A 275,827-nucleotide genomic window follows, 5' to 3' on the forward strand; every position below is an offset into this window, starting at 1 on the left:
TCTTTGGAATTTAGAGAGGCCTGTTCAAGTGCTGTGCTCTGATGTAGAACAGCCAGGTATCAGCTGAGCTCCAGGAGGTCCTTCCTGCCTGGGAATCCATTTGAGTCTTCCATCTCTCCAGAGAAACAGCCCCAATGAACAGGGTATTTAATATTGGATACTTCCTAATTGTAGTCTCGCTTGGTATGGGAGATGGACACTGGCACAGGGTGCCCAGAGGAGCTGTGGCTGCCCACTCCTGAGCACCCTGATCTAGTGGCTGGTGTCCCTGCCCACGGCAGGGTGGGTGGGAGCAGAGCAGCTTTAAGGGCTCTTCCAACCCTTAACAATCTGTGATTGTACTCTCAGATGGAAGGGAAGGGAGCAAAGGAGGGAGGGGAGTAAGGAATGTTTGACACTTCACTGGCTTGGCCACTGAACTGAGCAAAACAAGATTCTCAACTAAGAAGTTCTGAACCCTGGGAAAATTCTTCATGTTAGAAGATATTTTCCAGTGGGTCTGGCTGTCATTTGTTCCCTAACGTGTGGGGTGCACAGCCTGGGACTCCCTGGGACCCCAAGAGATGGGAAACCTGTGACAAGCACAGAAACATTAAAGGGGGAAAACATCTCCAAGACTGCAAAGTCCAATCCTTGGCTGCTCAGCACCTTGTCAAGCAGAGCAGAGCACTCAGTGTTCAGTGGTTTCTTGCACACCTCTACCACCATGCCAGTGCTTGACAACCCTTTCAGGGAAGAAATCCTTGCTGATGTCCCACCTGATCCTCCCCTGGTGCTGCCTGAGGCCATGAACGATGCTGTACTCTGCAGCGTGGTGCTGCTGCAGCTATCAGGGTGCTTACAGGCACCTGGCTGTGTCTGCATTGCAGTGATGTGAAAACATGCTTTTTGCTTCCTGAAACATGTTTATTCATGGAAGCAAAGCAAACTGTCAGAATCCTGTGCTGTCACTGTGTAAATACCCTGCCTACTTGAAAGGTAGATGGAGAGCTGGGCTCAGCAGCAGAGCAGGGAGTGTGTGCTGTGACAGCCCAGCACAGCCTTTGGACACCTCAGGGTGACGTGAGGGCTCCTACCCTGCCTTCCTCACAGTGCAAACCCTTCACACCCCCTTTTCATTCCCCTGAAAACCCAGGACCTGCTGCTTTCTAGCACACACTGGTGACCCTTCAGCTGTCAGCGGTGCTGGGGGCAGTGCTCAGGAGGGGCTGTGCCAACACCAAGGCCTGGGCTGTGTTCGGGTGCCCGGCTCTGCTCTGCTCCCTGCACAGCTGGTGTTCCATGAGCACCCCTCACAGCTAAATGCATTTTCGGCTCCACGAAAGCTCCCGCGGGTATTTCCACTGGAGGAGGGCTGTCTGATGGTGCAACAATTTTAAACTAGCCGGTTCTTCAATGCTGTTTTCCGGCTAAAATGTCTTCCGCCTCTGTAGCAACAGCTGGCGAAGGGATCTCACCGTGTTTACCTGCGGGAGCCTCCATAGATACTCGCAGTATTACCCGCGGTCTTTCTCCCCGAGAAGGAAAACCAGCACCGTGCGCGTCCTGGGGCGAGCCCGGCTCACCCTGAGTGACCGATCTCAGCACAGGACCTGCCAGCCCGGGACACCGGCCCCTCCGCCGCCCGAACCCGCGGGGCCTGTTCCCCCTCACCGGGGCTGGGGCTGGGGCCGGGCCCGTTCCCCCTCACGGGCCGGTACCGCAGTTCCGTTCCCCCTCACGGGCCGGTACCGCAGTTCCGTTCCCCCTCACGGGGCCGGGCCGGGCCCGCGGCGGCACCTCAGGCCGCGGGGAGGGGCCCTGCCCTCCGTCTATTGTGCGGCTTCTGGCGCGGCTCCGCCGCTGCCTGAAAAACCCTCCACCGGCCGCTCCTTCCCCTCGAGCTCGTTTCGGCTCCGCTGCCGCCCCGCACCTCGCGGAAGGCGGCGCGAGTACCGGATTTCCCCGTTTGGGAGCCGCCGCCGGGTGTTGTGCTCAGGCGTTCGCGGCCGGCAGCCCGGGCGTTGCGAGGCGGCGAGAGGCGGGTCCTTCCCCCCTCCCCCGCTCGCTATAAGAGCGCCGCCGCAGTCGGGCCCGAGCGCCGCCGCCGCCTCCTCCCGGTCCGTGCGCGGAGCCGCCGCCGCCGCCTCACGGTGAGGCCCGGGCGGGGCGGGGGGCGCGGGGGGCGGCACTAGGAGCCGTGTGGGCGCGGCGGGGCCGGGCTGCCGCGGACGGAGGGGCGGGAGGCCGTGGGGCGATGGCGGGGGCCGCGGCGGGCGGCAAGATGAGCGCTGCCGGGCCGTGCGGGGATGGAGCGCCCGGGGTGCGCTGGGCCCGGGCCGCGCGGGGATGGAGCTGCCGCGGGGGCGGCGTGGGCAGCGGTGCCCGCGGGGGTGGTGAGTGAATCCCCCGGGCGGCTGTGCCTCCCTGCCGTGCCCCGGGCCGCGCCTCAGGTGTGCGCTCGTTACCTGGCTCCTGGTGACCGGGGGAGCAGCGGGCATCCATCCGGCATGGCGCTGGGAGGCGCAGCTGTAGGCGGCTCCGCTCGGCGTTTCAGGCTTAGACGAGTAAATTACTGCTGTAATTCAGGTTTGGCTTGAGCTCGGCTCCCGGCCTGCTGTGTTGTTGTCAAATAAAGCTCTTAGGGCTGCTTTGCTTAGTCACCCAGTGCTGCTGCTGCCCGGGGACTGTCACCTGCCGGAGCTGGACTACAGCTTGCTAAAAACGAGTTTGCTTTTTTTCCTATTTTCTAGGAAACTGAGTGGTGTAAAAAAAAAAAAAGATGAAATTCTGATGTGTTGTCAATGATAAGGCAGTAGTTTAACTTCATTCTACCTGTTTCACACCCTCAGCAATAGCTGAAGGACTTGTTAGGAGCGGGTGTGGGTGGCAGCAGGGAAATATCCTCGCTGGGGCTCCCCTGGCTGAGGCAGCATCCCTGCCTGCCTCTGCTGTGCAGCGTTATGTAAGCTCAGCACAGGGAGGCTGCCGATGGAGCTGGGTTTGTTCTGGAGTGCTCCCAGGCAGCCACTGCAAGAACAGATGCATTAAATTTAAAACGTGTGCCTACAGCACTGTTCCCAAACTGCTAATGCAGAACTGTGCTGTAGCCCAGGTTCTGGTGTTGTGTGTGTGTATATATATATATATATACACATATATACACACACACACACACTTGTACCTTTGGAGCAGTCATGACACCCATCTTAATGAGAAGTAGCACTGTCATACAGGGTTACATTGCAGTGTAAACATTAACTGGCCGCTCGCTGCCAGGTGGAAGCGCAGCAGTGAGGGCTCCGTGTGTGAGCTGCTCGGTACCTCGTGTTGGCCGAGCCTCCCCTGGCCTGGCTGTGCTCGGGGCTGTCAGGCTCGAACACTGCGCTGAGGAGCTTTCAGAACGAGGTGATGCAAGCTTGCTTCAAGTTGTCCTGGTAATTAACTGTTGATAGCTCAACTACGAATGCGAGGAACTAGTGTGTGAGGCTTGTAAGCTTGGTGGGGGAAGAACGGAGGCAGTTTAATTGCAGTTGGAGTTCTTTGTTCCCAGAGCTGTTCACGGCAGTTGCAGGCTGTGCAAACACATGCTTCAGTGATCTTGAAGCAGGTAATCGTGGACCAAAAAAGAAAGGAAACTGTTGCAATGGTTTGCTGCCAGCAAATATTTTGAGTGGTAAAGGAACTTACAACACCTCCTACTAGCTGGTTGAGAGCAAATTTATAAAATTTATGTGGCCAGGCAGTTGTGCTTCTAGTGTCCTTTGGTCGGCTCGAGTGCACTGGTACCCCCACAGCCTGCAGGTGTGGCTTCAGACAGAAGCTGTAATCTCCTGGCTGCTGTGTCCTGTGCTTTACTTCTGGGTTTCAGTTGTTACATATCTGGAATGATGCTTTTTTGTAGAATTTGGTTGTGTTTTTGCTAATGGCATCTTTCAAACCTGCTGACTCTTTATTGTAGGGCTTACTACAGTTTGTTTCAGGAACTTTGTTAAAATGCATGGTCATCTCAGATGCTAACGAGGTACTGATCTTGCTTCCTGCTTTGCAAGGGCAGCAGTGAGTGCTGAAGGCCTTCCTTGTAGGAGTTTATTGCTTTTTTATCTCTTCAGAAACCAAACACTTTTCTGGAGGAAAGCCTTTGATCCTGAGTAACCTGGTCTGTTTAACTCTGTTGGGAGCAAGGGAGGCTGGACTAGACTGTCTAGAGGAATTCCTTCCAACTCAATGTTATGGTTCTGTTCCAGAGGCTGTAGTTTGAAAACTGCTGTTGGGAAGAAACAATTTCAGCACTAAAGGTCATGCACATCTTTGAGTCAGCTGAGCGTGTAACATCTGCTGTGTATTGTGTGGAAATAACTGTCCTTCTCTTGCAGATGCCTTCAATTAAACTGCAGAGCTCAGATGGAGAAATCTTCGAAGTTGATGTGGAAATTGCAAAACAGTCTGTGACTATAAAGACTATGCTGGAAGGTAAGAGAGTGAGACCCTGAGGAAGCCTCTTGGGCAGGAACTGAAAGGAGCTGGTACTGTGCTGGAGAAGGACTCCCAGGTCTGTGGAGCAGCTGTAACTCCTGCTCTTGTAGCTGAAACTGTTTAGGGTGGATGTGCTCTAGTAAAAAGCCCTGGTTAAGAGCACTTGTAGGGAGGTCAGTAAAACACAAGCAGCCCACTGCCTTGCCTACAGTCTACTTCAGTTTTGTGAGAGTTAAGCAAACAAAACATTAAAAATATTTAAGACTTCAGTTTATTTAGTCACACAAACCAGTCTCAGAATGTAAATATCACTTGTATGGAGTGGGCGATAATAAATCAATGCAGTAAAGAGCTGAAGTTAAACCTGTGCTGTGAGCTTGTGAATGCTGTTAAATTATTTGGGATAAATACTTAGGTCTGATCTCCTGCTGACATAAATTTGAAACAAAAGAACTCGTGGCGGGGGAGGGGAAATCTGCCAGATGGCTGAGATACAGAGCAAACTGTCTAATCCCTCTGGTGCAAATCCTCATTGTTTACTGCTGGTTTTTTCTAGTTTTTGGATGTATTCATGAATTAACTTAGAAACAATTATTTATGTACATGTAGTTAATATTATGCTCTTGCATGTAAATGTTTGGTTGTGACACCTTAGGAGAACAGTAAAAATAAGGTTGAATTATGTCAGGCATTGAATGCTTCTATTCTCTTTATAAGATGCTGTTGGACATGGCTGGCAACACAAACAGGAAATGGAATGCATTAGGGTGCACAGTTCTCAGTTTTCTCCTGCAGGAGTTGTGCCAGTGTTGGTGTGTAGTGAGCCTCAGCTGGAGATAGAGGGAAGTTATTCAAGGGAAATGTGTAAGCTGGGCACCATAAACTTGCCTCTCTCTAACCTGGGAGAGAACATGTCTGCTAGCACAGGTGAAATGCATTTTCAGTGCAGGTGGCTGAGCATCAGGTAATGTTTTGTGTGTTGGGTGTGCAGCTGAGAGGGGAGGAGCTGAAAATTTGTGTTGTATTGAGCACCACGGGACCACCATTGAAATACCAATTTTACTAACAGATAAAATTGCTGGTTCAGAGGTGATGGTGACAAGCCAAGCAGAGTTGACTAAACTTCAGATATTGCTTGAATTATTTCAGTATCTTTTAATGGTAGTGTTCAGAATCTGTGGAGTCATTTCAAACAAAAAAGTAGTGTTAATTAGCATCCTGCTGATAACAGTGGCAGACTTGTCTAAATACAGAAGATGATGATTTTTATCACATACAAATTTGAGGCATGATGATGGTCATATGTTCTTAAAAATTAAGTTCCTTGATGATGTAGAATTGGCTCATCTGTGCATGTAATGAGTGAAGGTCTGCATTGTTAGTCAATTACATAACTAATTCCAAGATGTCTTTAACAGCTAGGCTGTCATCCAACTGTTAGCATTTGAGTAGCAAAAAAAGTACATTCTTCAATCAAAGATGGCTAATGTGGTATTTGTATCAAGTTGAATCTTTAATTATCTTTTTCTCCTAATTTTTACATTGATTGCTTGGTCATATCAAGGGGATAAATCCAAATCTCTCTGGAGTATGCTGACAAGCTTTTGAAACAAGGAGTGTTGGAAGCATGCTTTATAAATACATTTTTTTGATGGAAGGATTTGTGCTGCTGTCTTGCCATGTGAACTTCTTCAGCTGGTACAGGATCAATATGAGTGATTCAGAGCCTGAGAGCAGCACTTCTGAGGCCACAGTATTTCCTGCTCATGCAGGGGACAAGATGCTGTGTCTATTTACCCACAGTAGATTTGAATTCTTATTTAATCATTAATGGAATGGGAGGCCTCAGTTAAACTTGTGGGTTGAAACTGTGTAAGTGGTAAAACTATATAAATGTTTGTCAGATTGTTCAGCATCTGAGTTCAGATTCAGAACACTGAGTTAGCAAGTGACAGCTTAGCTGATGGTTTGTAGATGCTCTCATTAGGTGAGGCAGCCTTATCAGCCACTTAACCTCAACTTGGTACAACCTAGGGTGTGTAATGCAGCCATAGCTCCACACAGCCTTCCAAAAGCTCCTTGCCTCACAGTTCAGAGGTCCTGTTACCAATCAGTCATCCTCAGTGTTGTCAAAATAGTGAAGAACTGATGAAGCATCCCAGTTCAGTGAATGGTTTTGTCTGCCAATTGCTCAGTTATCTTTCCATTTTTAGATTTGGGAATGGATGATGAAGGTGATGATGACCCAGTCCCTCTTCCAAATGTTAATGCAGCCATCTTAAAAAAGGTAAGATGATGAAAGTTGTTGTGCTCCATGGCAGTAAAGAAATGTAAAATTCATCTTGGAGTTGGGTATTATGAACTACTAGTTTAAAAATATTTATTTGCTACAAGCTTAACCAAATCAAGGTGCATGAACATGGGCATGTGGGCTGAGGCTGGCAGGTGGGTGATGGCAGAGTGCCTACAGGGGGGACCTGGAACAGCAGCTGTAAGCCAGACAGGCTTCCTGAGGAGGTGGTGCTGGGCATCTCTGCACACTGGCATTTCATGGTGTTAAAGCACTGGTTTTAATTGGATTCTGTCCACTGAGGTGGCTGTTCATGAGATGCAAATGTTTGGAGAAAGGGACTGGCAGTGGCAGTTGCTGTGTCTGGGTGGCAGTGACAGTGCTAAAGAGACACTGTGTGCACTTGGTGGTATTAAATGCATTAACAGACCATGGCCATTGGCTCAGGGGAGAGAAGTGTAGTTGGGTGGTGTCCAAGATTCTTTACGCTTTCAAATACAGTAGTGCCAAAGTAAGCACCAAACTGTTGTGCTTGTTTTGGGGTAAATAATTTTAGGAATTGTTTCTTAGTGAACAGACACATAAATAACTTAAATTTTGGAAGTCTTAGATTAGTGAAATGGAACAGGATTGCTTGCAGTAGATGCCTGCTTCTTTTATATGTCTGGGTCATGAGATTGCATGTTCCCAAACTAAAAAAAAAACCAAACTGAAACCAACCCCAAACGAACACTAATGGCAAACTTGCTGGCTGAACTTTGTACTGGGGTGAGTGTGACCTGCTGGTAGCTATTGCTACTCTGCTCTCCTCCCCTGTGTAGTGTCTGCTTAATACAAAGTATGGTTCTGCAAACAGATTAAATACAGCAAAACGAGGTTTAGGTTTTCTTTGTACAGCCCATATATGTTAGCACAGGGACTAATAACTTCATAGCACCAGCAGCTGGCTTTTAAGATTAAGTAATCAACATGCTACTAAATCATTTAGGATTTCTGGAAGCTGTTGTATTCTGGGACTGGGGATCAATTATTCTAATTTCTTACAAAATGAAGTTAAGTTATAGTTGGGGTTTCAAGAATTGCTTGGATAAAACTTTAATATCAAAACCATAATTAGGTGATTCAGTGGTGCACCCATCACAAGGATGATCCACCTCCTCCTGAGGATGATGAGAACAAAGAAAAGAGAACAGATGACATCCCTGTGTGGGATCAAGAGTTTCTGAAAGTAGACCAAGGAACACTTTTTGAACTTATCCTGGTGAGTGTCCTCAAGAAGGGTAAAGGCCTGTGAACTGAAGTTATGCTATGCGCTTGATTTAAATAAAATAAATAAAAATAGATAAAATAAATATAAATAAAACCTTTATGCTTTAGTTACTTCATTGGAAAGGGGGGATGTGGGGAGGGCAGGTGGTTCTGGTGAGTATTGGCTGAAATTGGTGAGGATGTTGGAGTGCTTGTTAGCCTAATGCTGGTATTAATCTCACTCATAAATCAAAATACTTTACTAAATAGCACAGGCTTTTATCCTTGTTGCTCTCAAGTCCAAGTTGAGGGCTTATTACTAGTTGTAGAGTTCTGGAGATGTGCATAAAAATGAAAATCTGACTTTGATTGTTAAATTTGTACAGTGTATGGACCTGTGAGCCAACATTACCTGCCTTGGCTAGTTAACAGTACTGCAACACTGAAGATCTTGGATGCTTGCAGACTTCTGAAAGCTATTTGTAAAGAGTGGAGTAGGAGGAGTGTTTTTCATGGTACAAATGACTACCTTCTATTTGGCAAGCAAGTTTTAGGTACAGTCCCTTGTAGGTTTTAGCTAGAAGCTTCTCAAAGTGCAGCTGATCTGTTTGCATACAGTGTTCTAAAATTTCAGTGTAAACTTAACTTCTGTAGTGCCTCTATAGAGACAGAATATTGATATGGAGGCTTTAAATCTGAAAACTTTCACAGGCTGCAAATTACTTGGACATCAAAGGTTTGCTGGATGTCACATGCAAGACAGTGGCGAACATGATCAAGGGGAAAACTCCAGAAGAAATTCGCAAGACATTCAATATTAAGAATGACTTCACTGAAGAGGAGGAAGCACAGGTACTTGGTCTGGGTTTAATTATAATTTAGATGGCTGTTTGTGCTGAATTACTGTGTGGTGCTTCGTAACTCAGTTTGTGATGCAGCAGACTTGTTACTGGTAATGCATCAACTCCTCATAATTGGGGTGCTGCTAGCAGAAGACTTTTTGGTGTCTACCATGCTTGCAGCCCACTACCTGAAAAGGTCAAAACAAAATGTAGTGCTTTTTCTGGCTCCAGCATGTCTAATAAGAAAGCATGTGGGATTGTTTGTGGCAGTCTTAGTTTGTTGGTTTGGGGCAGTTGTAGGAATGCTGAAGATGTATTGCTGCATGTGGCTGGAGAGGTAAGTTTGGGTTCTCTAAGTAACAAACTCATTGATCTTAAAACTTGACCAACAAACCAACTGCAAAATGGCAGAGTTGGGAAGAAAGCAGAACATGATGCCTGGTTTCAATACAGGGCAATGAGTTGTAGATTTTTGATAGTATTTTTCAATGCTGTGTTATAAACTGCTTAGACTTCAGATATTCCATTTGCTTTGCTTGGTTGGAAAATTTCAGATTTGATCAAACCTGGACATGAAAAACCTGGCTTACACTGATAAACAGGCCAGTTTGGAAAATGGGTTTTATAATTGCAAAATCTGTGTGAAAAACTAAAGCTGCTCCAAGTTATCTCTGTGCAGTAAATAATCCTGAGTGCTTGTGAGCATTTACAGCCAAAGGCTTAGAATTTCACTGCAGCATACTAACAGTTAAACTGCTCTTGCAGGTACGTAAAGAGAACCAGTGGTGTGAAGAGAAATGAAGCATTGTGCCTGACACTCGAACACTGTAAGGATTGTTCCAAATACTAGTTGCACTGCCCTGTTCATAATTGTTAATATTAGACAAATGCAGCAGCAAATGAAGTTGTGTTAGCAGGATGTTGTTCCCTTTGCATGTGTAGTGTTTTTTTTGAGTACAGATCTAGATCTCGGAGTTTTTACTAGTGTAATTGGATGTCTTTTTACTTTGCAATGAATAAAACTGAACTAAGTGTGGATTCTGTATGGGAAGTAGCACTTAAGGTTATCATCTTCATTACACTTTTAAACTGTTGAAGTCCAGATATAGTGCTAAGGATTGATTCTGTTGTAAATAAGAACATCTATGACTTCTTCCTCAAGAAGAGCAAAACACATCTATTTACAGGGTATTGATAACTTCAGAAAGAAAAATAAACCAGAATGTGTCTTGGGGAACTAGATAATATAAAAAAGTTACTGGATTTCTTACAAAAGCATTGTGGAAAAAAGTGTTACTTAAAGCTATATAATTTTCAAGATGGTTCTTGTCCTGCATTTAAAAAAAAATTAAATATTTGACCACTTTCTTGTCCTTTTAGTCTTGCCTTATAGACTAGTGAAAATGTGATTTAGAACTGAACAAGCTCCTGACAGTTAAATTTGAATACTTCAGCCATGTCTTGAAGACCTGCCTCTAGGTGATAGCAAATAAAGTGTGTTGCTTTATGCACAGGATGGGTGTGTTTTTATACATGTTGCTGTTTCAAGTGGAATCCAGATTTGACCAAAAATGACTGACATTACCAAAGTTAATATTATTGACCTGTGCATGCTATTAGTGGCTGGTTTTTAGGCAGTTTGAAAGACCCTTGTGATGTAGCTCTTGGAAACATGGTTTCATGTGTCCACAGGAAATCTTATGCCTCTGTATGTGATACTTCAGCTTGTAGAGACTTAATTATTGCATACAAAGCTAATGCAATATCAAGCTTAACTTCTTTGGACAAAGCCACTTGCAACTAGTTAAACAGTAACTGGTTTTCTGATTTTTTTTTTTTTTTTTACAGTTCCCTTATAGGGAGTAGGGGATGGTTGTGTGGTAGATCTTTGAGGTGTGCTCTTAGCTTGTATTGCATTCCATTCTCTGTATAAACCTTAGAGTAGAATGAACCTTAATAAACATACTTATCTCACTTGAAATATTGGTGTTTCACTTCTGAATTAATAAAGGGCTTTTAAACTTTTGTTTGCAAATGGTTCTAGTTATTTGGAACTAGACAATTTTACTGTCACTTAGTAATAAGTGTAGAAATAATATCACTGAGGCAGTGGTTAATTGAAATAAAACAGATGTAAAGTTTTGAAGTGACTAATGCAGGGTACTAGTCAGACACAGGGGGCAACTTGGAGATGAAGTTGGGTGATGGTTTTTTGATGGCTTACCAAGATTGCCTACATTTTTGGATGGAAGCATTATGAAAGCATTCAGAATTTGCTCTAAAGCAGTATTCAAACCCATGCTTTGGATACAACTGCTCCTCACATCTGGTTCCTCAGGAGGTTGTGGGTCCTGCCTTTGTGCTGCTGTGCATTATATTGGGTGTGTTAGACATTGTCAGTGGGCAGAAAATACTCCACTGCTACACTTGGACATGCTGAAACCTTTCCAGCAGCCTGTATTGCAAACAATGCACCTCAGTTTAGAAGTGCTGCTAGAGGAAAACGTGCTGTCTTTTCTGTGGCTGTGTTTGTAGCTAATATTCAGAAGCCTGGTGTAATTGTGTTTGGTGGCACTGTGTGAATTCCTTTGGGTGCTTGTCACGAGCCCAGTGTCAATGTTTGTCAGCAGCCACCGCCTTGCACCATGCCTCATGCTGCTTCAGGGTGAGGGAGAGACAAAGACACAGTTTCTCTTCCTCACTGCACTGCTCCAACTGTGCTGTGCCTGCATAACCACACCTGGATAAAGCTTGGCAGTTGTGAGAGCAGCTGGCCCAAAGCCTGAGCTGTGCTGCTCAGATGTGCAGAGCTGGGGCCTGTGCTGAAGCCCCAGGTTGTGACACTTGGCTGTTGGCACTGAGGTACCTGTGGAGGTGTAGGGAGGGCTGCTCTGTGTGCTCAGGGCATTTCTGTAGCTTTGGCAGATTTGTAATACTCTCACTTGTCTTGGTAGTTATGATTGCATACAACTTACTGTCTCTAATTGAAATTCCCCTGCAGTACTGACTCAGACTTCAGCCAGATTCAAGTTCTGTAGCTGCCTGGCAGGGATGTCAGCAGGAAAGGACTGGTTTTTTGAATCTCTCAGTTGTCTTACCCATTCCAACAACACTGGTACTCAGCTGTAGAGAAAGACACTGGGCAGGTGCTGGCAGTTTGGGCTGTGCTGTGGCTGCTGCCTGTGTTCCATGCTTCAGCTGAATCTGCTCTTGCTGCTGTAACAGGCACTGGCTGGGTACTCTGAAACTCCAGAAAGCAGGAGAGACTGATTTCCCACTGTTAAACTTTGTTGCTGTTTAACTTGTATTAAAGCTGGGAGTTTTTTTCCCCTTTTTTTTTTTTTTTTTGAAGTCAGTGCATGATCAGGGATCAGGCTTCTCTTGGATAAAGGGATTGAGTGTGGGGGTAGGGAGAGGCAAGGCTGCGTGTCAGTAGGAATTGCAGGAAAAAAGTATTTTCTTTGTACCCTTGGCTTAGTATTTCAGTCTTACCCACTGAAGGTTATTGGCAGTTATTCTAAAATCTATTCAACCATACAAATGCTGAAGGGAGAAAACAAAGCAAGCAGGAATCCTCTTGAATGCTAAGAAATAGTTACTTGAGAGTTTGATAGCATTATAACTTCCAGTGGCCTCTTTTGAACAGCCAGTCTGGCAATTACTTTATTTATAAAGCTATAAACATACTTTGAACATAAAAGCCAAAAAATACAAACTCAGTGAAGTAAAAAAAATTACAACAAATGATGGATAGTCATTGGACAAATGAAGGTACAGCTGCAAAACATTTATCCCTGCTACATACATACAGTGGTTTTACTTGTTTTAATGAAGTGGTACTTCCATGACTTCTACATTCAGACTGATTCCAGGAATTCAAATAAGTATTTCAGGAAGAGTTAAAACTGCTGTAAAATAACTAAAAAAAATTCTTGTTGAGATAAAAACTTCAGGGCAAAGTCTTCCTTTTATTAAAAAGAGAGTATTAACATGAAATAGTAACAATATAGCAGTTTGAAAGACACTTTTTGGTGTTAATAACTTTGTTTTGGCACTGGTTATCAGCCGTGGGGCCATGGAACAGAAGTCAGTCATGCTGTTTTGTCTTGGAAAGGGGTGGCCAAACATATCTTTTCTGTGTTTTGGGATAAAAATAATGACATTTTCTCAGTTTAATCTATCACAAGTGGGTATTCTGAGTTTATCCTGCAGCAGCTGGCAGCACAGGGTAAGGTCTGGCTTGTGTGTACAGAGCAGAGCACACAGACACGGCTGTGGCTGTGACTGCTCCAGCTCTGGGGCTCTGAAAATGCTTCTGTGCCGAGGGCACAGGGAAGGGCTCCTGGAGAGGTGTTAGGTGTCACTAAGGAACTTTTGCAGGAATCAGTTGGAATAACAATGGTGAGAGGAGGCTGTAATGCAGATGAGCCTTTTGCTGGTGGGGCAGGGACTCACCAGAGGAGCCTTGAAATAAGCGGCTGAAAGTCCCAGGGTGTGAAATGAATGAGGGCTGGTCTGGGTGCCTCGGCCAGTTTAATACTGATCAGGACTTGCCCTGAAATTTCCTCTGGTGTTATTTAGACACATCTGCTTTTTCTTTTCTGCCTGCCTTCGCTTTGCTAAGTTCCATCTGTGATCCAACCACGCAGTAGCAGTCGGGTGGTGAGGTGCACCAGCCTTACACCCAGGATGGGTACACCAGGCTGTGCTGGCTGGGCTGTCATCTCTGGTCTTCCCAGTAGGTGACACTTGCAGCACCTTACAGCAGAGGGTCTCAGAGTGACAAATGATGAGCTGAGACACAGCCATTTTTAAAGCTGTTTTTTTTGTTTGTTTGCTTGAAAATCAAATGATTAAAGAGACCATATCAGGTCTGGCAAGTCTACTGAGTTGCTCTGTTCAGCACCAGAACATGCTGTTGGCTAAGCTTGCTAAAATAATTTAAAATGAGCAAATTGCATATCGGTCTAGTGCTGTGTAATTAACCCTCTGAGTGCAGTCAGTACAAAAGTGTACACTTGGCATTGCATCAGGTAATGCTACTTCTCCAAGGCTTAAAATGATTCAAACTTCAAAATGACTTTGCAAACTTGTCAGGTTTGTGCACATAGCTTTCTGTCAGTGCTTCTGAAGTTACATTTATACAGGAGAGGAATAAAGAAAGATGTTTAGATCTTCAAAACTAAAACCAGAAATAAAAAAATCTACACTACTAGAAGCAAAACCATCTAAATTACGGGACTAAACCCAAAGCTGCTCTATAGACTAGTTAGGTTTGGCTTTTTTTTTTTTTAAATTTTTCAATCTTTGAGGCATAAACTTGGTTAAAAAGTTATGTTTAATCCAATGTAAAAAATTATGGTTTTGTGTTTTTGCATTAAGAAAAAAATATAAAAATAGTTTGTACATTATAAAGGTCATCTTAAATTTCTTGCAGTTCTACAATAATATTACTACATAATTTGTATTCAGTACTCCAAAACCCATCTATCAAGTAGGAAAAAAAATAGTGCCCCCTCTACCTCTGTGTGGTGTCATTTTTCTCTTCAGCAGTCTGGAATAGATTTCTTTCAAACAGGAAAAAAAGTCTGCACTGGACTAGACTGTGGTCTCTGAGAAGACTGTAAACCTGAAGTAAATCCACAACTTGGAATTATTTGGGATTTACATCAGTTCATGGAGATCGTAATTCATTCACACAGTGTTTTTTGTTTATCAAACTCAAAATATAAATGCAATACCAGAAACTGGTAAATATTTTAAAGCTGGAGAGAATGCATTAACATTTGGCATCATCATTGGGGTGGAGGGAGAATCTTTTAGAAAAAGCTAGAATAAGGTTTTTTTTTAAAAAGTTCTACACTGAATCATGAGAAAGAGGGTTCTTATCTCACTGAGGGTCTGTACAGACAGATGCCTGCAGAGCAGGGCAGTGAGTGCTGCTCTGCTGCCACGCTGCTCACACTGCCCTGCCACAGGAGAGCTCACACCTCCCTGAAGGACTGCTGGGCCAGCGTGGCCCTCAGCCCTGGGCTAGTGTGATCCTGGGCCACTGGCCAGCGTGGCCCTCAGCCCTGGGCACTGTGATCCTGGGCCACTGGCCAGCGTGGCCCTCAGCCCTGGGCACTGTGATCCTGGGCCACTGGCCAGCGTGGCCCTCAGCCCTGGGCACTGTGATCCTGGGCCACTGGCCAGCGTGGCCCTCAGCCCTGGGCACTGTGATCCTGGGCCACTGGCCAGTGTGGCCCTCAGCCCTGGGCACTGTGATCCTGGGCCACTGGGCAGCCTGCTGGGGCTGCTGGCTCCCCACATGCCCTGCCCTGCTCACTGCTGTGGAGGTGCAGAGCTCGATCGGAGCCTACAAAAGCAACAGACTGATTTCTGAGGCTTTGACCAGTCTGTCTGGTGGGATTTCTGACCATCCACATCTGCAGAGGACAGTTCCTAACAGCAGGGCAGACCTGCACCTGACTGCCCTGAGCAGCCATCAGCCCTTCAGCAGCTGGTCTGTGCTCCTTTGCCTGGCTGGTGCTCCCTTTTCCTCTGCCTTGCTGTACAACCATGGAATGGGACATGTCTGCACAGAACCTGTTACCTGCAAACATCCTCCTGTTCTCAAACAAGAAGTTCAAAAAATCCACCTCATTGCTTTAAATATTTAATTTCTCTTTTACCCAGTCAGATCAGAATGCTGGCATCGCTTCGTTCCCTTTTCAGACATATGGGCTTTTAAAAAAGTCTCCTATTCCAGCTTTTCCAGCTCCTTGGTGTAACGGCTATGGGAGATGTGTGAGTGACTACACTTTCAAGCAGCTCGGAGGGCAGCGAGTGGAAGGCAGGGTTAGACTGACAGCACCTACCACCTACAGCAGCAAGCTGGGGATGTGGCTCTGCTCTGCCACACTTGGAGATAATGCAGTAAAAAAGAAACCAAAACAAAACCCCAAACAAACAAAAAAAAAAGCATCACAGGGCAGGGACAAAAGGCTTGTTTACTCATCAGCACTTTAAATTTTGGCAAGTACTTATTTTTTACCTTTTTTTTTTTGAAATTGCTTTTCTATCTCTATCACCCCTCCCCTCCAAAAAAAAACCCCAACCAAGCGAGTTTTCCATCATCCTTAAGTCATCCTGTCGCCAAACTTTGCATGTTTTACAGCGAGATGGGGATTTGGCTGGGCCTCTGGTCCTCGTCCGGGGGCAGCGGAGCCAGGTGGGCGAGCGGCGTGGCCAGCGGGGCAGGGACTATGTCCCCGAGGAGGCGCGGCTGTAGGCGGGGGGCGCCGAGCAGCGCCGGGCGCCGGCTCTGGAGGGGCCGGAGGCGGGCGGGAGCTGTGCGGACACGGGGCAGGGGTCGGGCTGGTCGCGGTGCGCGGGGTCGGCGGGGGCTGCGAGCTGCTCTGACGGGAAGGCGGAGGGGATGCATCGGAGTGCGTCCGGTGGGGACGGAGGGGAGTCTATAGCACTTCCATCGGAAGAAACTGGGCTGGCACAGCGTCCTTCTCCTTGTAGGTACCGAATGCACTTCTTTTTCCTCCTGGAAGAGCAGAGAGGCCTCTGTGAGCAGCGGGAGGGTGCCGGCAGCCCGCCGTGCCCTTCTCCCCGCAGCGCTGCGGGGACAGCGCCAGGCGGCGCCGGCGGGCCGGGAGCGGGCCCGCAGCAAGGGCTCGGCCGCAGCCGGAGAGGAGCGGGAGGAGGGCGTGAAACGGGAGTAAACAGCAAAACGCGGTGATTAAAATGAAAACAGGAAAAAAAGAAAAGAAAAAGAAAAAGAAAAAAATAACTCCCCAAAATATTAATAATTATCAAAGCCATGAAATGAAAATAATAATAAAAAGGTGAAAAAATACAATTTAAAATTAATAATATAAATAATAATAAACACCCCAAAATTAAAATAAAAAATCAAAAGAATAATATAGATCCAACCCATGAGGTCATTCCTCACCAGCCATCAAACCGACTGCTTGAATTTGTGTGGGTGCCTGGCTCTCACAAGTTCAGGACTAAAGCAATTCCCCCCCATGGATCCCCTCCCCAGCTGCCACAGAGCCCACGCAGGGCCCATGGGACAGTCGTGTGCACTGGTGTCACAGGCACATCGGCACCACTGAGCTTAGCAGGCCCAGGTGCTCTGCTGGGACACTGCCCTTCCCACCAGTCTCGGCTTTTCTCATCCCAAAATCTGAAGGTTCCAAGAGCTCATTTCCCAGCTCTTTCCTAGCCTTGTGCACAGTATCATCTGCCTAGAACCATGGACTGGTTTGGGTTGGAAGGGACCTTAATGCTCATCCTGTTTCAACCTCCCTGTCACGGGCAGGGACACCTTCCACTAGACCAGAGGTTGCTTCAAGTACCATCCAACCTGGCCTTAGCTCTCAGCTCTTCTGCTCTGAGTTATCTCTGCATGAGAGTGTACTTCCCATTCATCCCCACCTCCAAGGACAACTCAGTGATACAGCTGAGCAGAAATGTGCTCAGCAACCATTCAGGAAAAGGGAAGGAAATGGCCTGGGACTGGCTGGAGGGAGATGGTCTGAGGGTGTCTGAGGTCCTGCTTTGAAAATTGGAACAGACCTGAGGCCTTCAGAAGTCTTGTTGCTCCTTGGAGGGCAGATCACCTTGAACCTGCTCACTGAGCTAAGGGAAAATCAGGCCTGACAGAGCTACCAATCACACTTCAGCCCATGGGGCTCCTGGAGAGGAAGTGTTTGCTGTGACCTCCCCTTGGGATGTGACCTCTCCCTTGGGAAGTGGAGTACAGGTACAAAATGCAATGTGGGCAGACACTAGGGAGAGATTGGCAGAATGGTGCTGCAGTGGTGACAGAATCAGTTCCATGCTTCCACTCTGGAGTGTGATAGAGCTCATCAGCTGGGGATGGCTTTACTACCCAAAGGGGTTTTTACAGGACAGTACCCATCAGGGGCAGCTCTCCTCCCTCAGCCCTGCTCTTCTAGCAAGACATCTGCTGGGACTGGGAAGGTCCCTAAGGCAGCAGCACCTGCCTGAGGGAGCAGGGACCAGCCTCCTTTAATCCCTCCTGGAAGAAGCACTCAGGTTCCCCACGTTTGTATGTTATGATTTGGGAGTATCAAAAATACAAGCCACACATCATTCTTGCTCTGGCTGGGTTTGGCCATGATTCCTTTACATCCTGTGACAATTCTGGCAGTATTTATCCTGAGTTCCAGGTGTCACCTTGTACACCCAGACTGTTTTAACTACCCCTTGTCCAGAGTCAGTCCCTCACACTATCTTGTCTCCACTGTTTGTTGAGCTGGTTTTCCTTCTCTCCATGTGACAGATTGCTCATGTCACCTGCCTTGGGTCCTTGAGCATCTCAGTACAGATCCTCAAACAAAAGATCTATCAAGATGTCACCTTAACAGTACTGAAGGGACAATTCCTCTGCTGGAGCCTTTACAGCTAGAACATCTCCCAGCTGGCTCCCTGCCTCAGCTGTCTCAGCTGAAGAAAGTGGATCAAATGGAGAACTCACTAATGCGGGCACACACCTTTCTTTGATCTTCCTAATGAAAACCACACAGTGTGAGAATGAGTATTAACCAGTCCAGTATTAAACATGACTTGCACTGGATGTGAACAAGAGCAGTGCTCTTACTGCTGTCAGTGCCATCGTTAGCCATGCTGACCCAATTAATGCGATAGGAAACACGACGGCTCAGCTGAACTATTTAACTCGAGGGTATTTTCCATGGACAGTAATTCCCCAGAGACAAGCCTGAGGAAGAGCTGTGTTTCCGAGACATCTTGGGAGTAGCTGCAGGACAGAGTTTCAATGACCTGTTTAAGATTACAGCAATGTGCCCATTGATTAATTGGATTTTTCCAGGGGGAAAAAGCAGATGTGATACTACAGACTCTGATAATGGCCCAGTCCATGGGTTATGCTGAGGTGGGTGTTACACAGCTAAAAATGTTTATCCCTCTCTCTTTAAGGGAACTTATCCCTCTCAGTTTGGAAACTACAGCACCCTGGAGTGTTTGTCCAGGGTATGGGGGAGGAGTGTGAAAGCTCCAGCAGGAACACCCAGTCTTAACCAGTTAACCTGTCCTGTGGAGTGGAAATCCTCCGGGGGAAGTTGCTCTCCACAGGTGAGCAGAGCACGTTGGGCAGCAGCCCCTGAGTGGCAGCAGTGTGTTAGTACAGAATTGCAGAGCAGCTCTGGCTGAGCAGGGTTGGTTACACAGGAAGAGCATGCCAAGGTGTCCGGGCACTCCAGCAGCCTGTGTTAATCAGGAAGCCGTGCAGAGGAGGAGCTGAGTTCAGAGCTGGAATGGAGGCAGAGGGAAGGTGGAAGAAGTGCCCATGGAAGAGCAGGGCACTGAGCCTGGCAGCACAGCTGTGGGCATGGGGTGCTCCAGCAGCCCCCTCTGGACATTCAGGTATTGAAGAGACACTAAGGGAGCTCTTCCTGCATTCTTAATCAATTCAAAAACGGTGCTTGATGACACTACCAGGGAACAAAAGACAAACAGGGAGCTCTGCTGTTGTGGCATGCTGAGGTGCTGGAGGGGAGCTCATGTAAGGCTCAGCCACAGGGACTGGAGCTTGGGGTGCAGCAAGGTATGGGTCAACTAAATGATTTTAGTCACTTCAAGCTGAAGTGAACACATCAAGAAATACTTTACTTCCACCTTTTTCCTCATGCATTGGTGTAAAACTGCAAATTGCAGACATCTATCCAAGCTGGAGTCTCTCTGCGCTCTGGCACCCAGATCCAGAAGCTCCCAGGAGCTTTCTCTGCCTGCCTGCCTTTGCAGCCCCTCTGAGCCCAGCAGCATTTGGTTGATGTGAACTTTACTATTTTTTGACCAAATTCATCTCTGGGAGCCTGAGGAGCACAGCACTGCTCTGTTTTGCTGCTTGACACTGTCCCAACCCCACCCGTGACAGGTACTATAAAATTTAAAGCTCAGAAAGAGCTGGATCTTGAAATACATGGTTAGACCAGTATAAATAGGAAAAAAAAAACCCATTCAATCCTCACTTGCTGGCCCTAGGGGTGCCACTAATGTGATTGGAAAAAAAAAGCCTCATGTAAGGGTCACAGAGGTCTCCATCCTGGAAATAAACTTTTAAGACCAGAGAAGTCTATCAGGTGAAGAATGTGTACAGCACTAAACCAACACTGCCCTGGAAGGGATGAAAACCCCAGAGCCCAGCCTGTCCCTTGCAGCTCAGAAAACTGAGGATGCCCAGAGCACACCCCATCCCTGCCTGGACAGAGCAGCCCCCGCTGGTGCCGGGATGGCTGCAGGACACCTGGATGGCTGCAGGAGGACACCTGGAGCTGAACCCCTGTCCCAGGAACACCCAGCAGCGAGGAGATGCCGATACACACCTGCACGGGCCGCACCAGTCCGTTTGTTGGTTGAGGCCAAAGCGAGCTCTGCATTTCTTAGGAGAGGCAGGATCTGAACACAGAAGCATGCGCGGCGGAGAATGGGCAAGGCAGAGGCACAAAGAGGAGGAGGAGCACGAGGAAGAAAAGAGGCAACATCATTTTAGCCACTTTAACACACGACTAACAGACTACAATCCCATTATTTTCTGCTACAGAATGGCGCTGGCACCACCTGGAAAAAAGTGATCGTTAGGCAAATATTAGTGATCACTGCTGGCAGCTGGAGGTGGTTTGGGAAACAGCTTTGAGAAACGTGGGCAATTACAGGGAAATTCACGGCTCTTCCAATTTCTTAAGTCTGGAAAAGCTGCCAAATCCGGAGGCGATGCCCGACTCGTGGATCTGCATCCTTCCCGGCTCCTGCCTTTGCAGCAGACACCACCAGCGAGCTCGGACTGCGCAGGAGGAAAGAGGAGGAAACGTTGCAGAAGCAGGCTGAAAGCAGAGTTAGCACCACGCAGACCTCGGCCCAGGTATTCCGCTCTGCCCCCATCACACCCTTCAGCTGGAGTGGAAAAGCTTTCTCCACGGCCCTTCCTAAATGTTGCTGTTCTGCTGTATAATTACAGGACTCACTAGGGTGAAGCCCTGTTTGCTTTCAGGCACATCGTGTTTTTCTCTGGTGTTGGGAAGGAGACTGAACAGCACATTTCTGTGCTGGATTCAGCCTCTCTTTCAACCACCATCAATGAATGTATCATTGTGTACAACCAGTATTGGGTTTTCAATCTGTAACAGGTGAAATTACGATTTTTGTATCACACAGACAAGACATATATATGGATATATAAAAATATACAGTGCACTTTACATAAAGGCCTAAAAACTCGTATTCTTCTTATCAAACTCAGCACAGAATGAGATCAGCAGTGTTAATTAAACTGAAGGTATCACTTGGACACATCTCTTGATAATGATTCCCTTTTTGACTAATAATTATTGGTACAGATAATATTTATTCCTGATATGGCAGAAATACTTCAGAAATCAGCACATGAATAGCCTTGGATGATGGGAATGTGTCTGTGACCAGCTGAAATCTGTCAAAAGGGCCTTTTCTAACTGGCAGGGTGGTACAGGGAGGTGGGGTTTAGCATGACTTTGCTTCAACTCTACATTACTCTGAAATGACAGCCAAAGTTGGAGTAGTCCCATGAATGATCTTCAGTCCTGCCACTACGTTTCATCCCACACACAATATGGATACATTTGAGAGGAGTTTTCTTTAGTTAATATCATCTGTAGGTCTGATGGGGACATCCACCTTGCATGTTTTCAATAGATAAAGTTTAGTGATAGTTTATATGGAGTTATTATACATTTGCCAAAATACAGTCTTTTCAGTTTTCACACACTACCCATGTTCTAAATCAAACATGTCTATTAAAAAGTCACAGAAATGTTCATTTACCATGGCTTAAAAAAAAAACCAAACTGTATTTCTCTAGTCAAGCTCTGGAGAGTAAAAGAAAACATGGTAAAACACAACAGCTGCTTTGGATTCTCCCATCTGAGCAGGAAAGCAGGAACAGCTGCCAGGCTGCACTCACTTACCTGAGCTGGAATCTTGCTGCTTTTCCCGTGTTCGTCTCTTCTTTTTCCCCTAGGAAACCAAAGGAAAGGCTGTTACCTGTGCTCCAGAGAACCAAGGGTGCTGTGCAGGGTTTTTGGGGCTGGACTGGGTGCTGGGGTTGGCTGCTGCCTCCCAGGTAAGAGCTGCAGGCTCAGCCCATTCCAGGAGGAGATGAACTGGAAAAGGCTGCAAAGGGACTGCTCAGGTTTATCTAAGAGGGTGTCCCTTTCTTTCCACTCTTCCCATTCCAACACTCCTAAGAGGAAACCCAGGAGGAACTCCCAAAGTGAAACCCAAACGTGTTTTTGGGTACTTGTTATGGCTTCTGCACAGATTCATTCTGGGCTTGTGCCTTTTCTCAGGGATTAACCCTCATTTCCACTACCCCCCCAGCATCACAGGCATTTTGGCTCAGCACTTTGAGTGAGATCTGTGCATATTCAGAAACTGCAATAAACTCCAGAGGCAATGGCAGCCACTTCCCCACTCCTACTCCCAAGCCTGCTCTGTCTTCTCCCCAGCACACTGCTCCATGCTCTGGTTTGTGAGTCCAGCACTGAAAATGCAGTTAAGACCCAGATTTATGGTGCAGGCTGTGTCAGAAAGCGTGAAGGGAAAATGTCACTGGATGTAAACCAGCTGTAATAAAGCCAGTGCCTGTGCTGCTCAGTACCTCTGCCAGCTCCCACCAGAACTCCTCAGCCCACTCTGATGCACCTCACCTGGGGATCCCACCCATTATTGCTTTGGTTAATGAACTGATGATTTAATTAATGTTTAATGAGATCAATAGAATTAAACAAGATTTGCTGCATACAATGCAGAAAGGATGATCAATAGCTAATGCTCCTGTCATATTCTTATTCATGCTCCTTATGTTTCTAAAAGCACCTGGTCCATTTTAGAACCTTCCCTATTTCCAAAACATGCTTTAATGTGGTGCCTTATACCCAAACTGAAACTGGTTCTTGATATTCCCTGATTCCAAATGGGAAAGAAAGTTTTAGGAAATCCCCAAAATTTTATTTTTAATAATACTAATCTATTTAAGTGCTTTTGCAGTTCTGGACCCATCTCTCATTCTTCTTTCACTAATAAAAAAGTCCTGTTTTATCCCCAAACTGCTTCTCTGATTCACCAGATGCAGCACCTCCCCATGCCCCCTAATGAGCTGATTAATGAGGGCACAGCAGCACGGAAGCAAATCTGGCTCTGTGGCACAGGCAGCTCCCAGGGCTGCCTTTGACCTGTGACTTTTTATATGACTTCTTGTGGTTTGAGTGAAGGTGGAAAGCTCTGAGCTGCGGTAAGCTTTTCCTTCAGTGGGGGAGCAACTGTATTTCCTGCCTGCTATCCGCATCACGTGCTGCACAAGTGACCTACATTCCTCCTCCTCCTCATCCCTGCTCAACTTCAGAGAGAAAAGCATCTCTTCCAACAACCACAACACCCAAACCAGCTGGCTCACAGTGCTGGGAGGACCAATATGCACTTTGGAGCCACCAGCTATCTTCTGGAGAAAGGAACCAGCCCTTGGTTTGCCAAGGAACCAGATGAAAATTATACAGGACTGGGATTTCCATGGAGGATGTGCCTGGTCTTGGAGGAAGATGGTGCCATGCTCTCAGCAGTGCTGATGCCCTTCAGATGAGTGCCCATCAAAATGTGGGCTGGTGGCTTCCCATCCCCTCTGCTTTTTCTGCATCATCTCTGCCCTATGTTTTTGGGGGGAGTTTGGGGTGGTTTGCAGGTGTTTTCTTGCCCTTGGTGGAGTTTTGTCATTCTGGAAGGAGAGCTGGAGTCAGTGTGGGAAGGATGGGCACTCACTGTGCAGTTCCCAGGGGTCAGAAAGTGTCTGTGAGGGAAATGATGGAGATGTGTGGGTGTACAGACATCTGAAGACTTATGTGTGCTTTGCTTCAGTTCACCAATGACCTTGTTAGGCATGTGATGTCGAAACAATTGTGAAAGTCACAAGAAAAGACACCCTACAAAAGGAGCCACTATTTTAAATCACAGAATTATTTGGGTTGAAAGGGACCTCAAAGACATCCTGTTCCAACCCCCTGACATGCACAGGGACACCTTCCACTAGACCTGGTTGCTCCAGTCACTGTCCAACTTGACCTTGAACACTTCCAGGGATGGGGCAGTCACAGCTTCTCTGGGCAGCCTGTGCCAGGGTCTCAGCACCCTCACAGATACCTCAGCTACTGTCCAAGATGCACAGAGCTGTTTGCTTCCATAAAATTACATTTCCAAAGATATATCCACAGCACTTAAAAGCTTATTTTCCTTTCTATTTGTATTTCCTTGGACAATAAGCAAAAAAATGCTTGTGGTTGCTTGGGGGTGTATCTTTCATCCTTTACACAGGCAATAAGGCAAGAGGGTGTTCAAAATACTCCTGAAATGTGAATTTCTATGGCTCTTGTGCTGCCAGGAAGGCATTTCCAGGAGCAGGTGTTTGGTAAACAGCAGCCAGCCCCCCAGGCCATTTTGGGCCATGCCCTAGGGTGGGGGTCCCAGCACTCACGTAGTTGTCTCTGGCAGACCAGCCGGGGTAGAGCTGCATGTGGAGCTGCCGTTCCTTGCGAGCCAGTTCGTAGTACTTGGCTTGTTCCTCCCGGGACAGCGCGTGCCACTGCAAGGACAAACAGCACTGAAGCATGGCCCTGCTGTCCCCTCCCAGCCCAGCCCACCATGGCCACCTCGCCCCGGGACACATCCAGCCCCTGTGTCCATGGGATAAGAGCACCGGATTTGAAGCAGATTCTTGTTATGTACTGGAGAGCAGCTGTAAGGGACAGGGATGTGATGACACTGGCCCCGTGAGCTCTTACCCTCCTTCCCAAGATCTGGTTGATGGCAGCACTCTCTTTCAGGGTGCACTCGGCGATGACTTTCGCCCGCATTTCTTTCATATACAACATGAAAGCGTTCAGGGGCTTCTTAATAGTGGGCTTCTTGGCTTCCTTCTCTCTCTTTGGTTCTGGTTGAGGTTTCCTTGGTGGGACAAAAGGAGGGGCTGTCAGCATCAGAGCCAGCAGAAGACTCGACCCAAAACAACCCAACAGCACGAGCAGGTGGGGGGCCCGAGCTTGGCTCCTCAGATGCACAGCCCAGTGTTCATCCATCCTCCCCCCGTTTGGGCACTGGGAGTGAGGGATGAAATGGGTGCTGAGGCGCTGGCGCTGCTGAGCCAGCCCTTCCCACTCACATGTTTCGGTCGTAGTGCTCCATCTCCTGCTTGCCGGAGTGGGGCACGATGGCGGGGTGCGGGATGCCGGTGGTGTGCATGCCAGAGCCCAGCATCAGCGGGTGAGTGAACCTGCAAGGGAGAGCGGGTGAGCCGTGCGGGGGCTGCGGGGCCGGGGCACGGCGGGGCCGGCAGCCAGGGCGTCCCTCGGAGCGCTCTGCCACGGCCAAGCAGACGGAAAGCCAGGACACGGAAAGCACGCGGTGCTGCCAGGCCGGCGGGGCAGGAGTGCCCACCAGCCCTGGTCACCCCTGTGGCACGGCTGGTCAGGCTGTGGGCATGTGGATGGAAAGGATCCGGTGCCACGGCGAGGGAAGCTGCCTGCAGCAGGAGCCAGCCCGGCCAAGATCAAGGGTGCTTTCACCCAGCAGATTCAGCTGCTCAAATCTCTATTGCTGCAGTTTCTCATTAGCACTGCAGAAAGGAACAACAAACTTGGCTTGGGGTTTGGATGGGAGAGATTAGGACCACCCTACACCTTTCTTTTAACAGAAATGGACTAAGTCTGAACATGAACCCAATTGCAACTCTAGGAGGTGCACCTTGCCTAAGCAATGCTCTCCACAACATGGGCTGAGATCACGAGAGGTCTCATTAGCTCTCAGGCTTCATTAGCTCTCTCCCAAGTTCTGGAGGATAAAGCCAGCAAAGTCAGCTTTGCCAAGCTTGCCACTTTATGACTGCAGCTTGAGATGGCAGAATTGCCCATAGGAGATGAACTGTTCATTAGATATGCTGGCACGAAAAGAAAAGCTGTTTAATTTAATCCACCAGCACAGTCTGATCCTTATCTGACCAGGTGCACTTTCTCGGCTGCAGCAGTGCTGCAAAATCCACCCCAAAATCCTGCAGGCAGGAGCTCAGGGAGGCTGCTGGGCTCCACAGGGAACCGTTAGCTCCTCTTGCTTCACTTCTGAAGCTGTGCATGGGGGATACCTTGCGAGAAAGGAGGGCTGGCAGCACTCCCTCCTCTCTTCTGCAAGGCTGAGGGGCTCCATGGATCAAGGGATGCATGGATCAAGTGTTGTATGGATCGAGGCTTGCATGGATCCAGTTTCTGCGTGGCTAAGGGCTCGCCTGAGCAAGGGTTTGCATGGTTTTCCTGTGGGAAATCTCCACTAACAGCTCTTCAGGACAACATGAAGCAGAAGCAAAAGCTGGTGTGGCCCTGGCACCCCTATGGAACCAGGAGGGCTTTGCCCAGCAGCACGCCTGGAAGAGCTGGGCTCATGGTTCCCATCCACAGGGGATGCTTTTGCTCACCCGAAGGCAGAAGCTGTGTTTGTATCTCACAGAAATGACTTGTTCTGATGGGAGGGCAGCAAATCACTGCCCCCTCCTGTCCTGCTTTTAAAGCTAAGACCAAGTAAACCAGATCCATCTCTGCAGAGCAAAGCGGTGGTGGCAGCAGGGACACATTCAGGATTAGTGACACGGAGCAAAGTCCTGAGCAATGGATTCCACCCCATTTCCCAATGCTGAGCTGAAGGCTGGAGTTTTTGACTCTCTTTAGAGCACTGCTGAATAAAACCCAACCGTTGTGCATCCTTCCTCCTCAATATTCCCCTGAGCACCCTTTAGACCAGACACTGCCTGAAAGCGCCTTCTCTCCCCGGGGCTGCCCTGGGGAGGGTGTGTGGCTGTCCCTGGGTGGCTGTGGTCTGCTGCAAGCTCCTGCTGCACAAACTGCAAGCTGCGTGACCAGCTGAGCTGCCCTGTCTGCCACAGCTCATACTCACCTGGAGAAAGAAGCCCCAGCAGAAAGCGCTGACGAGTACGGCTGTCTAAATCCACATGACGGGAGCGGATAGACAGACTGGCTCTGCCTGGGATCAGGAAGAAAGAGTCTATAAAGTATCCACAGCTACGTGGTGTTTCCTAAAGATACCCTGTGCTAACAGGACTTGGAGCACTGATGCCCCTGGCTGGGTGGACACTCAGTGTCCCTTAGGCTTGAGGGGCAGAGTGGGCTTTGGATGTTATTTTGAGAGAACCTATGAAAGTTCTCTGTGGGCCTTCCTACAAATGTTGGATCCAGTTCTGACCCCCTCTGCACCTGGTACTGACTAACGCTGCAGCTTTGAGTTTATCAGGTTACAATGCAAAGTGCAGAGGTGTGCTGAAATATCAGGAGATATTGCTATTGCACAGAAGAAGTTGCTCAAAAGAGCACAGTGTGACCAAAAAAAAATAAATAAAGCCTGCTTAGATTCTCTGTGAGGTGCATAAGAAGCTGCACCAGGAGGATAAATATAAAGAAAACTTCCTTATCATGCAGTGACCAAGCACTGGTTGTCCAGAGAGGGTGTGGAGCCTCCCTCACTGGAGTTATCCCAGGATTGTCTGGATGCAATCCTGTGCCATGTGCTCTGGAACAACTCTGTTGAGCAGGGAGGTTGGACCAGATGACCCACTGTGGTCACTTCCACCTTCATCTGCTCTGTGACACTGTGATGCCCCAAGCACAGGAGACTCCTGGGGCCTGGAGAGAAGGTAGCTACCCTGCCTTTGTGCTTCAGGAATGCTCTGATTTCCTCAGCACACCCTTTTAAGGACACCCATCAGTGTTAAAGAAGCCAAAAGCTCAGTCCTACATTCTTTTTGAAAGCTGTTTCATACTGGGGACCAGACATGTATCAGACCTGGGGCTGGAAATTATTTTTGAGATAGTAAAATAACTATGCAGGAAGTTCCTTGTTGTTCCCAGCAAGGGAACCCCCACATTTTCATATGGAAATAGCCCAAAAATACCTTGGATTGTTCTGAAAACCTGCCAGAAGATGCTTCTAGCCTAAAACTGCACATGGAGATCATAGAATTACAGAATGGTTTAGGCTGGAAGGGACCTTAAAGCTCATTTCATTCCAACCCACCCTGCCATGAGCAGGGACATCTCCCACTAGACCGGGTTGCTCCAAGCCCCATCCCACCTAGCCTTGAGCACTTGCAGGGATGGGCACAATGGGGAGCTTCCAACTGTGCTGGCACTCACACTCCTCTGGCCAGGCTGCATAGGGCTGTACCTAAACCCAGGACCAGCTAATGATGAAAAAAATCCACAAAAAGTCCATTAAGCGTGGTGCACTGTGAAGGACCCAAGCTCGTGGATGCCTGGGATTTTTTGGGGCTAAAGAGAAGTTTCTGCCCTGAAGAGGAATAATGACAGCGGGGCAGCAGTCAGACCCCTGAGCTGCGCTGGGCAGGAAGGAGGCTCCCGTTCCTGCTGCTGCCTGAAATCCTCCTGGCTGGACTGAAATCTGGGGGATCTGTCTGCAGGAAAGGCAGCCGGGGCTGTTTACAGCCTGGCAGGCAGGAGCCCTGTCCGACCCCTCAGATGTGGGGTATAAACACACCAACAAACAGCCGAGCGCTGCCGCGCACCGGGAAACCCAAACAGCCTTTGAAGTTGGAGGCGGCTGCCCCAGGGCCAAGAAAACACTTGGAGCTGATCCAGAAGCGACCTGGGTTACTCCAGGGGCTGGGGTATTGGGATGGGAATGGAGTCAGGCACTTGCAGCTTCATCCAAAGTCCCTCTGACATGAAAATTAAAGCAACGGCAAAATCAGTCCCTGATGGGTGGGAGTGCACGATTACAGCCCATATCATGGAATTACTGGTCTGGGTTGGAAGGGACCTTAAAGCTCATCTTATTCCAAGCTCCTGCCATGGGCAGGGACACCTTTCCCTAGATCCAGTGCTCCAAGCCCTGTGCAACCTGACCATGAACACCTTCAGGGATGGGGCAGCTGCAGTGTCTTGGGCAATCTATGCCAGGGCCTCACCACCCTCTGCCTAAAAAACTTCCTAACATCTGATCTAACTTCCCTCTTTTAGTTCAAAACTGTTTCCTTTTGTCCTATCACTATCTGCCCATATAAAAAGTGCCTCTCCCTCTTTTTTATGAGCTACTTTTAGGTACGAGAAGGGACTCTGAGGCCTCCTGGAAACTTTCTCCAGATGAAAAGCCCCATCTCTCTCAGCCTGTTTCCAGAGAATCACCTGGAGATGGGAGGGTGGCTCAGGAAGAAGGCTGTGGGATGGTGGAGGAGAGGCTGCCATGGCACCACTGAGCTCGGCCCCGGGCACAGTGAGTGACACGATTTGCAGGTTCCTGGCTAATGTTTACTGCCAGGCTCCCATAAGCAGAACTCACTTGACTGGACTCTTGGAAGCTTTTATCTGACTGTCATCCAGCTTAATTACAGAGAGAGTGATTGCAGCTCCTCCTCCTGAAGCGCTCGGTGAGAACAAAGCCAGTTTGTGCCCAGCTCCTGCCTGCCAGCTTGTGGAGGAAAAGTTGCTTCCCATGTGTGGCTGCCCTGGCCTGGCAGCTGCTTGGTGGCACCAGCACAACCATGGAACCCTGTAATGGTTTGGGTTGGGAGGAACCTTAAAGATCATCCAGTTCCAATCCCCTGCTGTGGAAAGGCACACCTTCCTCTAGCCCAGGTTGCTCAAGATCCCACCCAACCTGGCCTTGAACACTTCCAGGGATGGGGCAGCCCCAGCTGCTCTGGGATGCATCCCTGGCGTGACCATCCCTGGCACACAGCCCCTGCTGCTGGCATGGGGGGATGCAGCCATGAGCCTGCCAGGCTGCAGTGCTTCAGCACCCACCCACAGCGGTGTGCTGAGCCTCAGCTGAGGACTGGGCACTCCACAAGTGGGGCTGGGGCTCTTCCATACATTTTGGGCAAGGAAAAGACACACGTGTCTCAAGGTGCTGCTCTCTGCATGTCAGGCCCTTTGTTGCTTTACCATATCTGCTCTATTAGCCATTAATTAATGAAGACATCTGATGAGGCTGCAGGAGGATGCCAAACCCCACGGGTGCTGGAGCAGCTCTCAGCCATGAAAGCTCTCCCCACCACCAACTGCCCCACAAAATCTCAATAAAAAAACAGACTTCTCTCCCTTCATGAGCCCAGAGCTGTCTGAACAGCATCATCCTAACCCAGGAGTGGACCTTCCATTTGACAAACTGGCTCCTTTCTCCCCACTCCAACTGTTTCTTTCATATTACAGCAGAGTCACCCCAGTCCTTGCTTTTCCTGAGGATGAATCACATCATATGAGGAGTTAAATCATCACCCAAGAGTAGCAGATTTAGCACAGAAGGCAAAATGTAATCTCTTTGAAGCCAGACTCTGTATCAAAGGCCTCATTCTCTGTTTCCTTGTGGTTAAATATCTGGAACATGAAATTCATAAACAAAACAAAGCAAAAGCTAACATTTTACTTCGTGCTTTAAGAAGCTTCCCATGTCCCACTCTGCAATATGTTCTTTCACCTAAAGCTCTCTGCCGGGCTTTGCCAAGGTTTTATCCACTGGACTGAGGGAATCTGGCCACTGTCCCTGTGATCATCAGCCCTGCACCCTCTCCTCATCCCAGCAACCCTGAATTGCCACCTGCAGCCACCAGTCTCTCTGCCAGCCTCTGCCATGTCCCTACATCATCACCAGGGATTAAATATTAACCTGAGGAGTGATGATGCCCACATGGCAGCACCTGCCAGACCCGCTCTCTCAGTGTGCTCATGGTCACGGGGACGAAAGCCAGTGGCAATGACCACAGAGAACACACTGGTGTATTTTTAACTTGTGCCCCCGGGCAGGTTTGCCAGCAGGCTGTGCTTTGCAGGATGCTCTGCAGGGCTGGCCCTCGCAGGGGGTACATTTTGGGAGTGCTCCAGCTCATGGTCTCTGCTCTCCCATGCCCGCCGGGGCAGTGGTTACCAGCTGGCCAGGCTGTGGGTACCAGGGCTGCTTCCTGGCAGGTCTCTGCCATGGTGTGCTTTTTCCCTGTGTGTCAGATCCCAAGAAAAACCACGGCCTGGCAGATGGAGCATCCCACGGGATGACTCCGTACTGGTGGTGTGCTCAGGGAAAGCACTGTTTGTGCCGAAAAGTCCAGTGAGGGAGAAAATTACCTCCTACTCAAAAAAGAGCCTTTTGCTGTGATTAGGAGGGGTGGGCAGGAAGCTCTCTCTGGCTTCCCCAATCCACACAGACAGATGTAAAGCAGGAGGCAGTTTTGGATTGGGCAGGTTGCAACCCCTCTCCAGGGATGCTGCAGCCAAGACGAAGCCTTCAGCCTCTCAACAGGCCTGCTCCCACCTCCGAGACAGGGCTAAATTCTGCTCCCTCTCCACAGAGCACACAGGAGGGTGAAGCTGGGGAAGGCCCGTGGAGGTCACGGGGAGCAGCAGCAGTGTGGGCTGGCTCAGGGGCCTGTCCCGGGCCCACAGACCGAGCCCCTCACGCACCATTCCCCCCTCACTCACCATCCCATCGACGGCGTGATCTGTCCCACTCCGCCCGGGGGCAGCGGGTAGAAACCAGGGATGTCTGAGGTCTGGGAAGGACGGTGCACTCCTGCAAGAAGGGAGAAGGAGAGGAGCTGAACGTGGCACTGCATTCCCTGGGTAACCCAGATCGCTCCCAACCCCCGGCTGCTTCATCTATGGGCACTTGTGGACAGCCACACGGAACAGCCGTCTGCAGGTGGTGCTTCCTGTGCTCCTCTCTGTGGGACTGTGGTGGGTCACCCACATTGCAGCAAAATCACAAACATAAGGGGGGGATGGAGGAGACATCTCGCTCTTGCACAAGCATCACAGCTGCTCCATGCCACCCTGAAGCCAAGCAGCACCATGCTTTGGTAAGGATTTGGCTGACTCCGGGCGTCCCTCTGCCTTTCCCAGAGAGCCCACGCAGGTGCTCAGTGGATGGTCAAAGCCATTCCTATGCTCCCTCTCCATCAGTCATCTGCAGGACCCCCCGTGAGCAGGCAGTGGGGATGCTCCAGCAGGCATCACTTCCAACTTAATTTTAAGCAATTTGAGTTCAAAACAATTGTTCTGCAGCTCTGTGGGTGCCAAGGAACTATGGAGGTGGGTATGGTGCCAGCTGGGAATTCACCCTCCACATGGGGAATCCCTGTGTGATCTTCAAAGCTGCTGGCACAGCAGCATGGCCAGGGGACACAGCCACAGCACTGCTCTCTCCTAGCTGGGCTGGAAAACATCCTGTGCTGCCTGGGGCTGCGGGTGGGACTCAGACAACCACTGTGCTGCTGGCAAAACCAGCCTCCAGCTGACCCCTGGACTGGGAAACTGAGGGGTGCTGGGGCTGAGCTCTGCTAGCAGCCTAGTGCAGTGATGGCTGCTATCGAGCCTCAGACAAAAACTGGGAACAGGGATAATAGAGTGGCCATCCTGGATGACAAACACATGGATTAAATTGGTTAGAGCTGCAAGCAGTTGCAACTGGATTTTTTTCCTAGGTGTTTGAATGATACTTTATTAATTAGGAGTGACACCAACTGCTTCTAAGCATTTTATTAGGAGCTAGCTAAAATAAATGAATAACTGACCTGATGGGAATATATAACCTAGCATGAGACTTCCTTCAAGTGGGACTCAGTGGCCCATGGAGGGTCAAACAAAAGCAGGCCTGCAAAGGCAGCTGATGGAACATCCTCAGATTTGCACCCCCAACAACAGGAGTTGCGTAAGTCAGAGCACAAGTTATTCTTGCTGGCCCAGTGGTTGGGCCACCAGCCACTGACTCAGAATTCCTGCTTGTATTTCCTGGTCTGTGTGTCCTTGGGCTACTGTGAGAAACTTTAAAGGGATGCTGGGAGAATGAGTGCCTCTCAAGTGCTTACACTGGGTGATAGTGGGAGCTGTTTCAGTGATGAAAACAGAGATGGGGCACATCCAGGAGGAACACGGAGAAAACCCTCCCCCCAGCAGTGCAGGCATGGGGCATGTATGATCACAGCTGCACCACAAAGGCGAGACCCAGCTGAGCATTATGGGCTGAACTTTTCCTTGAAATTGCACAAGGTGGGTCTCTGGGACAAACAGACTCCCTGTGTCTGTAGAGGTGGCAGCTAAAAGGGAAGGGAGACTGGACAGTGCCTGCCCTGAGGGTGCAGGTGGGCAGCCCAAGGACAGTGTCCTGGAATGACTGACCCACTGCAGAGCTGAATGCTCAGGGACTGCTCCAGTGCCATCTGCAGCCTCCACAGAGGGATACAACCAGCTCTGCCCTTGGGTGAGCTGCTCTTGTAGCACTTAAGGTTTCCCAGGCTGACAGTGAGTCCCAGGAGGCAGCTCATGGAGAACAGCTCCTGGAGGGACAGAGCTCCGCAAGGTACAGCAGAGGCAGCGTGGGGGAAGGTGTGTTGGGCTGCCTTCCTGCACACTTTCTCTCAGACTCAACTCATTACCTGAGCTTTTACTAGGTTCAATTTGTTAACTCTTCCTATTTTTCTGCTGAGTTTATTATGCTCTGATGGTTGACGAGCAGTATGCTGCCTGGAAGACAACCAGGATGTGCCTGGGTATCCCCTACACCAGACCTAAACCGTACCCATCACCATCCCTGATGAGTCCAGAGTGTGACCTCCAGACCTAAACCCTACCACCAGCATCCCTGATGAGTCCAGAGTGTGCCTCTAGGTTCAGACCAGGCATTATTCAGTGGGTCCTCTAGCCAAGAGCATCCTCAATAACCCATTGGTTTATCAGTGATGTTAACTTGGTGAAGCTGATGCCTCTGGCATGGTTTGGATCACTCCTGGGTGGAGGTTTTTGCTCAAATCACAACAGCTGGTTTTGTGCCTCTGTTTTGGCACTGGCTTCTGGGCTCTGATGGACACTGTCCTCCTTCCTGAATGCAGTTTGACACAAAACTGTCAGTTTGCTTGCTTTCCCATGAAATCAAGCCCAGGTTTGTGTAAAAAAAATGGGTAATCTGAACAGATGTTCTACACCAATGTAAGGTTGAGAAAAGTTTGATTTTACACTCAGTTTGCCAGGAACCCGTGAAGAATGATGGAATGATGAATTGGGGTGAATTCCTCAATACATACTTGTATTTACAGTTTATTTTAGAGGGTTTAACCTCAACATACTGTACTTTCCTCTATAGCCTCATGAGCCAATTGACACAGCCTGGGCTCACACAGGAACACAAAAAGCCAAACCAGGTGACAACTACATAACATGTGGTACTACGGGGACACACATGTCACAGTCCAGTCAACTATCAGACACCAATCCTGTTTAGTCAAAATATTTCCTGTTTCAAACATTTATTTTCTCAAAATGACAACCTGACAACAGTTTGGGTATGAGTCAAAGGAAAGATTACTTTCCATTTTCTGGTTGACTCTTGTGCAGTATCGTGCAGGCTCTGGTCTGGTCTCAAGGCGCAGGACAGCTTGTACAGAGAACTGAGCACACTCCTTCAGCAGGGCTGGCACTTTTGGTATCAAACTGCTCGTGGCTAGATCTCAAAGCATTGCCAATAAGCTAAACAACCTCCTCCTGCTAAGCAATGTCCCAGCTGACCAAAGGTCCCGATTTTTCTCATTGATTTGGGACCAGGAAGGTCCCAGAGGAAGGACGGTCCCAGGAAGGTGCCAGCCCCAGCGGTCTCCAGCTCTGTCCCCTCCCAGCACACAGGTCCCAGTGGTGCAGTACCTTGTTTCTGGTTGATGTCAGCGGGCAGGTGGGGGGAGTGGGAGCCGTGGCTGAAATGGTCGTTGCTGTACGGGATGAGCGGGGTCAGCGGGTGCACTCCGTGCGACGGCTGCACGACGGGCACTTTGTTGGACTGCAAGACACAACAATGCAGAGGACTCAGAAGCCATCAGGATCCACCAGCAAGGACAGCCAGTGCCCTCTGCAGTCCTGCTGTTGCCAGCAAGGCTGGGAATAACTAAAAACACTACACAAACACTAAACAAATTACTAAACAAACACGGCAGCATCCTGCAGAAAAACCCAAACCCCAATCTATAAACCAAGCAGGGAAAACAGCTGGAGATGATTTCTTGGATAAGTGGAAAACAGACCAAATCAGCTTGAAGTTTTCAAAGTTCAGAAGTCTTTTTCCATTCATTTCCAGTATCTTTTAGTCCAGGATGAATGCTCCAAGTCTGTTACCCAATGCAAAGCTCTTGTTCTCTGTCCTGGACTACCACAAGGTCTCTAAATCTGGACTTTCACAGTGAATCCTTCATATTGACTGTGAAAGTCATGTTTGGGATTTCTTAATCAGGGCTGTCATGCAAAGACAGACACAGGATCACAGAATCATTTGGTTGGAAAAGACTTTATAGAGATCATCAAGTCCAACCATTAACCCAGCACTGCCAAGGCCACCATTAAACACTGAGGGTAATGTCTTTGGAAACAGGACATGGTCACTAGTTAGCCCTTGGGTTGAAATCCCAGTTGGACTGAGCTCCAGTGCTGGAGAAGGACCAGAGGGAGCTGAGGTAATTCTGAAGATGCAAAAAAATCCAGGAAAAGTAAGCAAAGAAAAATCTGTCTCCTCTTGTAGCTGCTCCTGGTTACGTGCAGCATGGCTGTCGCAGCCCAACCTTGGAGAAGGCCCTTTTTGGTGAACACAACAGGAAGTCCTGCTGCTTGGTGGAGCAGAGAGAGGGGAACCTGTTTGGAAGGGCTGCACAGCAGTAAGGAACACACACACACACACACACACGCTGCCATCTACGCTGCCTCCTCGCCTCGAGCTGTTTCCTACATGCCCAGTTTCGCCCATGGTTGCCTTTAAATCCAAACTGACTTCATCTTGGTGGTGGAATGTTAGGATTTGTCCCAGATAAATCCTAACACAAAAGAAACCAGGACTAACAGCACTCCAGAACAGGGTCAGTTTGGGAACAGAGCAGGTCAGACAGCTCTCCAGGGGCTAGGAGCTGGGCATGCCAGCCAGTTTTCATCAGTCTCATTGGGATGTCTACAGATGATTTGCTGTGTAACTTTTGAGAAGTCATTTACAATCTCTGGACTCAATTCACTGGTGCCTTCCACTTTGGTAATGATTTTGCTCAGGCAGAATGACCACAAAGCTCTGGCTGGCTTTGGTGAGGGAGGCACAGCCACTGACAGTGGCTCTGATCAACCTGTCCTGGACCCATCCCGGCTGCTCCAAGTGAACTGGGAGCCCTGGGCAAGTCCTGTGTTTTGCATCTCTGCTCTGAGGAGGAAACCCATGAAGTGGAAAAGAAAACACACCGATGGAGACGCTGCTTTACATCTGCCTTTCCCACAAAGGTTTGCTCATGCAAATAAAAACCAAGAGACACGCGGGTTTGCATTTGAGAATAAATGAAAACCCTAATTCCTGGTGCTTGGCAGGTGTAGGTTTACTGCACACAGTGGGGTACTGGGAATGCAATCCCCCTTCCCAGCACAAACTGGTGTGGTACCGGCATTCCTGTCCTGCAGCAGGGCCATGGGTTATGTGGTTTTCCCATCAAGAGCAGCACTGGGCTGGTTCCTGCTTAGTTAAACACATGTTTGGAGCTCTGAGCTCTTTCTATTCTCAGCCATGAAATGAGATGAAGAAGAGCTTTTCAGTGATATTTCTAAAATTAGCTATGGTTTAGCTTATTTAAGAGCCACAAAGCCTAAATGAGGGATATGCAGTTCTACGTGTACATTCTAACTTGACACTGGAGCAGAACAAGCTCAATGTTGAGCTGTTTGAAAACCTCAACTCAAGCACTTCTGTTCAAAGTAGGACAGATCTTTCTTTCCCATTTGCCTCACGCCCGATCCAAAGCACAGCACCATTCACCAGGCAGCCTCTCTGCCTGACAACTGTAAACAGCTTTCAGAGCAGGGGCAGGAGACAGGGGATTGGAAGGAGATGATTTTTAAGGTCCCTTCCAACCCAAACCATTCTGAGATTCAATGGTTCAGTGGTAACCTGGTGGTACAACAAAACTTGCAGCTCAATTACTCAGTTGTTCTATCAGTTCAGATGGAAAACAACATGCTGCACCAGTAAGAAGAGCTGCCTCCCCCATGACCCTTCTACATTTGCCCTTGCCTCACACAAAAACTTCTCTACTCCCTAAAGCCATAAAGATCTGGTGGGGAAGGTTGACCAGCAGGTAGACAAGAAAAAATTCAGCAAGGGGCTATTTATCCCCCTTTCCACTTCCTCCATTAGGGAGTTTGTAACAGGAACCCATCTTCCAATTAGGGAGGGAAGAAATGATGTACAAAAATATGGAGAAATAGAGAAAACTCCATGTTGATCCTGGTTCAAAGACTGCAGCTGCCAATGGCTGTGGCCCATAGCCATGACTGCAGCTCCTGCTCTTCCCCAGCTGCACTATGAAACCATACCTGGCTTATAGAAATCCATAGCCCCAGAGTAATTAGATCAATTCCCTGGTTTTGCAAGGTCTAGATTGTGTTCCTGCAAATCAGCTGCAGCACATGAAGCCTGAAGACGCTTTTCAAAGCCAGGATGTAGCAATTGAGAATGCTTTATGCCATAAAGTCAGCCTGAGGTAAATGTTTTCTCCCAAGAGGATTGACACGAGGGCAGTGGTTTGGTGTTCTCTCAGAAGGTCCTCTGGGAGCACAGCGGGTGCTGCTGGTCAGGACATCACAGGGGACAGGCTGTGGTTTGGTAAAGCATCTGATTTTGTCTCCTGGGTTTCAACACAGCCCAGAGCTGCAGTGATAGATCTGCTTGCTACCCATGCACCAAAAATAATGCTGCTGGTGCTAAACATCATGATCCCAACACCAATTGCTACCTCCTGTCCTTCAGCAGCCATGGGGGGACCTGAAGGGGCTCCAAGGACAGCTTTGCATCACCTCCTCCAGCACAGCCCCTTGAGGACACGTTGGGGAATGAGCTGTGCAGCCACGACCTCGTGCAGAAATGAGGAGACACATTTACAGCGACTGCAGAATGCCATTCCAGGGGGGATGGAGCAGCAGGATGGGGTTTGCAAGCCTGGAGGGCTTTTTCCTACCCACCTCAGATTTGCTAAATCACAGCTCGGCTGAATGCCCACCATGTGAGCACTGCCCCCTCCTCCCCTGTGTGCTGCAGTGCATCCCCCTCCCAGCACCAACCATCCCACCAACCTCCCTGAAAATGACTGAAAACCCCAATGCTGCTGAGGGAAGAAGATCCCTCCTTGAAGCCAAGATGTGACTTTAATAACTAGAGGTAATTGGAGGAGCAAAGAGAAAAGACAGTAGCATTAATTATTAAGAAAGATTAATTATTGGCAAGGCAAAATTAGATCTCCCCACTCAAGTGTGTGATTGTGATGGGATCTCAAGGCCAGACAGAAAACTTTCCTCTGAGCACATGCAAACCCAGTGGATCTTGCATAGAGGATCACCCTCACCACTGGAGTTTCAGTGCATTTTGGCTCCAAGGTGCCTGATCAGGCTCCACATCCTTTGCTTTGCTCCCATTCTCCATGACACATGCTCTGGCCACAGGTAGCAGTGGGGTTATACAAGCTGCTGGGATGCTGCTGGTTGATCAGAACTATAAATTATTTTAATCTAAATGTGGGGTTTTCACTAGACAATGGCATGAGATTATAATCAAACATTTTCTGGAAAGCACCTTGTGTTAGCAAGTATTTTAATTCATTTTTAAAAGACTTAGCTATTTAGTCATGACATGCTAAAAATGAGTAGTTTTACTTTGCTGGTTTGATGGAGGATTTTTCTGTTAAACTTTAAAGCTAACCTTAGAAAAACATAGCACAGAAATGATCAAACTAAAAAAATTTCAAGGCTGGTAAAACTCTTTGAGTTTTTAACTCTGAAAATATTGTAGGAAAAAAAAATTCTGCTTGGATCAGTTTAGGAAAAGAAACAAATTTAAAAAAAGGAGGATGTTTTGTAACCTGTGAAAAATATTCCTTGCTACAACTGAACACAGCTATTAAAAGCAGAAGTGGTCACCCCACTGTGCCTGGGGGACTGCTGAGGATCCCAACATCCCACCAGTGCTGGGCTCCACTGCTGCTTTTATGGATGGGAATGGCTTTAATTAATTTTCTGGTAGAAGACAATTCAGAACTAAAATAAAGTAGTTTAACTCTACTGCCCCTTCCAATAGTAAAAAATGTTAAATTTCACGCTGTTCAATTTTCTCTGGGGATGTGACTTCAAGGGGTGCTGTGCTCCCCATGGAGGACAGCAGGGTGCTGCCTGCCTTGCTCAAACCACAGCTCCCAGAACATCAGCCAGCATGCCAAGAGCTCAAACTCTGGAAACCTGCACTGGGGAGCCACTGGGTGCCCAGGAGCCTGCAGGGAGAGGAAAGTCCCCTACGCCCTCGGTGACCCTGGCAGCCAGTGGCCCCACGAGCCTGGCTGTGCTGAGGGAAGGCTGGGAGAGCCTGCAGGGAGCAGGAGCAGCAGGAGCTGGTGGCCAGGGCGAGCGCTGCGGTTTCCAGCCTCGCTGGGGAGCCCAGCCGCAGCCAGGTGAAATTACTCACATCACTTTCAAATTTTCCCACGTCGCCAGCCCCAAAGACAGAGAAATGAAGAGCTGTGGGCCAGCCCAGCAGTGGCCTGTGTGCAGCAAAGGGCCTGGCCAAGGGAAGGGAGCTGGGGCTGGCAGCTGTGCCATGCTGGTGGCCATCACCACCATGGCAGAGGGGGTTTGGGCAGTGCCAGAGCCCTCTGGCACTGCCTGAGCTGTGTGTCTGGCTGCCGGGAGCATCCCCCAAGGCTGTTCTCAGCTCAGATGTCAGGCTGAGCTCTGAGCAGGTCTCTGTGCTCCCCTGCCCCGCGTGGGTGCCTGGGTGCAGCACAGGAGCTGCAGGCTGCAGTCCAGCCCCGAGTTGCCCCATACATGTTTGCTTTGACATCACTTCTCAGAGAGAGTGAGATGAGTCGACGTGTCGGCTGTGAAAAACAAAACCTACCAAGGTTTTCTGTTGCTGATTCAATGAGGAATTAATTGCTCTTCACTGCAAAATTAGTCATCGTGCCACAGAAAGAAAGGTATAAGGTCAGGCTGCACCAAGCATGCACTGCTGCTGGGGAAGCTACCTGTGACCAGGGGCACTGTGCCTTTTGCTCTTTATCCTCCAATCAATCCAAATTAGCAAATCATTAGGGATGGACTGGGGACATTAGTCCAGCTTGGATGAGGCCCTGGGCAACCTGGTCTAGTGGAAGGTGTCTCTGCCCATGGCAGGTGGGCTAGAACCAGATGATCTCTAAGGTTTCTTCCAACCCAAACCATCCTGTGACTCTATGGCATAATTAAGGACATTATTAGGCACATCCCACAGTATCAGATGCCAGGAGGGCTTCCAGGAGGACTCCCAGGGCAATGCTGTCACTTGGGGCACTGGGACCCAGAGCCCATGACTCAAAGCCAGCCCTGCACACTCTAAGTTCTGGTAACACCTCCCAGCTCAGGGCCCCAGACCGTGTCAGCAGACAGCTTTGCCCCTCGTTTCCCGGCGGTGTTACAGCAGGAGATGCTGATCAAAGATCCCCCAGGTACCCACTGCAGACCGTTTTTGGCACTGGATGCAATGCCGGGGCCAGAGCCCTCGCAGCCCGCAGGCAAAGGCAGCATTGACTCATTTCTCATCTCAGCACACTTGTTTCTCTTTTCTCACTTTTGCTGCAGTCCCAGCGCCCCAGCCCGCTGCCGCAGAGAAAAGGAAACAGGGAAAGTTAAAGCCACCCATGCTCAGGCACTGCCCTCATCCAGCCCTGCACCCCTCCAGCTGAGACAAATTTTGGCTGCAGCAGCAGCAGCAGCAGCAGCAGCATCTTCCTGGCCACTGCCCAGCCCAACCAGCGTGGCTGTGGCACACGGAGCTGGATCTGGTTCTGACCCCCAGCACAAGCACAGGTTCCTCCAGAGGCCTCATCCCCAGGACCAGCAGAGTCCCACTGCCCTGTGCACCCACCTCTGGCTGGCCCTGGCATGCTAATGAGCAACAGTCAGATGGAGAGGAAAGGAAAATGTCCAGTTATGAATTCTTGCATTAATTCTGCATGTGAATTGTAACAAGGAGCTGATTGGTTTAAGAGACATATCACACATGGCAAATGCTGTCTTGGCTCAGGTTTTTATCCAAACATTGCCCTCACTCTAGTTTTTATCCCTGCACTCTACATTTTGTGGTTGATGGAGCATTAATTTCTCCAACCCTTCCCTTTCCCCCTGATTTCTTTCAGCTTCTTTAAAATCCAGCTCTGCTTTGTATGCTGATGAGGCACCTGGGTAGCCCTGATCTTTGCACATTCCAGGGGATGTACTTGCCTCAGTGGCCAAACTCAGCTCCCTTGATCCTGATTCCCCTGTGACTGGGATGTGCATCAGAGATCAAGTTCCCTGGCATTTCACACCTTCTGTGGCCCAGCTCTCAGAGGGGTGACCAAGCTGCAGACACCATGGGGACAAATCACAGAATCACAGAACAGTTTGGGTTGGAAGGGACTTTAAAGATAATAAGAGTTACAACTCCCTGTCACAGGCAGATACATACCACCCACTAGCCCATGTTGCTCAGGGCCCCATCCAACCTGCCCTTGAACACTTACAGCAATGGGGGAAATACAGGGAAAGAACTTAAAAACCTTCCAAAATTTCTCAGTGCTGCTGCTGGTTTCTGGTTTTAAGCAATAATGGTTATTATTTTTCAGTCAAACTCTGCAGGGGAAATAAGCTGAGTTTTTCACCATTTACGGGCACAGGAAGAGCTGTTTCACTTCTCAAGTATTTATCTTCTAAGAGAAAGATGTAGGTGGTTCTTCCTGAAAATTTAAAAATTAAAAAAGGCATGGAAAAATAAAGATGAAAAGTCCCTCTCAGAGGTTGCTCTCTTAGGGTGACAGGGGACAAGTGTGGAGGCAGCTACACCACATACCAAGCCTCAAAGAATGAAATTTAGACATCACCACGCAATGTTTACAGTTCCATCCAGCAGAAGAGCCACCTCACTCCAGATGCCTCCTCAAACCTGCAGAAAGTGCCCTCATGCAGTGCTTGCCTTGCTTGGGAAATGCTCCTGCTGTGATGTTCAAAGCATCTGCTCAGGAGGGGAGAGCAGCCCCCCTCCAGTCCCAATGTGCCACGGCCACAAAAGGCAGTGGTGACATTTGGCTTCATGGAACCAAAATGCTGGGGCAATATAACCCAGGGGCTACACTGCAGCACCAAACCCCTGCTAATCTCTCCCAAAAAACAGGGCAATGTAATTCTGAGGCTGCATCAACCCCCAGCTTGTTCTGAAACATCCATCCCTGGTTATTGGCTCTCTGGTGTTCTGGGCTACACAGAAAAAAAAAAATCTCTGTCCCCATCATGCCGTGTGGTTCTGAGAATTTGAATCAAAACTTGCAAACCCTGGAGTTACCGGTAACGCTCGAGGCTGTGAATGCAAAGGCTCCCACTTGACCTGTGGAGGCTGATAGTATCTGACCTCCTTTATTGCACTCCACTTCTCAAAGGCAAGTGGTTGGTCCAGTACCCAGAATTAATCAGGAAAGTGTCCAAGAGGGCAAGGGAGGAAAGCAAAACAAAAGTATGTCACAGAGACAAGGTTTGCCCTGTGGGCAGGCTTGAGACATCGTTTCCTGAAGGACCAGGGTGTCACTCTCCATTGCCTGGCAGCACCAGGTCCAGCCAAACCGCAGGGTGCAAAGGTTTGGTGAAACACTGATGGTCTGCACTGTGAGAGCCACATTGTGATCCCTGTTGCTGCTCATTTCAAGAATTTTCACCTGATTTGAGAAACTGTTTACAAACCCCAGTCCCAGCTGTGTGCTGGATCTGAACTGAGCAGGCTTTGGCATCTGGCTGTCACATCCCTAGATACTGGGAAGAAATTATTCCCTCTGACGGTGGTGAGGCACTGGCACCAGCTTCCCAGAGAAGCTGTGGCTGCCCCATACCCCAGGAATGTGCCAGGCCAGGTTGGATGGGGCTTGGAGCAACCTGGTCTAGTGGACAGTGTCCCTGACCATGGCAGTGGAGGTGGAATGAGATGGTCTTTAAGGTCCCTTCCAGCCCAAACCATTCTGTGATTCTAAACCATTCCCTCCTCTCCAGGGATGTGCTTGCAGCAGCAGATGGAAAAACCTGCACAATTTCTGGGGCCATCTGCCAGCAACAAGAACCCTCCAGGTGCCAGTGTTGTGCAGTTTTCTGGAAGGAAATGTTTCTGTAAGCAAATGTTTGCTTACAGAATCCCTGGGCGTGAGGAGAGGGGTCCTGGCTGCTGGCTGTGTTTTTCTTTCCATTTATAACAAATACAAAACCAGCCCATGTAGTTGAAAGAGTGTGGGGGAGTTTACAAAACACAACCCCTCAAAAACACTGATGTGATTGAAGATGTTTCGATTAACCAAACATCAGAGGGGTGAAACCTCCCCCTCCACATCACAGCAGTGCCAGGATGCAAGGCCACCATGGGTGACACCATCCTGCTGGTGCCACCCCGTCACACTGAGACCTGGACAGGAGACCTATCACAGGATGTTTGCCCCTTGTCTATAGGGTTGGGAAGGGACAGTTGTCAGCCTTTCCTGGCAAGCACTATAGTCCCTATTTTCTCTCCTCTCCTCTCCTCTCCTCTCCTCTCCTCTCCTCTCCTCTCCTCTCCTCTCCTCTCCTCTCCTCTCCTCTCCTCTCCTCTCCTCTCCTCTCCTCTCCTCTCCTCTCCTCTCCTCTCCTCTCCTCTCCTCTCCTCTCCTCTCCTCTCCTCTCCTCTCCTCTCCTCTCCTCTCCTCTCCTCTCCTCTCCTCTCCTCTCCTCTCCTCTCCTCTCCTCTCCTCTCCCTCTTTTAAATCTGCTAGTCTCACAGCTCACCTTCAGGGGAGATCTCACAATTTGACAACATCACTGGCTGAAAGAAACAGACAGCAAACCCAAGTTGCTCACACCATCTGAAATCCCCAACTTGATGACAATGCTGTGAAAAAAATAATAGTAATAACAGGAATATTAAAAATAAAAATGGTACTGTAATGCTGCTGACTTGTCCAGAGGGAGCTTTCTCCCATGGCATCTGATGGCCAAGGCCACGCACACACGGTGTCAGATGACACCAAGGGAAGGTGTTTTACCACGTCAAAGGTGGCCATGTCCAAGCCCATGCCACAAACCAGTAACAGACAAGCCAAAACAACCAGGGATGATGATATGTAACAATCATCCTCCCTGAGTGCGCATTTCTCTGCTCTGGTGAAATCCCTTCAAATTTACACAAATGTCAAGCACATTTCCAACATGGATGGCCAGGAAGGAATGAACCACGGCTGCTCTGAGCCTTCCCCAGGGTCTCTCCCAGACCCCTCCACAGCATCACTCCAGCCCAGTGTGGGGACAGATGTCACTCCCTCCCCAGCCCTGGTGCTGCCAACCATCCCCCCCAGGGACCCCCAAACCCCCCTGGTGATCCTGGCACGGAGAGAGGCGAGCTGCCCGCTGCCACCCCCACATTATTCTAATCTGACTCACATTTAGTTCCCAGTTTTCAGATAAATGGCTCTGTGGGGGCCATGGAGGGAAGATAATCCCCTCTGGAGCCAAAGGGATGCTCTGTGGACACCCTGCAGCAGCAAGGCGATAGCAGCTTTCCTTGTTGCTCACTTTCAAGGGTGACATGTTTACAAAGAATGCTACAGCCGCTAATCCTGGATGATACCCTGTGTCTGCCTGAGAGAAATCCTAATTTTCTCGATAGGAGGAATTAGTTCCCTTAATGCTTAATACCCTTTTTTTCCTCTGAAAGCAAGCAAGCATTATTGTGCAGAGCGGAATAAACATTTTAATTAAAATGTGGAATTTATCTTCCAGTCAAATTCGTACGAGCCCCCGATGACACGTCAAACTCTGCTTTCCCATTTTGAATCTTCCTCTGATCTCTTAATGCGAGCAGCTGAATTAAAACCTGGGCTTGGTGGATTTGCATATAATTAGAGAGCAAGGGAAATTAATAGGGAATTGAATGGGTTTCTCCTCTGCCCATCTGATGTTTTTACCAGATTAAAAAGAGTTGATTTTTTTAATGACTGCAAAAACATATTAAATATTATTTAACCTTTTTTTTTTGTTGGGGAGAGGGAAGCAGACAGACTAAAGAAACAAACTTATACATATGATAATGAACAACTCCTATCGTGGGAAGCAAATATCATTGTAATTAGGATTAGAAAGGAATCCTAATTAATCTTGTCCTGCCACTTGACTTCTAGAAGTTCCTCAAATGTTACCTCCTATGAGATGTAAAACAAGGAGCAGTTTAAATGCTCGACAGCTAATCCTGGTAGCCTCAGCAGCACGGGGAAGAGGCTCTTGGATGAAATTTAGGATGGAGAGTTCTGATCCTGTGAGCTGGACTCAGACTGAAGAGGAACATACAGCTTTGCTGCCCCAGTCTCCTAATTGCTCACAAGCCAGGTAATGAGTTAGCAAACCAAGAGAGATGCGATGCACTAAGCACCACAGCAACCCCTGACTCCATACAAAGCATCCTTACAAATAATTTTCCACTTAAAAAAAATAATTGTCTATTCAGAAATACTTCTGGGGCTCATTTTCAGAATTGAAGGTCAGGTAAGGGGTGGGGATAGATGAGGTAACTCTGGTGCTGTGCATCCCCACCCCATGCCTTGATTTCATCTTCTCCACACTCGTGATGATAGAGATTACCCACAGTGCCGGTACTAAGTCATACATATTTTAACTCAGCTCTTGTCATGTGTCATCAAATCCTGTTTTTCAGGTATTGAGATTCATAGATTTAATTGCACAAGATTTTACTACAGGAGTGGATGGTCATGAGATTATTTTCATCTTTGTGTCTCAGTATGGAAAGCAGCTTGGAGAGAGCTAGTTTCCAAACTTCAGGGCCTGGATGAAAGTCTCATTTTCCAAATACAGCCAAATACAATGCCAGGAGGTGCCATAATGGGAGATTATGACTTGGACTATTAATAAATGCAGCAAACTTAAATTTTTTATGCTAAAATAAAAATAATAAATGAATCCTGCTATGGCTAGGCTGGCTTCTCAACACATTTTTACCAAAAGTTCCCATCAGTTATTGGCTATGGCTTTATGAAAGTGACTGTCAGCAATGGCCCAGGGACAACCTGGTTAGGTCAGATGTGAAAAATTGTCACTTCGAAACCAGAGACCACACAAAACGTTCCCAGTCTTGGATTTCATTTTAGCATGCTAATCATACATTCACAAGGTAGGACTGATGAAAGGCTTCACACTGAAAACATAAGAAAGTCAAAATTTCATATGGTTTTGATGAGAAAAATAATTGATGACACTTTTCTCTTTCAGCTTGGTTTTGCTTTGAGTTCGGGGTTCATGGCAATACAAGCAGCAACAGGAGCTGTGAGGGCTTAGTAGGGTTCTAATGATGCAATTCTTCCTGGGGAGCTTATCACCTGCTCCAGGACTGCACAGGGCCAGGAATTTTAAGCCACATTATTTACTTTTCTCAGAAAATCCACAGCTCTTCATAGGGTGCACCAGACTTCACCACAGTTTTGCTGGGAGAAGTTTAGGAGCACGGCAGAGTCCTGGTGGATGCACTCACCTTCCCAGGAGGCAGAAGACCCAGATATAAGCCACGTAGATCCCAAACCTTTCATTGTATTTTCCTGCTCTGATTCTCATCTGTGGTGACATTTGCAAGAGCAATCTTTGGCTGGGCTGTACCCCTGGCTGACCACAGAGAGGGTCCTGGTGACCTGACCCTGACTGGGGAAAGCAGCCCCAGGGAAGTGTCTGTTCCCATCACCCCAGAGTGAGCTATCACCACTTCACAGAGTGGCAAAGGGCAAAAATGTTAAAGTACCAACTCTGCTGGCTGAGGTCAGACTTGTTTTCCAACACAGCTTGCCCTGGGAGCTCGCCCTGCCCTGAGGTCAGCCGCGACACGGCACTCCATGGAAAAGGTTTTCCAGAAAAGTTAAACAAAGCAGAACTGAGCAAACAGAAGGGTGTGTATGGAGTCAGTCCCACGGGAGGCAGGGACCAGGGTGGCTGATATGAAAGCAACTGCAGTGTCCCAGCACATCCCAGTACGTCACAGGTGCCAGGTCTGCCTGCACCAGGAGCCCCCAGTGATGCCCCATGGTGCCACCAAAATGCCAGCTGCTTCCATGAAATGCAAACAGATCCACAACTGCCCCAGAATTTACACCCATCTAGATGAAAAGAAGAAGAAAAAAAATTCAAGAAGAAGGAAGAATGGATGATAACATGAAGCTTCTGGCATAGATTTTTCCCAGCCAGATAATTAACTAACTCAACCCAGCACCACAGATCAGCAATTTAACTGCAGGTCATTTTGTAACACAGATTTTTGTTTTTAAACTTACTTGTCATAGTCTCTGATCTGTTATAGTAACTGACAGCTGTATTTGCTGAACAATGGAACAGAGGTTACAGAGAACATTGATTATACTAAAAAAACCCAAAACCATCTACCACACCTGTATGCATACAGCCTCCACATGCCTATAGTAACATTTTTAAGCTTAGGTATTATCTGTGGCTTGAGCAGGAAGTCCATGTGTCCCACATCTGCTTTTCAAAGAATCTGGGAATGAAAAACTTTCCTTACCACCAGGACAATAATACACAGGCAAAAGAGTCCTTGCTTTAGGACACTGTCACATGATTAAATCCTGTATTAGTATTGCATTTTTTTATAGTAAAAGTTCGTTTCATTACTCATGGATTGTACATTTGCTGCAAAAAACAATTAAAACACTATTGCCATTGGGTTAGGATTTACATACTTCCCAGTGAAGTTTGCAATTAAAAAATAAGCCCATCTATCTTCTGGCCATCATCTAAGCTCCTTAGAATGTGGAAGGTAAAAATCCTGTGGATTACAGAGAATTACAGTTTTTTATACCTCTCGGTTTTAAGTGAGGTGCTACACAGATAAAGCAATTTCTTCTTAAAACACATACTTAATATAACATCTTTCCTTTCATTCTCTGGCTGGCTCTCTCCTCTATTTCAGGACATAAAGCAACTTGGAACTTTCTGAAGAAATAAATCCCCAAGCTGAGCTGAGACCCAGCTGATGGGATTCGTAAGGAAACACCATCTCAGAACAGGTGAGTCTCTGTGTCCCCAGCTGAAGTGTTTGGGGCACCTCCAAACACTTTTAGCAAAATATTAACAATTTAGATTCATGGAACTGAAAATAAAATACAGACTGTGCCAAAGTCAATGAAGTTTTCCCACTGATTTATCTCATCTAAGGCCAAGAACACAGCATTATCTCCAGCGCTGGCAGGTGTTCATTCGGGTCTTGAATCACAGAATCGTTTAGGCTGGAAAAGCCTTCTAAGATCATCGAGTCCAAACGTTAACCAGCACTGCCAAGGCCACCACTAAACCATGTCCCCAAGCTACATTTACATGTTTGTTAAATCCCTCCGGGGATGGTGACTCCAACCTGAGTGCCTTGGGCAGCCTCTTCCAGGGCTTGACAACCATTTTGGGGAATATTTTTTCCCAATATTAAATTTAAACCTTCCCTGCCACAACTTGAGGCTGCTTCCTCTTGTCCTTTCACTGGTTTATTGGGGGAAGAGATGGATCCCTATCTGGCTCCACCCTCCTGGCAGGGAGTTGTAGAAAGCAAGAAGGTGCTTCTTTTTGTCCAGGATGACAAAAGCCCCCCATGCTCCTCTCCTCATCAGACTTGTGCTCTAGACCCTCCTCCAGCTCCACTGCCCTTCTCTGCAAACTCTCCAGCATCTCCATGTCTGTCTTGGAGTGAGGGGCCCAAAACTCAGAACAAAACAGAATCTGAGGTGCAGCCTCATCAGTGACTAGAAGAGCCAGAGTTTCCCACAGACTGTAGAAGTATGAAGAGCCAGAGTTTCCCAAAAGATAAATATTTCTTCATTGTGCTGCGAGGAGACCAGCCATAAAACTCTGCCTTTACTCCATCTCTCTTATCATCATATCCATCTGCCTTGGCTTGACTGTCTTGTATGTGTACAAGGCTATATTTGGATCAGCAGGTTAACAGAAACTGCATTTCTAAACTGCAAAGTGTATTTTGGGGTAGATACTAGCTATCTCCTGAACCTGAGAAAGATGGAGCTCAGCAGACTCAGTTCTGCTTGTGGTCTTCACCAAGCAAACAGTAAATATTGTTTGTAACAGGAAATTTTATATAAAGTATTTCTATAGATTTGATGCAATGACATAATAAAAACTACCAGTGACTGACCAAGATCTTACAGGCAGCTCAGGGATTTTCTCTGTCTGTTTGCTGGCTGACTCCAGAGAAAGAAGGGGAGTGGGAAAATTACTCAGACACAGAGGCTAAGGAGCATTTTTCATTATTTTGTCTTTATGACAGCAAAGTTTGCCACTGATTTCAAGAGGAGTATTGTCTGCCACTCTGTAGCCACTAGCATAGAAATCTGTGAGCATTAAAAACTTAGGTTAGCAAGGGCATAAATACGTGCACACACATGAACGTCCAGGCAAACACGTGCCCAAACATGCATGCCAAGGCTCTCCTGCACCAAGGAATCACAGAATCAAAGGATCTTGGGATGGTTTGGGTGGGAAGGGACCTCAAAGCTCACCCAGTTTCAACTTCTCCTCAGAGAGCCCAGCATGGGAGGCAGCACTGGAGCATGGGGGGGATCAGCCCCCTCACCAGCCCTCCTCACTAATCCTCAGGCTTGTTAGGTTATCAGGACCCAACTACTCCCACTAAACAAAATCCACATGCATGTTCCATTAAAAGAAAAGTATTCGTATTTTAAATTACTATAATTTGTGCTTGGAACTAATAAATCTTAATTATTCAGCAGAAAACAAATTGTAGTGTGGGATTTAATTCCTCATGTCTGCTCTACTACAAATGAGCTACCAGTGGTCAAAGAACGAGCTACGTGGCAATCAGCAATTACATGATTTATTTTTTTATTTTCATTCTCCACTGGGTATTATCTGAATACCTGCAGTGCCTCTGTTCTCACCTGACACGTACCACGCTGTGCTGGCTGCAATGACATCTGCTGGTGGCTACAAACCTTCTCAGCTGGCTGGTGGCTTTATTCACCTTAATAAAAGAAGCAGCTATGTGCTCCTGCACTTTTGGTTCTGTACTCAGTACAGAGCTATGGAACAGTGTTTAGGTGAAAAGGAGTAATTCTGCTACATCTGAGCAAACTCCAGAGGCAAAACCCACCCCAGCAGCCCTTGGAGCTGCTCTGCAAGTCTCTGGTTTCTTGAAAAATCCCATGTGCCGTGGGTAAAAAAGGAAGGGGTGGGTTTCACTGGAATGGAAGAGTTAGTGTAATTATAAGTTACGGGATCATGGCAAAATCCAGATCAAAGAAAGGCATTTCCCATGGCAGAGCTCCAGCAGTTTCAAGGAAAGATAACCTCAGTTCTGTCTGGGTGGCAGAGAAAGGCATTGGCCACTACAGCAAAGGACCACACGACTGGAGTACTGCAGGACTCTGAGCCCACAAACTGGCAGATATTTCCCTTTTCCTTGCCCTGGGGGTGGGCTGACACACATTCCCCATGTCCCAGCAGGGCTGCCACTGCTGGGTGCTGTCTCCCATGGAGCCCACAAGCTGTTCCATGGAGGAAAGGATGTGCCACATCATGTCAATGCCAGGTGGGACGGGGCTTGGAGCAAGCTGGTCTACTGGAAGGTGTTTTTGCCCATGGCAGGAGAGTGGGAATGAGATGATTTTTAAGGTCCCTTCCTACCCAAACCATTTTTTATTCTGTGACCATGATGGACTGTGGGCTGCCAGGGCTACAGGACAGTCCCAGCTTCCCTGAGGTGCCATGCTGCACATTGGGTGCCCTTTAAAATAATTCCTCATGGGTCTCCCTGAAAGCTGTTTATGCTAATGGATAATTCAGAATCCTAGTTCTCTTTGTACTGAGATTCCCACTACCAAACCCAAGGTGTGAGGAGACACACCACCAAAGCTAACGCATTTCAAAATCTAGAGGCATGCTGCAGATGCCAGCAGGTAAAAGAATTTGCCATAAACAATCCATAAACAAATGGGCCAGCACTCATGGAGGGTGGTGTTTGATGGCATCTTTCTGCTGAGACTGAATTCCTTGTGTTCTTGCACCACTTGAACTCTGATTACAACAGCCCTGCCCCAACCAGGGTAAGGACACATTGGCAAGTATTTACAGTCATTTCTGCTGCTTGGGATTTTTTCTTAGAAGGTACATTACTAGAAGAAAAATGCTGCAAAACAATTTTAAAGATTTCAAAGAAAAAGTTATTGCCTCAAGTAGAAAGAAGGGAGCACAGCCTGATAGCACAACTACTCTACAAAAGGGAAATACTTCTCATCACCACTTACTACACCTGATGGGATCTCTATTCTGTCATACTGAAACAAGGTAAGAGTTAATTTAAATTCTGGAGATAGTCACTTAATGATTCTAGCAGGAAGGGGCTACAGGCAGATTCCTTGCAGGGAGAAATTTCTAAGCCCAGCAACCATCCCACACCACAGCACAACCCAGCCACAGTCTGAGGACTTCCAGGCAATGCAAGAAGTAAGATGATGGGTGAGATCAGGGCAGGATGGAGACTGAGGGACATAAAAAGGATGTTACATTTTTCATGTCACCAAAGAGTACCAGTCTACGAGCTTGGAAGCTTTGAAGAGTCAGATTTGTGAAATTGAAAGAAATGAAAATAAAATAATTAAATAAGTCAGATGGCAACTAACAGACTGCTCACCTAGCATTTTCCCACCTCGGGCAGGAGCTCTGATTAATGCTAATTAGCTTATCTTCACATTAGATCCTGATGATTCATCACTTACTACCCCAGGAATTATGACGCACTGGGGAGAGATATATTTCTAGATTCCATGGGTGTATGCCATGTCTGGAACACTTAAATGATTTTGGCATGAAAAGGGACCAACCACAAGCCCAGCTAATCAAACCAGCATTTCTCAACCTACACCTTCCAGTAGTTATAAAAAAGATTCAGAGCAAAGACAAGGCTATGGCACTGAAGACAAATTTATCTGCCTCATCAGTGGTGTAGAATCTTTGCAGAACAAAGGGCTTTACCGGCAACCTGCCAGGAGCCTGTGGCTGCTCCTCGTTTGCATATAAATTTAAAAAGAATTTTAATAAGTGTTAAATGCACACGATTATTTCTTATTTATAGCTGAAAGTAGGTGTATGCAGTGCTTTATAAAACACAGAGAAAAGAAAAAGTACCTTTGGAAGTCTGAATGGAAATCAACAGAAAAACCTGCAACTGCTTCACTGAACTAACTTTTGGGTATGTGGCTTTGCTCCCCTGTGGCCACAGGCACAGTGGGGCCAGCTTGGAATTCCAGCCTCCTCCTCCTTTCACATGTGATGCATCAAATGAGAAAAGATGTGCTCACAGCTGTGTGCTCCTCCCCGGAGAGGTGCACAGATGGCCAGCTGTCCCCGTGCCACCGGGTGACTGTCACTCAGCACGGGGCTGGAATGGAGCAGTTCATCCTCACACGGCTTTGACAGGGTGGTCTGCAACACAGGGGGATGCATTGGGGTGGATTTTGGCCACAAGTTGCTTTGCATTCAGTTGTGAGCAAGCATGCAAACAGCCTGGAACACCTCTTCTTCTGAAAGCTTTTGAACTGTTGATCACATAAATCCCAAGCCCTCTTGTTATATGTAAAACAGGAGTAGCTGTCATATTCCTTCCAACTGAAATTCTATTCTATTCTATTCTATTCTATTCTATTCTATTCTATTCTATTCTATTCTATTCCTCTCTCTCTCTCATTTGTCATTTAGCTGCAATGAAGAGAAGGTCATTCCCTCACACTCATCACACCACCAGGACCTGCCACCTGCCTGTGTTTGTTGTAAACAGGATAAAACAAAAAAAAAGCTGAATTTTACTGTGGGGGTTGAAGTTTCAGCTGTCTTTCAAAAGCACTGTGGAGTCATGAAACAGAAGAGATCAAAGACTTATTTGTGAACTTGAGAGTTATTATTGGATACAGTCCCTTCTCAGTCAAAGTATCTTGATCTCTTTTGGAATTCAGAAGAATTTCCTTAGAAATAGATCCTTGCACCACTGTGCAAGGAGCTGCCATTAAATAAAATGTCAAACATTTTATTTAACATTTTATTTACAGGTTGAGGAAACTGTTCCAGCCCAGTCATCTCTCAGTGATGACATCAGATACTCTTCCTTGCAGTCTCTTTTTTCCAAGGAAGACTTTTGTCAGACCATGCACCTACAGTACCCATGTTTGTTTTATCCATGTGAGAGCCAGCAGGGAAATCTGGGACAGGACACTCCTGACCTACTCACTTGTGAAACCAGCACTGGTGACTGGAGATATGACACTGGAAGTGTCATCACTTTCCCATTTTCTTCTGTGAAACAGGAACCTAAACTAAATCCTAAAGTTAATTTGGGGAATGATATTAACCTCGGCCCCAACCCCAGTCCCAGCTGATGGGACTCTGGATCTCAGTGTAGTTTCTATCCAAAAAAAGCATTGTAGCAGGTCCACCTGGATTTAAGGCAGGGTGTATATAGCTTCCATCTTTATGACTTGGGTGAGAGTTTTGGTTAGGATTAGTGTTAGGCAAGGGGAGAACAATGGCACTGAGGCTGAAGTAGGTGTTAGGATCTTAAGTCAGGCCAGGAAGAACAGATAAATTTGGTCATGAGAAGATTCAGGGAGATGAGCAAAATAGGGAGAAGACATGGAGCTTTTGGAGATAATTTTCTTCTGGAACTGGTGCAGGATGTGTGACTTTGGAAGGTCCAAAAGACACTGATGGGCTAGGATAATAAAGGGATTTGGGGGAGACAGCACCAAAATGGAAAGCTCATGGTGAGTGAATCTGTGACTCCTTTGAAATCTGGAGTCACCAGGACTCACTGGAGCAGTGAATAGGCTGAGGCTGAGGTCAGGGTAGAGTCTGAATCCAGCAGATCGTATGGGGGACTCTGCTGCCACATCTGCAGCCATTTCTTTTAGTCTGGGAACTGGGAGAGGTTTCTAGGGTTGGGCTGTCATTGAATGTAGGGTTAGGTCTTGAAGCAGGAGAAACCACTGAGATTGTACTACAGGCACCACTAAAACAACATGAGAACTGCTGAGTGCCCCTGGGCCATGCTTCCAACCTCAGCCAGCAAGGCACTGATGGCCAAGGCTGAAGGCAGTAGGTAAAGCTCAGTTGGGAAGTGCCAATTGAACAGTGTATCATGTCCAGATCATGAGTCCATAAGCAGCTACACTGTCTCAGGGATTTTCTCAGCCAAATCTTAGCCCTAAAATTTCCCCTTCCAATCCAGTGTCTCCCAACAGCCCTAACCCCCATGCAGCTCACTGCTCTGTCCTTGTTCCCAGGCTCACTTCCAGCTTTTGGTCTCCACCAGCCCAAACCTTCACTCTTAACACATATCCTACTCCAACTCAAAAAACAGATTTCACTTTTTTTGTTAAACTGTACATTTAAGCCAAATGCTCACAAAATTGTCGCCATTTGTGAAAGATGATCACATCTTGGCCTTCCCTTCCCAGCTGGTGTTCTGCAGCCAGTTCATTCTGGGCCTTAGTGCTAATGAAGAATACGAGGAGTAAATGAGAATGAGAAACTACAGCCAAAATCTGTTTCCTCCAGGGCAGGCTGACTGACCTGTGAAACCCACATGTTTTGTGTTACAGACTGTAAACCTTCAACACTGCAGGAGAAATCAAAAGTAAAAGGAATTATAGATGTAGAAAGGAGTTCTCTCAGCCACCCCAGTAATGCATGATGATAAACACATACAAGTGTCCTTTGCATAGATCTGTAGTGAGAGGTCTCTTTTCCCCCCCCAGTCCAAAGGTGGAAACGATCCATTTCAGATGATGCATTATAAATGTGGTGTACCATACTTTTCCCTTTGACTTATTTGGCAGCAAACAAATAAAACCATGAAGATTCACATCCTGGCTTTCCTTTCACAGGCACGAGTCACTGGAAAACAGGCAGCAGCTGTAACTGTGCTGCCAAGAAACAAGGCATGAAAGGACTCCTGAGCCTCTTTGTATTTTTGGGTGTTGCTACTTGCATCTTAATCCTCAGCCTGCTTGGAAGCAGAGCAGGGCCAGCCTCAATGAGTTCTGTGCTCAGGTAATCCTCCCCGTCTCGCTCAGCTCCAGTGAAGGGCCATGCCCTGCCACCTCCAAGCTGGAGAGATGTGTCATCCACAGGAGATGCTGAAGCACATGGGTCTTGTATGAACAAAAGCAAGGAAGATTTTAATACACTTACAAATAAAAGAAAGACTCGAACGTGCTTACAAGGATTTGTAGAATCCTAGAAAGACTTGGGTTGGAAGAGACCTTAAAGCTCAACCAGTCCCAACCCCTGCCATGGGCAGGGACACCTTCCCCTAGACCAGGTTACTCCAAGTCCCATCCTTGAACATCCAAGTCCTGGCCTAGAACACTTCCAGGGATGGGCAGCCACAGCTTCTCTGGACAACCTGTGCCAGTGCCTGCATCCTCAGGGCTAAATAGATGCTGAACATGTGTCCAGGTATGCATGGAATATCGCTGAGGTCACGTCCATGAGGGCTGACTCCCTCCCAGCACAGCGTCCTTCCCAGCACATAATCTTCCTTCCATGGCTCGGGGGGCTGGAGCTCTGCTCAGCCTCTGCTGACACAGACACAGCTGCTCACTACAACCTGACTGCTCTGCCAGCCAACATGGCACGAGGACAGCACCCTACAGCAGCCTGGGCAGGTGGGTGCTTTATCTGTATTTGTGTGCACAACGAGGAAGTTCATTTTAGTTTCACATCTGAAAGTCTTCACTGCTTTAGCTACACGGTCTCCTCTGTCTTTGGTCTGTGTGTAGCCAAGTTCAGGTGAAAAACACCATGTCTGTATTTTCCATGGTAAACCACACAGGTTTTAAACTCACAGCACTGTATTTGCAAACATGCAACTTCTGCATGAGCTGAATCCTGTTTCATTTGAAACCCTCACCCCCAAAGTGTCTGACATTAGAAAAAAGAAAGTTCTTGACCACAAACAAAAAAACCTCATGCTGGCCCCACTGTATCCTGTGTACACCATTAGAGAAATAGGAGCCTGTGTTTTGATTTCCATGCCATGTTGTCTTTCTGGTCTGGCTAGGGTTGGTCTGAACTGTATTCTGAGCAGAAAGAGAAGCTCATCCTTCACCACCCTCCCCCTGTGCTTCCCTGTGATACAGGACAAGCCCAGCTGTTCTCAGGCATAGGAGCAGGGATAATCACTCTCCAGGACCACACATTAATTTTGCTGTTCTGTTCCTAAAGTCAGTCTCTCTGCTTCAATTATCACTCTCCATTTCCACGCAACCAGCAGCATGAGATTTTGCAGGCTGGGTATTTCAGGCTCTCCAGATCCTAATTCCTTATTCCTTTTCCCATGTTATGGGAGCCTTTTCTTTCCTCTTTACACTACCTGAAGAATGGGAAGCAAACCCAGGGCTCTAAGAACACTTTTTACCACCCAGACTCTTCATTATATGGCTCCCTTTTTAGCAGGTGCTTTAAACAGAAGCATTTCACTGGGGGAAAAGAAGATTAATCCAGTTGTGAATGACCAGATACTCTCATTAGCACTGGCTGACAGGCTTTTCTTTGGAAAGTTGCGCCACCGAATCTTGCTTGCCTACATTCTTTGTAGGCAGTGTAATCCTCATTTAAAAGTTTGTGGCTGTCCAATGTCACTTGTTACCTCCCTTCCACAAACAGCAGGGGAAGGCAGAAGATGCAGAAATTAGACTTCATCATTGGCTTGTACTCCATGATATGTCACAGGCTTAGTTTACCTCAAGAGAAATGAACTAAAAAATCAGGAGAAAATGAGCTGAATTCCTTGTCCCAGCTTCTGCATCATCAGCAGTGTGGCAGCTCCAGGCAACAATGCCCAGCATCCAGGGACAGGATGAATTTGGGATTCACCCAGCCCTCGCCACTGCTCCAAGTACCTCCCTGCGTACTCACTGAGTAATGAGCATTATACCCTGCTGACTCATCCATTATTCACAAGTAAATCCATGTGTGGTGGCTTGGAAATGAAACATGAAGAGAGATTTTTATATAAATTTCTTTTCTAAACATGTTCAGAGTATATTAGCCAGACTGAAAAAGAAAGTACTGTCCAAGACCAGATCAGCACACATTTGCTGTGAGGGGGCAGGAGTCATTCCCAGCCTTTCCAAGGAGTGGCCCACTGCTCACTGATGGATCAGTTCCAGACATTTCCACTCCTACCTGTGATTACAGCAGCTCAAGCCTCTCCCCTCCCTCTCTCTGGGCATGTTTTTGGGTGACCCAGCAGCTGCTTGGATCTCCATTGCTGCTGGTGGCCCTAGCACGAGGACAGCACTTCACCTGTGCTCTCTCCATCAGGCAGCAGAGCTGACTCCCTCCTTTTCAGCTCATTCCACCCATCCTTGCTGCAAGGGAAAATCCAAATCTCTGTGAGCCTGCTAAGGGAGCAGGAAAACAGAGAGCAACACCCAGCAGCTCTTGGCATGCTCTGCTCATCATTTAAGAAGCTGAATTTAAAAAAAAACAACGTATCAGAGAAGCAACAATTTGCTGCTTTTCTGTTCTCTCCTGATCCAGTTCCCAGAATGTGTTATGTCTTAACCAAATGCCCCAAGGGGCAGAGCAGTGCACCCCAGTGAGTCACCCTAAACAGCACCCTACACGCTACAGATGAAGTGATGAACCCAACAGCCACTTGTGCTGCACATGGAAGCCAGGACATTTCCACACATGTGAAACAAGATTGACACAGTTGATATAGAACAGTCCTTTCCTTAAAGCTGATCAAGAATTTGCTGAGTTACAAGGCAGGGCAACAGGCAGTGCTGTGGGAATAATGGAGCCCCAGAAGGTACCCAAGGATGCTGCTAGCCTGAGGCACCAACCTCATGGGCTCCTGTGGGAGTTTGGTACCCTGGACACTGGGTCAATGGATTAATTCCCTGTTTCACGGGCACTCACTGTACTGCTGCACCTCCTCCCTCCACGTGTGATCTGCCTGCTGTCAGTGAGCAAAGAATGGGGAAATGGAGAGGACAGAGTGGCGCAGAGACGCTCCCAGGGAATGAGGACTCAGCACCCAGGTGGCACAGGGATGCAGGAGAAGGATGCACTGGAGATAGAGTCCTCTGCCCCAGGAAGATTCAAACAAATACCCACACAGCCACTCTAACCTCTACCTTCCCCCAAGGAGGGAATTCCTTTGAGGACTGGGGAAATCCCACAGCATCACTAGATTTTTCTGGGAAGGCTGGAGGATAAAAAAGGCACCTGCCTCCATTCAAGTCTCTAAAGCCTTAGAGGCCTCTTTGCCAGCAGAACATCAATGAAATAATACTGAGTGGTTTGTGGGATTGGGATAATTTTATGTAGAGGCATTTTAAAAGGCTGGATCACCACCACCTGGCAAGTGTGAGTACATCTGAAATCCTCCTCAGCTGCAGAAGAGGTGCTCTTAACACGGCAAAATGCTTAAGAGAAGAGTTTCTTTACAAATGAAAGTAATTAACTCTTTTGTCTTAATTCAGGTGGATGAGCATCAGGAAGTGACTCTGGAAAATGCCCATATTGGGTTCCATGGTTGTCAGCCCGTGAGCTCATGATGCAATTCCAAGATTGAAATTATATGGCTGTTTTTTCAGTATTAGTCATGCAACCTTTCTCTGGGATCTGAATGTCAAGCTGGGTCAAGCTCTCTCCTTCCTCCACATGGTCACCAATTCTAAGGAATATATAGGTCAGATTCTATGCAGACACTCCTGCAAAGCTATTACTTCAAATTACACATCAATTATATGTGTTGAATTTAGCAACTCTTCCTTTTAAATGCAAGCTTGTTTCATTACTTCAAAACTCTTGGTATCTGCAGTAAAATATTCTGCCTTAGAGTTGTTGTCCTGAAATCAGACAGGACCAGCAGAGCATGGAAGTTGTCTTCTTCAAGGAATCGTGTGGTGGCCTTCAGAGTCAAATTCTGATGGCCAGAATTGGCCAGAGAATCTCAGAGAATCTCAGCCCCACCATTGCCCCTAACACCAAGGGAAGACAAAAAACTGAATTGACAGAAAATACATTTCACTGTATTTCCTTTCCTGACTTTTCATTTCACTTAACTCCTCAATTTCTTATTTCATTACTTTTCATGAAATAAAAATTCTTCATTTAATGAAAGGAAATGAAATCTCAAGATTTCAATGAAAATAATTTCATTAAATTTTGGCTAATTTCACTGCACTTAATTTCATTTTATTCCATTTAATTGTTTTCACAATGCAGAATTTTTCAGAATTTTCTTTTTTTTTCACACCAAACTTTCATCAAGCTTAGGGCTGTGACCGAGATGCCCAGCCCCATGCATGGCTCTAATCTGAAAGGTGTGCAGGCAGCAATGCTGTGGCTTTGCTATGATCCTCCTGGCTTGAGTTTTCCAAGCCAAGTGTCCAAGAAGCTCGAGGCTATTTCCATCTCTCAGGCCTAACTCTAGGCCTAATGGCAGCTTGTCCTGGGGCTGAGGTCCCCATCACCATGGCTGGTCCAGGTCAGGAAGATGTAGCAGCAGCAATGTTGTGGCCCTGCCATGATCTCCCTTGCATGCCTTTTCCAGCCCCAGTGCTCCTGGAGCTGTTGGCTCTTTGACTCTCTCAACCCCAGCCCTGACACTGACTGCAATCCTAACCCTAGCCCTAACCCAAACCAATATCACCGGTTTTCCAGATCAGAAAGATTCAGGAATGGCAATGCTGGGGCCCTGCCATGATCTCCCTGGCAGGCCTTTTCCAGCCCCAGTGTCCCTGAAGCTGTTGGCTCTTTGACTCTCTCAACCCGAACTCTAACACTGACCCTAACCCTAACCCTAACCCTAACCCTAACCCTAACCCTAACCCTAACCCTAACCCTAACCCTAACCCTAACCCTAACCCTAACCCTAACCCTAACCCTTACCCAAACCAATATCACAGGTTTTCCAGATCAGAAAGATACAGGAACAGCAATGCTGGGGCCCTGCCATGATCTCCCTGGCAGGCCTTTTCCAGCCCCAGTGTTCCTGGAGCTGTTGGCTCTTTGGCTCTCCCAACCCCAACACCAATGTCAGCCTGGCACTGGGCCAGAAGTCCTCATGTGCCTAAGTGGCACAGATTAAAAAGTGTGGATTTGGCAAAGACAGCACCCTGCTGTGATGCCCTTGCAATGCTTTTTCAAGTGCCATTGTCCCTGGAAGTGTGGGCTCTCCAATCCTAATGGCAGCTTGCTGCTGGGGCTGAGGTCCTCATCACCATGGGTAGCCTGGATTCAAAAATGTATAGTGAGTGACCTAAAAAAGGAGATGCTGATCTAGAACTGTCTACTTCTTTAGCAAGAAACTTTTTCTTCAACAATGAAGAAAAAAATGCACGTTGAAGAAAGCTACGTTCACATGGAACTCAGGTGGAGCTAGGGAGACTGGATTAGAGTCAGGATTAAAGAAAACATTAAAGAATTATATTGCTTGTTTTGCATAGGGCAGTGCTCATGAAAAAACACCTAACGCACAGAAATAAGCATAAGTCATTTTCCTTCACCTAATCTGGTCATCTGCAAAGAGACATGGGTAGTATTACACACATGGCAAAAAAAAAAAAAAAGTAGGAAGCCAAGTGCAGCCAATGATTCCAACAAGTAAATGAAGAAATTCAAGCAGAATAAGATGAAGATGCAAGACTTTCTGAATGATGCTGCCCAGAGTTGCTTGCAGGCCTTTGCAGCAGCCTGGCTGGCTCCAAGAGCAGGACATGAGATTTTACCAGTTCCATGAGATTTTACCATTTCCTTCATGACCTAGAGATCATAGATTTGGGAGTTGATTAAGCAGAACTAATTTGCTTTTATTGTAGAAGCTCAATAGTGACCAAATGACAGAAATCTATGAGTGATGAAGCAAGAAAAGCCTCATGTGAAATGCAGATGGAGTCAAAGATTGAGGGGCAAAGGTGCCCCCAACTTTCCAAAGCAAGATTTCACTTGGTGTGACAATGCAGCTGCCCACACTCGGAGCACAGCAGATTCCAGGCTCGTGGTGCATCTGCACTGCAAGCCCTGCCAGCTCCCAGACCACATGAATCATGCCTAAGGATTCTCAAATTCAAAACATGCAAGAAAAATGCTCCCTTTCGATACCACAAAGGTCCTAAAATGTCTTTGGGACTGGGATTTAGCTTTCACCGCTCTGTCTGTGGATGAGGTCCCCTCCCAAGAGCCAGTCTGCAATGTCTGGAAAACCATGTCCTGTCACAGCAATGGGGTGCACCAGGGTCACTGCCTGGGAACATTTTGGATATGTAATGATAAAAAGCTTTTCCCACATCTGTCAGAGGTGGAGGTGTTGAACATGCGAGGAAGTGGAGAATTCACAAGCTAATTTAGCAAAGAAAAGGAAGTTTGAGAGGCTTTGTGGTAAAGTCAGTTAAAGCAATGGTATAGTACTGAGGTAAAATAACTGAAGATACAAACCCCACATCATCCTAATCTCTGTTTAATCAATGCCATTCAAAGAGGCTGAGAAAAAAAAGTGTATTTCATTCTGTCAAAACCAGCCATTTTTGGGCCTTGACTGCTGGTAACACATCATTGGAAATATTGTATTCTACAGTGAGCTGACCTGATGAAATATCCTTCAGTTTATAATAAATTTGAAAATTTTGTAAGTACCTAAGTCTGCTCAAGAAAGGCATACAAGTGGTTTTTATTGAAATTCAACAGCATTTATGCAGCAGAGACCTCTGGATACACAGTCAGCAAAGCTTTCATGTAGCAAAACAAAAAAAATTTACAAATTAAGTCCTTGATCTTGCATGTATAAATCCAACACTTGCAAATACAAATATATACAAATAATTTTATGCACCAATTGTTAGGCTGGTTTTGACAAGACCATCCATATATGTGAAATCATTTCCCTACGTGAGCATCTGCAGGTCCTAACACCCAGAAAGACTTTGGGAACACTGCCCATGGAAGAGACAGTAACCATGAATTTAGCAAAACAAAGCATTTATGGCCATAAATCCGTGGTATGCATACAAATCAGATGAGACACAAGTTTTTAATAATTAATAAATTCACTGTGCTGTTTGGCACTGGCACAGACTGCCCAGAGAAGCTGTGGATACCCCATCCATGGAAGTGTTCAAGGTTGGATGGGGCTTGGAGCAACCTGGTCTGGAGGAAGGTCTGAACCCCATGGCAGGGGGCTGGAATGAGATGAGCTTTAAGGTCCCTTCCAGCCCAAACCATTCTGTGATTCTGTGACTTTGGTACTCTCTCTTTTGGACTCCGATAGTCTGCATTCCTTATTTAAGAGAATTACAGAACTGAGAAGGGATTAAACCAATGTAATATGCAGATATTAAACTGCTGCCTGCAGAATTTTATCTAGAAACCTACACAACTTTTAGAGAATGATTCATTTAGTCATGAGCACATTGATCATGGTCTGGAAAGGAGTGAAGAATTCTATCTCTGATCTTAATTTGAGAATTACACTCCCTACGACAGAAAGTCATAGGACAAAAACCACCCTAAGATGGTCTTACACCCTCTGGACGTCTTGCACATTGGTACACAATACCTGGAAGTTTCCTAGGAATCTGAGGACATGGCTGTTTTTTGGGAAAAATTCATAAGCAACAAGAATAGCCAAAAAGTAGGAAGACCTGCTTCTGGAGAGAGAGCACACCAGAGGATCAGACAAACCAGAGGAAAATGCGGAGCCTCAGGAAAACAAAAGCTTCAGGGCTTTCCCAGCTGCTGACAGTACACAGAGCATGGCCCTGCCAACTCACCAGCTGAACATCCAGCCCTAGCTACAAAGGTAGCTACTCAACATTGTCATATTCCACCTTCAGAGCTAAAGAAAACAAATTACCCACCAGCAAAGAGATAATTTTTGCTACTAGCGTGTTCTGCAAGTGTAGGATACAGCACTCCCAGCTTCTGCCTTTACTTGTCATTTTGTGTGCAGAGATAAAGCATTTCTGCCTTATAGTAAAGGCAAATTGTAAATGCAGGGTTATAATTTATTTATGTACATTAGAAACTAGCTAATTTGCACTAGTGACTAGATACCCTATTGGAGCTTTTCATATTTTATGAATCAGCAAGCGAGCTAATGAACTAACAATTAAAGAGTGAACAAAGAAATGTACTTTGTTTGTTACTCTTAGAGAGCTCTAATAATATATCATATTAGTGAATACATTTGGTTCAAGCGATGCAGTCTAGACAGTAACCCACACCATGTGCTGCTATATTTTAGAAAAGAAGGGAAATGTTTGTGCAGGGCATGATAATGAGAGAGAAGGCAGGGTTGTGCACAGCAGTGGGCAAACCCAAGGCAGGCAGGGAAGGTCTGTCTGATGGGATGAGAAGATGACCAAAAAGGAGCAATGCTGCTCTCAAAGATCTGGGTTGATATCACAGAATCATAGAATGGTTTGGGTTGGGAGGGACCTTAAAACTCTTGTTCAAACCCTCCTGACATGGGCAGGGACACCTTCCACAAGATTGTTTCAAGCCCCATCCAACCTGACCATGAACATTTCCAGGGGTGGGAATCCTTAAATACAGCTGTGGGTCAATAAACATGTAGCTGTTATGTGCAAAGAGAAAATCAATGTATTTAGAGGAGGTAGAAATTAAAGTGCTGCCCGAGTAAGTGCAAATGCTGCCATCAGTTGATGAGGTGCAGGAGGTGGGAGGGCTGCAGCCCTCAGCTCCCAGAAAAGAGAAGTGAGGTGCTCCAGCAGCACATTCCCCATTTTCACACCAGCCTGGCCCTCTCCATCCCTGGCAGGAAGTGTGCATTGGCACCCCACCATGCACACTGAGGCAGGGGGAGCCTGGCCTCCTGTACAGTGCCACAGGGTGCAGGGTCACAGGAGATGTGTCCACAGCCACGGGCTGGCTGCTCAGGGGGCACCCCGGCCACCCCAACCCTGCTGCCATGAGCTGGGCCCATGGCTGTGTGCTGACAGCTCAGCTGCCAGTTTCTGCACCTCAGCTATCCTGCCATCAAACAAGCCCAGCAGCTCCACTAGGGACCAGCAGCTCCAGCTCCTGCTGGCTCTTTTTAGGCCAGCTATAAAGCTGGTAAACACTTGGACTTGTCTGACAAAACATTCAAGCAGGAGGAAATGGGGTGTGTGCAGAAATACTCCATTACATATTGTAATGGCAGACATTAATTCAATGTTAATAACACTTTGCACTTTTCAATCACATATTCTAAAGCCCTATAGATAGGTGGAGAAGCATTTGGCTGATGATTACTGGGCAGAGCCCAAAGGTGTATTTTTCCCTTAGGCACGAGGAGATGAAGTGACTTGTCAAAGTGGCAGAGCTGGGAAGGGAATCTACATTTACCCATTTCTAGACCTACATTCCCATCTAGTTGCCAGAAAGAGGAGTTAATTTAAATATTACCGTTTGCTGACCTACTTACAACGCTACCATCAAAACTTCCAAGCCGTGATCAAGTATATTCCCCTCTATACTTGGGCTTTTTTAGGATAACAGAATCTTTGAAGTACGCCTTTCAGCTGCATTAAACATATGGATCATTATTATTTGCTCCAGTTTCTTAACGAGTCCCTGTTTGCTGCGATTCAGCTGCTGCAGACTCTGAATAGACTCCGGCTCAGCTTCACAGCCCTGAAAAACACCCTCCCAGTGCAAGGATTGCCCTCTGCTCCTGTCACCCCACAGCCATCGTCACACTCTGCCCAAGGAGCCTGTGCAGAAAGAGCAGGAAGTGTGACTGTGCCTGTACCTGCTCCTGCCTGTGCTCTTCTCCTTGGTTCTCTTTCTAAACAACTTTCCCCTTCCTCAGCCAGCCCATCTTCAGTACTCAGTGGGGCATTCTGTCACCTTTTATTGTCAGCCTTCCTCCCTTCACCAAAACCCCAAACCCTTTCCTGCTCGCAGAGAGAACTACAGGCATAACCGAACGACAACAGCCACAGCATGCAACGTGAAAGACAGACTCACAACACACCAGAACACCTCAACAGCACATCACCCTCCACAGCTCTGCTCCTGCACTTCCCTGTGCCCCAGCCCCACACAGCCCACCAGGCACCTCAGTGCCAGGCAAGACAAACCCCGACAGAAGCCTAAGCCACTGTGCTAGATTGAAAAAGCTGATAGCAAAAACTGGATGTAAGAGGACAGAGGAAATGGTCAGCATTGAGGGCTGGCCTTCTGAAGTAGGTCACATTGTGTGGAGGTGAAATCACGGCTGCCTGACCCCGCTCAGCCAGAGCCTCCTGGGTACAGGCACCGGGCCACACTCTGCTTGTCCCACACACTGCCGGGAAAGCCGACCTGCAACGCTGCCTACGGCCATGAAAGGGCAAAATCCCCATTTTAATCCCCTGGGCAATTCCACCCCAACCAAAACACCATCCCCAAACCTCGGTGTACCTCTCCCTGCATCTCCTGGAGCCGTTAGCTGTCCTCAGCCTCGCTGTAACCTCACTCTATCCAGACTGTTTACAGACATTTTATCGAGGTGCACCAGGTGTGGATGCGGTTACCGACTTTGAGACTGTTTACCTCATCCTCCCTTCTGCATCACATTGTCACCAGCTGTATGTAAAAATCAGATAATGATGGTGCTTTGGTCACAGCCAGCTCAGCCTCTGCACCTTCCCCTCACACATGCACTGGAGGACGCGATGAATTTACAATCCTCGCAGCAAACCACACACGAGCTGCTGCAATCAAATATCTGCCTTATCTATTTTTTTTTTGCTGAAGTAAATTACACTGAATTTTTTTTTTACCCTTTTCAAAGCTGATACATAAATGACAGGATGTTGTTGAAGGAAAATATGAGCTTTCATAAGCTATTATTATTAGCACATGTGCACCTCTCTGCTGCTTTGATCTTACTGTAGGTTTGTGTTTATTCCTCCTGACTCTGTACCGACTGAACTCAAACCCGATGTCTGCTCCGATAGAGATCACGAACAATTAAAGTTGGATTTGTTAGCCACAACATTGTGGAGCCAGAGCTATGGGATAATTACCAGGGTGACATTTGCCCGAATACACTATATATAGTTTTCCCAAGGTCTCTGGGCTGTGACAAGGTGTTTGCTGTGAAACGGAAGGGCGGTGATGTGTACTGAATAAGTGCTCTTTGATATTTCACATGTAAGTTAGAGCATGTTCAGGTTTTGTTTGCAGCGGAACTGTGCTGCTTCTATTGTTTTCTGAGCAGAAAAAAAAAAAAGCAATGTTCAAAAAATCATTACAGTCTGCCTTAAGAATGGTGTCAAGGATTCACAGCCATCTCAGCTGGGTCAGTGATCAAAATAATTGTATATATTATTACATATAGGGTTTTTAATACTTCAGCTGGCAACATGAAGTCAGTGTTACTGCAGAAAAGGAATTCCCGGGGTGGTTCTGCTTCGATCATCAGGGAATTGTCTGCTGAGCTCCAGCCCATTACACAACCCCAATCTCTCTGAAGGCAGAGGAATTGTACAGAGCAGTTGGATGCGGCCCTGAGCAACTCCATCTCTTGGGTGGCATCCCTCCCCATGGCTGGGAGGATGGAATGAGAAGGTCTTTAAGGTCCTTTCTGACCCAAACCATACTGTGATTCTGGGATTCTGTGACTCCAATCAGGCAGGTTCCATTTGTGCTTGGTACTGTGCAGGCTCCAGCTGTAAAGGCAGCTGAAAACAACCACGTTTACCAAGGCAAATGGAAGCAATGAATTAAAGAGAATAAAGTAACAAGAATGAGACAGGTGTTTCTAGACATTGGCTTCATGCACAATTAAACAAAGATTTAAGCCCAGCCATGCTCCAACATATCAACAGGCCATGGAAGGCAGCATGTGGGACCAAGCACTGCAGTGGTGGGAGGCTCATGTTTGGAGTCTGGACTAAGTCTGTCCATCCTTCCCTGCATCCATGGTGGTACAATCCCCTTTTTTGTCCCCATGGGGCACACAGAAATGCATTAAAAACACCCCTGCAAAATGGGAACTTCTAAAACCCTGCTCAGCTCATTGACCTCCACAGTGCCCCACCAGTGTTTGCAGCCCCAGCCATGCTGGTGGCGTGTCAGGGCTTGTGCAGAGTGACACCAACAAAGTCTCAGTGAATGCCACCAGGTTTGGTGGTGACACACAGGTGGTAGGTGGCTTGCAGTGCTGGCACAGGTCCACTGCAGGACCAGATGTTGTTTGTATTGAAAGGCAATGGTAAACTGTGCGGCAGCAGCATGAGCAGGCTAGAGAGAGCTATGGGAGAAATACAGGAGGGAAAAAAAGTACATCAAGGAATAAAGATATTCTTGAGGAATGTGTCTGTGAAAATTCTAACCTGGTGAAAAATGTTACTTTTTCAACAAAGGGAGTGAAAAATAACCACAGAGCCCAGACAGTTTTTGTAAAAGACAAGAAGTTCGCAGAACTCTGAAAATTCCCCATCAGCCCTAACAACTGTGGAAAAGGAATTGGGAACGGCAGCAATCACAGGAGACAGCGGCTGCCAGCACTGCTGAGTGATATTTACATCAATGTCCTGCCAACAATACCATTACTGGATTATCAGGGTGGATTAAGCCTTTAGCCAATTACCCCGACTGGTAAATTGTAGATTGTCTAGACTTTTTCATGTTCAACAATATGCATGAAGTTTCTCTTTATCGCTACAGCATCACACGATGCTCCTGTGGGATGTAATCCTGTGCTTCCCCGGGAGGTTCAGGTGAGCCATGCCTGCAGCTCCAGGTTGCCTTAGTGTGGCCCTGTGCACAGACAGATTTATTTCAGACAGGATTCTCATAAATTCAGAACGACTTCCAAATTTCTTGACTAGGAGATCAAAGAGGCAAGCATTTGCTTCATGCCATCTGGGGAGCTGCTCGACAGGGCAACGCAGTCTGGGGAGGGGGAGGAGAAGGGAAAAAAGAAAGTCTTGGAGATTATGCCCTCAAAAACAAACTCAAATGCCACCCTCACATTAAAAAGCACTGGTTGGCAGTAACAATTAATTTCTTAACTGAAACCCGCCCAACTGTGTCCAAGTGTTTTAATTTGCCTATTGCTACAATATGCAAGGGAGCTGGCAGTAATGGATTTGCAATTAAAACTAAAACTGGCAAAGAAATCGCAAAGCTGGCAAAAGAGCTAATCTGCAAGCCATGATCACAAGATTACAAAGTGTTTATGAACATGCTAATTACCGAGCACATCGCTGAGAATGGCTTGTAGGAGAGAACACTGGGTTTGCGTGATCTAAATCCCTGGATCTGCACGGCCAGCGCAGTCAGTGTTCTGCCTACTTCCCACAGCTCCCAGCAGCTGGGGAACACAGGGAATTGCTGTGGTCCTGTCTGGGAGCAGGAACAAGGGGCTAAGAGACAGAGGGTCCCTGTACCCTCCTGCATCACAGCAGGGGAGGCACAGATGGCAACTGCCCCTCAAGCAGTTAAATGCCAGTGGTCGCTGGGACTCAACCGGAATATGGAGACCACCAGTGTGAAATTAAAATCAACCTGAATAAAATAGTGCCCTATTTACTTTCATCCTGCTATCTATCTCTTGGCTTTATAAAGTTATTCCAGCAGGTCCTGGATATTGCCGGTTGCAGAGCACACGGCCCATGCTGCAACCTCTGAGAGCAAACAGGCATCTACTGCCATGGGCATGAAACCTTCACAAATTACCTGCAAGGGCCAGGATGGGAAGGCAAAAGGGCTTAAAAAGTGATCAAACATCCGTGCAAATAGCTCATAACAGCAAGTGACAGTGGTCATGGGCACCGTGAAGAGCAATTTTGAACCACAGGAGAGCATTTCAAGGAGAAAACAGAGTGGAAGAGTAGTCCCAGAATAAAGGGCTGCTGGGAAAACTGAGATTCTTTAATATATAGGATTAAGGATTGCCAGTATCCTCAGGGAGGAAATGCAAATGGGGTTCAGACCATTTTTTCCATAAAAATTAGGAATGAGAAAGAATAGACTTTGAAGTTCAACATGTTAGCAAATGAAAGCAACAGCAAAGGAGACACAAAGAGAAAGCAAGCCCTGGACGCCTGGAATTATGTCTTAAACACTTGGTACCGAAAGACAGAACCTGAGGTGATGAGGAGACTTCCCTTAATGCCATGCACAGATCCCAGAAAATCTCTAGATTAGAAACTGCCTGAGAAAAAAAGCATTGCACAACCAAGGCAGGATGGAGTACAGCACCCAAATGGATTCTTGTTGTGTTCAACCAGACTGGGATGAAGAGGCTGCACGGAGCACAGCAAGGAAGACATGGTGGGCATGTCATAGATGCATGGAGCAGGGAAAGGATTTCTGGATGGTTTTCTTTGCTCTATGAAATGGTGGCTGGAGTTGGCATAGAAGGAGCTGACAGACATCTATGGAGATGTCAAAAATCCAACAGGCACCTCTGCAGAGATCTGCAGGGTTGGCTGCACTGTCGGGCACTGACCATTCCCAACACCCCCATGAAAGCCAGGCAGTTAGTCTGGGCTGCACCAAGGTGCTGAAGGACCAGGACACTGTAAGGACACACAGAAATTGTCATTGCTGGGTCTGCCCGAGGATGGATGGTCTTTGTGGTGACTCCTCAGAGGCAACAAGGGTCTCACTCAGGTCTGGGGGCTAACTGGGATGGGCACTTCCTATTTGGCTGACGGTCATTTCAACCTGAGAACTTGGGTAAGGCAATTACAGAGTGAGTTCAACCCATCGTTACTGGTGGCCGTGGAATGCCATGTGTCAGGAAATGGCACCCGACCATCGCTGATGCTGATTAGCGCTACGGAGTTAATTGGTACTACGGAAAGGGTGGTTCAAGGGAGAAGTGCTTGGAAATTAATTTATCCATGCCTGCCTCTAATGCACTGTCAAGCAGTTAATGTATGTTCAGATGGGGTAACTGAGTGCAACTTGGGAGTCCATGGCCTAGAGGAGACGGTGCATCAGGATAAAGCAGAGTGAGATCACGCTGGGTCCTTCAGACTATGAACACTGTGGCTCTACAGCTGCTTGCTCCTTCCTCAAAGTGAGATGTGTGGACTCCAAAAGTTTAAAAATTATAACAAAATCACAAAGTCTTCAGTTGTACTTTTTTTTTTTTTCTTTTAAAAATACATTTGGGAGAAATGTTTCCTAACATCGAGAAATTTGGTTAGCTCCTGTATACTTTTTATCCAGCATCTAAACCAGGTTCTTCTTCTGCTGGGGTCTACAATTCTGCCTCTTACAAGGAAAGCCCCAGATACAACTGTTGCCTATTTAAAGTCATCTACAAACCAGTTTAATAAAAGCTGACTGCATCTGCTTCCATGTTATTAGTTCTGCCCCAAAACTCTGTTCCTGGCAACACAATGTTCCACGCTAATGAGCCAAATCTTCCCCTCCCATGGCAGTACTCCTAAACCTCCACACCATTCAGTTCACAAAGTTACCACCCTGTTTTTCCCTCGGGGGAGGGAAGGATTGCAGCTGCAGAGGGGGTTCTTCAAATAATATGAAGGCCAAAGATCTGTGGGAAAATCTGCTCTCAGACAAATAGCACTTGGGGGCATCTGCAGAAAGAACCAGCCCCTCTTTACTTCTGTCTGGGTCCCACGTCCTTCTGGCAGCGGAGTTTTTTATGAACCAGGCTGCCATTAATCCCCTGCCAGTTCCTACACCCTACCATCCTCTGTGGGCAGACAGCACTGAGTGGGAGATAATGCTGCAGGGAAGTGGCATTGACTTCAGCTGGATTTTGTGGCCTCTTGGGAGAATTTCGACTCGGGGCAGTTATTTCTCACCCGCACCTGCTGCAAAAAGGAGGAATTTGGTACAGACCGGGACAACTTTTCTCAGCTTCTTTTCCAGTGAATTTTCACCCATTCTTGCCAATTTTCTTCCTGCAGCACTGAGCGTGAGATAAACAGCGATTCAAGGTTATCGCGCTGGAGTGATGCTGCCCAGATTAAAGGGAAATCAGATAACTCATTACCTAACTGAAACTCGCTGCTAGACTTTTAGAGAGAGACGATAACATCTGAGAGCTGGAGGACTCTGCTGCCCTGGCAGACACCCTGCAGCACCCCAGCTGAGCAGGGGGGGCTGCACCCCGGCTCTCCCGCCTCACTGCCTCCGCACCTGGGATGGGGAGACGCCTAAGGATGCGGAGATACTGTGATGCAGATGCCCAGGATGGCGAGATGTAGAGATGCCCACGATGCAAAGATGTCCAGGACACATATTCAGAGATGCCCAGGATGCAGAGACACAGACATACCTGGGATACAGAGATGCAGAAATGCCCAGGATGCAAAGAAGTGAGGCAGAGCCCCAGCCACCACAAACAAATGTGGTTTTGGCCTCCACACACTCATACATGGGGCCTCCAGTAAGGAAAATTTAGGTTTAGAAGTTGACATGGGTGCAATTGATGGCTTTTACATTCTACATATGAGGTGCTAGCAAAAGCCTTGTGCCGAGTTTCCTCATGATTCTAAAAGTTGGACTGAACTCATCCGCCCGCCTCCTCTCTTGCTTTCTGCTATAAACCTTTCTGCACCCCATGCGACAGCAGCGTCTCCCTGGAAAAGTTTTCATCTGCTTCAGATTTTGCCTCAAGCCATTAACTGACAAACTGGCAGCAGACTACTGTTAAATGATTTCCTAGAGATTACTGTTTAAGTAAAAAAGGTTCCAAGATAAATAGACTGATTCTTCATGACAAAGAATTTGAATTATGCATCCAGAAGTTTGGTACATGTGTCCAAAATCTACGCTGTGTGATCCTGGAGGTTGTTCTCATCACCATATTACAAGCGGGTAAATAAATTACATTTGTTCCTGGTTTAATAACGAGGATTTGCGTGTCATGTGTATTTCAGACAACGTGTTGGACCATGCCATCATTGTTGCCATCCAGCTAATACCACTCTGTGAAATTATCATTTAGGCTGAGAAGGTTATTTGTTTTTAAAGGAAGATGCCAGCTGCCTTGAAGGAGTTGTGGTCTTAGGGCCACCTGCAACTTCCTAAAAGATTATGAAATTGTAATTTGTTTATCTTGAAGTAAGTGGTCTTATAATCAGCACAGCTTACTCTTTTAGGTTTGTTCTTCTCTGATCATTTCTGAAACATCCCCTCTTGCATAGCCTGTGTGGGATTTTATGTTTTGTTTCAGTATCGACATTGCCGTGCTCTCCAAGCATCGCTTACACATGAAACGATAAAGCTCCTAAAGCTCCTGGGGGAAACTGAGTCACAGAAAAACAAGCTCCTGTGGGACTGGGAGCTGAAGCCAGGATGAAACCATGCTTCCTCTGCCGTGGCCGTGCACGGCAGTTACAAGACTATCCGGTTCCTCTGCTATAAAACTTGGTAACATGCCTCACTTCTTACCTGATTTTGAGAACATCCTGTGTTAACACATAAACAACTGGTGCTACTCATGTCTGTTTATCTGGCTATTTACACCGTCTGCCACAGCACCTGGTGCTCTCTGGTAAGAGGATCACTCGGCTCCCATATCAAACAAGCTCCCGGGGCGCAGGCAGGAGAGAGGCAGCTCCTGCCCACGGAAACTGCAACGCGCCCACCCCACAGCCAGGCATTTACCGCTGGTTTCAGCAGGAAATTCGGATGAAGGGTGATGCTTTTGGATATGGGAGCTGATCTTCCAGGGATTCACTGCAGCCTGCCTCATCCATCACTGTGCATTTACAAGCAGATCCATGTGCTAGATCTGTACAAATAGCATATTGTAATTCGAAAACATTCTATTTTGCAAGTTTGAATACATGCATGTAATTATGTACTAGTTCCAGTAAACGTCAATAGCCAAACAATTGGCACTAACATATCAGGTAATTTTATGTATTCTTGAGTCAAGAAATTAAATTTTCTGCACAACAGCTCTTGCATTCAAGTGCAGTCAGAAGTCCCAGCCAGGAACATTTGGTGCTTTTACCTGAATTTTGCTCCTAGCAGAAAAACCTGAGCTCACCAAAATAGTAAAAAACTGATGATGCCAGATATAACCTCATTTTCAGACTCCAAATTAATTATGGAAAAGAGAAAAGAGCTTAAGCATGACACTAGCTTCAAGCCAGAAGCATTAAAACTTTTTAGCTTTTTCTAAACACCGCTGTCTGTTGCATTGTAAAGAACAGGATACCAAAAGAAGCCAAAATTTCTCAGCCCTCAGTTAGGAAGAGATCCTTCAATTACTGATGACTTCAAGTAGAAACTAATGCATTTACACTATAAAACTATTGCTTTGTCAAGGTGTTCCCATCTCTCCTAGTCCAGCTGTTCCAGGGAGCTAAATTAGCAACAGCAAACCCAGTACCTTGATGCCATTTTACAGCATTTGATTCTTCAGAAGTGTTAACAGCCTGCAAAAAGTCAACTGACCAAGGTAAAATCTGGTGAGCCTGTTTGCCTTGGAACAGGACCCTTGCCTAGGACCAGGGACAAGAGCTGCCCTGCAGTTAAAACAACCTGGAACAACTGTACACCTCCCTGTAAATCCCTTGGAGCTGCATTGCTGGGCGGGTTTGCGTCCTGCCCCACAATAACCAGGGCTACATCTGATTTGAATGAAACTTCAGACTTCATGATTTTCATGCCAACTATTTCAGAAGCAATGTCATTTTCTTCAACACCCTGTTATTTCACTTGCCATCTCCACAGATTCTGCTCCAGTTCCAGAAGCAAACTTATTTTGAGGATATAGACTGTTTCCAAGTGGTTTTAGAAGGGCCACACACTTAAAATCCAGGACAGGCTTAAACCACAGACATCAGAAACCCTCAAGTGAAGGTGTGCATCTTCAGCACCATCATATTTCTTATAAAAGAAAAATGCAAACAAGAGATCAGCGCTGAAGATTCCAACGTTTTTCAGAAAACAATCCCTATAGTAATGCTTTCAAACAAATAACAAGCGAAAACCGAAACACAACAGCAATAAAACCAAATCTGATGAGCTCTTCAAAAAGATCTCGAGCGATATCAGCTGGCAGGACTCTGTTGTCTATCCCAGAGCTACGGCAGCTGATCCCAGCCAGGGCTTTGCTGCGAACACACCGAAGGCAGGAGGCTGCAGCCTTTCATATTCCAAAACAAAAGCCAAGTTCTGATCGCTGGGACAAGGAAGAAGTTTTTTGTTGTGGATACATTACTGTGTAATTACTGCAGATTTCATTTACTTTCTTTTGAATACTACACCAGATATAAAGGCTGTATAGATGTGGCAGCTTCTTGTGTTATTATCTAATGCTCTAGGTTTACATTTTAACAGTTAGTTCCCCAAAATACCGGGGATGTGTGTGTCTATTGAAGGAAAGAAAACATGTATTTCCCTGCTGGGAGACAGGGAAATCCAACTGATATTGCCAACCACTGTCAAACTGATAGCAAGGAAAGAGTTTCACATGAAATCTAAAAAAAAAAAAAAAAAAGAAAAAGAAAAAGAAGAGAGTAACGTACCCATTTTCTCAATAAAATCAGGGTTAGAAAAATGGGAATAAGATCAGAAATGAATGCTCCTGGGTAAAGGACTATCCATGGGATGAGATGTAAAATTCCATAAAGCACAAATGTTGCTAATATCCAAAAGTCAAAGCTTTCTGTGGGTGTGCACACATAGAGATGTCAACACAACTATTTCACGATCACCAAAATTGCTACTAGCCCGTATCCTCTCTGAATGGCTATTTTTAGGACCTGGCCTTTCATGTGGTATAATGATGTGGATTTTACAAGAGCATTTATAATGTGTTTCATATGGTGTACAGTCCTGGAGAAATTGCTTTGTATCAGAGAAAGTCAAACAAAAAGGTTTGGATGTTTATTTAATTTTTCTAAAATTTTATTTCTTATTTTATGTTATTACTTCTGGTTTCAATTTTGGGTTAATATGCATGCTTAATTTATCTATTTATTTAATTTATCTAAGCACTCCAAGGAATACTCAGCACAGCATGATGCAATCTTGCAAAACATCACTCGGATTTCTAAATCCATATATTGTTTTGGATGGTGAGATTCCAAATCTGGCAATGCTGCAGTTTGTAAGTTATAGCAAGAAGCCAAAGCTCCAAGGCCAATTTTTGACCTGGGGTTTGGTGGTGTCAAAGGTTGTGCTGTGTCTTCCACTTAGAATCCAGACAACAATTCCTCCTCACCATCCTGACTCCCACACCAGTAATTCCAGGGCAGTAGCACATAACGAGAATCACCTCATCAGCCTCTCCATGCTAAGAACAACAAATTCTCATGTGGTAGATCTTACAATGTTTTATTTCCTAAACATGAAAGCAATCTCCGCAGTGCCACATCCTCAGCGTCAGAATAAAAATTCCACATTTCTGATCCTTTCTGAGCATTTTGCTGCAAAGAGCCTCTTCCCGGTGACTCAAGAATTCTTTTCCCAAGTGCCTTTATAATCACAGCCCCCTTGCACCCAGCCAAACACACTTTATAACCTTGGGATTTCAGATTTTACTTTTGTGCGGGTCCCATCAGAGCAGGACCTCAGTTTATGCTCATGTACGCCACTCCTCAGAGCAAACTACAGCAGAAAACAAATTCAACATAGAGCAGACAAGCTGAATCACTTAAAAAAAAACCCAACCAAAAAAAGAAGAAGTCTTATTTTGGTCAGTCTGTGATTACTATGTAGCTCCTCAAGGCAGATGTGTACTTTGTATATTACAGTTCCAGGTTTTTCAATGGAACAAAGGAGATACTGTTGAGACTTTTTTTTGCCTATCATTTAATCAAATGCAAAGTTGTTATAACCAGAGGGGAAAAGTGCTCTAGATTCTAGTATCCAGTTTTACTTTGGTTTCAAAAACTTACCACAGCATTGTTGAGTTTATTGTTTTCTTTCACAAAATACTAATTTCGGGACCCTGTGGAACACAATGAAGCAGATTCTTCTCATGGCAGCTGCGCTGTGTTTAGCACAGAGGTGGTGAACAGGAGAGGAGCAGGGGTTTAAAGCCACTCTGGGGACCTCCTGCCCAGCACCTCCAGCCCGCAGGATGCTCTGGGTGGGGACAGCTGATTTAATCAGGTTTTGCTATTCCTTTTACTGACCAAGTGTCCTACTTTCTCCATGAAGCTGCTTCACAGAGGGGGTGGTGGTGGAAGGGCTCTTCATGGGGAATGGTCACAAACAGCATGTCCAGAGAAAGGCACTGGGGCTGATGAAAAGTCTGGAGCACAAATCTGATGAAGAGCAGCTGAGGGAGATGGGGGGGGGGCTCAGCCTGGATAAAAGCAAGGAGCTCAGGGGGGAGCTCCTTGCTGTCTAAAACTACCTGAAAGGAGGGTAGAGCCAGGTGTGGAGGGGCTTCAGTCTTTTCTCCCGAGTAAGAGGGAACAGGACAAGGCAATGGCCTCAAGTTGCACCAGGGGGACATTCAGATTGGATGGGAGGGAAAATTTCTTCACTGAAGAAGCTGACAAGCCCTGGCATAGGCTGCTCAGGGAAGTGGTGGAGTGACTGCTCCTGAAGAGATTTAGAAGATGTGTAGATGGACATGTTTTGTAGATGGACTTGGGGACATGTTTTAGTGGTAACCTTGTCAGTGCTGGGTTAAAGACTGGATTCAATGATCTTAGAGGGCTTTTCCAGCACAAATTACTTTATGATCCTAAATTATAAAGACTCATAGGCAAAAACCAGTGACAGAGGAGTGCTAAGTTGCTCTGTAAGGAGGTGAAGGTAAGAGTTCTTTGTCCAAGATAACCCACCAAGAAAAAGATCCTGCTGTAACCAAGCCTTAGAGGCACATGGTGTTGCAAACCCTTCCTTCATGAAACAGTCAGTGGGTTTGTGAGCCACCAGCATGTGCTGAACTGGCAGTCTCATGGTGAGAACTAGACCTTGGTTGATGTTCACAGAGGGTTTGTTCGAGACTTTGCAGGTTCTTTGGACATTCACCCCATGAAACACACACACTGCCTGGGGCCTGGAGAGAGCTGTGCCCTCTCAGACAGACCACTGGACAAGCCAGCAGCCAGAACAGGCACCTGGTCTTTACTGATTCAGCTGGATTAAAACTGGAAACTAGGAAGTGAACAGCTCTGTATCCTGCATCCAACCCTCTGAGTCACCTGTTTGCCTACCAAACCTTTGTTTCATCCTCCAGACACAGACACTAATGAGCAAGTATCTTGTTATAGCTTTTCTTTTAAAAGAGAGATTCAAAGTACTGCAATGGAAGAGCCTAGAGGGGGGACTCACACATCCCTGCTTGGCACCAGCCTGGGATCTGACCAGGCTGAGAAGCTTTCCCTGCTGCAGTGGCTCTGCAAAGAGTTCAGGAAGCAACTTGTACCTACTCTCCTATTGCTGTGCCCTCCACCCACCACTGGTAAAGGATGAGGTAAGAGCATGTGTACATCAGGCTGCCAGAGATGCTGACATAAGCCATCTCCTGGCTCCCCGAGCAGTGAGGTGGAATGGCAAAGGCATGGGAAACCAAGGGCCCTGAGTAACCTGCAATAGTGGCTGGTATCCCTGCCCATGGCAGGGGGTTAGAATGTGATGATCTTTAAGGTCCCTTCCAACTCAAACCATTTTGTGTTTCTATGAAATGAGCAGCAAACAGGAAAGGGAGCTGCAGCAGCTGTGGCCAAAACATTGGAAGGGTGGGATAAAGAGAAGCTCCCACAGTGGCTATGCCTTCAAAAGGACAGTTTCGGCACCTAGTCCCTGTTCCAATCAATGGAACAGACATAGGAAGATAATCCTTAAGGATTTGTTGAGGAAATTGTGGCTTACACATGGTGCAGGAGATTTTAGCAAGTGAAGAGCAGCACGTGTCTGACTATCGTTCACCCAAGCCCTCTCTGTCCAGCACAGCCTCCCTGGGAGAGTAACGATGCTCAAAGTGCTCACGTCCTCCCTTACCTTCTCTGTGGTGAATTGGCAAGCGGGCTCAAAGGCCAACACATAGGAAACAAAGACTAAATTTGGTCGTGATGAATCATGGCCAAAAGGCAGATAAAGAACTGCAGATGTGAAGTTAATGGCAAGCTGTAGATGCTTCCTCAAAACTGTTGATGTTTCTCAGCAGCAGGCTCTGCTCTGCCCATAACCACCATGCCATGTACACACAGACACGCACAGTCCATGCCAGATTGCCATCTTAGGTGTGCAGCTCACACCAACCCATCTCCCCAAATCCTGCTTCCCTTGCAGATCACGCTACAGATAGAGAGGGTTCAGCCTGTGATTAGGATCTGGCCCTGTGCAGGAGATCTCTGACAATAGGCAAGAGAGTCATCCCTGCGGAGCCAGCAACGTCTGTTTAGTCACAGGAACACACGCCGTGTTACTGGACCGGGGACCTCGCCAGGGCAAACGCCAGCACACCCCACTGCATGGATTAGCCAGGGCTTTTACCCCAGTGCAGGAATTCAATGGTGCCAGCGGAGTCATGGCATGAGAGGGACCACAAGCTGTGAGGCAACACACGAGTGAGCACATTGCAGAGCTCCTCCTGCTCCCCCTTCTCTCAGTTGCAGCTTTGGACACCAGACCAGCTCTGCACTTTTCATCTTGGACATGACATGTGCCACTCAAACCCAGATCACTTTGTTCCTCACAGCTAAAATTTCAAATCACTAATCATTAACATGGATGAGCTTCGGGAACTTGACGTGATGTTAAGTTTTTGCCTTTCTCTCCAGATTCTCAACTGGTCAAGCCCATAAAATTTCACACACAGCAAAGGTTGGACATTTGCAAGAACAGTGCCTTTACCATACATATCTCATAGCAACTCCCTGCCAACAAAGCATCCCATGCCTTGGAAGCCAGTTCCAGGGTAGCCTGTGAAGGAATCCCAGTGGGAGACCTTCAGTGTCTGGATCACGTGCACACTTATTCACATGCACAGATTTACATAAAACTTGCTTTTGTTTCCCTGTGACATTCTGCTTTCTCTTTTTTTCATTCAAACAATTTTAAAAATAAGATTATATTAGACCACACACATCCAATGCTGTATCATGTCGCTGCTTCTTAAGCAGAACTCTCTAATTTATTTCAAAGGGAAGTTCTGCTTCAAAATTGAGGGTGTGATATGAACTCAGAAATTAACACAAGAATTTTCCTTGGGGGAAACCAAGACTGAATCAGACATGCAATAAATGACCTCGTAAGCCCTGTGCCTTGGTACAGCCACATATCCAAAACTGTGCTTTAACATAAAACATTATTTTCAATATTATCTTATTTCAAGCTAGGTAGCAGAGCTGAAAGAAGTGGATTTGCTTTGGTCAGGAGGGAACAAATTACTCATCTGTCTGTCTGCCAGGAGGTCCATCAGCAGCACTCTCCTAACGCTGTGTGCTGGGAATGGAACAATTCATGGGGACAGGGAACCCTCCTGGAGAGGTCCCGCAGTGCGAGCCCTGCTGCCAGGGAACCTGCCTGGGATGGTGCTCTCCTGCAGCAGCAGGCACTTCTGGGAGCACACAGAGCTCCTGCTGGCTTCCAGCTGCCTCCCTCCCTCCACACAACATCTGGAGAGGGACCAGCAGCCCTCTCACAGCAATGAGTCCCCATCGCACCGTGGCTCCCGGGAGTTCTCCCGCTGGTTTGAACAAGATCAGAACCCAACACAGGAAAAAGCAATACTAAACTATTGCCCTGACAGTGCAAGTCAGGACAGAGAGGCAGAGAAACAGCTGAGCTGCAGATTTCCTTCCGCCAGCTGCTGTGGGGGCCACAGTCGTCTCCTGCAGAGGGACGGAGCAGCCCTGGGGAAGGGGATGCAGCAGAAGCAGCCACGTCCTGGGCCCCAGCTGCTGCTGCTGCTTCAGCTTCTGTCCAGTGAACAGCAGCCCTAGACTGTAGCTCCACGCTTTTTTGACCTCGTGTTAGACATTTGGGCCCTGTGGCCCCAGGCCAGCAGTAACTGCACTTTCATCTTTCCCTGCCCAAGGGGACATTTCATACCCTCTGAACAAGCTCAAGGAGCTCAGCAGACCACAGGGACCAGGCCCTGAAAAGCCACATTACTGTGAGTCCTGCTGTCTTATTTGGGGACTTCAGCTGTGCAGGGCTTGGGGAGGTACCCTCACTCTTCTGCTCTCATGTAAGCTCTGGTTTGACAGCTTAGTAATTAAGAAAATGAAGTAGTGTCTGTTCTCCAAAGAAAAAGAGGCTCTTGAACTTCTGTTTCTCACACAGACAGAAAGTCCAGTGCCTCAGTTTTGCATGCAGAACATTTTAATCCTGCTTTTACGCTCCTCACACACTCAGCAAACACATTTGAAGTACACAGAAAGTGTGAGGAGCTCCCCTCAAATCTCTCCCATCAATGGGAGCAGGGAGACCTTTTGCCCTATATACAGGGCAGCATGGCTCATTCCCCTATTTTATAAACCTATTTACAAAAAGAACTTAAAGGAACTTACAAGAGCTCCTTTTACCATTTAACTACCACATAGTACAAGATATAACAATGTTCAGAAAACCCCCTCAGGTCTAAACTCAATTATACAACTGTAGCAAGAAAAATATTTTAATCTGATCAAAGTGTTAACATGTTTGACCATGTCTGACCTCTAATGTTTGTAACCACCTAAAAGGCTGCTGTTCTTACTAAGGATGTACCTTAATTTGATTTAAAGTCATTTGTACTATTTAAAAAAGGATATAGTTTTATGATTTTATATTTAATTTAGAGAAACAGTTCCTCAACTTGTTCATATTATTTGCAAGTTTCTTGCAGATTTTTAACCCATAAGCCCTACATATTTCACTCTGGGAAAAGCTGGACCTTGCATAAGACAGGATAAAGTGGAGCCTTGCACGACCACACACACAACACCTGAGAGCCAGGTGAGAGAGGCTCTCCTGGGGCCCTGCAGAGTGGCAGGATTTCAGATGCACACACAGGCTATGCCAAGATGCTCTCAAACACCCTTGACTGAGTGTGCCCTCCCCAGCCTGGCAGCTGATGGCACTCACAGCTCCCAGAACAAGGGACAGCTGGGCTCAGCCCTCTGCCTTGTCCTCAGCTCCAGCAGCGCCCTCACCCTGCCCACGCCCCCAGCGACAGCTCTACTGCCAGTCCAGGAAAACTCTGCCTGCCCCAACCAGCAGCACTCCAGCTGAATCATCCCACACTGGCATTTGCCACCTTCAGCCAAGGAGGGCCACCCTGCAGCAGGCAGCTCCTGCCACCCCCTCTGCTGCCGGCCCTCCAGGGAGCATCAGCCAGGCTGGTGGCAGCTACCCAGCCATCTTCAGAGCATGCAGATAACACGGGTAAAAAGAGGCAATTTTGGCTGGGAGATGTGGGGACCTGAGCAGGATGCTCGGGTGAGCAGCACAACAGTTAGTGGCTACAAACACCTTGAGGGAAACAAAGCAAAAGTGGTGTTGCTGACAAAACCAGAAAGAAATTAGGAGAGCAGCACCCCAGTATTGCTGGTAGCAACACACCCAGCCAAGCAGGCGCTGGAGCCAGCCCAGAGCCACTCGCAGCTCCCTCACAGGGTTCGTGGGGAGCCCACCGAAAAAAATGTGGTTTTACAGAGCGTTGCAGGGCAGGGGTTCAGCCCCAGCCTCAAAGCTGGCTGCTCTGTATATTTCAGGGAGTTACACTCTGTTTTCAATCAGGTAAATTACTGTTTTCAGTGTAAAGCCCTGACAGTTTGCCAAAGTACTCCTGGTTTAATTTTTTAATTGATTTTTTTTTTTTAAGATTCTAAAATTAATCCTACTTGCAAACAACTGTTTCCAGGAAGCCTCATTAACCAAAATACTATCTCCACTATCAAGTGCACGCATGATTGTGATACCTAATCCTATTCACTCACACAACCTTCCTCCCTGGCTCTACTTGTGCTAAAGTGTTAATTAAACACACTTTTATGGATGGTTAAGTATCTGCAATCTTCGGTCACAGATCTGACCTCCTCGATTATTGGAAGCAGCCACCAGATTATAGCCCACACTTACATAATGTACACAGCAGCAATAAATCTATATGAGAGCAATCCATAATTTACCATGATAATCTTTGCACAGTCAATAGAAATGTAAGACAAAATTGCCGAGAATAATATATTGAAATAGTTATTGTAATAAGTTGAAAAAAAAACGCAAGACCAGCCTTCTTCATGAGGAAGAAATCTTCCCCTATCTGCCAGGTTTTTAACTGAAAACATCAAATCAGCTCTTCATAAACCATGGCAGGATCCAAATAGGCCTAAAGAAAGCTGTTTGAGGCACTGGATGATTTTGATGGCCCTCAAGGGGATGGGATCATTCCTTCTCTGCTACTTGTATCTTCTCCCCGCTATTTGTATCTTTGAGTTCTGCACAGTTCATTTGCTCCTGTCTGCTGCTCTGACAGCAACTGCTTGGATTTTATTCTGTCGTCAAGGGAAAAGGTGATTCTTAAACCACAATCTACTTTATAGCCTAGATGCTGATAAATAGGCTATTGCGCTTTGCTGCCCATCTAGGAAGAGTTTAAGATTAAAAGAAATATTCCACCACAGCAAAAAGATGCTGGACTAACGTAATTCTGGACTTACCCAAACTCTGTCTCAGGGAGCAAATTAAGTGTGTTTACATAAGACAAATTTAAAAACATTCAAAGTTTATCAGGAAGAGAGCAGCTTAGTATTTTGAGGAATGAGGGGGATACCTGGTACCTGGATAAGGTGGGAAGCACCAAATGAAATGCTTATTTGGGTTACAACAAGATAAGTGTGCCCTGCCCTGCAAACACATCTTTTCTTGCTGTAGACTGAAGGAAGACTTAAAACTTTAGGGATCTCTGCAAACTTCAGCAAAGTTCCAGCAGTCTGCAGCCAGGAGAACTGAATCTCCTCGGAAAAGCTGTGTGGGGTACAGGCAGGCTCATGCAGGGACCTGTCTCCTGCTACCCAGGCCAGCTGGGTCAGGTGTGAGGGTACGGCACTGACTGCCACAAATAATTCTAAGTTTCATATTCCACAATCCATCCATTTTTCATAACACCAGTTTAACATCCTACCCCTCTTGTGAATAAATGACCGAATTAAGGACAGGTTTATGTATTCTTTTAAACTTTATCCCTTTAAAAGTTAAAACCTGAACCTGAAATAAACTAAATTACATTCTGTCCTCACTTGCTGCTGGCTACTGCAGAACAATGTCTGAAACAAACGCAGCAGTGCAGGCTCCCGGGAGTGACACCAGCATCGACTGTCTGCTGCAAAGTCAGGACATTATTTTCTGAAGTTCTGACCGAGATGGTGACGGGCAAAGACAGCTTTTGTAACGAAGACTGAGTTTAATCACTCAGATGGCAAAACTTAGAAACACGAGAACACACAGAATTACTAAAGTTGATTTAAACTGAGAGAGAAAAACTTTCCAGGAGGAAGACGGGAATAGTCCTCCAGCAGCACAAAGCCTTTTCCTAAAATCCTCTATTGCCATTTTAGAAGCACAAGATCCATTTTCTGGGCCATCATCCACAACAGAGCCCTAACAGCCAAGCTCAGCTGCAGGACATATCCCTGAACACAAACACAAAGACCAGGAGCTGCTCCCTCCAAAGCCCCTGACCCAGAAAAAGGAAGGGACGCTCTTCAATGAGATATTAGGATTTGACTGCTGGAAGAGTAAAGCCAAACCTAGAGGATGAGGAGACTGGAAAAGCAGCTCCTCCAACAAACTCAGAGCGAAGCAGGCGCTTCCTGCTGAGCATCTCTCCCACTTCCCACTGTTTTTCCTTTTGGCTTGGACAGAACAGTGTCCAGCTATTTCAGAAACTGGGCTCCAGTTTGTCAGGAAAAAAGCAGGTGTAGGTGCCTGCACAGTACCTGCAACATACTTCAGCAGTGAAAGAGGCCACAAGACTTCTCCGTACGGAGAGGAGGAACTCACCAGCGGTGACATAGATCCATTGGGCAGATACGGATCTGAGAGCATCAGGAAAGGGTAACCAGAATAGGCAGATCCTTTATACATCCCTGGGTCCTGATGTTTCATACCTGCTGAAATCAACGTTCCCTGTCAAAATTTGTTTATGACAGGTGACTCCTCTGCCTGTCAGGGATCCCCAAAGAGGTTACAGCATGCTGTGGGACTCTTTTTGTCCCATACTCCTCAGAGAAGGTGTTGGGGAGTGCCAGGGTCCCCCACGGGTGCGGACTCCCACAGTGGGGACGCTGGGAAGCCTCGGTGCTGTCAGGAGTAGCTTTCCCGCTGGGGCTGTGGTGACCAGGCTAGCATCCCTCACTCCCCGGGGTGTCAGGGTGATGGGCTGGGGAATTGGGGGCGCACTGGGGAAGACCAGCAGGAACCGGGAACGGGGAGAGAGGGACACACAGAAACACGCGGAGGTTGCCGTGACTAACCATCATCCATGTGGTCCGGGAGCTTCTCCTGGTACACCCTCTGCGGATCCTGCACTCGCCGGAGGGCCTGCACGGGGAGGAGAGAGAGGGGCAGCGCGGGGGCGTGGGGCGGGGGCGGCGGCGGGCGGGGGGCGCGGGGCCGCCGTGCGGGGCCGCTCCGGCCCGGCTCACCTCGGCATCGGCGGCGGCGGCGGCCGGGCTGCCGCTGCCTTCGGACTCGTTCACCAGCGAGGACTTGAGGTCGGCCAGGTCGCGCTCGGTGAAGGCGTTCTCGGGGATCTTCTCCTCCTGCTCGCCCTCGTCCTTGAAGGCCAGCATCTCGTCCGTGGCGCCCAGGTCGTCCCCGCCGCCGCTGCCCAGCTGCGGCATTTTCCTCCCGCCGCTCCCTCCCCGCCGCGCAGCAACTTTCCCGGCGAGTATTGTTCTCCCGGATCAAGCCCTTCGCAATTATTTTTTTTTCTCTACCTCAATTATTTTTTTCCTTCTCTTAAAAAATTTAAAAATAAAAAAAATAGCTCCCTCTTGAATTTTTCTTTTAAAAGTTTTTTCCTCCTTTCCTTTTAACTTTTAAACTTTTTTTCCCCCTTTAATTTCGCTCCCCCTTTCCAAATTCCCTTTAAATCCTTCCTTTAAAAAAAAAATAAAAATTAGACTTGCTTTCCCCTCGCCACTCTTTTCTCTGCCCCCCCTTCTTCCCTCCCCGCTCCGGCGGCTGGCGGGGGCTCGGCAGGCTGCGGGCGGGCAGGCGTCGCGGGATGCCGGGCTCCACGGGCCCCCCCGTGCCGCCGCCGCCCCCCCGCCCTCCGAGCCCCGGGAAGTTTGGCTGGAGCAGCGGGCGCCGGCGGCTGGCGGAGCACGGAGCGCCCGGTCCGACTGCGAGCGCGGCGGCGCGGCGGGCGAGCGCTGCGACATCAAAGCGGCCGCCGGGTGATTGGCAGCGCCGGGGCGGGGCCGGGGGCGGGCACACGCGGGGACACACGGACACACAGACACACAGACACACAGGCGGAGGCGCGCACGGACACACGGGCACGCTCAGTGGCACACGCGCTGCCAGCCAACTCCCTGCGTTAAAGGCACAGCCCCACACGGCGGGGTGACCCCCTCCCGGCCCGGCTGCGGGGCTGGGGGTGGCCCCAGGGTGGGCAGCACCGGGGGCTGGGTGCAGCCCCGGGTGTGTGTGCACATCTGCGGCACGCACGCATCTCTGCCCGCACATCCGCGCACACACCTGTGCCTGCCTGTGTGCGCACATGCCTGCACACCCACATCTGAGCGCACACGGACACATCTGGGCCCGGCCGCATTCCTGCACACACACATCGCACACGCACCGCGGCACAAGCGCGCCTGCAGCCTCTCCTGCATGCCCACGGCAGAGCACGCACCTGCACCAGTCAGTGCTTCCTCGCACACATCCACATTTACGTGTGTGTGCACACACATCAGCACGTGTCGGGGTCTGCACGGCCCCACACGCGTCCTACAGGGGTGTGTGTACAGCTACACACACCTGTGTACACACAGAGCACGCACAGCTGCACATCTGGCACACACGAGCACTCACACAGCAGCACCCAGCAGTGGGATCCACACACACAACCCTGGTACATCATCACAAAAGAACATGTAACTGCACACATCAGCACACACGGCTACACATCTGGCACGCACAGGCATCTGCACACACACAGCTGCACGCACAAACACATCTGCATGCTCACGTGCACCTATGAATCCACAAACAGATCAGCAGCACATGACCAAACGTAGAGGACAGAAGGCCAGACATGGCACTGCTGACACACATCAGTGCACGTGTGTGCACACAGACACGTCAGCTGACATGAGAACACATCAGCACATGTGTGTGCACACAGACATGTCAGCTCACATGAAAACACATCAGCACATGTGTGCATGCACTGAGACATCAGGACATGTATGTGTGCACAGAGAGACATGCACAAACAGACAGACGTGTACACAGCAGGACATCAGGACATGTATGTGTGCACAGAGAGACATGCACAAACAAATATACATGTACACAGCAGGACATCAGGATGTGTATGTGTGCACAGAGACATGCACAAACAGACACACGTGTACACAGCAGGACATCAGGACGTGTATGTGTGCACAGAGAGACATGCACAAACAAATATACATGTACACAGCAGGACATCAGGATGTGTATGTGTGCACAGAGACATGCACAAACAGACACACGTACACAGCAGGACATCAGGATGTGTATGTGTGCACAGAGAGACATGCACAAACAGACACACATGTACACAGCAGGACATCAGGACGTGTACGTGTGCACACAGACACACCTCAGCAGGTGTTTGTGTGCACTGAAACTCATCGGGATGTGTGTACAAGCACACACTGCAACACCAGGACTTGTGTGTGTGCACAGACAGATGTGAACACACACAACACACACACTGAGACACAGCAGGGCACGGATACCTGAGCTCAGGCACACACACACACACGTGTGTACACACAAACACACACACACACACACACACACACTGAGACACAGCAGGGCACGGATACCTGAGCTCAGGCACACACACACACGTGTGTACACACAAACACACACACACCAGCCCACAGCAGCTGCCCATGGCCAGCCTGGGTGCAGACACACCCGTGCCACCCTGGGTGCCCCGGCCACCCTCCGTGGGCAGCGGCACGGGCGCTGCTCCCTCCACCGCGCCCTCGGCCCCTTCGCGGCACAGACGTGACGTGGGGTGGCAGAAAATTATTAGTTCTCCTGCCTGGCCCCCAGGGTCAGGAAACAAGAAATTACCATCTTCGCAGCCCATTTTGAAGGCACTAGACACTTGTGTGTCGGCGTCGGAGGGATTTTTAAGCAGTTCCCATGGAAAAGGAAACTCCCCATCTCTTCTGATCACACACGACAGGTCCTGTGCATGTCTCCAGTAGCTTAAAACAACACACCGATATTTATTTTCCTTAATTAAGATTGCACAAGATAGCCCTGGGTCCTGGAGACTTTGCTACAGACTGTAATGACGCCATGTAAATTGTTTTTTATGACCCAATATACAACATATTGTCACATTCAGCCCTTGAATAGGAAGCTAAAAATCTTGGTCCCTATTTCTCTTGTTAATTAGGGTATTATTACTAGGGATATAATCTCATTACTTTTTGGGGAGGAGAAGAACTAGTTGGAGCCACTTTGAAAAGTACTTGAATATATTTAAATGGAGCAAAATCTGTCTTTCTGCTAATTGCTGATTTTGCATGACACAGAATTAGTGTTCTGATTTTGGGGCACAGTTGATGCTGGGCTGAAGAAGATGGGAAGGATGCTGTTTGCTTTTTTCCTGCTTAGTTTTCTCCTCCAAATGAATAAGCTGCCCCATAGGAAACTCCGTTGGCAAATTTCCATTATTTTAAACATCCCAAAAATAAAACAAGATGCAGCCACTTTGAGGAATAATCATTTGAATGAAATATTTGCTACTTTAAGATTTTTTTTCCTTCTTCTTTCAGATGATCCTCTTGTTTTGCATGTGAAAAAAATCGTCTGAGATTTACAGCCCTCCCAAATGGAGATAAAGCCTTGGCAATGAGTTGGAAACCTGTTGTAATCTGTGATCCAGGAAACAAAGAGCCTCATTAATGCAGAGACTTTGGTGAGCCTTTGATGTTAGCTAGCATAGCATTCACTCTCAGTTCCATTTGCATTTAAACATTCATAAAAACATCATCTCTGCTTCCTTTGCCTTAAGCAATTTAGGAGTAAAGTATAGCTTCTATTTAAAGAAACCCACTGTGGTGAGGCTTAGAATACAAATATCACATAATCTTCAAGCAGAGCAAATATTTTATCCTACATTTCTGGTGGGCACATTTTATAATATTATATGTAAGACCCAAAATAAAACATCCATCTTATTTTCATTAACCTTACACCACACACTCGAGTCAAAAGAGAAAACGGGCCCTGTTAATTCTAAATATACTACATACCAATTTGTGGAAGGAAGAGAATCCACAGGATTTTACATTATTGACAAGAGCTGAATTTTTGAAAACTGCATGCCTAAAGCAAGGTGCCTAAATCTGTGTTTAGGCACACAACACTGAAAACTGTGAACAAGTTCAGATATATATATATATTTCTGGACTGCAGAATCTATGTTCTGGTTTGAAAATGGAATAGAAAAAATAAAAAAATATTTTTAACAGAATCAGAGAAGTAAAATAAAGCAAACAAACAAACAAACAAACAAACAAACCCAACCAACCAAAACCAAAAAAAAAACAAAAAACCCAACCAAAAAACCCCAACCAAGGCCCCCCCCCCCCAAAAAAAAACCCAAAAAAACAAAACCACAAAAAAACCCAGAAAAACAACCAAACAAAAAGCCCTAACACATGAAAATTTTCTTCCAAGAGAAGGCACTGTTGCTCCCAGATGGCACCTTAAGGGAATGACAGTATATGGGGAATTTGGGGACTCAGAAAGCAAAGGCCTGTCCATCTTATTGTCTTCATCAGTGTTAATCCCCAACACACCTAGGGGAAGTGGAACAATAAAAAAAAATACTGGAGTTGGCTTGTCTTGATATTTGGAAATATTCAGCTGAGATTGTCCATGTTTCCATACCCTTAAAAATAACTGAGCAATGGAAATTGATCCCGTGGCACACTCTTGGTATTCCCCCTCTAGAGAGCAAATACAAGAAAATCTTTAGGTTTGGTGCTGTGAGTCAGTGCAGCCTGACTGGTGTTTGAAGCATTATAAGCAAGTTTCCTATATGATGAATATCCAAAATTAAAAACTGAAATGGAAAACACTTAAAACCAACTTTACCTTGGATAAAATATTTCTGGAGCTGGATCAAAGGAAAACAAAAAGCCTGGCTTACTTGTCAGATCATATCTGCACTGAACTTCAAGGTTTGATTTGTATTATTTACATGGAAAAGGTCCCAAGAAACCAATTTGGCACTAAATATCTTCATTACGTTTTTTCGCTTGTATGGGTGATTAAATCAATCTAGGGTTCCTGTTTTAATTTTTTTTGAAAGGTGCAGCCATCTGTGAATTGAGGAACTTTTCTGATGTCATCTTTGTGTTTCAAACATACTTTCCCCCTCCTTTTAATTTTTTTTTTTAATAAGGAAACTTTTAAAGGAGCATGTTTGCTTTGCTATTAGATTTTCTAGCTGTCCTTCCAGTAACTGTTTAGAATTAAGGGTATATAGTAACTTTTTAGAACATTTTAACTGTTACACCTGCAGGTAACAGTAAACCAGATTAAAATATAACCCAGTCTGTCTGTTAGTCTGCCTGTTCCTCATCTTGCATTTATCAACTTGTTCCCTGAATGCTGTGTGTGAAACTCAGCACATGTATTTTGTACCATGCTATGCACAGCAGCTCTGTGTGGTTTTACACCTCAGAGCAAGTGAAGCCTCTCCTTTAAAGTCAATGTAAATGTTGCCACTGACTTCTTCTAGACCAGGGTTCCACCTTCTGTGCTTCTGGCCTTCCTTGGATTTATTTAATTTAAGGGTTTTTTTTTCTCTATTTTTTTGTTCATTTGAATTGATCAGTTTGGAGTAGCTCCCATTTTATTGTTTGGGCACATTTTGTCCTCACACACAAGTTCATTTAATGTGGGTAAGGGACACATCTACCCCTGGCAGGTTAAACATCCTACATCAGCTTTCCTATTTCACTGTATTTGCAGCAAACATTCTTCCCTGATATGCATATACAAATCCAAATATGCTTTAATTTAAACCCAGATTTATTTCAGCTTTTTTTTTTTTGTAGCCTATTAATCAGTTCTCCACTAGCAGAAAAGCCTTCTAAATATTTACCATCCTTTTGCAGAAAAACATTTACAAACCATCCCGTAAGGATGGCTTGACTGATAGATTGGCAGCGCCAACGTTTCAGATGAGACGGATGAAAACTTCTGTGCGGGATTCCAGCTGGGAGCAGGAGCTCCTGGAGGACAGGCTGGTACCAGCTGAACTAATCCTGGCAAGTGACCAGCGTAAATCAGGCCACTGAAAGCTCTGTTTTGCCCAAAGGGGTTTACACTGGTGTAATTACCTCAGCATAGTCATAGCAGGAACATTTCCTTAGTCTAGACAAGCTCTAATACGTAAAATAGATCTATCGTTTGCAGCTGAAACATCCCGACCCAGCTGAGGCCAGGGACAAGCCTCGTGCTCTCCTGTCCTTGGCTGCTGTGTGCCCAGGTACAGCAGGATATGGGGCTGGGCTGGAGCATCCTCCAGGTTGGTTGGTCTGGGACAGAAAAAAGGGTCATGTAATGGCTCAGCCATTTCCTGACTGGATTCACTCTTAATCTTGAGGGAATTTAAGTGTTTATTTGACTTCATGCATTGATCTAAATGTACTTAAAGGATTCCCTGAAGCTGACAGAAGTTTGCTTTTAAACAAAAAATTGACTCCCCGACTCTGCAATATTTAGGTTGCTTTGGAATATCTACAAGCTTTTCTGGAAATGCTTCCTGCTGCTCGGACTGAAGACTCTATTTTTCCCCTTTGAGAATGAAGTAGGAAAGGTAGTGCAGACTGCCGACTGGGGCCAGCATCCTGCTTTCTTCAGGAAAAGATGATAAGCTCGCAAAAGACTTCATCAGATGTCAAAAGCCATAGTGTGAAATCCATTTTGGAGCCTGTGATGTTTGGATCACTCCCTGTGTGTATGGCACAACATGGCACAAGTCATCATCAACTTTACCAATTTTTGGTTTACCAATTTTTGGGTTTTTTACCCTTTGTTCTGATTTTGTCAGGTAGTAAGACCATCTCTTCAGGCAATTTTTCACTTTTAACGTCTTTTCTTTGCTCCTGATACCCATAACACTTCAGATTATTAAAGGCTTTTAAAAGACAAATCTATTTTTCACTCTGTGTGTTTTGTTCCCCTCTTGCTGCTGGAACTGGACCAAGCAACTGGCGTTGCATTTAATATTTCTTATTACTCTCACTGTCAGCTTCTCAGGCGCTTGCCCAATGCTGAAAGATCTGAGTTTCAAACAGGAAGGAACATGTTTATTTGTTTACAAAAACACTTTTCCAGGGCTGCATCCTGTGGTCATACAATCATCCAAGGAGTCCCTGCTCCAATGACTCATGCCTCTAAATTAAAAGGATCCATGAAGATGGATTTGCAGAATCACACTCATTTCTTCCACAACAATTTTTACGTAAACTCTAGGGAAAAGTATGTTAATTTTTTGGGTCTATAAAACTTGATTTTTTACTGAACTAAGGTACACGACTGCTTTTTTCTCTTCAAGTGTTCTTTACATTTTAAGCAAACCTTACAACCCATTAGAAGTACCCTCTTCCTGTGCATTTGCTACAATTCACATAAAGTACACTTTGTCCTGGGATTCCTGTTTGAACACTGGATGGGACAAAGTACAGGAGAAATCCAAATATTGTCCTTTTAGCTCAGGCTCTGCTCAGCCACACTGTCCAGGCTGCAGCTGAGCCTGGTTAAGAGGTGGTGATCCAGACCTATCTTCCAACTTCTTCCCTTGTGTATCTCCCACCAAAGGTGTTCCATCAGACAGGGCAGTGCAATTTCCCACAGAGGCACTCCCCAGCTTGCTTTTGTCTGAATGAGCTGATTTCTAAAGGACAGCTCTGGTGTTAAAAGAGTCAGTGGAGGGAAGTGGTGGAGTCACCATTCCTGGCACCTCCTGTTCAAAAACCAAGTCAATGTGACATTTTGGAATAGTGTGATTTAGTGTGCATGGCAGTATTCAGTTGAAAGTTGTTCGTGATGATGTTGGAAGTATTTTCCAACCTTAATGTTCTGTGATTCATTTTGAAATTTTAGGAATGATTTGGCAAAATTTAGGTTAGGTAGATCAGAGGAGACTCATTGCTGACAGTGGGGCTGGATGGCAGCAGTGAATTGCTGAAGTGGGTGGCAGACAGTGAAACTGTTTTAGTTGTGGTGACCTGGGACATCTGAATGGAAAGCTGCTTTCTCTGGACACTTGAGAGGGGACTAAAAGGAGCAAGACCCAAACCAGAGGCTGCTTCAGCAAGAGGTACCTGCAGGGACTGGTGCTTCTGAGGAAAAGGGGAAAGGGCTGGCTGCAGCTCTCTCTGTGATCCCACATTAGCACATCAAACTTCTGCAGAGCAGAGCTGGAGGCTCTGGCAGCTCCTGCCTTGCACCCATTCCAGTCCCACGGCAGGAAGCCCTCCCTGAGCCTTTGCAGCCTGACCAACTCCTCCCAGAGCCAGAGCCATGCAGGAGAAAGGGGGAGTGAAATGGAAGCAGCTGCTAGGAAGTGAGAATAAAGAGAAATTGGCAGGATAATGGTGGTGGGATAGAGTGGCCAGATCAGAAACTAAAGGGAAATTATTCCAATGTCTAAAATCAGCCTATGTGACATGGGGTGTATTGGCCACTTCTGATACATCCAGCCACTCCAGGGCCACACCAAATATGAGGGTTTTTTCTGCACTTTTTTAAAAAATGATTTTTAGTGATTGTTTGTGACAAAGAATAAAATTTTTGAAGAGATGAAGGGGCAAATGAAGCAGGAAAAAGAATATGGGATTAGGGGGATGCTGAATTTATAAATGTTCACACCAAAATTATTGAAAGAAAAAGCAGGAAAGAACTCAATCCTTTATTTTAAAATCTGAAGTCATCAAGGCAGTGCCTTCTGTTACTGTATGCAGAACGCTTCATTTTTGACTTGGAATGTATTTTTATTTTTCAGGCATTATTTCTTTCAGGTCTTTACTGGTGACTTTCTTAAGACACACTGACTGTGAACCAGGGTGAGCTTGTCATCATCCTGCCTTTCTGTACTTCAGACTGAAAAATGAAAGGAAAGTGAGGACATGTGAAAGCGGAAGAGAGGATTATATTCCTGTATCACTTATGACACCCCCCCGTCCTTGATATTTCCCTCTTGCCAGCAGGTTTGTCACTTCCCCCAGCTCAAATGGATGTGGAGGAGCTTGAGCAAAGCACAGCAGGGCTGCTCCTACCGACTTCTGAGTGCTTCCAAAGTGCCTATAAAGAAACCAGATTAAAGCAGCATTAAAAGCTGTGCTACAAATCCTACCATATTAAGCAATACAATTCTAATAGCTGTTTTGGGCTAGCTGAACAGAAGGGGTACCTTGGAGTTGAACTGCATGTTTCAACAGTATGTTGTTCTGAAAAGTGTTGTATATGTGCCGACATCCGCTGCTGGCATGTGTACAGACTGAAGCTTGCCAGCTCCTCCTAATCTGGAAAGAGGAGACATGCAGTGTTAAATACATGTGTCATCACTAGTCATTCCCTCCCTCCCCCCAAATTTTATCATTTGGTTGTGCAACACATTTGAACCAAGTCAGCCCATTTAGTTTAGATGAACTTAGGCCAAGTAACTGTACTGGAGCTGACTTCAGAGGCTTGAGAGGAACTGCTGGTGTAGCTCCTCCATAAGTAAATGCAAACACTGTGTTATGCTCCTTATTCTACTCCTTAGACAAAGGCCTTTTGGTAGGGCTGCTGCTGGAACGAGGGAGAGCCCCTGAGAAAACAAACTGCAGCTCATTGCATCATACGACTTTTGACTCCCATTGTGTTAAACCTTATAGGCAAAACAGGGTCAGGTCTAAGCAGGGCTGACAAAGAGGATTCCAAGGAAACCCATGCTGCAAGGGGTGGTTTTGGTGACTCAGTAGGTGACATGGGTTTTTCTGAGTCAGGATTGAGCCAGTGTTCTCTCATGACGTTAGTGCACCCGAGCTTAGGATGTGTTTTAGACTGACAGCCTACTACTCATGCCAGTCAGGGTCCTGGGAGACTTTTGCACTCATATAGAGGGTGATTTTAGTCTCCTGGTTGAAGTCCAGCTGTATGAACTGTGTTTTCCCCCAGTATCTATTTGTATGGTGTTAGTCATTGCCCCCTTTAAGGCTGTGCCCATGGTGCCTACCACAGCCCATAAGCACATGTGGAGCTGCACTTGTAACTCATCAGGTGGAAGAGAACACCTGGCACTTCAGCATCAGCTCCACAGTACCTAGGAAGGGGTCTCAGGGCTCCCTCCCTTCCCTCTGACAATGGCTATAGCACCAGTGGTGGGTGAGCTCAGTGGTTTGAACAAGCCTGAGTGCTGTCCCCAGGGGCTGGACACACTCCCTGGGGCCCTTGGGGTGACTGGAGCTGTCCTGCATGGCTCTGGACTGCACCACCAGCACTTCACTGTCAATGGGGTGTGCTCAGGAGATACCCACAGCTCTCCTCTGTTTTATTTAAATGGCTTTGCTGTTCTTTATGTAGTCCAATCAGTGGGCTGAAAAGAGAAGCCCTGAATACAGTCAGGAATGCAGGGTACGTCTTGGTGGACCCTGGTCCAGACTTTAGCTCTTGAGTTAGACTGTATGTGAGCTCATTTTGTAAATTCAGTGGTGAATCTGTCCTGATCCAGGATGATGCAGTAGCATCAGATGGTGCCTTTCTGAAGGCTGTGGAGATGTGGAAGGTGTGCAGTTGCCACAGGCAGTTTGCTAACAAAGAGAAGCTGTGAAAAGTTTTGATGATTAGAGAAGAAAGCACAGAAGCAGAGACTTTAGAAGGACAAGAAGAAAAAGTATGTAAAAATGTGATCCCCCATTTTAATGGCTAAACATGAATTATGTTATGAGATGCTTTCATCTTAGTATAGGTTAGCATTCCCCAGCTTTTTATATTTGTATATAAATATTTTTCTTGAAGTAAAGTTAGCCTAATTGGAAGTAAGAGCCATTCTATGTCGTTTATTTTAATACTCTAATATATTTCCCCTAGTTAATCATTGCTATTTCTAAATATAAATTTCCTTTCCTTTTCTTTCAAGTCACTTAAAATGAAAGGGCCTGCTTTACTCTTTGACCTTCTCTAACAAGCAGACCCTTGAAATGCAGAATTTCCAGAAAGCAAGCTGTAGGAACAACAGATGGATTTAGTAAATTACAGCCTGCAGAGGAATTGTATGAGGAGTCAGTTTGGGAAGGAGGCTTAAAATACACAGAAATTTTCTGTGCTGTAGCTTTTTTCTTGCTGTCAAACACTGCCTGGTAAATGCATAACTCGTGTGATGTTGGCTTTGTGCACTGATTGATTTGTAAAAGCTATTCCATCCCAAATCACCAGCTCTTTGGGTCTCAGCCTACAACCCTACTCAGCCAGGAGACTCTGTCCTCTAGGTACGTTTCGGTATTTTGCATTTCTTTTATTTGCTAAAGCTATTCTGACAGACTACTTACCCTGATCAGCAGATTCTAAAACCTGTTTGTGGTTTCCCAGGGATTTCATAGACAAATTATTAGTGCATGTGTATTTGCAGGACAGGTGACTCCTAAATGATAAAAATGTAGTTTATAATCAAAGTGCCTAGCTTGTAACAATAATCTTGAGCTAGGCATTTGCTTATCTCCTAATGTGTTAATCCTTTTCAGGATTAACAACTCATTTTTCAACAGCGTGGTCGTGGTTCTGCAGACCTTGTTGACATAACTAAATCTTTGTGAGTTCATGAGATGCAATTGTGTGCAAGGACTGCAGGAATGGATGGTCAGCTCAATAGGTTTCCTCGATGTGATTTAGCTCTTGCTCTGGGGTGTGAAGCTCCATAATGTATGTGATGCAGAGCAGAAGCAGCAAGTTGTCATTGTGATCAAACACAAAGCTTCTGTGGGGAAGAATAAATTATTTGCATGGGTGTGATGAATGCTTGAAGGGAATTTGATAAGTGGCATGTTGAGCACTGGGAAAATTTCTGAATATGATCCACGTTGTTCTTTGCAGTGTCAGAAACTTAACATGGGCTGTCATCCCTAGCTCTGGTTGTTGCACAGTTTATTGAAGGTCTTACAAAATGAATCTAAGATAGAATGGCCATCAATATGAGATCAGATAGGCTTAGGGGTTTTTGCATAAATAAGGATTTATTTCTATCTACTCCTGTATTCGTAGGATGGTCAATAATTTTCCTTTTGCACCAATTTCCTGTGATATATTTGAATGCAGTCCTTGAAGTAACTCGCATTTAAATCAGCCTGTGACAGACTTCAGTGAGTCTCTGCACTGGGGTTTTTGCATGTAGCCTGTATTTTTCAGTATGGGACTCTCAGGAATCCTGTCTGCTTGAGCCAAAATGTAATTCCCTTTTGTAAGGAAAAGATGCATATGGAAATAACAATCTCATCAGCACTTGGGAAGCTCATGCAAAATACTCTCACTGCTGCTTTCTGCCTGGCCTCTAAAAGCAGATAATGGTCTCAGGGGCTGCAGTTCAGTACTGCCCTGCTTCCACAACAAACCCACTGGGCACCCCTTGGTGCTCCCATCCTCAGGCATGCCCTGACACCCTTGCAAAGGAAATCAGTGGTGTGGGGGTGGCTGTCCATGCCCATCCCTCCTGGAACAGCGGCCGTGTGGGGCTGGGTGTGAGCCCAGGGACACGGCTGGAAGGGAGGGAGGGAGGGAGCATCTGCCCAGCCATGCAGATCTGCCTCTGGGGAATCCTCCTGTGTCTGGAGCTGTACACGCTCTGCTGGCAGAGCCGGTCTCAGTGCCACAGCTCTTGATGTGCTGGTAGCACCCAGCAGCCAGGCTGCAAACCCTGTGTTCACACTTGGTAGTGGTGTTATGAGAGTGCAAAATTTTCCCCCAACTCACAGATCCAAGCAGGACTGATTCCATGAGAGATAGTGACACCATGCCAACTTGAACAATTCCATAGAACAGCAACCCTCACCTGTCTCTATGAGCTTCTTCCAAAGCAAGACACTGTGAGTGAAGGTACCATTTTTTCCTTTTCAGGAGGTCTGTCCCACAAAAGCTATGTGCATTGCAGGTTTCGTGGCATTCCTGGGGCTGCTTGGGTGCAAAAGGGCTGCAGGGATGCACAGTAACCCAAACAACTTTTCTGTGGCGTGATTTGCTACCACTCTAGGGTTTGCATGTCCAGAAGACAAGTTGTTGACACAGAATGTAGAGTTGCACACTCCTTTTCTTGAGGCACTCCCAGCAAGGCCGTGTAACGGTTCAAGGGCTGAAATGTCCAGCTGGAGCTCTGCAGAGAACTGCTCAGGGAGGCAGAATGTAATTATCTGTGCTGGAGTCTGGCCAGGTTTCCAAGGTTAACACCTTTCATCTTGACATCAAATCTTTAATGACCACATGTGGTAAAGACATTTGTTCAACACCTCATTTGGGAATGTGGCATTGTCACTGTGCCTCTGTTGTCTTGTATTGGTTCAGTATTGGTTTCAAGGAAAATTGTTCTTGAAGTCCTTCATGGACAACCACACATTTCCTCTGGAAATTCCTGTTTGAGTATAACCAGGACCTACTGGTCTGATTTTTCCTTCTTCCAAATCATCTAGTCCTCTGTCCTCCTTACAAGCTAATAGAGAGCACTGTAATTACCCTTATTTTCAGGCTGCCAAATAAAGTAATTAGAGAAATAGGCATTATGATTTTGGAAAGATACATTAGAGAATGAAAGGGAGTGATGAGAGCATGTTCTCACAGAGCCAATTAAAACACTGCTGAGGAGATTCAGTGCTTCTTCCTGGCAATCCAAGCAGACAAAAGAGATTCACAGGGATTTACTCAGACAGAAGGATGGCAGAAACGCTCCTTTCTGTTTCTAAGCATATGACATATGGAAATCCAGCTGGGGAAATAGCTTATGGAGTGACTTCTTTGAGCAGTACCCACCATTTAGAAATGGTGGAACAATATGAAACTTTCTTAAAGGTATTTGTTGTGATATCTGAGATAGCCTAGCTGAAGCAAAGAATCTTGAGTTGCTTTTACTTATTATTTAGTCTTGTTTAGACTTTGTAAAAGACTTCTCTTCATGGTCATTAAAAATATCAAACTTTTCAAGCCATTAATCTCTGTTTAACTGGAATTTTGTTATAGAAAGAATTAAAAATATCTATGCAATGAGGGTTTGAGGAGCATTGAGCAGAAGCACAAACAGAATGTGTGCATGGGGGTCAAGGAGATCTGGAACACCTCATGCTGAATGCAAACTCTAAGCTTGTTGTAATTTTTTATAGCTTTGGAGAAATGCCTCTTCCTCAGCAGCAATTTTAATTGCTGAATGAACACCTGGATCCCAGTTTTTGCCACTCTTAGAAATGAACTACACGATCTCCACGTGCCAAGGTGGTGCATAAGGCTTCAGCCTAAGTCTTGGGTTTTTTCCCTTGATTGCACATCCATGAAGCTCTTCATACCCACTGCTCTTTAGGTACTTTGCAGTGAAGTATTTTCATTTCACATATTAGAAAAATGGAGCTTAAAAATTGCTTGTACAAAGTTAGAGAGAAACTAAAAGTTTCTTAGCCTCTCTTTCCATGCTGATATTGGATCACACCACTGTAAAGCAAGGAAAAGTTGAACTTATCCATTTCTAATGCCACAGGATTTCCTGAGCTCATTGTGAACCTTCCTGGGTTCTGTACAAGGTATTTTTGTTCATATGAAGTAGTATTTGCAGTACAATAAATTTCTAACCTGTGAACTGAAACAAGAATTTAACTTGAACTAAATTCTCCCCTTCCAGAGGCCATTTTTTTCCAGATTATTGACATATATATGTTTATCAGTAAAATTTGTGATCTTCAAAACAAATCAATCCACTTTGTGCCTGGCATCTGTCACATTGGAATGTGTATCTGCTGCAGTGAGCACGTTTGCTCACAGGTGTTAATGCTGTGTCATTTTGCTATGCCCCAGTGTAATTGTTCCTCTGGACTCAGTCTGGGGTGGTGACTCCTCAGGATGTGTTAGCAGGAGTTTGGTGCTTTCTTGTCTAGAGAGTGACTGTACACTGTGGCAGTTTTCATAGAAAGAAGTGTTGTAAGCCAAGACAGAGGTTTGTAAAAGCTTTGGCTGTTTTCCCTTGAGGTGTGTACATCCCAGGTAGCCAAAAAGAAGCTGCAGCAGCAGCTGTAGGGACTGCGTGCCTCACCTCTTGGTGTGCTGCTCCCCTGTCAAAGAGGAACAAAAAGATTTCTGTGGTCTGAGAAGGTTTTGCTGTGAATGTCAGTACTGTTCTGTCTTGGTGCATTTTTTAGCAATATGCCCTGTTTTCTAAGAAAAGATGAGCATGATGACTTTCCAATATTAAATACAGAGGTATTTAATAAATAAAGAGAACGGAGACTGTAGCATCCAGACAATATTGATGATAGGTCACATACAAAGACTACCTGGACCCTCTAGAGACTACATCAAGATCAACTTATTACGATAGAAATATCTGCTATAAAAGTTTTCTCTTCTTGCGGTTAAACAATGCACATCTAAATCCCGAAAAGGTTTGGGATGGGGCCCCTTGCAGCTTTCACCAGCACCTGGTTATGTGCTTTGTTTCTCATCTTTCTGTGTGGAGTTTCAGCATCCCAAAATATTGGTACATTTATGGCTTTTTCTAGAAGTAAGGGGCATGTGCTCTTTTTCAACTGCTGTTCCTGCTGTAGCTCTGTCTGATCTCTTGAATGTGCTTTTGATGCCTCAAATAGTTGTGAGGCAAACCTGGGACCACTCCTCATAGGTTCCCAGGAAAGGGGAAAAAATCTTACAAATCCTTTTTGTTTTAAGGTATTGGAAAGCAGAGAGTTTCCACCCAGCTGTCACTCCTGATGCCACAAGCCTCTCACAGTGGGGAGGCAGTGGGAATGCCAAGTCCTATCCCATTCCCCTGCATGTCCTGCCCTGCTGACCCACTCCTGCTCCTCTTCCCCTCAACACTTCCCCTGAGTGTTTGGGACCTAAAATATCTGTTTGCTCTTTGCAGGCAACCTTTGTCTGAGGAGCAAAGTGGCTGAGGAGCCTCCTGCCAGGGCCTGAGAAGGTGAAATGCCCAGAATCAAACGTTTCTCTCTGGTTTTGTGGGGTTGGCAGGACTGTGGGCGCTCCCCGAGCACCCGGCCCTGGCCGCGGAGCCACCTGTCCCTGCAGGGCTGGCAGAGGAGGCTCAGGGCAGCCCTGCCCCTCCATCCTGCTGCAGGGTGAGCTGAGCCAGCCTTTCCCCTCCTCCTGCCCCTGCTGTGCTCAGGTTGGCCCTCTCCTACATCCAGCCATTGGATCTTTGTTTGACCCTGCCCCAGCAGGTGCTGAGCCTCGCTGCCAGCAGCCTCTGCCCAGCCCTGCACTGCTCCAGCATCCCAAATTTTACCCCCATCCATGTGAGAAGATATAAAGTCCTTGCTTCTACAGTCCCAACTCTTGGCTTGCTCTCTGTCATTAAAAAAATCATAGTAAAACTTCGGTTTTCATTACTTCAAAGAAAAGCTGGGAAAAAAGCTCCCTGTTGTCTGAACCAGATAGGAGGAGAATGCCTGAACATCTTTATCCATTTTGGGGCTCTTTTATAATCTCATGATTTTTAAAAAATCAAACCTCTCTATTATTTCATTTTATGAGCAGTCTGACTAATGACTTTCGTAAACTTGTGTTGGCAGAACTAAAAACTGCTTAAATAAAATGAGTAATTGTTTTCATTCATCAGTTACAAGAGCGATTACAGTTTCAGTACTCTGCCCCCAAATGGGGGCTAGATCCTCCAGTCATGGATTATTTATATTACCTGTCTCGCTGTTTACATTCTCCAGCCCACTGATGGCTCTATTCAGTGTCCAGGCCCCTTCTTGTAAAATCTGGTTGCTTCAGATTCGGGTAATCCAGGTAACTGCTTCTCCTTTGATTTCAAGCATGAAATAAGTTATAATGAATTCTTGTAGCTTGATTTGTTCATTTGGTGTTAAGTGGCTACTAAAATGTTAAGATATTCAATGTTAAGAAGCCTTCACATAATTTTCTGACATGTAAGGTTCAAGGGAAAAAACCCCATTGAATCACAGAATGGTTTAGGTGGGAAGGGACCATCAGAGATCATTTTGTTCCAACCCCCAGCTGTGGGCAGGGACACCACAGCAAACCTCAGGTTTCCTTGGTCACACACCCAGTGACAGAACCAGAAATAGTTCAGTTTGAAAGGGTTAAAGAATAGACTAATCTGTCACGTGCCTGTTGGACACGAGCTGTGGGACAGCTGCTCTGGGAATGGAGCTGGTGATCCCTGGCACCCCGGGCAGGGCTGGAGGATGAGTCTCATTGTCTGGGATTTTGTCGTAGTGGTGTGGTTGGAAATCATACCAGGATGGAGCAGCTCAGCAGGGATTCAAGTGCTCTCTCCTCCAAAGGTCCACTTGTGGTCACGTACACAGCCTGGAGCACAGGGAGTGTTCAACCCACGGGAGCACTGGGAGAGCTGTGTAGGAATGGAGTCACATTGCTGTAGGCACCTCCGTCCCTGAATCTTTATTGCTTTTTGTGCCACTTCACTGCAACACGGAAAAGGCACAGAAATTATCTACTTTGGCTGTATCTCAGAGCTGAAATTGAGCCAAAAGCCCAAGAAAAGACAGCTTTACTGGATTCTGCAGTATTCTGGGCATGCATTGAAAGTTTGTAATGTTCCCTTGTCTTTCTAGTAGGAAGAAGTAAAACTGATGCCTTGAAAATCATTGAAGTCTAAATAGCGATTTTCTCATCTAATCCAAATTTCATGGCTTTATCCTGTTCTGCCACTGCAAACTCCATTTCTGTGGATGGCACCTGAAAGCCACAGCGTTCATTCCTAACCTCCTGATCTGCTCCTTGTCCACAAAGCAGCTGGAGCTGATAGCAAGTAATTCATGGAGAAGGGGGAAACCAAATCAAAGTGAGAGTGGTAATCTTAACAGTCTACTTTGTACTTGGCAGATCTCAAAACACTTCCCAAAGTGAAGGTGCCTAATTTTAGGTCCTTCAGCCACCCAATATGCTTGTTAAGAGGAGGGAGTGGAAACATTTGTTTGTGACAGAGCTATTAAATGTAGGATTTGTGCCTTATAAAGTGGCAGTGTTGCTTTTGCAGGCTGATTAGAAATGGTGAATAGATTTGGGTCCCATGGCCCTTGGAATGAATGCAAAACTCACTCCACACCAGTAGGAGATGGATAGGGAAAATTGTTCCTGTTCCAGTGTCCTCCCCTGTGAGTGTCATAGTAATGTTGTCTTGAATTTCACAAACATTGTAGGCAGGTTTTGAATGTTCTGGAAGCAATCTTTAATGCTAATGGGTAGTAAAGCGATACTAGAGGTCTGAATCTCCAAGAATTTAATTTTAAACAGTGTATCTGAAAGCAATGCAATTCTATTACAACATCGCTCCTGCTTTGCATATATATATATTTCTCTTTTCCAGTGCTCTCAATATGATTTATGAGCAGCAATTAACTCAACCTTTTAACAGCGTGTGACAGGTGTTGCTGGGCCCATTTATGAACCAGGCAAGCTGAGGCACAGAGGTGTCAAGCGTAGTTTGGCAGCAAGAGTATTGCAAAATGAAGACCAGAACCCAAGAATCCTGAATCACAGCCCCTATTCTATGAGCTCTCCATTTATTGCTAGGAGAGAAGATCATTAAAATCCACTGGGCTTGTCTGGCAGACTTTATAAACTTATGCATGCTTTTAAATGCAGTGGGGGTTATCGTTATTAAATGATGAATGTAGGAGGGTTTTTACATAATGCTGAAGAAACACATTAAACCATGATGGAATGAGAATCAATATAGGTCATCATTGAAAATCATTGAAAATAAGCATTCTGCTGAAATGGATTTTGCCTGTCATTCAGCAATGTTTATATACTGTGCTTGCTTTATGCTGCTCTGCCTATGTAACAGAAAATATTTTTTTCAAATGTAAATGGCAGGTGGCTTTTAGAATATTGTACTTTAGTGCTCACAGACCTTGGGTTTCCTTCCCCTTAGCAGGACTGAGGGTCTATATCACAGCCTGCAGCAGTGGGGGAGGTGTGGGCTCTCTGTATTTTATGCTTACAAGATAGTCTGGGGTTTCAAATCCTTCTTGGAACAGTGACCTCGGTGCTCTCACTGGCAACCTCATAGGATGGTATAGTGCTCCTGACTGGGGAAAGGTGCTGGGAAAAGGTGCTCCAGTCAAGATAAAATTTGCCCCTCCTTAGCTGAGACCACGGCAGTGCACAGACCTTGCAGTGCCCCTTGGGGACAGTGCTCATCCTCATGTGCTTCACCACTGAGGCAGAGCTGGAATTAGAGATGAGTATCTGCTTCCAGTCATGGTCATCAGAGATCTGCAAAGTTCTAGATCAACAGAAGAGGGGCACTTCAGCTGAAAGCTGGTTATAGCAAGTGTTTTGCAATAGAAAAAGGGGGTCTGAGCCTCTATTTTTCAGCTCTATGTGCAAAAGAAGAAGAAATTTATAACATATCTTGAAGTTCCTACCTGCAAGTACATTCATATCAGTAATACACTAAGAATTCCAGAAGTTCTACCTTGCTAACTTGGGTGGGATAGAAACATGTGAAAACTTGATAAAAGCAGTATGGGGACTTGCCATGTGCTTAACTCTTGGAATCGGAAATCCTTTATTCACATCTGAAATTAACAGCTAAGTACTAGTTGAAATAGGACTTTTTTCTGTGTTGTATGGAGTTTTCTGTTGTATGGTAGATGATTTAATCAGGGGATTTTTTTAATGAAAAAGAAAAATAGAATAGAGATGTGGGTAATTGAATATATAAGATCCTGTTTCTGGTTTTAGTGTAAATGCATTTATTATTTGTAAACCTGACTCATTTGTAAAGTCACACACCAAAAAGTGGACACACATTCAGAATTATCCAAGCCCCTTATGAGTGTGAGCAGTACTTCATGAGCTGGTGTCAAAATGTTCCCCAGTAATGGTCTGGGCTACCAATACATTTATTGCTGTCACTGACTAAATCTTCTATATGTTTATTTTCACATGCAACTGTATTAAACTCTGGGCATATTTCAGCCTTACTTAAGTACTAACAGAGAATTAGGTAAGCAGTCAATATTGCTGAAAATAACCCCAAAAATATAAAACTCATTCCCAAAATCTAAGACAAAGGCAAAACCAGTGGCCTTTTGTGACCCTGTAACCCAACCAAAACTTCTCAGCCCATGAGGCTGGATGGTCTGATGATCCTTATGCTGCTCTGGACTCTTGATTCAAACCCCAGATCCTGTGAAATGCTAAGGCAATCCCTGCCTATTGTTTGTTTGGTATGTTGGTTGTTTTTTTTCCTCTAGCTGAAGGTGCAAAGCAAAATAGGTCTGTGGTCCCACTCCCATTACAGACTGTGAGAGTTTGCTTACACTGAAGTCACTGACAAAACCCTCAATAGCTTTAATGGGGGCAAGAACAGCCTCACCGTGATTTAATCTAAAGTGTTCAGCTCAAGGCAGAAAGACAGGGGCTCTTTGAAAATGACAACTTGTGGGTTTTGGAGAGGTCATTAACATATTTGTCATGGGGGAAAGAGGGTAAATAAGGAACTTGAAAAGAAAGACAGATATTAATTACGCTTCAGACAACATTGTTGTGTGCTGATGACATGCTGCAGCTCTCCAGACGACTATAATTTGCAAGGGAACCCAACGAGTAGGAGACTTTACAACAAGCCAAGCAATTAGTTCTTCCTGAGTTGCAAGAGTGACATCATGTGTGCAAAACATGCCTTCGCCTTCAGCTAACAACACATACTCATTTATTCTTCCTGCAGGGTCACTGTTGGCTGTGAAGGCCATTAAATCATTCCTCTGATGGATGTGTTAACTTTCAGAGCTGAGTGAATAAGGGTCCCTGAAGTGCAGATAAAGGAACACGTGTTCAAAGCTCCAACTATCAACAAAAGCAACCCCAATATCTAATTTTATGTGCTATAGCTGGCTTACAAAATTCTTGTATTCTTTTAAATACCTTAAGTAATTCTCCATGGTCTTGAAAATTTGTCCCTGTTATAGGGTCTGACCTGAAAAGTGAGTGGTTTTCTTTGCTTGGTTTTATTTATTTGTTTTGTTTTTGGTTTTGGTTTTTTGGAGTAGGATTTTTTTTTTTTGTGTGTGTCTGAAATTTGTCAAGACTTTGTTGGACAAGATGAGGCTTGCTTTTATGAGCTCTTTGTATACAATTCTGAGAAAAAAAAGGTAAGGATTTTATTTGACTAGGAAATGTAATAGAAATTAGATGCTTAAAGAGCAATGTTTATATATATCTGGGCATAGATTTCCAGTAGTGTGTGCTTGGTTTCATAAGTTGCATCACTTAGTGTTTTGCACTGCATGAGTTTATTGAAGAGACAATAAAGATCCATCTGATACTCAATGAAGAGTAAATTATGGCATTGATCTGGAGAGACAATTACATTTATTCTTTAATCAGATACATAGTCCCACTGGAGCCACATACTACTTACCTACAGTAAATTAAGCTCCTGCTTAAATGCTTTGTAGACTCAAAATCCAAAACCACCTAACTCATGAAGATATTTCAGATCTTCTGTCTGTCAGAAGTGTGATGCAAATTGTCATGTAGGTTTTTATTTCCCTCTGGATTAATGAAAAGAAGAATGAGATGTGAACAAGCTTGACTTTAGAGATCCACTTTAGTGTGTGAAAAGCTGTTTTATCTTTTGAAGAAAGCTATTACTACAAATGAAAAAGGAACATTTCACCATTATATATTTTTTTTTTCTAAACATAGCAGTGGGCACAAAGATTTGGCAGAGCAGATGCAGAACAGGGCCACAACCAGCTTGGCACAGAGGGCTGAGGAGCTTTGCATCAAACCAGAGCGGGTTTCCCTGACTGGGATGAGGTTCTGGACAGGGCTCTGAATACCCTCATTACCTTTTCCTGTCTTAGAGTGTTTGCCCAGTGCTGGTGCCTTTCAGTACATCTTTATCCATCCCAGATTTGCCTTTTCCCAATGAAGCAGAAGGGAAAGCTGCTCTTTTCAGCAGTAGCCCAGCCAGACCCACGACACCCCTGTGCTGCACTCTTCTGTGGAAGCCCAGGGCAGTAACTTCAGTACAGCAGGATATTTGGATCTGACCACCCACCCCAAGCTTTCAGCAAATAATCTATATGGTTCTTTTGTTTGTTTCCAGCTCACATGTTTACATAGTCCCCAGAAGCTTCTAAAATTAGAACCTGAGGAAAACAGAAACCTGTTCTCCAAAGCCAGCAGGATGTTTTAATAGGAACTGCTATTGCTATTATTAAGAACAGTAATAATCTTATTTAACCAAAGGCAGGGATGAATCTTGCTGGACTGTGCCTGGATGTGTGCCATGTCTTTATATCCTTGCAAAGCTGTGGCAAAAACCTATCCCAGAAAAATGGTAAAGCTGATGATGGCTGTTCTGTAACAAGTAATACAAAAGGGAACTGTGCAGCCTTTTAGTGCCTGAGACACTAAAGTTTCCTGGTGTTCTTTTTGTGACAGTTCATCCAAGCAGAGAGAGGCAGATCATGTAGAGCACTCAACTGAGTTTTCTGCAGTAAAGTTCCTGTTTTGGTCACAGCACTGTAGGCAGGCAGACATCTGAGAAGGTGACAGTAAAAGTGCCAAGCAGAGCTGAAAGGGAGGAAGAGAATTCTGACTTCTGTGAAAAAACTCTGAACCCTGCTCCTCAGCTACAACTGCAGGGACTTTCCTCCTAACTGAACCCTGAGGATCCCTTCATATGAGCCTGCTCATTTAACTCCTTTATCTGTAGCTGCCAGCATGGCCACAGATGTGATAGGGGAAGCCACTGGTTTTGGTGGTGTGGTCAAAAGAAGAGTGAGCCATGTGTGCATGAACTTTTTTGGCTACAAGCTCCGCACAGCCTGAAGAACTGAACCTCCCACAGAGCCAGAGCCTGCCTGCTTTGTGGGCCATTCTGATTGAATTATTCCTTTGGCAATGCACCCCCTCAGCTAACTTAAATAATATGAAGCTGGTGACAGGCTGGTTTAGGTTTTAAGTGCATGCTTTTGATTAATTTGCTGTATTTCAAGAGAAAAAAATGTGTAAACTTGGTCTTTATTAAATACTACACTGCTTTTCACGTGTTGTGGGTCTACAAAAACCGTATGCCTTTCTTGCCTACCTAATGTACGTTTTCACATATGGGAGAGGCAGAATTGGGACACTCCACATTTAAATAAATATTTAGCAAAAGGGTGTAGGGAAAACTGAGGTTCTATAAGAATTAGGGGAAAGCTTTCAATGTAATAAGAAAAAGAAGCACAAAATGCAACTATTAAACCCATACATTCTTGTGCTCTGTTCACTTGGCCATACTGACACGTGCTGTATAGAAGAGGTGAAATTCTCTCTTCTGTACCCACACATTCATATGTGCCTGTTTGCCCGTGTTTATATTCACCAAGCTCCCACATAGCATGTAAGAGGGAACCTATTTAGTGTTTTTAATAAAACTACAGTTTCATGCCTCTAATAATCCACAGCTAGGAAAATACATGCTTTCTTCCTTCATCTTTAGATTTATTTGAGAGATTTTTGTTTTGTGGTTTAACTGGGTGACATTTCCAATGAAGTGACTTAAAATAATTTCATTTCTTCGAAGACTATAGTGGTTACCATAGAAATACGTTAGCTGCAAAACAAGGAATAATTAGTTTATGTGTTCCTTTGTGTCCCCTAATTTCTTCCATTCAGGATTTTTAAGCATATAATTATAGGGATTATTCAGCTTCGTGATCTTTTTCTCCCTCTATAAATTCGTTTAAAGGCAAAACTCTGATGTCTGTAGAGCATAAATAATAATGATTATATGTGGTAATTAGTCCAACCCGTTTGTCCACATAGCAGAAACAATGTGTTTTCTGTCAGAGGCTGCAATGCTGACTAGTGGCCACTCTGAGCTTCCAGTGTGGCATCTCCAGTTATCTGTCTTATGGCTACTCAACCAGAGACTCTTAAGAGTTAGAAATGGGACTCTGGAGAGCCCTGCAGGACACTTCCTTGTGCTGTTCAAGTTCTGGGACAGTTCTTGTCAAGTTTGACAAGAGAAGCATCAGCAAGCTCAGAAGTCTCTAAGGCTGGGTGACAGTTGAGCAAGGACAGGAGAGTTGCGACACTGGGGCTGTTATTTAACACCTCTGCCCTGGCTGGATTTGCAGAGCAGGCAAAGTTCTGCCTCTGTGGAAGGGCTGAGACTTGTAGGACTTCTCCAACAGCAATTGTGACAGATCAGGCTTTCTGCAAAATGGCAGTTTTCCCTGAACACAGGGAAGGGTGCTGGAGCCCTTCAGAGTAGTTCAGAGGTTAAATCACTTTTCAACTATTGTCCCTTGGGAGAGATGTTCTTTCTCTACAGCTCCAAGATGAATGAACATGAATAAAAAGAGTCTTATCCTATACTTGTTCCCTTTCTCCACTCCAGTCTGTCTGGAACTGTTCCATACAAGGGAAAAGCATCAGGAGCAGGATTTATGCACAGCCTTTTGTTGTCTTTTGTTGCTGCTGCTTGGGAGCCAGGATGCTGCTTATGGAGGGGGCAGCTGTGGCCCTATGCTCCTGAAACCCTGAACCTGGGGAGACGTAAGGCCCTATGCTCCTGAAACCCTGAACCTGGGGAGAGGTAAGGCCCTATGCTCCTGGAATCCTAAACCACGTCCTAACTGAATACTTCTTTGGAGAAGAGAGGAACACTGCCACTACCTGTTCCGGTAAATATATTCCAATGATTCTCCTGGATCAAGCCTTTAAGGAAAAACTATAATTAGTGTAATGTGGCTTTCAAGGGCTCTGGTCTGAGCTAGGTTAAAATCGTGGAATGATTTTTATTGGAAGGGCCCTTAAAGCCCATCTCATCCCAGCCCCCTGCCATGAAGTCGGACACCTTCCACACGCCCAGCTGGTCTAAGCCCCGTCCAGCCTGTGCTCGCGTCCCTCCGGGGCTGGCACAGCCGCACTTTCTCTGGACAGGGTGCTGGTCCCAGCGATCCCATTGCTCCTGGTGTTTCCATCATTCCTGGTGTTCCCATCCCTCCGGTGATCCCATCATTCCCGTTCTTTCCATCATTCCCACTGTTTCCATAATTCCATGTGCTCCCATCCCTTAGGTGTTTCCATCATTCCTGGCCATCCCATCATTCCCGGTGATCCCATAATTCCCGCTGTTTCCATCATTCCCAGTGTCCATCCCTCCAGTGTTTCCATCATTCCCAGTGATTCCATAATTCCCGGTGTTTGTTTCCATCACTCCCGATATCTGTTTCCATCATTCCTGGTGTTCGTTTCCATCATTCCCGCTGTTAACATCATTCCTGGTGTCTGTTTCCATCTTTCCCGGTGTTTCCCTCCATCATTCCCGGTGTTCCCCTCCACCATTCCCGGTGTCTGTCTCCATCATTCCCGGTGTTTCCCTCCATCATTCCCGGGGTCTGTCTCCACCATTCCCGGTTTCCCTTCATCATTCCCGGTTTCTGTCTCCATCATTCCCGGTGTTTCCCTCCATCATTCCCGGGGTCTGTCTCCACCATTCCCGGTTTCCCTTCATCATTCCCGTTGTCTGTCTTCATCATTCCCGGTGTTTCCCTCCATCATTCCCGGGGTCTGTCTCCACCATTCCCGGTGTTTCCCTCCGCCATTCCCGGTGTCCCCCCCTCTCTCCCGGCCTCTCGCGTTCTCTCCGCGCGCTCGGCCATCCCGGCACCGCCGCCTGGCGGCCGCGCTCGGTGCGCTCCGGTGCTGCCCGGCCCGGCCCCGGGAGCGCTCCGGTGCTGCCCGGCCCTGCCCCGGGAGCGCTCCGGTGCTGCCCGGCCCTGCCCCGGGAGCGCTCCGGTGCTGCCCGGCCCGGCCCCGGGAGCGCTCCGGTGCTGCCCGGCCCGGCCCCGGGCTGTGCTGGGCAGGACCGGGGCTCCAGCGGCTGCTCAAGTGACCACCAGTCTGGGATAAAACTCTTATTCCTGTTTATTTATCTTGGACCCTTCAAGAAAGAGCACCTCTCCCGAGAGACAACAGTTGCAAAGTGGTTTAACCTCTGAGCTAAGGAGCCGTCCCTGCTCCTTAGGGATGCTTAGGATGAAGGGGCAAAGCTCAAATCCCTGGTTCAGGTGCTGCTTTCAACGAGTTCAGATCTTGTACAAACCTAATTCAAACTTAAGCATAATGTCTGATACTCAGAACACAATTTCCAGTTTTTTTTTTTTTAATGTTTTTTCATAGATGATCTTGTACAAACCTAATTCACACCTTAACATAATCTCTGATACTCGGAATACAATTTCCACTTTTTTTTTTTAAATGTTTTTCATAGATGAGTTGTCAACTCTAGTTTATTGAAATATAAAATTAATTTCCTAATGCAAGGATGACTTTTGGTAATAGAACATAATATCCAGGAATGGACACTCAGGATAGAGCATTCCACTTAATGTAATACTTGCACAATTAGGAGTTGCTTACCTTAAGAATTATTCTGAGGAGTAATAAAAAAAGAGTAAGAAAATTCCAGTTAATAACCTGGGCAAAGCAATTATCCTTCTAAGAGTCTTTATTGAATCATGTATGCAAAGCAGAGGAGTTTTTCATAACAGATGTATTTAATCTTGATGCAATAATGGTTTTAACCCCACAGTGTCTCACAATGCAGTCAGAGCTTAGACTAGTTCTGATGTGCTTGAATAGAGCCTCTGGGATCACAAACAAGACTCTGCTATTGTGGAAGCCCCTCAAAGTCTTGTTATTTTCCAGCACTAACCATAATAATGAGTGCCTGGAAGATCATTTATATAATGGCTCAATGGTTGGTTTTCATAACTGCCTACAACAGGCCTTTGGAAGCTCTCCCAGTGTTTACTGAAATAAACGTTGGTGTGAGACCATGGTGTTTGTGTCGTAGATGTAAACTCTGGAACAAGGAGAGCAGCCTCATGGCATGCCCTGCTCTGGAGTTTCACCCTTTTGGGGTGAGGGCAGCGCTGGCAGCTCTCCCTGCTCTGACTGCCATTCAGGCTGACACCCTTGGTGCTCAGCTCCTGCTGGCCCTGTGGCCATGCCGTGGAGCACAACAAAAGCCCGGGTCTGTGGAGCTGCATCAAACACAGCTCATGTGGAAACAGGCATATCAAGAAAAGATTCTCCTAAAAACGAGGGTGTTTTACCTCGTTGCATCCCATGATGTGGTCAGGTATAAGTAGAGCACTGGATCTTACAGCTGGCAAAGCATTAGTGGGTCACCAAGACAATTTCCCTCCTTCACAAAGGATGATTCTCCTTGCTGAATATTTGCTAGTGCTTTATTGTGCTGGCTTTTGAATTCTCCAGTGAAGAAGTTTCTGCAAATTACCTTTTACCCCCAAAGTGCTTAATATTCTAATTTTATTCTTTGATTTTCTTTCCTCATGTTGAGTCTAAATTTCTCTTTATTAAGTTTCCTGTAATTGCCCCCAGATATCCATCCTATCCCACCCCACCTGCTTCTCCCCCTCCATGTGAAGCAGGTACTTGTCAGATCCTTCTTGACCATTTCCTTTGGTCAAAGATATACATATGTAATTCCTCTAATCTTCCCTCTACCACCTGTTCCCTCAGGCTCTTCATTATTTTCCTAGCCCTGCTGTGAACAGCTTCCCATTTATAAATATTATTTTATGATGGGTTGTGAATGGCTCATTCTGCCATTACTCTCTCCCCTTCCCAAATCCACACAATGCATGGAGCTTGTGTTTTGGGTACAGACCTGTCTGATCCCACTCTCTTACCTAAGGGAAGCTTCACAACCAGAGAGTTCCTTGTCCCACATGTAACCAGATGCTCTGTAAGCAGGGGTATGGCACATCAAAAGCTTCTTGCAGTTAAATATCTACCCAGAATAAAGCATTGATGGCAGACATGACTGATGAGGGAAGAGGACAGTTGTTTCTCATGACTCAAAAATCCTTTTCTGAGGGCTGCTCTAGTCCTGAGATCTTTGCTTGCCTGGCTTTTTTTACAGGCAGGAATGGATATTGAGACACAGTTGTTCGTTATGTAACTTGCTTTTTAAATCAGAATTTAGTCTCTGTCAATATTATCTGCTGAGTGCAGAAGACCAGAATCTGTGCTTGCAGCATCCATCTCCTGTGCTCTGGGATTCCTGCTGCCATGGTATTTCTCATGACAGTAATGGAATGCAGTGCTGGAGAGGGACTTCTTACGGTGACACGTGGTGACAGGACTAGGGGGAATGGCTTCAAATAAAATGCAGTAAGTGTAGATTGGGTCTTAGGAAGAAATTCTGTGTGAGGGTGGTGAGGCCCTGGCACAGGGTGCCCAGAGAAGCTGTGGCTGCCTCACCCCAGAAGTGCTCAAGGCCAGGCTGGATGGAGTTTGGAGCAACCTGGGATAGTGGAAGGTGTCTCTGCCCATGGCAGGGGGCATGGAATGAGATGGGCTTTGAGGTCCCTTCTGATGCAAACCATTCTGTGACTGTGATTTCTGTCTGGGTGTGGTATATGAGCCTGTGTTGCTGTTCTAAGGACCTTTATATTCATCTAGAAAATAAGCAGTTAAAGTCTGCAAGTGGAGTTCGTTTTGGGTAAGAATATTTTGAGACTTGACTTTACCTTAACCTCTTTGATACAACATTCATATTTCATTCTGTAATGGACAAGTTTGGAGAAATACATGTTTAGGAGTCTTTTTTATGATAAATTATCTGTATACGTAGAACAAACCCCAACTTCTAAAACACTAAGTACTAGTAATGAAATCTAATGACCACCAACTATTTAATTTCTTGAAATAGGCCCCAAGAGAAATATATTTTAGTGTATTGTTAATTTAACATCTTTTAAAGAAGTTAATTTTAAGAGAACAAAAGAAAAAGCTTGAACAGTAAGTCTACATGGAATAATTGTGTAAGTAAATATCCTCCCAGTTAAGGGAGGATAACCCAAGTGAGCCTCATGCACACAGCTTGTGTGAACAATAATTCAGACCATGGATGAAATGGGTGGCCACACCTTCCTTTAAATCATCAGCATAACGTGTGGATTTGGCTCAAAGTTTATGATTACAAAGTCCTGCTTCTGCTTGAAGTGCAGGATGTTCTGCTGGATGTTTACCTTTGCCTTGGCCAATTCTGAGAAGAATAAGGGAAGGAAGGATAGGGGTGTGAGGCAGGAGCTCCTGGGACAGCAGTGTTTTGCTCAAGAAATGTCCAATTCTGCTGCTTGGTTGGCAATTATTGTTACTGATTTTTCTGCTACTTAATTTCTTCCTGTCTCCTAGTGCTTGGAAAGGCTGATCTCAGAAATGACCTCTACAAGGGAAAATCCCTTATTGTCTCTGTCAATACTCAGATATTATATTGGTTGAGGAGCTCAGAAGGTGGTGGGATGGGGTAAGGACAGCCAGAAGGTTGGTGGGAATGGGAACAGGATGATGTAAGATCCGAGAGCTGTGCCAGTGCCTTTGTTGCTATTGTTGTTACACAAAGACTGCAAAAAAACCCACAAAAACCCAGCCCAAGTGTGCCATGTAGATCATGCTGTGGAAAAGTGCTCCATCCTCCTCACACAAGCCAAGCCTGTTCCTAGAGAACTCATGAACTGGAAGTGAAAAGCAATCAAGGTGAATTCTTCCCTGTTCCCACCACAGATCTCTCTCAGCAGAGTGAAGTTGCATCATCTCTGTGGACTTTCTGGGCAAGGTTTGCCACTAACTGTTGTTGAGGGTTTAAAAAAATCTAGAAAATTGTATCATTGCAAAATCCGTGGATCTGAAGTTGCTTTGTGCTTGGTTTGGTGTTCACTTTGATCTGCCTGGAGAATCTAACCATAGTTAGGTGTTTAATAAGCAGGGACAGAACTTCTCGCGTCTTTTGGCCGATCCCCTGAACCACTACAGGAAAAACTGCCTTCATCATTCAGGTGAAAAACTCTTTAATCTGCTCTAAATTACTTCCCATGTGGGAGCTCCACAGCCTCTCCAGTCAGCTGATTCCAGTGCTTTCCTCTCATTCAAAGGGTTTTCTTGATGTCTAACCTGAATCTTTCTTGCCAGAGTCTAAGTCCATCCTCCTCACTGAATTTTCTGTGGACATGCCCAGTAAAATGTTTTCTTGCTTGGAAGTCTTTTAGAGACTGTGGTCATGTCATTCCCTTGCTGGAGGCCCATTCGCTGAGCTCAGCAACCTCAATTTTCTTAGTCCTCTCTCATGGCCATATATTTGGGTTGTCTGATAATTTTTCTCTTTGGATTTTGTATTCTTGGACTCTCTCCAACTGTTCCAAATCTTTCTGAAGTTGAATCCCAAAATGGCTTGGTGGTGGCACAGCAGAGACCACAGTGACAAAGAACACAGCTGTTGCATTTTGTTGTGCATCCTATGAGAAATACTGCATTTTTTTTTTGGGGGGGGGGGGAACAAATAATAATTATTGACACCTGTTTGGTGTTACCATTTCACAGGGTATATCTGCAGGGGTGTATTTGTGCTTATTAATTTCATTTATATCTATCCGTATTGGACTTCATCCATCTTTTCTTCTGTTGTAAACATCATGCTGCTCTTCCTCTTGTTCTCTGATGTGTTTGCAAAGGCTTCCACATCTATGTCATCTGGAAATTGAGTTTCCTGAAGATCTTTGATGAACCAACATGATAATGAGGTGTTGACTGGCTCTCTAGCTATGCCTGGATACCAGGAATGGACACTCCAGGGGAATGGAGGTAGCTGCTTTGACACCCATGATGAAGAAGCACTAAGATTTTATAGGGCAAAAAGTGGCTGAGTACCCCCAGCAGTTTTGTCTAAATATGACCAAATCTGAGGCTTATTTTACGGCTGAATTTTTTTTTATAGACAGTCCAGATCAGGAATTACTGACCCTCCCCGAGGGCTAAAACTTTCCCTTCTCTGGGGACTGGGAGCAGCCTGAGAGCCACAGCCTCATAAGATTTCCAGCTTGTACCAAGCAGTTTCTGTGTGGGTAGGAAGCACTGCGGTAAAGGGATCTGAAGATAAGAAGGGGCAGAAAACTTTCAAACAGAAAGTGTGAACCAAAGCTTGGTGAAGTCAATGGAAACTCTCTGACTGGTAGCTCGTGGCCATATGGAGGACTGCTAAAGAGGGACACAAAGAAAAGCTATACTGTTGAGCTAGAAAGGTTGTTATGATGGGAGAGGAAAATACATTTCTGTAGTACCTTCTAGGGCTCTGGAAAGACAGCCTTCCACATGTTGCTTGGAAATGTTTAGAGAAAGCCCTTTTGAGTTGAATAATTATGGTAACACAGGACTTGAAAGAGAGAAAGAGGAGGTGGAACAGAATAAAACTAAAACAGAAATACAACAAATTTAGAAAAACTAAACCAAACTTTTGGCTTTCTGAAACTCCAGGTGGTATGTGCTATCCTGCACCCTTTTAAGGTTTCTGTTTTGAAAATTTACTTTCTCCTATCTGTGTACAGAGTACATCATGGTTTCCACAGTGAAATCTGATCACTGTTTTCAGTGCAGCAGCTCCGTGGGCAGTGGGGATGATGGAACCGTAGGCTCTGGCTGTGTTTAGGACCCAGTGCCATGCAGATTCCTTCCCATTGTCTTCTTTACTCCCACATTTTGCTGCCATTCAATTAAAGGTGCTGTGTGATGAGGATGGTTGAATGCAGCATTTTCCCCAGACAGATAATTACTCTGCCTTTTGCCTTGTCCTTCTAATCACTCCTAAAAGCGGTGCTGTTGGTGCCTTTTGTGAGCCTGCGAGTGTTCGTGTGTTTACATAAAGTCTGAGGGCAGAATTTGTCTGTGCAGTAACGTTTTATCAGCAGCAGGTAGCAATTGCAGGAGAATAAGTCTCTGTCTGCTGCTTGGTTTCCAGAGCCTGTAGACTGCTCGTTACAATAATGAGAAATGCAAGTAAGCAGCGTCGCACCAGCACTCGCAGTCCCACTTTCTATTGCTGTCATCAAAGGCTTCAGGAAAGTTTGCATTCAGAGTAGTTTTTTTGCTAATGCACATATATATGTGCACATTACTGTCTGGGAAATCTTGTGCTGTACATAGCAAGTTATGGGTAAGGCATGGTCTGGGTTTGGGTGCTCGGTTCAGTGGCTGTGGCCAGGTGAGAGCTGAGGTTGAGAGCAGAAGGTCAATGTAACTCCAGATACCCAAGAAAGAAATTGTCTGGGAGAGGGATCATGACCAGAAAGCTGAAATGTGAAGCTGTAGGACCCTGGAGCACGAGGGTGGTGTGGATTTTAACCAAAAAGCTGGAATCATCCTGACACTCACAAAGCACTTAGGGGAGGATTGTAGAATCCCACTTTGTAGATGACTCTCATTAATTTATGCCTTTTCTTTTGTTTTGTTTGGGGAAGTGGAAGCTTTTTCCTGGCACTTACAGGCTTGTATTGTATTGAAGGGACAAAATTACTGCTCTTAGCCTGGATTCCCAGCTACTGAAAAGTTAGTGTGGAAACCTGGTAATAAATCCCATGGTGATTTCCCAGCGTTGCATTTCATGCAGTACTTTCAAGCTTACCAGCCACACTTAGGCTGGATAAAATTGATGCAGGTAAAATTCATAAAATGTGTTACTATAGAAAATCCTGAAATGGCATCAAAAGGAGCCCCAGGAACATACTAAGGTGTTATATGCAGCCTCTGTTGTGGCCAAAAATAAAACATTTACACAACCCAGACCTTGAAAGTGAAAAAAAAAAAATCACAGAAACATTTACTAGGAATGAGAAATTCATCAACTGAAAAATGGCATTTGTAACCTGAGAGTAACCTTTTTCTTTTAAGAGAAAAGTTTTTTTAATTAATCATGGCTTTATTTTTCTTTTTCTTCCTTTCTATTGTCCCTCTACCTTGGACTAAAATGAACTGAGGGATTGCCACAAAATCCGTGCAGCTTTTATAGCTCCTGTGAAGTTTGAAGAAAGACATAAAATGGAAGGTACCAAGCCGGCCTCATCTGAGTGTGAACTTTCATTCTTAACAAACACTCAAAATCTGGATTTTGCACAAGACGAAACACAACTGTGTGTTATATTGGAGGATCTGACCTTTCTTCTTGTGTACCTGCCTGTGTGTTAGATTTTCTCCTGCACTCAGAGGCTATTTTACATGTCCAAGAAATACTGATGTTCCAGGGTACTGCTTTAAACCCCCAGGAAGACTGCAGGGAGGGTAAATGTTTTTTAAACTTATGCTACCTTAATGATTTTGCAGTATTTCAGTTCACAGGCCCTTTTTTGGTGTTCCCTCTTTTTTGTTCTTTCCCAAACCTACTGGCACAGTTCTTCCTGGTTTTGGGCACCAGGGGGAGGTTTACTGGAGAATGGAATGATAAATTTAGGAAAGCCTTCAGCCTATTGCTTAATTTCTGTTTTACAGACAATTTTTGCTATCAAAGTTGTACTTTTAAATTCTTTTTTACCAAGATGAAGAAAGAAACCATCAGTTTACAACTCAACTCTATTAACCATGAGAAGAGGAGAAGATTCTTGAAGCCACTGGATTTCTGTAAGAAAACAAAGTTAGTCAGTCATCATCTGGATTTTACTTGATTTGGTTATTTCACTTAATTAATTTTTATAGTTTTATTGCAAAGAAATGTATATCCTCTTTGAAATTGCTTAAGTATTGGGATGAATATTTAACACAGAATGGGCAGGGATGGGGCTTTGAAACACAATGTCATAGCTATTAGAAAATAATGCATGGTCTCTTAAATATTTTTTTAAAATATCCTTTGCTTCCTTGCCAGTAAAAGGGAAAAGAAAGCTTAATAAAAAAAGGAGCAAATTGCTTTTGTGTTTGCTAGCAGCAGTTGGTTTCTGGGGACACTTGAAGGCTCTTCCAGCAGTGCTGGGGAACGAGCACGTGGATCTCATCAACTTCTGGAGCAGTTCCTGTGGCTGAATGGAGTCTGGTGTGAGTTTGTGAGTTATCACAGTCCTGCTGAACCCCCAGGGCTTTACTCATCCCCACTAGCTGATGATGGAGTCTCTTTCCCCCAAACATGTGCTCAGTGTTTTCTAACCTGTAAATGAAGCATTAGCTGGGTCAGAGGAGGGTGCCTGCAGGTTCAGCCAGGCTCTGGGCATTGGCACAAACCCTGCCTGTCCCCTGGGCAGACAAAGCCATGGGCACAAGCAGTGAGATGTGCAGTGTGCCACTGAATTCTGCTCAGGACCTTCCACGTTGCAGCTGCGTCACTCAGGGGTTCAGAAATCATTTTTCTGCCAGAAGGCCAAAGAAATATTTGAATCAAAGACAATTATTTCACTTTTATATGTTTGGTTGTGCTTTGGTGCGGGTCAAAGCCAGGCCCAGAGCCCACAGCTGCACTCCCAGCAGTGCTGGATGCTTTGGGATTGGCTGTAATTCATGGAAAGCACATAAAAAATTATTACTGAAGAGATAAGAGAGAAATACAGAGCTGAGCACACTCAAACTACAAATTTTAAAAGTTTCCATTGTTTACTTATCTCATTAAGGATCTATCTCCATGCAGGCACACAAGCAGCAGGTACAAATATATCTTGATGTCTATCTTTGTTCCACTGTATGTTTGCCTGCAGCTCTCTATAGATAGAAACATAAACTGTGTGTATATCCTGCTGCCTTTTGAAACGTGCAGAACATTACCAACAGTTTCTTTTCTCTAGTTTGCTCAAATGCTTGTGGTTAGATATTCTGAAAGTATAGAATTAAAAAAAAAAAGAAAAGAAAAAGATAAAAAGATTTTGGCACTTTGAAAAGGAGCTGCTTTGTTAAAAATATGTTTTTAAATTTTTCTTTTCTTTTTAATAAGCCAACAAACGATTTCATTTCTTGGCCTCTGCATGTTGTATTTGATAACATAAAATCAGATAATAATGGTGATGAATGAATATTAATTCAGAGCTGGAGGCACATACAGTGTGTGGCAGTATTGAGAGTTGGAATTTGAGTGATACAGTGGGATTTTCAGAGCAGGACTGTATTGTGTGTTTGTTACCAGGAAAGTCTGGATTTAAGAAATAAAGCTTCTGCTCAGAGTATGCAGAGTTTTTTTGCGCCTTATTGGCTCTCTCAAAATCCAAAATAAAAGGAGATGTTGAAAAGAAGAAAATTAAGTAAGATAAGAGGACTTTTGTAGTTATTTTATTTAAATAAGAAAATATTTGGTAGCAGCATTTAAACATGAAGAGTTAAAAAGGGAAAATTCTTTATCAAAATGGAACTAAAAGAACATAATGAACAGAAATTATGTTTAACAATTGAATTAAGATTACCTCTTGGGTAGATTTGATTATCTTCCTGATTTACCATTTATATTGAAAAAATACAAAGAATATGAGCATACCTGGCCTTATTATTTGCTAAAACAAGACTGAGTAGATGGGAACAGCCCTTTCAAAGTAATAATTTGTATCAGTATTTGGAGCCTCAAAGGAACAAAGACCTGTAATGTTTTATTTCAAAGAGTTTTACTTCAAAAGTTATTTTAAAAATCTATCAATTATTATTTAAGACAAACTCATCACTTTTGTAAATTTATAATGCTAAAGTGCTGTAGATAAACTACCAGGGTTCCCATTTTTAAATATTTTTCACTGTCACCATGTAATACTGAATTAATTCAATGTTACTTGTAGTTAGGATTCTACGGGCTTTTTCCTATTCTTGATAGAGTTAGGTTTCATCTTATGTACTTTTAATTATATAAGTCCATTTGGAATGACACTGGTATGAATTACTACAAAATAATTAATGGTTTAATCTTGATATTATCAAATAAGTAGTAAATAGTCAATGATTTGCTGCCAGGAGGATTTGTAGCTGTGGTTCATGAAAGCTCTTAACACAGGTATTGAGTTAACCAGGGGAATTTCAGTGTGAGACCGTTGGGAACATACTGCTAATATTGCATTTGTTTCCTCTGTGCCAGAACCAGCACTCAAAACCCAGCTGGCAAAATCCATCCAGGGTCACGGGGAAAAACTCCTACTCTGCTAAGTTTACAAAAATTAGTGTAGAAAAGCATCAGTTTATCTGACAAGGTTGTGGCTTGGAAATGAAGACAAACACAGGACTCAGTATTTTAAGTGGATAATTATTTACTGAGTTTCTGATCCTCCAGTTATGTACTCTGAGGGTTTGAGCCCTGCATCAGCTTTGTAAGGAACTTGTAGGTTTTTTCCTGCTTCAAGCTTATTAGAAGTTACTACAAGTAGCTCAAGAAAGGCTTTTGCAAGCTAAGTGGATTTGTGGCTAGCCCAGATAAATCCCATTATTGAGCCACAACTGGCTGGAGTTGTTCTATGGAATTGTTCTACTCCTTGATTCAATGGTTTTAATTTTCAATTTGCTGCCATGCCTATGGCAAAGTGAAATCCTGCTTTCTGTGGGCATTGACTGCAGTAGAAGCATCTCACACACGTGAGCTGGAAAAAATGAAGTAAAAATAAATCATAGAATCGTGGAATGGTTTGGGTTGGAAGGGACCATGGTGGTTTCCTGGTGAGGGATCAAGGTGTCAATGTTCTCCCAGAAGGTTGTTCCTTCTGGAGAGCTGTGTTCCCTTCCTTGGGAGTGTATGCAGAATTGCCTCTGGTTTTGTTGGAAGCTCCTGTGTGAGCTCAGTTCGGGCTACAAGAGCTCTGATGCCATCAATTTGTGATTCACAGTTTTGAGGAGAGCTTTCCTCAACAAAATGAGCTGAAGCAGCTCTAAAATACTCATTAAGCTGACACGGAGCTGTGTTCTCTGATACAACCTGGGTTTAGGAGGGCTCTGGGAGAGTTTAATAAAGTTTTTGAAAGATGTGTTTTACATTAGAGTGTGGGGGAAATTGAGGCTTAGTTTTTTGTATACAAAGGCACTGGATTGTGGTGTTAGGGTGGTCAAATGGAGAAGGCACTGCAAGTGTTTGAGCACAGATATGAGTGCTGACTTGGAGAGCTGCCTGTCACAAGGATGGGACCAAGCAGGGCCTTTGAGCCCTTCACACCTGGAGTCCTGGGCTGGAGGGCAAGCTCAGGTCCAGGGATGGCTGAGCTCCTGCAAAGTGTCTGCTCAGCTGGTTAGACTTTGCCCAAAGGTGTGAGGAAAGAGGAATATTTAGGAGTTGAGTCTTGACATGGGAGGAAGCAGTATCCCTTTGGCTGTGCTGTGAGAGAGATGGAGCTTTGGCTGCAGTTTTGACTGATCAGTTTGGCAGAGCTCTTTGGGAAGTCTCTCACAAATGGTACAATTCTCACCAGCCCCTCTCAGAGCTGGGCTGGGTGCCATGGTCCAGCCCTGTCCTGTTGGCTCACCAAGAGCTCTGCCTGGTACATCCCCATCCAGGTGTACTCACCCTCCTTTCTGCTGGAGAATATTCTGTACCACTCATACAGAATCTCCCCTGTCTGTCCTTGCTGCAGGTTTCCCCTTCAGAAACCATTTGAGTAGTTCTGCTAGTGAAAATCATAACCAAGGAAAGTTTTTAATTTGAACAGTCAGACAGACATGCACACACAAAAAAAACCAAAGAATGATCTGGAAAAAAATCCCCCAAACTCCATTCGCCTGACACAGAGTGACAAATGGAAAGAAGGGTGGCCACTGCCTGTACTCGACAACGCTGCGACGTGGTATTTTTGGAGGTATCTCGGGAGCATCTACCACATTTACAGCATGTGAGGCATCTCATCTGGAGCCGTTTTGATCTCCTGTAACCTACTCACAAACGCACATATTTCATAACAGGCCCTGTACCCTGATAAGGATCTCTGAGTTTCTTCTGCGCGGTATCTGCAAACAATTCAAAGCTGTTCCACACAAACAAATGTGAGAACCCCCTGACCACAGACTGCCTTTAGAGCAGACCAAGATTTGATGTTACTCATATCTTCCAGTACCTGTCAGAGTTCAAACAGGAAACCTGGTTTTTCCTCTCATGTCAACAACTTTTTTTCTTCTTTTTTTTTTTTTTCTATTTGAACAGGCGTTTGGCAGCAGGCTCATGCTCGAGCGTGGAAGTCCTCAATTTCTACAGGACAAACAAGTATGTGCTCTGGTACGTCATTGCTGACATTAACAAGAACTGAATATGTGGTTTTCGGTGATCCTGTGGGTGCTTCTGTAGAAACGGACACATTGGCTTTGAGCAACCACACAAGAAAGGGATTCATTCATACAGGATATAGGTAATGCGCAGCCCAGGGCTCACTGTCAGCGTGCTCTGCCTGGGAAACGTCAGAAAAAACTGGCTGCTCTTTCTCCTGGTACCGCTGCATTTTGTGCTTACACAGTAACACTTTTATCACTTCAGCCTGTTTGTCATTTATACGATATCCTGCTTGCCAGGGCTCAAATGAAAAGTTTAAACTGAATAATTATTTGTGTTCACTGATTAGGAAGTTTCATCTGAACACCTAAACTAATGATTAATTATCATGTCTCCAGAAAATACAAAAAAACCCTCATGCTGGATCAGCGACTTGGCCACAGCCACTCATTAATGTTTTGGCACTGCTGGGAATAGAAATTAGGAATTACAGATGCCATGCATCCCCCCCTTACACAGTACTCATTACTTAATATTTCATAATGCAGATTAATAAATGTAGAAACTTTCACCAACTTTCAGAACTTTCCAGTCCAGGCTTGGAAATGCTTTAATAACATTTACCTTAACATCTCCATGAATGTGGGAAGTAGAAGTTTATAGTAGAGAACAATTCTTGACAAAGACGAATTGTGACATAGAACACTGATTCTGTGAAGGAATGGATGACTTCTGAGGATTGTTTTCCCCATTTGATTTATGCTTGACAGATGCAAAAAAAACCCAATTCAAATACTGCTGCATTAAGAAAAGAACACACGGGCATTTCCATGACTTTCATCTTGCTTTGTATTTATGTAATGATAAAACATGCTTGTGTGACTTGCATCATCAAGGAGCAGAACATCTGGAAAAGTCTTGTAACAGGAAAGTGTCCATAAAGCTAAATATGATTGTTCTCTCTTTTTTCCCCCACTTTTAATAAAACTCCCAAAGCAAACAGCTGGATAACAGTATGACTAGCAGTAATACTCACTGTGGGTGACACATGCTGGAATGATGGTTATAGGATCCCAAGGAAGAGGCAAAGAGGTGTCATAGAATTTCTCAGTGGTGAGCCATGGCAGAGGCATGTGTGACAGTGGGTACCCCTGAGCTGCCCTGAGGAATACCAGGTTAAAAGCTAAAACAGCCTTTGGGAACCACCTGTCACTCTTGCAGACCATTTCAGTAATTTGCACTGCTTTATATCTTTATTTCTATATTTTCAATATAATTTCTGCCCATATGATTGAATTTGATTCTATATATTTTTCCAGTAGTTGTTTCAGGAGCCAAAGCACTTTATATAAAATCTGCAATCAAAAATGACACTGTAATGATATTTGTACAGCTCTGCAATGGTGCTCTGTGTGTTCCCACTGAGCAGCTGCAGGCCTGGAAATGCTGTCACCTCCTGCTTTGTCTATCCACCTCTGCCTTAAATGCTTGTAAACCAGTAGCAAGAAGAAAGGAATCATTTATGCTCAGTAAAGGAAATATTTGCTTTCTAATTTTCTTTCTAACTCTTAATGTTTCACGAAGCATCAGTGAAAAAAAAAATATTCCAGGTATGGGCTGCTTGGAAGCCTGATTCAGAGAAGACACATGGGCATGGGTTACATGGCTAAGGTCATGCTGTAGCAAACATCCTGCTGAATAAATGAGTATCCACAGTTCAAATTAGCAGCTCTTATCAGAAATGAGTATTAGAGCATTTACAAGCTTTTAATTATTTGCCTTCTGCTTTGAAAAATATCTTGATGTGCCCACTTGGTTGGTGCCCCGCGTTATCCATGGGATCTGCACTTACTGCCCGTGATTCCCTGGGGCTGATCCTGACTCTGGGGATGCTGGTGATGAGTGTGGTCCTGCAGATGTGCCTGGCTGGGCTTCCCCTGCCTAGGGTGGCTAGGGAGGGGCTGATCCTCAGAGCCATCCAGTGTCACCAGAGTTACTGGTGGAATGGGTCAGTTCTTGGTGCTCACATTCCCCAAAGGCCCCTCAATGCTCCATGTGCATCACCATGTCCAGAGGGGTCTTCATGAAAGTGCTGCTGATCCCTGCATACACAGGGGCATGATGAGCTGAAATTGGGTAAATAGAAGTAATTATAACCAACCAATCTTCTGGGGCAAACTGGGCTTTCCCCAGCAATTGTAGGTGTTGCTGTTAGCAGTGTGTGTACAGTGGTGTGTATTTTTATTTTACTAGCAATTGAGTGATAGGTCATTCCTACTAGCCTGTGTTTCTAGGAGAAAACAGATAAATTTGGTTCTTTTTGAAGGGTTCTGTTACAAATAGGAGATCTGATCACTCTGTAACCTTTAGAAAACAAATGGTTCCCATTGCTAGAGATTAGGACATGCATTAGGAGCTCCTGTAACCCAGCATCCACTGCAGTTCTGCTGAACACGTTCATTGGTATTTATGTAGGGTTTGAAACTGATTGAATGGGCCTGTGGAGAATGCAACATCCTGCCCCAAAGAGCAGTGCAGCTCCTGACTCCCTGCAATGTGCCAGTAAATTGGGCTCCTACCTGCACAGCCAAGTTCTGGGAATTCAGTCACTGTAAAATCTGTTTGTTACTATATTTCATGTTGTCACCAGGGCCATTGCATGCTGGAGTTGCCTGGGCCCAGCCTGCCCACCTGCCTGGTGGTGCTCTGCCAGGTGAGTCCTGTGGGGTCTGATGTGAGTGTGAGCTCTGCTCCCTTCCCCTTCAGTCTGCCCAGAATGGCAGCAGGGCCAGCGCTGACTGATGCTGCCTTTATCAGAGAAGGAGCTAACCTGGTGCCCCAGACTTGTTTATATCATCTGTTAGACAGAAATTCGTTTGGACTCTGGGTTGGATTTTATCTGTTTGAAATGGGAAACTATATCAATATCCTTTTGTGTCTCTTCCTATTGTATTTTACAGTTCAGAAGACAGAGGGAACAATGGGTTGAATTAAATAAAGTGTTTTACAGATTCTGCTCCAGAACCTTTGCTTGGTTTCTTAGACTTTATAAGGTGACAATATTGATTTACTGGGGACACCTAAGCCTCCAACAGAGCTCAGAGAGTGGGATCAGGACTTGTCTCTGATGCTGTGGTACCTGCCCGCTTTCCACTGGGCAGCAGGGCAGGGAGAGATCCATGTGAGAAACCACAGCCTGCCCTGTGGTGGGTCAGCTGCCTTGGGATGCCCTTTTTAAGGGATGACTTGGGACTTTTGGAAGGTGCTTCTCGTCTTCAAGGCCATAAATAACCTCTAAGATGTCAGGCTGGCATGTAGAGGGGAACAAGAAGGTCCTGCCTTCTTCTTCTACCCCTACACTTTGCTCTGTGCAGCTCCAGCCACCTGGCCAGGCTGTCTGCAATGTGTGAGGATTTCACCAGGCAAAACCAACCATGCCTGGCTGCTGTGCAGAATCCTGTTCTGGTTAATACCCACCACAGGAGTCACAAGCTCCTCACTCAGGCCAGTGGCAATCTGCTGAAAACAAAGGGTTCCTTAATAGCCGAGATAAGCAGATAAGGCACGGCTGTGCTATTTAAAGCACAGCATTTATACCTGAATGAAGTTACTCCAATTTCGGAGCAGAGTGTTTGCTGGGAAAGCTGTATTTACATTCCACCCCGGGGACTGAAGCGCCCTTGCACACTTTCATGTATCTCCTTTCTTCAAAGTCAGATGTTTCACCTACAGCTTCATTCCTGCCTACAATTACACCAGGCAGCTCCCTTCAGTCCTTTTGTAGCTTTTTTTTTGATAAACAGTAGTGGCAGGCACAGAGGTGGCTACGAGCTATGTCTGCACCTCATTACCTCACTCAAAAGCAATGTTGTGTGCTTTGGGACAGCCCTGTGAGTTAGGAAAGTGGTGTTTTACAGATGGGGAAGAGAGACAAAGAGCCGGTGAGTGCCTTGCCCGGGATCCCACGGGATGTTGGCAGCAGGGAGTTGTATTTCTGTCTAGTGCCCTAACCACTGATCCATCCTGTCTCCTGCTTTGGGGCGAGAGAGTCTGAAAATGCCATTGATTTGCACTTTCTAGTTCTGGGGAAGAAAGGTAGGGCTGACTAGACTATACAGGGAGACATGCAAAAATAAACAGCATGATGTAAATTAGCTTTGTAAAACTTTAATAATCTAGGATGCTATTTAGAACACACAGGCAAGGAGATGTCTGTTAAAAAAGAAAAAAGAAAGATATGATTTTAACCAGATAAAATCCCTTTAATTAGTCTGAAATTCTTGCCTATGTTTTATAGCAACATACTTCCATATGCATGCCAGAAAGTCGGGGAAACATGGAAATCATTGTCAATTTGCAGCATTCACTGCTGGGATACAGCAGATTATTTCAGTGAAAGCTAGATAAACTGTGTCTGTAGAAAACACTTATTTGGTGGTCTCTTTGCTTTGTCATCTTCCACTGCACATCTGGTCTGGGAAGGATTAAAGAGCCTCTGCTTGAGAATCAGGTTGCTTATATGATGCAATATTTAAATGATTTTTGTTTTTTATAAGTCTGGAAAAGTATTTGTCATCTTTGTGGTGCTGGTTCTAACATTGAACCCCTCTTGTTGTTGTGGGTGACCTTGGACCATGATGGAAAGCAGTATTCTCCAAACTAGAGGTGTTTGCTCTCACTGATATGGGGTCAAGGCTTCTCTTACATCTGCTCAGCATCAAGGTGGTCCCAAAGGGAGTTTTGGAGTGTACCATGATATAGGTGAGGTGGATTAATGGTTGGAATAAAGATCATGAAATCTCCTTGTTCATGGGGATGCACACAGATGGACTCTGGGACCCGAAGGCGTGGGGCACAGGAGGAGCTCTGCACCAGCTGTGGAGCAGGCTCAGGGCAAGCGTGCACTGGGGAAAAGAACGTTCTTGTGTATTTTCCATTGCACTAACCACAGGCAGTTTGTTTTCAAGCAGTTCTGTTACTGCACTGTGGCAGGAATGGGCTGCGTGTCCCTCCCTTTGTGTGTCCCCACCTGACACCTGAGGCACGGGGGGCTCTGGGGCTGAGAGCACAGCTCTGGCTGGGGAACCAGGACAGGAGCTGCACATGCTGACAGCACCTGCTTGCTCTTGTGACACCCTGCCTTTAATTTTCAAACACTGAAGGTATTTTCCCCAGATCTCTGGTTGCCTCCATGAGGTGTGTGTTTGGCCCCGAGCTTGGCTGCCAAAGGGGGGACACCAGCTCTTTCCCACCCCAGCTTCCCCAAGAGGGATGGTGCAGCCTTGACCTCAAGCACCAATTAGCCACCAGTAAATTGGTACTAATGCTATTTTGCCATCAGGTTTTAAAGCCACTGATGTTTGCTGTGACAGTGGACAAGGTTGGGTGTCACCTCCACGAACAGGTGATTTGTCAAGGTCATCTTTCTGCTGTGCAGAAGCAGCACAGTGAGAAAAGGGGGTGGATTCAGAGAATCCCATGGTTTGGGATGCATGTTGGCTCTCAGCTCACAGCCCACAGCTGGCACAAAAGCTGTATCATAGCAGGGAACCCCCTGCCTTCCCTGACAATGGCCCATGATGGGAACATGGGGAAAGCAATTTTCCTTTTCTGTCTCAAGTTCTCTGCTGCCTTTGTTTCCAGGTGGCTCCATACATGAGTGGTCTTTTGGTCTCCAGTTTTCATGAAAATGCCTGTACAGCTGAGAAAAAAATCAGAGCACATCTTTGAAAATAAATATTTCTTATTTTCACCTTCTAGCATAGTATTTTTTCTTAGCCATACTCTCCACAGCCGAGTCTGTGGTTCCACCAGAGGAATGCTGGCAGCTGAGGACAGCTCCATCCTGGGGTCTCCCCTGGACCACCTATATCCCTGTGCAAGGATGCACCATGTCAGGTGTCCCCTAGGTGGCTGTGCCCTCAGGAGAGTTCATGGCATTCCAGAGAAGGAAGCCAGTGCTAGGCTGGGGTATTGGCAGTGTCTGCTGTCAGGGGTTCCATGGCCTTGGAAGAGGCAAACCCTTGATTTTCCAGTCACTTACCAGTCTGGGTAAGAGAAGGGCTGTGCAAATAAATGCAGTGTTTAATAAAAGTGAAAACAGACAGAACTGGGTATTTCACACTCACTGTAAAATTGAAACCTGATTTCTTTTGGTTAAAAAATTCACTGGCTTTTTTTTCTTTTTTTTTTTCCATTTAGAAATGAGTGATTTTTGAATAAAGAGAGGAGACTTTGTTTAGAAATGAGTAAAATTTGTGCTATCATTAAGCAAAGGGGATTTGCAGTGGGAATATCTCAGTTTGTGCTGACATCTGTGTGTGTGTTCCCATATAAGAACTCGGCTTGACAAAACACACATTTGGGGCTAAGTACTAACTAATCTGTTTTAGCATCACTCATGAAGAAAAGGTGAAAATGCTCTGCAGATGCACTTGACAGCTGTTTGCCAAGTCAGAGAAGATATATTTTCCTTTCTACGCTCTTGAATCGTGGTTTTGTAAATGCTTTTTTGCTGGGAAGTAGGGCCCCTCACTACAAGAAAGACATTTGTGGAATAAGAATTGTTAAGGTTGGAAAGTACCACATTTAAGATCACCAAATTCAACAGTGAGGGGCTGGAGCATGTCCAGAGAAGGGCAATGGAGCTGGGGAAGGGTCTGGAGCAGGAGCAGCTGAGGGAGCTGGAGGAGCCCAGCCTGCAGAAAAGGGGGGCTCCCAGGGGCACCTCCTCACTCTGCACAACTCCCTGGAGGGAGGCTGGAGCCGGGCAGGGTCAAGCTCTCTCCAGGGAATAAGCAATAGGACAAGAGGAAATGGCCTCAAGTCTTCAAGGGGAAGGTTTGGATTGGATATTAAAGCAAATTTGTTGACTGAAAGGGTGGCCAAGCCATGGCAGAGGCTGTCCAGGGCAGTGCTGGAGTCACCATCTGTGGAGGGATTATAAAGGTGTTTGTGTGGCACCTGGGGACATGGTTCAGTGCTGGGCTTGGCAGTGTTGGGTTAATGTTTGGATTTGATTATCTTAGAAAGCCTTTCCAACCTAAACGATTCTGTGATCCTCAGAATGCTCCATCACTGCAGGAACACTTGCCACACTTCCTTTGCATCCCATTCTGCCGTGAGTACAGGACTCTGATTTATGGTGGTGGTGTGAATGATGGGATTTGATTTGCTCTGATTTGCACTGGTCTGAGGCTCAGCACAGCCCACCTGCATTCCCTCTTGTCTCCCTGAGTGCAGAGCCCTGGCCTGCAGTGCTCCATGGTCTGACTGATGGGGCTGCACTTTGGGACAGAGGAGAACATTTTGCTGGATTAAGAAGGAGCTAAACAAAGCCCCAAGTCAGATATTAATTACATATCAGTAACCCTCCTCTTTTTCAGAAGTACCCACAAGGAATTTTTTTTGTCTTTCCATCTCTGAAATAACATTAATTTTCCTGTACTTTTGCAAATATTAACACTGTTTCTCTAACTTCTCTGTTCTTTCCAGACAGTCCCCTCTTCTCATCATGCCATGGATATATTTAACAGAAGAAAACCCATTGGATTTGTTGTCTGCTCTGTGGTGATGATGGGATCACTTTAGCTTTGCTAAATGCTGCTCTGAAGCAAGTCAAGAGGGAGAACAAGTCTTATAAAGAGCAGGTCACAACATGCACAAGGATTTTTGAAGAATCTGGGTATTATAGGGTTTTTTCAAGTTGGGCTCCTTCTCATGTTCTAGAGCACAGTAACAAGACAACCAGATGTAAATGAGCTCTTGATTTCATTTTGAGATGACAAAGATAATTAAATGCCAGGAAAAAGCTTCTCCTCTGCTGCCATTTATTGAAAATTTTACATTTTCTTGAATGTGTCCTTTAGGTGATTAATAAAAAATGAAAGAAAAATCCAGTATCTGATGATGTGTCACACTTTAAGATGAAATCGGTAAGTGAACCTGTTCATTCTCATACAACTCTGATTTCAGGAAGGTGGCAGAAAAGCCTTTTGCAGGATGAAACATCACTCACACAAGTATTTGCACAGGAAAAACCAAGGCAACCAGGTACAATCCAATTCCTGCTTATCAGCACTTATAGATTTTAGGGGTTATCTGTAACCACCCGTTTTTACTGAATTCCAGATTATTTAGTGGACTGCCACAAAGCTGCTGAGGTGTTGCTTTGATGTGCTGTAAACCATCATCTTGGCTCCTCCTGTGCTGGCACAAGGGGCAGAGCAACTGGAGTCACTCCATGGAAGAGTGACTCCATGGAAGTCTGATCAGCTCCATTTGGGAATGTCACGGAGATCCCACAGCCCAGATTTTACTTGATGCCAGCCTGAGGGAACTGGAGGTGTGAGGAAGAGGGCGTGGGGAAATGATAAACAGAATTTATCTACTTCTATTGATGTTGCAGAAAGAGCTCATTTCACACTCACACCAAGCAGGTGAATTCATCCACTTTTCTGTTTATCAGTGTGGTGGTCTCGCCCACAACACCACCCTCATTAGCTGCCATTCCTCACAAACAAGAAGCGCTAACCATTAATTCCAGCGCACGTTCCCAGCGCCCTGGCACTGGAGATGGGGCTCTCTCCCTAGAGAGGCTGTTTGATTTCTGCGGGCACTGTCACCACCTAGTGGAACTCGCTCCTGCTTTGCGGGGCAGCTCGTGCATTATCCTGCTGCAGGCTGTGCCCGTGGTCATTCATTCCTCCCCTTATCACCATGGCTTTGCCAGCTGGCAAGGTAAAACCTGGTTGAACCAGACCGAGCTGCTCCCAAGCTGGAGCAGAGGAAAATCTGCCGGATAAAGCTGCCACCCCACCTGAAAGCTTTTAACTGGAGGGTTGTGTTTAGAGGTGTTTGAGTGCAGGAGGAAAAGAGATCCTTTTGTGGATCTCTTGAACACTCAGGCTATTGCAAAGTGGAGATGTTGTGACTAGGTAAAATACAGTCACTGGCAATAATACATCAGGAGGTGTGTGTATGTCAGTCATACAGCCATGGTTATGTTAGTTAGTGTTTTGGTTCAGTTTACAAAGGAAATGTGGAGTGAAGACATGCCCTGCTCACTGCTCAGGTCTCTGTGCCATCCCTCCACGTGTGAAACATTTTCATGTCAGGACCAAAGCTGAGTTCTTGCTTTTCTGTCTAATGCTAAAAAAATGAAGATGAGCAATATTGTGTGTTTATCCTGCACTTCCCTCCCTTGTTGTGTCCTTGAAGCCCCTAGTGGGCTGTGATGTCCCAGAAGGGGGCTGGTGTGTTCAGAGCTGCTCCCATGCAAGAGCTGGAGGGTGGCACCACTTGTGTGATGATGCCTTGATTTTAGAGGGGTTGTTTCCATGGAGAAAAACAAGCCATGGACCCATTAATCAAAGCAGAAATTTCCCATTACTGAGGCTGAGAAGGCACAATAAGCAGGAAGAGGGTTGGGCACTCTGCCTGGCATTGTGGGTTTCTCGGAAATGATTTTCAGCACTATAGATCCGCTCACTATGCATAATAATGTAACTTTAAGGCTTTTCTTCCCCCATGTGCAGCTTTGGTTTGAGTTTTCCTTGGTTGTGAGTCACTGGTGGGCCACAGCATGTGCATCATCAAGGAATCCGTCCATAAGTTCCATTGTGAAAGCAAAGCCTGAGCTGGTGGATCCATCTGTCTCTGCCTTTCCCACAGACACCATGCAAAGCCCTGGGGAGCTGAGCTGCTTGCAAGGCACCTTCTTGCTTAAGAGAGGAAAGAGTCACAAAAATAGTGAGGAAAAAGGCAAAATTGGACTCTTCTGTGTAGTATGGGTTATCTAGCAGTCTCAGCAGAGCCCCTGCAGCCCCCCTGCTCTGCAGCAGCCCTGGATGTGCATCCTTGGGTGTGCAGCTCAGTGTAGGAGACACCTTCAGAAAATGGAAAGCCACTCGGGCTTCACTCTGTAACTTTTCCTACCAACAACACCAGTGCAACCGCTGAAAGGTCTTGGCTTTATGCAAGCAAAGCTGATAAGAGTGGATCACCCTGGGGAGAGTCTCATCCCCCCATGAAATGCCATCAGGGGCTGCCCTGGTTTGGTTTAGAATAGCCCAGCAACCTGAAATAATGCCACTGCTCATGTCTCATCCATAGCACTGAACAACACTTATGTGATTTTTCAGTTTCCTATATTTTAATTTAAAAGAGGCTTTTCCCTGTCTGCCTCTCCAGTTCACAAGTGCTCTGTGAGCAGGGGAGAGAGCAAATGAGGAGCTGGTCTAAGAAAAATGAAGGCAACCACATCAGAAAACACAGGAGCATAAACCTCACAAAGAACAGAAAATGAAAATGACTGCTTTTCAGCCAATTAGGCTAACTGTTGGGGTTTTTTTTGTTATTTTGCTCTTGGCTGCAGCTTGGAGCTAATGAAGCACAGTGAAGCAGCAGATAGCTTCTTTGGAGATCCCTACTGCTCCTTCTACGATCATTTGATACAAACTGCTGTAAGAATTGTGTGAGTTCTGGTCAAAATTTGAATTCAGGTATAAAAGCTGAACTATTATGAATTTATGGCTATATAGTATATATGACTTACAGGGCTTTCATGGTGTTACTGATGTCATCCTGGAGCCAGGGCTGGATTTGTTATTGGAAGTTTATTTTAAGAATGGCCCAAACCAGTAAATGCCAGTTCTTCTTACTGGATTATACATTAATTTCGCATCAGCTGCACTGGAATGTGTGCAAATATAGGAAGAGTATTGGTGTTAACTAACTTTGTATTGTGCTGTTAATGCTGAGGTTTTGCAGCATGTTAGGTGGAAGTCCATGGTAAAGCTGTTGGCTGCCCTGGGGCACCTCCTGTCTCCTGTCCTGCCCTGGGAAAGGCATTGTGCATCTGTGTGGGGAGGGGATGAGACCTGTGCTTGGGGACCTTGAAAATGGCCTTTTTTTTTTTATAATGTTGCTATGGTATTTGGGAGGAATGTGTCTTAACAGCATTGATAGCACATTCATATTTATTCACCTCAAAATCTCAGCTTCAAAGGAACAACTCACTGTTCATTTTCCCTTTATTGACTCACTTTAAAAAAGAAAGTGATTGTATTCAGGAAACCTATTTCTAGGGTATTGCCAATCAAAATATTTGGTGAGCCAAGTCCTGATTAAAAGGCAGCAAACAGAGGCCAGTTTATCTACAGGAGTGATCCTGAGTGCTGCTGGTGTTGTGCAGAAGGGGAGCTCATGCTTACCCAGCATTTGAGGCATGTCCCCCCTAATATTTCCACAAAATCCATAAGACTCCCCCTCCATTGCAGCTTTGCTCCTGGGAGGGCCAAACCTAGCTACAGGTTGCCTTAAATACCTAAATTGCTGGTAATCATCTCATAAATTCTGATCCCTGCCCCTTGCACCATTGCTCACTGAAAGCCAAGTGCAGTGAGGTTTGGAAGGACTCTCCGGACCCAACACCAGAGATTTCCTTGGTTGGTTCACACAGCAGCGGGTGCTTAAAGCCAAAATGTAATTAGCTATTGGTATTTGACCAGGATTCTGTGGTCAGCTCTTGAGAGTGGTCATGAGGTCTCCACTGACCACAGGAACATGGTTTTGCATCCCATGACAGGTATGATAAACCTTCAGCTAATGTCTCTGCATAATGTTTGGGCTTTGATGTCTCTCTGCAGCCATCCTTTAAGCTCAGTGTAATAAACCATGTCTGGTGCACAGGGAAAGATCCACTAACTCCTTCTGCTGACTTTGTCCAAAAGAGCAACTGGATGCCTACTCTGGCACTTGCTTCTGAGTTTGTGAGTCTTCCAACTGGTGCATTGTGAATTCATCTATGGAGAAACAAAGATTTAAATTTTGACTTCATGCCCCATGAGAAAAGCGAAGCAAAAGGGGTATAATGTTTTACACAGGTGTTCTGTAGAATCTGTTTTTGCATCTTTTGTGAAAGGAAGTTTGGGGCTTTGGCTCGCTTTCAGCTGAGCTGTTATTACCACAGAGCCAGGGCACCTCTCTGGGAGAGCTGGAGCACAAAGGGCTTGGTCAGGACTTGCACAAACGGGTAATGGACCTCAACCATTAAATGCAAGTTCTGACAGCATGGGTCAAACTCATATGTGTCAGTCTTTGGGTTCCTCCTTTCTCATTCTCCTAATTGGGCTCATTTTCTGTTTAAAAATAATTGGCAGAACTTTATGATGTGAAAACAAAAATAAGGTGACTCCTGCTGAGATCTGTGAAGGCAAAATGCTTTGGAGTTCACATAACAAACCTTTCTGTCAAAAGATGTGTTAAGAGATGCACTTTGCTGTGACATACTTTCAGCTGGTTGTTATAAGGAGCTTCTTTCTGGGGCTGGCAGAAATAGGACTTTCAAGTTTGGATCACGGACAATGGTGTGTGTAGTGGTACTCTGTAGATTAGTCAGAACGGAGGGAAAAAACCCAAAACAACAAAAAAACCCCAAAACCCAAGTAGGAAAACCACAATTTATTCTCCCCATTGATCTCTGAATACTCAAAAATAAGGAAAATCAAACAAAACTCTTTTTTGGTCATATTCTGGAAGTTGAGATGCTGAACATTACCTGGGAGCATGCCTTTTCAGCCTGGAAAGGCAACAGTACCCTGGGTTGCATCAAAAACTTGACCAGCAGGTTGAGAAAGGTGATTGTACCCCTCCACTCTGTTCCCCTGAGACCCCACCTGCAGTGCTGCTTCCAGCTTTGGGACCCCCAGCATCAGAAGGATGTGGGAATCTGCTGGACACAAAGGTGCTCCGAGGGCTTGAGCAGCTCTGCTCTGGAGACAGGCTGGAGAAGCTGGGATTGTTCAGTCTGGAGAAGAGAAGGCCCCAGGGAGACCTCAGAGCCCATCCTGTGCCCAAGGGGGCTCCAAGAGAGCAGGAGAGGGCCTTTGGACAAGGGCGTGGAGTGGCAGAACAAACTGGAATGGCTTCAGACTGACAGAGGGCAGAGTTAGGCTGGGAACAAATTCTTCCTCTTGAGGGTGGTGAGGCCCTGGCACAGCTTGTCTAGGGAAGATGTGGATCCACAAGATGAGGTTGGATGAGCCTTGCAGCAACCTGGAAGGTGTCCCTGCCTATGGCAGGGAGCTGAGCGAGATAATCTTTAAAGGTATCTTCCACAACAAACTATTCTATGACTTTAGAAAGCTTTATTGTCACAGTATTTGTGAAATGGAGGAGAAAAAAATCATCTCCCAACACTTAGAGATAGGATTTCATAATGATCAAATCCTGGCTTACCAATTAAACTGCAGTACAGCTTTTTTGCCAATTGTTTGCTTAAAAATAACCAGCATGGAGTTGATGGATTTTAAAGATTTCCCAGCAATTCACTGTGAAATTAAAAAGGAGGAGGGAGGAAAGATAATGGGCTGACAGGACAGCAGCAGTCCTGGACAGGATCACAAGCCAGGGGGCTGCAAGGCTGGGCACAGCCCTGCAGTGCTTGACCCTGTGCTGAGGCAGGGCTTGGGCTTGTCTGTGCTCACACTGAAACCTGCCTGAAAATGGGCAGCTGCCTCCCTCCTCTCCTTGCTCTTGCTGCAAGGAAGGAGCAGGCTGTGCCACAGCTGTGTGTGGTCCAGCATGGTCCAGCATGCCCTGTGGTGAGGTGCCATGGCCAGGAAATGCGTGCCCTGGCTGGCAGATCCACGCTGTGCTCTCCATCTCTAGGGGAAGGCTCCTGCCTCTGCCTGACTAAGGTCCTTGCAGTTGTTTGCAGGATATTCCTTATTCCATAGTGTCCCCTGAATCAGTTCTGTGAGTGATTTATTTCTGAGCAGTTTGTGGCTGTTTCTGGACTGTAATTCCTGTTGTTTCCCACTGGATGTGTGTTGCACAATATGCTTCTGCTCCCTCTTCAGGAGCAGGTATTTCTCAGTTTCAGTGTCTGGTATTAAGTTCAACTTTATCACCTGGGAAATGTGGAATATTTTCCTTTGACCCCGAAATATGAAATTCCAATTTGTTCTCTTGGTGACTATTCCCAGTGGTGGCTTTATACATTTAGGTTTGGCATTTCATGGGGTCTTATAGAGAAAACTCCCCATAATGAAAATATTCCTTGTACACATCCCTTCTAGAATGAGTCCAAGGGATAAGGCTAAGTAGTTCCTTGAGGGTCCTCTAAAAACTCCAACAAAAATATATGGACAAAACCAACGTAAGTGGTTGTGTAACTGATGGAAAGCCATGGAAATATAATTTCACAGTTTGGGAGAAGACAGGAAATATTTCCCAATTATTCCAGGGGCTGGTCTAGGTGGTATATTGTACGTGCCTTAGCTGATGATTTTACTTTTGTCAGAGTGAAATTTGCTGCTTTGCCAAAGTCACAAGAATTAAATGCCCTTTCACAGATTGAGGGGCATTTAATTGAAATGCAGCCCTTGTGTTGAATGTCCAATGGTGAGTTTCACTCCAAGTTAGCCCTTAGAGCTAAAGATTTATATCATGTGAAAAGAAGCATCCAGAGATTTCAGCCACTCCTAACATGCACTGCAACCCCTGAGAGTCCCTCTGACATCCAAGTACTGGAGGGAATTGTAGGAAGTTAACATGCCTATAAAGAATCTATTTGCTTTATAACCATTGCATGAATAAGGCTCATACAGAATTCTACAGGATGCATCAGGAGAGAATATAAACAAAACTCCAAGCACTTCATATGTAACCTTGTAATGTTTTTACAGGTCCGCATTGCTTTCATCCCCATCATCCCCACAGCATGAGAGTTTCCTACAGCCAGTGCTTTGGCATGGGGGAGCTGAATAGCTGATGCATGAGTTTATGGAGGTATTACCCCTCTGCCTGCATCCTGTTGGAGCTGCCCATGAATTTGAACTCTGTTCTCAGATTTTGGTTGCTGCAGGAACTGCTGCAATGTAATTTTAGCTGAGAAAGAGGAGAAAAGGTTGTGGAATATTTTGTCAGGTCTAAATCAGCCTCAACTGCAAAAGCCTTGATAATGTCTTGGCACTGCTATTGCTCTGCACAGATATTTCAGCTGCCAGATTTGTTTTTATCATATGAGGAAATAAACTCTTTAATAAATGAAAACAGATGCACAAGATTGTGTTGAAAGTGACTTTGTAAAGAACACAAGCCAGAAACATTGGAAAAGGCACCGAAAATATTCATGGAATTTATTCTTGGCAATGAAAAGTAAATAGGCATTATGTAGATAATCTCTTTTAACTGCACTGTACTTCTTGCTTTTCCACATAATCCATACGGAGTAGGACTTCATGTAGGACTCCAGCATGGTTCCTCATCATCCTGAGTAGCTCATCATACACTGACCACGGGACTGAGTTCCCTGGGTATTTTGTTCACAGAATAGAAAGAAACATAAGTAGTTGAGAAGATCTGGTCCTCTGACAGGAAGTAGAGCAAATGTGAGTTACATCTAGAAAAGAGCCAGGCCCATATAAAAGCTTGCACTAACAGCTGGCTTCAGTTTGGACAATTCCCACTGACCTGAGTGGTTTCTCCAACAGGACCTACACAAATTAGTCAGTACAGACTACCTGTCATCCACAAGGTACCCAGCACATGTTGCAACCTGTTATTCCATGAAACAAGCTAGTTAAAACTCTCTGAGAGCTACTGAAATGCTCCTAAACAAAAAAATAAAATGCCTGGTTAAAACTGGATTGAACCAGAAGATACCTTGCAACTTTACTGCCCAAATCACTTCAAACTTCTTTGATGCTCATGTTACTAATACAGAATCAGATGAGAACCCACTGTAACTTGGGTGAGAGACTGGTTTGGGGTTTTAAATCTCTGAAATTAATGATTAACTTTTCTTAATAGAGTCAGGAACTGCTATTAGAATATATTGCACTGACAGCTTTGACTGTTGGTCAAGGCGTGGTGCCACCAGCCCACGTTTGCAAATGGACAGCAATGACATCTGGGATGGAACAAGGATGGGTGAACACAGCTAATGCCATTCCCAGGGGGGACCAGCACAATAATATGGGAGAGCCAGAGTTTTCCAGGTGAATCTGAAATGAAATTAAATCATTTGTGTTTGTTTAATATAGGGATGTCTGATATTATCTGTCTACAGCATTAGTCTGTGCTGCTGTCTTTGAAGCTAATAATTGGCATTAGGGTGGTGTGTTAGTTTCCATGTTAGGCATGAATTTGGAATGAATCTCAGTTATCCAGACAAATGGGCATGTTCATGGTATTACCCACTACCACATGATGTTACATATTCCTCATCAGTGGCTGTGCTCAGGTTTGGGCATCATTTGGGGTTTGGAGCTTTTCCTTAGCTAATTAAGCCTTGTGAGAAGGGCAGAAATATTTGGGGTGTTGGAGAAGAAAGGTTAAACTAGCAAAATATGTCAAACTTAGCCAAGAGATGCTTGAGGTGGTCATGGCTTGTGATGCTGGTGGGACTCAGCACTGGGGATGCCACCATTTACTAGTGCAGTGTGTGGAGTGGCAGTTAAGGGTGGGGAGAAGCAAAACACAGCTGAAACATCAGGATGTGCCCTTCAAACAAGATCTTTAAAGCCCAGGTTAGTTTGTTGAAAGCTACATTGCTACAAATCCCAGGGAGTTTTGGTAGAGTGCAATCCCAGTGGGAGAAAGGCAGGCTGGAGGAGCCCAGGAGCTATTCACAGGCTTTGGCTCTTTGGTTTTGGGTGTAGCTGTTGACTCCATTGCAATGGGCTTACATTAAGGATGAGCTGGATCTGTTTTGTGCAATGGCCTGAGTTTTCTGGATTGCAAGTTCTTAGATGATGCCCACAATGGAATTTTAATTAGGAAACTAAGAAAGGTTCTGCTGGGAGACGGGTAAACCACAATAATTATTGGCAGTGAGAAAGTCAGCAAAGAGCAAGTAATCAGAGGATTTATAGAGGTCTTATTGAGAACTGCCTAAATTCCAGTTTTAAGGATACCTGTGAAATAATCTTTCATAAGCAAAATTGCTTAAAACTATAGCAATTCCCCTCCTCTGCTTTATCCAGTGTTCAGCTGTACCTACAAGATTTAATGAGTACATGGATGAGGATCAAACTGGCTGTGTGGCCACTGAATCTGTAATCACCACAATGTCAGAATCTCCAGAAGAACTTCCCTAGGAATGCTGATTCTATGCCAACAACCATGGAAACTCCAATGCTCTGGCAAGGTGGTCAAGATGCACAAAGATGTTTATGTGTTTTTCTGGGTAACAGAACCAGAATTTTCTTGCAAACCAGCAAATTGCAAAGTATAAAAAGAATTCTGAAGGGTTTGTATTTCCAAGTGCATCATCTCTCTTGAAAAAAGACTATTGAAACATCAAAATAAAATGATATTTTATATTTTTCTTTAAGAAACTGTTTGTAGATTTGCTCTCCTGTCCAAGATTCTGAGTACTAAGTACTTGACAAGGAGTTCATTGCCAAACCAACACCCCTTGCACTGTGCTTTGAGTTCAAACTAACAGGACCAATTTCACATGAAATGTTCTTGGCATAGCAAAGTGCTTGCTTGGCTAAATCCAACCTCCTGCTTCTGTCTGCATAAAAAAACTCCACAAATTCCCCTCTGCCACTTCTGTATATGAGAGGAGGGTCCAAAAGTGTCGCTCTGAGCTGGGGATAAGACTTTACCTTTTCCTCGTGGGTGGTCAGTTGATGGGACCGGCAGAGTTGCCATGCACACAGCTGAATATGAATATGGGATACCTGTACTGGACAGGCAATGACACCCACTGCTTGACCTAAAAGACGTGTCTGGGCTGGGCAATGCCCACACCTACGATCTTCTCATGGGAATCATTCTCCCATCGTACCTAAAGGCTCTTCATGGCTTTTGTGGTATCGGGTATTTCAATCTTGGGGAAGTAGCTTGGGAGAAATACCTAAAAAGATCATGCCCTTCTTGTTCTAAATCCCTCCTCTGTCCCTGGCTGAGCTTTGAGTCACACTGTTTGAGCAGTGGAAATGGGTTGGACTTCTCAGAAGATCAAATCTCATTTTCTTAGATTCTGTGACCCTGTTCTGCCACCTGCTGAGGTCACCTCTCTGTACAGCAGCAAATGGGGCTGCTACTGAGGTCACAGGAGGTTTGTGTCTGCAAGAACAAACCCAGAACTTGCAGCAAATATCTTTCTGAAAGGATCCTGGCTCTGACCCTGAACTGCACAGCCCCACACAAACTGCTTGGGGCCAGGCTGCCAAGGTGTTTAGGTGTTGGTCACCTTTTAAAGGCTGGACATTAACTTCTTGATCTAGTATTCATAATGAAACAGGAAGGATAGCAGGAACTTTCGCCTTCTGATGTGGATTTTACTAATTAGCCCAAATGCTGCTATAACACTTAATGGCTCTTTAAGGCCATGCATGCCATTAGTGCAAACTGCTTACTTGTAACGGAGTAAACAGCACTGGGAGCCACGGCTGAGCACCAGCAGGCTCCTGGCTGGGAGTCTGCCAGGAGCTGCTTCCTGTGCAGCATGTGGGAAGCAGGTTTTGCCACGGTGCAGCCGTGTGCTCTGCTGATGGGCAGTGGTTGACAAGAGCAACAGTGCTGGGTGATCATCACAGACAGCATCCCCTGCTGCTGCTGCAGCTGGAGGGGTCTCCAGTGCCCCATCCATTACTTGGAGCTGCAAAGCCCTGCTCCTCCCTGGCTTGCTGGGTGTTTTTGGGGTAGAGGGGAGAAGGGACAGCCCAGGAGCTGGTGGTAAGTGGGTACTTGGGTACAACATCCCTGTCCAGAGGAGAAACGTGATGAAACGTGTCCAGCTCTGCTTAAATATTTCCTCCTCAAATCAAATGGAAATGCTCATTAGCTCCTACAGCCTGCAGAGACCATTTAAGTGTCAATTCTCCAGCCTGACTAGTGCAGTAGAGAAGGGCCTCACCAACCCATGAGCTACTCTAAAGGGAAAGGAGGATTTGCTTTATAACTAATGTGGCAGATGTCACGGGCTGAGCACAGGACGGATCTATGAGGCTTTTCTCTGTATCATTAGGGTTTGTATAACTGCTAAGCACAGAAAAACAAATAACTCCCTTAAGTTTTTAATTTGAATATGCCGAACTAAAAGGAAGAATTGGAGGAAGATGTAGGTCAAGTGCTTCAGGAAGATGCCAAGCAAATGTTCAAAACACCACAAGGCTGGTTTTAACCAGTGTCAGAGGTAGCTGCATGTAGTTTGGCTGTTGGTATGGAATGAATTTTGTTCCTATTAGAAGAAAAAAAAAAAAAGTAACAGTAGTGGTGCTGCTGGGCAATATGGGGGCACCTTGGTGCAGCTTTTTGGTGTCCCTGTTTTGGAAAGCCCTCATGGTGCTGTACTCATAGCCTGGAATGTGCTGCTGTCAGTGTCATCCTCCAGGGCCCTCTCCATCCCTGCCCAGCTCCACCAGTCATTGTTCCTGCTTGCAGGAGCATTAATAGCTGAGGCCAGCAAAGGGCTGGAGGCAGAAACTGCTGTCCCTTCCTTTTTAATACTGTGAAGGAGTAGGATTTTATGACTAATTTTCCTGATTTTAAAGGTATTAGAGGATGTTTGGGAGTCTGTAGGAGACTGGGGAGATTCAGGAGACTGGGCAAAATCTGCCACTAAGTCATTTTTTGATGAGAGGCCAAACTAAAGGGCCTTTAAATCTTGTAGGACCATCAGACTATCCCAGAAAAAAAAACCCAACTCTTACAGCAAGTGGCCAGAAGTGCTCCAGCTCTACTGTTTGACCTCCTCTGGCCCTGCTGGCACCAATCTGCCTGCTTTGTCCCAGTCCAGGAGTTTGGATCCAGGTTAGTCATACCATGCCTCTGCCAGCCAGCTCATGTGGTAAGGACTGGCAGGCTTAGCCTGAGGAAAACTCCACCAATGCAATAACATAATTTGGGGGCTGGAGAGACCTGATGTTCATAAGTGATTTCTGCACAGACACTGCTGCCTTTGATCAGGAATCCCACTAAACAACCATCATTAAAACAAATTATTTTTTCTTACTCTGACTTAAAAAACCCAAAATCCAATTCCCCAAACACCCCAACTCCTTTCCATAAATTTAAAAGGTTTTAGCCCCTTTGTTTTCACATGACTCCGTTTCTGGAAAAGGTTGTGAATGTGACAGTAATCTGCAAGAGCTGCCTCCACTGCGTGTTCCTTGCCACATAAAGAGCACATGATTCTTCTTTCATGACGGGGAAAACTTTGTGTTAAATCTCCTGTGACCTGCTTGGGGGTGAGAGCCTCTGTGCAGAGCAGTGCTCTGCACCTTGGCTTTTATGCTCTGCTGGCTGCATGGCTTGTAGGGGTTCTGGGGAATTTTTGTGTGGCTCTGCCAGCCCTTCAGCTGCTCAGTGTCAGCCTGTCTGTGCCCATGGCATGGTGTCTGCCTAAACACTGCTGTGTGCTGGCTGAGTGTGGGCAGAGGAGTGAAGAGTGGAGATGTGGCAGAGCTCAAAAGCTTCCCCTGTACTCTGAGTCTTTGAGCTGGACAGAAAGGGTAGGTGGGTGGGAGGGAACCTCTGAGTTGCTGTGCTGCTCCAGGTGAGCTTGTTTATGCCAAAGGAACAAAAAGAAAGAGCAAAACTGACCTAAGTAAGGTTAAACTTGGATTCAAAGGACCAAGTGTTAGCGATCACTCACCATGTGTGATCTGTGCTGGGTTCACAACCTGTTTCCATTTTGGGGTTCAAAGAATAATGTGGGTGCACTGCAAGTGTTCATGGCCATGCTGCTGCCACACAGAGCCTGTGAACAAGGCACCTTCCAGGAAGGCTGGGCCTTGAGGGCTGATGTTGGGATCCACCTCCAAAACCAGTCTCAGAAAGTAAGATGGTAATAACAGAGTAAATTAAGTTTTTTCTTTTATTCTGCCTTCCTCCCCTGCACACTGCAGACTCAAAGAAGGAAGAGTTTGCAACCTGGGAAACACCATCCATGGTTTTGGAAGTGATGAATGGGAGTTTTAGTGTTGGAGGAATTTCTAAATTGTAATCTCTGAATTACAAGATTAAATTTAGAGCAGCTATGGGATATCATCAGATGTGTACTGCTGGTGGTGCAAATCTCACTGGTCCTAAAATGGGAATGATTTAATTTCTTTAACTCATGTCTCTCTCTACTAAGAAGTGCTAGAAAGGAGAGTTATGCAACCAATCTCCCCAAGGAAGGCAGGAAGCTAAAGCTGAGTGATCTTTTCTCCCTAGAGCATAAGAAGCTGATAATTGGGAAGATACATGGTGCTGGACATAACTTTTGAGGGCTTTGTTCATTTTTATGGCTGGTCTTAATCCCATTCCTGACCTTCAAAGTCCAAGTCTTGTTGCTGAAGTCCTGAGATTTACCTAAAAGGGGACAAGACCTAATGAAATCAGCTGGTAATCAAAGTTTTTTTGAAGCCGTTCCATTCATCCCTTTTCACCCTCCGGCAGAGATCTGATTTTGCCTGCTTTAAAGCATTTCCTATAACTCGGCAATAAAGGCACACTGAGATTTTTTCTCTCATGACATATCCTAGGCTGGAACGTGGGAGGTGGTGGAAACCTGGGAGAGGACAGATCTTGAGTCAAGGTGGGGAGAAAAGGACCAGGCTCTGCTGAAGCAGAGATGTTGTCTGCAGCTGAAGATATCCAGGCAATGCTCCTCTTGGTGGGTGTTTGTGGACACAGAGCCAGGCTGAAATGCATTTGGTGCGTTTAAACCTTGCAGTTAACTCAGAGTGGTGCTGAATGTCCTGCACAGCTGTTGGAGGAACACAAGCCACTGCTGGAGACCAGCAGCACCCTTTCATAGCAGTCTGCAAAATGAAAGAGGAACAATCTTGGAGTTTGCAGGTTGCCAAAAGCTCCATGATCTTCTCCAGGAGATGAGATTTTTGAAAATGAAGAAGAGAGGCTGAAGTCCAAGTGAAGGAATATCCTCTGTTGCTGTACTGAATGGACAACTGTCACAGGTTGAATAACCCATGATAGAAAGAGGAAAGGTGTGATCCCAGCTTGGGTGAAGGAACACAGCCTGTGCCAAGGGGATGCAGACAGGGAGAGACACCATTGCAGCAGAGATGGAGGGACTATCAAAATATGAATGCAAATGGGGTATTATTTACAGCTTTTATGTTGGTATTAGATGAGCACCTTAATGTCTTGCCAGAAACAATGCTCTTAATGTTAAAAGAAAAGCTGCAGGCCATGAAAAGTGAGCACAAAAAACTCGGGGCTTTCAGGGATAAACTTAAAGAAATATGGGAGTAGGTGTATAGGGAAATGAGAGATAAAATCAGCAGTTATTTCAGGGAAAAGGGCAATCACTTGGGGGTTGAAAGTGAGCTGAACCATTCATCTTACTAACGAAGAAGCAGGGGAACAAACAGTTTGGGAAGGATTTTGGGGTGTCTTTCATATTGCAGATCTGCACAATACAGAACTTGAAGCAGCAAAGGGAAAAGTCACATCCCTGAGATTCAATATCCCTGAAAGCCAACCCCTGGGAGAGGCTGGTGTGAGACAGCAGATTTCCAACGGGGGACTGCCTGCAGTGAAGGCAAGCACTGATCCCTTCCTCTCCCTGCATCTCATGCTTTGGAAAGGTATTTCTTGGAGTAGGAGAACAGTACAACCATCCTGTGTGAGATGTATTTGCCTAGAAAAAGGCTGGAAATATTCTGCAATTAAGGAGGGTAAATGGAAGTATGAAAGACGGAGATGTTTTTGGTGAATAAGGAAACTTCTTTGGACAGGTTGGACAGCAAACACTCATGTCACAGCTTTAAGGAGTGTTTGGGATCAGGAGAGCCTGGGCCAGCAGTCCCTGTGCTCTCAGTGTGTTACTGCTCTGACAGCACCAGCCCAGCCATGGAGTCCCTAGAAAGCAGCTGGATTTGCAGCCTTTGGTCACTCTCATCCTGCCCTTCTCACCTCATTTTCTGTGCTGGAGCTGCTCTGGAGCTGCTCACCCCACTGAGCTCTCGAGGAAGAGCTTCTTCACCAGCCCTGAGCACTGAGTGCCAAGGTTCTCCAGCCCTCACCAATGTGGCATGAAACGGCCTCAAGCCCACTGGCATGGGAGAGGCTCTTGGCCCCGGGGCATCTCCAGGCCCATCTCCTTCCCACCTCAGATGGAAAACTCCACACAGCTCGTTCTTCACCCCAGTGACAAATGCAGCAGTAAGCATGTTGGCAAAAGGCATTTCCATTTTTAATGGGATGGTTATTCCCACATCCTCCTTCGGTCAGTGCCCTTCAAACCCACTTCCTTTAATTAAAATGGTAAATGTCTGACCTTCATTTGCTGCCTCTGGTACTTTGTCCTTATAAATCCTACGCAATGCCAAAGGCTTTGATCTGCCCATCTGCTCTGATCATGATCCCAGGACATCTTCAATTAACATGTTTTTAAAAATCTTGGTTTTTCTTCAGATTTAAGCATTGGTGCCTTCTACTGGTGCCTTCTGCTGGTGCTATTTAGTTCCAAGTTATTAGTTAATCTAGTTGCAGAGTAATTATTATTTAGTTCTTGGCTATTTAGTTATATTGCTTTTACCAAGTGTATTGTACATGTGCACAAAAGAATATGTGGATTTGAACACAAGCCTTGCTACTGTATTTGGGAAATTTGATTTGGGTTGTTTTTGGCTCTGGGCTCATATCAATCCTAAGCCTGTGCATGGAGAGGGCTGCACCAGCAGCCAGGGGCTGTCAGACAGGGCTGCCTGTGCAGCTCTGCTGGTGGCCACCCTCGTGGCTATGGGCTCTCCAGTCTTGCTGAATATTTTTGGACCTGCCTGGAAAACTCCCAATGTATGAAATAGCAGCATCACTAGATGGCACATGTGAGCTGCTCTTGTCTGACTGGCAGAGGATAAGCCTAGCAGTATGGTTTCTTCCCTCAATGTTATATTTTTTTATACTTCTGTGGCTGCTTCAGGCAGCAGGATGCATCTAATGCATCAAAATCTGCCCTATAGCCCCATTAAATACCACTCTGTTATCCAGTGTGGTTCTGCCTTCTCCCTGTTCCTGCCTTTTCCATCCCAGGGATGCACTAGGATAGAGCTTTTAGTTTGCCATCCTTCATAAGAATGAAGTATAATATAATAAATGAAAAAAAACCAAAACATTATAAAGAGGTCTTAGCATATTTAATGAGCTGTCTTTCTAGAAAGGATTGCTTAGATAATATTTTATGAACTCTGTATACAAAACTGCTTGCAAAAGTATTGGCAATCAAAGCCTAAAACTGCAGAATAATGTGGTCTAATGGTCTTTGCTGGTAGGAAAAGGGTGGTGGCCGTCCCACTGTGTGGCCCTTCCCCTGAGATGTCTGTCCCCCTGCTGTCACTACAGGTGTGACATGCATCTAAGTTATGGCCTGAAGTTGCTAAAAGCAAGTGTCAAACATACTCCTAAAGTGCCCCGGGCTTCTGTTAACATCTGCTGCCAAATGGGACCTTTGTCAGGAGGAATTATTCTGTTTGTTGGGTGCCTTGTTCAGGACTTGGCATGCCAATTATTGAACTCATGGAGGAATTTCCTTCACTAAAGCTTTCAATCAAACCATAGGACCAAAGATTAAAAAGAGACTTTTGGACAGACAGAAATAAAACACTTTGATTAAAAAAGAACAGCAAATGGTACCACTAATCACAGTTATTGGAATAGAGGCTGATGTGTGTATGTGTACCTGGGTGTAGGGAGCTGGGGTTTTTTGTCAGCTTCTGCCTTGTTCTTTCATAATTGAGGGTATTTCCACATGGTGACTGATGTGTCTCAGGGCTGAGAGGAAAACTGCCTTTTCCTTCTCTAAGGTGGAATAGATCAAAGGGCAGAGCTTCTTCCAATAGAGGAAATCCACATCCTTACAGGATGCTCTGCAAGCTGCTGTTACTGTCCTGCTCTCTGGGCTTTATCCAGGCTGGGTGCAGCAAGGAAAGCAAATATCTGCTGAGCTCTCAAGGTCTGCATTCCCAGGAGATGGGCTGCTCCCAGCCTCAGCAGAAGTGCCAGACATTGGGTAATGCTTTGGCTTGTGCTTGGGAAACAATCTTGTCTGCTCCAAACTCTCTTGGGATCCGTGGAAAGGCTGTGCTGAGCTCAGCTGAGTGCAGTGAAGCATCTAAACTATTGTTCACCCATGTTTGAGCAAGGGGGTGGAGATTTTGCCCTGATCTTCCCCCTGAATTGGAAGGGAAGCCCTCCTCACCTCTCCCATGTGGACTTACTTTGCAAGATCTTTTGCACCAATTTTACCCTGCACCTGCCTTTATTTTCATACAAACATCAAACCAGAATTTTTAAGGATTCTTGGCTCAAATCACCCACTTCTCCTTCCTGCAAGGCTCAGTGGGATGACCTCGAGGCAACGAGCAATGCCATCACCAGCTCTAGAAAATGTTTCTTTAGGAATAAATATCTTTTTAAGCATTTCTATAAGCATAAAGCAGACTGAAGGGGAGCTCCCAGGCAGCAATTTCCATGAGATCTTTGGCTGGAAAGTGTGAATTGTAAGGATCATAAAGAGCCCCTTTCCAAGGGTCTGGTGCCAGATGTTCTCAGCAGCATGGCCCAGCCTGCTCCCCCCAGCAGGATCTGTGCCCTCTGAGGAACACTCCTTCACAGATAAGCCATCTTCTTTTGTCTTTTTCCAGAAAAAACAACCCCCCTTTCCCAGAGCAGCCCCCAGCTTCTATCACAACCAGCAATTTGTCTTGTGCTAATGCAGCCCTCCCGTTCCTGCCAGGGGAGGGATTACAAGTGCACTCGATACCCAGCTTTAATCTGATGCCAGGACTCACTTGTGGAGCTGTGAAAAACCTTTTCTATTGCAGGCTCCTGACCATGTTGTCCTTCCTCTCAGATTTCTGCTATCACATCCCTACTGTTCTTGTCAGTCACTTGTTGGCCAGTTCTGATATTCTGACTTTTATTTGGAAGAAGAAAACCCATCTGTTTTGGAGGGGAGATGAGAACTCTGGCTATTCCTCTTTAATGCCCAGGATGGGTCTAAACCCTCTGTGAGGTGGGAAGGACCCACTGGCCCCCTCTCCATGGGGGCTTTGCTTCTCTGCAGTACTGAGGGCAATGCAGCTCATTGGCAAGGGCTGCTCTTCCCTGAGCCAGAGATTCCCCTTGCTCCCATGGGAAGAAGCTCAAAGGGAAAAGCTGTAGGGCTGTGTCTATCTTATTGAGGATATCCAGTGATTTAATGGACTCTATTTATTACACTACATAAATAGGTAAAATTATTCTATTTTCCAAGTCCAGTGCTGATTTCCACTGTCTCCTTCAGTGCTAATCCCAGCTGTACACCCAGCAACAGCAGAAACAAGTTGTCACAATGCTTAGAGTTCTCTGTACACTCAGTTTTACCTGGAGGAATTGAAAGAACTGTAGTCTAAACCCACATGTCCTGTTTCATTGGGTACTGCAGCTACAGCTGCATTTCAGGCTGAGGTGCTCACACATAACCCAACCACATTTAGATTTGATCTCATGCCTTCGGTTTAACTGCACAGAATAAATACTGCAGCTGAAGAACAGATGCTCTTAGTTTTGTTTTTGTTTTAAAAATACCCAGTGTTACACATCTGTATTTGCAAGATTATTTGATCAGACAACCTAAATATGACCTGATGAAATAATTATTTAAATAGAGCTGAACCATTCCCCCCCTTCTTTTTTTTAAATATCAATCCAATGCAAATATTTTGCTGCCAAATGTTTGTTTCTAGAAGTGTTCCAGTACTAAAACTCAATTTCTGAAGATGGCAGAAACAAGCAAACCCTCAGCTCCAGCAGCTCTTGTTTGCCAAGGTGAATTTTCCTTGACCATTTTACATGGCCATGAATCTTCCTGCCATGCTTATGCTGGCAGTCAGCAATGAGCCCTGGGAACTTCTTCCTTCACTGAGTCCTCTTGCTTATCACTGCAGCTTCCACTGCTTGACCCTTACTCAGTGAAGTTTTTTTCTTTTTTTTTCCGGTGACTCAATGGCTTTTTTCCCAATTCTATTGAGCAGTCTGATCATCAACAAGTAAAAGATGTGTTAGACTATATAACAGCTAATAATTGTGTCTGCAGCTCTGTAACCACAGTGTAGAAACTTATCTCAGCTTCCTGAATTTAAATAGCCTACAAATGATGTTTTGCTTGGCATGCATTTATCACCTATTTATCTGACATACCATATCTTCACTGCTTCACTAGTGTTACTTACAAGACAAGATAATCATGGTATTTAGAAAATACTGTGGCCTGTGATAATTTTGGGTTTGATCTTTTTCTGAGAAGTGAAGAGGGCTGACACAGTCTTCAACATATGCAGAAAAATGTATGCTAGGAGGTCATGACTTCAGCTTCTTTCTTCTCTTTCTTATTTTTTTCTCTGAAGAAAAATTCATAGAAGTGCTGGGTTAAGTGCAGTTGGACTTGATGATCTTAAGGGTCTTTTCCAGCCAAAATGGTTCTTTGATTCTAAGATCTCTTCAGTACCTGCAGGCACAGCTCCCTGCAATGATGGCACAGTTGATGCCTCTGTGTCACTCACCACTTCCCTATGGTTACAGATGTTATAAAATCATAGAATGGTTTGGATTGGAAGGGCTCTTAAAGGCTTCACCCTGCCTGCCATGGGCAGGGACACCTTCCACTGTCCCAGGGTGCTGCAAACCCCGTCCAGCCTGGCCTTGGACAATCCCAGGGATCCAGGGGCAGCCACATCTTCTCTGGGCACCCTGTGCCAGGGCCTCCCCACCCTCACAGGGAAGAATTACATCTAATCTAATGCTCTTCTCTTTCAGTTTAAAACATTCTCCCTTGCCCCACTGCTATCTGCCTGTGTGGATATTGTCCACACTCTGGCCTCAAGGAGGCTTCTCCTCCAGCCTCATCTGATATATCAAATTTCCACCTCTCCCCAAATAATTCAAGTTGTAAAAGCCGTGACATCTGTTTTGACAAGCTGCACCCCACGAGGAGGGTGTGTATCACTTTCCCTCTCCCCTGCCTGGGTGGGGCTTTTTTGCCCCTGCAGTGTGAAGATGAGGTTACTGAAACCATGGGAGATGCTGCTCCTGCAAACAGCTCTGTTTGAAGCAGACCACTGGACCAGGACAGGCGTGAGAGAAAGTGTTGCAGCCTTTGCAACTTTTGTTTGGAGTGAAAAGGAAAATACACAGCGGTGGAGGGGCTCTTGGCTTTGATCATTACTGGTTTGGGGAAATAAAAACATAACCCCGAGGGAGAGAGCGAGGGGTGTAATAATGTCAGGTCAATCTCTTTGTTATTTTCCAACATCAAAAGGAGCTGTGGGAGTTTAGCTTTTATTGCCTTCCCCTTTTGTTTTCTCTTTTCGGCTTTCTTCCTCAAAAATCAACAGAGCCCTCTCTGGACTTCTCACACCCGTGTGCCCCCTCTGCTGCAGTCCCCAGCCCGCTGCGGGGTGCGTGGCACAGCACGGGTACAGCACACTGCCAGGGGTGCCCATCGCTGCCCAGCCTGCCAGGTGCTTCTTCAGAAGATGGTAATGGTGGTAATAATCCTTGGTAATAATGGTAATAATCCTTTCCTCAGTGTTTTGAGCCAGGGTTTGCTCTCTTGGCAGAGCTCACCCCACCGTGTTGATGAAGAAAATTTGGGTGCAGCCAGGACAGAAGCCTGAACATGGCTCCCTCACACAGAAATGTGCTGATCAGCATCCATCTACAGAATTCCATTAATTATCTCTTTTCCCTTCAGCACCATCTCTTCTGTTTTTTTTCAGCAACGTAAAGGACTGAGCCTGCTGTGCTGGGGAAAACCAGGCTCTGGGCTGGCTTACCCGGCTAGGGCAGTACACAAACTTCTGTGGGGCCACATCTTGATTAAGTAGCTGAACAATGCCTGGAAACTCCAGGCAGGTGGTAGAGTGGACAAATGGGAATAGGAACAACCAACAACCATTCTGAGCTGAGCCCACATTTGGAACCAGCTCATCCTTCCCCTGTGTGAAGCTGCAGCTGGGCTGGCTGGCATGGCCACTCTTGGCTGCTTGGCCCAGAGGTTATGGATCCTCAAGGACAACTTGCGTGGTTAGTTGGTCCATACTGTGTTTTGTGAAAATAATAAGTTAAAACCACACAACTCTTTTACAGTTTTTAAGGTATTTGTGTCCATCCCATTGAGAGAACGGGGAAGGAGGGAGCAGTGACACTGGGGGGGTGTGAGAGGGCTGCGCTGCTGGTGCTAAATAGCTGCTAGTGCTCATTTGTAGAGACCAGCAGCAGCCCACTTACACTGGCCTGAGTTTGTATAAAGATTGTTTATTCTGACATCAGAGCTGTAGGCATCCCCAGTGCAGGGTTTTCTGCAGTGGAAACAACCTGTCTCTGACATGGGCACAGCAGGCAGCGAGGGCTTGGCTCTAAGAACACAGGGTTGAGTTTGTAAGTGTAAGAGGCATGAAGATGTGTTTACATAGATTGAAATCCAGCAGCGAGGCATCCTTGCTTATTTTATGATTCCATCAGTATGTTCTTGACTGATTATGAAGGGATTCCTTGCAAGTTAACAAGCTGAAAACATTTTTGTTATTAAAGAGAGCCAAATCAAACTTTATTGAACAAATACATCTTGGATCTCTGGCTAATGAGTTTTTCTGCTGTTCAAACATGTTATGTGATGTGAATGAAATTGCAGTTGAACTAGACTTAGCTGTTCATGTAGAATTCACAAGCTGCACTTTTTTTCTCACAGCTTTCATTTAGGCAGGTAAGTTATTTTTGGAGGAAATGACAGTGTTGCACAATTTGGCTATGTAAAAGTGATTATTGAAAATAGTATTTACTGGTCCCATTTTATGAAGAAATTGACTCAGAAGCATACTTTGAAATGCAAAAGGGCTGATCCTTCCATGCTTCCCATCACTAATTCCTGAATAAAACACTTGTTTTGTGGTTTGCTTTGCAAAGCTCTGCCCTGTCAGGGGAGCACAGGACACAGCTGCTGCCAGCCCAGCCCCAGGACTGAGTGGAGCTCACATTTTGGTACAAGCAGTGACTCTAATGACTTTGATGTATTCCCAGCTAACTTGGTATGAATAATATCAGAACCAGGGTCACAGCTATAGCCATTAGTGATGCAGAACAGAGCTTAAAAATAATCCTCTGACTGACATGGAGATTTATATAATGAAAGATAGGGCAATTCCAGATTTCTCCAGCAAACTGGTGTTAAACAGACTGCTCTGAGTGCCCGAGACCTAAAGCCTGTGATGGAAAAGGAACATTTAGACAGAGCCTGTATGTGAACTATTTGTAGAATTATTGTTAGTCAAATATATTATAATGCATTCCCTTATATTCTATTTTCACCTACTAAAATAAATTAAGCTGTGGCATCACTAAAAACTAAGAAGTGCCAAAATAAAAGAGGGAATGACATTTAGAGCATTTTGCAGACTTCTTATACCATAGAAGGAATTTTAAAAATGTAAACTGAAGTAACAAGAACAGATTTTCTCTATTGAGAACATTTAATGTAATCCTCCTGTTCTTCTGGCACTCCCCAGGATAATCTACAGTCCTTAACCTGTAGCAAGTATAGATGCCCAACTCCATATGAGGAGATTTGCTGCCATCTTTTGGTAGATGCATGTTCCAGAAATTAACAAAAAAATTCTCTCTCACAGATACTAAACATTTTGTCCCTCTGCTCATTCTTAGCCCACCTGCAGCACCAGCCCCTGGAGGGATTTAAAATTGTGTAGACGTGACGTTTGGGGACGTGGTTTAGTGCTGGACTTGGCACTGCTGGGTTAACAGTTGGACTTGATGATCTTCAAGGTGTTTTCCAATCTAAACAATTCCACGATTCTGTGATTCTGTGCACTCAGCCTCTGCTGCAGGGGCAGCCTGTGAAAATTAATCTCAGCCCATGATACTCCAAGGAGCTCCCAAAACCCCTGTGGGGCTGGAAGGGCTCAACGCAGGGCAGGGGCTGGGCTGGTTTCTTCATGGTCTGGCTGCTCAGAGAAAAGCTGTAGGGAACAGGCTGCAATCTCTGCATGTCTGCAAGTAATAAAATACTTCTTTATGCCCAGGGGTAATAAAAGAATTTATTTGATAATCTGGGGCAGAAGCAGGATGATGCATGGGGACAGAGCAAGGCTGGGACACACTGCTCCACAAATCACACTCTTTGCTATCAGATTTACCTTTGCAGAGGGCAAAGAGCTGAGGCTGCACTTTGGCAGGGGCGGATTAAGGAGCTGCTGCTCAGGGTGAAAGTGCACCCTTGTGACCGGGCCAGAGGGATGCTGGGGAATATCCTGTGCCCTGCTCCCCTCCGGGGTCCTGCCTGTGCCACAGCAGCCTCCTGGCTTCCCTTGCTCCTCTGACTCCTGGAGGAGGAGGCTCAATGCATCCCAGCAGAAAGCTGCCCACTGGTTTTTTTTTTGCTGGGCTACGTTTTTTCGTGGGACAGTGAGTGAAATCCAGGGCAGGTTTTGACAGGCCCCAGGATGCAAGAAAAGAGGGAAGGTACCAGCTGCTGCCAGAGGGAGAACAGAGAGGGTGTTGAGAGCTGACACTTCACCCTGACTGCAACTCTGTGCTCTGGTTACAACACCCACACTCGTAGTGGTGCCTGGATCAACAAAATTACTGTGGTCAGAAGAACTTTCCAAATTTGAAAGAGACCTCTTGTTTCTGTGGGTTCCTACCCTGGTGGCAGGCTGAACACTTTATTTTAGTGTGGATTTGATATCCAGCACAGTTCTTTCAGCCTTTGCTGCCTCAGCTGCCTTTCTAAGGTCAATATGTGGCTACATACAATCCTTTCCCCTCTACCACCCTGGCATGACAAGAAATTCCCGAGATCCCACTGAATTCCACAAGCCACGTCATTTATACACTTCAGTTCAACATTAAGTTCCATGCAGGGTTTATTTAGTTTGAACCCTGACCAAAGTTCCCAAGTGCTGTGTGTGTGCTCAGCTGCATGACTCCAACCTTGCTCCTGGGCTGTGCCAGGCCAGGCACCACTCACATGATGGGGTACAGCCCTGCCACGGCTGTGGGAGCAGTGCCCTTCAGAGAAATGCTGTTGGGAAAGCAAAGGTATGGGCCAGGTAAGAGCACAAGCAGGGAAACTGCCTCCTCTCACCATCCTGTGCAAGGGAAAAAGAGCAGGAAAGAACTAATTAAAAAACAGACCAAAACAAACCAGCGTTCCTGTGGGTGAGATGTAAACTCTCAGCAATGATTCTTTTTTTGACACAGACATCCTTTGCTTGGTGGGGGCAGAAGGGTGACCAGCCAGACCACCAGCAGTTTCCTGGCTGGGATGATTCCCCTGTTTATCTTGTGGGTGACGCTCTGTGCATCCCAGGGATCTCCAACAGTGCAGGACTGGGTTGATATCTCATCCTGAAAGTGGCCCAGCTCCACCTCTGTTCCCCTCTGATAGCAAAGCACTCCTTGCCTGAGTGTTTTGTCACCAGGAGAGTGTTGCTCTGGACCCAGCCCAGCTTCTCTGTAAGCTGTGAGGGCTGATTTGTTTGTCTGAGGGGGGTTAGGAAAGCCTTCAGCTCCCTAACTGATGAGAGCCCCTCCAGGCCCTGCAGTCAGTCCCCACGGGGGGAGTCTTGCTGCCTCGCTGACCCCTGGCTCCCTGACAGCTCCTTTGGACACCCACCAGATATCACACACAGCCTCACCTGCTACAGAGCCTCTTTCAAATCCTCCCTTCCTCCTTTCCCACCAGTCTTGCCTCAACCAGGATATGGGGAATTGAAATTTTAACGAGACGGGGAGTTAGAATTAAATTCTAAATTGAATTCTATGCAATTTAGCTAATAATAAATAGAATTCTATTCTAATTTAGCTAATTCAGACTAAATGGGGACTTTCAGGAATCAATATAGTTTGGCTTGGAAGGGCCCTTTAAAAGCCACCTCGTCTCGTTTCCCGCAGAGCCGGGGATTCTGGTACCCGGGCGGTGCGGGTGCCCGGGGTCGCAGCGGGGCCGCATCCCGCGGGTGCCGCAGCCGGGCCCGCTGCGGTGCCTCGAGCGGGGGCGCGGGGGCGCAGCCCGGTGCCCGGGGAGCGGCTCCGCAGCCCGCCCCGCCCCGCCGGTCCCCGCCCCGCCGGTCCCCGCCCGCCGTCACGCACCGCCGCCGCCGCAGAGCCCGCGGAGGCACCGGGCAGGGGCAGCCGCCGCCGGAGGAGGCCCAGGCGGAGCGGAGCGCAGCTGCCGCCGCGGCGGGGGCAGGTGGGGCTGTCCCGGGCGGGGGTCCCGGGCGGTGCGGGCGGCGGGACCCGGGGACGGGGCGGGGAGCGGGGGCAGCCCGCAGCGCCCCGGGCGGGTTTGCCCACCCGCGGCCCGGCGGAACGGGGATAAAACGGTGTCCTTACGTAATGCCGGGCATTGCGACACGGGGGCCCGCTGGGGAGGCGCGGGGGGCCGGGACGCGGCGGGCCAGCGGCGCGGCGGGGTCCCGGCGCCGCATCCCGGGATGCCGCAGCGCGGAGGCCGAGCTCCGCAAGCCGGGAGCTGGCCCCGTGACGGAGGAAAGGTCACTGGGCCACGGCGGCTCCTGCCGAGCGCTGCAGCATGCGGGATCGTCCTGCTCCTTCCCGGGAGGCAAAGGTCGAAGGCGGCCGTGCCTCGCCGTGTTTTGCACCGTCCTGGCTCTGGCGTCCCTTTCACCTCGCTCCTCCGCACCCCCGGCATCCTTCTTGCGGCTTGGCAAATTCATTCTGATAGGTACCAAAACCTCAGGTCTCAAGCCAAGCAGGCAAACTGATTTCTTCTTCCATTTTATTCGGCTTATTCTCAGAATATAGGTTTGTACTTGTGGGGAATAATGCCAGTTTAAAAATCCCCATGTCTCTGCTTTCTGCTCCTGTACTGAGCATGGTGGGGCCACAGCAGCAGCTGTCTCGATTCTGCCTTGTCACAGTCCTTGCTGGGAACAACTCTTGCTGGAGGGGGGAAAGTCTTTGACTCATTCAGTCGTTAGGTATTTGCAAAATAAAAAAAAGAGTAACAAAATTTTCAGAAAATGGAGTGGAGCTGACTCATCACCAGTGACCAATGCAGGGTTGTGTCTCTGGGGAATATTTATAGTGATTCCAGCCGAAACAGATCCCAGCTTGTTTCTCAGATGACTTAGTGAGAATAGAGGTGTGTTGCAGTTTGTTTTGTTGGGTACAGTGCATAGTTGAATAATCACCTTTCTCATGGCATTTCACCTATGAATTTTTGTCACAAATGGGCTTTTGCACGATTGCAATGACATTCCAGAATAATGCCTCCCCCCAGCACTCTCCATTGAAGGTTTGCACTAATCCACCTTTTCTTCCTGCCCGCATTTTGGAGTGTGTGTATGGGGGTGTGAGGGTGTGGGGACATCACTGTTGGCTGCTGTAGCAGCAGGAGGATGTCCCCAGCCCCAGCACTGTTAGGATGGAGGCAGGATGCACAGCTCGGGCCCACCTGGGCTTGGCATCCACTGCAGGTAGGGAAAAACATCTCCACCGGTGTAGCAGATGCTCCTTTCCTGTGTGAGCTGTCACATCGTGCTGGAAGACAAAATTCCATTTTAATTACTCATCCCCGCTGATGTGGTGCCGGGTGTTCCTGCAGGGGGTGGGAGTGAGGGACATGTCCCTTCCTGAGTGCGCTGCCGGGCGTGCGCTGGCCCGGGCCCTGCCATGCTGGTGGCACGGGCTGGGACAGCAGCACTGCTCTTCTCCTCCTCTGCAGGTTAACAGAAACAGCTTAATTTACCGTGTGGGGATGTGCTTCTGTGTTCTTCCCTTGCAGTTTAGTAGCTACAGCAAGCTGTGACTTCCCCCAAGTTAATTTAATCGATATGTGTGATAGTTTAATGAGGGGCTGCCATACAACACTGCAGCTCCTAATGTGCACCCATACGATTAAGAGCAGGCTGTCTCTTCCTTTAATTCCATAATTAGTATAGCCTAAATAATAATGTTTGCATTTGTTTTTAAGGGGTTTGTTTCCTTTATGCTCCTCTGTTTATTGGGTGACAAGGTACTGCATAAACCCTTCTTTAAATCTGCTCCATCATGCATGCAGTTCCAGAGTAAAGCTCCAGCAGGAGGGCTGGGATCCTGCAGGTGTCACAGGGACGCTGCATGGCTTTATAATGCCTGCAACAAAAGATATTGTGGACTCCCAGTCTTAAATTTGAGTCATAATGGTGCATGGATTATATGATGTTGGCAGCAAGTTGGGACAAAAAGTGTTGTTAAGTATTGTGTCTAATAATGCCGAGTATTTACAAACCACGTGCTTTTACTGGCTTCTCAAAAGCCTCGTGAATGTGCCCAACTTGATGTTTGACCTCTGTGTGACTGTGCATGTATTTAGGGGTAAATGTGCTCTTAAATCTCTCACAATGAGGCTGCTGAACCTGATCTGAAGCAGATTGTGGGCATGACTTGAAGGGATTTGGGATCTGGACCGTAAAACCCAAAAAGTGGAGCCAGCACTGAGCTCCCCTGGGAGCCTGGGATGTTGTAGAAGGACGCTGGTGCCTCCAGGCAGCCATGGGACGTGGAGGAGCTGGGCCCTGCTCTGCCTGAGAGCAAAGCCCCATCCTCTGTGGGACATTGACACAACAGACACTGGCTGGGAAACGACACTGCCCAGGCTGGGGGTCTGGAAACGCCTAAAAGCTGCTTCATTCCAAGGAATTATTTTTCCTTTAATGAAAGAGAGAAATGAAAAATAAATTAGTATTCTTTTTAACCTTGTGGGTTTTTCCCCATGCAGACAGACCTGGTCTTATAACCCAATGCTGTCAGTCCCTCTGCTGTTCCTAGCAGCTGTGAAGTGTTTATCCTGCAAGTAGCATCTTTTGATACTTGTAAAAGTAGCAAGTACTGTGCTACTTTCATGCTTTTGGAGACAGGGAGCTGGAATGTTCAGAACTACTGGTACCATCAAGAAATGGTACAGGAGTTCAGATTTATTTGGAATAAAATGTGGCTACAAAAGGATCATTCCAACCTTTTTAGTTTCTTAGCCTTCAGTCTGATAGACTTCCATTGTCTTCATGGGAATTTTATTCTTATAATGAACTTGATTCTTATATTAAATTTTTAGATCATTCCTTTGCCCATGTAAATATCATACACCTGATAAATATGTGCAGGGAAGCTTTAACCTAGGCATGTATGACAGTTATCAGGCAGAGATGAGTTTTTCTTTGGTTGCAGCCAATCCTTGTATTTGCCAGGGCACCCTGTGGGTTTGTTACTTTTTGGACTGAATTTGATTTAATTGCCCAGAACTGCATCATAGAGTGAAAATTTTTCCATCTGTGACACTGGAAAATACTCAAATTTGGCCTGCTGTAATGAAATCTTCACTGGGGCTGGCTCTTGGGTCCTGCAGCTCCAAAGGGAACTCTTGTTTTCTCCCTGTAGCAGATATAAATCAGGCATTCCTGGAGGTATGCTCACAGCAGCACTTGGAGCTTACTCCTCAGTTCAGGTTTTCTTCAGTCATCCCTTGTACTGTGGTGTTTCTTACTCAAGAAAACCAAAATATTTTCCTACTTAGAACACGTTACAGATATTCTACTTGGCCTGCTCTGTGCGGGTGTTGAGGTCCAGAGTCACGCTGAGCTATTTGCACAGTTGGACAAGGATAAAAGCAGTGAATTCATTTCAGTCCAAACCTAATCTGAGTTAATGTGCAGGGATCCCACTGGTGAAAAGCAAGGGCACTTGGCCACGGCCATTCCTTGATCCTTTAAGTGTTTGAATCCCTGCTAAGCATGCTTGTCTTACAACCTGTACTCACACAGGATGTAATCAGGTTTGTTTTCCATCTGTTAAACAAGAGGCTTCTTATTAGCCAGTGCAAACAGAAATTTTTGTTTTGTTCTTGCTGACAATGGCAAGGTTAGCCACCAAGTACACAGCTCCTAGTGTTTTTCACACTCAGCAATTTTAAACACCTTGCTCTGTGTGTGTTATATGATTTGCCTTACAACCAGCAGGGATTTGGCTTTCAGAATTGTCCCCTAATTATAGTAATTGTCTAAGTGGAGCTCTCATGTCTCCCACTGTTCTGGGCCCAGACTGCAGCAGTGGAGCAGCCTGGCACAGCTCATGCACCTGACGAGCCTGGCCACAGCCAGAGGGGATACACAGGCATCAGGGAACAAAACCTGGCTTCATGGGTTTGGAGAAGGGAAAAACATGACTGAGAAAATCCAACCCAAAAGCATACAGCATTCACTTATGAAGAAAATATTTTGATTTTGTGAAGTGACTCGAAGAGACTGTTGATGAAATAGATCTGATGGATTCTGAGATGCAGCTGGCAGAGTGGTGCATTATCTTTCAAAGCAGTGCTTATTTGATTTTTCAAGTGTAGAGATTTGTAATATTTTTAATTTTTCATGATGCTAAATGGCAATATCCATCAGAGGGTTCTCATGGGGCTGGGCTGCTCTGGCAAGGCAGAAGCATTTGCTGTACACAGACAGCTCTGAGTGACTCCTGCCATCCCTCTCCTGAGTGCTGCCTGACTTTGGGGGGTGATTTCCAAGCAGGGTATTGTATCTGTGACTTCAGTGAGGAGCAGAGGAACTACTTACACAAATATGGTAATACTTTCTTACACAAATATGGTAATACCCCAAATATGGGGTTTTTTCTGCTTATGTTTTTGGGGTTTTTTTCTCTTTTCCTTCCCCCTTTTTAAGGCTGATTTTATGTATAAAAATTAAATCCCTGCTTTTATGTTTTCACAAAACAAACCCAAGCAGAGAATGTTAGGTGCAATATAAGCAGCTAAAACTGCTTTGGAATATGAATGAAAAAAAAAAAAACCAAACAACTCTTTAGCTGGTTTGGGGATGCATTTTAATAGTGGATATAGCTGGGAAGAAATTACGTGCACCCAAGTAGTCTGTGACTGAAGCTACATCATAGTATGTGCCCTCGTATCCTACTTTATGTTCTGAAAAGTCTGTTTGCTTTTATTTAGCCACCAGATCTGTTTTGTTCCCTGTAGGACAGGGATTCTTCCTTTATGCAATAGCAATATCCTGCTTTAACAGGCACCAGCTTGTTGTCTGGAGTGCTTGAGGCGCTGAGTGACTGCTGAAAGTCCCTATCTGATCTCCATGGGGTGGTGAGCTTGCCTGAGAGCTGCATCCCAGGCTGCAGCCTGGGAGGTGAAGGCACCCTCGTGTTTGGAGCCAGTGGGTTTGTGTGGGATTTAAAGGAGTAATTTTCGGCTAACATTGAATACTCTGGAGTAAGAATGTCAGGCAGTTTTTAAAGCATTTGCATGCATATGTAGTAAACTGCTTATTACTTTTGAATAGCCAAAAAGTTTGTGAATATGGAGTTTTAGTGCAACATCTGGTATCAAGAGGATTAGCTTTATAAGTAATCTCCTTTGCTGTGTAGAATTTGGAAATCTTGTCTACAAAGACAGAAGATGTGCACCATTTGAGATTGCTTGACTTTGTCTCCCCTAAAGAAATGACTTTATTTGAATAAGGGAGTAGAAGTTATTGTACTTGGATAAAAAAGGAGATTCTCTTAGTTTGTTCCTCAGGATCCTATTTTCTCCTCTGTGTATGGTAAGACAATTTTCCCAGTGGCAGAGAAAATGGGATGCATTTGTGACTCTTGCAGGAGGCCACTGAACTAGGAATGTCAGGGCCTGCTGAAGATGGGAAAGTGAGAACCTCCATGGCAGTGTGGGCATCCCTCAGAAACAAAACACAGCAGAGGAAGCTGCCCCTGCAGTGTCCCCAGCACTGGGCTGTGCCTTTGCAGGGGGCTCCAGTCTGCACTTTGCTGCTGAAGCAGGGCTGTGGCTGCCCTCCAGATGGCCTGGCTTCACAGGGCAGCCTCCCTGCAGGCTGAATTTTTCTCAGCAAGGTCATTTTTACTCAGGTGCACAGAAAAACACTTAAAGGTCAATGTCTAAGGAGAGACCTTAACCCATTAATGGCAATAGCACAGTCAAAGAAAACTGAAGCATAAGAATGACCATTTATTGATTTTGCTGACATAGATGTTATCCATTTGCTGTTCTGAATTAGGGGAAGAAAGATGTTCCTGATAGTAGAGGCTTGTTCTGGTTACACTTCCTTAGTGAATGAGTTGGGGTCCTAATGCTTTACATCAGAATGCAGAGATCCATTGCGAGAAACAGGAGAAACATTTCCGAGAAATGGTTTGAAAAAACCGTAAGTTCATTCATGCAATTGCACTGATAAGAAAACAACAGTTAACTCTTTGGAAAGACACAGACAGTTCCTTTTTTAAAAATATATATTAGCTCTGCAGCCTGTTTCACATCCTTACTGGCAAGTACATGGTCATTGCTGCTGCTGGCTCCTGAGCAAAATGAAATCACACTGTTTGCAATAGCTGCTTTCTTCAGGCTGCATTTAAGTGGTGGGTGGGGGATACAAAATGAAAGGGGCTGAAATGGGCTTAAGTTTCTTGTTGCTTAAATTAATTAAGTAAATTTCTGAATGCTGTAGTTTCCTTTTTTTATTTCTTAAATTTTCCTTTCCAGAAAATGGCTGTTCCTCCTGCATATGCTGACCTGGGCAAATCTGCCAGAGATATTTTCACCAAGGGATATGGTAAATAACGCCAAAATAAGTTTGGTCTTTTGCTGTCTACCTGACTCCTGAAAATGTTAGAATTTTATTACTTTTCCCCTGAGAAATACTCCAATTATTTCCATTAGAATCCACAGAATCACAGCTTCACATTGCCCTTGCTGTTTGGAAAGGGAGGGTAACTTACTTTTCTTTTGATAAAATTCTTCCTGTTCCCCACAGTACTGTTGTTGGTTTTGTGAGAAAATTGTGTGCTGTTTTTTGGCTGCACCCTTGTGTTGATGAACAGGATCACTGATGGCAGTAGTTTGCTTATGAACAGAATGCTGCTCACTGGGAATAAAGTATCATTACCTAATTTGATCCCAATTATATTGCTGAGGTCAATAGGATTCATCAGTGAAGTGCTATCTGAAGTGAGTACAAGCTGCTTCTTAGAAACACATGGTTTGATAACTGTGCCCTTGGTTTAACTATTTAATAGTTCACAGGTGATTTAGAAGAGAGTTTTAAGAACTAAATCAGAAGTGCTTTTCAAATAAACATGTATGTGATTCATATTTTTTACTCACTCTCTAGGTTTTGGGTTAATAAAGCTTGATTTGAAAACAAGATCTGAAAATGGACTGGTGAGTTTGTAAGCACATTAAAATCCAAAACATTGCAGTGGTTTTGTAATTACTGTATATTTATTTTTTAAAAATATATATTTGTATTTATATGAACTAATATTTAACAAATTATAATACTGATATGTTCTACAAGTATAAGCATCTTCCTGATTGCATCTATGTATATAGTGACAAATACATGTATGTATAAATTATTTTTTTCTTTTAGGAATTTACAAGCTCAGGTTCAGCAAACTCAGAAACAAACAAAGTCAGTGGTAGTTTGGAAACAAAATATAGATGGGTGGAATACGGATTGATGTTCACAGAAAAGTGGAACACCGACAACACACTAGGCACTGAGATTACTCTTGAAGATCAGGTAATTTTTGGCTCCAGTAAAGCAATTTGCAAATTCACTTATTTCAATGCTTAATTAGAAATTCAATCACTGAATTTTTTTTTCTGCTCAGCTTGCACGGGGCCTGAAGCTGACCTTTGACTCCACCTTCTCTCCTAACACTGGGTAAGAAATGAGTAAGCTAAAGTGACAAAAAGGCATTTTTAATTATTTGTCCTGAGATATCAAGACAGGTAATAATCAACCTGTGTATGATGAAATCATGTCCATGTCACCTAAATCTTAGTGTTAATAATCCCTTTTTAATCCTTAACCATAGCAAGCAAACTTAAACACAATAGCTTGGAAATTATAGTTAGAATTGGAGAGTGAAGAAGTTGTGGTTTTACTCCATTGTGTATTTGTGGCCATGTCAGAGGATGAGCTGCTGCCTTAATAAAAGCACTAAACAAGTCAGCTGTAATGCAAAGCTTAACGAGCTCCTGGGGCCAGTTGGGCACAGCTCTGATAGGCTGACACAGAACTGGGCTCTTGTCCCAAGCTGAATTTATCATCCCAATTCTTGCAGGCCGCAGTGTGCCTGGGTGCTGGATGGGTATTTCTGACATGGTGATTGGATGCCATGTTTTATGTGGGCCAGAGGGATTAAGCAGCAGCTGCAGGTCTAGATGTTGGTTTATTTTTTTCCCCTGATTATCTTTGTGCAAGCAGTGCTGCCAGTGAGTCAAAATACTCTGCACATCAGCTTCCCAGAGCAGCAGACTCCACTGCAAGCTCTTGGGGTAATAGTCCCAGGGGAGCTTTCACCCTGTCTTTTAGATTTAGTGTTCTGCATTGTTAACTGCTTTCAGTCCACTCCTAATTCTAGATTAACAAGATACTTTTGTTAAACAGAATAATCTCAAGTAGATTTTTATAATTATTTCTTAACTGGTAGGATTCTTAAAGAAATTAAAAGGAAAAACCTTGTTTAAGAATGTTGTAACACGTCTAGAAGTATTTCTTGGGCACTTCACGGACACTGTAGTTAGGATTGCCTTGAGATAACTGTTAAATGTGGTTAAATGGAGTGAGATTCAATCCTGGTGTGACCTGGCTTAGTTTGACAGTTATGCACCATGTCTGAATATGAGACTTCTTCTCCCTCTCCTCATTATTACTGATTGTGAGGAATCTTTCAGCAGGTAAAGTCATTTTTTAGAGCACTCGGTGTTCTTACCTCTGTCCCTGTGACATTGGTGGCAGAGGTACTGCTGATTTTTACAGAAGTTGTAGATGAGTGCTTTTGGCACTCCTGCACTTTATTTCTGATTCTGCAAAACACAAGAACTTCCTGGGTCAGAGTTAATAATAACAAAAAAGAGATCAGTCTCTCTGTGGGTCTGATACAGCACTGATACTGTTCTTGGAGGTTGTTTTTGTCAGCTGATGTGAAAGGTTGATTTGAAATTTCAAATTAGCCTGACTTTTCCAGAAAGATTTCAGTAAAGATTTGGTCAAAGACAGAAGACACTTGTAAAAAGGGAAGAAAAAAATCTTAAATTAAGAGTAGCTGAATATATTAGACATAACTCTCTTGCCTTGTGAAAGTCTGCACCCTTGATGTAAATCAGCCTAAGAACATATGAGGAAAATACTGTTCTGGCCAATAGTATAAAAATAAACAAGTGACTCAGGAAAGTTTATTTCTGCCTGGCAGCTTTCTGGTGGCTGTAAATGGCTGTAACCATTAAAGCTCACAAAGTACCATAAGGAGAAATGGGCCTGTCAGAGCCACTGAAGCAGCCTGCTTGCTTCACAGCAGAGATTTTCACAAAGTTGTGATTTCCTAATGTCTGTCCAGTAAATAAAATTACCCAATTCACTAGGATTGTCTAAAAATGGTTTGCTTGGGACAGGCAAGTCCACTACTGTGGACTTCTGGTGGCAAACCTGTAAATTTCTACAATTTCCATTCCTTCCCTGTATGTACCAAACTTCCAAAACCATTGTATCAGTTGGAGATGAGGATATGGTTTTGTTAATTCCTATCTGTGTGCAGCTGCTTTTCAGAAGACAGTCCAGAAGTGCTTTGTGGGGCACCACACCACATTTTATAGCTCATTTGCAGAGAATTCACTGTAGCTGACTTGGGATTTTTAAAGGTGAACACGAGAAGGTGACATATCATGTGGCTCTCTAGGGATGTACACGTTGTCTTCAGGAATTGTTACACTGAGTTAAACTAAGTGATATGATGGAATTGCTACCTACAGGTGTACCTTTGCAAAGATATGATATCTGCCTTTTCTCTTTAGGAAAAAGAGTGCTAAAATTAAGTCAGGGTACAAAAGGGAGCACATCAACATCGGCTGTGACATGGATTTTGATATTGCGGGCCCTTCGATACGTGGAGCTCTCGTGCTTGGCTACGAGGGGTGGCTGGCAGGCTACCAAATGACTTTTGAGACAGCAAAGTCCAGAGTAACCCAGAGCAACTTCGCTGTTGGCTATAAGACTGATGAATTCCAGCTTCATACTAATGTGTAAGTACTGGCAGACAGGCACTAAAAAGGAATTTGGAAAGATTTTGCTGCTTACTAAACAATGAAAGGGTTAGAGGTTCAGCAATGGTGAACAAGGGAATGGTGAATTGGAAATTAATTCTTCATTAAAGGTGTCAAGCTGTATTTTTTCAGCTGCATTACCTTTTCTTTGAGTTGTGTGGGGGATTGCATGATGGAAGGAACTGGAACTCACTAAGCACCCAAGGGTCCAAAGTCTGTCTAACAGATAAGGACTGTTAGAACCCATTAGTGGTATAATAAAAAAAGTAAGTTATAAAAATACTCTTTGTGAAAGCTGAAAAAAAGCAATGCTTTCCTTTTACACCTGTCAGCATCAAGCAAAATGGTGGCTTGATGTGTTGGTGAAAGAGTTAATCAGAGGATGAAGAAGAACAGGCAAAAGGGAGTGACTGGAAGAGACAGGGACTGGGTTTGTTTCAGTACTGGAAGGGATATGGTGTAAAAGTTTATTTGGTATTGCAACTTCTAATAATACATTTACACAAGTATTTGTCCATTCTGAATGCATCAACAGTGGGAAACCAGGATCAAATTCCATGAATTTCTCTGTCTCCTGTTCCTCTTAAACAGGCAATTTATGCCTTTGGGGAAGACAGTTTTTTAAGATTAGGCAATTCCTAATCCGTTCTCCTGCCCCCCCTTCTGTGCCCCTGGGTAATTGGATATTTTGCATGTAGCAGAGCTATTCCAGGCTGTTTCCATCTGGGGGCTGAACAACCATTCTGCCTTCCTAGAGCTACTTCTTCAAAGGCCTTCTGTTCCGTTTCCTGCTGGTTTGCAGCGGTCTGGTTTAGGAAGCTCCCGCTGCCTCACAGAACAATCGAACCCCCACAGCCCAGACTGGATGTTTGAAGGAGTGCCAAAGCACAGAAATGTGGGCAGAAAACTTCCATCAAAACAATATGTGGGGTCCCCTTCCACTCAGGAGTTAGAAGTTACTCCTTCAAGTGCAATGACTTTCAGCTTAGTTGTGCTGTAGCAGTTCAAAACATTTTAATATTGGCTTCTGCTATAAAATGCTGTGGTTATTATTGCTCTTAATTAAAGCAACAGCAGAAACTCATAGCAGCAGCAGGGGCTAGATCTGTTTCTTGTATTCCTGAGGGTCTGCTTCTCAGATTGCTGTTATTGTACAAAACTATAGATGCATGATGCAAATAGAAATCTTACTTATTGTTAATAATAGATTAGTTAGGTGATTGATATGTTTCAGCTTTGAAAACATGTCAGAGCTTTTATATAATCCCAGAAAGAGTAGTGTATGGAATTCCCCTCATTAGGCTGCTTGGTTTTTACATCTACACAGGTCAGTGTTTCACTGGGATGCTGTGGCAGAGCAGATAATGTAACTAGGTGGGGCATGAAGCATGATTTTTTTGTTCCTGGCATTACACAAACCAGGTGGGGACTCTAGAAAGTTACTTGCCATCAGGGTGCCTTAATATATTAATTTTCATAGGGGGCTAGTGTTATTTTTTTTACTATAACTACATTAAAACTACATGCTATTATTGGCATAAAAAGTGCTATTATTACTATTAGAGTTTAAAAGAAGTTGACATTATTATTATTCTTTAATAATAAAACCAAGGGAGGTAGGGCTGGATAATTTCTAGTTTTAAATATGACTTTCCTCATTTTTTAAGCATAGCTCAGACCGCCCCCCCCTAATGTTGCAGGTCAAGACAGAGCTGTGTGGGAACCTTGCACAAAACCTGCCTGTATAACCAGCTCTCCTCAGTCCTTTTTAATCTCTCCTTTTCTTGAGAGCCAAGCACATGCAGTTAATGTGAGCTTCAGTCTTATCTGAAGTAAGTATTGTAGTGTTTTTCTGGAAGAATTGCTCTAACAATTTAAAAGGCTGTTGCTATTGCTTGAACTTCTAAATAGGCATATCACTGCTGTCTGTGCAACTGTTATGAACTGAAGAATATCAGACCAAAGGGGTAAAAGGGAAAAGATCCTAAATGTACCCCTTTTTGTAATCATTAAAGGTCTGGTATACTCTAATAATTGGAACCAGATTATATCACAGTTTAGAAATAACCCCAGATTAGATTTTCCTGGGGTTTAAACCCTGTTTTTCTACAATATGTTTGTATCATCTCTTTAAGAAAATAAGCAAAAGTGGAAATTCAGATGCTTACTGGTTTATGGGGAGTGCAAGGCCTTTAGCAGTCTATGGTCTTGTTTTTATGATCTGCATGCTGTAACGTTTTGCCTTTTATTTACCACACTTTATTCCTTTGTGACAATGGGGCAGTAGTAATTGGAAGTTGTGCTACTCACTGTTCAGCTGTGGGCCAGTGCTCTGTGCAAAGCAAAATTAGTTCAATTTCTGTTTCTAGTCCATAGACCACAGCACAGATGCACCCTAAAGACTGTTGTAAATGGAATTCATTTGCAAAAGCCTGTAGACTTGCACATTGAGTTGGCATCTTCACCTGTGATACAGTTCCTCTGTGTCTGGTAAAAGCATGCTGACATGGCAGTTTTGGGATGACTCAGGCTCTGTGACTGGGGTACAGCCCTCTCAGGGCACAAGGAAACATTTGCCAGGGCAAATAATTATTTCAGAGACACACAGGGAAAAATAAATCACTCTACTAAAAAGATTCCCATCTACAGGAAAGGGAAAATTAGAAGCTGTCATCATTGGTCTAACTTTTGATAGTTTGTCATGGATTTTTTTCAGTTTTAAAAGTTGTTGAAATATAATAATCTGCAATGAATTGAAGTGTCTAAAAACAGCTTCATAACCAATCTGGCCTAATGTCTCTATCTTAGTTGTTATAGGGATATTTAATGAGGTGTAAGTGGATGTTGTGCAAATACAGCTCTTACTGGAAAAATAAAAGCTGATTGTTTTGGGGTGCTGTTTAAAACGACACTAATGCATTCCTTCCAGGAATGACGGAACCGAGTTTGGCGGCTCCATTTACCAGAAGGTGAATGATAAACTGGAGACTGCTGTGAATCTGGCTTGGACAGCTGGAAATAGCAACACTCGCTTTGGAATAGCAGCCAAGTATCAGATTGACCCAGATGCCTCTTTTTCTGTGAGTCCTGTGCATGTGCATTTATATGCATTTGAAAAGAAGTGCTTGTAATGGAAGTGGAAAGCAGCTTTCCATCAGCAGAGCATGCTCCTGATGCAGTTCTGTGCTGTGTACTTGGATCTGTTTGTTTTGGTTTTGGCAGCCTGAGAGCACAGCTATTGGATTTTCCTTAACAGAAACACAGAATGTTTTATTGTAATACTGGGCACTATTTTGAGACTGTTTTTGTGTCAGTCTGGAAAAAATTAAAAATTGTGTTAATAAACCCATTCTTTTCTACGGTGACTGTAGATTCTTTGAGATTTGGGATTTAAGTTACAGAAAAATTAACTCTAGATTTATATGGGATTTAAAGCTTGAAATCCTTACATGCTTAAAAGCTGTTGCATAATTCTCAGGCATGGAGCACTTTGAAGAAAGATACTAAATTATTTACTATTTATTACTAAATAATGCTTTGTTGTTTCCCTTTAAGGCTAAAGTGAACAACTCCAGTCTGATTGGGTTAGGATACACCCAGACTTTAAAGCCAGGTAAGTCTATGCAGAAAAAAGTCAGAATCAATAAAGTGATACTTTAATCTTGAAATACCAGAAGTTTTTTGGTGATAAAGTATGATGGGTTTTGTAAGATTGCTCTTCATGCTTGGCAAGCCAACAGTGAACTTTTCTAGGGACTGTTCTGTTAATTTTGGATATCTGGTTGAAGCAGAATTATTAGAGACCATGGTCCACTGACCAGTCACATAGTCTCCCATGTTGATATAAAATATGTGTATATTTTTTTATGTCACAGATCAGTAACTAAATTTTTAATATTTCAGAGGCTTCCTATTACAGTTTATTCTTCTTAAAAATGTGACTTTCTCAAGGTCCCCTGGCCCAGGAAGAGGGCAATCTTTCTGCTGCAAAATTGGTTTTAATGTAGTGTTATAAATCTGCTGCCAGAATACTGAGCAGATTGACATGAGATATTACAGCAGATGGGGCTTGGGCTTTTTCATACCCAGATTTTAAAGTGGTTTAGAAAGGTGAGTATGTATCAAGGTCCCAGGTTTTTGTAATTTTGGACTCTAAAATTAGATTAATCAGTAGACCAGCAGCAGTGAATTGGCACAGAGCTTTAATTACTTGAAGTGATAAAAAGCAGAATCTATCATCGTGGTTTATTATAAATTTCATAATTCAGAAAGATTTCTTATCTGCAAATTGTTTTAAAATGCCCAGTCCTTCCAAGGCCAGCTGCCAAATCCCATTAACTTGGCTACCCAATAAATTAAAGCAGTAACAGACATGGCACTTTCTGAACATAAAGCTCATTCCAGGTTTTGACTTTTCTCTCCCTTTTCTCTTTTGCAGGTATCAAACTGACGTTGTCAGCTTTGTTGGATGGCAAGAATGTCAATGCAGGGGGTCACAAACTTGGTCTAGGATTGGAATTTGAAGCATAAGGAGTGATTTCATAATTGCTAATCTGAAAATACAGCATAGCTACCTTCAGAAAATAGTGTACCTTTCAATGTTTTGTCTGGGGTGCAAGTGTTGCTACGTATCTGTCCTGCTAGTCCTGGTTAAAGACAGCTAAGCTTTAAAAATGATGTTAAAGAAGTGGAGACAAAATCATAAATAAAAAATCCTAGCTTTTTTCCTTTATGTAATTGCTCATCACATCTGTCAGCTGCCACATGATAAGAAGAAGGAAGGTGTTGATTACCTCTACTAATATATTGATGGCACAAGGAATGTGTTAATGTGTTGTAAAACCTGGGAATTGCAGACCACTATATTGTACTGTTCATTGTGTAAGCAAAATGTTCTGACACCTAAGGTTTCAGTCAATGAGGGAATGTGCAAAACTGTCTGAAAAAGGGATTTTAAAATTTATTTTTTTAGATATGTGTTTCATCCATGGTTCGTCTTACTTGGTTACCCCACACCTACTGCTGTCTCCAGAATGCTTTAGGTTGTCTGACTTGTCCAAGTCCTTGTGGAGGAGGTTTGATGTGACTCAGCCAATGCTGCCTGTCCTGTGTTGTGGTTCCTTCCCCTTGCACTGATGAAAAAGCTTGTAAAATGGACATAATCAGGGAAGAGTCTTTGCAACTGCAATCACATAGTTGCATCACTAATTCTAAAACGGAGTTTTCTTTTATTACCACTTTTTTTTAGCAACTAAATGGGTACATTTTTAGAGAGTCTTCCATTTTGTGTGGAACTAGACCCCAAAATGCTGTACTTGACACTACTAAAAATGGATAAAAAACCCAAACCTGACTTGAATAAAATATTGAAATGTCATCTTTTACTCTGTCTTTATATTAATTGTGAAAACAATTCCATCTACATTTGTGGCTCCAGCAGAAGACTGGCAACATCTTGGCGTGTGTTTTGTACCACACAAACAAAAAATTCTTAGAATTAAATTCCAGATGTGGGCACTGTTCTTAGTGCTGCCTAAGCTCTGACAACTGCACGTTACATGTGTCTATCTCATGGATAGAACAAGCTAACGTGACATATTTATTACAGAATTCAGTAAGTGAATTACCTCTCTGCAAAAGAGTAAGTGTGGGCAATGAAGAGCTTGGCTCAGCCTCAGCGGCTGTTGCTCAGTGTTGGTATTTTTCGCGAGGAGGCCGTGGCCGGGGGTGGCTGCAGATGGCGAGAGCTGCGGCGCAGGACGTGCTCGATGAGGCAACGCCATTGCGACAGTGACACCGCACCGCCACCGCAGCGACAGCCCGCGGCCTGGGCAAGGCCGGCTTCCCCCTCAGCATCGTCTATCAGACATTTAACCCAGCGCTGCTGGGAGGAGCGGAGCCCTTCAGCTCCCAGGAGCAGTGAGCGAACCAGAACCGGTTTAAAGCTGAGATTGGAGCGTTCAGATCGGATGTTCAGATCTATCAGATAAAGGAAAAACCTCTTCTCCCTCGGGGGCGGCCGGGCTCTGGACCCCGTGCTGCCCGGGGAGCGGTGCAGTCCCAGCCCCGGAGGGGTTCCTGAGGCGCCGGGATGGGCGATGGGATTTAGGGGTTACAGTGCTGGTGGAGGGTTGGTCTGGACGGTGCGAAAGGTGTCCCAGCCCCGCTGGTTCCATGCCCAGCAGGTCACGCTGTGCTCACGGCTGTACTCCAGCAGCCCGTGCCCGCGCGGTTCCATCCCCTCCGTTCCACAGCTCCCCGCGCCTGTGACGCCGCCGCGCCGCCCTCAGCTCCGCGCGCGCCCCGTGCGCGTGCGCGCCTGCCTCACGAGGGGCGGCGCCATCGCCACGTCCGCGGAGGGGCCAAGATGGCGGCGGCCGGCGGCGAGCGGCGGGGCCCGGCAGGCCGCGCCCTGTGCTGGCTGCTGCTCTGCGGCTGGGCCCTGGCGGCCCGCGGGGAGGAATCCCTCGGTGAGCGCCGCGGGGCCGGGCGGGGGGCTGGCTGCGGGCTGTGGGCGTAGCGCGGTCGCCCTGCCGGTCTCTCTCGCCCGTCTCTTCCGTTGGGCCTGGAGCGCTGTGCGGGCCGCGCCTTGAGGTGACCGGTGTGGCCCCGGCCTGGCCCCGGCCTTGAGGTGACCGGTGTGGCCCCGGCCTGGCCTCGGCCTTGAGGTGACCGGTGTGGCCCCGGCCTGGCCCCGGCCTTGAGGTGACCGGTGTGGCCCCGGCCTGGCCCCGGCCTTGAGGTGACCGGTGTGGCCCCGGCCTGGCCTCGGCCTCTGCTCTGTGCGCTGGGTGGGCGCAGGGCAGGAGCCGCCTGCCAGGTGTGCAGAGCTTTTGTTGCTGTGAAGAGCGGTTTGGCTGGTTAGTTCATTCGTCAGGCTTGGGATGCTTTTTCTAAATAGTCTGGCTGCGTGCCTGGTTTTAGTCTCCCCTCTCCTAGAAATTAAGTTTATGTTATTCTGCAAGTTGACTCCTAGTTAAGTGTTTTCGTAATCCCCCCTAAAACTACAGACGGCTGTAATGAAAGGCTGGTAAGAAATGTGTGGTTCAGGGACAGTGAGTTTCTCTTTGTTTTGGATGGAGTATTGGCTGGGCAGTGAAGAGAAAGGAATTAGTGAAGGAAAAAAAAAGGGAACTGTTTGATCCATCAGTTCCTTCCGTGCTTGTCAGTCAGTATCTCCACACCAGCTGTATCTGTGTTACCCCTCACCTGCTTTAATGGGTAGGCAGTAAGAATTTGGGACAGAAATCTGTAGGAAATTGAGAGTTTTTAACTTCAGGAGTCATGAAGCAACTTGCTTTCTAAAGCAGTTTGCCTGGAAGTGAGTTTTAACCATGATGTGTTTTTTATGTGCAGTGTTTGTATTGCTAACTCTGTCACCATGATTGAACATTAGTATCTGTTCCTGAAGCTGAGGCATCTCTGGATCTAAAATCATCTGACAGTGTTGTGTAATCAGTGCAGCCACTGTTTATAATGCCAAATAGTTTGGGGTAAATATCATAAATCAGTTGTGGTTTAGCTGCTAAACTTCCAGCTGCTATTAAAACAAAAACCCAGGCACATTTTAGGAATAATAGGAAATTGCTCTTTCTCAGTCTGAAGGTGCAGCAATAGCCACTGGGAGTCCATTTACATTTAAGCATATATCCTTCTAAAACTCCAGTGTTAAAATCAGTTCAAGATTAACTTGAAGTGTAAGGCCAGATGCAGTATAGTTTTATAGAGAAAATACTCTTGTTTGTATTTCAAACAGTTTAGCTCTTACTCTCTAATAGTTCTTGTGTGTTTGGGGAGGGTAGCAGCAAGGCTGACCTCACTCACAATAGCCAGCTAGCTATGAATGTGGAATTATCTTGCCTTTCCTCATATTGATCTCTGCACATGCAACTAGCTGGCTTAAACCTGAGGAGAGAGCTGAATTCCCTAAACTTGCCCTGGGTAAGAACTGCACAAGTTAATGTTGGTGTGGTAATTCAGATGAGTGTTTTTTCAGCAACACAAAGTGTGTTAGGTGTGAAATGGTTGAATTTCAGCAGAGAGGCACCATGGTGTCTGCTGCACGTGAGAGGAGTTGAGTCTTCTGTGTTTTCCTTTTGGTTAAAGAGTAATTCATAAAATCTGCAGAAGTGTGCCATGTAAACAAGAGCTCTGTTGTAACTGAACCTCAGCAGATACACAAGTTCCATGAATAACATCATTCAATGTCCCCTCTGTAATATTTCACTTACAAGTAACCTGACACGAGAAGTTGCTTGAATGCTTCATTTCTAGAGCCTGGAACTTTCCTGTGAGCCTTGAAAATGTTTAATGAAAGTACTGTTGCTTTTGTGAAATGAAAAATTAGTTTGGCATGCCAAAATGCAAGGCAAGTATGGTTTCCCATTTTAAATGAAAATGCAGGCTGAAAGTCTAAAATTTGTTTTACATTGTTTAAGGTGCCTCTGGATTTGAATCTGATAGTGATGTGCTGCAAACATGAATAGTTTGCTCATATTTAGGCTTAAAAATTGGTTATTAAACTCTCTGCATATTTTTTTTTACTGTTCTTTGGATAAAGAAAAGGGACAGTGGGCTCTGTATGTGGATTTAATGCTCACCTTGTTTTTTATGTATTTCTGCAAAGCCTTGCAGCGTTGGAGAGATGCTGAATTTGCCTGAGGGTGCATTGTTACTGTGCTATTTCTGACTTACTTCATTTCAATAACTGCTGCCAACAAATGCTTTCCTCCCGGAGCATGAGCAGCATTTGTTTCTAACTCGTGGTTCAGTAGTTTCATTTGAGGTAATATAAGATTGGAAATCTCTTACAGTGGCTACAAATTCAATAAAAAGTAGTGCCTGGGAAGAGGTGCTGCTGTCCTGTGTCCTGACTGAAGAGGACTTTGCAGTGTCTTCTCATTTTTTTGTTGGTAAAACATGCAGTGGTGAAAGATGAAAATCTTAACTGCAGGGAAAGCTTTCCTGAGAACATCCTCCTTTGTAGGCCTCAGCTCATTCTGTGGGAGGAAGAATTTGATGATGGAGAAAATGCTAGTCATGTATGATTGGACGAGATGTCATGAGTCCACAGAGGGAAGAATGACAGCTCTTTGAAGTTAAGTCTGGAAAACAGGCATGCTGAGTTTTTCGGGGACACTTTGCCACACTGATCTGGAAGGCATGTGCTTCCAAACTTTAGTTCCTGTCCCACTCAAGACTTTTCTTTGGAAGTTGCCAAAGTGCAGGAGTATGTATTTCTGCATATGAATGTAAAAAAGTTTGCAGTGTGACGTATGCTGTGTTCTTCATATGATTTCTTCTCTGTGAAGGAAATTTGTGGCAATAGTTTTCTGTCAGAGAAGTCAGTGCCTTGTGCATAGTGCTGATTGTTTCTCATCCTTTTCTCAGGTTCTGTGAAAGAGGATGTGCTTACAAAAAATATTTCTTCTACAAGTGAGAATGAAACACTGAGTAGATCCCAAAATTTGACAGACAGCTTGCAGAGTTCAACCTCAGCAGGAAAGGAGGCCAAAATCAATTCGGTGACTGCCGGAAAGCCACCTACAGCAAACGGTGACTCTTTGTCACCTGATGTCCCTGCTAGTCCAGTATCACAGGTGGATGTTGATGCTTCTGAAGATACTAAAATTGAGGAAGAAGATCTTCTAACAGATCTGAAAGACACACTAAATAGTTCCCCACCCATCATCAAAGAAACTATGGAGTCAGATGGAGATGACTATGCGTACGAAATGACACCAAACTCCAGATACAGTCCAGACCTTCTAGAGATGTCAGAAGACGACAACTCTGACACCATCAGTAATTACAATGAGGAGATCAAGACCCTTGATGAGAAGATAAAAGCTGTTTCTGTCTCAGGGTTGGATGAAGAGGAAGACAGCCATTTCTTTTTTCATCTGGTTGTAGTTGCCTTCTTAGTAGCTGTTGTTTATGTCACCTATCACAATAAGAGGAAGGTAGGTGTCCTCTGAAAGGTTGGGAGAAACAGCTGGAGTGTTTAAAATAAAGTTGCATTCCCTTGTACATGTTTTTAACAAGAGGAACTTAGCTTTTTGAAGAATGAAATCTTTGACTACTTAGTCTTGTGATAATACTAATATGCAGATCATTAGTGTCATTTTTATCTGCACAATGAAAAGGAACTTGAATCAAATATTTACAGTAAGAAAATGAGTTAATTGGTAACATCAGTAATCAATCAGTGCAGTAATGAACACTGGCAGTGCACAACATGAATTCTGTAAAGGGGACCTGAGCCAAGTCAAGTGGAGGTGAATGATTAACTAATTTTTTTCTGCACAGGAAAACAAGAAATTAAGGGAGGTTTAACTGCAAACGGTGTGGGAATGTTCTTGTTATGATTGTGATAATCTTTCTAATAGTCACTTTAATATGGTCTTTAGATCATGGACATTCTGAGGGTGTAGCTACAAACTTTTAGAAAGTGTTTAATGCTGCTTCCAGTTTTACATAGAGAAGCTACTAAGTTGCTATTTTCAGGTAAATGTTTCTTCAGTACAAACTAATTCTCCGTGTCTCAAAAATAGTCTGATTGTTGTTATTCCAAAATATATTGCTAGCATTAAAAGTTAGTTTCAGCCCAGCCAGACACAACAGAAGTGCATGCACAAATTTGCATTAAACAATAGATTACCTTTTAGATATGAGGAAAGTTTAGTGTTTATCTTGGGGGAGAATACTGTTCTGGGTGAGGATTTGCAGGACCCAAAAGAAAGCAGCTGAAAACCCAAAACCTTCTTTACTGTGCAGTGGCCTGTCTATAATGTGCATTGCCAACTCCTTTTAGGGGAAGATGTTGAGGACTGTTGCATTTTGAAAATTTATCTGAGAGCAGTTCAAATAATTTAGAAATGTATTGGCTTTGCTGCAGCAATGCCCTTGCCAGCCTGGGGGGTGAAGCCATGGTGTCAGTAGCACTGTGAAGCTGTCTCTCAAACCCAGCATGTTTCTGCACAGCATCTATAAGTTGTCCTGTTATTCTTTCAGATCTTCTTACTGGTGCAGAGCCGAAGATGGAGGGATGGCCTGTGCTCCAGGACAGTGGAATATCATCGTTTAGATCAGAACGTTAACGAAGCGATGCCTTCCCTGAAAATAACCAATGACTATGTGTTCTGAAAGCACTGTGACTTCAGTTTGCTGAACTTAGCACTCTTTGCCTGCCCAGTCATGTAATGATATTCAGGTATTCTAAATAAGCTGCTTGTGCAGAAATGAGATGTACTCTGTTTGACCTGGATGTTTTGGAGATTCAGTGTCATGGAAGATCAAGGGCATGACCCATCTGTTTGCTACTTTGGTCGGGTTTTATATCAACTGTAAAGATAGAGAATTTAATAAATTAGTGCTCTTTCCATTCATTAAGCATCATTCCCTTCTGTCTGGAGCAGTCTTAATAGTCATACTACAAAAAAATAGGCATAAAATATTTTAGGTCTAATAAATTAATGACTTTGGCATCACTAAATCAAATTAATGATCTCTTTGCTAATCACTTACATGGCTCATAAATTCCACTATATTGCAAACTTAAAATATAATTACTTTCTTCTGTGCTTAAATTTTGATGCTGCAAGTCTTTCATCTCATTTTTTCTGATTCTGTTTTCTTGTTGCATAATTTGATCCTATTTTGGCAAAATAGCTAGAATGGCAATTTAATAATTTATGTATGTGTTCATGCCGTAAATAATTTAAAAACGATTATGTATAACCCGTTTTATTTCAGAAGTTCTGTACCATATATTTCCTTCCATGTGTAAGGTGTTTGTGAAGGTATGCAGCTTCTGGACTGTCCCTTTTTTTTCTCTGATGCTATTTATGACTTCATTGTCTTTGTAACTAATGAGTGGAAAACAAGCCTTGTTGAATAATTTTACTAAAATGTAGATAGCTGACAGGCTTTCAATACATCAAAGCTTTCTGTTGAATTTGAAGACAGTTGGGAAATGGCTATGTGATTTGTTATATTATAAATGGGAGAAACTGTCAGAATAATTTATTTGGTACTTTTTCTGACCTGGGTAACAGACAGGTGAAAGTAAGGCTGTCAGTGGACAGTGCACTCTCATTTTTGACAAACATTTATGCATTAGTGTAAATCAAGTTACTGCTACAGTAGTTTTTTGGGGAGTTGTTTTTTTTTTAATTTTGTCTTTTGTACTTCCATTATTTATGTTTTCATGAGTTGTAAAATATAAAATTTTAGTTTTCTGTACATTTTATTTGTGATTTTGCTTTCAGACTGATATGTTTGTAAATAATGGTGAATCAGAACCCCATAATTAATGACTTGGTATTCAAGTAGTTATGTAACATTTGGAAACAAATCAATTTCACGCCTGTTGGCATGAGGAGTCTGAAGGCATGATATTGTTTTAGGAATGAAATGCTAAAAGTTCTATATCCTACTGTTAAATGCATTCTTTTCATAACCACAGGAAGTAAAGCACAAACAAAATATCTCCAAACTCTTTTCTTGCGGTAATTTTTATTGTATTTGGACTTGTATCACTTAATATTTTGAATAAGGTTTTTAAAATAAATGACAATAATAAGCCTGTGTTTCTTACCTTAACTATTTCACTGCTTTTATACAGTAACTTATGATAAAAAACTTGCTTATGCTTGGAATTGGAAACCATTTCAAAATGGTTTCCAATTTTCCAATTTCCATTTCTCTGTTGCCCATACTGGATGTATGAAGGTTTGTTATGTGCATCTGTTAAATGCTGTGTAGGGTAGATAGCAAGGCTTAAATTAAATATTTTAAGCTGTGGGAATTAATACATTCTTTTACAAGATTTGTTTAGCTTAAGTTATTTAGTCTATAATTCTTGTGGAAGGTATTTGAAATTCTTACCTGACCATACCTACTTTGAAGTGTAACACTGTTGTGGTCAAGATCTAAAGGAAAGGTTACTTCTCAAAGCTCCTTTAGGGTGTTTAAATATTGGAATTTGAGGTGGTGGCTAATGTTTTTGCACCCAAGAAATTCAGTAACTTTGTCCTTAAAAGTTACTGATTATAGTGTAGTGATTTTGACAGTAGGAAATAGTATGTTCACCCTTGGCAGAAGTTTTTGTTCCTTTCAGCTTGGTCCCACAGGCCTTACACAAGACCCACACTGAGCAGCCTGACTGTGCAGAGATACAGTGATACCCACGTGAGAAATTTCATTTGCTCTTCAACCCACCCAGTGAATTAGACCATCGAGACAAATGTTACACTTTCAGCCACTTCCCTCACTATAATAGCTACAATACTGTTAAAAAATACAGAAAATTAACATCAGTCTAAGTTAGTAGAAATAAGGCATGTTTTGTTACTTTCTGGAGTTCACAGATATGAACTTCTTCCATGTTGGCTGTCTTCCAAAGCTCTTGGAGCACAGTTCAGCTGGTGGAATAAAACCAATGTAAATTTCTTCTTTCAGCTTTCTGCACAACTCTCAGTGTCTTCTTTAGGACTTATATGTTTGAGGAATAATCTTGCATTTCCTTGCCCTGCTTCCTTCAAATTGTCCTTCTGGATAAGAAGAAGTCTCTAAGAAGAGATATTTATTAATCTTTACAGCTTTTAAACTGTTCCTTACAACAAACCCAATAACTTCTGGAGGAGGAATGCCCACAGCTAATGGTGTGATTGGCAGCTTTCCCTAAAAAATCACAGAAGGCAAAGGCCTGGATCAGCTCAGTTAGCAAACCAGGTTGTTTTGCAGTCAGCACATTTTAAAATGCTTGAAGGTTTAGCTCTGCTATGACAATACCTGTCCCACAGATGTGAGATGTAATTAGGCCTAATGACCCCAGGACTTGCAGTCCTGGGCTGGACTGCAAGTGTTAAATCAATCCTTGGCTGAATTGTAGCTGTTCTCTGAAAATGCTCTTTGTGAGGTCACCTTAGAGGAGAAAATCACATTATGAGCCTTTTGCTTGTGAAGTCATACCAGGACTGAAACCTTTTGAGTTGGGTAGGTGATGTTTGAGGTCATGGAATGATGGTTTGCACTTGTGTCTTTTGCAGAGTAAAAATTTGACTCACTCAAGTGCCACAAGCACTTAAGATGAGCAGCTGTTCTCTGCTTGCTGTACTGTGGTGCACATCCTCTGTCACAGAAGGAAGAAAAACTTTTTAAAAATATAAATATTTTTTTAAATTATGTTCTTCACTAATGATAATAAGGGCAGCTTATAAGTATAATTTTAAATTCAAAGAAAATTTATATGAATTTGAAATCCTTGAAATTCTTTAACAGTGGGTTTAGTTTGGGGAGTTACCTAAACAGATGCTCTTTTTGGACACTAATTTATTTTAAGGACTTGTGGTGAGTCTGTCAGGTTGGCAGTTACTGCAGACAGTTGCCCCAGGAGATGGTTTGGTCACAGCAAAGTTTGTGGATGCATCCCAGCAGATGATGCTGTCACGACAATGTCAGTGTTGACATGTGAAACCTGCGCGCTGCTGATGCCCATTGCTCAGTGAGCAGGGCCGCGGTGCCAATGAGCAGCGGTGGTCGGTGTCCTGACAGGGGCACCGTGCCACCCAGGCCCTGCCGTGTGGCAGGGTGAAAGTGTCGCTGCCTTTGGAGCGAGGTGAAGCCAAGCTGGCAGCGGCGATGCCGCAGCTCCGCCCTGGCCCGCGGCGGTGCCGAGTTGTTTCTCGGGCTCGCTGTGTGTCATTCTCCCGGCGAGAAGGGACCTCGCCCTTGCGCAGGTGAAAGGTTTGACACGCACACAATGACTGACTTTTTTACTCCGAGGATGTTTTTTCATTCTCAACAGCCCTTGGACTATTGCCTGAGCAAGGGAAGTGCTTGCTGAATTGGCTGGGGCGGTCAATAGCTGTTGCCTAATAGCACCAATAAAGAGGGAAAGGTTTTTCCTGATCCGGTTTTACAAGGGCTCCAGCAGCACCAGGAGAGCGTGGCATATGCCATCCACTGTGCAATAAAAGAGCCATTTGCTGATGGGGCAATCAGGGTTGAACTACTGGGTTTTAATTTCTTTAATTGAATTTGCTTGTGGAAAATTAAGAGCAGGCAATCAAAAATTCATAAAGTGCTGAGATCAAACAGAGGAAAAAGCAAGCGGATTTATGTCACATCTCTCCAACAAGAAATATCTTGATGAATTTCTTTAGTGAAGAAAGGAAACTTTCTCACATTAAGGTGAATTATGACTTCCATCAATATTCTGATAAAAGGAATAAAATATTCCTGAAGAGCTTTCAGATTAAACTTCCCGAGATGAAAGTTCAAGCTCTATTTATGTAGGTTCTTGTTAGTGGCTGGGTATTATGAAATGAGGAAAGGAATAATGAATAGGATAGTTTAAACAAATGATACATTTCACTTTTACTATCCAGGAAATCAGGTATTTTAAAATATTAATGGTTTAATTTTCATTTAGCACCAGTGCATATTATTCAGCTCTAAGTCAACTGTCCTTGGCTGCTGCTCAGTTGTGTACAAGGTGAAGAGAGAAGGGTTTATCTGAGCAGGGTGCTTTGAGTTATGGGAAATTCATTTGCAAGGTAGAGATGAAAAAGGTCATAGCTCTTAAATGAATTTCGAGGCTATAAAAATAAGAAAGGGAAAAGAGAGAGTTCTGTGTCTTTAACACAGACTTCTATTAGTAAAAACATTGGTCAGGGGTTTTCCAAGTTACGGTCAGTTTAGGAAACCTGTGATGAGCCACAGTGGGAGAGATTGTATTTGCTTTTATTGTTGGTGGAAACTGGGCATGCTGAGCAAAGAGAAACCTGGTGGCAGCAGGTACTTGCTCAGGCTTCAATTTTCTGTTTAAAATTGAAGGCAGTGAAGCTTCCTGGGGTTGGGGGGATAGGAGGGACTTGTTACCTGTCAGCTATTCTTGCTCTGGAAGGGAAGGAGCAGGGTCTCCCAGCAGAGCTCCTCACCTGAGCTGCTCTCAGGGAGTGAAGGCTGCACCATGGCAGGGGAGGTTGGAACTAGATGATTTTTAAGGCCCCTGTCAACCCAAACCATACTGGGATCCTGTGATTCTAGAGCTGTTTCTAAGTCATCTCAGAAAGCCAAGCCCAAAAAGAACATTTACACTGTGCAGGCCAGGTGAGCCATGGTTGCTACAGTCTCAGCATCATTTTTGTTGCTGAGAGGCCAAGCCAGACCGAGGACTTGGGGTCTCTTCTGGTTTGTATTGTTTCTTGTGGGGACATCCCTGAGCAGATTCTCTGGGGAAGCTGGGGGCACAGGGCTGGTGTGTGCATGGTCTGCAACACCACAGCACCCCCTGCGCTGTGCAGCTTCCCTGGCCTGTCCCAATCCAAACTGAAGCTGCATTTTGTGCTCCTACAAGGCTGAGTAGCTTTATGGGAGTGCTAAATCCTCATGTAAGGCTGATAGAGCAGTAATCTTCAAGGCCATATATCCCAGCCTCCACAAAGCAGCAGAACTAACAACATCATTTTTGCACTTTTTTTTTTTTTTTTTTTTACCATCAAGTGCCCTTTAAAGAGAAGTCCCTGTACTGTTTTTTTAAAAGCTTTCTGATACAGACCATATGAATGTGTTTGCTGTAATAAAAAAATTGGTTAATACAAGAGCTTCTCAGCTTCACTATTTCCAATATATCAGCTAGAAAGAGAAGAATGACATCTCTTCTATAATTGATCCTTAAATCACTATCAAAATCATTTAGCAACCTTCTAAAATTTATTTTTAATTACAAGGTCTGTTGACCTGTTATTAACACTGAAAATCACTAATCTGTGCAATTTCCTATCTTGGTTAAAAATAAAAGATGTAGATTGTGTTATCCTTATTTAGGTGCACCCATTGAGGTTTTATGAAAGATTAAGTGAAACCAGTTTTAATCCTTTTGTGCTATTCTGTAAACAGTTGAAATGTTGGTATTTGAGAAAGCTGATGGGGTTAAGAACTGGAGTTGAGTTTCACAGGTGTACCCAGGCTACTGAAATATTTAAAATTGAGGTTACATGAATTGGGGGATCCTTGTGTTACTTGATCACAAAGCTGACCCTCAATATCAGCTGGCTCTGCAAGGCAGTAGGATTATGTTGTATATTTTTGTCAGCACCTCCAGCACCATCTTGCTGTGTCACATGGTGCCTTGTGAGGACTGATGGAAGTGGTTTTTGTCCCTGGGGAAAATGTTTATGCCCTCCACATAACTGTTCCCACATAACAGAGAATTAAAACTTCAAAAGTACCCACATAGCATAGTTTGTCCATTGCAACAAGCCCTAAAGACTCACTTTAGATGTATCTTTTCAGGTTAACTCCTGCTCATTGTTGATAGTTAAATTTCCAAATTGTAACAGGGTGAACATTTTCGAGTTGCAGTCACTGGGGCAAGGAATAGCTGATCATCCTTTATAAAGGTGCAAAGATTTTTCAACATCTAAAATGGTGCTTTTAGTATTAGCTGACAAATTCTACCAGTTAATCTGGAATAGGTTTTAATTTCTAATGCATGCTGACTGTGAATCCTAACAGCTGGAGTGCCAGATGTTTAGAAAAGCAGAATTATATTCCACACTGTTTGAGGAGGAAAAGGATGGAGCAAAGGGCATAATGGTATCATGCAGAAATTAAGCCAAAATCTTCCAAGCTGCAGTGTCACATTTTCAGTATCATTCCTGAGAAAGATTCTCTGCATTGGAATAGGTGACCCCTAGAGAAGGAAAGCTGTCTTTGATCCTGAGTGCAGAGGGTTTGGGCTGACAAACTGACAAAAAGGCTCTGTGACCCATGATATCCTAGCAGTTTTGGGGCAGTTTGAGAGGCAACCTTCATTTGTGCAATTTGTTATAATTTTAGTTTAACATAAGGTGTGCAGTTTATCCAGGGGCACTCCCAGGGAACAGTTCAGGGAGTGGGGAGGAGGTGTCACTTGAAGTCCTCTGCTGTGGCTGAGTGGTTTGTGAGAAGGATGTCCTGCACCATCCTTGGTCTGCACGGGACTGATCTGCAGGAAGGGCTTGTTAAAGAGATCCAGGACTGCAAACTGGGCAGTTTCTTTACCTTCTAACCCCAGAAAAACCCTATGCTCACCCTTTCTCATTTCAGTGTGAATATTTTGGGTATCACAACACAAACAAGATTATTTTGCTGCTGGGGGGCAGTGGCTGTGAGAACAAAATGATCCTTCTGTCATCTCTGGCACTTGCCTGGAGTGCTGCCTGCTCCTGCCTGGGCCTGGGCAAGCAGGCATTAAAACTATTAAATAAAAGTTGTATTGCAAACAGGACTCAATGGTGAGGCAGAGAAAAGTATTTTGTCTGGCAAGGAAACTTACCTTGCTGGGGCTGTGAAACCATCATTGCTGAGGACAACTTTTCTCGAAGTAATATCCAGAAGAAAAATAATAATCACTGTAGATATTAAGATATTTTATTTTTCACAGCTTTCCCTGGTGCTGGCCAGCCCTTGGAGCAGCCAGCAGGGGGGAGTGTGGCTGCACCATGGAAGGCACCTGGCAGGCAGCAAAGGGCTGGAAAAGTGCAAAATAAGTTCAAGAATGAGTGTTAGGATAAATTCCTTTGGACAAATCTGGCACTGTGAGACAGACAGCACGAGCCCATGGAGCAACCGAGATGTGAAGGGGTGTTAAGGAGTGCTTACTTACTTTAAAAAAAAACAAACCCAGTTTATTTCATTTAAAAAAATATTCAAGAAACAGGGTTTTTTACCTTAGAGTAATTACCCTGATGATTTTACACCGTCTTTTCCAGTCTAAATGATTCTATCTTCTTCTTACACTGCATTCCCAGGCCTTTATTTTTTAGTTTTGTCCTGAAAAATGTGTGCCTCTAACATCAGAAGCTCTTATGTATTAATCCATTTCAGCTGTAATAAGTTTATAAGAATAAAAACTGTCTTAACTCCTGGGGGTCTCAGCAAAATATCCTCCAGCTTTGAAATCACACAGTTCTTCTCTAACTCAGGGAAAAATAAATGTGTTTCCTCAATCTAACATATATTTCTATTATTGTGCAAGAGGAAAACATTGGAAAACAAAGACACCAATCTCCCTAAATGTTACTGCATGGGAGCAGAAATTATTAGAAAGAAAAAAATGTTGCTATTTATAGGATTGTAATATGATGAATTTTACCTGACAGCACCTAACCTTTTCCAGGGCAATATACAAATGATTGCTACGTGCTTGAGTAAATACAGATTTAGAAATACATCACCAAAACACCAGTTAATCGATTAATTACATGCACACTGCTAATACCTAGTTCTTGTTGAACTCGATGTCTGAAAAGTGGTTATTTTATGTCTGTAAATAGTTTGCCTGCCTAATTACTTGCTTAGCCATTTCTCCTTCCAATTACACACAGGTGCAGCCATCATATGGGAATTGCTAATGCTTGTGGAGCTGCAATGTTGGGCAAAGAAGTCTTAGAAACTCAGGAAAGAAATTTCTTCATTTGGGAGAAACATAAAAATTCTTGTCTCTACAGCAGCTGCTGTGTCTGGGGGGATCTCCAGTAAAGGCCTCCTTCCTCCCCCAGTACTAAAGGAAAAGTGCCCAGTGCTGGAAAAGGCTCCAAACCAACAAGCAGTGCTGGGAATTGTGCATCATCTGCACTATCCTTTTGTCATCCTCCTTCTTGATGTCTTGACGTGCTCTGCAGGGGTCCTCCAATGGCTCTTGAGCCACCAAGGGTCAAGAGAACCCTTTGAGGGCTGTGGAAGGTGCACAGATGAGTTATTCTGTGCCTAACAGCTGAGAGCAGAGAGGGTCTCTCATCCCTGTCCTCAGAAACCCCAGTCCCAGAGCGACTCAAGTCAATCCTGTATTGCTGATTCATTTTCATGTTTACAGCAGCAATTAACTTCCCTTAGAATTGATTGTAACTCCCACCAGGGAGCACTCAGAGCAGAGTTCTGCTAATGTTCAGAGGACTCTGACGTGCCTCTGAAGCCTGGCAGTCCTTCATACTGTTCCTCTTTATGCTCCATGCAAAAAATAAAATTAAATAGAAAAGTCAAAGCAGTCACTAAAATTTGTGCAGCCATTAGCATGCCTCTTTACCCAAGATTAAGGTGATAGATTTCCTAACAAATGTTAATCAGAATAGTGAAAAGTAAAATAAAACTGTCATGGTGGCACCCACCAAGCCTTTGGGTTAACTTCCTGCTTTGTTTCTCTATGACTTGCCAGACCTAGAACACAAAACATGATCCAGAGGTGGAAACAGCATCAGCAGAGATAATGATAAAAAAATTCTGTGTCTTTTTGTCCAGTTTCTTGTTGCTTTGAGTGCTGTTTAATTCCCTCCCTACAACGAATTGCAAGCAGATGCTTGGGTAATTGAGGGCTGAGGTTTAGAGATGATGGTCCAGGCTCTGAAGCTGCTACTCAGGCTGGATTACACTTCCTTCAAAAGCAATCCCACCAGCTTTGGTACAATAAACAAAACTATTCTGAAGGGAAAAAAAAGCCTAAACTAAACTGAGCGCTGTGCGCAGCGCTGTAAAGGAAAACTGTTCCTATTGAAACGCCTCTGACAGCTTGTGCTGAAGTTGCAGGAAGGACAAAGTGGTCTCTTAACAGGTTTGCTTCTTTTTGCCAGATGGTCTCAATCTTGTTTGGGTTTACAGAGCTCTTCCCCTCTCTGTCTGAATTGCTTCTGAGATTAATGTCAGCGGTTTCTGCAGGAGGCTCCTCAGAGGGTGAGGAGCAGAGGGGCAACATTCTGTCTGAGTGAGGAAAGTAAAGAAAAGCAAATGCAGAAAATCAGGAGTTTGGGCTGCTTGGCCTTGGGTTGAGAGCAGGGGGAATGTGATTTCTTCCCCTCTCTCTGCTGAACCTTGGCTCGAGGAAGGATGCCCTGCTGGGGGCCTGGGTGGGAGCTGCCAACTGTGAAAGGAGGAAAATATGCAACTTCTCTAAAAGTAAACACTTTTTTTCCACCATTCATGGCACTTGCTGCAAAGCCTGTCTCAAAATGCCCTGCTGATAGAGGGAAGGAGTTGCCTACATTCTCTGTCAAATTAGGGAAGGCTTCTTGGGAAGGTAGGGGATGGGCAGGTAGATCTTGGGGAGTCTTCTTGAGGATGGGCAGGTAGATCACTCAACAAGTCTTTGGTTCTGAGGGTCTCTGCTGTACCAGCAAACCTCCCCACACTGCCATCAACCCCCTCAGCCTGGTTATGCTCTCCCCAGTCCCAGGAATGCACAGCTCCACAGCTTGGTCTTGCTGAGCCTTAGTTTGCTGTGAGGAGCCCAGCAGAGAGGAGGGCATTCAAACCAAGCAGCCAGTTTTCTATTTCAGGAGAGGTTATCTTGAAATATTTACTATAGAGGGGCTGATGGAACCAGCATGTTCATGTCAAAATATCTGACTGACATGTTGGTTTTCAAATAGCCCTTTGCTCTTGAGATACTTAAAAGCTTTTTCAAACATATTCTTCTATCTCTGGGGACATAATCTGCTTGTTGCATTTCTGGTCTGCTAAAGACTGTCTTTTTGCTTCAGGTGAGAATATTTGAATGCCACTATTCCTTCTACTTCCTAAGTGGGCATTTACAGATTTTTAGGCCAGCAATTTGTTGTAGAAATTGCTGGTTGGATAAAGGTCTTCACTACAGAAATTATTTGCATAATGCATCTCCTACAACCATCAATCCTCTTTAAAAAAAAAAAAAAAAGAAACAGCCAAACCCTCAAATATTTTCAGCTTTTGAAAGCACCAAAAGCCTGTTGCTTCTAGCAGAGCCTACTCATCCTCTTCTGCATCACTGAAGCTCAGACCATGGTTTAGACTTCATGTGCAGAGTGTAACTGCTCCAACTCAGAATTTCAGGAACACTTGGCATCTGAAATTTGCAAAATTATGTAGCTGAATCCCTTCCTCTTCACTTAGAGTTTTCACTATTTCGCCACATTTTAGGGCTTACATTTAAAATTTTGCCTTTCCCTTTTTTTTTTTTTTTAGACAGATTACCACTTTATAAATAAAGATATGAGAATTATGAAAACTCTGGAGAAAGATGGGTTTTGTGGTGATAAATTATGCAGCAGCCCTGTCAGTGATGTGTGTTCATTAACAGCGTGATGCTACATGTATTTTATTTGATGCCAAGCTGCAAGATGAGCCTTTCCTTGCCTGTGCAGCTGATCCACACATCCTCATTAAGCAGCAGGATCCCAGCCCTGCACGTGCTGCAGCCTGGAGTGATCCCTGGGAGGGTCAGGGGGCTGGAGCACAGCTCCATCCTGGCAGTGCTGCTGCTGCTGCTGCCTTCAGGGGTTGTTTCTGATTCCTGTGCCCCAGCTGGGCTCAGGTATGCTGTCATGTACCTACATCTCCCTGCAATAACACAGCAATAAAACTGCAAGATGCCTACAATCTGTTTGTAATCTCCAGAATATCACCACCTGCATCCTGTGCCTAAAGGATGTAAATACTTCCTTCTGAGCAGAGCGGCCAAAACTTTCCTGAGGCTCCATTGCCAAGTGAGCAGTTTTAGTTTTGCAGAGGTTGTAAAGCCTTTTTTTTCCCCCAACAATGTAGCTTTTGTCCCTTTTTAAAAATTTGGTTTTGTTTTTCCCTTTTGCTCACTTTTCTTTCCAGGGAGCCTGTTGTTCAAAGCTCAGCCCAAGGATTTGCAGAGCCCTAGGCTACTCCAGGTTACAGCTATCCTGGAGGCTCCAGATGAGACACTTTGCAGCCAAATTGTGAAAGCACCTGACTTGTTCTGTACTACAGAGGGAGAGAGGGGCTGTTAAATTAGGTATGTGTTTTCCAGTCCACCCAGGTGTCTTTTCCAGCTGCAGCCCTCTCTCAATCTGAGGTAGGAAGCTGGTATGAGCTATGAATACATTTATTACTGAACGGTAGCAATGGGATATGTAGAATGTGCAGGCAATAAAAACATGGACACTTTCCAGCTGCTCTTGGCAAAATGCTTGATTTGGTTGAGATTTATCATAACAAATCATCTCTGCTGGAGCTGGGCTTTCAAATACTCAGGAATGTGGGAAGGTGTACAAAGGTGTTTGTGGCGGAAGAGCAGCGGTCACAGCAGTGGGGCTGAAGCTGTGACAAACTCCAGCAGAGCTCATCCTTTCTGACACCCACAAAGTGGGTGCCTTGTGCCTTGCCTTTGCTGTTCTAGAATTTACTACAAATAATTTTATTGCAGTGCTGTCCAAAGGCCCAAACTCCACACAGAGCTGTGATGAACTGAACGTGCTCCTACACTGTAAAATAACCCCAAAGTGAAACTGCTCTTAGCCCATCCATGTGCTGCATCTCAGGAGTGTTCCAAGCCTATCAGTGTTGTGCAAAATATTCAGCACTTTGCTCTCCTGCTCTTGACTGTGATCTTTGCACAGCAATTGGTATTTTTTGCAGCATCTGATTTGTACCCAGGCAGCTTAATCCTCAAAGGGAATTAACACTTCAGTGGCAGCACCATTTACAAGGAATAGCACATTGCTTGCCTAGATCATCCTTGCTGTAACTAATTAACCCAGCATGCTTAAGTGCTTTGTGCAATTGAGGGTGGAGTTCCATTTACCTCCAGTTAGGTGGAGGGAGCCTGGTGAGCCCCCCTGTAGAGAGGGAGAGCAGTTCCACTGCTCAGCAGCATCGCCCCAGGGCTGTGCCAGGGTTTTTGGTAATGGCAGAGCTGCCACAGAGGGTCTGGCAACTGAAATTATTTCAATTTAAAAAAAAAATCTCCCATTACTGAGTATTCAGAATGCTTAATTAGCTGAAAGCCATGATATCTGTCAATCATGTGTTGCCTCAGATTTTGCATTTAAAGGGCAGAGTTATTACTGAAGACTTATTATTAAAGGAAATTACTGGTATGCTTGGCTCAGATCTCACTAAGAAACAAGATTATAGATGAGTAATGTTACCATGGAAAGCCAAACATTTTAGTCATACCCCCAGCATGTAGTAATAGGGTTTCAAAAGCCACACTACCAGAAAACTTAACAAAACCCAGGTGCTAGTCAGGTACTTGAATGTTAGTGAGCACTCAAGGGAACTTTTAAAGGATTGAATTCATCTTGGGGCTTTGCTGCTGCAGTAGCGAGTCCTCCCTTCTGTCTTGCATATGTTTGACATGCACAGCGTTACAGAGCAATGGAGAATTAAATCCTAGGGGAAATAAACCCCCAAAATACCAGATTTCCAGATATTAGGAATGTCAGGAATATGTGTCCCACAGAGGCTGCTGTGTTGGCTGCTGGTTTGATTCCCAGGTGCAGTGTGTATTACTGGGTTGGTGCTCTTCCTGGAAGAACAGGACTCAAGTGTGCACTCATGATGAGAATGGGAAATTGAAGGGAAAGCCCTGGAATGCAAGAGAGCTGATTTGTTGTGGGTACATTGAATAAATAATAATAATAGAAGTAGCAGTAGTAACAACAATAACAACAACAACAATGTTTTGTCTGTTCCCATGTACTTCCTGTGATCTCATAATGTTAATAAGATCATAATGAAATTCTGGATTATTTTGGTCTCAGTCATGAAACCAAAAGGGGATGCTCTTCTCTTCTCCAGAATATCAGGGGACAATGGCTCTCTATGCTGCTGATTAATCATCGTTTTTTCTCCTGCAAAGAGAAGTTATGAATATTTGGAGGCATATTCTCTTAGGCAGGATTTAGTGCCTGAACTGTGATCGGTATCAGTAATGAGATAATACCATTCTTTGCCCTTCTCCTGTCTGTGCATAAAGAACAGGTATTATCAAATACAGCAAAGAGGTGAGTTTGCTGCCAGCCAGGAGAACTTCTTGATTGTATTCCTGTGAAGAAAGCCTGATGTTTAGACCTTATGGATGTGCGCTAGGGAGTTCCATAATCTTCTATTTGGGAAGACATTTTAGGTCCATTTGATTTGGATTAGTTTGTTTCCTGAGCTCTAATTTCTGAACCTCATGAATCTGGGAGACAAAATGACAGCTGTTACAAATGGATCTGTGCAGAGGCTGATATGAAGAAAATATGGACAAGTTCCTTTCAAAGAGTCACTGTGGTCTGTGAAATTGGATTCACAGCTTGACAATGTGAGAGGATGCATGAAGAGGCCATGCCTAATCCCAAATGCTCTCAGAGCACGGGAACAGTCGCTCACGGATTTCAGGCTTTGCGGTCTGAGAGCTTCAGACTCACTGATGCTTGTTAATGGTCCTACCCAGTCATGTTCTCATTCACTGTGGAGTAATCCCCTTTAGGTTAGAGCACAGCTCCTCAGCTTTTCCTTGCTCCTTTTGCTCCCACATTTGGAGGGATGCCTCCATGCCTCACTGAACTGTCCTGCTCTTCCCCAGGACAGGAATGCTGCTCCTTCATGGCAAGTGTCTGTCTGGACCACACTACCACCCTTCCTTCTTTTCCTTCCCACTTCCCACCTCTGAGTTATTGAACTGTGGAATTATTTTTAGGCAAACTATGGGTCCCTCCCAGGTAAAAGCTTTCAAGCCCTTTGCTTGAGTTTGTTGGTTAAACCAACAGGTACAGAAATGCCTCAAGTCCCATTTGGTGAGCAGTGAACTGCTGTTGTTAATAGGTAAGTGAAGTAGGTAAGTTTTCTTTTTGATCCCTGAAGACGAGACTAAATAATATCTCATTACTTAATTGGACACGTGTCCAGTTTTAGTGATTTATTATGCCTGAGACGTGGCAGAGGAAAAGAAAATGTGTGACTGGGGAATACCCAAGGAAAAAAAGCAAAGAAAAAGGTTGTCCTTCTTGGACATAGCTTTTAAGTTTTAATTAGCTAATATATATCTATAACGTTATCTCAAGAAAATAGATATTTTTTTTGCTAATTAGTTAATCCCCGTCTGGTGCTAACATAAAACTGTATTTCAGGGTGGTTTGTTGTTGCACAGATGAGGAGTAAAGCAATTAGTAGTAACATCCACTAAAGCTGAGTCTCCAAACTTACACAAAATGTTTAACGAGACAACTGGGATGCATATGATTGGGAGCCAAATGTGCTGCAAGTTGCTTGCTGTTATTAAACTGAAAACACGTGGTTTGGAGCATCTCCCTTATAGCTGCCCTGCTCCTCCCACTCGGCAGGGTTGAGCTTCCCAGGACAGCAGCTGTGGGAATCGGGGTGCTGTGGGCTGAGTTCCATGTCCAGATGTTTTACAGAGCTGTTGAGTGCTTCCTCCTGCTGCCAGATCTCCAGCAAAGTGAACAGCTTCGTTGTAGGCACTGGATTGCAATGTCAATAATTGATTATTTCAAGTCCTACTGAGATCTTGGCAATCAAAATGCTGGCAGCCTGGAAAATCTCAGCAGTGAGGTAGAAGATCTTTTGTCTTGGAACCTTGTATTTTCTGAGGTTGTATGTTTAATTGATGTGGCTATTATTTCACCTGGAAAAAGGTGCATTATCAAATAAACACACTTAGTCAGGAACCTTATGAATTCCTGTGACTCCAGTCTTAAAAAATCAAAAAGCATGGACTGTGTGGATCTTGACTTACAGCCATCATTCATTGAGCAGAGCCCCAAACCACATTTGAGGTCTGTTTCTCTGCAGACCTGCTGTGTGCAGGCTTTGGGTGGAGAGGAGCCAAGATGGGCAGTGCTGTTGGGCAGTGCTGGCTTGGGCTGGGCTTTAGGTGCAGCTTCTTCAAACCTGAGTTTCTTCTGATGCTGGAGGGAAGTTATTCCCAAAGTGCTTGTGGTGGAGGGAGAGCTGGGTCTCTGTCTACTCAAGGTGGTGATGCTTAATTCAGGTTCATCAGCCTCACAGGGGATGGGCACTATTTTTCCTGGACCATTATGGGCTATGAGATTTATAGTTCATCCAGTGGTGTCTTGGATGTGAGTCCAGCTCTTTATCTCCTCAGGGACAGGATGAGGCTCAGGTGACTGGTAGGATGGAGACCTATAGGTTTTCATTTTATTTTGTGCAAGCTGGACAGGACTCAGACGCCCAGTCTGCTCCATGTCCAGTGCAGCTCATGAGCAGGTGCTCAGCAAAATGAAAACATTGTTATTTTTGATGTCTCACTGACTCATATCTATGAGAGCAGGATTAAACCCTAGTTTCTGGCTGCTTGTCTCAAAACCTACTTAAAATTGTTCCATTCTGATTTCATATTGCCACAGAATGGTTTGGGTTGGAAGGGACCTTAAAGCTGATCTCATTCCAACCCACCCTGCCATGGGCAGGGACACCTTCCACTAAACCTGGTTGCTCCAAGCCCCTTCCAATCTGGCCTTGAACACTTCTGGGGATTGGGCATCCACGGCTTCTCTGGGTAATAATTTCTCTCTGATATGCAACTTTCACAGTGGGGTAACCTCTTTTTATTTTCATTATAGAGCTGCTGTTAAGAAACAAAGCTGTCCTTAACAGCCAGTGTGAAGTTGCTGCATAACTTGTACCATCTCTCCCAGCTGCCCTCCAGCAGCATTAGCCTAAAACTCAAACAACTAATTTTCTTCAAATGAATAACAGTCCAGAAAGAACTCCTAGGGTGTCTGTCTGGAGAAATGGTCAGCTTCCTAGCAGTAAATGGCAGGGTAGTAAATTAGAAAGGCATTTCATAACTTCAAAATTGATCTTTTTTTTAATAAATGTTAATATATTCAAAGGAAATTCTGTGATACAACTGTGCCAGCCAATGCAAGCATTAAAGCTAAGAGTCAATCAAGACATAATTTTGTGATCATATAATTCAGAATGGCTATGTATTCTTTCTAACTCATTTTTTATTGCTGCAACTCTATTATGGATAGCTGTAAAATTCTGTTTATGCCTATTTGTTCCATTTCTTGACCCTTACTTAAAATGTAGTTTTTTACAATTCATTTTAAGCTGACAACATGTCAAACTCTGCAGGTAATAAGTGTGTTAATAGGAATAAACTCTTTAACCACAGGCTTTCTCAATGCATTACACATCAGTTGCTAATTGGATTTGGAGAAATAGCTAAAATGTCTTATGAAAGTTGGGTCTGATCCACAGAAGCATTCCTCTGGATCTGTGTCAGTGCAATCAATTTCCTGACATCTGGTCCCTTTCCAGTTCCTTATACCCAGAATAGCATCCACATAGTTTGGATCTGCAGAGTGCAGAATTAAAAACTGGCTAAAAGTGGCAGAAGTGATCCAGGTCACAGAAAGCACCAGTTTAGTTTCTTAGCTTGGTTTTCTAAAGAATTGACACTTGTGGTATCAGGCTTGCAGTGTTCATGCTTGTGTGGGGGTGCATCATTTCTTCTTGCCACTTTTGAACCTATTAATTAATCTTAACCTTATTTTCTGATAGTAGAGGCTTTGAAGTGATGATATTCCTGCCAATTTAGTGAAAACAAACAGGCAGCAGAGAAAATCCTTGTCAGAGATTTAGACTAAGGAAAGGCTAAAGTACTACCTCAAGTCCTTGCTGAGCAGTGAGGAATCAGTGGAGGAGAGAGATCCTCTTGCAGGTGTGCAGAAATCTTCCCCAAAGCTCAGGCTTTTAAATGCAAGCAGGACCTGCACTGGCTCTTGCAGAACTGCTTTTTTAGATCAATAGGAGAAGAGCTGCATTTTCCAAGTGAGTCACAAGCCCTGTTATTTTTCTTAACTGCTATAAGACATCTTTCATAACCTCTATTTTATCTGTGGATTCTTTGCCTTGGAGTCAATCCAGAAATAAAGCAATCAGAAAGCTTTGCTGTGTGTACATCTTAATATTACTGGTCTGATGTGCAAGGCTGTAGTTCTGGCTGCTCTAGTATGTTGGTACATCTAATTTTTTTCAGCAATCCATTTAAGCAGCACCTTGCAGGGGCTGTGCCAGGCAATACTTGCCTTTCTGTTTCTCTGTTAGGTTTATTGTTACATTTAATACAAGGCTGCTGCTTGCTTTCATCTTGCCTTTTTACTGCCTTGCTTATTTTTTGCCTTTAATCCCACTGTTCTCTAAAGAGGTCTTTATGAAACAGTGTCTGTCTTCTGTGCACGTCTCTTTTATTAATAATTCATTAATCAATTTAGACCAGAGGGAAAGAAAAGGCATGAAAACCAACAGCTAAAAGTGATCACAGCTCAGGAACAATGCTGTGCATATTTTGCACCTCTGTCTGCATCATTTGTGAGTGCTACCTGCCAGACAGTACTGGAGCTCTGTCTTTGTAGATCAGCTTAAAAAAACCCAAAAAGTTCTTTCTTGCCACATGGAAATATGCTCCCTGGGAAATCAAGTGATATTGAGCAAAAATGGCATCGTGTTTCTGGAGGTGGTGTTTGATTTTTGTAGGGATGCAGACGTTAGTGTGTGCTTACCCATGTCTGCTGGGCAAAGCAATTAGAGGTTCATCAAGAGCTCAAATTCACCAGTGGCTGAACACTCATTTCACTGAAGCTTCTGGTAATGAGGTCAAAATTGTTTCTATGACATGCAGGAATTAATGCCTCATTCTGAGCAGGCACTTTGCTTTTGAGCCTATATGATTTACCAGTTACTTTTAAAACGTGTTGGAGGGAGAACAGCCTTCCTTGGTCCAACTCTGAAGAATCTCAAAATGGTGTGGGGTGGAAGGAACCTTAAGGATCATCCATGTGTGACCCCCTCCCATGGGCAAGGACACCTTCCATAGACCAGGTTGGTCCAACACTCATCCAGCCCAGCCTTGAACACCTCCAGGGACAGGACATTCACATCTCCCCAAGGAGCTCTCCCCAGTGGCAGGGCAGGACCAGGGCACTGCTCTGTGGAGCACCCAAGGGAAAGCAACTGGATCAGCTGGACAAGGGTGAGAGCACTGCTGTTGTGCTCATATCTAATTGCTCCCAAATAAGTGCTGTCTAAGCACCAGTGCTGTCTCCAGTGCTCCTCTGGCAGCTCATGCAGGGCAGTTTGATCATGCTTCTTCTCCCCAGCATCAGTTGTGCACAACTCCTCCAGCCTGTGCTCACCACTGCATTGTTTTGGCTATTTTACCATAACCAGCTGTGCTCAACCTGCCTCAAAGCTTCATGTGAAGATTCTTTACTTCTGTCCTCCAGACAGAAAACATTTGCTAGTTTTTTCCTATAACTTTCAGCATGTTTCCTGCTAATCCTGCAGTGTTAAGGCAGTTTAATGCTCTATTAATTATTTTTGAGGCGGTCTGGGAACTGCACATGGTAACGACTGCGCTCCTCATTCAGTGGGAAGGAAGTTCTCAGCACAATGTGCCTGCTCATCAAGGAGAGACTTCCCCCTCCAAGGACAGTTAAAGCCTTTTCTTAGTCTGCTTCTGACCTGGAGCTTGCCCCCTCTAATCCTCCTTTCAGCAGGCACAAAGCACCACATTATGAATTAACAGAGCTTGAGCAACTCTCTGGAAGCAGATGAATACCCAAATACATAAGATGTCAAAAAAGTTCTGATACTTCATCCAAGCTTCTGCCACTAAGTCACAGGAAGGGATAACATTGTGAGTTTGTAATTTATTTCCATATTCCTTAATCATATTTCAGTAGCTGTTTGGTTTATGACCTTTAAAACCGCCTTAGATTTAGATTGATAAATGGGTAGCAAATAAATTTAGCAAAATAAGCAATTTCAGCCTATGGAAGGTCAGCAGAGGGCTGTGCAATCACAGCTTCCATTAATATGTTATATTTCAGTCAAAAGCTTTTAAATGCTGAAGGTTTTCAGAGGGAAAACCTATACCTGTGATGAATGGGTTTCTTCTAATAGCTGAATGGGAAATGAAAATCAAAGTTAGGGGAAAACCGCTTTGTTTCTGCAGCACAGATGAAGCTGGAAGTGGTTTTCCTTTGGCATGGGGGCAAGACAGTTGAGAGGGCCCAGTAACAAGCAAATTACATTTCAGTTCAAAGACCATTTGAATAGTCTTGTAAATGACTTAATTGACAGAGATTATTCATAATAGCTATTATTATGATGATTATTATTATTGATATGAGGCTGGAGCTGAGGAGAATGACACAGGAAAGGTAAACTAAATAGGCATCTCTATTAGCAGAGAAAGAGAGAGAGAGAGGGGAGAGACCTCAGTGATGTCAGCTCTCCATTTCCCACTGGAAGCTCTTCCAGCAGCTTTCATCAAAGGAGGCTGACTGGGCAGGGGACTGCACCTCTTTGAAAAGGAGAAGTTTCTGAAATTAATTGCTAACTGCACATTAACTTAGCTGTGTTCATAACCATCTGTAGGGCTCTCCTTTTTGCTGGGATACAAACAGAGATTAAAGGAGAAAGCAATGCAAAATCTTCTTGCAGGAGCAAGATGATCTTTCCTTCATGTTTAAAGCTATGGAGCTTTGGATGGAAGCCTGAGAAATCTGATTTAGTGCATGGCATCTCTGTCCATGGCAGATGGATTGGAACTGGGTGATCCTAAGGTCCCTTCCAATGCAAACCATTCTGATTTTATATGGTCAATATTCTGTATAACCTATATTCTGTGTGTTCTATATGATACAATAGGATGTGTCAGAAGCAGAATTGAGGGAGAATCATTAAAGGAGACATCCATGAGGTGCACAAAACTGCACATTAAAAGGTGAATTAGAACTTGTTTTTGCTTCTCACAAAAGAGTACTTTCACAACAAGAGAAGTTAAAAATCCATTATAAAATCTTTTTAAGTGTTTTTTTAAAAAAATGAAATCAATTCAATTTCTAAGAGCAGTTGGTCAGAACAGCCTGGATGAAAATCTCTTGGATGGCTCCCACAAGGCAAAATTGCCTTACAGTGGTGTGACCTGGTCTGATGGAAAGTGTGCCTGCCCATGGCAGGGTGGTTGGGACTAGATAAGATTTAAAGTGCCAATCCAAACCATTCTGTGATTCCGTGACTTGTGGGACTGGGATTTGCACAGGACAGGGAATTGGGATGGCTCTGTCCCCCATGTGAGAGGCTGCTGGGGCAGGCTGTGGTTGGGGTGGCCTCAGCCTGCTCTGTCCTGAGACTGACAGGAGAATACCTTGCAGCCCCCAGCTCCTGGGAAGAGCAGTCAGGGATGTGTCATTGCCCCACTTCCCTCGTCCCACAGGAGGCACAGCTCAGCTGCAGCCTTCTCCTGGCACCTACAATTAAATTACATGACCTCTGAGGGAAAGACTCATCTGTGGGATCCATGTGCACAGCAGCAGCGTGGGGACAGGTTGGCAGGAGCAGAGCAGGGCTGGCTTTGTGGGAAGCTGTGAGGGTTATGTTGTCAGAGGACCTGTTGTCTTTGGAGCAGGGAACTGGTTATTAATGCTTGAATTGCCAGCGGTGTTTGCCTCTGATTTAGTATCACTTAAGTAAGTGATGTATGATTTCAATTAGGAAGCAAAGATGCTTACTGCATCTCCATGATGTGTTTGGATGGAGAAAAGTGCTTTGCACAGTCTTTCTGTTTCGGGGGAGGTAAATGGAGCACAGGGTGTCTGTGGGTTTCTTGCTGCAAAGTTATTTCAATGTCAGCTGGGAAAGCAAACTGTGCCAGCTGCCAAAGTCACTGCAAAGCCACTGGGGTGGGCTCAGGCTCTGCCTGCCATCAGAGCCAGGCTGGTGGGTGCCACCAGGGGATGCTTTCTTTTGGGTTTAGTGCTCTCTGCCAGTTGGAAGAAGAGTAGCTCTTCTCTGTGCTGTTTGCCCTGCGCTGGTGACACCCAGCAGATTTTTAGAGTTGTAAGATCCTCTGGTCTTGTAGAAAAATGAAAGGTTTATCCTTGTCACTAATATGAAGTTCATCTATGCCTGTGTTTCATGGACTGCAACAGTCTGAGGAGTCTCTGTATTTATTAAAGAGAAAAAGCTTTGTCCTGAAATAAGGGGCCAAAACAAAAGCCAATGCTGAGCAGGAGCAGGCAGTGAAATGAGGGGAGGCAACATCAAAAGAGTTTTAACCAAGACCAGCCCTGTAATGCTTGAGTCATTAACATCTGAAAGGGCTTTGTGTAGCAGGGTACACACATATTTCTGCCTGGAATTAGCACATTGCACACAAAAAGAGCTATATTGATGTCTGTCGAGGAGGAAACACCTCCTGTTCCTCCAGCTGTACCCTTGTGCCCAGATCCTGCTACAAGCCTCAAACTGAGATGTCAGTGCCACCATGTGCCACCCAGTGCCACCAGCACCTCAAAAACATCCTCAGACCCCGAGTCTGTGTTGCTGGTGTTTGCCCTCATCTCCTGCTGGGTGCTTTATCAGGAAGCAGCTGGAGATGAGCTGTGGGTTTTGCAGCCCAGCAGCTGCAAGGGAAAGGAAAGGCTTTGAAATAATGGAGGGCATGGTTAGACTGTTTATTAGGGAGCTCTTCACTGAGCCTGAAGGTGTTGACACAGGCTGCACAGAGAAGCTGAGGATGCCCCATCCCTGGAAATGCTCAGGGCCAGGCTGGATGGGGCTTGGAGCAACCTGGGATAGTGGAAGGTGTCCCTGCCCATGGCAGGGTTTGAAATGAGATGCTCTTTAAGGTCTGAGATCATTGACAGAGAACAGAGAGGGGTAAGAATCAGATTATATTTAGAAATGAAATAAGTTTTAAAACTACAGGTTAGAAAATTTACAGTGCCAAGAACAGCCAAATCCAGGATCTGTAACTTGGTGTTTTTCACACTGCCCAGCATTCCTGCTTGGGTCAGCTGGAATCCAGCACTCCAGGTAGTTGGGCTTCAGCTGGAAAACACACAGAGTACAGAACATCTGTAGGTGTGGGTTTGGGGACCAGAGCTGTGCTGGATTTGGTGGGAAAGTGAGAGTTTTTGGCTGTCTCCTCACACTCTCCATGTGAATGTTGCAGTAGCACTGTGGTTTTAAGCAGATTAACTGATACCAGTACTATTATATGCAGAAAATAAATGCCAGTGGTGATTTAAAATGCTGTTTTCAGAACTTGGTTGCTGCTATCTCTCCTGGTGAGAAATGTTCCCATGTTTCAGCCAAATGAACTTTCAGACTGCTGAGCTAAACGAGAGAGAGATAATTTTCCTTTAAAATAACATGTTGAAGTGGTTATAAATGAATGAGAGTTACCTTGTGCTGATCAGAGGAGTAGTTGGGAAGCCTCTGTAATGCACTAAGAGATGACTTATTTGCTCAGTGTGATGCATGGCCAGTTGTGGCAGTGCTGTTTTCCTACCAGATCCCATTTGATCTGGAGGCAGAGCAGATTTCCTAGAAGAGGCAAATCCCAACTGTAGCTTTTTCCTGTGGTAGCTGGGACCTTGTCTTTGTCAGTGAGAAGATAGAAGAAATCTTTTATGGGAGTTGGGGTGATTGAAGGTGCTGGGTGAGGCTGCTCTGCTGACTGCTGGAATGTCCTCTTGATGATCTTTTCCAATTTTAATGATTTTATGATTCTGTGATCTTCTAAAAACCTTCCTGCATCACTCCAGCTTCAAGAAGGGTTTCCCCCTTAATTAAATGTGTTTTATTTGCATTGTGCTGAACTTCAAAAAACTTGAGAGCCCAGCCCTCTCCCAAAGCCAGGATCAGCTCCTAAGCATGTTTTCTATCCTCAGCCAAGGCACCCTTCAGGTCTGGGTTCCCACAAGCCACATTCTCAAGCTGAAGGTGAGGATGACAGCAAAACTCTTCAGATTCATGCACTATTCATGCAGTCCTCTGGGCTCCAGTGAAGCCCTTATAAGATAATAAGAAATTAATGAAACGTGGCAGTCTACAACTCCACTCCAGTTTTCATCCAGGGATCTCTGCATTTCACTAATATTTATTAACTGAGTCTTGTGATAGGATTGTGAGGTCTGAGATTAATTTTAGATCTGGGGGCCCTTGCTGTGCAGTGAGTCTGTGCCAGGGTGGGGGTAAAACCTCAGCTCCTGTTTCCACCTGCTAACTGAGGACACAGGCACCCTGTTTTGAACTTCTCACCCCCATTTCTCTCCTTAGGGTGTTATGGGTTTTGCTGACAGAGTTTCTAGCACCTCTGGGTGCCTCCAGCACCGTGGGAATGACAGGAAAGCTTTGGATTCAGTACCTGAGGAGGGGGAGGCAGTATTAAATACAACTGTGAGTAGAGATTGGTGCAGGTGGAAGGATAAAAGGGGGGCTGAAATGGAGAACGAGGTCAAAAATTGGACCCTATTTCTCAGGTCTCCTGGGGCAGATGGAACTGAAGTGTCTTGGGACAGAAAGTTATGGATGAGAAAGTACAGGAGATTAAGCAGGAAAGATTAGACCTGAGTGAGAAGGGAATGGAAAAAGCAAGACCTGGAAGGTGACAAGAAGGAGGTGCAGGAAAAAGACCTTTGAAGACTGACAAAAATAATGATCTAGGAAAATGAGAGTTACCAGGAGGGATTAGAAAACATCTGTAAGAGCCCACGTGCTGCTCTGTCTGCAGGGTGATTGTGGCTGAGTCAGTCCCTGAAGATTTCCTATGTTTAGGGAGGTGTAGATGTTTTTCCAACTCAGATTAAGTGTGGTGGTGGATCTGTCTGAGATCACCCAACACCAGGACTGTTCTCTCCCACTTTGGCATTTGGGGCTCCAGCCAAGACAACAGGGTGACCCTCTCAATGCCCGGGCTGGTCCCCCACTGTCCTCCTGAAAAGATGTGCTAAAAACATCACTGCCATGATTGATGTGGCTGCATGTCTGCAGCCCATTATGTGTAACCATGAACAGGAAGGAAGAGGTCCATAATATTTCAGTTTATTGAATCTGTCTGGGTAGCCCACGGATATGAGGAAGCCAACATTCTGTTTGCTTCAGAAATGGGAATAATCCAAACCCACAGGCTAATTCCCTTTCACAGAGATTTCATATGTTTCATTGCCTTTTGGTTTTTTTTAATAAATTGGACAATTAAATTGAAAAGGACCTTTTTATTCTCTGTGCTTCCTAAGCAATATTTGGAAGTAAGCTCCTTCTGTACTTGTATGAATTTAATTTAAAACTGTTTGTTTAGATCTGTGATATTAAGAAATGAGACACCTTTCCCTCATAGATAGTAGCATCCTTGCAGAGGCAAGGATGTTAAAAATTGCCTGAGTGACTCCACTCCACTCCACTCCACTCCACTCCACTCCACTCCACTCCACTCCACTCCACTCCACTCCACTCCACAGGCTGTGTTGACTCTCTTTCATGGTGGTGGATATCAAATGCTGAAAGGGTCTCATTGTAGGCAGATGTTGGATAATCTACCCCTACTCTCAATGATCCTAACGCACAGTGGGTGTCCTAGTCCCAGAAATTCCAAAGTCTGATATTCTTTGTAATATTTCCTCCTGTTTTTAATTATAAACCTCAGTCAACTCTGTTGATTTTCTGCACCTTTATCTAAAATCCTTGGAAAAAACCTCATCCCAGCAATTTAAACTAAGACCGGTGTAATTAATTTCTCCGCCTACTAAAATTAGATCCCTTTATATTATGTACAGTTTTTTGCCACCATCCTACTGCAATAAATACAACACCTTTGTGGCTTTTCTGCAAAAATCAGTTGCTAACTTGTCATGACAACCCTTCATACAACCATGTGGCAGCACAGGGTGCTCCTCACGTGGCGTGTTCCAAGTCAGGAATGATTTACATCTGTGAAATGTCACTTGCTGTGGTTGCTTGTATGAAAATCAGTGCTTATAACAGCTACTCACATTTTTTGAAGTGTCTCACCCTCTTCTGTTGGTTTCTGGGGGAGAAGGCTAAGCCTCAGAGGAATTTGGGGTGACATGGAGCTATTCCTGTTCCCTAGAGCAAAGAGAGTCCCCACGATCAAAGCCTGAGGTGATGGTGACAGATACTGCCTGGCTATGCCTCTTCTTTTGTAGTCCCAGGGCTCTGGCATGGATACACCTTCTTTCTCAAAGATAGGGGAGAAAGAAAGATTCCCAAAGCACTGAATGGGCTCCTGCAATGCAAAGCTTAAGGGATGATGTATACCTGAGGTCTTGAGTTGCTGTAAAATCACTCTTTCAAAGGAGTGGAGCAAGTGAGGGAAGAGCGTGTTTGGCTTCTGTAAATGAAATAAGGTGCCTGAGTGAAAACCAAGAGCTCCTGAGGGGTAGGAGTAAGCAAAGACTCTTCATTTTGGGGTGTGTTCATCATTCAGCTCTGGAAATTTGTGATACTGAGATCTCATGGCTGAGACCTCCCATCTGAAGTGCTCATGTTGACCCAGGGCTAGTGGCCAGGGCTGGCTCCCCTGTTCCCTGCTGCAGAGCAGAGAGGGGCTCTTTGGGGCACTTCCACACAGATTTTCACCCAGTACCGTACATGTCACCAAAAATGCAGAGAGGTATTTCTCACCTGCCAAGGTGCTCTGCCTCTTGCACCTCCATGTGTGAAAAAGGATAATTTATTTAAATTTATGATGGCTAACAGGCTTATCTAACTACAGTTAAAATAACTTGATGAATTACTTGTGTGATATTTGGAATCATGACTGTGAGAACAAATTAGCTGACTGAAAACTGGAGACTGATATTGCTCATTAATAATGCATGGAGGGAGGCTGGTGCTGGGTGAGCAGGTGGGCTGGCTCCAAGCATACAAATGGGGTGTTTCCATGATAGAAATTTTCTCCCCGTGCAGAGATTGTGGGAAAGTTACAGGCCTGAGTGGTCAGCTGTGATTGCAGAATCAGGGGTCTGTGTTTCATCAATCAGGTGTTCAGTTCCTGGTGCTCGGAGTACTGGAGAGCTCAGCTGGAGGGGCTGAGGACCATGTCCCAGGAAAATGCATCTCCATCCCATGGACAATTTGATAAGCTGAGGGACATAAAGAGCAGGGGGACTGAGGAGCTGGAGGATCGTATCCCAGGCAAGGGGCCATCCCACACAGATTTTTTGCTTTTAAAATCTCTCCAAAAACTTGTGACTGTAGCCAGCTTCACTTGTGCAAGTAATCCCAGCAAGGACATTTGATTTAAGAGTTTCCTTTTAAAAATTTAGTGGTACCCTGGGCCACTTGTATTTGGCAGAATGTTGCTTTCCTTCTGTTAGGTCTTGTTTAACAGGTCAAATAAAATGGTGGATGTGTGAAGAAAGCCCTCTCACCACCTGGATGTCATACAATAGTCATTGCTCTACAGAGAAATCAGTTCTTGCAGCACAAAAGAATGGGAAAATCTTTAGGGACTCAGGATTGCATTAGCCCTGAGGATTTGCAGATGGCTTGGTGTGCCATCAGATAAGGATGATATAATACAAACAGGGCACGACTTGGATAATTGGGGGCTATAAGTGAAGTGACATGATTGCTTGATTAGGATAATAGTTGAAGCATGTGGAGAAGGAAATTATAATTTATATATTGCTGATTGTCAGGTTTATTTTAAGGACATAATTTGAAGATTGTCAAAATCAGAGAGATCCCGAGTGTAAGAAAGTCACTGAAAGAAAAAAGAAAATTCTGCCAAAAAAATTAAATATCTGAAGCCAAGCAAGAGGTGGGAAGCAAAGGTTGAAGAAGCCAAAGGCAGGAGCTCCTGGGCAGAACCAGGAGCCAAATACCTGTTGCAGTCAGGAAGGGCACTGGCTGTGTCTACCTCATCCCTCGGGGGTGGATGCTGCTTGAGCTCAGCTGGATGCAGGGAATCTCCTGTCCCTGCTCTTCCAGCTACCCACACCCCCGTGCTGGGGACACCAGGGCATGGTCTGAGGCAGCCAGTCCCTTGCAAGGCTGAAGCCACCTGCACAGTGCCACCATCTTCAGCTGTGGGAGGCGTTGGAACAGTGGACTGCTGGGGTGATGATGTTGTTCTCAGGTTGGGCAATCCCTGAGTGAGTGCACCCGTGAGCAGCCTGTGGGGTGAGGGTTTGGTGATGGGGAATGTGCTGGTGGTGGAACACTGCTGGGAGACTGGGAATGGGACCAGCATGGTCACCGTGGTGCTGGCACAGCCCACAGACACCTGCAGGGACATTCAGGCCTCCCTGTGTCCCCAGTGTCAGGGGCATTTGAGGACTTTCTTCAAGGCAGCCAGTTTTCTGCCTGCATAGCTGATTTGTTCATCTGCAGTGTCTTTAATATGATTAATGTAGAGGGGTTTGCAAACTGATCAAGACAGACCTGGTCTGCCTGTAATTTCAGTTAAATTACAGTGATGTTCAATTTCAGGCATACCTTTGATATGGTAATAGAAAAAGCTAATTTAGCATATTGCACAGCCTCTGGGTAAAGTGGAGGTGATACTGAATATTGATCAGATCCATACACAGGTAGCAATATTGGGGAATAGTGATAAATATTTCTGTAGAGTGTGAGTAGATTTATCTTGTTATCCTTCTGCAAGCTTGTACCTTAACTCCTAATACCTTTGACTGAAGCTGTTGGAGACAGGCTTTCAGCTTGCTTCCATTGTGCTCCCATTATGAATCAAAAGTTTATTTGCCTCTCCAGCTGATGTGTGGGAAATAATGATATGGCATATGAGCTCCCACCTAGCACAGCCACCATCAAAATGCCACGGTGAGTGAAACTACCCATGTGTTATGACCTTGATGCACAATTTAAATAGATGATTTTTCAAGACAAATAAAACCTATCACATTAGGCAGTAGATGAGCCACCAGTATATGCTACAAATACTGCTCCCCCCTCTCCTAATTAATAATACAAAATAGTGTTGGAATAGATTTATGCTTGTCAGCAGAGCAGTTAACTGTCATGCTGCTGATGAGTCAATGGCTTGTTGTATCATAAGTGCCATAATACCCAGATCTGGGCTGGGCACTAAGCTGTGATATGGCAATTTAGTTTTCACACATCATTTACTTATGCTTTTATTTCAGATTATCTCTGTTTTTTTCCCTTTTTATTTCAGTTCTAATGAAATAGGCTCAAAAGTGACCCAGGTCACAGTGTGAGAACTTGCTGTCATAGGCTGAACTTCAGCTGGAGGTCTTGGAGAGGAGGATGCCTGGCAGAGCCAGGGAAACAACCAGCTCGTAGGAGCACCAGCACCTGGTGTAACTAAGATCCAAACTTGGAGGCCACAGGGATCCTAAAACCAATAGGGGAATGCCACCACAGGTAACTGGGGTTGCATTTGCTTTTCCACAGCAGCATCCAGTTCAAGAATTCAAATGGACTGCAAAAGGAAAAGGTGTCCTGTTCCCAGCCATGCATTCTTTAGAGGAAGGGTGATGTGAGGGCTTGTAGGTTGCACCACTGGAGAGCTGGTGCTGCTCCATGTGGGATTTAAAGTGGAATTTAAGATGCATTCAGGGAGTGCAGGAAGGGTCTGGGTCAGAACTTGGAGAACCTGAGCCTGAAAAGCAGAGTAAGATCCCCCATGCACTTGGGAGACTGGAGGGATCCCTGTCCAGCAGCTCTTCTCTGTATTTTATCTCTCCTGGTGATACAGTAGAGAATTCACAATGAGTGTTTATTTCTGCTGCCCTAAATCTCAATTTTTTTTTTTTTAAAGTCTGTCTGATTCTTCTTTGTACTTGTGATCTGTGGAAAGGAAAAGTCCATCTGGAGTAGGGGCTGGAAATTTATAGAAAAATGCAACAAATCTTTTAGAACTAATTGCAGAGTGTTCAGATGGAGGGGGGTGCTGGAAAAACTAGTACTGAAAGAGGAAATATTATGTGTGTACAGGTAGCTGCTAACACTGCCATGCATGTTCTGCTCCTCTGAAATACAAATGATTTATTCTATGTAACATGGCAGCAGATGGCACCAGAGATGCTTCTGACCATTCTTTGTCTTGGTGCTGGGGCAAACAACCTGTTTGGGGCAGATGTCCTGCATGCCATACTCAGCTCTCACAGAGGGAACTGCAGTCTCAGCAGCAATAAGGAAATTTTAATTTTTTTCTACCTCATAGTCCTGTCTGGCAGTGTCAGCTCTGAAGTATGGAGCCTCCAGGAAAGGAGAGAGCAGCACAGCTGAAAGAGGGTAGACTTAAATTGGATCTGAGGAAGAAATTCTTCCCTGTGAGGGTGGAGAGGCCCTGGCACAGGGTGCCCAGAGGAGCTGTGACTGCCCCATCCCTGGAAGTGTCCAAGGGCAGGCTGGACAGGGCTTGGCTGGTCGGCTGGAAGGTGCCTTTGGGACAAGCTGGGCTCTAAGGTCCCTTCCAACTCAAACCATTCCATGATTCTTTAAATGTCCTTGTTCACTGAGGGCAGAACTGAGGTGCTGAAAATAGCATGTAGGTGTCTGAAAGCATCCACAAATTGGTGAAACAAGGCAGATCCTGCTTTGTTTTAAGTGTCAGGTTGTCCTTCCCTTGGGCACAGGGCTAACATTGTCATGTACCCAATACACATTATGCTGAGTCTGCTCTACCTGAGTCAGGGAAACTGAACTTGACTTGCCTGTGGCCAGTTAGGTCTGGTTTATATCCCACTACCCATCACACATTCTTTGTTCATATACATAGGATAATAAGGCTGAAAGACGAAAATGGGTATGCTGATAGAGAATATATAAAAAGAGCAGATGATGCTAAGTAACGACCATTAAACTATGTAATAAATCCTTGGTGATAGTGCAAAACCTGCATCTGCTCACAGGGTAGAATTATTTCATTGCTTGCAGGCCTCGTACATGGAGATATGTCAGTGCATCAACATCTTCAGGGACACATCCATAATAAAGATAATACTAATTTTCGTGGCAATGCTTTTTCCTGACAGGCAAAGGTAATTAAGTGGTTAAAGAAGAACTCAGTTTGCTACCTAATGTAAAAAATAACTCATGCATTTTATGTCTCCTACTCTTCCAACTTTCACCAGTGTCAGGCCACATTGGTTTTGCATTTATGGTAACAACCTTTCAGAAGATATGAGAAAGAGCATGCTAAGTGTAGGGTTTCTAATCACTTTTCTTTTGTGTCTGATGTCTTGGCTACCCACAGACCTTAAATGTGATCTGACCATGGCTCTGAACTAAACAGATTTAATGGTGAAATAAAAGACTATATCCAAAATGAGGTGGAACTAACAAATGAAAATAATAAGGAAATTAAATGTCAGTAATTGAAAAGGTTTCTAATGTCTTAGATCCAGTACAATAACTCTCCTTTATGATTTATCCAACCTTGACACCACTTATTTGCTTCTGGAAATTTTTGTAAAGGTATATACATTGATGTAAGTGCTGTATTTTCTACACTTACTCTACCTAGACTAATTGAAAAGCTGTTGCAGAGAGGAAACTGGATTGGTGTTGGGAGTTTGTGATTGTGCTCTGATCTTCAGGAAGCTGTGGAAAATCTCCAGAAAATTAATTGTTTAGACTTGAAAGCGCTCCATTAAGCTGAGGTAATGGGTAGATTCAGCATTCCTCAACAGTGATCTCGGGTTTCTTCAAAATCTTACTACACTAATCATTATTTCTGCACCATTCAGTCCCATATTTAAGTTTGCATAGCATAAATTGCCAAATTACTTCTGCAGTTGACAAGGCATCATGGCAGAGGCAGGTGCATTTTAAATTATAGTAAGCTTTGTATTTCCTGGTTTAAAATAAATCACTAGCCTAGGGCAGTGGACTTCCCATCCCCAGCACCAGAGGGGGTGTTAAAAATCCTCATAGGAATAAACACGTGTTCAAAGTTCATTTTTAATGTTGTTCATGCTTGTGTGTATAAAAGTAAGCTTGTTTTTGGGCTAGACCCCTGTGAAATCCATCCCTTAGAGGACCACATCCCTCCTGTGCTGCAGGAGCAGTCCCTGTGCTGTCAGACCCTCTCAGCTCTGAATCACTGGTGACGTGGCATCACAGAAGCATCACAGAATGGTTTGGGTTGGAAGGGACCTTAAAGATCATCTCATGCAGTTCCACCTCTCTGCCAAGGACAGCGACTCCTTCCACTAGACCAGGCTGCTCAGAGCCCCAGCCAACCCGGCCCTCCAGGGATGGGGCATCCACAGCTCCTCTGGATAACCTGTGCCAGGGCCTCACACTGAAGAATTTCTTTCTAATACCCAATCTAACCCTGCCCTCTGTCAGTGTGAAGCCATTGTCCCTTGCTCTGTCACTCCAGACCCTGTGCAAAGTCCCTCTCCATCTTGTAGCAGGTTTAGGCACTGGAAGGGACTCTCAGGTCTCCCTGGAGCCTTCTCTTCTCCAGGCTGAACACCCCCAGCTCTCCCAGCCTGTTCTGTGGTTTCATATCCCTTCTGACCTGCAGTGCCTTCCAAGTGCAGGAAATTATTTTCTTTCCTCTTTATGCTTTTCTTTTTAACGCTGTATTAGTATCAGAAAAGGCCCAGAAATAAAAGCTTTCCACAAAAAGGCTGCAACAAAATACTTGATACCTGGAGGGATAAATGAGACCTTGGAATTACAGCCTGCAATATATGGCTCAGTCCTGCTCATTGGTACTAAAGGCATTCATTTCTGAATACTGTCTGCTTTGGTAATTTTTGTGAAATTCCTGGGGAAGCTGTTGCATTCTCCCATATATTATAATGAAGTATGGCAGGTTTTAGAGAGATGAAGGACTTTGCAAAGGTGCAGCAGCCTGACATAAGGATTCATTCTGAGCATGAGCTGGTTCCTATTTTATCTAAACCTGATTCCGTCATCCTTGGAAAGGAGGTTGCTTGCTTTTTGATGGTGAACCTTGCTATAAGTACTTATTTGGCATGCCAGTGAATAATAAAAGCTATCATGATTTGACATGTGAAATGTGAAGTCTCAATTACTTTTATGTTGTTTTTCCTTATGTAGATAGAGAGTGAAAAATATATTTTAATTAAAAAGTGAAATATGATATCCAGATCTCAGCATGCCTTGTGAAGAACAATCTGAATTTTGGAGTGCTTCCTAAGTCTTGGAGCAGAGCTTATGCTGCACTTCACGGGCAGCAGCTGTGGCTGATAATACTGACTGATTTATTTGGCCATTATCTGACAGTTTCTTTACTCACTTTAAGGGAAAAAGAGGCTGCAGAGACATCCTGCATATTCAGATAGCTGTTATTGTAACCTTCCTTTGTGTATTTTCCATTTTGATTCCTTTTCCCTTGCAGGCCTATTTTTTAATGCATATGAGAGTTATGAGAGTGTGTTTAGTACCTTCCTGCATCACCTCCTGCCCAAGCCCTTTTGAATCTCTTGACCAGCCTCACCTGAATTTGATCACAAGCTGAAGGCTAAGAAATATTAAACCTCTGAAAATGCTGCAACAATAGGCAGTGAAGGAAAATTTGGCTCAGGTAAAACCAGGGTCAACTTGGTTATTATGCATTTTTGCTGATGTGTGGGTTCTTAGCTGGCATCTAAGAGGGGCTGGCTGCAGCAAACCAAAACAAAACAAAACCAAAAGGCACTGAAAATGCAAGGGAATTTCTGAGCATGTTTTGTTGGTAGAGTAGTTGTTCCTGTATTAAGGAGTTGAGCCTCTATCCCCCATGCCACCAGAACCTGGCATTAGATTATTTTGCTGACCAGAAATACAAGCAAATCTGTTGCTCAAATAAATGCCTAAGTTAAAAAGGATAAATCTTGGCATGCAGGGCATAAACACCTCTCAATGCATTTTGAAGAATTGTGCCTGAAAATGAAGTGTGTTTTCCTTGTTTGTGTTTCTTTGTGGTCATTAAAGGCATTTCACTCTTACTAAACAGTAACACATTTCTTGAAGTACTCTATTTTGGATAAAGACCTTGGCTCCTACTCCATTAGGGTAAGCTAAAGCTTTTTATGGAGCTCCCTCTAATTTCCAAATGTAGTGCACAACTTCAGCAACAGAACAGGGCCTTTTTAAAAAAATAGATAATTTTATTTACCCAACACTTTGCTAAGCTGAGGCTGTTGAAAGTAAACCATCTTTAATATCCAGCCCATAATGATGCTTTGTGCTTTCCTTTGAAAGCTCCAGCTGCTTGGGGCTGGGGTCACCACAGATACTTCAGCTGGTGCTTCCTCAAAGCAGCCTCACTAAGTGAGCCTACATTTAGTCCATGTCTTGTTGAATAACATTAGAATTGTAAGATGCTATGCCATGAGATTGGCAATCACTGTGGTTGGTTGTGTGTGGTTTAAGCAGTGCTCTGTGTATTTAAAATCAACAGCTTGAAAAGGAACTAAAACCAGGTATGGCAAAAATACAGATGGTTAATTTGCAGTATTTTAATAGAATAATTAAAAAACCCTATTATTATCTGCATATCTTGCTCTCTTGAAAAAAGTAAACCAGAAAATTAAATATTTAAAAACTGTGACTTCTGTTAAATTAGAAAGTGCTGCAGACTTTTCTGTGCTTTGCTGCAGAAATGGCCCAGAGGAAGTTCATGGCATAATGACACAAGATTTCAGTGACTGCAGCACTGCAGTAGGTGGAAGCTGAGGAGCAAGAAGAGGGAATGGGACCCCCCTTCCCCCATCCCTGCATCCCTGAGCAGAAGTTTGTGCTGGGATATCAGCACCCTTCCCACAGCAGGGCCGGGGTTTGCCCTCTCCCTGCCAGTGCCAGACTGGGGAAGGGGTGGTGCATGTGGTTGAAGATTTCTGCTCCCATCCCCTGCTGAGGGATCTCATCCCCATCTCCTGGTATGTGTGAGTGGTCAAGGCTCACAGAGTTCTGAGGGCGTTGGTTTAAGCTTTTCAGTAGGGGCTGTTATGCAGATTTGGAGTGTGTAGAACATGCTTTTAATTGGGTTAAGGGGTCCATGAGTGAATAAACAGAGTCTTCCTACATTAGCCCTCTTGACACTCAAATTCAGGATAGAGTTCATAATAATTGTTTATTTAATATTTAATTTATGTTACCAATCATATTTATTTGCAAGGAACTGATTATATTTAAGCTCTGGGAAGCCAACGAGTATTTTACTACCAATTCCATTAAGGTCAGCATTTTATTCCTTGCCATCTAAATCTTCATGTTTGAGTAGGAGAGCTCATTACTTTAAATATGAGAGCAATGGGTGAACCTTTCCAAACACACCATCTATTATTATATTTGATACTGGGGTAGCTGCAATGCTAGAAGGACTCTTCAAATAAACAGTCACTAAGTATGACAGTGGCAATGGAATGTGCACTGTGAAATTATCTAATTGCTGACACTTTGAGTTTGTATCAACAATTTGTTTTGAAATAGAATATAATTAAATTATTTTGCACCAAGTACATCCCAAAGAGCAATAAACTTGCAGACTTTCACAACAAAGAGGGAACAAAATTTGCCATGTAAGGATGATTTTGAACATTTGGATGATAATATCCTTACAGAAAATGTTTGCCATGGCTACCATTCTTGGACCTGTTTTCTGGGCACTATTAAAACCTGTTGATGGTTATGGAAATTAAAAGGAGGTTCCCAAAGGAAAAGGAGAAGATGAGAATAGAAACAGATGCTACAGCACCCCAGAATGCTTTACTGTTGGTTATGGAAGGTATCCAGAGTCTGATTTGAACAGTAATTGCTTTGTTTGGTCACAGCTTTGAAAAGTAATGTAGCAACATGAACAGATGCATCTAATCTGTTATTTGGAATAAGAATGATTATAGATGCTTTTCAGGGTGGAAGGGCATCACTGCAATTTGTTGATACAGATTGTGAAACAGAAATATGAGTTGGAGTGTGAAGTAATAGTCAGAATTAACTGGTGTCCTGGTCTTGGCTGGGATTGAAGTAATTTTCCTCCAGCTGAAACCAGGACAACTGGACACATGGAAAGATGTTTGATCCCACGGTGTTAGTTTTGCACAGAGCTGAGTGTGTGAGGCTGCAGGGCCAGGCTGTGTTTGTCAGAGGGGAAGCCCTGGCAGGAGCATGCCTGTGCTGCTGATTGAGAGCAGAGGGAGAGCAGGACCCAAAGGAGGGATGGGGCTGGGAGCCCATCACCTGTGCCAGGGGTGCTGCTGCTCTGCTCCTGGGACACCCAGATATAAGGGGCTGTGATGCTTTCTGTCTCCTGTGAGCATGGAATGAGCTTTGCTGTGAGTCCCCAGTGGGGAGAAAGACTCCAGAGGTATTTCAAGGGAGGCCTTTCCAGTCCCTAGTAACATGTACCCCTGTCAAGAGAAAGAGAAAAATTCAGAAAAGACGTCAAAGGAAAGAAAAAAATCTGTTCCACATTACACTGCTTGTATCTTGCTACAGCTCCTCCCTGCTTGTCTTTAACAAGAAATCTAGGTTGCATGCATTTAAAAAAAAAAAGTTGCTTTTCATCTACTAGCAAAAAAACCTTGTGAGTAGCATTCTCCTCTCATCATTTTTGGGAATTCATTAAAAGACATATAACCCAGCAGCATAAAACAGCCAAGAATGTCATCTCTCAAGTATCACAGCCTTTAATAAAAGTCAGTGGCACCGTTTGTGACCATCTGATGTTTACGGCTGCTGCCTCTGAAGTTCATTGTGTTTCAGCAGCCACCTTGGCTCGTCTCCATTCTTGCTTTAACCTCGATGACTTTGGCATAGTTATTCCAGGGCTGAACTTCGCCCATTTTGTCTTCCACAGAATATGAGGTCTGCTGCTTGCTTATCAAATATGAAACTGTGTACAACTGGGCAACCTCATGCTAATGGAATCAATACAGCAAAAGAGATCTCACAACCTCACTGCACTTTTTACAATTTACTTTGTTCGTCACCCATTAATTCTTATATTGATTTTGCTATAAAACACAAACTGCATTCCTATCACAGCCCGAGAAAAAAGCACATTGATTATATTGGAACAAGGTACGTTGTAAAAATGAAATGCCTAAAACATTTAAATGTAGTAAGCTCTGCTAAAGTCCATAAATCACATTGTTTAATGTTGTGAATGAGTGGTGCTGCCTTAAACAAGGGAAAAATATGGCACCATAAACCAGTTTTGACACAAAATAACAGTCTGTGTTTCTCTGTACCTGCCATTCTAGAAATGCTATCAATAATGGTTATGGTTGTTTGCAGGTGTGGGGGGGAAACATTCTCAATATCCCCTTTAGAAAGTTCCTTCAAAGTCACTTTGTAAAATTGACAACAGCGGTGTTTTACCTGGCTATAAATAAATCTGATTATTACCATGTCCTGTTTACTTTTATCATTCACTCATCAAAAACTTTTTGATGGATCATTACTAATGATTGTTTTGGGAGCCAAAGTCAAGCCATGTGCTTGACTGTTATTGATGGGGAGGGGCTGCAGCTGCTTCCTACCAACCTCAGTGACCACACCATCTGCTGAGGATCGTGGTCATCATTCCACCAGCTCAGAGGGAAGATGGTTCAAAGGGAATTCAACTTTCTGCACCACTTGGAGTTTAACCCTGAGTAGAGAAAACCACTGCTGAGGTATAATTCTGCAGTATTGAGAGTATCACAGCAGCGGGGACAGACAAAGGAGAAGTTCTTGGTGATTACAAAATAGGTGCTTTTTATGATGGAAATTATGACTGTAGAAATCTGTTCTGGTTGAGAGTCCCTTAGCATTTCAAGCCTTAGTCATGATCCAGGACTTCACTAAGCCCAGTACAAGGTCAGGAAAATTGTCTTGGAGAGCAGAGCCTGCAGTCAGCAACCAGACAAGTGACAACAGCCAGTCAGGGATGGGTTTGAGTCCAGCAGGAAACAAAGAAAGGATGGGGGTAAGAAGGATTGGGACTGCTGTCAGCAGCTTAAAACCCAACGCTGTTTCCAAGGTTTTCAGAATCTATGGAAATAGCTTGAATAGGGAGGAAAAAAGAGAGGAAGGCAGGAAGAAAGAAAAAAGATTGATGATCAAGATGGATATTGTGCATTCTCTTAACATTAAAGGTGTTCAGAGAGGGGGCCTTGGTTTCCTGCTCAGTCTTGTGTCTGTGCATGCCACTAGTGCATCATCCCTTGTGCCAGGTTTTCTTGAATGAGCTTGGGAAGGGGGAGAAGAAGAATTAACACATCTCAGATCAGAGATCATAAACCAGGGATGGTACTGTTTTCTGCCTAAACCTTGGATGAGTGCTCCTGTTTAGTTCTTGTTTCATCTTGTTTGATACCTTTACCTTTTTGATTCATTTTTTCTTGTGTGTTTTTCTCACATGTGAATCAGAGCAGCTGCTGCAGAATCTGAGACAGCTCTGCCAAACTTTATCTGCCAGCTAAAGCCTCCCTGCTTCCAGCTGCATCACTCTAAATCCCAGCAAAACTCAAGTGACTGTAGAGAGGCTGCTCTACACTTTGTCCAGCAAGAGGAGAATTTGTTCAGTTCCTCTGGAAAGAAGAAGATAATCTGTTTTAAAGGATGTGAAAACTCATTAAAGCTGCTGAGACTCTTCCCACACGTGGGCTGTCCCATGAGAAGGCTGGTAGAAGTGAAGCTGGGTGACAACCCCTGGGACAGGCTGTAGCACTGGAAAAGCACTGAGGGAAGCCAGACCATCTGGAAGATGTGCTGGGTACGGATCCTGTTTTGCAGGGAGGGAGTTTTATCTCTGGTAAGCTGGCAGATGTGAGACTGACTTTGCTCGACAGGAAACTTGAAGCTGCAAAATTCCAGTTAATTCCTGGGTGCTTCCTTATTTGAATTCATTAGCAGCAGTTCTCACTATGTGGCTGTCAATCTTTATTCCTTTAAAGATATAATGGGTTTTTCTGATGGGAGGTTGCTCTTGTCCCTGTTGGGCCAACCCTGTTTTCTCCAATTCTTTAGGAAATTGCACCACTGGCAGAGCACACTAGTTGTCTTTTTTTTCCATAGCTTTGCAGGACAGCAGGATTTCTTCCCTCCCCACTTTCACCCTCCCTTTTCCTCCAGTCACGGGGGCAGGGGGATTTAACAGAATAAGTTTGATATTGAAACTCCTGTGAAATGGTTTCCTACTCCTGCAAGAGCGAACTCTGTGAGGACTATGCTTATCTGAAAGATCACTCCAAGGTTTTTCTAAGTTAATGATCAAAGTAAATTATCTCAAATTTCTCATCAAGAAACACTCTATTTTTCTAGGTTTAAACTCTTAATTCTTTATTGCAAGGATCAATCCTATAAGACCTTCAGAGTTTTAGTAGGGAAATTTTGTCCTGATCGTAGCTCCTTTGGTTGGTGTCTGCAGAGCTCCCCTGGCCTCTGTGAGTGGGGAAGTTACTGGTGCCTACCAAAGCAGTTTAGAAACACAGAAAAGTTGAGAAACTGGAGAGCAAAATAACGAAAACAAGAGCCTCATTTATTTTTTTATGAGCATTAAGTCCATCTAGCTGTCATGCTTTGCCTGCAGGCAGCATGTCTGGGAGGGCAGGTTGCCGTGACAGATGGACAGGAGCTGCTTGGAGAAATGGCTTTAGATGGGCAATTTGCTGCAAGTTGGTGGAGCTTTTACAAAGTCACAAGTGTAAGGAATTAGAGGCAATCCTCTTGCAAACACTGGGAAGCTGAAAGCCTGGATCGAGTCTTTGTAAGGCTCTGCTCAAAATCCCCCTGTCACCACTGCGTGTGGCTGTTTCCCTACTGATCCCATCCTGTGCTGGGGATGGAACAGTAACCAAGGCAGGAAACACAGTTTATGGGGCTCTCTGTGGGTCAACCCCTTCTCAGCCAGGGGCTTTGTCTGAGGCCAACAAGCAGAGTTACAGGAGGCAAGTTCAAACGGCTGTCCCTGAGCTTTCATTTTCTCCTTTATGGAGCTTTTTAATGAGCAGCTCCTGCTGCCCTCTTCCCTTCTAACTCCTCTGCAGCACCTGTAGGAGGTTAATGATGGAGCCAGGCAGAGCTGGGGCTCAGCTCACACGTTAGGAGTCACTAAGTGCTTTCTCCTGATAAAATAAGGTGTATTTACAATTCTGCCTTTTATTTATCTAACGAGGATAATTATCCACTGCCAGAACAATATGACCCACAGGTGCTAAGGCATCACTTCTGGAGATGGCAAGATGATTTCCTGCTGGTGGTTGAGCTGTCCCTGCAGAGCAGCATGGTGGGAACTGGCCTGGGGAAAGAAAAGCAAAGCTCAAAGCCTGCAGAGCAATGGTCCAGATCTGAGAGTTGAAAGGATTTCCCCTCTTCTGAGCTGAGTGTGTCTCTCCCAAGGTGAAAATTGAAGTTGCTGTGGTGCAATGTCAGGAGCCAGGGGTGAAAGAGAAGGTATGTGGAGGGGGAAGCTGCACCTACCTGGTTTGTTGGTTTTTCTGGTGTGGGATTTTTTTTTGCTTGTTTTTTTGCTTGGTTTACTGTTTTTCAAATTTGTGTAGGTCAGTGTCATGGTATTAGTTAAGCAGTTGCTCGCACTTAACGGATGATGGAGAATATGTAGTCCAACTTCTGATGTGCTTTTGACAGCTTACCCAATAGCTTTTGTTTTTTCTCGGGGTAGCTTCTCTTTTCAGCAAGTTGTTGCTAATTGTAAGTGCTGTTCTGTGATGGCCCAGTCTCCACTTCTAAGAAGGTGCTGTGCCCTCAACTTGAAGTGCTTTGTCTCTGTAGCTGCTTGAATTGTTACTTTCTTCCTCAAACATAGGTAATTGCTATTGCTGCAAAATGCTTTCTTGGATGACTATCAGTTGACTTGTATTAATATTTACAATCACTTTTTCGTTAGTAATTTTTTTGTTACAACAGGAAATGAAATGCAAATTAATAACTGTAAAGATTAAAACATAATGAAATAGGACATGAACTCCAGAGAATTAATGAGTAAAGTGGCTTGAAGGCACAAAAAAATGTTCTTCAAAAATAAACATAGAGGTGAATAAAAAGATAAATAATTTTGAGGCATTAAACCAAGAAACAGAAAGAAATACCAAGTATGGGATAAATTGTTTCATGTCAAAGTTATAATTGCATTCTTTTTTCTTAATAAAAAGATGAAGTTTCTTCCTAAAATTAACCAGCTGTATAATCACTATGTGGTAGATTTTTTCCTACCTTACAAATCAGCACAACAGTGTGTCTCCCTGTTTGTGTAACTTATCTGGCTATTTAACATATACATTGGTTTAGTGAACTGAAAATGTTGTGTTGTTGTTTTGGCTTTTTTAAACTATTATTTGCCTCCAGTACTTTCTGGTTTCTAAAGCAGAAATCTGTATCTGAAGCTGCTGGGTGCTTTATGAGGTGTTTAAAGCTCGTCCAAGCTGACAGGTATTAGTCCCTGCTTCTGCAGAGCTCCCAATCCCCAGTATTTATTTTCCTTCATGAGACTCAGTTTAGTGGATGGCTTTGAGAGAGTACATAATTCCTTTTTTTTAAACTAAGGGCTAGAGGCAAAAGTCTGTGCAAAGCTGTTGCTGGCTGTTTTTTGGGGAAAACCCCTCTTTGATTAGACAGCTGTGTTGGTGGATCAGAACCCAGAGCTGATGCTGAGATCATTTCTGTTGCTCCAATGCTGGCTGTGTTTATTTTTGGTTTAAGTAGTCTTGGATCTTGTGAAATCACAAGGTATATCTGATTCAGTGTGTCTTTAATGTTCTTTCACATCCTGCTTAGTATGTTATGGCTTTAGCATGGTGCAAACTCTACATGTACACCTCAAGTCTCTAGGTGTGAGGTTATGTGATTCCCTAAAAAAATTAAGGAAGATGTTCCCGAGGTGCTGATCACAGCAGGGTTAATCCTTTAGTTTATTCTTGTTGTCAGGGCTGGGGTTCTCCCCCCTGCTCCTGGTTAAATCTTGTACAGAGGAGATGGGGAGGAGCCTCCAGGGAGGTGCTCTCCTTGATTTAATAAGGTTAGGACACCCTTGTGACCAGGAGGATGCAAACCTGTTTGTAATCCCAGGCCAGTGGGGTTACACAGCTGCAGCCTGAGATGTTTCTTGTCTTGGCCATCTTCCATCATTACAGGGGTTTTCTGTTTGTCGTGGGGTGTGGTTTTTTGGTATTTGTTTTTTGTTTTGGTATATGTGCATTTATTTTTTGGGGTTGTTTTGGTGATTCTCTCCCCCATTTTACTGGGGAGGGGGAGAGTGAGTGAGTGGCTGTTCAGCTGCTTGCTATCTAGCAGGTTTTGGTGGCCTCAAGGATGCAGCTTGATTGGTGAATTAGTGCTTTCCAACATGGTAGCATCTCAGGATGTCAGAGCAGTTAGAGTAAGCATAAAACTAATATCTTGTATGCTATTTCCTGTAGAAGATGTTCTATCCTCGTAGATATATCCGGAGGAAAAAATCCTATCAACACTGATAAACATTCTCCTCCACCTTTCCATAACCTTGGTAGCAAGTTACACACATATTTTATCTGCTGAATGCAGGCTTGGCTTTAGGAAGTGTGTATTTTAGCTCTCCATAAATAAAACTAATGGGTATGATTTGCATTTTTGCTGTGGACCACTTGTATCTGGTTGGGGATAGATCCTCAGCTGGTGCTTATTCTCACAGCACCACTGCAGCCAGTGGGGCTTGGATGCCTAACACCTACCCATGTTTTATTCTCTGGTGTTTCATGGCCCTATTGAGTAAATGCAAATTTACACCCCATCATTGCACAGGGCCTGGGCTGGAATGAGAAACAGCCCTAATTAAGTTTTGTAACTGAAATAATTATTAAGGTCTTGCTCATTTTCTCAATAAAAATATTCCAGCTGAAAGGATTATATTTACAAGTGCTATTTATAATTAAGCATTTCACTTGGTTCGCCCACAAACAGAATGTAAATTGTGTTTTGCTCTGCTAAAAGGTGAGGAAAAGAGGAAGTGTCTCAGAGTAATTTAGACCACATTTTGTGGTTAGCAGGTTTATGTGGTTTAAGCAAACCTGTGGGATTTGTTGAGGTCTGTGTATTTTACCTGTGAAGGTACCTCATTTCAGCTGGGCTCCATTGGGTAGAGGAGTAGGGAAAAAGGATCAGTTTGCTCATGCCCTGCAGTGCAGCTCCTGGGCTCTGTGAGCAGGGCTGGGTGCTGCATGTGTCCCCCTTTCAGTGGCTGTTGGAGCCAGCCCGGGCTCACAGCAGCTGTTGGTAGTGGGAAAGGTATTTATTGCAGTCTGTCTGGAGATCTGACTTCAAGAAGAACTTATTTTCCAACCTCAGTGATTCCCTGCAGTGTTTTGGGTGCCTTGAGCTGCTGGAAGATGCTCCAGCTGACAGATGGGATGTTGCTGACCCACCCTTGGCTGCTCTGAGTGTTTTCTATTGGAGAAATCCCTCCCAAAAATATTCCTAAAGAATTATGAAAATTGAAACAAAAGGAAATGTTTTCAGTTCAATCCATGAGCTTGAGCCTTTCCATGGGCATGTGGTCAGTAAAGCTGACACAGCAAAGGAGCATTCAATGATTTAATTTTATACATAAACTATAAAAGCATATTGTGTTCAGCTTAAATTACCTGCCTTTTAAACTCAATTTTTGCTATACTTGAGGTATTTATCCTTAGGTTTTTCCAGATACTGGAGAACTGAGTCTTCAATTTACATTTGAAAAGGAAATATTTTCATTACTGTGGTGATTAGGAGCTCCAGCTAAGGGTTAGCCTCTGCTTTTGCTAGATACTGTACAATCATAGCTCAGAAAGATGACACCTGCCTTAAATGCCTCATAATCCAATGGGAAGAAAAAGAAAATATATGTATCTAATTACAAGGGAAGGGTCTGATGAGCAGAGGCCCAGGAAGGCAATAACCAAGTGGCAGCTTGCATGGGGCTGTCATTAAACCCTTCCCTGTGGAGAGGGGAACGTGAGTTGTGCTGCCAGTTCTGCCTGAACAGATTTCCAAAATTAAGAAAATTTAGAATTAAAGGCCATCTGCTGGTAGATTAGGTAAATAAAAATACACCATAATTGGATTTGGTGCTCATTTCAGCCGTCTGGGTTATAAATGATAGGGAAAAGGTCACATTCCTTCAGGCTATCTGAAGTGGAGTGAATATATTGTCTCATCTTTTCATGACCCCTAGGTTAAAACGTAGTATCAATTTCACTGTTGTCTTTTTTTAGCCATGGAAAATCTCACTTGTGATGCTGAGAGCAGCTCAGCATCCTCGGTGCTGCCTGGACCCCTGCCAGAGGGCTCTGTGTTTGTATCTCTGCCCACCGTGTTTGGAAACAAGCAGATTTTTAAATGACAGACCAAATCAGCTGGGCTGGAAGCTTCCAGCTCAAGCAATTACAGTTCTCTAATCTCCTGTTTCAAATTTGGTGTGGCAGACACCAACCTCCAGGTGTTAGGGGAATAGTGGGAGCAAAGGTAGCACAGCTGGACCCTGACTGGAGAGGTCAGGAGGAGCTCTGCAGTGGAAAGGGGAAGGGAAGGACAGGAAAATGGGAGGAAAACAGTGGGAGGACTTCCCAGGCAGGAGGTGCATCAGGCTGGGCAATCAGAGGATGGGATGCAAGAAAGCCATAGCTGTGATTAGTGTGATTTTGATTGTCCTTCAATTAGTTGTTGCCCAGAGAAGATGGGTCCCATCCCTGGAAGTGTTTGTCCAAGGATGGGGTTTGGAATAACCTGGATGGTGGAAGGTGTCCCTGCCCATGGCAGAGGGATTGGAACTGGATGACCTTAAAGGACCCTTCTAACCCAAACCATTCTGTGATGATCTAGTAGAATAAACACAGATCCCCTGAATCAATGAGTTTTAAGTTCCCCTCCAACTCAAACTCTGTTCTGTGATAATTGGGAGGCCCTGAAGAGTCATGTGGTGTGAGGCAGAGATGTGGAACATAATGAACTATTTTCAAATGTGAAATTCCCCCCCACCCCCAGAATATTTGTATGTGCTTGTCAGTGATACCAGAAGGACACCTAGCTTGAGAAAACACAAGCTGGTGGAACATGAATGAAGTTTATACCATATGCACTCAGTTTAAAGCAAGAATCAAATTTAGAAACTGAAATAACTGTATTTTTAGACTGAGTTCAGGAGGCAAGTCAGTCCAAATGGGGAGAAAGACATTGCATAACTGCATCTACAAAATTCCTTCAAATGAAAATGTGACTATGTGGAGGGCATCAAGTATGAACTTCTAGTTCTTTTGAGATTTTCTCTAGAAGTATTTATTTTCAGTTTGGAATAATAACACACTGTAATAAACTATTCTGTAAAAATGTAATTACAGAAATTAACGTGTCAGTGCAAAACTACACAGGCGTTAGAATTTTCAAGCTGATTTATCACAGGTCTGTGTATCTCTGCCCACTGTGTTTGGAAATGGTCATTTCCCCCTCCTCTTGCTAGTGGGATACACATGCTGACTTGAACATGGAGTTTTTGGGTGCCCAAGATACTTAGCTTCTTGGGCTAGAACAACACAGCCTCTGGGCTGGGTAAAGAAAAGCCAAGGATTTCCTGGAACTCTGAAACAAATCCATGTGAATTCAGTCTGTGTTCAAGGAAACAAAGCCCGTGAAGATAAATAGGGCTAATCCCACCACAGCCTGCAAACAAACACTGCTGTTCAAACCTGAGACAGATAACACAAACAACCCTGGGAAAGCAGTTTGGAGAGTATCAAATCACATGACAAAGCCAATATAATGCTCTGTGACTTCCAATTAGTGGCTTGCTGCTGTATAATTAAGTTTCTGACGACACTGTATTTAAAGTCATGTCAGTTCTTTCATTTATAAATACTTCTCTGCAGGTGCTTGAGCTCCCAGCTGGAATCTGTTTTTCTAGGATCTAATCCTAGAAGTGGGTTTTTTTTCCCTTCATTTCAATTTTGAGTGGAAAAAAAAAATCCCTCTGAACAGCTAAGGTACACGGGAGGGAAAAGATTTGAATATTCTCAGTATGTTTTAGTTCTGCTGCAAGTCCCAGCTGCAGACATGTATATTTTATTATCAGCATAACATATGTGTCCCCATGGTTGCACATTTCTGTAAATCAGGAGTAATCAGACCTGGAACCTGTTCTCTCTGATGTATTTTATACTTTACAAAAGTTGCAAAGGACATTAGCTCACCTACTTTTTTTTCCCTTTCCTCTATTTATACTCCTTTCCTAGAGGATTCATGCATGCAGATAAAAATATCTTGTTTTTCCTGCACTCCTTGAGGGTTCCCAGAGTGATGCCCCTGGCTGGGGTGTTTGCTGTGAGGCAGCCTCTGTCCTGTGGTGCAGCAGACTGTGCTGCTGGCATGGATTTGTTTGCAGGGTCCCAGGATGGGCTGGGCTGAAGCAGGGCTGGTGTGTGCCTGGCTATCCCACAGTGGGACAAAGGCACCGAGGGGTCTGAATCTGCCCAAGCCTCAGCACAGGAAGCAGAGAGTGGAGGGGACTGGGGAGCAGCCCCCTATGGACACCCTCATACCCTCACCTGGTGTGCACAGAGCTGAGAAGATCCCAACCTGAGCTGGCTGCCAGTGCCAGCCACGGTGACTATCCATGGGCTTTCATGTCAGCTTTTGTGCTTAATAAATAAATAAAAGCAGATTTTAAAAATTGCAATAGAGAGAAGAGCATCATCTTTGGTCCCTGCTTAGTGCTGAACACCAAAGCAGACACAGCAAACTGAAATTTTCACCTCCAGCTCATCCCCATCATATAGGAGTGAGGGATGCTGCCTGGAGCAGGAGGAGTGTGACCAGGGCTATTGCCCTCTGCCAGCCTGGGCTGAGGACAAGCTCTCATCTGGGCTGTCTCCTTCTGGGCAAACAGCTTGCAGAGTAGTGAGAGGTGTTAATGCCAGGGACTGCTCTTCTGCAGGGGTCACATCCTCCAGACCAGCACAACTTCTGCTCCCAGTGGCTCAGCAGTGGCTTTGCCAGGCTCAGGAGTTCCTGGCATGGCTTGTGGAAGGGTGAGGGACATCCCTGCTCATCCTCAACCTTGTCCTGAGCAGTCACTGCCCATGGCAGGGGAAACAGTTAAATGAGTTGATTTTCTTCATAATAGCTTAAAAAAGTACTCAAGCTGTTGGTCATTACAGTATGTTTAGAGGCAGATGAGAGTGCCTGCAGGTGCTTTAGGTTACTGTTTTTTCCTGTGTTGGTTGGGATGGTGTGGAGCCCTGAAGGACAGGGCACCTGCCCAGTCCCTGAGGTGAGAAGGGCTCTCAATGCCATTCTGCCAGGGGTGGTGGATGCAGGTCCTCCTCCATCCCAAATGACATTTTCTCCATCAAATCCAAGAGACATAAATAATGACACCAGCAGAGCTGCGTGTGTGCGCTTCCTGAGGACTGAAGCGTTTGATTTGCTGTGGAATTTCTGAATGGATAGCTGAACTCCTAAGTCCATTAAGCAAGGCAATTTACAGGATTCTCAAGCTTTGCCCATGGAAACACATTAACACAGTTTCCCATTTGGATTGTTGAAAAGCCATTATTCTATATACAAAAGGGGGGACAAAAGTGATATTGTTTTTCAGTTTGTTTGTGGTGTTGAGTGGTGAAACCTTTGACAATATTGAAAAGAAGTGGAAGGGAATTCCATATTCCTGTGTTAAGGGTGCTCTCACCAGCCCACATCTATCCAGGCAGCATTTGCTGCTGCCATTGAAATCTGCATTTTAGTGCTTTAGACATGATCTAGCAAATGAAGAATGAAAGTAATCCTTGGAGCAGACCATGGGTATGAATCTTGGCATACCTGAGTGCTCCCAAAATCACCAAAATATACATGAGGAGAAATGGCAAATTGTCCCTGGTGCATGTCTGGTAATTTGCCACCTCCAAAGAGACCTTTGAGATGATTGATCACTTGCAATAAGACTGGTTGTGTTTTGGGGTGTTGGTTTTGGGATTTTTTTTCTTCATCTTGATATGCTGGCTTCTGCCAACCCCCTGCCCCTGAACAAGCATTTATTTCCTTTAGGTGTAAGAGGAGAGATGTATTTGAGGGTAACAGATATTACGAAAAGAGGGTTTTGTCTGGGGTTGGGAGTACTTGGTCTCCCTGAATCTTTGTTTCCCTTGTGTAAGATGAGCAGTTTCTTGTTTGTTTCTTGCATGTTTCCAGTTTCTTGCATGTGGCTTTGGCTCTCAATGGGCTCTGTGCACAGAGCACAGGTACTGGATAGCTCTAGGTATGTCATTTGTTTCCTGAAAGCATTGGGTAGTGACTTTTTCATTCTAATTTCGAGGAGAAGTGGAATTTATCAGTAGTTAATACACTTTGTCTTGGAGAGGCAGCCCGTATAATCTTGCTGTTGGATTTAATGCATTAACAGCATTTTACTTTCTGTCAGGGTGATGCTGCCAAAGGCAGGGACAGCTGCATCCTGCAAAGCAAACAGGATGCATTATTCAAGTAGATGAGTAATTTTAGCCTTACCTTGCTCCTTTATGTTTCCAGCAGAAAACACTTTCAGCACATCAATACTGGGAATTAGCAGCAAATCTTGCTCATCTGCCAAGCTAGCTAAGGAAACACTGTGTATTTTCTCAGGGCCCTGTGAGAAATTCACTTGAAAGTGACAAAGTGAGCAGGACCTTTTTTCTTTTAGTGGCGACAGTATCTCCAGGGAGATCTACCTAAGGTCACTGTTGTATAAAAATCACTGGGTTAGGCAGTAAAGTGTTTCTATACTGAGTTAATTGCTGCTAATCTCTCAATTCCATGTGCTGGCTTCTATTGTGTGTTTTTTAATTATTATTTACTAATATGCCTTTATACCAGTAAGGGGGATATGTAGGTTTGAGTAACTGTGTTATGACTTAGGAAGATGCTTCCTCATCTCCCTTTGACAAGAAATTATATTTTATAGGTAGAAAGTCCTTATTTCTGTTGACTTCAATGGTAATTTTTTATCACTTTGCTGCCCTTTCAGTGAGATTGCAATAATCTGCCTAGCTGGTTTTCTTTTACTTAATAACCTCTAGAAAATTGCTCTACCTGGCAGGTGCAGCTGAAGCCTTATGGGTAGTCAATAAGAGGATGGCTTTGTAACTTTCTTATAGAAAGGTGTTTTAAATACCAATTTCAGCTAAAGTAGCTTTCTATTGCATTTTTTTTGCCTATGGCACAGCATCTAGCTGTAGTGGTTCATTTTGCTTCTATGTACTAATTGCTATCTGCTGGCTGAAATTTTGGCAGTTTGTTTGAAGAAGATAATGTGCGATAGTGTAGGAAAGAAAGGAAAGTACAGATAGGCCATCCCTGCAAAAAGAGGTGCATTTGCAGGAGAAAATCACTTTAAGCCTATTTAGAGGTCTGACAGTTTAAACATGACATATTTGTACACATACAGGGAGAAATGGCATTTAAAAGTAGTGGACACTTTTTATCATTATTGCTTCTGTCAATACAAATGGAAAAAAACAGCTTTAAAGATAGCTCCACAGCATACAGGTAGCTCCAGCTCAGTGCCAGCATGCAGACTTGTACAGAAATTCTTGAAAACTCTTAAGGAAAAATTAGGCAGGAATGAAAATTGGAAAACAGCAGTAAAATTAACTCCGGGAGATTCAGAGATGTTAATGTGAAAGAAGAATCATGGGATGATTTGGGAAAGGAATTTTAAGACCACCTAGTTCCAACATCCCTGCCATGGATGAGGATACCAAAAAGCATGGAAACACGCTCATTAATTCAAAGCAGAACAGTGATGAGGAAAATACCCAGACCAGGTATTTAATTGTGATCATGAAGAGTCAGTGTGTGCCAACATGTGTGGGCTCACATCTATCTCTGTGAGTACTCTTTGGGCTCATAGAGATTATTTGAGAAGAGTTACTTGGGTGCATGGTTTTTCTTATTATTTCCATTTTTTTTTTCATGTTTTCTCAACTCTCAAAAAAACCAAATGACCTTTAGGAAGGAGGAAATTGAAGTTTTTCATGTTTTTTACCTTGCCCTGTGGTGCTCTCATAAGAGTCAATGTGGTTCTTCAGGTTTAATCTGGACTTTAGTAGACCCTCAGACCTGCAGGGATTGTCCATTTTCACCCATCAGTGAAGGGGTAGAAGTGATGCAGAATAGAAAGCTGTTGCTCCTAAGTTATCTCGCTACACAAAAACTTCATTGGTGTTCCTCTTCAGAGCTGTCTGAATTTTCCCCAGCTTTCTGGTGAGATTTAGGGTTCATGTGCCTTTCCCAAGGCTCACAATTCATCATGAGTTTAATGGTGCTTTCAGGCTTGCAAAGCAAGGTGAGGCTTGCAGGATCACTGTCTCTGCAGGTCACAGTCTGAAGGTCGGGCAAGCACCTCTCTGTAACGTGCTTTATAGGAAGCAGGATGTTATTTCCTAGATTATCTTGTATGACTTAACACCAGGCTGCAGAGTTTGTCCATCACTGAACTGCTGCAGCATGTGATAACCAACATGATGTGAAGGCTCTGCAATTCGTGCTGATGATTCACAGCAGATCATTTGATATTTAGGGCTCTGTTCATTAATAAGTTATGCTCCATTTACCTTGTTTTCTGTGGAATTTATGAGTCAAAAGTGCAGAGTGCACCAAAAATGATCCATTCATCAAATTCCTCTTCTCTCTGTGTGATTGGCTAACCCATCACTGCAGCCCCCAGGGGCACATTGCACAAAAGGTGTGTCCCGCATGAGAGAGCAAAGTGGCCCTGGGAGGGAAAACAAGAACTCCGCTTTTGTTTGAGTCTGCAAGTTGCCCCAGTTGATGTCTTTGAGCTGTGTGGGCAGGAAATTTCCCAAGCCGATTTGTTTTCTTGTTTGCTGTGTGCACAGCCTGGGTAGCATCCTGCTCATCCCCAGGTCCCGCTGAGTGCCACTGTTGCCAGAGCTAAGAGGGGATGGGGGAAGGAAAAGGCTGCTCTGACAATGTAGATCTGCCTGCAGATGGTCAGTCTGCACGTTAGCATAAACCAGGTCCATGGCACAGAACAATGGTGAATTTGTTGAGGAGACAGAACCAGAGCACGAGCCAGCTGTGGGAGCGCATGGGTGTGATGAGGTGAGGAGGGTATCTAAAACCAGAAGAAATGCCCTTTGGTTGTAAAAAACAGGACAATGTCTGCAAACCACAGCATCTGTAGCTGGCATCTAAACACCAGCGTTCTTTCTTTTTTTTAATGTTCTTTTTAGTTAAGCACATGCATTCTTACATGTTGGCACAATTACTTACACATTGACATAAGATAGAGAAGCAGTTTAAGAGCCATGAAGATGAAAGAATAACCATTGCATATATCCTTTTGATTTCCCACCACCTAATGGGCAAAGCCCTAGGGAGAAGACAAAGAAATAATAATTAGAGCGTACTGCTTTACAGGATGAATTGTGAAAATGTCTCCCGTGCTGTTGGCAGTGTAGTGTGAAGATACAACAGCTTTAAATGACCTGTCTAGCTGGTAAAGCAGGGAGACTAATGTAGATTAATTCACAGTTTTTAGCACTTCATGCCTTGTTTAAAGCTGCTGCTGGTATCTACAGCCTCCCACAACATCCTGCAATGCTGCCAGACTCCCTTCTTTCCCTGGGTTGCTTGGTGAATAATCATTCACCATTGTGGGGATCTGGCACGTGGTCTTGGCTGACTTTGGCAGAATAGAGGGTGAGGAAAGTGGGATTTAGAAATGAAAAATAAAGCTTGATTTCATGTGATATGAAAACTTAATTTCATATGCAAATTGCTAAATTGTGCATATTGGGGAGTTGGTTTTTACTCTTTTCCAGAGAGTGAAAATGTGTTGGATTTCCAAAGGTCTTGAATATAAACTCAGAATATTTTTATGACAGACCAGAGGTTTTGGTTTATGGTAGAAGGAGCAGTTGAAGCAAGCAGCTAGGATTCACCTACAAGCAACAAGTCATGAGAAAATCCCTGTTAAAAAATATCTTGCCCAAACACTGCTTGCTGCCTGCTGCAAGTTGGATGGGCTGGTGCTTCACCAGGCAGTGCCAGGGAGATGGGACACAGCCTGTGTCACAGACACGTTTTATGAAAAATTACTTTTCCAGGATCTTTTTTCCTGAGAAGCTGGGAAGCTTCAGCTTCTCCATGTTTTGCTGCTTTGGAATGTGATTTAGAGAATTGTTTGCCCAGCATGTGAAATTGCTTTTACATGATGACCAATGACAGCCACCCGTGTCGAGGCTGTGAGCAGACACAAGATTTTGTTATTTATTCAATTCCTTTCCTTTCTAGCCTTCTGATGGATCCTTTCTTTCTTTTTACTATAGTTTCAGTATAGCAGTTTAATATAATATCATGATATAACAAATCAGCCTTCTGAAACATGAAGTCAAGATTCTCATCTCTCACCATGCCTTGGGACCCCCTCTAACACTACCACAAGCCTGGAAGACCTTGGTCATGGTTCCTGGCTCTCTCTGCTGGATAGACCTACCATTCCACACAATTAAAAACATTGAAAAATGTGCTTGAGCTTTGAAGCTGAGTCAGGAGAGGCTAGACATGCTCTTGGGGCTCCCCAAACCTGTGTTTGGTTTCTAATGTTGCAGTTGTGGTGCATTGGTCAGTGGCTTGGACAGAAGGTGGTGAGGATGTCCATTACCTCAGACAAGTCCTGGCTGTTGTGTTGAATTTGAATGAATTTGTGTGCTTTGTATGGCAGAAAAACAAACTGATATTGGCTGGAGCTGTGCCTTCCCCACACTCCTGTGAGTGGAGAGCAGGCAAGGCAAGCAGGAAGATTGGGAAGGGGAAATCCAGCCTTCCTGGCATGTAGTCAAAACTGAGGTGTGATTTATTATGGACTTCAGCTCTGTGCACAAAGAATGCTTTTTTTGGTATCAATGCAGCTGAGGATGTGCTCAGCCTCCTCCAGGAAGGGAGGTTCCAGGCTGAGCCTCTCCAGAGCCACTGCAGGACTGCTGAGCTCGTGTCTCAGTGCCCATTTCTGCAACAGGGCTTGTGTTTGTGGGTGCCAAGCTCAGAAAGAACAAAGCTGATTTTAAAATAAGGGGAACTCCTGATGGAAGCCTAAAAGAAGAAAAAAAAATCTCCATAATTTGTCTTAATTGCTGTAGCACTTAGAGAAAAAAAAATCTCTGTGTGTGTGGATGCAAGAAGAAAGTATTTGGATTTGTTTTGGAGGTCACAAGTATTAGTGTTTTATGAATGTAATTTCTGTTGGGAATCAAGTCTAATGGCAATGTAATTTATATGAAATATATAGCCTGAGACTGTGTCTCAGTTCCACTGAAGTTAATGGTAAAACTCCAGTGTCCTCAGCAGGGACAGGATTTGATGCCTGGAGAAATGTTTTATTATTAAAAGTTTATTAACACTTCATGTGGAAAGGCTATCTTCCTGTGTCCTGTTATGTCTGCCTAGCTGTAAGAGGTGAAGAACTAAACAGTGGAAATAATTCACCAAACATTCCTTCTAGCCTGAAATTCTCCACACAGTGTTGTATTAAAGAATTGTATTGAAAACATTTGGCAAACAGATTAAAATACAGTTCTTTTAGGCAAAGAGTCCTTGGAGCAGGGTACAGAGAAGAGCTGTAATGGATTTTTATCCCCTTGAATTTTGCAGTATAATAACTCCTACTGAATTACAAAAGGCAACCTGCACAAACTATGAGGAATTTTACTTGTTAATTTTCCATCTTTTTTCATTGTTCCTGTGGGATTGGCTCTTCACACATCTGATGACTCTTCTCCTTTTCTTGTTTCTGTCTGCCTGAGATTAATCTCTGTTTTTTGCATACATTTTGAAATATCTCATGCTTTTTCAAACTTTAAAGGAATTTCTGGACTGTAAAAAAATGTACTGTATGACTCTGTCATACCAGAAGTGCCCCATGTAATTTTCTTTTCATCCATGTGTACTTAATAGCATTTTTAATTGTCTTACTGTCCTTTGTAAGATCTTCTGCAGTTCTGGGTATTGTCCTGTGACATCACTTTTGGAGATTGTTAATTTTATCATTAATTCCCACCATAATCTCAATTAAATGTGCAGACACCTTAGCTTGGTGCTCCTGTGGATAGGAAAGGCATGGTCTGTGTTGTGACTCAAAGTGCATGACCTGCACGAGGAGCTGGTGGCTGCTTTTCTAACCTTGGATAAAGGTGCCCTGCATGGAAAGGGAAACTCTTGGCACAAGCAGAAATGCTCTGGGTTTCAGACCCATTTTGCTGCCAGACTGTGGGACTCATGGGCAGTTTATGCACGCAGATGAGGGGAAATTGAAGTTACTCAAAGGATTTCAGCAGCTATCCCTGCGTGCTTTTCTGCATCTTTAGGCAGTTAAATACATTTATCAGCCTGGCTGTTTGTTTTGGAAGTGACTGGCTGCTTAAACCCAGAGCTAGGATCTCCCTGGATCTTGGGATCGAGAATGTCCATGACCTGTGATGGCTGAGGGCTGTCCTGGTGATTGTATCACTTGTGTTGGGTTGGTGAGGTTAGGCTGCTTGTTTGTGGGATGATGCTACCAACCAACACCCCAAAGACCTGCAGGACCTAAAGAGAACTTGAAAATTCCCTGTACAGCTCTTCATCTATGTTAGAGGCTGGAGAGAGACAAATTTATTAGTACTTCAGAACATTTTTCTTGTTAATATTTCATAGAAGTAAGTTCCTGAAAGGCTTGAAAGGAGTTCTGAAAAATTACTGACTATTAGTTGTTAACACTATTGATAGTGGTGGAAAATTCAGAGTACTGAGCACTTGGAAGGACCTGCCAAGATAAAAAAGCTGTGATTATGGGGGTGGATATTTTTGATGTATCTCTGGAGCAAGCCAAAGGGCTGTAAGGCCGTGTGATTTGTGAGAAAGCATTTCTTCTTTTAAGCATTTGTAGAAGAAAAGCCTGCTCCTAATCAGTGTTGAAGTCTGCCTAATTCAAAGGCAGATATTATGAAATAAAATCTGAAATGACAGCTGTGTCCACAGCTGCTGTGCAGCAGGTTGTAACCTTTGTTGATGTCTTGAAAAAACAGAACAGTAGTTGATTCATAGCTGTCAGTTCTGCTTTCTTCTTCTCGGCCGCATGGTGCGATTTCCATTAACTGCACTATTTTCCTTTAAAATTGTCCAGAGTGGAAGATTTATTCTGCTGCTTCCTAAGATTTCTTATTCTGCTTCTTCTATCCTATTCTGCTGGTTCTTCTATTTTGTCATGTAGCTCTGCTGATATAATTTTAATTGAAAGCCATATTTATAAACTTGACATCGTGCAGGATCGGGGCTGTGGAAAATTTACTTCCTTGGGCTTTGTGGACCACCCAAAGTGTAAAGAGCCAGCAGGGCTGGTTCTGGGGTGTTGTGCTGCAGCTCCCAGGCTGTGCATCACTTATAACTTCCCTCCAAGAAAAGCAGGTTGAAGCTGCTAAATCAGTTGCCACCTTAAAGGCACAAGCATTTAGGAAATGAGATGTGGGGAGAGGAACATTTGAAGCAATAGAAAGCACTTGAGATCTGCTTCATGCATAGTTAAGTGTCTTGCATATTTGCATTTGAAAAAACCAGGCATCCCGGGTAAGGCCTTTTGCCAGAGACTGTTTTAACAGCTTTGAAGTCCAATTCATATTTTCTTTTGCAATTTTTTTTCCCTTAAGACTCCATTGTGAAGGCCTGGAAGCAAACAAGTATTATCCACAATGTTTCATTTTAATTCAAATTAGTCTCAAAGTCTTTGTGCTTCTATAGCTACCAACTCAGTGAGTTAATGACATGTTTAATAAATAAAAAAATAAAGAAGGAAAATAGTGTCTGAGACTTTAATAAAACTCCCACAGATCCACAACAAGAAACAAAAACCAAACACACAAAAAACCTCTAAATCCTCCCAAAAAGTCCCCAATGAAACAAATCCAAAATCCAACAAAAGAAAACCCCCACCCAAAATACCTGCCTTTCACTTGGAGGTTGATTCTAGGTGCTGAATGTAGGCTGGGTTCCTCCAGGATCCCCAAAAGCATTATGAATTCTCTGTTGCCTTGAGGAAGCCTCTGAAAGAGATGTGTCCAGCTGAGATCTGAGCTGTGGAAGTCTGGTCACATAAACTTAGTAAGATTTTTTTGTCCCACGCTTTCAGTTTTAAATAAGGCCTATAAACATTCTACCTTTATTCAGCATTTAATGAGCTTGGCTGGGACAACAGACTGATGTTTAAGAGACACCATGAATTAAATCTGTTTTCCTTTTTTGATCCTTTTCTCCCTATGTTACTGCTTGAGAAGGACCAGTATTCAATGGCAAATAATTTGCCATATCTAAATTGTGAGGTTTCAAGTAGCAGCAGCAGCTAGCCATTTATTAATCAAGCATTAGTTATGGTAGTTAAACATTTAGGGGTAATAAAATGCAAATGTGCTTTCAGCACAAGTTGTGGTTCTTAAAATATAAGAAATTACTTTAAAAATGTTGCTGTAAGGTTATGGCCAATATTAATTGCTGAATTTATTTCCTGTAGCAGACACTTCTTATACTAAATGGTAATTTAAGGAATTGCTTTTATTAACATATACAACATGGCTTAAATTGTCTGATCTGCAAGGTAAAACATGAAGTCTTTCTTGGAAGATTCTCATTTTAGCTTTCTTGCTAGTGCAGCTGTTTTAAAAGGTGGTAGGCAAGTTGACCCTGCTCCTCATCTAGAGAATATATGAGCACAGAATAGAGTTTGCTGGGCTCTAAAGATTGCTCTGCTGTGAAATGGGAAGTGAGACCACAAACGTGGCCTCTCAGGTCAGGATTTGGTGTCTGTCTCCAAGCAGGAAGGATTTGCCATCTGTTAATACTAGCAGCTTTTGTGGATGTAGGAGAGGATTTGCCAAATGCTGATGGAGGCGAGTTATTCTTCACCTGTTTGCCCATCTCTCTTTCTTGCATGCCTAATACCATGTTGGCAGGGTAAACACATCCATATATTTTGGTAAGTAAACTTAAATAGAATCTAATTGGGAAATATTGTAAATAGAAACATCAGGGGTGATACAGAATTGTCAAGTGTGTCTTTGAGAAGCAGAAAATGAACATATATGATCTTGGTTGCTCAGGTAGGAATAGACATTTAGGAACTTGGTATCCCTTGGCAGTCCGTTACGGAGAACACGAGAAGCAGCTGCTTTCCCCCCAGATGATAGAGATTTTTTGCTAAAGGGGTGCATTATCATGAAAACTTTTCTTTACCCAACTGACTTGGAACCAGTAGAGAGAGGTGTGTGTCAGGGGAGGTTCAGATTGAGTATTAGATTTTTTTTTTTTTTCCTACTGGAAGTGGGATTAACATTTAAATAAGTTGCCCAGGTGGTGGAGTCACAATCTCTGAAATGTTCAACAGGAGCCTGGCTGCAGCACTTGGGGTATGGTTTAGGTGTGATTAGTAGGGTTGGGTTAATGGTTGGACTAGATCCTCTTGGAGGTCTCTTCCACTCCTGCTGACTCTGTGATTGTGTCCATACCTGTTGCACCACAGGAGATCCCCATGGTGTTGTTGCCAGGCTGGGGTGCTGAGACTGGGGCTGGCAGAGCAGCTGTGCTGCAGCTGAGGTTTTTTTTGGAGATTACAGCAGAAATATAGCCACAATCACCAGCTACGCCTCTCCTTGTGGAGGATTTAGGATGTAAAAAATTGCAGTGATAACACAAGAGTGGAAGGAAACCTCCAAGGTGAGGATGATGAAAGCCCAATGCTCCTGCCGAGCACCTGCATCCACTGCTGACTGGAGTTTCACAGTGTATCAGAATACAGGAGACATTAAACAGATTTTATGGGCTAATCTATACTTTTGATTGGCTTTAATGATCTTTGCAGTCTGTTATTTATATGTGGCATTATTACACAGCGAGCATTGTAATGCATGAGGTCATTACTGCACTGGCTTTACAGATTGTTGGTTTTGCTGCTGAGCTAACCTGTCACATGTGCTCCTGGAGATGTGCCTTGCTTCAGGATGAGCCTCCTCTGGTGATGGAGGCAAGAAAAAAGTAGTAATGACAAATCTAAAATTCCTCATTTCAAAGGAAATGAGGGGGTGAAATCTTATGTATCTCCATCCTGGTGGAGTTGGACCTTTATTGACTTGCTCCTGGAGAGGATTGACTCATTTGCAGAGGGCAACAGGGCCAGACAAAATAATTTCTAATGATAACTTCTTAATTCCTAGATAACAAAATGTAAAATCCCTCAGGTGATTTGTATAAAGCTTTATAGCCTCTTTGCATTTTGTCTGGACTTTCACCATAAATCTGGGAGAAAGGCAAGTAACTGTGCAGTGCTGCTTTCCACGGCCAGGCTTTGCAAGGTGGACTCTTGCCCATCAAATCCTGATGGAAGTGATGCCTGGGGCAGGGAACCCTACAGCTGGGAGATAGCAGGTATGCTTTAGAAGGATGAAGAGTGCAGAAGAAATATTGAACTCTTCTTTATATCCTCTCTGTGTTGGAACAGCTTTTTACATCAGCTCCATTCTCTGCCACAGTTCCCATGAGTTTCCCTTTGCTACCTTGTACTGCTGACTGGGATTTGTCCTGTTAATGAAAGTAGCATAAATTGTCTGAATTATGTTTTATCACTAAGTCTAATTTTTTTTCTAAGAAAGGTATATTTCAGAGACTCCTGCTTTGATTTGTGCTGCAGAAATTGCTCCCCTGCTGCAGAGTGTGGGTTTTTAACACCATCTAAACAAAACCACCTGATGGAAGAAGGTTACTAAAATGACTCATGCAAAAGCTTGAGCAAAAGGCATTTCAGCTACGTAATGTTTTAGTGAGGCAGACAAGGCTGAATGACTGAAAAAAGGAGGATTTTATAGCAAAGAAAAAGATGTAAGTGCAAACGTAGTATTTCTTCAAGCTGATTAATAGAATACATGCATTAATATATTGAGATAAATTGATGTTTGTAGAATAACAGAATATCCTAAGTTGAAAGGATCCCCAAAGGATCATCAAGTCCAACTTCTGGTCTTCACTGGAAACAAAATTGTCCAATTTATCTTGTCCACTTTTGGACAAGAACGACAATTGATGTCCAAGTGTTGTACACCAGGACTTGGGGTGCTGGAGTGCTGGGCAGCTGGTGAGCATTGAAGTAAGTCCAACCCTGACCGTTGTCATTGGGAAGCCATTCCTTCTTGTCCCTGAGGCTTGGGCAGGGAGCCTGGTCCTGTCTGTTTGTGGGGCTGGGGTTAAAGGAGGGAGAGCCATTCCTTTCTAACCTGGGGTGTTCATGCTGAGTTCATTCCAATGGGTGCAGGTCAATGCTGGGGCTCACTTTGGTGATAATTTGAGTTCAGAGAGATCTTAAAACTCACCCAGTTCCAATCCCCTGCTGTGGGGGTGACCTTCTACTAGACCCCATTGCTCCAAGCCCCATCCAAACTGGCCTTGGACACTTCCAGGGATGGGGCAGCCACAGCTTCTCTGGGCACCCTGTGCCAGGGCCTCACCACCCTCACAGGGAAGAATTTTTTCCTTATACCTAGTCCAGCCCTGACCTCTGCCATTGTGAAGCCATTCCTCTTGTTCTGTCACTCTCTGCCCTTGTCAAGAGTCCCTCCCCAGCTCTCTTGCAGCTCCTTTAGGCACTGGAAAGGTCTCTGTGCCACAGTCCAATTAATTTATGAATGGTTCTCTTTTATCCCTCATCTCTGATTTCTACACCCTCCCAGATTTTCTGCACCTGTTAAGGGCGTTGCTCACTGTGGAAGCACCGAGTAACTTACAGCAGATATTTCAGGGACAAGCATTTGGCAAAAAGGGGTATTTTTTGTGTCCCTTCCTGCCCTGGGGGTCTGACAACATCTTCCTGCTATAATTGCTGAACAAATTAATGTTTTGAAACTGCATTGAGCACTCAAGAAGCCTCAAAGATGTAGATAATTTGTCACCTGGATCCAATTTCTATTATTTTTTTTTGTCTTATAAATTAGCCCAAGATGAATTTTCTGTCAAGGACTGGAACCAGTCAGAACCTGAAATTTTCTTTTGGTGGGAAATTTTTTCATTTCAAGACAACTAGAACTGAAATGAAAAGATGCAATTATGTGATGAAAGACAAATACTAAAGAAAAGTATGTGAATTATTCACAACTTCTTTATTATTTCAATAAGATCATGTTATTACCTTTCTATATATATGAAATTTTAATATGATGAAATATTTTATTTCAATTACTTGAAAACATAGTACCTTAAACATATGTAAGTGGAACTGAGTTAATATTTCAGCATGATACAAAATTTGAAATTTAATTAAATAAAATAATGGGTAAAAAACCGGGGTTTGTGTTTCAGAACACAGTGAGTGTTGTTCACATTTATGTTTGACTTTTTCTGTTTGTCCAAGAGGGAGGTATTGCATATATTTTCAGTTTATTAGTTATTTCAGTTTTACAGGAATGGATGTTCTCCAGGAGAAGAGCTCCATTAAAGTTTGAACTTCTCGGTCTGGTTTTCAGCCTTTGATGACAAAAAACAAAAGCTTTGAAGAGAACATGCAATGATAGGAATCTGTCCTGTGTTTGCTGTATGTCTGTCCCAAACTAGCAATGCGAGCACTGGGCTGTTAACAACATAAACATGGACCAGGTTGAATTTGAGGCAGGGGCTGCTTGTTGCATAGGTTGGGTGTGAAGAATTTAAGATCTTCCCCTGAATCTTAGGATTTTATAGTCCATGAAAACACTTGGTGTGTGTGAGGATGAAATTAGAGGGCAGGAGCTGCTTTTACTGGCTTGAAAATTTATCCTTTCTGGTAACATTACCATTGGAATAAATGAGCTTCAAAGAAACCAAAGAAGCTTTCCCCCTCCTCTCTGTCTCCTTGCAGATAACAAAGCACCCCATGCTCAGCTGGGATGTTTCTGACAGCTTTCCTTACCTGTGAATATCTGGCAAACCCAGACAAAGCATTTTAATGGGCAGCTTTTGGTGGTGACATCAGCTGCCTCAGAGGTTTCACTGAAGTCCTTGGTGAATGGCTTAGCCATTCCTTCAGGATGCTCCAAGGATGGTAAAAGTAGAAAATAAACAGAATGTTCTTTTGAGCAAGAGCCTTCTGTACTGATAGTATTTTTCTTTCTCCTCCACACTGTGCCAGCTGTGGTGTGTGTCCTGTGGCATCTCCAGTGATGGTTTGTGTGTTATCACACAAATCTGCAGATGCAGTGTCTGTTCCTGGTGGGGCATAACTGGTGTGATGGGCCTGGGTCAGCTGAATGGAGGAAAGTCACAAATCTTGTCCTGGTCTTCTAAACCAAAAGTACAGCAGCATCCAGGGGTTTTATGACATCTCCCTGGAGGTGCTTTGTGCCAAGCTGGCAGCAGGTCTCACAGCTACCTGGCTCAGCAGGCTGGTGCCTGCCCAGGAGGAGGATGCTGAGTGCCTGTCACACTGGGGTGTGCTGGGGCCCTTCCCAGAGTCTCCTTCTGCCTGGAGATATTGTCTATTTGCAAAGAAATCCAGCGTACTGAGGAAATGCCTTTTGTAGCTGGAGCCATCTCAGTGTCAGCCATGCACTGTTCTGGTGACATTCCTTCTCCCTGGAGGGCAGATCCTCTCCACCAGCAACAAAAGGCTGAATACCAGTGGGCACTGGAGCAGCAGAGGCTGGGAGGGGAGCAGACACAGCTCCCCTCGTGGATGGGATAAGGAAGGGAGAGGGCTGGCATTTGACTGGCATGTAGAGCCTCGGATTTAGATTCTTGTGGCACACATTTCACTCGGCCAGCTCTGGGTTTGTTGTTCTGCCCATAAGCCTCTTGCCTGGACTCTGTAATTCTTGATAAGATGCACAAATACAATACTGAGTTTAATGCTGGTGAGAATCTCTGCAGCACAAATAATGGGATCCTTACCCTGCTGCCTCTGTGGCATGGTGAGGGGACAAGGACAGATGTTCCTGGCTGGTGGCAGGGAGGCAGTCTGGGCTGCTGGACACTGCAGACAGTTATTTAGAGGTCAGCTGTGTACTGATAATGAAATATTGATAAGCTGCACATCGAGGTCCTTGGTAACAGAGGCTGTGTGTCCTGGCACTTGCTGTGCTGGGGTGAGGTGAGAGGGTCTTGGGCTGGTCATTGCTGGGGTCTTGCACTGCTCTGCCAAGAGATGCTCTGACTCTGTGCTGGCTGTGGCAGGGGCCTTGCTGGTGCTGCAGGAATGTGAGGAGCATGGTGCTAGTGCAGCTGGGGCAGGAGCTGGGCACTGATCTGCACCCACACCCTGGCTGGAACAGCATGTGCAGTGTTTGGCACCTTGCTTCTCCTCTGTGAGGAATGGTAACCATAAACCATCTGTATAAGGAGAGATTTGTAAGGTTTACATTTATTAAAGTTTGTAAAGCACTCTTTGCTGCTGCAAACAGATGCTGGTGCTGGTACACAGGATTATTTTACTTCTGCATCACTTGGGAGAGCTGCTGTGATTTGCTGTTCTCCCGGCTCCTGGGGAATCTGCAAATACTCTTGGCTGCTTTGCAGTCCCAAATGAGATTTTTCTGCATCCTTAATGCATTGAATTTACTGTAATATAAAGAACATCATGACACCCAGGTGGTTTCATATCAGATTTCATATGAATAACATTATGGCCGAGCTCAACTTCTAATAAGAAACTGTAGCCCACTGCTCTTGCCTTTGTCATTGTTTGGGATTTTATTGTTTTTGTAATGAAGAAAAATAGTTAGATACAAATGTACATTGAACGTGATCACCAGCAGGAAAAAATTTGCCCTGTATTTCAAGTTTGGTTCAAGACAGAGTTTTTTGGTCTGAACATGGACAATTTTAGGTTTTTGTTCCTGAATAGGGTCCAAATAGGACGGGAGAGAAGCCCGAGTTCTGAGTGACTGCAGACCCAGGACAAAATATTCACAACTGCAGCAAGCAAAGGATGGGCATCAGGGCTGCTCGTGGTGGCTGCCAATGCTTTGTGTCAGAGAACAAACTCAGGTCAGGATATCATCATCCCTAAGGATAAGGATTTCCACTCACTGGTTGTTTCTGGAAATATCCCTCATCTTTGTTGTCAACAATGATTACACAGAGTTCATAAAACACTGATTTATTCCATTTTAGAGATAGGAAAATAATATTAAATGTTGAAAAGAATTGTGTCACATGTGGAGGGAATGATGTTAAAACAGAAACTACAATGGTTTAGAAAAAGGAAAAGAAGTTGTAAGCAGGGAGCCAGCTTCTACCAAGACAACTTGAGAGAAGGCAGTGGGAGGAGAAGCCCTGCTTAGCATATGACTAATGGCTTGGCCAAATTGCTCTGGATTGCCAGGCCTGTGATAGACAGCAGAATAAAGCCCAGATATAATCTGCTCAATTTGGGCCAGAAAGGTTGCACAATATTTTCTTCCAAATGAAGCTTTCATCTCTGGCTGGTTTTTCCTTTTTTTTTTTTTTTTTTTTTTTTTTTTTTTTTCTTCTTTTTTTTTTTCTTCTTTTTTTTTTTTCTTTTTAAGCACAGCAGCTTTGATGTTGGATTGCGAATCGAGCAGGGCTGAGTAGAGCTGCCCGTGCAGGCTGGTTTGGACAGCCCTCCCCACCAGGCTAGCAGAGAGAAATTTGCTTTTTACATTTATTTATCTTCTGCAGAATCTGCATTTTCTATGGAAATGAGCTGAAATACGCTGAGGTAATTTTGTGCTTGGCTATTGATTAAGCCCCTCCTGCTCAGCAGGCGTTTGTTGTCCAAACACTCCTCTTTGTTTCTCCTTGTTGATGATAATGTCTGTGCACTTATCAGAAAAGAGAGGACTCTTTTTATCTGGCCATTGATTTCAGACACAGCTCTCTTGTCCAGCTGTGCCCTTCCTCTGGCAGCTGCTGGTGGGTGCCCAGGATGGGCACTGCAGGGGGACATGGAGCTTATGTAGCAGCTGAGTGATATTTTGGATTTTTTTGTTGCTAATGGGAACATTTTTGAGCTGATTGAAATGGGTGTTAATATTGAAAGAGATGCTGTGCTGCTGATCTAAGTGTGCAGACAGGTTGTATAGATCTCTGCTCTGCTGTTCCAGAGAGAAGTTAGTCTTGGATGAAATTACAATTTAAAGCCCAAGTGAGGAGTATGGAAATGTTTAATGTATAATTTAGAATAAAAGTTTGATCATAATAATATATATCCCATTTTGACACTTCCAAAACAAAGGGTTTTTCTAGCTCCAAAGGTATGATTTGAGAATAACCTTAATTGCTATATAGATTTTTGCTTTAAATGAGAGGAACTAAAAGAGACTTTCTGACTGGAAGCCACATTTTTGTTTGTTCTTTGACAGAAGAGAAATCTAACGCATTATCATGATGAATTTTTTTTTTTTTTTGTGCACTTCTGGGCTTTTCAGCCTAAAAACCTCTGTTTGCCACAGGTCTGCTTGGTCCCCGTTTCTTGAATGTCCTGGGAAAAGTACTGCTGTGAGAGAGAGGATGGGAAAGGATAGAAAAGGAAAGGCTCGCAGCAGAGCTGAGAGGTCCCTGGGACTTAATCGTGTGCTGCTTTGAAACTATGTCAAATTAATTTTCTGCTTGTTGGTACAATGACAACCTCTGGCAATGGCATTGCCTTGAAAGGCAATAAACAAGGAAATTGCATATTCTATTGCCAGTGTATTAATTTCATTGTTTGAAACATGAACTCATTTTCTGCCATTGCCCTGGGTAGGCTGCGTGTGCATGTGCAGGTACAAGGCACTTGGGAAGGTCTGTGCCTTGTCCCTGCAGAGGAGAGAACAGAGTGATTTTCCTGGTGGTCTTTGGGTTCGTAACCCTTCCTGGCCTCTTGGCAGCACAGGAGATGTGCAGTGCACCTCAACAGGGTCCCACTTCCATGAGAGGAGGAGGTGTTTGCAGTCACACTGCTCCTGCTTATCATATAAACCATTTATCCAAGGTTTCTGTCCTTAAACTCCTGACTGCTCTGTGATTTTTATTGCAAGATGTTGGTTAAAAATGTCCTTTTCAGAGAGATAATCATGTCCAGGTGCAGGGCTGTTTTTTCAGTGTTATTCCACTGAATTATCATTCGTGAAAGGGACTGGAGGTGGTTTTCAGGCTGAAATTTAAAATTGCCAGAATTAGAATAGAGGTTAAAAAGTATTTCTTGTAATACATGTTTAGTTTTGCTGGAGAGTCAATTTCCTTTAGGTTTAATCAAGGTCATTAGAACAATGACAGGACTAAATTTTTTGTCTGGAAGCAGAAATTGCTACAAGGTTCTTCACACAGATGTGCAGCATGTGCTGAATATGTGGGCCGATATGTCACAGGGGTTAACTGATATATTGAAGCAGGATAAATAAATAACTTTCTGGAAGACCCTGGAAAACTGTGGCTCAGGATTGTAGCTGGGTTGTGGACAAGGTGACTATATTTGGTGCAAACGAATTTATCTTGCCATGTTTCATGACTAGTTCACTGGTGCACAGGTACTTCTGTTCTGGGGGAGGAATGCTACTTGCATGCAGATCAAATGTATGCTTTAAAAATATCCGTAAACCAGATTCAAACAGTGATCCTCTGTTGAAGTTAGCAGAGAATGGAGAGATTCTGCTCTTTAGAGAATAATGAAGAAATTGTAATTCCATAAGCAACTGGATCAGTCCTACCCATTTGACTCCTAAATTGATTATTTTGTCTGTTCTTAGTGAAAGATTTTTTAAAATGACTTAGCAATTGGGATGGACTGACACTGAAATGGGGCATGGAATAAAACGCTCCTTCTTTCATGGTCAAGAAGCCAGGTAAGAATTTCAAGTGTTCCTGAGCCCAATACTCTTCCAAGTTACATTTAGAACTGATGATTAAGCTGCCTTTAACTTTTTAATCTTGAACTGATATTGAGAAGTCTTTAAAAAGATGTTAGAGTAAAACAACGGACTTTCTAATCAATCACACAAAATTATAATATATTGGAAACTTATTATTAATAATGGACTATTATTCTTTATGTATCACGTCTTACTATCTAATCTATCTATATTAGTTACTTTTAAAAGGAATTGGGTGATAAATTACTCCATTAAAACAGAACGAAGAGACTTAAGCTCTTCACCAGGGAAAATTACAAAGTAGATTTTTACTGTGGCTTCCCAGCTTTGCCAAGCACATCACACACTGTTGGATTCCTGGGAGCGAGCAGGATGTGATGCTTCCACCAAGGGACTGGCATTGCTGTGAACCCTGAGTTGTGGTGCAGAGCTGGGCCTTATGAAGGCCACCTCTGCAGGTGCAGTGTGTGCATTCAGTTTTGCTTTCCAGCCTGGTGATGATGAATTAGATGCAAAAGCCTTTTGGTTTGGGCCCCTGTCAGCTTCCTTTGTGTCTCTGGTGCCTTCAGCAAGACTGCGAGCTATGGGGACTTCTCTGTTTGACCCAGTGTAGTTGCTGGTAAAAGGAAAAGAAAGCAACAGCCCTTTCCTCAAGCTCTCCTGAGGCTGTGGAGAAAATCTGCAGGAGAACTGGAGTGAAGAACAGTGTCAGGACATTTGCATTCCAGATTTGCTTTGTAATTTGCCCATCTCCATCTCATTTTCTATCACTTTGGGGCGAGTTTTGTAAAACCGACGGAAACAGTCTGCTCCTGTGTGGTTTGTTGCTGTGGGCACCCTTTCCCTGACAGGTGTGGATTTATTACACTGTTTCCTTGATGCACTTATTTCCTCCCCTCCAGCAGGCTGAGCGAGTCTCTCCTCATGGTCCCTTGGGTACGTGCCAGGCTCGGGGAGAGGAAAGCAGAGAGATGAGCACATATGTGCTTGCATCCGTAATGGGGGGAGGAAAAGTCTGAAAAATAGCACTTTGCTATTTTCCTGCAGGCAAATCAAGAACAGATTTTGTGGGGCTCAGGGAGATTTCTACCTCTCAGATCTCTGACCTCTCAGCTTTTTGACCTTTCAGCTTTTGAGGCAGGTTCAGACTCAGGTGGGTGACCTGGGCTGGACAAATTGCCGAGGACATGAGCTGCATGGGGCTGTTTGAGTTCTCTGGGCACCCAGTTTGAGTTCTCTGGGCTGAGAGAATCATGATGTTGGCACTGTTGTGTGCAGGTGCAAGTTCATCCACGCTCTTCATTGCTGCAACTTATTGCAATTAGAATGGCACCTAAAAGATTGGGCTGGTGTTCACGTGGCACAGGGCATTGGGAGAGCTGCCAGGTGCAGAAAGAGAATTTGGAAACTCAGATGCGTGGAGAGAGAAAATCAAACAAATGAGTAGAATGGGATTCATCTATTTGCATGTTTCAGTTGTGCAGTGCACATAAAAGAGAAAAATCAATTTACTGAAATCCTAAATAAATAACTGATAAAAGAACACATTCTTCTTGAATTGAAAACAAAAAAGGAAATGGTAAATAAATGATTGCCTGAATGGGTAAAGCTGTAAAAAGCAGCAGTAGCAATAGTCCTCCTTTAGAGGAAGGCTAAAGGCACTACATTTTCATATGAAACAAAATACAAAATTGGCATAAATTGTGGATAAAGGCCTACTAGTAAGAGGCCTTTGTTTACTGATGCTTTAAACAGTTCATTTTTCTCCTCATTTTGATTTAAAATAATCTAAAATGGTGGGGAGGGATTTTCTGGGAAAGAAGCACAGTGTGCAGCCTAATCTTCCATCCCACAGACTTTACTAGCATTATCATAAAAATGCTGGAGGTTTTCTTGGTTTTGAACTCATTTTTCTGAAATTCTTGACAAATAAGCCCAAGTGCATTAATAATGGAACTGGAGTGATTTTCATGTCTGTGGGGAAACAGGCAGTCTATCTGCATTTTGTGTTTTCATTGTCTTTGACAGCCTTGGTAACACCCCACTGGCAATGACAAAGCCTTCACCTGGGGTTTGCTTTGGCTGGGCTGGGATCTCCCAGTGCACTGCACCAGTGCTCTTCCAGCTGGTTCTGTTTTCAGCTTCAGCATTGATGGCTGTTCACTTGTGGGGAGCAAGCTGGAAATAAAGGGCAGCTCAGGTGCTCTTTGTATGACCCTCTGCTTGGAGATTTCCCATCCACTTCCCAAATACAGTATCCAAGATTAATTCAGCTGTGTTAGTGACAACTGTCAGTAGTAAATCCACTGATTTTAGGAATGTGTTGGTGGGTTTATTTACTGCCACTGGTGAGTAACAGTGTGACTGCTCAGCTGAGGATGCAATTGCCTTGAGTTGAGCTGGGTGTCCCCAGGGATGCTGCAGCTGTGGGAGCCAGGAGCTGGCACTGTCAGTCCTCCTGGCACTGCTCAGTGCTCTTGTATGCATTTCATAGAAGAGAATTGTGGAATGCTAGAATGGTTTGGGTTGGAAGAGATCTTAAAGATTGCTCAATTCCCACCCCCCCACAATCTCCTGTTGTGCAGCCTCAACACCACTGGATTTGATACCTGGGTTTACAGATTAAAACAAGATTTGTTACACACTGGGACACCACTGTGGTGTGTAGAAGGGCTTGGGTTGTACCTGGACGTTGTACCAATAAAGCTGCAGTAGGGTAGATAAAACCCTTAATATGGATAAAGTTAACCTGCCACAGAGCTGGTTTATTCCATTTACTGTTATTGCTCACTGCAGTGTCTGAGCGAGAGCCCATTTGGAGATGTGGCAGGAAATAAACTCATTTCTCTTCTTTTGTCACCAATTAAATGTGCTGTTGTATATCTTGTGGTGAAGTTAGCTGTGGTTTCCACTGCAATGCTATTTTGTGGGGAAAAGAAAGAAAATAAGAAAAGAAAGTGAGTTTTCTAGGCCAAATGCTTGTTGAGTGGTGATTCTGAATGTTATCCTTACCTCTAATAACACAGTAATGCCAGTATGAGCTATTCTTGGAGAGGAAATGCTGCAGCTGTTCTGGGTTGAGCCTGAACAGACCACATGTAGCAGCCACCTTTCTTGCCTCTGAAGCAGAGGTCTCCAAATCTTCCTGGGTGTCACTTTTGACAGCAGCACCAGTTTCAGTACTGCCAGCAGTATCTTGGTATTCATGGCCTAGTTCACTTTTTATTACTGATAGATGCATTCAGTCTACTTTATTCACTTCCTTTTTGTCTGACGCTGTGCATCATGAGATCACATGTGCCCATGCATGGCTCTAAAGCTTCCTGAGCATGGAAGATGTTGGAGTAAGGTGGTCCACAGACCTTCCTCAGCAGGACAAAAAGCTTTTTGTTATTGTTTTTTCTTCAGCCCCCTTTGTCAGCATCTTTGCTCCACCCCGTGCCTCCCTCTGTACCTTCTCAGGGTTTGTGGTGCTTCAGAGCAGGAAAATGAAGATGGCATTCACAGCTCTCCGTGCATGCCAGGGCTGCTGGTGCTGGGCTCTGTTCTCTGAGTTGTGCAGCTGGATCCTTTAGAGGTTGGGTGACAGGAAAGCAGGCACCCTGTCACCCATAGGGTATCGCTGAAATCTGTGACAAAACACCAACACTTCCAGACTCCTCCCTTCTGCTGCCAGGAACACATACAATTGCTTCAAGGAAAGAAATGGCTCATTGCAGTGAAAGATCAGATATTTGGTTTGGTTTATCTGCTATTCTAGATTTAATACACAAAGACATTTTAAATTTTTTTTGTGACCAGGTGTTGGCAGCTGTTGAAAGAGCACACAGAAAGCATGTGAGTACCCCCGGGAAATGGTATAAATTTAGGGGCAACTGTTGCATCAATCAATGTATCTCAAGCAAAAACTTGATATTTTGGGGTTTTATGCAAACTACCTAAAAAAAGGAAAGCAGGGTTGGTGTGGATGGAAGGTAGCAGGTTGAATGGTTTACAGTAACAAAGACATTTTATCTGAGATAGAAACTAAAACTTGCAAAATATATTAGGAGTTAGTGCGCTATGACCTAGCTTTCCTTTGGACCATCTAGTACACAAGTTAGAAGCATAAAACATTTATTTGTATTTTGTTCTGCAAATGGAGGGAGAGGATATGGCCATGGGTCTGAAGATTCTAAGTGGTCAGAATTACTACTTGTTCTCAGGGCAAAAACAGTTTCATTAAGTCCTCCTGATGACATGGTTTCCAGTTAAACAGGACATTGTGCCAGAGCCATAGACCACTTAATCCTTCATCTCTATAAGTGGATAGTTTGGCATCACTAGGATGTGACAGTTAGAGTTTACCCTGGACAATGACACTGGGAATGAAGCTGTCCTGAACAGCTGTCCATAGGGAGTGATGGAAAATGCAGTCTTGAAAAAAGTGACGTTTAGGTCAGGTAAGTTCATTTCAACAGAAATCAGAGGTGTAATGCTTCCTCTAAACCCACATAAAATGCTATAGGAAAGCCTGCAAATCTGCTTACTTTGCTAGGTAAAGCAGAATCTCTTTTTCCTGTCTTGGCTTTTAAAAATAACTGCTTGATGCAGTAGATTTCGCCCTCTAGAACAACAAATATCTTGCAGGACAGGTGGAATTTTAAGACCTTATTTTGCTGGTGCTGCATGTTTGAAACTTCTATTGAAATTAATGGCGATTGCAGTCCTGTAACCGTGTTAGCAGAGAGCCCTGTGACCTTATAAATGCAGGCAATATTGTGAAGCAGCTACTGCCTTCAGGTGGTGAAGAGCAAACAAAACTGCACTTTATATTAGACATCATTCATTTGTCCTTTCTCTTCTTCTATTGCACTCCAGGTCCTGATCCTATTAGCCACTGTGTCCTTTTGTAATTTACCAAAGTAATGCTTGGCGCAGGGATCCGGGAGGTGATTTCCTGCAGTGCCTCCATCAGCATCACTCTTGTAACAGAGCCAGAGCCTGTGAACAGTTGAGCTGGGGCAAGTTCTTGCAGTTCCAGTGCATGCCAGAGTCTGGTTTATTTGCTGGCTCAGATATAAATCTGTTTTCATTGGCCTCTCTCGCTTCCCCCAGCCCTGCTGAGCAAATGGATGATATTAGAGGCAGCAGTATATGCTGGGAGTGGGCAGAGGGCAGGGAACTGGATAAATGGCTGTGTAATTAATCTCTGGTTCTTCCCAATTATTCTCCTCTTATCTGTTACCATGGTTAATTGAGTTTTTGCCCAAATATGACCTCTCCTTCTAATTCCCACATGAATAATTTTCAGAATGACTGTATAACTTCATTCCCTACAGTGTCCAATGTGTGTTTAATCTCCAAGATGTTAGATCAAAATGGTGAAGATCAGTGTTTCCTGAAGGCATCCCATTAGTGGCTGCTCATTGGGATTGTATGGTTTTCAGAAACTCAGGTGTTGCTTGACTTTTGCTATGTTATGATTTTTTTAACATTCAAGTGAGTAGGTGCTTATCAAAAGAGATTTACTCAAGAGTCTCAAGTCACCTATCTGCTCTTGAAAACATCCCTGTGGGTTTTTTTTCCAAATACAGTTTGTTGAAATTTCCATAAGACTTGCACTTTTGGTGTTCTGTGTTACTGTTGGCAGTGGAAAGTTTTGTATCACAGTAAATTTAGAGACTGTAGACTTGGAGACTTTCTCTTTTGCTGGGCCTACCCTTCCTTCCATCAACTTCTTTAAAATGCAATTGAATATTAGGTATTTCTCCTCCTAAATGCCTTTTAATCCAAATGTTAGAGCACAGTATGCATTTTCTGAAATAACCAGAAATGTTTTGTTTCTTTAAAAAGATTTCAACAACAAAAGTGCTTGAGTTATGCTTTTATTTTTTTCAGTAGGAAAAAAAGCTGATTTCTCTCCTCCCTTCCCACCCTACCCAAAGAGAAATCAAAGGCAGTATGGGGAGAGCCAACCTTCCCCAGCCAGCACTGAAAATTGGATTAGATTCCTCTTTCTAGAGCCTTCCCAGCTCTGCCTTCATCACAGACAATATGTCTGGAAAACAAGAGTCAACATGTTAATAGTTTGACTACAAAACACCTGAAAAAAAGACAACTCTGACAGAAATCCTGATTTGTTTCCCTCACGTGCCTCTTCAAACACCATGTGCCAAAGATGGTGTTGCTGGAGCAGCTCTCCTCTTCCCAGACACCAAGAAGGGATGTTGAATCTCACTGTAGCACTAATTACTTGAAAATGTCTTGGTGTCCTTTATCTGAATCTTCAAAGGGTGAAACTATTATTACAGGGAAATACCATATCCCATGAAATATTGCAATTGAGTGTGCAAGGCCATGGATCAGGAAGATTGCCTGAATTAACTCGACTTGGTGATGAATGAGAAGGGTAATAACTTCTCAGAAGAGCCATAGGAGGCAGGCAGCAGCTTGATTAGCAGTGATATATCATGGGTGAGGTTCTAGGGAAACACAGATCCAGAAAAATATGTCAAATTTTTACTCCTTCATGAGGTTGTGCTTTGGGGAAGGAACTGGTAGGTAGGAGAAATGGAGCTCCATGGAAAGCAAGTAAAACATTTGCTGGATGCTAAGGTCAGAGGCACATGGCTGTAGGAGCAACCTGCCTCTGGAAAAGGAAGAATTGGACAAAGGGAAAAGTTTCCTGTTCTCTGTAGATCATGGCAAAATCTTCATCCTGGGAATAATTTCTTACGAAATATAAGAGTGATAATCCCTCTAGAAAAGAATTCTTGGCTTTCCTTTATCTTACCTAAAGGTAGATCCGTGACTCCACTCTGAAGTTTATTTTGATTTGCTGAGTTTAAATGAAAGAATTATGCAAAAGGGTCCAGAGTGTTTAAGCTGATGTACTTTATTGAAACCAATGAGGCATCATCACATTACACCAGCTAAGGACATGGCCTTATATACTTTGTTTGGGGGATGCAAATACAAAATCTCTTAATGGGGTCAGATATTTCAATATCTCCTGCTTTAAGTTGTATTTCTCTCCTAATTGCTTAGCTCTAAATAGTCCAGGAAGGAAATTCAGCTTTTGATTGTGGGATTTGGACTTATTTTTGCTAATTTCTATTCATGACAAGGTTTCAAATAGCTGGGTTTCTGAGGACACCATAACATGGACTAACTTTCATAATCTGATAGCAGTATTTAATATTATTTAATTCATTCTTTCCTTTTTCTGTTAAAGTACAGGTTTATCTTGTTTTATTTTATTTTTAAATCTAGTAAACTCTCAAGATTATTGGAGCTGTTTTTTTGTATTATCTTATACTGCCAGGTATGCTTGACTAAAATCCACTGAAGTTGACAGGAAGGTCTTGATAGAAGTTGGATGTTTCAGTGGCACATTGGCTGCCCCTGTGATGCCCAGGGAGTGCTGAGATTGGTGTCCAGCCAGGTTGGCCACACCAGCCCATGCTCTGTGGGGCCTGGGGATGTCTAGCCTGCTAACTGCAGTCAAAACCACAACATTCTCCTGTCCTTCTCCAGTGTGCATTAATGGTCCTTTCATTTTACATTGGGATGTTTCTTCTGGAAGGTGGGAATAACCCTGGGGTGGCAAGGGAGAGGGAATGAAACCTGCAGGGACAAGGGGTTTGAGGGGTGGGCACCCCAAGAGTCAGGAGGAGCCTCCCAGGCTCTCTGGTCTGTGCCTGACCTTCCTGGTCTTCTGCCTCATCTCAAGCTGAGTGTGCTCTGAAGCATTCCTGAGTGCTGTAGGTTCACAGCCACTGTTTGGGATTGATTTTTCCCAATTGCATCTCTGGACTAGGAAAAAAATATCACATGGCACTTTAATCACCAAATCCTAAAAAGCAGGGGAGGAAATAAAGCAAGTCTCTTGATAAAGTGCTTGTAAGTACAGGCAACCTGCAGAGTAAAGTCAACAGGTCTCTCCAGTGCTGAAAGCACAAGAATTTCCTGTGGTGGGGTGAGAGCCCTGCTGCTTAAATGTTGTGCTGGTTCAGTGCTTTCCCCCCTTGAGCATCTCCAGCAGATGCATCTTTAACAGCTTCTGATCAGGCAGGAGGTTACAAACTCTCATTTGCCGCTTTCTTTGTCTCAATGCATGAATCAGTTCACCAACACTCATTATCAGGATTATCCCTGGAATACAGACAATTTAGCTTTCTTCAGTGACAACAAAACCACCAGATTAATGCAAACCCTGCTTCTTCCTTATGTAAAATCTTGTAATATGGAAAGCCACTGTGCTATCACAATTTTTATGAAAGCAGCCTTTCAGATTGCAAGTAATGTTGGTCAGGTTTTGTCTGTGAAGCACTCTGAGGACCACCTGGTCAAAGTAAACACTTTTCAAGATGACTTCTGGTCCTTGGGAATGAAGCTGCTAGAGAATAATCTGGTGTAAGGGGATCAGCTTTGAAGAGCTGTGTTGCTGTAAGGTTGGGGGCTGTGTGAAGTCTTCCCAAGGGGTGGATATAGGGACAAGCTGGGTATGATGCACCACATGTCAGCACACACTCCCCAGCAAGTTCTGTTATCTCGGTGCAGAAGTGGAAGAGTGACCTGTGTCATCCTCTGAAAAGGGTGGCTGAAGGTCTGTACTGGAGGGTTTAGTTTTTTCTAACATATATTAGTGGCTTATTCCATGTCAAGGTCCTTTCTAGCCATGGACCTTGAGCAAATACCGAGGCTGAACTGCCCCTATTGTTCTGTTCCCTCACTGACCCTCCCCAGTTAGATGCTGCTCTCACAACCCTTACCTGTTTAAATCCTTGGGCTGGATGTGCTCAGTGTGAGATTTTTCTGTCCTGCCTCTGCCTGCAGCACTAGAAGTCTCTGCTGAGGGGACGTGCGCTCAGTGCTCCTGGGTGTCCAGGTCCTGGTGTGATGGAGACACTGAAAAAAGAGGAAATATCCGTGGTCCTGGTGGGCTGCTGGTGTGGCTGTGGTAGCAGGTATTCCAGAAGGTGCTACTCTGCTTTGTCTCACTCGAGATCTGTAAATAGCCTGTGCAATTAAAAGACAGAAGATGAAACAGCTGTCAGCAGTGCAGAGCACCAGCCTTCTGCAAGGCACTTGGAGCTCAGAAAGAAAAGAAGCATCTGAACAAGGTTTAACTTTCAAAACGAGATGAGCATTGGGAAGGTTATGCAAGAGGAAGTAAATACATAGCTGAGTGTGCGAGGATTTGAAAAAAAAATACTATTGCACCTATCACTTTGGGGATTTCAGACATCCCTAGCAAAATACTGGGCAACAGTAAGCAACGTGCTGCGTTTAATAGGAGAACATTTGATTTTCTACTGTGTGAAAAGCTTTTTAGACCTGAAAGATTCCTTATGGTAGAAATGTAGCTTTGCCCTCATTAAGTTCTTATATCTCAAGTTCTTACAAAATGCTGTGAAGTTAAAAATTCTATGTTTTTAGAGATTATAGTAATGAGGTTTAGATCCTTTTCCAGTTTATAGATAAAATGCCATATTAAATGTAAGCAGTATTATGTTTCGTTATGCAATTCTGGATATTTCTTGCTCAAAGATAAATCAAAGTAGACTAAAGAGGAGTATTTTTGTAATGTAGATTTATGGCACTACAGAATAAAGTGCTGCTTCTCAGTTGCAGGTATTTTTGGCATTCTAGTTAAAAGTGTCAAAATAAATGATTAAATTTAAATTACTCAGTAGCAGCTCTGCTACCCCCATCCCAATATAATAAAGTAAATGCTAAAAGTGTAAGAGACAAATCCAGCAGCATCCTCCTGCTGTGTCATTAACTTTCTCCCAGTTGCTCAGATATTTGCAAGTGTTGCTCCGTGTCTACAATACAGAGGATAGAAAACAAGGATGCTTCTAGTCTGAGGGCTGCAGCAGGAAAGGCTGGGACTTGCCCTTCCAGGGGAGAAGCAGGGAAGTCCTCAGGTCAGGATTTAATTCCAGTGTCCCCAAACCAGCCCTGTGCAGGTCAAGGCAGAGCCCCCCATCCCACATTCAGCTCGTTGGCTCCTTAACACAGAGATTCCAAAGGAAAGGGGGCCTGGAACGATTCTGGGTCATGCCTGCATTGAATTAGGATCTCTGCTGTGAATCAGCCACTGGATTTTTGCTCCTGTGTGGGAGGGGAAGCTCTGGGCAGCAGGAGGGGCTGTGGGGTGGCAGTGAGCAGGGAGCCCAGCACAGGGACATGTTCAAAGGGAGCATTGTGCTCAAAGTGCTCCTCTGTGGGCAAAGCTGGCCCAGCTGGAAACAGGGTTTTGCTTTGATGGGTAGAGCCCAGTTTTGAGGATACCAGCCTGTGCTCTTCTCATCTTTTCAGTCTTCTGAGGAGAGCAGAAAGAGCACCAGGCAAACTACCTGAGGAGGTGAAAGAAAAATAATTTTAATTAAAAGCCAGATGTGAAAACTTGTAAATTTTTTGTCTTTAATTTTGACTTCTCAACCACAATAACCCAAAACAATTAGCAATATTTTTTTACTTAAACCAACACTATGCTAAAGAGAAATTAATTCTCTGGTGAAAGGCTGTGACACAGCAAAAGAGGACCTGCAGTGAGAATTGCCAGGTCCTTGCACTGGGAGAGCAGAGGTGAGATTCCCCTGCCTGTCATTCTGCTGGGAGCCCCATGGCTGGGGAGATCCAACTGTGCCAGGGGTGATCTCTGCATCTGGAACTTGACACCCAAGAAAAACACATTGCTCTGGTTTCAATTACACATGTGCAAGTGGATGATATTGTATGAAAATTCAATAAACCTTGAGAACAGCAGCAGGGCTGATATCTGTAATTTAAAATAATGGATATCAAGAAATTGTTTCTCATTTATCTTTACTGCTGAGTTTCAGAAGCACCAAAGAGACTTCATTAGGCTTTTTTTTTTAAATAGCTTCATTTATCTCAATCAATGATGGGTTCTAAAGGTGGCTGAATATTATGTTTCATAATACACTGGATAAAAAATATCCCCATCCTTTCACATTTTTTGACATATGTGGAAAGAATATATGAAATCTCTTCTCAGTGGGAGATAGAATTAGTTTGGGTTTTTTTAAAAAAAATCACTTTATTATGCAAGATAAATGTGTTTTTTGTTGCACAATGGGATTTGTAGGCAGAATATTTAAATATTTGTTTTACACAGATTGAAGTTTCATTAAAAGAAATATCTTAAACCTGAGATTCCAAAATAAATCCTGTGGCCAAAACATGATGACTCAATCCTGTGACTGCTATTCACAGAAAATTTATGACCAGGAAATGAAGAAACCCAACAGATAGTAGTGCTGTGGGCTCACAGGCAATGCTACCAGCCCAAGTGCTGGTCCATGGGGTTGGAGCAATTCAAGGGGGCGAGATTTAAGCAATAAAAAAGTGGATTCCAAAAATAAGTAACAAACCTGATGTCAAACACATATGGGAAGATGGCAGCTCACACCTGTAACTGTGCAAGGATTCAAAGTGGACAAGCATTGTGAGGGAATCAGGTGTTCTTTAGTTTCATGCAGTATTAGCCTGTTCATCCAGGTGCTGATTTGGCTCAGCCTGGTGGTGGCAAAGGGCCACAGAAATTGGTTCTGTGAGAAGCTGCTGGAAGTTTCCACCGTGTCTGACAGAGCCAAGCTCTGATTGCTCTGAAGATGGACGTGTCAAACCACAGCTGGTCACCATACCAACAGCCTGAAACCCAAGAGTCTGTGAAAGGGGTTTCAAAAAGGCATTGTCCTTCAGAGTTTTTAAAAAGGAGATTTTACCTGGTGGATTTGAATATTAGAGTCTGTCAGACATTCCCCAGTTCATGAATATAGGAACCTGGCAAGCTGCATTTGTGCTCTAAACTTATTTTGTTGGGATTTGGCAGGAAGAAAGGCTAGGTTTGGATGGCTAGAGCCAACAGGGAATGGTTGAGTGGTATAAACTCTGCTTTGGAGTAACTCAGCTGATGTGATAGTGACAGGGAAATAGTTCTGTATATAGGCACCAGATGCAAAACATGTCTTTATTTAATTTTGATAAATTGTAGGTAAAATGCAGAGGAGCTGTTTAATTACAAAGGGGGAAAAAATGAAAATCTTATGAGAAGGTTTGGAATAACTTCCTGTGCAGGGCTGGGCTGGCAACTTCCATGCTCCAGAAGCAGGTTTTTTTTTCCCTTTTGCTGCAATATCTGACATTGGGACCCCATGTTTGAACTCCAGGTACATCAGTTAGTTAATTCAAACCTTGTGGATAATTTCTATGCAATTTTCTGGTTGAATGGCTATGTTTCCAAAGGATAAAGGACAGGGGAAAAGAATAATTAAAAAGCATAAATGGAAAGAAGACCTTTGGCTTTCATTGGCATGCAGGGGAATAGGGAAATATGGTCTGCTCCTGCATGGATGAAGTTGTCCCAACTTTGTATCACCGGGGAGGATGAGGCTGGGAGATGTGAACCCATATCCATGGATCAGGGTGATCTGGGTATGCCAAGGAGGCTGTAGAAGTAGGTGAGTATGTGATTGACAGTGAGTTGGTGGCAGGTAATGCTCTTGATTCTGGTCAAGATAAATACAAATGTGGTGATAATTAAACATGCCAGATCAAAAGAAGGTTTTAAAGAGATGGCCATGTGCTTTGAGGCTTCTTGCATCACATCCTTAAATATCAACAAACCTGATTCAATGAGGGCAGAGAGGTTTAAGCTGGTGCACAAATAAGATTAAATCAGCCAGGAAATGTGGAAAAATGGGGATCTTTGGAGGTTTTGCTGTATTATCTACTGCAAATATTAAGGCTGGCAGTTTACATTAAGAGGATCCTGACTAATTAAAGGGTTCTGGCAAGGAATATTCTGCAACACCAGAATCAGGGAGAGAACAGTTGATGGGATGGTGGTTGGTGAGTTAACTGAAGTGCAGAATGTGCTGCTTTGAGAGCTCCCATCAAACATTAGCTCAGTTAACATGCAACGATTAAATTCTCCAGATAGTGCAATAGATCAGACCCCTCTCATAATTCACACCAGCAGTTTACCTGAAATGGAATAATCAGACACGATCTTGGTTTGGAAGTTACAGCTTATTGATTCAAACACAGTATTTCTCCTATGTTGTTCTAGTCTTAACATAAATAAATAATAAGTCCCTGGGAATCTGTTTTACAGAAATCTAAGGTGCAGTGTTTGCTGTCAGAGTTTATTTTCTTTCACTTCACTCCAAAGAAAAATCACATTGCTTTTGGTTCTGTGGGTTATTTTTTTTCTTCTTATTGCAGCTCAAACATGGATATGCACTGACAGTGTTTTAGTAGACTCTGTGGCATGTCATGCACAACTAGAGTTTTTCCCAACATATATTGTGGAATTATGTTATTTAACTTCCTGGGTTTAAAATCCATCTACTATTCTTATAGTTTCTTAAAAATAGGCAACTGGTCTTCAGGTAGGAGGTTCAAAGGACTTTTGAAACACCAGAAGTCAGAGCCAAGCTCTGCTTCCAGAGACAAAGCTTCCATTGATTCATTGAGAAGGCCAGGAAAAATTGTCGTTAGTTTTAAAGGTAATGCATTTCTATAGACACTTAAAAATAGACTCTACATTCACTCTGGATTTCTCAGGCTTGTGGTCCTTTGAGATCCTATTCACTCTCTTTGCTGAGTGCTATTGAGAAATATAGTTTCCAAAGGTTACAGCTGCTCCTGGGATCAATAATTCTGGCACAAGGAATAAGTAAATCTCAACTTTCCGACACATTGGAGTATAGGCTTCTGTGCCCGAGCAGGATGTGACTGATCTCTGGCTTTGCTGAAGGTTGTGTGCTCAGACAAGGTTACTCTGGAGCTGCTGACATTGGGGTTTGCTTCATCACGAGCCCCAGAAACAAGGAAGGGTTCATTGTGTGCTTCAGCTCTGGTTTCCCAGCTCTGAGAGGTGTGCCCACAGAGGCTGCCCTGGGCTCCCGGCAGGCAGTCCTCTTGGGAAAAAAGATGGAAGCAGGCTGGTAGATCAAATATTTCCCATGGGCTGTTGGTCCCTGGTGGATCCTGCAAACCTGGAGAGATGCCCTGCAAGTGGAGTGCCCTCAAGGGCAAAGTCATGAAACCAGGCAATGTGCAGTTATTTTTCCTCATGTTTACGGTGGAATTCTGTTTTGAGCAGTGCATGAGGGAGAGCCACGACATTAGCTGCTGTCACCTCTAATAAACTGATCATTAATCATCAATCATTTGTCTATTTTCAGAGCATGTTCACTGTGTACTTGGACATATAGCTAGCTAATGCTTCTTGATACAGTTGTATGGGAGATCTAAGCTCGCCACTTGAACTTGTAAAGTGTTTTTATTAAATTCATCTTTTCTTGTTAGTGTTTTCAAGGTCTGGTCTGGAATTTTCCATGAATATATCAAGTGAAACATTTTTCTAAAAGAAACCTGCTGAACTGAATCAAGCATCTGACAATATACCAGCCTCACCTGGCTCCTGGATGGATGCTGTATTTTGAATCCTCATCCACCCTTCTTGATGAGGAAACCCATCCCACAATGCCTTGAAGGCCCTACCAAAACTTGTACAATCACATCATACCAGGGTTGGCCCATTCTGGACCACTATCCACAGAATATTTTTGTTTTTCTCTTACTATGTACACATACATTTTGAAGACATAACCCAGGCACTCTATTATGACATTTTTAATATCAGTTTTTTGTTTTGTTTGTTTGGGGTTTTTTTTTTGGTGGTGTGTGTGTAGTTTTTTTTTTTCTTTTTTTTTTTTTAATCCCATGAAAATTTTGGGAAAGGTCCAAACCTCAGTATTTCTTGACATAGATGGCCCATATCTCCCTGTTACATTCACCTTTTTTTCTGTCAAGGACACTCAATCCCTACAATTTCTCCTACACTACCATGGGTGGTTTTTGAGTAAGATGTTACACTGAATTTCCCCTGTGCTTGATCTTGACTAAGTTCTTCTGATGAACTTATATTTTTATGGCTCACTCTACCTAATTTATATAAAAAGTGTTATTCCTTATGAGTGATATTTATGGTTTTGAGAAGGAAATTCAGAGGAGAGCAGTCACGACTCTCCAGCTCCCCACCTCAGTGCTGTGTCTCAGAGAGGTTTGATGTGCAGGAACAGACAGCCCATTCCAGGGAAAGAGGGTGTATTCTAAGACCTGTTGTAACTCATCTGTGGCTCTGGCAGAACATTCATCTTTGCTGAGCTTTTTTTCTCTATCTGCATTGGCAATGGGAGTTAATCTAAAATAATAGGCTTGAAAGCTCCTTTATATGAATCCTGCTGGTATAACATTTCTCCTTTTTCCCCATAGGACTTTTGCTTGTTGGTTTTCTTTGAAATTATTGTAATACATTTGAATTATTTTCTCCTCTTAGTTTTATAAGATTCCTCCTAAGTGAATAAATTTTAACACTAAGGCTGCAGCCATTCATACCAACTGTAAATCCCAAGGAAGCTCAAGAGAAAAGGGGAGCTGCTCTCTGAAGAAATATTCTACTTCACTTAATTTTCTTCTTTTTATGTTGTGTCATGTCCTGTGGGGCTGGTTTCAGCTGTCTATGCATCATTGTGTAGTTAACAGAGACGGGACTTTTAATACCTCGGTTACTAAGAGATTTTTGTGGCACCAAGTAGTACAGAAGACAACTAACCTGGAGCACAGCTGCTGGAGTCTGGACCTTCTTTCCACTCAACTTGGTGTGAAATTTGTCTTGGCTTCAGTAGGCTTTACAGGCAAAATTTAATACTCTCTTATTGCTGCAGAAGATTTCCTTTGGGGGTCTGTTCTTGAGCAGTTCTCATGCCTGCAGGTCTAAAGGGCTGTTGTGCATGTCCCTATTCTGCTAATGAAACAAGAATCAAAGCATGGCTTTGTGATATTGTTAAAATAACACCTGCAGGATGCTCTAAGGATGGAAGGGTTGATGCTGCTCATGGCAAGAAGGTCTATGCAGAAGGCAGTGTGGACTTATTTCTGCCATGAGATGCCCAGGAATTTCAGGGGAGAAAGTTACAAGAATTTCAGTTGCTGATTTTTCTGCAGCTTTCCTGGCATGGAACACTTTCCAGTTGTTCTGAACAGACAATATAATGTACTGATGATGCAAAATTGGCTTAAGCAGGTAAAGCATCTCAGAGATGGTTAAAAACAGCCTTTCCATCAGAGACACCTTTGTTCTCCACAATTTGGAGAATGCTGCCACTTTCACTTGCAACTTAATCTGTTTATCAAGTATTCCTATTTTCTGGCATTGAACTACATAATTTACAGTGGATTAAAGAGATGAGGTTTAGCTACATGATAGATTGTTTAGTTTTGTACCTACAGATAAAGACAAACACAATTCATCAAAGGGCTTTGTGATTGTTCCTAAATTTTTTGTTGTATTTGAAAGGAGGCAGGTACCCATTTCAGTTTAGACAATTCTGAAATGTTTCTGTTGTCCTGTAATTCAAATAACTCTGGTTTGATAACCCATGCTGTTTGTTTCAAGAAACACTTGGGTGATCCTGGCTCCCAAGGATCATGGTCTGCAGCAAGATGGAGCCACATTCAGTGAGGACCATTGAACCCTTCCAGAGCTAAAAGGAAATAAGAAAAGCGTGGGAAAGAGCATTAAAACCTAAATATGTTAACTTTATCAGTACAGAATTTCTTAAAAGTACTGCATCAATATAGGGTGGGACCAAGAGAAAACAAAAAACCAAAAGAGATTTCAGGCTTGTTGCTACTTTTTGGAATCAGGTGGGATTAGTCACTGTCCTCCATGTGTTCTCCAGATGTTTGCTCAAGTTTTACTGGACCATAATACAGTTACATTTTCATAGTTCACCTCAGGCTTCCTCAGGGAATCCACATTTTCTCTATCCCCTAAAGGTCACAATCTCCACAGCTCAGTAGGGCTGATTTTATTACACAGATTTGTACTCCATTAGCACAGTCCATAGGTTATTTCTAATCCACAGAACTGATTTATTTAATCCTTGTAGATGCCATTTGTTACACATTATTCTCAGCATTTATTCACGGCACAAACAGATGGTCAACGAAACCAATTAACCTTTCCCAAGCTTCCTTTCAGGCTTTCCGTGGGTTTTTTTGAGTCTATGGACAAATGAACAAAAAACTATCAGGAGACTTCATGCCAGAGTGTGATGAATAGGAAGGCAGACTAGCACATGTGCTGTGTTTAAATAAACCTCATCCTCCCCCTAGGCTGGAGGGAGGAGTATAGCTGGCAGAACAAGTAGAAGAAATGAGCTTCCAAAAGGTGAAGTGACCCAAGTCTGTCTGTCTTCTTGCTAAATGGTGTGGAGGATAGGGAGAGCCAACAGCTTAACCTCATTGCTCTTTCCTCCATTTGTTTTTGATTTGTTTAGGTTTTTTTTAATAAGATTTTTTAGATATGAGAAATATGTATTTTAAAGTGAAATGATAAGTTCTGTTAAAAACTGTGCTTTCAATCATGAAAGCTTTCACTAAGTGCCTTGAGAAAATAATAAAAAAGAATAAATCTGTTTTATTAGCAATAAATGTAATATATGAGTAATTAGAAATTGCATCCTGCCCTTCACTGATAACCTGGAAGACAGACCACATAAATTTAGAAGAGTATTCATTGCTAACTTTTATGACAAAACTATAAATAAGTATTTAGGTGGATCCTATCTCAATCTGTTTATCTGTGTAATAAAACCACAACCTCATTTGTGTTGTACAAAATATCCCTTGATTGTTTCATGGCTGATTAGTTTATTACCAGAGTACGTGATCTGTTGGATGGATACATCCCTGCTGTCCTTTTCTCAAATCCTGAAGAAAATGGGCTGAAAGGCCTTGGCAGGGTATGACAGAGCTGTGTCAGGGCTCAGAGGGGGATTTTGGGCAGTTTGTTTTGTCTCCACAGGGTTTTCTAATCCCCTCTAGCAAATATGACCTTATCTACAGAGGGACATTTTTTTTTTGTTCATAAAAGCTCTGTTTATGTAATAACCACAGTGTCATTTCTTACATGCCTAATCATGGAACCATAGAATGATCTGGGTTGGAAGGGATCTTAAAAATCATCTCATTCAAACCTCTCTGCCATGGGTCCAGTAGACCAGGTTCCTCCAGGCTGCATCCAACCTGTCCTTGAACACTTCTGGGAAGGGGCAGCTTCTCTGGGCACCACCCTCCCAGGGAAGAATTTCTTCCCAGCACCAGTATAACCCTCTCTTCTGTCAGTGTGAAGCCATTCCCTCTTGTCCTGTCACTCCAGGCCCTTGTTTCCTGTGAATAGCTGGAACCTCATGGAAAAGTTTTCTTAGGGTCTGAGGTGATTACTCTGTCAGCAAGACCCTGTGCTTGTCTATAAATACACATTTGGCACTTGTCATTTTCTCAGGTTGTCAGGACTATTTGAGCTCAGAAATGGAAATCCAAAGGTGTTTATCTTTATCTACATCAAGTGTGCTAAAATGTGTGGCTTACGTGACTCTGGGTATCTTCTCAAAGGAGTGCAGGCTTTGCCATTGATCCAGTCCTCTGGTCACTCAGATTGTGCCCTGGCAGCAGTCCAGAGACTGGACTCTAATTACTCCTTAGGGTTAATCCTCATCTCAGATTAGTCCTGAGCCCAGATCAGGGACTGGGGCTGTACCTGCTCTGCACCACAGCAGACACTGAAGTTCAGCTTCTGTGGGAAGTTGAGGTGGGAAGCTGCATTTAATAATCCCAACGATTCTTTCCCCTGTGTTTCTTTCTGTGTGGATCTGCTCATGGAGAGATGAGACAGATACTCCCTTTTCCCTCCAGCCCCTTGCTTTGATGTCTGTGTGTGGTGGTGCTCCATGGCTTGGGTTCTGCCTGCAGCAGGCTGGTGCCAGGAGGCTGGATCCCCCCCTGCTGAAATGCAAGCAATAATAATTCAAATGAAAGCTCTACATCTTGGTCCCTCTCTAGTTATGGCAGGAAAGAGGTAAAGATTGCAGCAGAAGTGACTGTATTCCATAAATCTGAGTCTGATCTTCTGTTATACAGATTTCACTCTTAGGGATAAAAAATAAGAAATCCTGGATTTTCAAGTGGAATCGGGGCTGTCATGAGGTTGGATCTTAGCATCACTATGTGGAAAGAATCTCTTTAATGGAAGCAGATGTTTGAGGACTTTGTGTCCTTCACCTTTGAACTCTGTAATGCTGAGCTCATCTCCTGGCAGAGCTGAAGCCAGACACAGAAGTTTTACTGCAGACCCCCAAGCCCCTGAGAAGCCCCTTTCCTTTCCTGGGGGCAAAAATTGGCAGTTTCTGAAGTGAGGGTTATTACAATTTTAATATCCTGCTCTGCTTATATGTTCAGACAGTCCTATGGTTTTTCAAAAATATTAAAATTATTGTGTGAGAATGAATTCTTAAAATCCCATTATCATACATAGTAAAAACGGATGAAGAAATCCTACCTAGGGCAGCGGTGGCTGATGATACCTATAAAATAAGCTATAAACTCCTGGAGCCCCTGTGACCAGAGGGGCACAGCAGGTTTGGAGTCTCCATCCTCATCCTCCCAAGGTGTGGGAGTGCTGTGTGACATCAGCAGAGGTGTTGGTCTCACTCCATCTGCCCAGGGCACAAGGGGCTGAGCACAGCTCTGCCCCGTGCCAGGGGTGGCTGGGGCTCTGTAGCTCTGTCACAGTAATTGGAGGGTAATTGGCTCACAAGGACAGCAGACATGGTGGTGGTCTCATGGGGGTCTGAGTAGGGTGATTCTCTGGTCTTGTTATGCTATATCCTACGAGACATTATTTTATGAGGTATTATTTGAGAGCTCATGAGCATTTACAGGAAAGACTTGTGAGCAGCAGAAATGCTGATTTGAGTTATGCTTGATATTGTTAAAGTTTTCCATGTAAAAGCCTCAGGTATGGCTGTTTTTAACTATTAATTCTTTTTATTATTTTATTTTTGACAGTCATTGAGTTGGTCTGGCAGTGTGATACCCTACTTCAAGTATTTCACATGAAATTCCTATGTTTTATGAGGGTAGAAGGGAAAAGACTTGCTTATGTGACTGCTTTGTAAAACAGGAATCACACTCCCTCTCCTTCAAATAAAGGGCATTTATGACTGATAATATATTTCATTTCCCCAAACCTTAAAATCAGAGGCTTAAGTGTAATTTTGAACTTGACATTCTCTGATTAAAATTTAAAATTTAATAGAGCTCTGTGTGTGTCCAGTTATAGGGAAAGTAGTACCCAACTTCCAGCTGGTTGCTCCATCTGTTAAAGCCTCTCTGTGTGACTGCAGGGCTGTTCAGGAGCTAACAGGGAAATTGGTGAGGTGGGATATTTTGGAGAAGGAGGTACCAATCCCCTTCCTGTTGGGGGATTTTTCACTCCTCTTTTGGGGAGATGCTGCTGGAACATCCCATGGGCATCGTTCTCATTGGGATCAACAACACCATGGCAGGCTGTGCTTGTAAATGAGAGCAAGGAAAGCTCTCAGAATGCTGGTGCCTTGACAGAAACTCTTTAAGGCAAAGTTATTTTGAATTTTCTTCTCTTTAATGCCTAGTCTGTGTCTGGTCCAGAGGAAGTTGAATGGCAGTAATGTTTATTTGCTGTCCCTTTGCTGGTTCTCTCCCTTGCTTTTATTGTTTTTTGTATGGTGAATGCCACAGTTCAAGCAGCTGCCAGGCAACAGTCTTGCTCAAAGTGTGTGTCAGGGGTATTTTTAAGGCTTTTTAATAAAATCAAATAACTGGTGAATATTTATCTTTTAATCTCCCATTTAAATTGTATGTCAGAGCATAATAGAAGCTGACTAGGATGTTATCTGGTGGAGAAGAACTTGTGGTGATTTATGTCTTTATTTATGACTTTTCTGAAAAAAGTTTTAACTGCGTCCCTAAGTTAGGTTTCAGAATATTTGTATTTTGAATTTGATACTCTTTGATAAAGAGTTAAGTTTGTGGTCCTTCCACAGGTGAAAATATGATATTTGTTTCAACTAGATATTATCTGGCTTAGTGCTTCATCTCATGGATGGGAAACCACTCCCAGCTTTCCAACTGGAAGCTGTCTTGAATCACCTTCATAACACAGGCAAAGGCTTTGTCAGCCAGGACTTTTGGGGAGCTTGTGCAAGATAAAATCTGCCTCTTCATGGGCAGCTTCATTACTGAGTTAAATTTATCCTATTTTCCTTTTAAAGGATCTTTGCAGAATATGTACTGTAAAATCACTTGGAAGCTCCAGAGCACAAAGCCAATCTGCCTTCACCTCCCTTTGTCTCTTACAGGAAAACCCCACCCAACCCTAATAAGGACCAAAAAAACCCCCAAAATATCCTTCTGTCCTCTGTTCCTGCTAAGGTCTGGTTGTCCCTGTCCTCAGCAGCAGATAACCTGAGCAACATCTAGCAGAGCTAGGTCATGTGCCAACACCAGAAAAGCTCTGTAGTAGGGGAAAAAAATTCATAAGTAACCCCAAGTTTAGCCTCAGACAGTAAATTTCTTAACTCCTTTCATGAATAGTTTCTTGTTGGAGTTAATTACATTTCTAAATCAATGATTGATTATCCTGATGTGGTTGAAACTACTGGAATTAAATGTGAGAGCCTAGAGAACACTGAGAGCAGTATTAATATGTAAAATATGCAAAGAACTATTTTTTCCAGCTCCTTCCTTTAATGTTTCCTATTTGTGCTTAGATCCTTTTCTTTTACAGTTAGGGAAGCTGATAATTAGAAGTTTACTTGATCACACAGCCACTGTTTATATGGTGTTATCAAATATTTCAGCATTGATACATTTCTGCTTATATTTTGTGTCTTATGTTAAATCTGAACAATAAAAATCAAGTATTTGTCTTTTAGCAAAAATACCTTTTCCTCTATAGTTTTGCCCACTTGAATTTGTGGATTTTTAGCCATTGATTGTTGGGAAAAAAAGCATTTCAGGAAGTAACTCCATAAATTTAGTTAGGTGTCTTGGTTGTCCCTGTCTTACAGCAGGCTTCAGCAGCTTTAAGGAAAAAGCTACTGTACATTCCTCTTGATTCACAGCTGAAGGAGATGTAAAATCTTTTTTAAAATTTGAAACCAGCTCATCTTTTGGCACAAGGGATCTATTCGTAAGCAAACATTGTTTTTAGCACTAAGGTTGAGCTCGTATAACTTGTCCCAGTTCCACTGAGCTCCATCAGTCTCTTCCAGTTGGGAATGGAGCTGACACGTCTGGCAAAATCCTGCTAAGGCTCCATTAGCGCACCTGAGCGTGAGGTGAAATCCAGCAGTGTGACCACAAGCTCTTCTATTTTTATCTGTTGAAAGCTTTGCTAATTGTTCTGCCTAATTGGACTTGTAGAGTCTGGAAAAGTAGTCTAATTTCCTGCTTCATGTGGCTTTTTCCCTTTGCTGTCAAAAACGCCCCAAACATCCATTAGTTTCATTTGCTATTTAGACAATAAATTAATTTCTTATTGTTCTCCTGTCATTGTGCTTGCTGCAGATTTAATTAACAGCACGTAATTTCTCTATATTATTGCTGTCTGTACTTTAGTCTTTATTTATTTATTTACTATTTTATGTATTCATTATTATAAATAGCAGTATATTTTATCATATAGGATCCAAACCCCAAATCCTTTGCTGGATCCCCAGATAACCTTTGGTAGTGGTAAACCCTCACCTCTGCCTCTGTGTCCCTTGGGAAAAGGCTGTAAATCCAGGATGGAGGTGCTGCAGTGGAGTGAACAGTCACTGCACCCACTGGGCTGGGACTCCAACGAGTGCCTCTGGTAGGAGCAGCTACTCCCACAAGCACTACCTCACAAGGAAACTACACACCTGCCAGCATGATTTATGGATTTCTATTGCTAAGCTCCCAGTCAGATAATCTTTCAGTGTCCACTTTTCTGCTGTACTGCGTAAAATATAATTAAAATTTAGAATTCAGTTAGAGCTGTCAGTTTGGGAAATGTCTTGTTTTGGGAAATGACTTCTTTTTGGGAAGTGGACAGTTAAGGGCATGGAGGGGTGGCAGCCCTTGGTGAGCAGCACGTGGTGCCTCAGGGGGTGTGGACACGTTTAATGAATAAATCATTAATGTAAGAGTTGGTTTTGGCACAACTCAGTTTCTCCAGGCTGGCAGATGGGGGATATTCCAGGTCCCCTCCTGATTTGGTTCAGTGACTCTGAAGGTGTTTGTAGCTGCTTCTCACCCTCTTGGCTGTTACCAGATGGAATTAAACCACGTTTACAGAACAAAAATCATAATTTTCTGCTGTTCTGCAGTGGGTAGTTAAAAAGGCTCATCCCCTCAGTGCATTGGTACCTCCAAGTGTTCTGCAACACCTCCTGTGCAGGATTCAGAGTGCCTGATGCCAGCAGGTAAGGAGGCAAGGGAGGATGTATTTCCTAGAGGGAGTCATGTATTCACTGCTGTTTCCCTTTGTGACAGAGGCACACAGCATCCACCAGCACCAGGAGCCAGCTGATGGCTGCTCTGAAATGAGCTGCTGAGATTTTCCTGGTGGGAACTTTTTCAGCATGTCACGTGGTGAAACTTCATCTCATCTGTTTTTCCTCACACTCTGGTTTCTGAGCTTTTATTATAAGAGAGCACTGAATCTTCCGAATATTTGATTAATGAAAACTGGCCTTTTGCATGGGTGCACAATGCAATATTTCATATTTGCTATTAGGCACTGTGGTGAGCCCAGCAATTCTGCAGAGATAGAGATTATGCAGCACAGTGATAAAGTATAAAAGGTGATGTGAAGTTCGCAAGGGAGGAAGGAAGAATAAAAAGAAGGAAACCATAGACAAAGGTGTCTGGGTTTTTACAGCTTCTTGATACAGCAGCCGCATTACAATTCTGATGTACAAGTGCAGCAGAAGCACTGAAATACCAGATTGAATGAGGCAAATTTGCCTTTAGGACAGACCTCCAATTTATTGACATTTGTATAAGCATGTGGTGATCTACAGATAAACCCCCCCTGGAGAGCTCTCTGGCATTATTGTAACAGGCAAGCAGAAATTTCCAGATCCAGACAGCACAACTGGGATGGATGGGTATCCTTTGGTTATCCTTCTCCCTCCTTAGAAAACAAGAAATGCCTGGCTCAGATAAAATAAGTGTATAAATCATTGCAAATGTGTATAATATTTATGGTGCTAATTTATAATGTTGGATTTATATCCTGCCTGGTGGGAGTTTTTTCTGATGCCCTCAGTGGCTGCTGCTTCCCAGTTTTTATCACTTGTTGTCATTTTTTATATCACTTGAAAGGCTATGTAGGAAAGTGGAATTTGAACCAACACATTACAGTATAGTTAAAAATAATTTTGGTGGTTGTCCAGGTTTCCTCCTGAAGGAACAGAGGGCTTTCTCTCGGAGGACTGGTTAATTGGGACTTTGCTGAAAGGTAGAAGTCTTTTTCAAAATCTGAAATGAGTGAAGGACTCGGCAAGGCAGAAGATGAAACAGTATAAAATGCAATCCTAAATTTTGAAACTGTGCCCACTTTCAAAAGTGGGTTCCCCTGGGAAGGTAAATAATCTTCCCTTAAGAAATGTGTTTTCCTTTTTGATATGGAGAATTGTGATCAAAACTCCTCCAATTTGTTCACCTTTGTGAGAAGTTGTAGCTTTCTCTGGAGCATAATGAGGAGCAGTTGTGCTGGTGCAAGCCCTGGTGGGCATGGAGCAAGGTCACAGGCTGGGGTAGGAGGAAAGTCATCTAACCTACAGTGCTTGCACTGCAATTTTTAGACAGTTGTGAGTGAGCTGTGGTACTTTTTCTTCTTTTTCAAAATGCATCTGGACAAATTAACATTTAAACCCTGAGTCATGTTCAGATCTTGTTCTTTGAGATGGTGTTCCTGAGGCCAGCAAGACAGCTCAACTACCAAGGTATCAGGTTAAACCATTTTACCTTGAACCCCAGGTATGAATTATTCAAAGCTGCCTCATTAGTATTCATCTATATAACCTCACTTGTCACTCATCAGAGGTTATATTTTCCATCTATGCCCAATTCTTCCTTTCCATGTCTAGATCTCTCAAACCCTTGTATTTTTTAATAAGCATTGAATTTCAGGGGCATAACTGATGATGTCTTCCCCCTCTCTAACTTCTGCTGGTACTGGATCTTTTAGTTTTTATCCAGGCCTGCTAAATGCCAAATAAACAGCAGCACAAGATTTTATGGGTAAGAAAACCCATGAAGAACAGGGAGAAGCCATTTGCTGGGAAGTGCTTGTTTTTTCCAAGGTTACACTCTGCAGCAGACTGAAATCAGACTGTGCAGACTGGAGTGCTTTGGTCCCATTTGGTCTGGAGAGACGAGTAGTTTGGAGGAAGCAGTGAGGGACAGGCTGGTGGTGAGTGATTGAAGCAGGAGGTGATCTGTGAAGGTAGGCACAGATGGAGCGTGCAGGTGTTCAGCTGCCGAGGGCTTGGCGGGGAGCTGGGAAACTTGAGACTCTTTTACTAAAAAGTTGCAAGAATTCAAACATAGCAGTTTTTTTAGGTTGGGTTTTTTCCTTCATTATTTGGAAGTTGTGTTTCTCTGTGTGCCTTGTCAGATGCATGAGAGGCCCTTGCAAACCCACCAGGTGATAGAAAGGATGGTGCTGGGGTCGGTGGGTGCTTCCCACAGCTCCAGCATGACTTTTCCTGGTGTGGGCAGTAATGGATGTTGCCTGTCTGCCTTTGTTCTTGTTCTGGATGTTGCGGTTCTTTAAAAACCAAACACCATTCAGGAATGGGGGCTTCTGCCCAAAAGTGCCCCAGGGTCTTACCAGGTCTCTAATGTGGTGGGGAAGGTGACAGGGAAGGGAGAGAGATTCAGAGAGGAGAAGGGAGGCCCAGCGTGATGCCAGGATCTGGCTGAGGGGAGCAGGAAGGAATGTCTGCAGAGAGTTTTTGTTCTTGGTCTTAACTTGAATACTCCCCCTAGAAGTGGGCACAGGAATCGTGCCTGAGCACCTGAAATGGGCTCTCCTGGAAACCCTCATGGACTTTGGATTACAAAAATTCCCCAGGAAAGGGAGAACTAAGAAAACCACATTCGATTCCTATCTGCCTGTCTGCTTTGCTTCCCCTGTGACTTTTGAACCCATTTCAAGTGCATCCTGACACTGAAATGGATGCACTTAAAGTTCCCAGGAAAATTTGTCAGAAGAAATTGTGGGCTGGAAGCAGGACACCTAACCATCACCAGAAAATCCATCCATAGCAGGCATTGTAAAATTTGTTTTTCCTGGTACATATTTTGCCTGCTGGCACCAGGACAGTCGTGCAGATGTTTTGCCCAGTGGTCATGCCTTCAGCACAGCTGGGATTATGTTCTGATGGGGGAGAAGCATTGTTAAGCCAGGTTGGGCCATGCTCTGCCTCTGCAGAGGCACTCACAGGTGGCGGGAAGGTTTTGGCAGCTGCAGGCACCAGGGGAAAATTCTTTGTTTTCATACAGCCAAAATGATAGAGTGAGAAAACTGGTGTTTGTCATCCACAAATTAAATTTTCTTAAGTTTCATTCTGGATCTAGATTGAATGCAAATAGTCCATCAAAGTTAATTACAAAATTAAAACATTTTAGGAAATAATGAATTTACACATGATAAGTACAAATTGTTTAAAGGTCACTGTGTAAGGACTGTTTAAAAATCTATTAATGATCTTGCATCCACAAGATTATGTGATCAAATCGTTTGCTCATTCAGCAGCAAGCTTCTCTGAGTTACTCAGATTTATTCTTGGGTAAAAGGAAGAGGAAGGGGCCCCTTCAATTACTTATTTTAACATTTCATTTCACTTTTAAGGTAATGTGGAAGCTGGCGATCTAACCTTGACTGCTATTGCAGTGCTGACAGTGATGATTATGAATCTGTAACATCCAATGGAAAAATTCAATCTGCTCTGTCTCTGGCACTGCTTTGTGTAATGTGGTTTTTGATTCAACATCTTAGCATGTGTGTGTCCTTGTCTGAAGCAGGGCAGACCTACGAGGGGCTTCTCATGCTTTTTGCTGCCAGACCTGCCTCTTCTCTCACCTGTGTCATTCCCACAGCCAGGGCAATTCCAGTCTGCTGTGCCAGTCCCATCTGGTTGTACCCTCCATGCAGAGTCAGAGCTCATCCTCGTGTTCTCTAAAACTGACTGCAAAGCTTTCACTGGTGGAATGAAGAGCTGGTGCTGGACTGGAGCAGGGAGTTTGTCCTGTTTTACTTTAGGACAGGCACCTCTGTAGTAGGGAGAGAAGAGAATGAAGGGTTGGATTTAGGGTGCCTGAATGGCTGCTTGCTGGCATTGACAGGCTGCCTGTGAAAGTTGTGAAATCATCATCCCCAGAAGTGTTCAAAAAACACACAGATGTGGTCCTTAGGGACATGGCTTAGTGGTGGACCTGGAAATGCTAGACTAATGGTTGGACTCTGTGGTCTTAGAAGTCTTTCCCAACCTTAAGGATTCTGTGATTCTGTGTGGAAGTGGAAGCCCTTAATGCCATTAGCACAGGGCAATTTCTGATAGTAGGAGCCTGTGCTGAGTTCAGTATCCCCATTGCTATTATTCTTTAGCTACAATGCCTTCTCCTGGGCCATTCCACTCTGGTTTTCCCTCCCTCCACAAGAGTACATCAGCACAGCAGATGGGGAGGAGGAAGCAGGGACCAGCTGAAATCTGAGAATTGCTGTTCCCATTACCAGAACTTTGAGCTCACAACATCCAAGTACCTTCCAATTTTTTCCAGAATCAGTTGCTGTTATCTTTTCTTCTCTGGCTGAGTGAACCAACACAATTTTATTAAATTAGCCGTTTGTTATGTCTCTTGTACACCATGGAAAGCAATTTTGGAGACTAATGATTGCAAGGCCCCTCACAATAGCAGTGTGAACTCTCCCTGCTGTAGGCAGCCCTGCTGAGGACAGCATCACCAGCGTCACATCAAGAGGGAAGAGATGACAGAGCAGTGGTGACACACAGCATCTGCCCTCCTAGACAGAAATCACCTGAACCCAGGTCATGCAGCAGCAGGAAGACGTCCCTTTATGTAAAATCAGACCCTGAATGAAGTCATGTTATTTTTCCTCTATCTCACAGCACACTTTGGCTTGGCTAGTTGCCCTTTGGGAAAGGTCTCGTGGCTGTTTCAGCAGACAAATGCCTGACCCCTCCAGCCTGCCCAAACCACAGCCATTAGAAAGGTGAATCAGCCAGAATTTGAGAATATTCCTCATGTCTTTCTATCATAATAGAAAGCTCTTGAATAAGAAAATAGAGACTGAAAATAGGAAAATACAATTTTTAAAAAAGAAATAAATGGAGGGAAGGATGGCAAGCCGTGTGGTGGAGTCAGGCAATATCTTGCCTTGGGGCAGAGGGAGAGAAGTGCAGCTCTGGCAGAGATGGCAGCTGATAGGCAGCATTTGTGCTACTGGACCCCCTTTGCTCTGCCTTGGAGCAGCCCTGTTCCATGCTGCAGCAACCCCTGCTTTATTTTCCACATCTTGGGTTGGATGGTGCAGGAGGCAGGTGTCTGCCAGCCCCTGCACTGTAATCCTCCTCCTGGCACACCTCATCACCCTTTTTCTGCAGCACCTGTGAATCAGCTTTTTTATTCCTAGTGTCTCCAGAGATGGAAGCTCTAAAAATGCTGCTTTATCCTGGGTCCTGTCTCTGCAAGTAGGTGGAGTTAGGAATGGCACCCCTTCCAGAAGGTCACTGGGCTCCCCTTCTGCAGAGGCACCAGGATATTTATGGGGCACCTCGCAGCATTTCTGTCAGGATCCCTTCTCCTAATAAATGTCTTAGAGATTTTGAGCTTGGTGCACAAGAAAGATTGTAAAGCCTGCACAATAAATCTGCTTGTATTAATTCAATGGCTCTCCTGTGCAAAGCCTTTTTACGCTACCAGTGCCCAATAAACACAAAGCAAAGTCAAAGCACAATGATATTTTGGAACAACTTGTGGGTGATGCATTATGCTGAGGAAGCCCTCACAGACAACATCAGCAGAATCACAGCAGATGTTCTGCCCTAACAAATGATGAGCTTTTTCCTGTGAGCAGAGGCAGAGGATGCCTTGCAGTGCTCCAGGTGGTCTGGTGAGCTGTTTCCAATAGAGGACAGTGTTGCACAGTCACACTGGCTGCTTATGAGAGGATTCAGAATCCAAAGCTGTAACACTACCCAGTTTAAAAATCCCATCCCAATTCCTCAATGGGCTGAGTTGTCCTGTTTTTTAAATTCTTGCTGTACAGTGTTTGATCTCAAATTTCCCCATGCTGTGCTGGGTTCTCTGGCAGCTCTGTCTGCTGCTGTTTCTTTGCCTTTTCTAACAGCTCCCAGCAAATCACGCTGGCTCACAAGGAGTAAGACCAAACTGAAAGGAAAGAGCATCAGTGGATGTAATAGTGCCCCAGTGGAGTGAGTGGCTGAGCAGCTGTACCCACCTGCCCATACTTGGCCATTTGAGTACCTTGCCTAATACATTCTTAGCTGTTGAAAAGACTTTGAGCATCCTTCTTGTTTCTCTTTTTCTGGAGCGTTTTGATTGGTCTCTTTAGTAAAATCTTGGATATGTCATAGGAGAGTGTGTTTCCCTTGTTCAGGGAGGTGTACAGGAGAATTTCAGGAGGCTTTTCTAATTCAAACACCCATTAAAAGGCTATCTGTAATTGCCAGTGGCTGTATTTGTAAGGAAAGTGTCATCTCCGGTTCTTTCTTCCATAGAGTGGACTGAGAAGTTCATAAATTAGTGTGAGATTGTTAATTTAGAAACTAAACTGTATGTTTGTGACTCTGTGAACAGCATCTTCTGTTCCTGGTGCTGGGATCTTCCACCTATTAAGAGCACAGGTGGTTCCTACTGCTGGAGAGTGCTCTTCTCTCTCAGGAAATGAAGTATTCTGCATTTTAACCACAAAACAGTTGTTTTTCCTTCTGGGAGTAGTTGTTGCAGCACCCACTCACCCTTACCTGAAGGGATGGACACTTGTCTGTGCCATCAGTCACTGCCAAATACCCAGGGAGAAGCCAGCAACACCTGGCATGAGATCAGGTACTGCTTTCTCACCATATTCCATACCAGAAGTTCATTTGGCAATAGTATCAGAAAAATAGGAAAATCTCTTGACAAATTGGACAAATAGATGCTGCCAATAAACCCCATAAGCAACAAAACCTTCTTTATTGTACTGTGAAGCCGCATTTTATTGGTGAATTAATAGGAATAACCAAACTATTTTAGTGGCTGACTGGGAACAGTATATTAGTAGCAGTATTAATAAGTGTGGAGTGACAGGAGACTTGTAAGAGTGGGAAAATGAGATACAGTATTTATCCCTAGTGCAAAATCTCTTTTATTATTAAAGACATTGGGCTAACTAGGGATAGATTTAATACTTCAACTCTATTTTTATTGGATAATTAGTAGTGAGCAATCCCAACCCTGGGAGAAGGACAGAAATCTGAAAATCAAGGAAGTTGTGAGAGGAGGGGAAGCAAAAGGAAAATAGGTATTTGGTTTGGGGTTTTACTTTCTATTTTTTTATGGAGTCAGCCCCAATATAACATTTTGCTGGTGCAGGTGGAGGGACACATGAGTGAATGAAAATCAGCCCACCTTCCTACCTGTCCCTGAGATAAACTCTTGTAGGAAGGTTTTCTGGGTTTCTGTGAAACACCTCACTCACCATCAGCTTGTGCACTGCCAGGTCTAATGCCAGGAAGAATAAAAAAATGCATCAGCTGTGTAATGGTAAGGGTCTGTCTTAATTTTACTTCCCAGATAGATGCAGTAGCAGGAACAATTAATGTATTATATGATTTAAAAGAATGAGAGCAAGATGTAAATGCTGGGAGTGGAAGTTTGGAAAGGCTCTGGAGGCAGTAAGAGTTGAGGGAGGGCAGACAGGATGTGCCAGCATTTTGGGCAGCTGGAAATGTAAACCACCCTTCCTTAGGCTAATTGTGCAGAAAAAGAGCCTGGTGCTGCAGTTTTCTCTGAAAATGGGGTAATTGTGCAGCAGCAACAGCATTTACTGACTATGGGATCTGCTTATTTCCCCCTATTTTTTATTATCAGCAAAACCTTAATTACAGCTTACCTGCCACCTTCTGCCTACATTTACAATGCAATAAATTTTTGGCCTCCCTGTGTAATCTGCATCTCAAACAGTGCTGAGCTCTGGCAATGGGCATTATTGATTCTTTGAAGAAATTAGAACAGCATTTGTTCCAAGGAAAATGGGGATGGAGATGTGTACATGTGCACATGCCAAGTATTAAAATGTTCCCTCTCCCCACCAGCACTCACTTGTCTGTGCTTTATTGAGCAACACATTTCCAGATTAGAAACCCAGTACAATTAATTTAAACTGATTGATGGGAGTCACGACGAGCAGGAAGAGGAATTTGGACTGAATTTTATTCCTTACTTTCCAAAACCAGCAGTTTTTGTTTGTTTGTTTTTTTTTTCTTCTTTTGGTTGTAGGACTATTTAAAATGCAATGCAGGAAAAGATTGTAGTTTAATGATTTAAAAAGTGAGAAATCACTTTGCAATGTTTAACTGATTTTTTTCTGTTTGAGTATAGGAGCAGATGTGGCTGTGAACAGTAATTAAAGGTGGAAACAATGGGTTCTTAACTGTTGAGAAGTTAAAAATAGCTAGAAATACAGCAAATTAATTATTTGAAAAATATTGCCTGTCAGATTACTGCTACCTTGAAAATATGTACAACACAATTCATTAAAAGGGTCTGGAAATGAAAATTGGCTTCTTGCTTAGAGTTTGTGTTAATTTGTCATTAATATTCATTGGCTTAATGAAGGCCATAACTGCTTCAGCATCTGGCTGACCTCAGATGAGGCTCTGTGTGCTGCAGTGCATTCTACAGAGGTTTCCCAAATGCTTTTATTCAACAGATATTACAGGCACGTCCTCATCTGCTGTGAGCTGCAGCGAGATCAGCGCGCTCATCGTGATTAGCACCCAGTCACGATTGTCAGGCATCAGAGAAGGCTCAGGTGTAACCCAGCAGGGGCAGTGGGGCGTGTGGAGCTCTCTGTTACTGCCCAGGGATGGAAGGGATGAAATGCTGTGAGCAGGAGGACACGGAGCTGTTGGAGTGACGGGTGGCACGCAGCGACTTCACTGCTCTCGCCCCGTGATGAAGAGATCAGTCAGGAGGGTGATGAGAGCCCTTCCATCACTGTGCTGAAGGCAAAGGCTGCTTGTGTCACAGCTCCTGCTCCTCCTAGGAATGAGCAGGACAGGTGGTGGGAGAGGTGAAAACCTGCACTGATGTGCAGCTGTGTGCCAGGGATTGCCTTACAGCTCCCAAGGGCTCGTCCTGAGCAAGAAAAATGTCCTTGATCTTTTGTAGTGCCAACTATTGACTGTTGATAATGATGATTTATCTCTAGAGTTAAGCAGACAGAATATTAAGATTGTATATGGTGGAGAACAAGCCTGATTTTAAACATGCTGCATCTTATCCCCCTCCCTAGTGAGGAGGGGAAGAAAATGTCCTTAATTCTGTATCTGCTGTGGTTGTGTCCTTCTGTAAGCTCTCCCAAAGCAACAGTCTGCAACATTATCATAGAGTGGTTTGCGCTGGAAGGGACCTCACAGAGCATCCATTTCCAAACCCCTGCCATGGGCAGGGACATCTTCCACTGTCCCAGGGTGCTCCAAGACCCATCCAGCCTGGCCTTGGACACTTCCAGGGATCCAGGGGCAGCCACAGCTCCTCTGGGCAGCCTGTGCCAGGGCCTCACCACCCTCACAGTAAGGAGTAAAAGTAAAATGAATAACTAAATGAAAGCCTATATAAGTGCATCATATCAGATAGCTTTATATTTATTTTTCTCCCATTCATGAAGTATGTTCTCTTTCTGGGTTGAACCTGTGTGATACTGTAAGGGTTAAATTTAGGGATGTTTTTGAATATTAAGTTTAAGAATTTCTCAGAATTCTCAGGTGTTGCAGAAATAAGGCTGGGTATTAAGCTTTGTGTTTGATTGTTTTGTTTTGTTTTTGTTGCTGCTAATATGAGATGTGATTCTTGGGTGTGGTACTAGATGGTGTTTAGCCAAGAAGGAGCGAACAAATAAACTGAAATTCCAAACAGAAAGTCAGTGGAGTTGAATAAAAAAGAATTGTAGTTCAAGTGTTACCCAGGTGAATGAGGTATGCATTCTTGGCTCAAAAGTTTTTTTGAAAAATTCAGGTTTCAGTACCCCTTTTGTTTTGAAAATCAATAGCACTGACACGAAACCTGTACTTAAAAACAAAAAGAAAAAAAGTGTTTAGATTCTAGCTCAGTCCCATCCTCAGCCCTTATATAATCAATAATAATAAAGGAATAAATCTAACAACAAACCTTATGGATTCTGAGAAAATGAAAAATATCATGCCTGGTTCCCTTGAGGAATTTCAGTTTATACTAACTGTTAACCAGGAGGAAGATGTTTCTCAAAATGAATTATAGTGTCCTTGTCCAAAAGGTTCCCCTCAGTGTGCATGGTATATATGTGAGCATAAACCCTGCCATAAACCAGCGCTGGGTGGAGTGCAATTCCCCCAGCATGGCTCTCTGGGACAGGCTCTTACTTTCTAGGTGAGATAGAAGTGGGATGCTGTGGTTTTATAGCAATGATAAGATGTATGAGGCAGCTATGTGAGTGGATTTGGGGAAAAAAAAAAAAAAAAGAAGGAAAAAAACCCCCAAAGAAACAAAGCCCCCCAAACTAACAGAAAAACCTCACCACCACCCATTCCCCCCTTCTGCCTCTCATGTTCTCCAAGTCCTTCAGAACATTTAGAAAAGTTGGGTAGAGTTACCTTAATACAGCATAGTTTATGTTCTCACTTGGAGTATAATCTACAAATAACTTCCACAGGGTCTTATCTAGGAAAAACCATTCACAAAATTGTGTTTAATCTGGCAAGCCAAGGTTTTGGTAGGTTGTGGTTTCTCTTTTTTTCTTTTT

General features: G+C 44.4%; 4 protein-coding genes and 5 long non-coding RNA genes across 20 annotated transcripts in view; 5 read left to right on the top strand and 4 right to left on the bottom strand.

Annotated features, from left to right (window-relative positions):
• LOC135280181 (uncharacterized) overlaps positions 1 to 1,847 on the bottom strand; it is a 3,990-nt gene extending 2,143 nt beyond the window's left edge. The window contains exon 1 of the long non-coding RNA XR_010347227.1: positions 1,467 to 1,847. This is a non-coding gene — a long non-coding RNA (uncharacterized LOC135280181). The remainder of the gene's footprint in view (positions 1 to 1,466) is intronic.
• Positions 1,848 to 2,003: 156 nt separating this feature from the next.
• On the top strand, positions 2,004 to 10,860 carry SKP1 (S-phase kinase associated protein 1). 4 transcript variants are annotated; one of them, XM_064387949.1, is made up of 6 exons: positions 2,004 to 2,132; positions 4,356 to 4,452; positions 6,669 to 6,742; positions 7,863 to 8,006; positions 8,705 to 8,845; positions 9,601 to 10,860. In XM_064387949.1, the coding sequence occupies exons 2-6, from the start codon at positions 4,356 to 4,358 to the stop codon at positions 9,634 to 9,636; spliced, it is 492 nt and encodes a 163-aa protein (XP_064244019.1). In that variant the 5' UTR covers positions 2,004 to 2,132; the 3' UTR covers positions 9,637 to 10,860. The 4 variants fall into 4 exon arrangements, with proteins under 4 accessions (XP_064244019.1, XP_064244021.1, XP_064244016.1 ...); XM_064387951.1 differs by lacking the exon at positions 2,004 to 2,132 and adding an exon at positions 3,566 to 3,589; XM_064387946.1 differs by lacking the exon at positions 2,004 to 2,132 and adding an exon at positions 3,980 to 4,003.
• A 4,616-nt stretch (positions 10,861 to 15,476) lies between these two features.
• TCF7 (transcription factor 7) lies at positions 15,477 to 85,357 on the bottom strand. Of its 7 annotated transcripts, none has more exons than XM_064387938.1 (12): positions 84,602 to 85,356; positions 84,431 to 84,497; positions 83,958 to 84,067; positions 34,596 to 34,728; positions 31,386 to 31,476; positions 26,839 to 26,925; positions 25,061 to 25,171; positions 24,684 to 24,846; positions 24,377 to 24,484; positions 21,822 to 21,870; positions 20,205 to 20,277; positions 15,477 to 16,372 (listed from the first exon to the last, which is right to left on the bottom strand). In XM_064387938.1, the coding sequence occupies exons 1-12, from the start codon at positions 84,797 to 84,799 to the stop codon at positions 16,081 to 16,083; spliced, it is 1,482 nt and encodes a 493-aa protein (XP_064244008.1). In that variant the 5' UTR covers positions 84,800 to 85,356; the 3' UTR covers positions 15,477 to 16,080. The 7 variants fall into 7 exon arrangements, with proteins under 7 accessions (XP_064244008.1, XP_064244009.1, XP_064244010.1 ...); XM_064387939.1 differs by having other exon boundaries at positions 83,958 to 84,064; positions 84,602 to 85,355; XM_064387940.1 differs by lacking the exon at positions 26,839 to 26,925 and having other exon boundaries at positions 84,602 to 85,355.
• A 7,817-nt stretch (positions 85,358 to 93,174) lies between these two features.
• On the bottom strand, positions 93,175 to 96,198 carry LOC135280134 (uncharacterized). The gene is made up of 4 exons (XR_010347191.1): positions 95,984 to 96,198; positions 95,747 to 95,838; positions 93,628 to 93,739; positions 93,175 to 93,518 (listed from the first exon to the last, which is right to left on the bottom strand). It is a non-coding gene; the product is annotated as an uncharacterized LOC135280134 (long non-coding RNA).
• LOC135280133 (uncharacterized) lies at positions 95,530 to 130,272 on the top strand. The gene is made up of 3 exons (XR_010347190.1): positions 95,530 to 95,686; positions 122,332 to 122,403; positions 129,889 to 130,272. It is a non-coding gene; the product is annotated as an uncharacterized LOC135280133 (long non-coding RNA).
• On the top strand, positions 97,068 to 101,200 carry LOC135280135 (uncharacterized). Its single transcript, XR_010347192.1, has 3 exons — positions 97,068 to 97,283; positions 100,300 to 100,356; positions 101,117 to 101,200. It is a non-coding gene; the product is annotated as an uncharacterized LOC135280135 (long non-coding RNA).
• Positions 130,273 to 155,417: 25,145 nt separating the features above from the next.
• Positions 155,418 to 170,870, top strand: VDAC1 (voltage dependent anion channel 1). Of its 3 annotated transcripts, none has more exons than XM_064388309.1 (9): positions 155,418 to 155,611; positions 161,927 to 161,996; positions 162,555 to 162,604; positions 162,816 to 162,968; positions 163,060 to 163,112; positions 165,245 to 165,472; positions 168,423 to 168,573; positions 169,049 to 169,106; positions 169,932 to 170,870. In XM_064388309.1, the coding sequence occupies exons 2-9, from the start codon at positions 161,930 to 161,932 to the stop codon at positions 170,021 to 170,023; spliced, it is 852 nt and encodes a 283-aa protein (XP_064244379.1). In that variant the 5' UTR covers positions 155,418 to 155,611; positions 161,927 to 161,929; the 3' UTR covers positions 170,024 to 170,870. The 3 variants fall into 3 exon arrangements, with proteins under 3 accessions (XP_064244379.1, XP_064244380.1, XP_064244378.1); XM_064388310.1 differs by having other exon boundaries at positions 155,483 to 155,607; positions 169,049 to 169,110; XM_064388308.1 differs by having other exon boundaries at positions 155,524 to 155,607.
• Positions 170,871 to 171,807: 937 nt separating this feature from the next.
• On the top strand, positions 171,808 to 178,076 carry C13H5orf15 (chromosome 13 C5orf15 homolog). The gene is made up of 3 exons (XM_064388311.1): positions 171,808 to 171,963; positions 174,884 to 175,455; positions 176,507 to 178,076. Exons 1-3 carry the CDS (start codon positions 171,861 to 171,863, stop codon positions 176,636 to 176,638), a joined length of 807 nt encoding a protein of 268 aa, XP_064244381.1. The 5' UTR covers positions 171,808 to 171,860; the 3' UTR covers positions 176,639 to 178,076.
• Positions 178,077 to 178,813: 737 nt separating this feature from the next.
• Positions 178,814 to 179,399, bottom strand: LOC135280430 (uncharacterized). The gene is made up of 2 exons (XR_010347381.1): positions 179,288 to 179,399; positions 178,814 to 179,176 (listed from the first exon to the last, which is right to left on the bottom strand). It is a non-coding gene; the product is annotated as an uncharacterized LOC135280430 (long non-coding RNA).
• Positions 179,400 to 275,827: the final 96,428 nt, after the last annotated feature.

This window comes from Passer domesticus, chromosome 13 (assembly GCF_036417665.1).
Source record: "Passer domesticus isolate bPasDom1 chromosome 13, bPasDom1.hap1, whole genome shotgun sequence".
Lineage (NCBI taxonomy): Eukaryota > Metazoa > Chordata > Aves > Passeriformes > Passeridae > Passer > Passer domesticus.

Bases quoted from the DNA above. Each gene is read 5' to 3' on its own strand.
- VDAC1 (XM_064388309.1), top strand. From the start codon at position 161,930: ATGGCTGTTCCTCCTGCATATGCTGACCTGGGCAAATCTGCCAGAGAT. The intron at 165,473-168,422 runs GTAAGTACTGGC...CATTCCTTCCAG, and splicing joins TTCCAGCTTCATACTAATGT to GAATGACGGAACCGAGTTTG. The intron at 169,107-169,931 runs GTAAGTCTATGC...TCTCTTTTGCAG, and splicing joins CACCCAGACTTTAAAGCCAG to GTATCAAACTGACGTTGTCA.
- SKP1 (XM_064387946.1), top strand. From the start codon at position 3,980: ATGGTCATCTCAGATGCTAACGAG. The intron at 4,004-4,355 runs GTACTGATCTTG...CTTCTCTTGCAG, and splicing joins TCATCTCAGATGCTAACGAG to ATGCCTTCAATTAAACTGCA. The intron at 8,846-9,600 runs GTACTTGGTCTG...CTGCTCTTGCAG, and splicing joins CTGAAGAGGAGGAAGCACAG to GTACGTAAAGAGAACCAGTG.
- C13H5orf15 (XM_064388311.1), top strand. From the start codon at position 171,861: ATGGCGGCGGCCGGCGGCGAGCGGCGGGGCCCGGCAGGCCGCGCCCTG. The intron at 171,964-174,883 runs GTGAGCGCCGCG...TCCTTTTCTCAG, and splicing joins CCGCGGGGAGGAATCCCTCG to GTTCTGTGAAAGAGGATGTG. The intron at 175,456-176,506 runs GTAGGTGTCCTC...TTATTCTTTCAG, and splicing joins CCTATCACAATAAGAGGAAG to ATCTTCTTACTGGTGCAGAG.
- TCF7 (XM_064387938.1), bottom strand. From the start codon at position 84,799: ATGCCGCAGCTGGGCAGCGGCGGCGGGGACGACCTGGGCGCCACGGAC. The intron at 84,068-84,430 runs GTTAGTCACGGC...CGTTGATTTCAG, and splicing joins CCCGGACCACATGGATGATG to CAGGTATGAAACATCAGGAC. The intron at 25,172-26,838 runs GTGAGTATGAGC...TCTCCCTTGCAG, and splicing joins GCTGGGGCTTCTTTCTCCAG to GTTCACTCACCCGCTGATGC.